Source organism: Oncorhynchus keta, chromosome 3 (genome assembly GCF_023373465.1).
Source record: "Oncorhynchus keta strain PuntledgeMale-10-30-2019 chromosome 3, Oket_V2, whole genome shotgun sequence".
NCBI lineage: Eukaryota > Metazoa > Chordata > Actinopteri > Salmoniformes > Salmonidae > Oncorhynchus > Oncorhynchus keta.
This window is the reverse complement of record NC_068423.1, coordinates 18,504,009-18,792,366: the sequence shown is the minus strand read 5'-3', so window position 1 is coordinate 18,792,366 and position 288,358 is coordinate 18,504,009. Positions and strand designations below refer to the sequence as shown.

Here is a 288,358-nt window from a genome sequence, read left to right as displayed (position 1 = left end):
TTCACAACCAGAGAGGCTTTCAGAGCCACTCCATTTAAACAGATCATAATTCTACTGGGCGTGAGAAATGCCTATATAGGGGAGAATCTCTGTTTTCCTGAGTTCACCATAGCTTAGTGGTAAGTATTCTGTAAACACTTTTGTTTGTTCAATACAAGTCACTTTTTACTTTAGACGTAATATTTATGCAAATGTTTCATAAACTCAATCTATTACGATTTCCTTAAAATATTGTGTTGACACCTAACGTGAAATGTCAAACCTGTTATTTTAATGTAAAACCATTGGACAGTTTACACTGTTTAACCTATTTCAGGCTTTGTAAAGAAACAGATGTGCCACAAGATGGCATCTGACACCATATATTGTATCTGTAGTGTGGAGAGCCCGGAGAGAAAAAGAACTGATGTGTGGTCTCGATTGCTGTAGTAACTACTGTTCACCAGTAGATGGAGGTGATGAAGTTTAAATTACATCGACCCCTGGTATCAAATTCAATTGTTTAGATTACAGGCAGTTAAAGTAACTGTCCAGTGTTTCCAGATTTCTATGAAATAAGACCTATAATTAATTACGATATGAGCTAAATATCTTTCCTTACAAAAAACGGTAAATAAGTAGGTTAAAAACAGCTTTTCTGTGTTGGAATGGATTGGGCGTACCCCAACAACAGAATGGTGTGGGCCTACCCCAACAACAGAATGGATTGGGCGTACCCCAACAACAGAATGGTGTGGGCCTACCTCAACAACAGAATGGTGTGGGCGTACCCCAACAACAGAATGGTGTGGGCGTACCCCAACAACAGAATGGTGTGGGCCTACCCCAACAACAGAATGGTGTGGGCATACCCCAACAACAGAATGGTGTGGGCGTACCCCAACAACAGAATGGTGTGGGCCTACCCCAACAACAGAATGGTGTGGGCCTACCCCAACAACAGAATGGTGTGGGCGTACCCCAACAACAGAGTGGTGTGGGCCTACCCCAACAACAGAATGGTGTGGATGTACCCCAACAACAGAATGGTGTGGATGTACCCCAACAACAGAATGGTGTGGATGTACCCCAACAACAGAATGGTGTGGGCCTACCCCAACAACAGAATGGTGTGGGCGTACCCCAACAACAGAATGGTGTGGGCGTACCCCAACAACAGAATGGTGTGGGCCTACCCCAACAACAGAATGGTGTGGGCGTACCCCAACAACAGAATGGTGTGGGCCTACCCCAACAATAGAATGGTGTGGGTGTACCCCAACAACAGAATGGTGTGGGCCTACCCCAACAACAGAATGGTGTGGGCCTACCCCAACAACAGAATGGTGTGGGCGTACCCCAACAACAGAATGGTGTGGGCATACCCCAACAACAGAATGGTGTGGGCATACCCCAACAACAGAATGGTGTGGGCGTACCCCAACAACAGAATGGTGTGGGCCTACCCTAACAATAGAATGGTGTGGGCCTACCCCAACAATAGAATGGGGTGGGCATACCCCAACAACAGAATGGTGTGGGCCTACCCCAACAACAGAATGGTGTGGGCATACCCCAACAACAGAATGGTGTGTGTGTACCCCAACAACAGAATGGTGTGGGCATACCCCAACAACAGAATGGTGTGGGCATACCCCAACAACAGAATGGTGTGTGCGTACCCAAACAACAGAATGGTGTGGGCATATCCCAACAACAGTAACCCAACAACAGAATGGGGTGGGCGTACCCCAACAACAGAATGGTGTGGGCATACCCAACAGAATGGTGTAGGCTATAGAATGGTGTGGGCATACCCCAACAACAGAATGGTGTGGGCATACCCAGAATGGTGTGGGCAACAACAGAATGGTGTGGGCATACCCCAACAACAGAATGGTGTGGATGTACCCCAACAACAGAATGGTGTGATGTTCCCCAAATAACAGAATGCTGTAACCCAACAACAGAATGGTGTGGATGTTCCCAACAACAGAATGCTGTGGATGTACCCCAACAACAGAATGGTGTGGATGTACCCCAACAACAGAATGGTGTGGATGTTCCCCAACAACAGAATGCTGTGGATGTACCCCAACAACAGAATGCTGTGGATGTACCCCAACAACAGAATGGTGTGGGCGTACCCCAACAACAGAATGGTGTGGATGTTCCCCAACAACAGAATGCTGTGGATGTACCCCAACAAGAGAATGGTGTGGATGTACCCCAACAACAGAATGGTGTGGATGTAACCCAACAACAGAATGGTGTGGATGTAACAACAACAGAATGGTGTGGATGTAAACCAAAATGGTGTGGTGTACAACAGAATGGTGTGGATGTAACCCAACAACAGAATGGTGTGGATGTACCCCAACAACAGAATGGTGTGGGTGTACCCAACAGAATGGTGTGGGCAAACAGAATGGTGTGGATGTACCAACAGAATGCTGTGGAACAACAAGAATGGTGTGGATGTACCCCAACAACAGAATGGTGTGGGCCTACCCCAACAACAGAATGGTGTGGGCGTACCCCAACAACAGAATGGTGTGGGCCCCCAACCCCAACAATAGAATGGTGTGGGTGTACCCCCTAACAACAGAATGGTGTGGGCCTACCCCAACAACAGAATGGTGTGGGCCTACCCCAACAACAGAATGGTGTGGGCGTACCCCAACAACAGAATGGTGTGGGCATACCCCAACAACAGAATGGTGTACCCCCAACAACAGAATGGGCACCCCAACAACAGAATGGTGTGGGCGTACCCCAACAACAGAATGGTGTGGGCCTACCAGAATGGTGTGGATGTACCCCCAACAACAGAATGGTGTGGGCCTACCCCAACAACAGAATGGTGTGGGCCTACCCCAACAATAGAATGGTGTGGGCATACCCCAACAACAGAATGGTGTGGGCCTACCCCAACAACAGAATGGTGTGGGCCTACCCCAACAACAGAATGGTGTGGGCCTACCCCAACAACAGAATGGTGTGGGCATACCCCAACAACAGAATGGTGTGGGCATACCCCAACAACAGAATGGTGTGGGCATACCCCAACAACAGAATGGTGTGGGCGTAACAACAGAATGGTGTGGGCCTAAACAACAGAATGGTGTGGGCCTACCCCAACAATAGAATGGGGTGGGCATACCCCAACAACAGAATGGTGTGGGCCTACCCCAACAACAGAATGGTGTGGGCATACCCCAACAACAGAATGGTGTGTGTGTACCCCAACAACAGAATGGTGTGGGCATACCCCAACAACAGAATGGTGTGGGCATACCCCAACAACAGAATGGTGTGTGCGTACCCAAACAACAGAATGGTGTGGGCGTAACCCAACAACAGAATGGGGTGGGCATACCCCAACAACAGAATGGTGTGGGCATACCCCAACTATAGAATGGTGTGGGCATACCCCAACAACAGAATGGTGTGGGCATACCCCAACAACAGAATGGTGTGGGCATACCCCAACAACAGAATGGTGTAGGCGTAACCCAACAACAGAATGGTGTGGATGTACCCCAACAACAGAATGGTGTGGACGTACCCCAACAACAGAATGGTGTGGATGTACCCCAACAACAGAATGGTGTGGATGTACCCCAACAACAGAATGGTGTGGATGTTCCCCAACAACAGAATGGTGTGGATGTACCCCAACAACAGAATGGTGTGGATGTACCCCAACAACAGAATGGTGTGGGCGTACCCCAACAACAGAATGGTGTGGATGTACCCCAACAACAGAATGGTGTGGATGTTCCCAAACAACAGAATGCTGTGGATGTACCCCAACAACAGAATGGTGTGGATGTTCCCAAACAACAGAATGCTGTGGATGTACCCCAACAACAGAATGGTGTGGATGTACCCCAACAACAGAATGGTGTGGATGTTCCCCAACAACAGAATGGTGTGGATGTACCCCAACAACAGAATGGTGTGGATGTACCCCAACAACAGAATGGTGTGGGTGTACCCCAACAACAGAATGGTGTGGATGTTCCCCAACAACAGAATGGTGTGGATGTACCCCAACAACAGAATGCTGTGGATGTACCCCAACAAGAGAATGGTGTGGATGTACCCCAACAACAGAATGGTGTGGATGTAACCCAACAACAGAATGGTGTGGATGTAACCCAACAACAGAATGGTGTGGATGTACCCCAACAACAAAATGGTGTGGGTGTACCCCAACAACAGAATGGTGTGGGTGTACCCCAACAACAGAATGGTGTGGATGTACCCCAACAACAGAATGGTGTGGGTGTACCCCAACAACAGAATGGTGTGGGCGTACCCCAACAACAGAATGGTGTGGATGTACCCCAACAACAGAATGCTGTGGATGTACCCCAACAAGAGAATGGTGTGGATGTACCCCAACAACAGAATGGTGTGGATGTAACCCAACAACAGAATGGTGTGGATGTAACCCAACAACAGAATGGTGTGGATGTACCCCAACAACAAAATGGTGTGGGTGTACCCCAACAACAGAATGGTGTGGGTGTACCCCAACAACAGAATGGTGTGGATGTACCCCAACAACAGAATGGTGTGGGTGTACCCCAACAACAGAATGGTGTGGGCGTACCCCAACAACAGAATGGTGTGGATGTACCCCAACAACAGAATGCTGTGGATGTACCCCAACAACAGAATGGTGTGGGCATACCCCAACAACAGAATGGTGTGGATGTACCCCAACAACAGAATGGTGTGGTCGTACCCCAACAACAGAATGGTGTGGGCGTACCCCAACAACAGAATGGTGTGGGCGTACCCCAACAACAGAATGATGTGGGTGTACCCCAACAACAGAATGATGTGGGTGTACCCCAACAACAGAATGATGTGGGTGTACCCCAACAACAGAATGGTGTGGGTGTACCCCAACAACAGAATGATGTGGTCGTACCCCAACAACAGAATGATGTGGGTGTACCCCAACAACAGAATGATGTGGGTGTACCCCAACAACAGAATGATGTGGGTGTACCCCAACAACAGAATGATGTGGGTGTACCCCAACAACAGAATGATGTGGGTGTACCCCAACAACAGAATGATGTGGGTGTACCCCAACAACAGAATGATGTGGGCGTACCCCAACAACAGAATGATGTGGGCGTACCCCAACAACAGAATGATGTGGGTGTACCCCAACAACAGAATGATGTGGGTGTACCCCAACAACAGAATGATGTGGGTGTACCCCAACAACAGAATGATGTGGGTGTACCCCAACAACAGAATGATGTGGGTGTACCCCAACAACAGAATGATGTGGGTGTACCCCAACAACAGAATGATGTGGGTGTACCCCAACAACAGAATGATGTGGGTGTACCCCAACAACAGAATGATGTGGGTGTATACCAGCCATAAAACATATTAACGCATATAGACCGCTGATCGGCCAGCTCAGTAAATGAGCCAACATGACATCATGTTTCACGTGAAAATAGCAAGCTTATGAGAAACGGTCTGTTTGAGGTCGGGTTTCTGGAAAAAAATTCTCACATTTATGCTTAGGCCACCAATAATATAGATTATTGTATTATTGGAGTCAACAACATTATTTGCGTATGGAACTATAATTTGCGTATGGGCTCCCTGCCTCCCTCATTAAACCCCTACAACTCATCCAGAACGCCGCAGCCCGTCTGGTGTTCAACCTTCCCAAGTTCTCTCACGTCACCCCGCTCCTCCGCTCTCTCCACTGGCTTCCAGTTGAAGCTCGCATCCGCTACAAGACCATGGTGCTTGCCTACGGAGCTGTGAGGGGAACGGCACCTCAGTACCTCCAGGCTCTGATCAGGCCCTACACCCAAACAAGGGCACTGCGTTCATCCACCTCTGGCCTGCTCGCCTCCCTACCACTGAGGAAGTACAGTTCCTGCTCAGCCCAGTCAAAACTGTTCGCTGCTCTGGCCCCCCAATGGTGGAACAAACTCCCTCACGACGCCAGGACAGCGGAGTCAATCACCACCTTCCGGAGACACCTGAAACCCCACCTCTTTAAGGAATACCTAGGATAGGATAAAGTAATCCTTCTCACCCCCCCTTAAAAGATTTAGATGCACTATTGTAAAGTGGCTGTTCCACTGGATGTCATAAGGTGAATGCACCAATTTGTAAGTCGCTCTGGATAAGAGCGTCTGCTAAATGACTTAAATGTAATGTAAATGTAGTTAATTAACAGAATATGAACTTTCAAATGTGAGATTTTCACTAGACAGTTACTTTAATTAAGTGCCAATTATATAAATTGTTTTTAATTGCACAAGGTGTATAATGATAGTCACTTGGCCTGCAAAACAAACTCTTCACTTCTGCACAGAGATGACTACGGGTCGACCCTTGTTTATGAACCATTTAACGACACAGGCAGAGCACCGTACTGTTCCACCCTTAATAATATATTCTAAACATGTCCAGAGCAACTCTAAGTGGACTTTTCACCAGCAGGCAGCGTCACACCGACAAAGCACTCTAAAGTCAGTGGTTTATCTCCACATTAAGTGGTCATGTTAGTAAACAAGTGAATTACACTGCTCTTGAACACCCGCCAAGAGAGAGAGAGAGATAATAACTTACGAGGAGAGGCACTCTAATTAACAATAAAATAATTACGACAAGATTACCTTTACCTTGTGACCGGGCTGTGATGACATTATCCCCTTTGATCTGCACACGATGGATTCCCATTTAAATATATCAAACAAACACCAAAAATACATAATTAAGTGAATAATTACAAGCTGGCAGGTTTGTTATTATGCCGCAGCAGCCGAGCATCATGGTCCCTTTACATTCTATAGAACCTGAAGCTAATACAGCCCAATGCGGAGTAAACACAAAACCTATGCAAGTAAGTGTGTGTGCACACACACACACGGCACACATACACCACGCAACAGTATCATCAGAGATGTTGACTGCAGGTGGGTAATAACTCTGTAGTCATATTTGTACAGCGTTTAGAGATGGATCACATCTCACAGAACACAGCCCAGGAATTGTTTTTCCCTTAAAGAAACTGAAGTTGACTTTGTCCATTGGACAGTCACTGACTTTCTGACATTATATATATATATTTTTCAAATTTTATACCAATTTCTGTCACACTGTATAATGGCAGGACTGTGTGAAATGTGAAACCCGTAATACAGCCGTTTTCCTGAACCATGTATAGATTTTTGAAGTATTTCTGGTTTTCTAAACTATATGTTGTAGATTCTGGGTGCTTTATAATTGATGTAGTGTGCATGCAGTCGAAGGTAGCATTTTGAGAGATGTTCTTGATCTCCCTTCACACACAAACATACACAGAGTAAATAATGTTGATGGCATCCCACCCAAGCGTTTTATTATTTCTCAAAACGCAGGGCCTATAGAAAAATAGAAGCTTGGCACAGTCGGGCCCAGTTAATAAGGGGGTGCTTTATACATGTCTCCTGCTCAGACATTAGAAGACATACATTTGCCACCATGGCACCAGAACCAGCTGTAAGAAAACATGAATTGGGTTGCAGGCAGCATGTCATCATGTCCAGAAGGGGAGTACCTGTATGGTCATGTTGTGGAGATATTCTCCTCAAAATTACACTCATTGGGTCAAATAATGTTTCATCTTTAAACAAAGTAAGTATTGTTTTATACATATTGTTTTCCACAGGTGAAAATCTTGTAGACTTCCAGACTTCACCACACCCAACAGAGAACAGGAAGTAACAGTCACAGCTACTACAAAATGGGGATCTGTGAGATCTTCAAGCATCTTCCATGGTTAAAATGATGAAAATAATGTTGGAGGCAATCATGTCACACATTTTACTTTGGATCATAATTGTATTGCTCTAGGCATGCATGAGGCATCATAATATATAAATCAATCCATTAACCAATCAATCAATCATTGTGAATAAATCATGATATACCATCGACTCACAGCAATGGGCTGCTTCAGGCTCAGTACTTCCTCTGATACTTTAGCTGTAGCCAGCAGAGCATTTGGCCAGCCATCCAACAGGCTCCAAATGTGGAATGGAGCCCCAGCGGGGAATCTTGTTAAAACCAAATTAGACGAGACAATCAAAAAATTCCATGGTCTGAGTCTTACTGGTGGACCCGGCACTAAAGACAGATTTTTAAATTAGAATTTGACCGTCTGTTCTCATTATAACAGCTGTTATGGCTTGATGTGATGCGAGTCCGACCACAGCGTCTGGCATCCTCGATCCACCCAACTCACTGCACACTCAGGGAAACTAAAGATAACTCCCCTGTGCTCGTAGAGACACCGTGGGTGTTGATTTGCCCAAGTGTTTTAGATAAGCAGGATTTCTTTTAGTATCTTTGAGTAGCAATGCCAATAACTTCAACTGACTCCCTGAATAGGAGCCATCATTCTGTTGTTTTTATTTGGTTGAACCAATTTACGTTTGGCTCCAGCTGCTGAGTCGTTCTTCATCTAGAAGAATGCATTTGACAACAATCCAACAAGCAGAAGACTTGTAACTGCTAAATATATCGAGGTAGAAGCCTTAAGGACATCGACCTCAATGACTATTCTATTCACAGTGTTGGATTATCGTCCACCTATTGTTCAGTTGTAGCTGAATGTGTTTGAACCCATTGTTGATAGGCCTACTAGACGATTCAAGCTTGGACCCTGTTATTTAACAGCCTAGCCAGGCATTAGGTTGAGGTTGAGGTTGCTATGGTATCACAAACACAGGATTTGTTTTAGGTCTTTTCTTCAAGTCTTCCCTTAGTATTTCTACCCAACATCAAACAACACTATGGAACTATAATGACACGTTAGCGTTTTGTATTTTGTCAACTTGTCTAATTTGATGCAATTAAACCCCTGCCTTGAATGACACAATCCCAGTATTGTTATCTTACCAAACACTGCTTGTAAATGGATCTGTATGTTCCCTCCAACCAGGCCTAAACAAAGGTATGCACACACCTCATACTGCTGGTAAATGGATCTGTATGTTCCCTCCAACCATGCCTAAAAAGAGGTATGCACACACCTCATATTGCTAGTAAATGGATCTGTATGTTCCCTCCAACCAGGCCTGAATGGAGGTATGCACACACCTCATACTGCTGGTAAATGGATCTGTATGTTCCCTCCAACCAGGCCTAAACGGAGGTATGCACACACCTCATACTGCTGGTAAATGGATCTGTATGTTCCCTCCAACCATGCCTAAAAAGAGGTATGCACACACCTCATATTGCTAGTAAATGGATCTGTATGTTCCCTCCAACCAGGCCTGAACAGAGGTATGCACACACCACATACTGCTGGTAAATGGAACTGTATGTTCCCTCCAACCAGGCCTGAACGGAGGTATGCACACACCTCATACTGCTGGTAAATGGAACTGTATGTTCCCTCCAACCAGGCCTGAACGGAGGTATGCACACACCACATACTGCTGGTAAATGGAACTGTATGTTCCCTCCAACCAGGCCTGAACGGAGGTATGCACACACCACATACTGCTGGTAAATGGAACTGTATGTTCCCTCCAACCAGGCCTGAACGGAGGTATGCACACACCTCATACTGCTGGTAAATTATGTGTTCCCCTATGCACAGTAAGCACAGCTGTATTTGGTGTGCAGCCTCATCATCCCAGAGTCATTCAGTCTGTCACCTCTACGCTACTTACACTAAGAAATAGGACCTTGGTATGAAAACAAGTAGCAGTCTAATGGTATGAAAACAAGTAGCAGTCTAATGGTATGAAAGACAAGTAGTAATCTAATGGTATGAAAGACAAGTAACAGACTAATGGTATGAAAACAAGTCACAGTCTAATGGTATGAAAGACAAGTAACAGTCTAATGGTAGGAAAACAAGTAACAGTCTAATGGTAGGAAAACAAATCAAATCAAATCAAATTCTATTTGTCACATACACATGGTTAGCAGATGTTAATGTGAGTGTAGCGAAATGCTTGTGCTTCATGTTCCGACAATGCAGTGATAACCAACAAGTAATCTAACTAACAATTCCAAAACTACTGTCTTATACACAGTGTAAGGGGATAAAGAATATGTACATAAGGATATATGAATGAGTGACATTGTAATGGTAGGAAAACAAGTACGGGTCTAATGGTATGAAAACAAGTAACAATCTAATGGTATGAAAGACAAGAAACAGTCTAATGGTATGAAAGACAAGTAACAGTATAATGTTATGAAGACAGAAGTATAGTGGTATGAAAGACAAGTAGAAGTCTAATGATATAAAAGACAAGTAGCAGATTAATGGTTTGAAAACAACAATCAGTCTAGTGTCTAGCAGTCTAGTGTCTAGCAGTCTAGTGTCTAGCAGTCTAGTGTCTAGCAGTCTAGTGTTTAGCAGTCTAGTGTTTAGCAGTCTAGTGTCTAGCAGTCTAGTGTCTAGCAGTCTAGTGTCTAGCAGTCTAGTGTCTAGCAGTCTAGTGTCTAGCAGTCTAGTGTTTATGCAATGAAATCATGACGATCTGGTTGATGGTATAGAGATCTTGTGTTATTAATGTGATTCCTTCATAATTATACACTCATTTACAGTGGGGCAAAAAGTATTTAGTCAGCCACCAATTGTGCAAGTTCTCCCGCTTAAAAAGATGAGAGAGGCATGTAATTTTCATCATAGGTACACTTCAACTGACAGACAAAATGAGAAGAAAAAAAATCCAGAAAATCACATTGTAAGATGTTTTAATTGATTTGCTAATTATGGTGGAAAATAAGTATTTGGTCACCTACAAACAAGATTTCTGGCTCTCACAGACCTGTAACTTCTTCTTTAAGAGGCTCCTCTGTCCTCCACTCGTTACCTGTATTAATGGCACCTGTTTGAACTTGTTATCAGTATAAAAGATACCTGTCCACAACCTCAAACAGTCACACTCCAAACTCCACTATGGCTAAGACAAAAGAGCTGTCAAAGGACACCAGAATCAAAATTGTTGTAATGGCTTTCTTCCGTCGAAGGAGAGGAGGACCAAAATGCAGCGTTGTTAGAGTTCATGGTTTTTAATAAGAGAAACTAAACATGAACACAAATACAAAACAATAAACGTGGCAAAACCCAAAACAGTCCTATCTGGTGCAGAGGACACGAAACAACCACCCACAAACCCCAACACAAAACAAGCTACCTAAATATGGTTCCCAATCAGAGACAATGACAAACACCTGCCTCTGATTGAGAACCATATCAGGCCATACATAGAAACGGACAAACTAGACACACAACATAGAATGCCCACCCAGCTCACGTCCTGACCAACACTAAAACAAGGAAAACACAAAAGAACTATGGTCAGAACGTGACAATTGTAGACCTGCACCAGGCTGGGAAGACTGAATCTGCAATAGGCAAGCAGGTTGGTTTGAAGAAATCAACTGTGGGAGCAATTATTAGGAAATGGAAGACATACAAGACCACTGATCATCTCCCTCGAGCTGGGGCGCCATGCAAGATCTCACCCCGTGGGGTCAAAATGATCACGAGAACGGTGAGCAAAAATCCCAGAACCACATGGGGGGACCTGATGAATGACCTGCAGAGAGCTGGGACCAAAGTAACAAAGCCTACCATCAGTCACACACTACGCCACCAGGGACTCAAATCCTGCAGTGCCAGACGTGTCCCCCTGCTTAAGCCAGTACATGTCCAGGCCCGTCTGAAGTTTGCTAGAGAGCATTTGGATGATCCAGAAGAAGATTGGGAGAATGTCATATGGTCAGATGAAACCAAAATATAACTTTTTGGTAAAAACTCAACTCGTCGTGTTTGGAGGACAAAGAATGCTGAGATGCATCCAAAGAACACCATACCTACTGTGAAGCATGGGGGTGGAAACATCATGCTTTGGGCCTGTTTTTCTGCAAAGGGACCAGGACGACTGATCTGTGTAAAGGAAAGAATGAATGGGGCCATGCCAACAAAGGGTATATAACAAAGTATCGAGATAAACTTTTGTTATTGACCAAATACGTATTTTCCACTATAAGTTGCAAATAAATTAATTAAAAAATCATACAATGTGATTTTCTCAAATTTTTTTCCTATGATGAAAATTACAGGCCTCTCTCGTCTTTTTAAGTGGGAGAACTTGCACAATTGGTGGCTGACTAAATACTGTACTTTTTTTGCCCCACTGTAAATGATGCATGAATAGAAGTGAGGAGGATGCACATACAAACCAGCCATGGAATGTTGTTTTCATTCCCTCACATATCAATGATGTCTTGTGTGGTAAGGGAATAGTGTGAGATGTATCACGTCTACCCACGTGACTATAATAGCATGCTTTTGTCCAGATTCAAATGGCTGTAGACATTCTGTAGACATAGTAATTTACACTATTGATTGGATGACCCCGTGTATTTTACCAACCCTGTGGTTTATACAGAGTGAATGCCAGGCAACCCCGAGGAAGAAAAAAAAACATGTATTTCACATGATCTCGTGTGATGACGTGATTTCATGTGAAGCAACGTGACAACATGTGATAACGTAAAACTTACACGTGACAACATGTGATAACGTAAAACTTACACGTGACAACATGTGATAACGTAAAACTTACACGTGACAACATTTGAACACGTGAAAGCCGAGATGTCAAATGTAATTTAGAATTCTTTACGGTATTGATGGTATAAATTGAGTTCATGTCAATTATGCCTTTTAAATAATGGAACACTTGTCACTTTAACAATGTTTACATACTGCTTGACTAATTTTGTATGTATATACTGTATTCTATTCTACCTGCATTTTAGTCAATGCCACTCCAACTTTACTCGTCCGGATATTTATATATTTCTTAATTCCATTCTTTTACTTTTAGACTTGTGTAATGTTGTGAATTGTTAGATACTACTGCACTGTTGGAGCCAGGAACACAAGCATTTCGCTAAACTTGCAATAGCATCAGCTAAATAAGTGTATGTGACCAATACAATTTGATTTTCCCCTGCAGGTTTTGTCTAGTTCACGGTTTGTTCCAGGGACATCCCAACAACATTTTTAGGACATTCTCAGAACATGGTGTAATCGTCCCCTGGAGGAAAATAAACATTAACTTCCTGTGAACCAGCTGCCCATGAAGATTTTGGATGAGGCACAGTAACTTCTTAACAGGGCCACTCTTAATTACCACACGTTCTTACAAAGATGGCAGAACTGACCATGTCAAAGATATGCTCAACCTTTATCAACATAGATTATCTGCACATGTACCCTAAAAAGTAATGACCAGCAGTGTTGTGTTCAAGACCACCTAAAGCGAGACCGATTCAAGACCAAGACAGGAGCAAATCGAGTCAGAGTGAAGACCGAGACCAGAAAAAGTCCAATTCAAGACCATGATTGTAATTTTGTCAAATCACCACAATAATAAGAGTTAAAAAATGTCCAGTATTTCTGTGTTCATATTTTTAAACAACATATCGATTCTTTAGACATTCAGAATAGTGAAAAAATGCATGCTGAGGGAAAGTAGAGCCACTAACCCAAACAAGGTGAGGAAAAATGGGCCTTCTATGCCTTCAGAGAAGGGCTAAGGATTTATAAAATAGTTATATTATTATTTTCAATGACATCCTTATTTAATCTCTTCAGTTTGTGTTAGAAAGGAAAGGGTTAACATTGAGCAGGAAAAAAGATTCAATCATGATTTTTCTTTGCTGGTCTCTGGGTAGATAAATCTATCTATCTAGGTCAGCCAATTGGCTAGGCCATCAGATGCTATAGTAGATAAGAGCTTCTGCCATTCAACTGTATTAGGGCAACATTTTGGACCGTTTTTAACTTGTGCCTTCTTGAAGGCCAACTGGTCACTGTAGTAGATTCCCAACGGTCTAGCCAGCTAGCTTTTGTTGTTGGCTAGTTTGCCGCAGGTGTTATCAATGAGGATGATGTCGCTAATTTGTTAGCTTCTCCCTTTTCAAGAATTGAGAGGTTAAGTTTCAAATGATCATCATCTGGTAAGTGGAACTGTGTTTCTGTATTGCAGCATGCTTGCTGTTGTTGCCATCTCTTTGAAAAGAACTTGCGTGTGAAACATTGTTGCATTTAAAATGGAACTGACAGCATTTTAGAAACATGACATCTTATTCAAATCTCTTCATATGCACCCCCAGGAAGAATATGACACTTAGGTGTGGTCATTCTAATGTTTTCATGAATTCTTAGAATGTTTGGGAAAGATGTATACAAAGGCCTTTGTGAAAATTCTACAGCAATATAGAGAGGGAAAGCGACAGAGCGTTTGGACAATTAATAGACACTGCAGTAAATGAAACAAGAATAAAAACATCTGTCTTGTCCCGGACCGGAGTCTACACAGCCCGATGCGCTATAGCCAATCAGAGCTACAGTAGGCCTTTACAGACAAGCCACTTCCCACATGGGCCTGCCATCATTCACTTTGAACTGGACTGTGTGTTTACAGCAGTAGGGCCTGCCATCATTCACTTTGAACGGGACTGTGTGTTTACAGCAGTAGGGCCTGCCATCATTCACTTTGAACGGGACTGTGTGTTTACAGCAGTAGGGCCTGCCATCATTCACTTTGAACTGGACTGTGTGTTTACAGCAGTAGGGCCTGCCATCATTCACTTTGAACTGGACTGTGTGTTTACAGCAGTAGGGCCTGCCATCATTCACTTTGAAAGGGACTGTGTGTTTACAGCAGTAGGGCCTGCCATCATTCACTTTGAACTGGTGTTTACTGTGTCATTCACTTTGTTTGTTTACAGCAGTAGGGCCTGCCATCATTCACTTTGAACGGGACTGTGTGTTTACAGCAGTAGGGCCTGCCATCATTCACTTTGAACGGGACTGTGTGTTTACAGCAGTAGGGCCTGCCATCATTCACTTTGAACGGGACTGTGTGTTTACAGCAGTAGGGCCTGCCATCATTCACTTTGAACGGGACTGTGTGTTTACAGCAGTAGGGCCTGCCATCATTCACTTTGAACGGGACTGTGTGTTTACAGCAGTAGGGCCTGCCATCATTCACTTTGAACGGGACTGTGTGTTTACAGCAGTAGGGCCTGCCATCATTCACTTTGAACGGGACTGTGTGTTTACAGCAGTAGGGCCTGCCATCATTCACTTTGAACTGGACTGTGTGTTTACAGCAGTAGGGCCTGCCATCATTCACTTTGAACTGGACTGTGTGTTTACAGCAGTAGGGCCTGCCATCATTCACTTTGAACGGGACTGTGTCATTCACTTTGTTTACAGCAGTAGGGCCTGCCATCATTCACTTTGAACGGGACTGTGTGTTTACAGCAGTAGGGCCTGCCATCATTCACTTTGAACGGGACTGTGTGTTTACAGCAGTAGGGCCTGCCATCATTCACTTTGAACTGGACTGTGTGTTTACAGCAGTAGGGCCTGCCATCATTCACTTTGAACGGGACTGTGTGTTTACAGCAGTAGGGCCTGCCATCATTCACTTTGAACTGGACTGTGTGTTTACAGCAGTAGGGCCTGCCATCATTCACTTTGAACGGGACTGTGTGTTTACAGCAGTAGGGCCTGCCATCATTCACTTTGAACTGGACTGTGTGTTTACAGCAGTAGGGCCTGCCATCATTCACTTTGAACTGGACTGTGTGTTTACAGCAGTAGGGCCTGCCATCATTCACTTTGAACTGGACTGTGTGTTTACAGCAGTAGGGCCTGCCATTATTCACTTTGAACTGGACTGTGTGTTTACATCAGTAGGGCCTGCCATCATTCACTTTGAACGGGACTGTGTGTTTACAGCAGTAGGGCCTGCCATCATTCACTTTGAACTGGACTGTGTGTTTACAGCAGTAGGGCCTGCCATCATTCACTTTGAACTGGACTGTGTGTTTACAGCAGTAGGGCCTGCCATTATTCACTTTGAACTGGACTGTGTGTTTACAGGCAGTTGTAACAGCACTACTTTCATAAGAATACATTCACCAAAAGCCACAAAATACATGAATTTCTGCAAATATGTCAACACCACGGGAGTCCTCTTACATTTGTGAACTTTACAGTCCTATTTTGAGGGAGCGCGCGATTGGCATGCTGACTGGAGGAATGTCCACCAGAGCTGTTGCCTCCAACCTCGTTTAAATGTCGTTTTAGATCATTTGGCAGGACATCCAACCGGCAGACCACGTGTTACCACGCCAGCCACGCAGACGTCTGAGTATCTGTCTGTAATAAAGCCCTTTTGTGGGGAAAAACTCATTCTGATTGGTTGGGCCTTGCTCCCCAGTGGGTGGGCCTAGGCCCATGGCTGCGCCACTGCCAAGTCATCTGAAATCCATAGATTAGGGCCTAATGAATGAATTTCAATTGACTGATTTCCTTATGAACTTTAACTCAGTAAAATCGTTGAAATTGTTGCAAGTTGCATTTATATGTTTGTTATATACACTGCTCAAAAAAATAAAGGGAACACTAAAATAACACATCCTAGATCTGAATGAATGAAATATTCTTATTAAATACTTTTTTCTTTACATAGTTGAATGTGCTGACAACAAAATCACACAAAAATGATCAATGGAAATCAAATTTATCAACCCATGGAGGTCTGGATTTGGAATCACATTAAAGTGGAAAACGACACTACAGGCTGATCCAACTTTAATGTAATGTCCTTTAAACAAGTCAAAATTAGGCTCACTAGTGTGTGTGGCCTCCACGTGCCTGTATGACCTCCCTACAACGCCTGGGCATGCCCCTGATGAGAAGGCGGATGGTCTCCTGAGGGATCTCCTCCCAGACCTGGACTAAAGCATCCGCCAACTCCTGGACAGTCTGTGGTGCAACGTGGCATTGGTGGATGGAGCGAGACATGATGTCCCAGATGTGCTCAATTGGATTCAGGTCTGGGGAACGGGTGGGCCAGTCCATAGCATCAATTCCTTCCGCTTGCAGGAACTACTGACACACTCCAGCCACATGAGGTCTAGCATTGTCTTGCATTAGGAGGAATCCAGGGCCAATCGCACCAGCATATGGTCTCACAAGGGGTCTGAGGATCTCATCTCGGTACCTAATGGCAGTCAGGCTACCTCTGGCGAGCACATGGAGGGCTGTGTGGCCCCCCCAAAGAAATGCCACCCCACACCATGACTGACCCACCGCCAAACCGGTCATGCTGGAGGATGTTGCAGGCAGCAGAACATTCTCCACGGCATCTCCAGACTCTGTCACGTCTGTCACATGTGCTCAGTGTGAACCTGCTTTCATCTGTGAAGAGCACAGGGCGCCAGTGGCGAATTTGCCAATCTTGGTGTTCTCTGGCAAATGCCAAACATCCTGCACGGTGTTGGGCTGTAAGCACAACCCCCACCTGTGGACGTCGGGCCCTCATACCACCCTCATGGAGTCTGTTTCTGACCGTTTGATCAGACACATGCACATTTGTGGCCTGCTGGAGGTCATTTTGCAGGGCTCTGGCAGTGCTCCTCCTGTTCCTCCTTGCACAAAGGCAGAGGTAGCGGTCCTGCTGCTGGGTTGTTGCCCTCCTACGGCCTCCTCCACGTCTCCTGATGTACTGGCCTATCTCCTGGTAGTGCCTCCATGCTCTGAACATTACGCTGACAGACACAGCAAACCTTCTTGCCACAGCTCGCATTGATGTGCCATCCTGGATGAGCTGCACTACCTGAGCCACTTGTGTGGGTTGTAGACTCCGTCTCATGCTACCACTAGAGTGAAAGCACCGCCAGTATTCAAAAGTGACCAAAACATCAGCCAGGAAGCAGAGGAACTGAGAAGTGGTCTGTGGTCACCACCTGCAGAACCACTCCTTTATTGGGGGTGTCTTGCTAATTGCTTAGAATTTCCACCTGTTGTCTATTCCATTTGCACAACATGTGAAATTTATTGTCAATCAGTGCTTCCTAAGTGGACAGTTTGATTTCACAGAAGTGTGATTGACTTGGAGTTACATTGTGTTGTTTAAGTGTTCCCTTTATTTTTTTGAGCAGTGTATATATATATACCAGTTGTATTCGGCACATGTGATAAATACAATTAGACGTTTATTTGATGTTTTTCTAGGTAAGAGTCAGCCGTGTGACTTCAGGGGAATCTCTTCTTGCCATTGTCGTTGATGACTGTACCACTTGTTATTTCCACTCTGCTTCCAAGATACTGAACCATGAATGAGTGCCAATATTCCCTCTATTTCCCATGCATCAATCTGAATTGACTCAATCAAACACATTCAAGGTCGGTGTAGACTTTTAGATATAAGTGGGCCTCTTTCAGAGCCGGTGTCACAGAAAAGTCAAGAAAATCATCAAGGACCTCAGCCACCCGAGCCACCTGAGCCACATCCTGTTCACCCCGCTACCATCTAGATGGAGGAGACAGTACAGATGCATCAAAGCTGGGACCGAGAGACTTCAGCTTCTATCTCCAGGCCATCAGACTGTTAAATAGTCACCACTAGCCGGCCTCCGCATAGTACCCTGCCTTGAACTTAGTCACTGTTAGTACAGTAGTCGGCTACCACACGGTACTCTACCCTGCTCCTTAGAGACTGCTGCCCTATGCACATAGCCATTGAGCACTAGTCACTAATGTTGACATACAGTTTTACTCACTTTATATGTACAGTGCCTTCAAAAGGTAGTCATACTCCTTCCGTTCTTGGTCACCTCCCTGACCAAGGTCCTTCAATACATTTGCAAAAATTTCTAAAAACATGTTTTCTCTTTGTCATTATGGGGTATTGTGTGTATCTTTGTGAAAAATATATGTAATCCATTTTGACTTCAGGCTGTAACACAACAAAAAAGTCAACGGGTATGAATAATGTATTCTAGTCAAGGCTCATCCTATATAACTACTGCTGTACACACCTTTCCTAATCATATACTGTCTATACAGTACACACCATCATATGCGTACACATAGTGGCCAGTTTATTAGGTTCACCCCGTTCACGGAAATGGTTCACTCCTATAGACATGAGTCACGTGGCCATGGCTTGCTGTATAAAGCAAGCTAACAGGCATTGAGGCATTCATTTACTATACAATTGAACATTAGAATGGGCAAAACAAGTGACCGAAGCGACTTTAAGCGTGGTATGATCGTCAGTGTCCGGCACATCGGTTCCAGTATCTCAGAAACAGCCGGCCTCATGGGCTTTTTAAACAAGACAGTGTCTAGGGTTTACCCAGAATATTGCCACAAACAAACATCCAATCACCTGCAGTTCTGTGGGTGAAAATAGCTCATTGATGAGAGGACGAAGGAGAATGGCAAGAATCGTACAAGCTAACTGGCAAATAATGGAGCTGTACAATAGTGGTGTGCAGAGTGGCATCTCGGAATGCACAAGTTGTTGGTTCTTGTCACAGATGGGCTATTGCAGCAGCCGACCATACCGGGTTCCACTCCTATCAGCTAAAAACAAGAAGAAGCGGCTCCAATGGGCATGCACCAAGACTGGACAATTGAGGAGTGGAAAAACATTGACTGGTCCGACTAGTCCCACTTCCTGTTGCGTCATGCTGATGGCAGAGTCAGGATTTGGCGTAAGCAGTATGAGTCCAAGGCCCCATCCTGCGTGGTGTCAACCGTACAAGATGGTGGCGGTGGTGTAATGTTTTCCTGGCACACGTTTGGTCCCTTGATACCAATTGAGCAATGTTTACATGCCCCAAAGAATTCAAGCTGTTCAGTATGCAACCGGGTCTGACCCGGTACTGGATGGGTGTACCTGAGTGTACAGTTCATTTGGAAAGTATGCAGACCCCTTCCCTTTTGCAACATTTTCTTACGTTACAGCTTTATTCTAAAATGGATCAAATACCATTTTTCCTCATCAATCTACACACAATAACCCATAATTTCAAAGTGAAAATTGGTTTTTAGATATTTTTGGAAATGTATTATTTACATAAGTATTCAGACACTTTGCTATGAAACTCGAAATTGAGCTCCATTGAGCTCCATTGATCATCCTTGAGATGTTTCTACACCTTGATTGGAGTCCACCTGTGGTAAATTTAATTGATTGAACATGAGTTGGAAAGGCACACACCTGTCTATATAAGGTCCTACAGTTGACAGTGCATGTCAGAGCAAAAACCAAGCCATGAGGTCGAAGGAATTGTCCGTAGAGCTACGAGACAGGATTGTGTCGAGGCACAGATCCGGAGAAGGGTACCAAAACATTTCTGCATTATTGAAGGTCTCCAAGAACACAGTGGCCACCATCATTCTTCAACAGAAGAAGTTTGGAACCACCAAGACTCTGCCTAGAGCTGGCCGCCCGTCAACGGTTTACCTTCCAACAGGACAACAACCCTAAGCAAACAGCCAATACAATGCAGGAATGGCTTTGCAGGAGTGGCCTCTGAATGTCCTTGAGTGGCCCATCCAGAGCCCGTGACTCCGATCAAACATCTCTGGAGAGACCTGAAAACAGCTGTACAGCGACAATCCCCATCCAACCTGACAGAGCTTGAGAGGATTTGAAGAGAAGAATGGTAGAAACTCCCCAAATACAGGTGTGTAGCGTCACACCCAAGAAGACTTGAAGCTGTAATCGCTGCCGAAGGTGATTCAACAAAGTACTGAGTAAATGGTCTGAATACTTATGTAAATGTATATTTCAGTTTTTATGTTTAATACATTTGCAAAAATGTCTAGAAAACAGTTTTTGCTTTGCCATTATGGGGTATTGTATGTAGATTGATGAGGGGGAAAAACATTGTGGAAAAGTCAGAGGGTCTGAATACTTTACGAATGCACTGTATACTGTATATTTATATTCCGGACTCGGACATTGCTAGTTCTGATCTTCTTTTTATTTTTTTGTGATTTCTGTGGAAAGTGTGCTAGAAACAAACAGTTGAAGTCTGAAGTTTACATACACCTTAGCCAAATACATTTAAACTCAGTTTTTCACAATTCCTGACATTTAATCTTAGTAAAAATTCCCTGTTTTAGGTCAGTTAGGATCACCACTTTATTTTAAGAATGTGAAATGTCAGAATAATAGTAGAGAATATGATTTATTTCAGCTTTTATTTCTTTCATCACATTCCAAGTGGGTCAGAAGTTTACATACACTCAATTAGTATTTGGTAGCATTAGACTTAAATTGTTTAACTTGGGTCAAACGTTTTGGGTAGCCTTCCACAAGCTTCCCACGATAGGTTGGGTGAATTTTGGCCCATTCCTTCTGACAGAGCTGGTGTAACTGAGTCAGGTTTGTACGCATCCTTGCTCGCACACACTTTTTCAGTTCTGTCCACACATTTTCTATGGGATTGAGGTCAGGGATTTGTGATGGCCACTCCAGTACCTTGACTTTGTTGTCCTTAAGCCATTTTGTCACAACTTTGGAAGTAAGCTTGGGGTCATTGTCCATTTGGAAGACCCATTCGCGACCAAGCTTTAACTTCCTGACTGATGTCTTGTTGCTTCAATATATCCACATAATATTCCTCCCTCATGCTGCCATCTATTTTGTGAAGTGCACCAGTCCCTTCTGCAGCAAAGCACCCCCACAACATGATGCTGCCACTCACGGTTGGGATGGTGTTCTTCGTCTTGCAAGCCTCCCCCTTTTCCTCCAAACATAACGATGGTCATTATGGCCAAACAGTTCTATTTTTGTTTCATCAGACCAGAGGACATTTTTCAAAAAGTACGATCTTTGTCCCCATGTGCAGTTGCAAACCATAGTCCGGCTTTTTTATGGCGGTTTTGGAGCAGTGGCTTCTTCCTTGCAGAGCGGCCTTTCAGGTTATGTCAATAAAGGACTCGTTTTACTGTGGATATAGATACTTTTGCACGTGTTTCCTCCAGCATCTTCACAAGGTGCTATTGTTTGTACAGATGAACGTGATACCTTCAGGCATTTGGAAATTGCTCCCAAGGATGAACCAGACTTGTGGAGGACCACAATTTTTTTCCTGAGGTCTTGGCTGATTTATTTTGATTTTCCCATGATGTCAAGCAAAGAGGCACTGAGTTTGAAGGTAGGCCTTGAAATACATCCACAGGTAAACCTCCAATTGACTCAAATGATGTCAATTAGCCTATCAGAAGCTTCTAAAGCCATGACATCATTTTCCCAGCTGTTTAAAGGCACAGTCAACTTAGTGTATGTAAACTTCTGACCCACTGGAATTGTGACACAGGGAGATATAAGTGAAGTACTCTGTCTGAAAACAATTGTTGGAAAAATTGCTTGTGTCATGCAAAAAGTAGATGTCCTTACCAAGTGATTGAAAAACTAGTTTTAATTACTCAAACATAAGTGTATGTAAACTTCCGACGTCAACTGCAGGCATTTAGCTCCACCTGTGATAACATCTGCAAAATATTTATATGCGACCAATAACATTTGATTTGATTTAGATGCAATATACTGTACACAATATAAGCCTACTATATATGGCCCTGGTCAGTTTCACCCCTATACTACAGTATTACAGTACTCCACCCTCTGGTCAGCGCTCCCTCTGGCCAGCGCTCCCTCTGGCCAGCGCTCCCTCTGGCCAGCGCTCCCTCTGGCCAGCGCTCCCTCTGGCCAGCTCCACTGTCTGGGCTCAGACACAGGTCGGCATGGCGACAGCAGGAGATTGGCAGACCTTAGCGGTAGTGTCTTTCATGTGTGTATAGTGGCTCTGCATGCTCTCTCTCTCTCTGTTTGTGTGCCTCTCTCCCTCTCCTTCTTTCTCTTTCGCTCTGTTTGCCTCTCTTTCCCTCTCTTTCTCTCTCTTTCTCTTTCATCTTTTTCCCTCTCACTGTTTGTCTGTCTCTCTCTTTCTCTCTCTCTCTGTATCTGTTTGTCTATTTCTCTCTCTGTTTCATCTCTTTCCCTCTCTCTGTTTGTCTGTACGTCTGCCCCCCTATCTCCCAGTCCACTGCAGCTCAATGCAGTGCGGGCGGTTTGACAGGCCAAGCTGGGCCAGGCTGGGTCCGGGCGGCTGGGGCTGTTCCCAGGGCTGCAGACAGACTGCAGAGGTGAGGGTGTCTGTGAGATCAAACAGGTGGCTCTGACAGTGGTGAGAAGCCAGGAAAATTGGGAGAGAGCTGAGCAGATCTATTACTGGAAAGAGGCAAGACAGCGTGTAGAGTGTCTGCTGCCTGCCTGCCTCCCTCCCTGCCTCCCTGCCTCCCTCCCTGCCTCCCTGCCCGCTTGCCTCCCTCCCTGCCTGCCTACCTCCTTGCCTCCCTCCCTGCCTCCCTCCCTGCCTCCCCCTACCTCCTGCCTCCCTGCCTGCCTCCCTCCTGCCTGCCTGCCTCCCTGCCTCCTCCCTGCCTCCCTCCCTGCCTGCCTGCCTGCCTGCCTCCCCTGCCTGCCTGCCTGCCTCCCTGCCTCCCTCCCTGCCTCCCTCCCTGCCTCCCTGCCTGCCTGCCTCCCTCCCTGCCTCCCTGCCTCCCTGCCTGCCTCCCTGCCTCCCTCCCTGCCTCCCTGCCTCCCTCCCTGCCTCCCTCCCTCCCTGCCTCCCTGACTCCCTGACTCCCTGCCTCCCTCCCTGCCTCCCTGCCTCCCTCCCTGCCTCCCTGCCTCCCTCCCTCCCTGCCTCCCTGCCTCCCTCCCTGCCTCCCTCCCTGCCTCCCTGCCCGCTTGCCTGCTGCAACAACAACAAAAAGAAAAGGAAGACTGCCTTTTAACTCCACTGACTGAGGCCAGGATAAGTAACCTTGTTTTGGTGTGTTGGCTCGGGCTTGGTACTATATAGAACCTTTATTAATGGTTCTTTGTAGAACCTAAAGAAAATGTTCTTTATACCACCATGACGATTCCATTCAGAACCTTATGAGCATGGTTCTTTTATAAAACCTTCAAATAAGGGTTCTATATAGCACCAAAAAGGAATGCACTGTGGTTACAAGCCAAATAACCCTTATTGGGCACTTATATAGAGCCTTTTTGTGGTGTGTAGGCCTTGACTACCGAGAGGAGACCTCAACTACTGAGAGGAGTCCTTAAACCAGGGGAAATAAGAATACACAATTGAGGGTCCTGGTTGGCTCCACTGATGAAACAGTCATTTAACCTATTCTTTGATGTTTTCTTCATTCATTACCTTGGCCATAGTTGAACTGACTGACTGAAGTATCTGAGGCCATATGTTTGTGTTGTTGTCTAATTAACTGTAATTGCTTATTTTGTACCCGGGCTTGTATGCACTGCATCGCCTTGTAATAAGATAAATTGTATGGATGGTCTGAGGACTAGTGACGCCAGGGAGAAGACACTCCCGCTGTCACTCCCAACCATAGAGTGTACATCTGCCGGCAGGAGCCTTGTTATTACACTCTCAGCTCATTACTGGGGGACCCGCTCCCTTTGAGGAAGATGAAGTCATTTTACAGGAAGGAATTTGGTCTCCACGCTGTCAGGCTGAAATATTTCAGAATTGTTTTGTTGACATGTTTGCTATGTAGACTACAGTTTGCTTTGAGGTTCTTGGTCCTGGTAATAATAAGGTTTCTTCGTACAGTTATACGTTTAAACACAGTCTTGACATATATGTTTGATAAAGATTGGATTTAAAGTTAATATTCATAACTGGCCATATCCTGACTGACACACTGTGTATCACACTGATGGTAAAGTTTTAGTTGACGTCATGGTTTAACACATTTCTTTCTCCAGTGACTTACCTCAGAGGTTACCATTCCATCACCATGAAATATTTCAACCTTTAACCATCCAACGTATTCTCCTGGAATTCCTTGAATGGCCCTCTGTCAGACACCTCAGTGGGTTGTGGTGGATGGCAAGGAGCCTCTGACGCAGGGCCAAAGACAGATCTCTCTGGGAGAGGAGAGTAAATTACAGGCCACTGCAGGCCCTAATGAGGCCCGGGGAGACTGGGTGACCCCCAGCCAGGCTTAAGGTGTATCGCTAGTACTCCATCTTCTGCCAGGGCCGTGCAACACAGCGCCGCTCTGCTGGGTAATTCATCATACAGCTGATCTGGAGTCAGCCACTCTAATGACAGGCCTCCCCTCCAGCACTGTTAGCATCTTCTCTCTCCACGCTGCCTGGTGCCAGTAGGTCTACACCTCTGAACACTGGCTCCGGATCAAGTTTCAGCCCAATGGGAGACATATACTGACACTGCTACTGTAACCTGAGACTGGTAGTCCACCACAGACGGATCAATATGGGACACTACTAAGGGACCTATAAAGGCATTGTGTTTGGGATGCAGTAGGGAGTCCGTACATAATAACTGAAAATGTATTGGTCAGAAGAGGGTTATACCATATGAAAGATGAAGTATTGGCTGCCATGGTACTCTATTCTATATATAATGCACTACTTTTGACCAAAGCCCTATGGCCCTTAGTCAGGATAACACATAAACTAACATACCATTCTGATTCGGTCACGCTATTTCAGTCCAACTGACAGTTACTTATAACCTCTCAGATGTATTATGAGAAAAGTTACTTTCCATGTAATATTTCAAGTTGCACATACACCAATCATTTTGTCCAAAAAAGTGGCCTAAATTGTATATGTATTAGTGAAGCCCTAATCCTCTTGTCCAGAGCCATGTCATTATCTAGCAATGAATCTCCATCTTGTCTCCTCAAACACTTGAGGATGTCTGCTCTGCTTCCAACATTCCTGGAGTGGCTACTGCAGTAAAGAGTCATCGAATTACTCCACAAAGGTGGCTGTATTTCAGTATGGCTGGATTGTCGAAGATAACACACACTGTAGATTTCCATGGAACTTGGACGGTCATTTCACCACTGTCAAACTGACAGGATCTCTTGAATGTGGATGATTTAACCTAAATATGAATACAAATTCTTACTTTACATATAACAAATGTTTCTCTATAAAGGCCTATGGGTCCGACTCAATTAAAGTGTCCTGTCAAGTCCCTAGACGGACCAGGGTTTGGGGCCAGTCTGAGCCGCCTTAGAGAGGATTAAAAGAAAGCCTCACCTTGTTGTATTTCCCCTCTCCAGTCCTCCTCAGGAATCCTCTTGTATTCATCAGAAGAGGGCTTGAGAAACCCTGGCTTTACAGGCAGCCAAGAGTGGAGCCAGCAGGCCTAGTCTGCTGAGGTCACATCCACACTAAGCTTCATGACATTTCATTAGTTGTCCCATCCACACATCCTAATCCCCATTTATCAGAGAGGTTCTCCGGAGCTGAGCGGAGAACCCTGCAAATTAGCAAGAGGCACCAACGAGGAAGTGCACTGGCAGACTGGAGGTCCAGCCTGGTCTCATAGACTAGACGTAACATAGTAAATGTAAATCCAGGACACTCAAATTAGTATGATCTGTTAAGTTTGGTACGGTTACTTAAGAGATGAAAATGAAAGTAGGTTGGTGGAAGAGTAGGCATATAACTCAAACGTGTTTGAATCTCATCACTGACAACTTTAGCATTTTAGCTAATTATAAACTTTGCAACTACTTCCTACTTTTTAGCTACTTTGAAACTACGTAACATGTTAGCTAACCATTCCCCTAACCTTATCCCTTTAACCAAACTCACAACCCAACCTTAACCCTTAACCCCTAGCCTAGCTAACGTTAGCCTCCTAGCTAAGGTTAGCGTTAGTGTTGATGACAACATATTGTAATTCATAACATATCATACGAATTGTAATTTGTAACATATCATGCAAAATGGATGATAGATGTCCACAAGTTAATACATACCAATACGAAAGATAACATATCATATTAATGAGAGAGCCCCAGATTTACATTTACTATCCTGGATTTCCATATACCCCTGAGTTCAGGTTGGGAGGTCAGGAGACTAGAGTATGGATTCTTTCCTCTAAGCTCCTGTCTTTGTCCTCTGATAGGGTAACATGTGATATCAATTATCATTACCATTGTAGGGGTTTTTGTCGGGAGCCCTGTTTTAGATTCTTACATTATCATCCTCTTGCTGTGTCTTTTAAGTATCACAGATTGCCTCCTCGGCCATCAGACGTGCAGTCATTGTTATCTTTCAAAGGAAGAGCTTTTCTCCTCTGAGTGAATCCAGTTGTCTCTCGCAGCAGTATTACTGCTAGTGTAGACTAGGAGGTTCATTGAAGGTTTAAAGGCATCAGTGACTTCCTCTTCACAATCCTTTAAAAGGCCATTGAAGACCAATTTTTACCCCTTTTTTTCCCCTGAAAGTATTTTTTTTGCCTCGTCCTACATATCAAGCTGCTCCAAGCATGGTTATATGACTGGTCATGAACAATTTGTTAAGATGAACTTTCTTCCTCAAATTCTGCTTTGCACTTTGGTTTCAGAACAAGAGTGCATTTTGTTTTATTTTGTACCAATTTGAAAATAATTGGCATTTTATTAGCATGAATTTTTTTTTGTCATCGGCTGCATGTGAGTCAGCATTTGTTGTACGCAAATATGTGAACAGAAGTTCATACACTGGGGGAATGGGGGGGTGTTGTAATGTTGTAATGAAGGAATAGTCTGGAGACCTTGGTCAACAGGGTCCAGTGCCCAGTTGAAAACCTCATTTAGATGTCAGGTTTAATAAACAAACAGAAATGTTCGCACTAAATGAATGTCAGAATGTACGTTTACACAGGTGGATGTTTGATGAAAACTGACAACCAGCCATTTTTACATGAGTGTTTTCAGCTTAGGGGTAACAAAGAACAGCCTTCATCTCTGCTGCTGAGGACACTGCGCCAATTCAAATCAATCCACCTTTATTTAAACAGGTACGTTAAAAGACACACACACACACACACACACACACACACACACACACACACACACACACACACACACACACACACACACACACACAAACACTGACAGACTGCCAGTGGATGCCATAGTGACCACAAGCTGCTGAGTAAGTGTGCAAATATCATTGGTTGGGTGGCTAGGGTGGCTTTGTGGTCTGTGGATGGTGTGTTCTCCCTGTGGCTGGTGTGATTCTCCCCTCTTCCAGTCCTCCCAAGAGTCTCTGAAACCTCTCTATGGCCCTCTTATTGCCACTTAAGCACTATTCTTTTATTACCCAGAGGCTTGTATACTGGACAGATGATGAAGTGATGATGGGGGATGGCTCAAACCAGAGGGAATGTGTCTAGAGTTTCCTTGGCACGCCGCACATGGAAAGTTGAGGTGATTTGTTTGAGAAACCTCTTCATCAATCACGTTTATAATGACCCATTGCAATCCAAGTGTGAAGACGTGGTGAAAAAAACTCAAGGTGTTTATGTCATGTGTTTAACTCTAGGTGACTTCAAAGCTTTTTTGCTTCTATAATGTGAATCCTTTTTAAGCCAAGTGGCTCATTGCTGGAGCCTGGGCTACTGATGTGCCTGGAATTACATTGTCAGTCAGCCATGGAAACAGGTACGGCTCAGAAGGTATTGTATAGAAAGGCGCTCCACTCCAGGCATTGGTTTAGTCACTGTGCTATACAGGATGGTAGAGAATACTTAGCGAAGTGGTACATCTTTTGACCATCTGGATCACGGAATGCTAACAGTAGTCAGTATATCAGTTGGCGAATGATGTCCCACACTTATCGCTCTCTCTGGATAAAATAGCAAACAAAATGCTGATGTTTGTGGTCTTCAACTCAGAATAATCGCTGTAGATAGCTTTGGTATTTGTAATTGTCTGTCTTTGGACTGTAACTTCTCAGAAATGTCTGTGTAAAAGAAATGGCCCAATTACTAACTTGGCTCTGCACTGTTGTTCACAATGGACATTTTCTGGTGTTTCTTGTCTTCGTCCCTCTGTAAGTAAGAAACCTCTTAGTAAACATGTTTGTTTGAATGGGGAAGCACATGGGCCAGGGATGGCGATTAGGAGCCGTCTCAGACTCCAAAGGCGGTTGTTTTTACCTGATAGGTAAATGCTCTGTGTTATTAAGAGGGCTTCCTTCACCTGCACGCAGGCTCCACTCAACATGTCAACACTGCACAGCGCGGCTAGCCATTCCTGTCAAGTTAATCAGTAGGGTCTACTCTACTTTCCAAGGGTTGTCATTGACACGGTCTAGCGCTGCACCTCTTACCATAGAGGCTGGGGGGACAAAACAACACACAAAACATTCTTCCACACATTCTTTTACTAAACACATTCTTTGGTTTGTGTATGTGTGCCCGATCAAAATAAATAACGTATGGTTGTGTGCTCATGCTTTTGGTGAACTTTCTGAGCTGTAGCAAACCACACGGCTAAGGCTAAGCTCCCACAAGCGGAGCTGAAACCAAGGTATTGGCAGGAGAGCATATTTGTAATTGCGCAAAGAAAAAAGACTGTCACTTAGCGTCACAGCAGTTAGGCTTTTTTTTGCGTATATCATCAGTGACAGTAAGGGTTGCGGCTCATGACATCCTTCCTTCAGAGTTGTGTTTCTATATTGCCTTTGCAATGTAATGAGTCTTGTATGAGGAGACCACAGGCACAGTTTGTCAGGTTTTTATACGCAGGAAGAACATACATCTTACTCGGCAGTTGTGTGTCTGCGGTAGTAATGTCACTATTTATCCCTATTAAGGTGTCATCTTTCTGCATCTTCAATTAATTAAGACAGTCAGCGCCAGGATACATGGTTATTTGATTATTTACACAAGGCTTCTGTCTTTATATCCAGCTCCACCATATAGTGGTCAGATGTAGCTCAGTTGGTAGAGCATTTGTCGGTGCTTACAAGGTCACAATATTGGGTTTGATTCCCGGGACCACCCACAGATAGAAGTGTCTGCTATATGGAATATTATTGCATATTAGAGCCTCTGACTGCATTTGTGACCGAGGTTACTTCTTCGTAATACTGACAAGTTCACGTCTGTCTGACAAGTGTTTCCATATGAAGAGTTGAAACAGCACATTCCTGTGAGAATGAAAGCCACTTCTTTAATCTCTGAGACTTAATCAATACACGATCCCAAAATAAATCATGCTGTGGTGTGCCAGAGATGGATAGGCAGATCGCACCAGAATCAGTCAAATACACAGTAGTCTCTGGTCAAGTTGTCCTGTTTTTTTTCCTAGAAAATCATTTATATATTTGGAACTTTGGCCAGAATTCGAAATCATTGATATTTTACAGTTGATACAGTAAAAGTGTCTATATTACAAAAGAGAGACATTTTAAATGTCTTTGTTATTTTGAAACTGTTGTGAGTGTAATGATTCATGTTCATTTTTTACATTTTATTTAACTATGCAAGTCAGTTAAGAACAAATTCTTATTTGCAATGACAGCCTACCCCGGGCCAATTGTGCACCGCCCTATAGGGCTCCCAAACATAGCCAGATGTGAACCAGGGACTGTAGTGTCACCTCTTACACTAAGATGCAGTGCCTTAGACTGCTGCTCCACTCAGGAGCCCTTTGCTCTAGTAATGTAAACATATGTTTCCCATGCCAATAAAGCCCCTTGAATTGAGAGAGAGAGAGAGAGAGAGAGAGAGAGAGAGAGAGAGAGAGAGAGAGAGAGAGAGAGAGAGAGAGAGAGAGAGAGAGAGAGAGAGAGAGAGAGAGAGAGAGAGAGAGAGAGAGAGAGAGAGAGAGAGAGAGAGAGAGAGAGAGAGAGAGAAACTGCAGGGTAATATGTTTTCAGGATAAGTGTGTGTGTGGGTCGATGCATCTTAATTATGGCCTTGGTGTCAGGCAGATATCCCAAGGAGATGTGAAGCTGCAGCTGAGAGTGTTTTCACAGCCCACAGAACCACCGTGTTGAATCAGCAGCACCCTCTTGGCCTGCACCCTGCAGCTAGTTTGATTTCAAAGAGGGATTTGCTGAACCTTTTCTGATGAAGGCAACAGCCACATAGGGCCAAAGATGATCATTAACTTTCCAAGGAGAACACAGTAGAATGCCCATGCTGCTGGGGTGTTTGGAAACGTTGGCAAACAATGCATTTTCACCACTAAACATCTCCTGTAAATCTTACTGGCAGTAATTGACCAGCAAGTTACTGTAAGTTTACAGTACAGCAACTGTAATCCATTTGACAGTAATCCAGTAGTCTCTGGTCAACCTAAAAAAAAATATTTATATATTTGGAACTTTGTCCAGAATTCGAAATCATTGTTATTTTGCAGTTGATAAAGAAAAATAGGCTATATTACAAAAATATCAGAGAGAGAGTGAGAGAGGGGACTCCCCCAGAAGAAGTTGTCTCCACCATTTCAATTTAATTTCCTAGAGATGAAATGCACGTTTAGGTTCCACCTATGAAGAATGACGAAGGCTACTTATACATATTGGGTGTGGGAATTTCCACGTAGAGATGATTAATATGAACAAATAGGGCACTGCTGTCAGTGTAGCTAGCTAGCTATCTTGATAACCTTATCTAGTTAGCTAATGTTATCTGTTGTTGCAGTTTTTCTTTTACTACACCGTGTTTAAACGATAAGCCAGCTGGCTCTATGGCTGGTTCTGGAGCTGGATTTCTCCTAAACATTGATTTAGGGAAAACTTTGCCACAGATGGAAACCAAATTTCTTTGCCATCTATTGCTATATCCAAAGTTTTGGCATTTTCCATAAATTGCGGCCGCAAATCTGTCATAGAAATAGTTAGCGAGAATAATGTGTAACTTGGGTAATATGGATAACTATTGAAAGATGGCTGATATGCGTTTCTCTACTTTGTAATGGACACGGTGCAACCTTTGGTGTGCTGCTGGCAGGATTTCTTACTTCAAGCCTTAAATCGTAAAGCTCTGGCCGTAGTCTTTCAACAACAAAAAACAGTGGATTTCTACTTGTGTGGGTGTTTAGAACTCGTAGTATATTTGAGGTTTCAAAAGGCTTCTGGAGTTTGTAATTTCACCTTTGAAATGTCAGACTTCATTTTCTCTTACAAAAAATGTATCAACCCCTCCAAAAATGTCCATTAAATATAATCACATAATAATTCACATTTCCTGTTCCTGCAGGATTATTTTCCTGCTGTAGCAAACGGTCTCAAATTAAGATCCTACATCTGTATCTGATGAAAAGGGAGGATCAAAACATTACAAGGCGGAACAATTAACGTGTTGGTGAGGAAAGGAAAGATCTTTCAACTTAATTAATGAAACATCATTTTACTTCTGGGCGGCAGGTAGCCTAGTGGTCACAAGCATTGGGACAGTAACCAAAAGGTTCCTGATTTGAATCCCTGAGCCGATTAGGTGAAAAATACATCGATGTGCCCTTGAGCAAGGCACTTAACCCTAGTTTCTCTGGATAAGTGTGTCTACTAAAACATTTAGATCTATAATGGTTTACATATTCACATCTGTAGTATTCTTATTCTAGTTTGACAGAGAATTAGAGGCAATCATTGATGAAAACATTGGACTATTTAGATTTCTGATGTAATTCAAATGCTAAACCTTGAGGTTGTGACTGTTTTTACAGCAGGCCCTGTGCTTTCTGTGTTAATAGTATCTTATCATTAGAGTTGCTGTGTGAAAGTGAGTATTTTCTCACAGCTTACCAGACTGTAAAACTGGGGGTTAATTGATATTGCCTTTGGGTGAAAGGGTCACTTCAAAACATATCCTTTTTGGCAGTTTCAAGTTCTCAGAGATTTGTTTTCTCTTTTAGAGGAAATGGGTAAGTATCCTCAGGTAACGGTGAATGATTTTGCCCCAAGTCTTTTCACATGAATAGGCACCTTGAACATAACCACACTACCTTAGCTGTTGGGGCAGAGACACTCTTTGAAGTCTTGTAATGTGCACCAACCCCTCCCTCTTTGCTTTATTTATGGTATTTGTTTCAAGCACAGATGAGAAGGAACCCCCATTTTTTTAGTTCATTCATATTTTGAGAGACAATGATTGTAAAGAAAAAACATTTGTATTTGTTAAAAGGGTAAAGAAATGGCTGAACTGAGCTGGGCGGAGGAAGTATAGAGCTGTTCTCTCAGCTCTTCCAGTCCTTTCTTCCGTTCCCCATCTTGTTCGTCTTTGTCACTAGACACCAAAGTGCTAAATGTTGTTTGTCTTCAGATAGTGGCGGACCTGGGAAGGCCCTCCTTTTTGAAGTGTGTCATCAAACTTTAAAGGCTACCTACTGTTCCTGTTGGCAGACGAAGATAATCTCAGAGCATCTGCTTTAGTTCTACCCATTGACACATATTGTATTCCCCGTTTTAAACACCTTGTGCAAATGAGCCGACACAAGAGATAGTCATGTGGAAGTACTATTTCTCTATTAGATCCAACATTGTATCACCCAACGGCTCACACCACCGGACAACAGCCACTGACAACAGAAAACCCAACACACTTACACCTCTGCGAGATCAAAGATTTCCCCTCTTTTCTTGTGAATGTGATCACTTAAGCAAATGAGATTGCGTGTAGCCCTCTCTTAGTCTAGTGTAAGTCAGTCTTTTGTGTAAAACAAATGGGGGCATTATGTATTTCACGGTGGAAGAGGTGGTATCAAAGGTCAGCGGCCCCAATCCTATTAAGCCTTTTAAACTGTACAAGGCACAATGGAGACAATTGAAAACACACAGTAAATAGGCTTCGGCCGCTTTGGTGGCTTCCCTCTATAGAGCCATGAGGAGAAATAGATGTGACATAATTGGCCTTAATATTGAACATCAGAAGATTGAGTGATCCAGAGGAATGGCATTGTCCCTTTCATTCTCGGGGCAGGAGATAGAGAAAGGGCTTTTGTACCAAAGTATTTGCTTAACCTCCAGAACTATTTTGAGAAATGGGGCTACAGTATGCAATGTTATCTCACTTCAACTCCCTTTGACCTTCATGGGTTCAAACCAAGAGAAATACTGTCTGCGGGCCTCTTGCAATGCAATGTTGACAGAATTGGCCATCTTCACTCAAAGACATGCTAACAAATTATTCAATTAGCTTGAAATGAATTTATGACTTGAAGTGAGCGATTTATGGCCCATTACACATTGGCTGAATTAATGTGAGAGTCTTACGGAGAGAAATGGCTGAATTAATGTGAGAGACTTACGGAGAGAAATGGCTGAATTAATGTGAGAGACTTACGGAGAGAAATGGCTGAATTAATGTGAGAGACTTAAGGAGAGAAATGGCTGAATTTGTGTTTCTTTCCACTTTTTAAGAAGCATCAGATTTATATACTCCAAAGATGTGCAGTTTGGTCACTTGGAAAGGGCCCTTAAAATTGTCTTGATTAAGATACATTCACTTTTTCAGTGTCAAATACACAGGGAATCATATTTCACTCATATTTTGTTTGTTAGTGTGAGTCAGCAGAGCGATTTACATGATACATGTTGTATACATGTGATTAATGTGGAATGCAAAACAAAATGCTCTTGACAGAGTTGCAAGAATTAAAGACTTTTCAAAGAGAAATGAGACCAACATTTCTTCCCAAAGAAAATCTGGGCCAATCTGAAATGCAGCCCAAGGGGATTTATTTATCTTGTTTCATTTTGTCTGGCACTAAAGCTAGACATAACGTTGTGTTGTTTTTTAGTGTGTGTTCGGGAACTGAAAGAATCTATCTAGAATGGTATGTCGGGGTGTCCAGAAGACCCAGTCTGAAGCATAGCCTGTCTGAATCAGATCTTTCTGCAGCTGTAGCCTGGGCTGCCTGGGACACTCAATTCTAGTCTTTGAAATAGGCCTATAACAGAAAATAATTAAATCTAATGCGTGCCTAATCAGTGTTTCCCAAACTTGGTCCTCATTTAGATTTTTTCCCTGAGTACAACCCTGCTGATTCAAATAATCAACCAATCATAAAGCTTTGATCATTTGAATCAGATGTGTAGTGTTAGAGCAAAAAACAAAACAGAGTTTGGGAAACGTGATTGATGAAATTTAGTGTACGATTATGCCAGGTTGTGTGGTTCTTTGCAACCAGCAAGCATACAGAGGTAGGGCTAAAGTAGTTGGAGGTATGCAAGTTGTTAGGCTTCATAATGACCTGTTTTGTATAAAATTATTTACAAAATGTGTCAGAACCCTTTGGTGACACCGACTTTGGCAGTTTGTTACATTATAAATCATATTTTTTTTATGGTGCTTGTAAAAAAGCCTGCGGACATATTCTTGTTGTTTCTGGACATGAGGAATATGCAAATGATGTTGGAGTCTTGTTGATGTTGTTGAAAAAGGTTGGCAGTCGAAGAGGACCGTGGACTCTTTTTCTAACTTTTTACTCAGTCAAACAAATAATTCTATATATAAAAATATGGTTTGTTTAGACTCTAGGTTGCATTAATATTTGCCATTGTAGGTAAAGTTGAGATCACATTTCTAGTAGTTGACTTGAGGCTACACCAAACCATGTTTTTAAACCACATCATCTGGACACAACTTTAAGGTGGTTGTGTGTTTGCTTGGATAGCAGACTACCGCTAGTTGAAATTAACAGGATATGTTTGCACATATGAATTTCCACCAGACATTAAATCATTATAGCGAAAGTACTTTCCATTCTTTAATTCATTTAATATAATCTGTTTCAGTGACACAAGCGTCACATGCTGCTGTCTAGTTAAATCAACACGTGTCTGAGACAAGCAGAGATTCACCATATCAAAGGACTATCTCTGTGACTGAGTGGCAGAAGTAACCTGTGGTTAATGCTAGGATAATATTTTGGAACATACAGTATCACAGTCCTGTGTTTGTATGAATCATCAGCGCTTTCAAGCCAGCAAAACACAGTGTCGCGTTTTAGCGTGAAGAGTCTGAATCAAAGCATCTATTTACCTTCTCTGGGTTACGAGGCTGTAGTTTAGGTTAGGTTAGCTGTGGTTTCTACCCCAGCACACAGACACACGCACACACACAGCTGGTTACAGTCCTGTGCAGCAGGCTGACCTTGTTTTCCCTTTCCCCAGACCACTTTACTGTAACTCAGAGGCTGCATTTACAACAGGGGGCCAGTCACGTATTTCCTCATCACTTTCCTCTCTCTCTCTCTCTCTTTCTCTATCTCTCTCTACCAGATCTCTCTCTCCAGTATGTTACTATAGGGTATTCAGCAGGACAGCTATTGCCTTTTCATGTCCACCTTATTATTTTTGTGTGTGTTGGAACACCAGGGCTGCCTAGTAACCTTATGACAGTCATTTCCTCGGCACAGAGAGATTCCACCTGCCTGATGCAGATGAAGCCTGGAGACATCATCCTGCAGGAAAACCTTTTGGATGAAGGGATTTATTCAATCCGCATGGTGGGAAGTTCAGCGTGATTGAGGAATTTATAGGCAATTTTCAAGTGTTAGCGGAGACCGCATTCACGGTAAACGCTGCATGATGTTCCATCAGAAATTCCCTTTACATTTCTATTGCAGAGTCCGTAACTCTTCAGGGATCCAGATTGAATAGAGCCTGAAGCTCTATTGGAATACATTGGAAAGGATTGGAAGGAGGGAGTAGAAGCAGACAGAGTGTATTGATACAGACAGCATACTGAGTACCCTTGTCATCAAGGATGTGGCCAGCTTCATAGAGCCAGATGACAAATCCATCGCATATTTGTGGTTGGCTATATCAATGTCTGTCTGGCAGAGAAGCAGAAATCCAACATTGATGCAACATGTTATGCTTCTGGCAGAGATAAAGACCTTTGGTTGGATAATACAGAGGTAAATGTGAATATAGTCTGTCTATAATATACTAAACAAAAATATAAACGCAACATGTAAAGTGCTCGCCCCATGTTTCAGGAGCTGAAATAAAAGATGACAGAAAGTCTCCACATGCACAAAAAGCTTATTTCTCTCAAATGTTGTGCACAAATGTGTTTGCATCCCTGTTAGTGAACATTTCTACTTTGTCAAGATAATCCATCCACCTGACAGGTGTGGCATATCAAGAAGCTGATTAAACAGCATGATCATTACACAGGTGCACATTGTGCAGTGTAATGCCACAAATGTCGGAAGTTTTGAGGGAGCATGCAATTGGCATGCTGACTGCAGGAATGTCCACCATAGCTGTTGCCAGAGAATGGAATGTTCATATCTCTACCATAAGCCGCCTCCAACGTCGTTTTAGACAACATGGCAGTAACTGGCCTCACAACAGCAGACCACGTGTAACCACACCAGCCCAGGACCTCCACATCTGGCTTCTTCACCTGCGGGATCATCTGAAATCAGCCGCCCGGACAGCTGATGAAACCGAGGATTATTTCTGTCTGTAATTAAAGCCCTTTTGTGGAGAAAAACTCATTCCAGTTGGCTGGGCCTGGCTCTCCAGTGGGTTAGCCTATGCCCTCCCAGGCTTTCCCATGGCTGCACCCCTATCCAGTCATGTGAAATCCATAGATTAATGCCTAATGAATATATTTCAATTGATTAATTTCCTTATATGTAACTCAGTAACTTGTAACTTCCTTATACTGTAACTCAGTATAAAAAAATGAAATTGTTGCATGTTGCATTTATATTTTTGTTCAGTATACGGTACATCTGCAGGTCCCAGGCAATGTGGTAAACCGTCTTGTGAGCAATGGCTTGGTTATGAACACAATCATTACTCCATATAAATTGCAATAGATACTGATGCTTAAGGTAATGCCTTCAGCTAGCTTTTACTTGAAGATGTACATTTACATGTTAGTCATTAAGCAGACGTTCTTATCCAGAGCAATTTACAGGAGCAATTATGGTTAAGTGCCTTGCTCAAGGGCGCATAAACAGATTTTTCACCTAAATCCTTTATGTCTCTGACGGTCAGAGTCTGACCTGTAAGTCTTTGGGTAAACCTGCGACGTTAAAGGTGTTTGACTGTTCCTTTCTGTTTGTACTGACCCACCAGACAAGCACCTGCTCTTTAGAAGTTCGCTTCTCTGTGAGCTCCTATGTGTGATGCCTGACATCATTACTGTTGGAATTTCACGTCTGTAATATTCAAACATGGCGGTCAGGCTGCTAGTAAAAAGTACAGCCGCGAGTACTGGGTCATCTATCTTAGTGCTAAGAAACAGCTTTTGCTGTGTCACTGACCCCAAAAAAACAAAACAATTAAAATTGTTGTGAACTTATTGTACACTCTTAGAAAAAAAGGTGCTATCTAAAACCTAACATGGTTATTCGGCTGTCCCCATAGGAGTACGCTTTGAAGAACCTTTTTGGTTCCAGGTAGAACCCTTTTGGGTTCCATGTAAAAACAATTCCTGCAGAGCATTCTACAAGGAACCAAAAAGGGTTCTGACTGGATCCAAAAATGTTTTTTCTATGGGAACAGCTGAAACCCCCTATTGGACTCCTTTTTTTCTAATAGTGTACAGTATATGTGTCAAAATCATGCTTTTTTATCATACTTATCAACTTCTTACATGATGCTTACATTGTGAAGTCACACAACCAAAATCTTGTTCGAGCAAAACCAAAGACTTGTAGAAGTGACAACTCCCGGAAGTCACCACAGTTCATTTGCATCTTCTTAAGACATGTCAGGGCACATTTATTGGTAGATCCGATTCGTTCATATCAAGGAGAGTCAAGAGGAAATTGTTGTGCCACTCCTTGTCCAATAAGGTTATAGCCTCCAGATCTGCACTGTAGTGTTCACAGGAAGGATAGCATAATTATTGTCACCCACACTAATGGGCAGTGGGGAGGCGGAAGGGCAGGTTTAATTACTAATCACCTGTATCCTGTTTTCCCATCAAACCAGCATCGTTAGTCCTTTGATGCCAACATCAGAGGGCCATAGATAGCAGTGCATCCACAGGTTGTGGGCAACAATCTCCCTTCCTCGCCTCACCAGTTATTATCTTCATCGTTTAAATGAAAGAGATCCACGGTGACGTCCCTATTCATGCAGTCGGTTATATTACATCCACTTATATTTACTTACAGTTCTTGGAAGATAACAGCCCACCAACATCCTCATTCAGATATGAATATACAGTATTAGAGTAAACTCTGACCCTAATATCTATTTTACAGCTGCTTTGGGTGCAACCAACTGGAGTAATTATAGACTGCGGGGCTCACTTAAAGAGATGTGGGATCCAGTTCAACATTAAAAACATTAGAAGAAGACCAAAGGTTTCATCAAGAAGAAGGGTTATCGGTTAGCATGTGGACTCTGCTGATGGTTATCGTTATGTTTCGTAGATGTTTAAAGGTCTGTATTACAGTTGCCTGTGTGTGCGATCACAGATCCAAAATCAGTTTTGTGATTTAACATTATGACCGTCTTCTGATTGGTTCTCTTTTTTCTTTTCCTCAAATTAATTTTAAAGCCTACATTTACATTTTTAGCAGAATCAAATTGCTTAAATATATGAATAAAATAATTATATCAAAATGTAGGGCTCTATTCAATCTTTAAAGCTGAAGCGTGACGGATTCCACGCAATAGAAATGTAAAGGTCATTTCTGCTTAAGCCGACACATGGGATCACCGTGAACACAGTCTCCGCTAAAGTGGGAACGTTGCCTTTACATTTCAATCCCGCTGTAAAGCTGAACTTCCGCGATGCGGATTGAACAGAGCCCTTAATGAAGAAAAAACACACAGTACACAGTATATAGGACAAATAGTCTTGACCTCTACATCCAGATCAACAAAACACGCAGGTTCGAACGTGTGTGTTTGTTAGCACATACTTGACCAAACACAATGCCCATTTCACATTAATGTGTTTGAGTTTTTCTAACTCTGTTTGTTTGCAAGTCTCTAGTTACACAACTACTCACAACTTCAAAGATGAGGGGGCTTTGAGGTACTCTGTAAAACATTCACACTGCCCTGTTCAGTAGAGGTGAATTGCTGTTTTATTGTATCGGACAGCAAAGAGGGGATCCGTTATTTTACACCGAATGTTGGCTGATTATTAATGAATGAGTACCAGGCAGCAACCTGTACTTAATTAAAAGAGTACCCTTTCCCTTCAAGGGTGTAGATAAAAAAGTACGATCCTTGCTTTGGAGTTTTAAAGATGTCCACTCTTTCCCTCAAATAATTAGCTCTATGTCTAGTTGATCGCTTACGGTTTCCTCCTCGCCATTGTACTGAGATTCCATCCACATATGTTTCGGGTCCACCCCGCCGCCGAGAGAAAGCTGGGGGAAGCACATGTATGGGTAGAGGACAACTGAAAACTGTATATCCCATGCTTTGAAATGCCTACCCCCCACTGCTTTGTCTCGCTTGACAGCTTGACGTAAAGACGAACTCTTCAGTTTCTCGTTAAGCCGGGGGAACGCAAAGGAAGTTGAACGCTGCGTCCAGAAAGAAAAAGTACTTTAAAGTGATGGATGTTTGTGCACTGGGGATGTATTGGGGATAGAGAAGTGTGTCCGTTTGATACATTGCTTCCCTTTCGAATTACATTCATTTGTTGTAGAGGCAGATGAATTCAATTAATTTGTTATTGTACCCACGGTACGCTAGTGATCTCAAATACAATCAAACTTTATTTGTCACATGCGCCGAATACAACAAGTGTAGACTTTACTGTGAAATGCTTACTTACAAGCCCTTGAGCACGATCTGGGACAAGCATGACGACACTATCGCCACGAAGCATTCATACCTCCCTGCAAGTTCAGAGTTCAACTTTGTTATCTGAATAAACTGGGAGTTACCATCATGCCTCTATATCATCGCTGTCTGATGAAAACTGATCTCTAAATATGAACTTTTCAGGAAATTGAAAAAAAATAACAATTTTCTTCCCCATTAATGAACATACACTTATGAAACTTCAGAAGCTATGCTGAATACATTTTGCTGGTCCTAGAGTCATGAAATGCTCAGAGTACATTGCGGAAAGTTTTCAATAAATTTAAAAAAAGATATATATAAAAAAGTATGGCATAATGGACTTACAAGGTTTTTCATCATTTAATGATGATATTTTAGTTAGACCCTATGGTTCTTCTGCTCAGGATTAACAGGTCAGAGGGAGTGTGGTGAGCCACTAGCTCCCCTATAAGTCACCGTAAAACAGCCATATGGATGGCAGCAGTAACAGAGGGAAAGGTCCTACCTACACTGTGCATCACATTAAATCAGCAGTAGATGTTTCAGGTTAGGATTGCTGCAATAGAGGGAAGTAATCACAGTGATTCTTATAGCCTAATAGGTTATTACCATAATAGGTGGAGTTTTGAAATCAAATCAAACTTTATTTGTCACATGCGCTGAATACAACAAGTGTAGACTTTACAGTGAAATGCTTACTTACAAGCCCTTAACCAACAGTGCAGTTCAAGAAGAAGAAAATATTTACCAAGTAGACTAAAATAAAAAGTAATAATAAAAAGTAACACATTATGAATAACAATAATGAGGCTCCATACAGGGGGTACTGGTACTGAGTCAGTGTGCGGGGGTACAGGTTAGTTGAGGTAATCTGTACATGTAGGTGGGGGTGAAGTGACTATGCGTAGGTAGCAAACAAACAGCGAGTAGCAGCAGTGTACAAAAGGGAGGGGGGGTCAATGTAAATTTGATTAGTTGTTCAGCAGTCTTATGGCTTGGGGGTAGAAGCTGTTAAGGAGCCTTTTGGTCCTAGACTTGGCGCTCCGGTACCAGTGTCGTGCGGTAGCAGAGAAAACAGTCTATAACTTGGGTGACTGGAGTCTCTGACAATTTTATGGTCTTTCTCCGACACCACCTATTGTATAGGTCCTGGATGGCAGGAAGCTTGGCACCAGTGATGTACTGGGCCGTTCGCACTACCCTCTGTAGCGCCTTACAGTCAGATGCCGAGCAGTTGCCACACCAGGCGGTGATGCAACCGGTCAGGATGTTTTAGAACTGAAGCAGCGTACATCAATAGTTATAACGGTTGTATACCTTGTAATGAATAGGTCATGTTTGGAATTGGTCGGACTAATTGAACAGCCAATATGACTCCTTTGACGGCATCAATTCATTTCCCCTTTCCCTTGGTAGTTCTCTAAACAAGTGAATTATTACATGCAGTAATGTGCAAATTATTTCGTAAGACGGTTAAATATCGTCACACTCTTTATTTCAAATAAAAAATATAGACATTTATATCAGAATCTATATAAACTCGTATAAATCAGAGTTGATACATGTAAATAGAGCACCTTCTTCGAATAGTTGTGACTAAAAATAATTAAGTGCCATCATCTATCTATATGTTATGTACAATACAGTAATTTACTGTAATAATCCTATCTCAAGTTCCATAGAGAAACAATCACAACTACTCTTGTCATTTTTGAAGAACAAAATCTGAAAAACCACACAAAAACAGTCCCAATCCCTCCTCTCCACTTCGCTTGTCGGAAATCACACCCGTCCTTTAGTTTTAGAATTTCCGAAAAGCTACGGAAATCCGTGGATTGCTGCTGACAGTTCGTTGATTCAATGTCTTTGGCAAGTGTGCAGACTTCGAGATGCCTTGCTGTTGTGCTCCCCTCTCTGTGTTCTGCAGGACAAGCCGTCTCCACAGTCACACCGTTGAAATATCTCCAAACCGTGTGTTCCTTTCCTTTGGTGTTTGGTGCAGACCTGACCTTCTTGCACCACTGGCTTGCAGATCTTGGACCAGAAATGGCGCGCACAGCAAAGTCCCTCTGTGCAATCCGAAGACCTCAGGCAGTTCTCACCTTCCAGACCTGAACAAATAAGTTACATGAGTATATTGTAGGCTTTGTTTATGACAAGACATTGATCGCCCTGAGTCCATTTTCAATAGTACATTTCATAGCTGATTCGTTACATACCTTTTGGGGTTTGTGAAAGATCTTGTGTGGGCAATTTGGAGTGCAGTTCCACTGTAGAGTTCTCCTCCTGTGTATTGAAGATTGGCATTCCGATGTGCTGAACGATCTCAGGATTGCTGGGCAAACACAGGCCTAGGAAGAAAACAAGAAGATCAAACATGAGATGATGTGCTTGAAATTACACGAGCTCCTTCAAAAAAGTGTGTAGAATTACTCAAATTCAACTACACTTCTCTTCAAAAGATCAAAGCAGTGAGGAATGGCATTAGACAACATATTCTAAATGCACGATAAAACATATTAGATTGTGTAATTTAACATGAAAGTGTTGGGACTTGTCGGCAAATCACCATTACTGCACTGGTTGCCAGGGCAGCACACAGCGTCCCGGATACAGCGCTTCCTGCGCTTCTTGCATGGGAGACAGGCACCTCGGGACTCCAAGCAGAAACCATGGTCACCGCACTCCTCATCGGCAGAGCAACTCAAGGACTGAAAGAAGAAAGTCAGATGATTCATTTTATGAATTCAACTTTTTAGAATACTTGCCAATTTAAATAGTAGGCTATGTATATTGCTGATGGTAAACTGCTCAATGTAAATATGAGGGAAACTACGGTCCATTTTAAAACCTCCAAATTAAACACAATGGATAGGCTACTTTGATCAATATACAATTGCCCAGTCTTATGATTTATGGGATGCTGAGTTTACCTGTACGGTATCAATTGCCAGGTTTTGGGTCCCGCTGTCAAAAGTAAATTCGTCAGGGCTTGCGCTGACCGGGTGACTCGGACCCGCCACTCCAGGTATGTTCTTGATGGCATTTGAGTTGAGAAACACTGATCCAGCGCATGCAGAATGAAAGTATCCGACCATCATGTAAAAGGCAGCGGAAAAAACGAATGGCAGGATAATTGTCATTGTAGAAATGGTTATTTTGTGGCGAAATGGTTCCAATTTCAATAAGCAATAGTAGCCTATATAGACCGAGGGCAGGTAGGAGAGCACTAGTAAAGCGGAGTAGGGCTACCTCTGTAATCCGATGATTCCTGATGTGCGATTTATACATGTGGAGTTGTTTGCATTCCCGCCCCCAGCTATGTGTAACAAAGGAGTGGATGACATTTCAAAGGGTTCGAGCTCATGACGCATCCCACAGCAAGTAAGGCTACCCACCCATTGGCCGGGAATCCTAATCCAAAACGTCTCGCAATGTTTGTGTCCAATTATCAATGACTCTTCGCGAGATGACATCAAACAGACACCGACACATTCTTTTCTTGGACACGTTACCAGCATTTGAAGCGAGATAATATAAATAGGCATATCACCAAGACGCAGCTACAATGTATAAACGATGGAATAGGATAGGCCTACATTGTACTCATCATTTTTGGCAGTTTATCAACATTTATTGAGAAATGTGCAGCCTCTTTTATCCCACAAAGGTGCCACTTGTACTTCTAGTCAAATATTTCGATAAGATGAAAATACTAACCGGGTGTATGGTACATCGTTTTTCGTTGTAAACCTAGACTACTGTTTATAAATCAGTTAGAACTTTATAACTATAGTTGCTTTCGTTGACCACAGACGACGCATTGGGTGATTAATTCAAGACATTTTCTCCCCATTATGAACAGCATTTGATCGGTAATTGTAAGGAGAGAACTTTGAAATGCACTTGATTAAACAAGGCGGCGAGGATCAAAGAGAAATATGCAAATCTCAGAGTGAAACGTTTACCGAATAAATTACCATTCAGGCTAACTGCTTAAAAAATATGAGTTGATGATTAGCACCCCGCGATAAGGAATTCACATCGGTCTCTCTGAACCTTAATCTGTAGCCTGTAAAACAATTAGACACACAAGTATTCCCTTCCCCTCAGATAAAGATAAAGCCTAACCTCTAAAGCACCTCTTGTGTTGATGTAGTCTGTTGTGCCAATTCCAACAATACTGAGAAAGTAGAGGCATAGGCCTGCTAACCAATAGGTCTATGACAGCTATTTGACAATCAAAAGTTTAAATTAATAATTATTTGAATAATTCTAGAGAGAATTCTAACTGTTGCTTAATATCAGGTTATGAAAGACAGTCTGTCTGGTTGGAAAAACATGTCGGGTCTTAAATCAGGAATGGTGGTTTAGAAAACGGTATATATAAAAAAGGTTAGCCTATAAAATAGAAATACAAACCCAAAACATCTCATTTGAGAAGTTTAAAAAGTGGAAAATGAATAAAATCTTTAGAATACTATAGGGAATTGCATCATGACTGAATAAAATACAAAAAAGAACAGTTATATTTTAAAGTGATTAAAATATTTTCCAAATTTGAACCATAGCCTAAATAACTGAACCAGCTCCTTGAGAGAAGTATGCAGGAACAAAATACGATTTAACAGTTTCAAAGTGCACGTCTGCCAAATACTTTGGGAAAGCCTTCCTAATAAAGGGCTTTGATGTTGTTGACAGAGGTTAGTTAGGCTATACACTTCATTAAACGTGAATTGGCCGCCTTCATCCCAATTCTTTGGTCTGTAGGCTTTGTTTTAATTGTACATCCAAAGCCTACAGTGGTGTAAAATGAAGCTTGTGTAAAGGCCCCTTTGATGAGGACAGATCAAACAGCCCTGAACCCCCATGCCTTAATCAGACTACAGCAGCCATGGCGTTTTTACAAACAGTCCGTTTGCTCGGCTTTTAGCGGGTTTTACCAGACATTGTACTCAGCCAATTCATTTGGTTGGATGCCAGGTAATCCTGTTTGGAAATGCCTGGTTGCGGCCTAATCCATTCATCCTACAATAGACCCTCCCTAAAGTGTTAAATAAACATACAATCAGTTTATGTTGGATTGAAATAATAAAGCGCCAGACAATTCACTTCCTAGTTTAGCAAGATAATAAGGCTATCGATCGCCCGGAGGGTCAGGTGTTCAGAAAGCTCCCTCCCGTGGTGAGAAAGAGTGACCATCAGACGAAGTAATAACAGTTTACTTATCATGTAATTCGCTCAAATGCGCTGCCTTGTAGTTACAGGCCCAGTACAAAAGACCAGTAAAGATCAGGGAGGGAGTAGCCAGAGAACAGCTTCACCAAATTAAAAAAAGCAGCATCTCCATTCATATTGATTGAAAGTAACATTTTATTGTAAGAAAAAAGGCATACAAATAGCTGGACTATAAAAAAGCGACGAGCCAAATAACGACGACAGTTTAAGTTGTCTGACCTTGTCATGCAGCATTAAAACAAATATTGAAGATATATTTTGGATGCCATCGAGTTAAGGCACTTTCAATAATGCCAAAAAGCCATGTAATGATGCTCAGTACTGGGGTGAGCGACTTCACAGTCATTCAGTGGATGATGGCGATAACATGAAAAGATCATTCAAGTTTGAGGAAATATGTCACGATATTTCACTTGACAAAACATTCAAACACAAATATTCAAATTAAATAATGATTTTCATAAGTATATCCTACTCATATACATATCACAAAAATATCAGCACTACATATTTATGTACAGAAATATTTACTTCTGGTCCTACAATAAATAATATTCATAGTGTTTTGAAAGTCAGTATAAACATTTGAAATTATGATAATGTATTTGGGGCCTGTAGAAGGGCAGTCATCTTGTCATTAATTTAGAAATGATCATATTGTAAAGGTCCATGTTGATGGGAAATGAATCGTGTGAATTGTAGAATAATCTCTATATGACAGACTGACTGTATTTTGCCATGTATCAAAGTCCACTTGCTATCGCCCAAAATTCCCAGTGTTTGACATCATCTCCTGTGTCCCTCTGGTATAAACCTGTTTTTGTATCAGTAGCAATTTGCCCTCTAGTGGCAAACAATGTTCTTGGCTGTTTCTCCACTCGATGGCTCGAACATCCCTTTACTTAATAAATAACTAAATGGTAATACACTGAAAGTCAAATATGTCCTTGCAACTCAATTTGGCAAAATAGTTTTATCAATCAAACAACTTTGCTATAAACGGTGTAATTACACGTGTTCAATTGTGTGTATGCTTGTGTGCGTTTTCGAATGGAATACAGTACGCATTATATACAATATATAATCTTTATGTGCTGTCATCGTAAGTGTAATATGTTACAAAGGAACTTGTAAAAAATAACATTTCGATTATTGATGACAAGCGTTTAGAAGAGTGTCAACTCCCCTGTTGGAATCGTGGTCCTGAAGACGCTACAACAGACAGCTGCAATCTCCCTCTCAGTCCCACTCGACTCAGTATCACAAGTAATCACTGAAAACACTGGTAAGTGCTAACAGCCACAACATAAACCTAAATATACAAATATGTGACAACAAAAAAAACTCTCCATGAGGCGATCCATGGTTGATGGTGATGTTGGGAGACTGAAGGGGACTTCTGTCAGCTAGACCATTAGTCCCAATGTCACCTCAGAGGAGAGTGGAGCAACATCGGCGAAGGCATCTCGGTGACCCAGAGCGGTAGGACTGCCCCCTCCACTGTCACTGTCGGTTCACAGCATCATCAACTGTCTGTCTGTCTATCTGTGCTCTGCAGCCAAACCCTTGAAGGGCTTCCCCAGGAAAGGGGGAGTGGCCAGAGAGGCTACTACACATGGATTTAAAAATCTGTGTCCCAGCCAGACATGTCATCTGGAGGAGGGTCATCGTTGTCCTCTGGGAAACTGTCAAAGTTGCTTGTGTCAGTTGACGATGAGACCTGATGGAGAAGAGGAGGAGGGGCTGGATTAATGGCATGTCACCCTATAATATTGAAAATTAAGCCTACACTGGCCTGCTATTTTAAAATTTATGCATATTTTGACTTACATCAGGGATGATTGGAGGAGTCAGGGTTCCTTTCCTCAACCCCTCCCAGTTAAAGCCTTCAAACCATCTGAGATTTAAACAGAAAAAAAACTTAGCTGTTGTTTTTGTTGGTCTGCAGTGCAATCATGGCCATTAGCTTACTTGACTTACTTGTGCTTTTGGATATCTTTGACTCCATTTTTTAAGTTTCCAAGCCTTTCTGAAGGATTGTCCCTGCATAGTTTCTTTATCAAATTGGCAGCATTTTTGGTGATCTTCTTTGGAAATTCAATCATGTCGATTCCTCTCAGGATAATATTATATGTCTTCATTGGATCTGGCCCTGAAAATGGCGGGCTGAAGAAGAAGCAGGAGCATTCATTTAAAAACAAATAGGTGGTCACAGGTATGGGAGACAGTGCAGGCATTCCTTCTGATCCCAGGCACTTATTCTATAGCAGATATACAATAAGATAACCTATGGACAGCCATATCCACAATCGACCTCCTTACCTTCCAGTCAGGAGTTCGTACATGAGGATCCCCAACGACCAGTAGTCAGCGGAGATGTCATGCCCCTTGTTCAGGATGATCTCAGGTGCCACGTACTCCGGGGTCCCGCAGAAAGTCCATGTCTTCTTCCCAAACCCAATCTTCTTGGCAAAGCCAAAGTCCACCTGTGAAAAGACAGAAGAGCCAATGACATCCATTGAATGGACACCCTTTCCAGCAGGTCCTTTGGGTCTTGAGCCATATTCTTATACTGCAGGTGTGGAGGTGTCTTCAGGACTTTGTGGCTCTGTCCACTCACCAGCTTGGCATAGCCTCTGTGATCCAGGATGAGGTTCTCGGGTTTGAGATCTCTGTAGATGATCCCTTTGGAATGCAGGTAAGCGAAGGCCTCCACCACACAGGCTGTGTAGAACCGTGTGGTCGAGTCTTCAAATGAACCTCTGCAATGATGAAAACAGTGTTCATACATATTAAAGTGATGGCGCCAGAGGAAAGCAAGGCGACATGGTGTCATTTGAAAGTGAGTTGGTTGAGTTTTATTTCCCATACCTGTCCCTAAGTATGGTCCAGAGCTCTCCCCCAAGGCAAGCCTCCATCAACATGTAGAGATACTTGGCATCTTTGAATGTCCTATATAGCCTGAAACACAAAGAATATGTAAAAAACGACGTGTAAACTGTAAATTACATCCTTTTCTTGAGGATAATGAACTATGGTGTAAAGTACGAAGTAACATACTTTAAAGTACTACTTAAGTATTGTGGGGGTATCTGTACTTTACTATTTATATTTTTGGCAACTTTTACTTCACTGCATGTACTTTTTATTACTTACATTTTCCCTGACTCTCAAAAGTACTCATTACATTTTGAATGCTTAGCAGGACAGGAAAATGGTCCAATTCACACACGTATCAAGAGAACATCCATGCTCATCCCTACTGCCTCTGATCTGGCGGACTTACTAAACACAAATTCTTTGTTTGTATATTATGTCTGAGGGTTGGAGTGTGCCCAACAACAAAAAACATCTAAAATGGTGCCATCTGGTTTGCTTAATATCAGGAATTTGAAACTATTTATACTTTTACTTTTGATACGTAAGCACATTTTAACAATTCCATTTACTTTTGACAATTAAGTATATTTAAAACCAAATACTTTTATACTTTTACTCAAGTAGTATTTTACAGGGTGACTTTCACTTTTGCTTGAGTCATTTTCTATTAAGGTATCTTTACTTTTACTCAAGTATAACAATTGAGTACTTTTTCCACCACTGATAATGAAGCAGTCTATGGGTAAAGATACCAGGAGAGATACCTGGCTGAGATTGCGCAACCTCTCTACATCTAGCTAGTATCTGACTGTATCTATAGTGACCTGACAATGAAGTCCGAGTGGGCCTCCTGCATGATCTGCTTCTCGGAGCGGATGTGCTCCTGTTGCCGCGTGTCCACGATGTGCCTCTTCTTCAGGATCTTCATCGCAAACGTTTTGATCTCGTCACTTTTGAGCTGCACCTGTAGAAGGACACAGGCGATGCAAGGTAATTGAGCATCTCAAGGTCAACGACCACTAAAAGCAAATTGAACAACATCTGCGTTGTAAACAAGTACTGGCTGTGAAGAGCAAGTCTTAGTTCAGCCATTTTAAGACTTGTTCTATAGGGGCCCAGTAATAGCAGATGCGTCATGGGTCTATTCGTGACGCCTGACGACTTGGAAATAGTTTAACCGGGAACAGACATTCTTCACATTGCGTATCTCAGGGAGCACCTACATGTCCGGAATCATTCAATACCCGGGCTGTCATTCAATCCCAGGGCTGTCATTCAATCCCAGGGCTGTCATTCAATCCCAGGGCAGTGAACACGATGCCTGGGGGCAGGAGAAAGGCCACTTGATTTTACTGAGGTTGCCGCATTGCCTAAAATAGGGCAGGGGATTCCTCTTTAGGAAAAGCTGGGCTTTTCCTTTGCCTTAACTCTCAGAGACCCCGATGGTCCACATTGTGCCATGCTAGCGCTCACCTGATCTCTCCCTCTCAACTTTTCTCTGTCTGTTTACATGCTTTCATGTGTATGGTTTAAAATCAGATTTTATTACTGTGGCTGTGTCAGCTGTTTAAGTTTATTTACATTTTTACTGACAAATGATGATTGTGCATTTCATTCAAAATATATTAATATTCATTCAAAATATAAATTGTGTGGATTTTTTGTGTGTAATTATAAACTGGGTGGTTCGAGCCCTGATTGCTGATTGTCTGACAGCCATGGTATATTGGCCATATACCACACCTCCCTCCTCGGGGCTTATTGCTTAATTATAAGCCAATCAATGTTATAACTAGACATAATTGATGTCTTGGCCCACATTTGGTGTTAGTAAACATCACAAATATATTATGCCTATAATACATATTCAAGCAGGCTGAAGTTGGAATGTTTCTGAGAACTCATTTGCTATGTGACACTGTGGGTCATGCAGGTTGGCGTTTATTGGGATGATTCTTGTTCTGGAGGCAGAGCTGAGCGATTTCCACTAATGCGCAAGCTGCAAAGTCAAAATTGTCAGAATCGTAAAAATGCATAAAAATACAATTAGCTTTTTGGTCTTAATTTAAGGTTAGAGTTAGGCATAAGGTTAACCCTGTAGTTAAGGTTAAGGTTAGAGTTGGGTTTAAAATCAGAATTTATGACTTTGTGGCTGTGCCAGCTAGTGACTACCCTGAAGAACTGCCTCCAGTACATGAGTCATCCCAATAAATGCCATCCTGCATGGGTCACAAGGCAGGGCTCCATTACCTCTTCTGCCCTTATAGTGGAAAGTTACTTTGAATAGACATTCTGGACCTGAGCTGGCTGAGACTGCTCCATTATAGAATAAGAAGACCCACTGGTCTTTCCTATGCTATCTGATGTCACTCAATTACATTCAAACTTCCCTCTTTATTCCCTGCCAATGGTTTAAAATGAAATAGGACATGTGCCTCTGGCACGGTCTGGAAATGTAGAGCTCCACAAATCAGGCTTTCGATAGATTCAACAAGGTGTCTGCACCGAATAACGTTCCCTTGAAATTAAATCATTGGCAATAATCGTGTTTACCCTTAAGAACATCCTAGCAGTTTTACCATCGTGGAAAAAGTAACATTATCATCGATGAGCAACCGTGTCTATTCAGTCTACCCAGTTGACACTGTAGGACAAGACATTGGAAGTGTAACAGCGTACAAAGAGAGAAAGAGAGCGAGAGAGAGAGAGAGAGACAGACAGACAGAGAGAGACATTATAGACAATACATACTTTATTTAAACATCCTACCAGCTCCACGCGTCCGAAACCTCCGACCCCCAACGTGTCAATGATGTTGAAGTCCACCAGCTTCAGGTTACAGAAGAAGGCGTTCTCCGCTTCATATCTGAATTTTTTGAAGTGGAAAAAGGGAAACTTCTTAGAAGTCTGGATGGAGTAGGAGGTGATTGGGAATGACAGTGGCGGGGATGGAGCCGGGAGACTGTTCTGGCGCTCCCTCTCTTTCCGCACTGGGAAAGGTATCATCAACTCACGCATCTTGTCCTCACTTTGGTCTGACCAAGTAAAGTACTGAAAAACAATCAATTGGACCCCTCTGACAAAAGTCAACGATATGGTCAATAGAAAGAAATGATCTGCCTTGCAGGACAAAGATGTTATGTTGCTTCACAAACACGTTCTACACAGCATCTGTATGAGTTCTTTCTCGAAAGTGGAGTTAAGGTGCCATTTCCAGTTCACATTTCGAGGGTTCGAATATATCTTTATCTGTATGTGGAAGATTGGTGTATTGGCCAGGTCTTCAGATTCTGTCTGCATGTATCTCAGTCTGTCTAGGCTTCCTCAGTCATCTGGGTGTTGATTTCAGAGTCCAACAATTACAACCTTCAAGGTAGACATCCGTACTTTGACGTAACAACCAGGAGTATTGCAAACAAAACAAAGGAAATAGACAGACATAGACTTCTGGTAGAGGTATCCCTCTAAAAGTTAAATCCAAGAAAGTTGAATCCAACACTGAAAAAACGTGTGCTCTGCAGACGGGCAATGAACGTTACAGTACACCTTCTTAGACCACAAGTTAAGAAGAGACTAAAGCCTTGAAACCAGACTGCAGGACAGCGAGCGACTAAGGTGTGTGTCCATGCCAAAACAAAAAGCCAAATGTTCTCAGCTCCAAGTACCAGTGACTACTAATACTGCCTGGCTGATCCCACTGGTATTTTTAGCACGTGGACATTGCTTGAGGTTTACCCAGTTACCAAGGCTCTCACACCTTTCCCTGCTGCCAAACTGAGCCTCCATCCTCTGCAAGGCCTTACACCTAATAAACTTCAGCTGCTGATCACATCTCCATAGAAAACCACTATGGACAGGATTTGGAGAGAGACATTTTCCTGATTTCCCGATTAGTTTGAACCAACTTGGTTGTTAATGACAATCATGAAGGACGGTCTTCAATTCAGCTAATTGGTGAATGAGTGAATAATCAATTATTCACTCCTTCACTCTTAGTAAAAAAAGGTGCTATCTAGAACCTAAAATGGTTCTTTGGCTGTCCACATAGGTGTTCCCTTTGAATAACCCTATTTGGTTCCAGGTAGAACCCGTTTGGTTCCAGGTAAAATCCTTTTGGGTTCCATGTAGAACCCTTTCCACAGAGGGAACATGGAACCCAAAAGGGTTCTACCTGGAACTCCTATGGGGATAGCCAAATAACCCTTTGGGAATCCTTTTTCCTAATAGTGTATAATAATCTTGTGTGGTTGTATGGAAAATCTACCAGATATACATGCCTGGAAGAAGGCCTGAAAATATCCTGTGAACAACAGGGACTATCAGGTTGTTTCCCTGCAGTGAACAGACATCTGAGCTCCTGAGTGATCCCCAGGATCTGTTGGGAATGTGACTAAGTGTCGGCTTCAATTGTCCCATTTTATGCTGGGAATTATCTCCCATCTTCAATGTGAGTTTGAAGTGATCAAAACAGGGAGGACCCATGTCATTTTAGTAGTATAACCTCAACACACACCCACTGTATCACATGATGCTGGTGGTAAGTGAGTCCCAAGAGACAGGGGAAGAGTGGAGTGGTTACTGGCTACTAGCCACTTCTGTGACAAGCTTCTAGGAAAGTGATGACATCTTCACACTCCCTGGCAGTGTGTAGAACCTGACACCAGCCAATAAGAGAGGAACATGATGGGGGCCTGGGAGGGGGCTACATCGAGGGATGAATCACATCATCCACACACCAACACATCAACCTGGGTTGGCCCTCAGTCTTCACACAACAAGTGCCACTTAACTTTTTATGAACTATTGGAATCAGAAATGGAAAAAGTCTTGTATCTCAACACGGGTTGGGTGCCTTGCCAGATGTAAGCCGTTACTGAGGCCAATATCAACCAAACGCACATGGGCTGACCGCTCATCGGAATGGTGACCCACTATTGAAACACTATTCTTTATGCCGAACAATAGGTTCAGGGCTTATAGGTCGACTCTCAACTGAGGCTGTGTAGACGGTATAAAGGCCTTACCGAAGGCCACCCAATCATTTCAAACTTTTACAGGACCAAATATATAGTCAATGTCTAATTAAATGCTCAACTCATGCAAATTGTATTTTTATAGTTCTAATAGAATGTGTCTTATTTCAAATCTGTGTGAATCCTAGGGTTTTTATTTTCCGTTTATATAGTAATGTTTTTTTTACCCCCCCCCCCCAAATGTGGCCACCTGACTTGTTGTGGAGTCCATTCTGCCACTCAACTCTCTCGAGGCCTTAAGTGGTAAAAGGTTACGGGTGGGGTGTCACATGATGTAATTGGTGGGCTGCTGACAGAAGCTATGCTGAGTGATGTCTTCGGTGGACAGGACTGAGAGGGGCCTCAGCGGTGTGGTGATTCTCCACAACGTCGTCAGTCAGTCACATTCTTCTGTCCCAGGGTAGCCCATGACTTTGATAAAGCTGTGACGAGGTTTAGGTTAACAGTGATCTTCTCTTAAATCAAGGCGGTGAACGTAGACACAAGATTGAATTCTAGACTCTCAAACCATATGGATATTTTTTCACTGCCCTTATGGGGCCCTTGAAGCCTCCTGATCTAAGACGACCCTTTACACAACGCCATATAGACTACCCATCCTTTCCGGGTGCTAGAAAAGACATGTCTTCAAACCACAACATTTCATCATATGGATACTAAAGCCACACAATGTCCTGTTATGAGACATGAATACTTGTTTTTTATTTTTATTTTTAAATCCTTCCTATCCAATTCAATGTATCTAGGCTACTGCCCCCTTGCCCCTCAAAATACCTGACCTGCTGCTGAAAAGTGTGATCACAACACAACAGTCGCATTCCTCCATTCTGACATGTTCACTACACTATTGCTGCCGTGGCAGCTGTCAAAATACACGCTAAGTCCGAACCTGTGGCTGGATGAGGCCGCTCACCTCAGGGGTCAATGCACAACTAAGACCGACCCATAGGGGTTTGACCCCCACATGGTTCACAATAAAGCGACCACATGGGCAGAGACGACAAAAAAAAACATCCTTATTGAAACCAGCTGCCAGGTGTGAACGTACAATGCAGCATTTTGACCCGATTACGCCCCCTTGATCTGCGGACCTGACAACTCAAGCCTGGGTCAGTTCAACACAGTGTTATCCTTGTCACATTGTGTTTCGTTAATTCAGGCTACCTTGTATCTTGTATTGTAAGTAATGCACGTGTTGATCAATCGTGCAGCCTTTGAAGATCTCAAACTATTTGACTCCCACCATGTACTCGTAATTGTAGCTTGAATTGAATTTAGCTACTGCCCTATTTTCTACTAAACTTCTATTGAACTGTTGGTTGAATACACTAGTACAGCTGCTATACAGCTCCATATTTGTGCAGCTGTGTTGTGATTGTGTAGCCGTAAATGTCATGGCCTTGTATTTGGGATGTTCCTGGTTCCTGACTCCATTCTCAGAGCCAAGCACTAGGTCTAACAATCAAACAGAAATGCTCTACTACAGCGCTGAGCTGCCACCGATCTCAGCTTTTTTCCCTGCAATGGCATATGGCACCTGGTGATCTACCCTAAGCTTAACCTTTACCTAACCCTAACGCTACACTCTTCGGGAAAAAAGGTGCTATCTAAAGTGGAAAATGGTTACGGTAAGGGTTAAGGTTACACTCTGAGGAAAAAAGGTGCTATCTAAAGTGGAAAATGGTTAAGGTAAGGGTTAAGGTTACACTGAGGAAAAAAGGAGCTATCTAAAGTGGAAAATGGTTAAGGTAAGGGTTAAGGTTACACTGAGGAAAAAAGGTGCTATCTAAAGTGGAAAATGGTTAAGGTAAGGGTTAAGGTTGCACTCTGAGGAAAAAAGGGTTCCAAAAAAGGGTTCTTTGGCCGGCCCCATAGGAGAACCCTTTAAAGAATCCTTTTTGGTTCCAGGTAGAACTCTTTTGGATCTAGGTAGAGCCCTTTTGGGTTCCATGTAGAACCCTTTCCACAGAGGGGCACAGCCTATGGGCACAGCTGAAAAACCCTTTTTCCTAAGACTGTAGCTTTAACCCTTACCTTAACTATTTTTAAACTTTAAATAGGGTTGGGACGTACCAAGGATCCCAGACAGCAAGGATCGTGATCTATGGGAGGGATCGCCTCACATAACTCATGTCCACAAAAACAGGGGTTACATTCAAGTCTGAGTTACCCATAATATCTCATGTCAGGATTTTACCACATGACTCCACTGCACTGGCACAAAGAGACATTGCCTAGGCTGGGACTAAAGGCCAAATACAAAAATAAACTCCTCTTTCATAAGTGTCTTTCAAGATTCTTTCAAGATTTCCAGATTGTATGTCAATAGTCAACAGGTAACATGCTCCCTTGATTTACCAATAACATTACAGATAATGTCAATGACTTGATCAAGAATTTGAAATGTGACTTTATGAAGAAAAAATCAAATCAACTTTTATTCGTCACCTTACAGTGAAATGTTTACTTACAGTCCCTAACCAACAGTGCAATTTTTAAGTACCTCTCTCTTAAATAATGTGATTATTAAATAAGTTCAGCGCTTCTGGCCGGGCTTCCCTGTTGCCACATATAGAAGCTGTTTATACCCCTACCACTGAATCGCCTCAGAAAACCAGAAACATTAAGAGATAGTAGAAAACACCTCAACAACAAAATGGGGAGACTGAATTGAGTTCAAGAGCTCTCTATCACCCACGTGAAAACCGCAAGGTCAGCGCTTCTGGCCGGGCTTCCCTGTTGCATTTACATTTACATTTAGAAGCTGTTTATACCCCTACTACTGAATCGCCTCAGAAAACCAATACGTGTTTAGAACACAGGTGGCTGGTGACACCTTAATCTGGGAAGACGGGCTTATAGTAATGCTGCAACGAAGTAAATAGAATGGTATCAAACACATCAAACACATGGTTTCCATTCCATTCACTCCATTGCAGAAATTATTATATCCTACCCTCACCGGCCTCCAGTACTTTAGAGGAACCGAGTTGAAACAGCTGTCCCGGAGCACTCCCACCCTCTAATGTTTACAAATATAGAACCTGTTCCACCTGGGGAGGCAGAAAAAGGAAAGCCCGGGGAGGGTACAGCCAGGGAACATAGGAACATAGGGAACCTTAGGGACACAGAGGAGGGAGGTAGGGGGGCAGAGTATACCAGCCTGAACCCCGCAAGATTTTCTAGAAAGCCTTGGCCAGGTCAATGAATACGGCTGCACAGTAATGTCTCTTATCGATGGCGGTAAAGATATCGTTTAGAACCTTGAGCGCGGCTGAGGTACACCCATGACCAGCTCTGAAACCAGATTCATAGCAGAGGAGGTACGGTGGGATTCGAAATGGTCGGTGATCTGTGTGTTGACTTGGCTTTCAAGACCTTAGAAAGGCAGGGTAGGATAGATATAGGTCTGTAGCAGTTTGGGTCAAGAGTGTGTCCCCCTTTGAAGAGGGGATGACCGCAGCTGCTTTCCAATCTTTGGGAATCTCAGACGACACGAAAGAGAGGTTGAACAGGCTAGTAATAGGGGTTGCAACAATTTCGGCAGATCATTTTAGAAAGAAAGGATCCAGATTGTCTAGCCTGGCTGATTTGTGGGATTTGTGAGTAGGAGAAATGGGGAATTATTAAGAATTAAGAATTGGGCTAATTCAACACGGGAAAATACTAGCTAGCACCATTGCAAATTGGATATATTTGTGGAAATAAATCATAACTTTATTTCCAAAAAGAGTGACAATTATAGATTTCCTTTCCTGTTTGTATTTCCTTTCAGATAATGCTTATTTTTCATGTGTTGATCAGAAAACCTAAAATAGAGTTTGTTTTCCCAGAAACACCACAAAGCCCATTTTAACAACTAGGCCTACAGGTATCTTACTAACTAATGAATGTTATTAGACTCCATGGACACAAATGGAGTCTGGTCTGTTTACTTAGTCATTGCAGACACCTTATTGTGGGAGCTGTATATTTAATTGACCCAACCGCATACTCAAATGATGTGTTCTCTATACTCCATCCCATGACTGATGAAGTTATGAGAGTCCTGTCTGTCTCTATAGAGCTCGCCAGCTTGTAGTCCTAAAAATCAGGAAATGACTTACCTCTGGTTCGTTCATCCATTCCTATAGGGGAAAATGAATGGGGAAAGAATGGGGTTTTGGGATAAACGCTGAAAATAAGGTCTGTGGTAAACAAAGGCTTATGAGATCTGATACGTTTTGTTCTATAAGATAATACCAGTGGCCTTTATGTGGCCTTTATGTGTTTTATGTACATGATTACATACAGTGCATTCGGAAAGTATTAAAACCCCTTTACTTTTCCCACATTTTGTCATGTTACAGCCTTATTCTAAAATGGATTCAATATAACAATTTACTCATCAATCTACACACAACACTCAATAATGACAAAGCGCAAACAGGTTTTTAGACATTTTTGCAAAATTATTTTAAACAAAAACCGGAAATACCTTATTTACATAAGTATTCAGACCCTTTGCTATGAGATTCGAAATTAATCTCAGGTGCATCCTGTTTCCATTGATCATCCTTGAGAGTCCACCTGTGGTAAATTCAATTGATTGGACATGATTTGGAAAGGCACAAGCCTGTCTATATAAGGTCCCACAGTAGACAGTGCATGTCAGAGCAAAATCCAAGCCATGAGGTCGAAGGAATTGTCCGTAGAGCTCCAAGACAGGATTGTGTCAAGGCACAGATCTGGGGAAGGGTACCAAAACATTTCTGCAGCATTGAAGGCTCCCAAGAACACAGTGGCATCCATCATTCTTAAATGAAAGACATTTGGAACCACCAAGTCTCTTCATAGAGCTGGCTGCTGGCCAAATTGAGCAATTGGGGGAGAACGGTCTTTGTCAAGGAGGTGAACAAGAACCCAATGGTCACTGACAGAGCTCCAGAGTTCCTGTGTGGAGATGGGATAACTTTCCAGAAGGACAACCATCTTTGCAGCATTCCACCAATCAGGCCTTTATGGTAGAATGGCCAGGCGGAAGTCACTCCTCAGTAAAAGGCACATGACAGCCCACTTGGAGTTTGCCAACAGGCACCTAAAGACTCTCAGACCATGAGAAACAAGATTCCCTGTCCTGATGAAGCCAAGATTAAACTATTTTTGGCCTGAATGCCAAGCGTCAAATTCTGGAGGAAACCTGGCTCCATCCCCATGGTGAAGCATGGTAGTGGCAACATCATGCTGTGGGGGTGTTATTCAACGGCAGGGACTGATCAGAGAGACTAATCAGGATCGAGGCAAAGATGAACGGAGCAAAGTACAGAGAGATCCTTGATGAAAACCTGCTCCAGAGCGCTCAGAGCCTCAGACTGGCGCAAAGGTTCACCTTCCAACAGGACAATGACCCTAAGCACACAGCCAAGACAACGCAGGAGTGGCTTCGGGACAAGTCTCTGAATGTCCTTGAGTGGCCTAGCCAGAGCCTGGACTTGAACCAGATCGATCATCTGTGCAGCAACGCTCCCCATTCAACCTGACAGAGCTTGAGAGGATCTGCAGAGAAGAGTCTGAGAAACTCCCCAAATACAGGTGTCCCAAGCTTGTCGTGTCATACCCAAGAAGACTCGAGGCTGTAATTGCTACCAAAGGTGCTTGAACAAAGTACTGAGTAAAGGGTCTGAATACTTATGTAAATGTAATTTAAAAAAAACTCAATTAGCAAAAATGTTTAAATGTTTATTTGTTATTATGGGGTATTGTGTGTAGAGTGATAAGGGGAGAAACACAATTTAATAAATTTTAGAATAAGGCTGTAACGTAACAAAATGTGGAAAAATTCAAGAGGGTCTGAATACTTTCCGAAGGCACTGTAAATGCTTAAAGATTCACCAGAATTAATGTAATCTGATGAAGATTATCTCATAGAACAAAACCTATAAGACCTATAAGACCTAAACCTGTGTTTACCACAGACCTTATTTACGGTGTTCATCCAAACCCCCCCCCAAAAAAAAAAAAAAACATGCATTTCCTCATAGGCTTTGGCACAACACTTACGATACCATGACAACAACAGTTGTAAGAGATGATGGAGGACCCACAAAAGTATCTTGAGGGGTGAGCACACAGGTCTACGGCCTGTTTCATTACCAATAATAATATATCTCGAAGTCAATTAATCAGCTCCTGTACTAAGGATCACTGACCACTAGAGGGGGTACTTGCATCATTTTCAAGTGATATAAAGTAGTATTGAAAGAGCTTCACAATGCAAATTCATTGTACCCATCATAGTGAGTCACGTCTCTATGTTATGCAGAAGAAGGCATGGGAATAATACACTAGGGACTGTAGTACACCAAAATAAAAGACAGCCAAATGAAATGCCATCTGAGACACACACACCAGGCCCCCTGACAATGGAGGACACTGCTGCATATATGGCTAGTGACAGATGGGCTCCTCATGGCTCTAGGGACAGATGTCCTCTTCATGGCTCTAGGCTAGGGACAGATGTCCTCTTCATGGCTCTAGGCTAGGGACAGGTGGGCTCTTCATGGCTTCCCATGGCTCTAGGGACAGATTGGCTCCTCGTGGCTCTAGGGACAGATTGGCTCCTCATGGCTCTAGGGACAGATGGGCTCCCCATGGCCCTAGGGACAGATGGGCTCCCCATGGCCCTAGGGACAGATGGGCTCCCCATGGCTCTAGGGACAGATGGGCTCCCCATGGCCCTAGGGACAGATGGGCTCCCCATGGCCCTAGGGACAGATGGGCTCCCCATGGCCCTAGGGACAGATGGGCTCCCCATGGCTCTAGGGACAGATGGGCTCCCCATGGCTCTAGGGACAGATTGGCTCCTCATGGCTCTATGGACAGATGGGCTCCCCATGGCTCTAGGGACAGATGGGCTCCCCATGGCTCTAGGGACAGAAGGGCTCCCCATGGCTCTAGGGACAGAAGGGCTCCCCATGGCTCTATGGACAGATGGGCTCCCCATGGCTCTAGGGACAGATGGGCTCCCCATGGCTCTATGGACAGATGGGCTCCCCATGGCTCTAGGGACAGATTGGCTCCTCATGGCTCTAGGGACAGATGGGCTCCCCATGGCTCTAGGGACAGATGGGCTCCCCATGGCTCTAGGGACAGATTGGCTCCTCGTGGCTCTAGGGACAGATGGGCTCCCCATGGCTCTAGGGACAGATTGGCTCCCCATGGCTCTAGGGACAGATGGGCTCCCCATGGCTCTAGGGACAGATTGGCTCCCCATGGCTCTAGGGACAGATTGGCTCCCCATGGCTCTAGGGACAGATGGGCTCCCCATGGCTCTAGGGACAGATTGGCTCCCCATGGCTCTAGGGACAGATGGGCTCCCCATGGCTCTAGGGACAGATTGGCTCCCCATGGCTCTAGGGACAGATGGGCTCCCCATGGCTCTAGGGACAGATGGGCTCCCCATGGCTCTATGGACAGATGGGCTCCTCATGGCTCTAGGGACAGATGGGCTCCCCATGGCTCTAGGGACAGATGGGCTCCTCATGGCTCTAGGGACAGATGGGCTCCCCATGGCTCTATGGACAGATGGGCTCCCCATGGCTCTAGGGACAGATGGGCTCCCCATGACTCTAGGGACAGATGGGCTCCCCATGGCTCTAGGGACAGATGGGCTCCTCATGGCTCTAGGGACAGATGGGTTCCTCATGGCTCTATGGACAGATGGGCTCCCCATGGCTCTAGGGACAGATGGGCTCCCCATGGCTCTAGGGACAGATGGGCTCCCATGGCTCTAGGGACAGATGGGCTCCCCATGGCTCTAGGGACAGATGGGCTCCCCATGGCTCTAGGGACAGATTGGCTCCCCATGGCTCTAGGGACAGATGGGCTCCCCATGGCTCTAGGGACAGATGGGCTCCCCATGGCTCTAGGGACAGATGGGCTCCCCATGGCTCTAGGGACAGATGGGCTCCCCATGGCTCTATGGACAGATGGGCTCCCCATGGCTCTATGGACAGATGGGCTCCCCATGGCTCTAGGGACAGATGGGCTCCCCATGGCTCTAGGGACAGATGGGCTCCCCATGGCTCTAGGGACAGATGGGCTCCCCATGGCTCTAGGGACAGATGGGCTCCCCATGGCTCTAGGGACAGATGGGCTCCCCATGGCTCTAGGGACAGATGGGCTCCCCATGGCTCTATGGACAGATGGGCTCCCCATGGCTCTATGGACAGATGGGCTCCCCATGGCTCTATGGACAGATGGGCTCCCCATGGCTCTAGGGACAGATGGGCTCCCCATGGCTCTAGGGACAGATGGGCTCCCCATGGCTCTAGGGACAGATGGGCTCCCCATGGCTCTAGGGACAGATGGGCTCCCCATGGCTCTAGGGACAGATGGGCTCCCCATGGCTCTAGGGACAGATGGGCTCCCCATGGCTCTAGGGACAGATGGGCTCCCCATGGCTCTAGGGACAGATGGGCTCCCCATGGCTCTAGGGACAGATGGGCTCCCCATGGCTCTATGGACAGATGGGCTCCCCATGGCTCTAGGGACAGATGGGCTCCCCATGGCTCTAGGGACAGATGGGCTCCCCATGGCTCTATGGACAGATGGGCTCCCCATGGCTCTATGGACAGATGGGCTCCCCATGGCTCTAGGGACAGATGGGCTCCCCATGGCTCTAGGGACAGATGGGCTCCCCATGGCTCTAGGGACAGATGGGCTCCCCATGGCTCTAGGGACAGATGGGCTCCCCATGGCTCTAGGGACAGATGGGCTCCCCATGGCTCTATGGACAGATGGGCTCCCCATGGCTCTATGGACAGATGGGCTCCTCATGGCTCTATGGACAGATGGGCTCCCCATGGCTCTAGGGACAGATTGGCTCCTCATGGCTCTATGGACAGATGGGCTCCCCATGGCTCTAGGGGCCAGACGACTGGCCAGACGACCGACTACTCTGTCACCATGATGTGTTATCTGGGCTGTACGTTTGTGAATGAGCCCCCTCATACAGACAGTTATTACCCACGTCAATGACAAACATGGGATTTAATTGCACGCCATTTAACATAGGAGTTGTTCAATACCTATCTGCTTTGAGTTGATGAAAACAATGGTTAATATTATCTCAAAGAACATGCAGTTTGTTGCTTGACATACTTCAGCAGCAAAAACAGGAGAGCGGAATGTTTCCAAACTCTGTTATGAGAACAATATGTGCCCGTGACACAAATCAGTTTTCAAGAGCAGCATGTATCGTTAGCCTGCTTACTAACCAACTACAATATGTTCTAAGTTCACCGAAATACAAACCCAATGTGTCTTCTCTAATTAAAATGACAAGCTGAAGACAAGACCACTATAACTGAATCACTATTATCGGTTGGATTCCTCATATTCCTCATTTTCCCACCAATCAGGAAATCAAGAAAGCATTCTAAACTCCAGAGCTCAACAATTGTAGCAGGGACTGGGGTAGGATTCACATGTAACTAAAGCCGTTGGGCTGGATGAAGTTTTTCTTTATGGAAAGCCGGTGCAGCAGAGATAATTATATCCAGGAAGAGGTCAGAGGAACGGCAAGACAGATGGAACAAGACTAATTAACTCCAAGCATCGACTACAACCTCATCTGGTTTTGCAATGGCTAGGGGAGTTTAGTGTTAATGAGGTGTGTGTTTGGGGCTGAAGGGTATTGTTGTAATGAGGTGTGCTTGAGGGGTGTTCGTTACATGTATATATGTATACAGTATCTAGTGTATATGTATGTGTGGGTGTATAAGGAAACGGGAATATGTGTGACGCTAATGATGCCCTGTATGTAGACGATGCACAATTTTGGACATCGGATGCATGTAGGGAACTGTATGTGAAGAGTGAGATACTTACTTGGCTTTGGCCCCTGCATCCTCATAGCCTTTGTTTGAGACATCCTCAAGGCCCCCAATCAAGTGCTTAAATGAACTGAAAGTGAAGACAGAGTCACATTAATCATTGACTACCTAAAACACCTAGGTTACAATAACTTATGGTTGTATCTCAATGATCTCTCCTAAAACATATAGGTTACAATAACTTATGGTTGTATCTCAATGATCTCTCCAAAAACACATAGGTTACAATAACTTATGGTTGTATCCCAATGATATCTCCTAAAACACCCAGGTTACATTAACTTATAGTTGTATCCCAAAGATCTCTCCTAAAACACAAATGACGGAAAACAGCCCATGCCTACGCCAATCCAATGCTTTTACATTTGTGGGGAGCAGTCAACGAGTGCACACTTCAGGAGGAAGGAGAGATTATTGGGACGTAGCCATGCTGCTATTGTTACAAATGTTCACTGAGTTCAGCATTATTAATACATGAGACACAGGAGGGCAGCAAATCACCACTAATCTGTCACAAAAATCTATCTTGGAAAAAAGCTTTGAGCAGAGTGAGACAATTTGATGCATTTGAGACAATGTTCGAATAACATCAAACATAATCCCCTGTTCATTTTGTGCTGGTTGAGCCACAGCATTGTAATTGAGCAAAGCAAAAGCGTGGTATCTCCCATTTTGGTTCCAAATGAATCACACTCAGTAGGTTCTGTGTACCATGTTAAAAATAGGTTAAAAGATGGCTTCCGCTACTGGGACAAAACTGTCTTTGAATAGTACTTCACCCTCCCCAAACAACTTCAGTGTTAACGTAACATCCATCTCAGAGTACTCACTCTATAGAATAGATTGTTATTATTATGAATCTATACATAGTCTATGTATGCTTTAGAGGTTTGAATCATTCTGATGAAATCTCTCACAATAGTGAGACGCATGGGAGGAGAGCAGACATGCTTGTCTCAGTTTGACGGAGGAAATGCTTTAGAACAATCAAAATATCTGATTGTCCAAAAGTAATATAGTAGTTTGAATGAAAGGTTTATATCTGTTCTTTTGGAAGGCAACAATATAATGTCTGCCGGCCCACACTTTGAACATTCAAAAGGCAATCTTCAGTTTTCTGTCACAGACGAGATAAGATAGATGTTAGCTGTTCTGAAGGGTATATATACTTATCAAGGATACTATCAAGGTAAACAAGGATGACTGGATGTCTGAAATGTAATTTAGTTACCTGACAAGGCATGGTAAATCATAGTGTTTTTTTTTTTTAAAGATGCAATCTTCCATGGTTTTGTTGAGTTAGTATTTAAACCCTACACTTAATTACACTTTATCAGGGAGTTGGCAACTGTCAAAATGTCATAATATAATACATTTAAAGATTAAAGAAATAATAAATGACTGACAGCTAAACCTTGAAATCCTATCTAAGGCCTCCTCTTATCTCAGAGTAGTAGACAAATATCTGGATAGAAAAAAATAACCAGATTATGATGACTAATCATTATTTCCCTTATAATGTGTAATCTTTCCCTTTTAGGGTGAGCAGGTTTTTATCATTAAGTGTCCTTCTGTGCTGTTTTTAGCCATCTGTTTCCGAAGCGCCTGAAACCATCCGAGGGGTGAAGAGGGGTCTGATTACCACACAGCATTTCAGTGAGAGGTGGCAGGTTGGAAGACCAGACATTTAAATGTGACACATCTGAGCCCTATATGAGGAGTGATGAATCTGGGTCTTTTTCCTCCCAGCAGGCAACAGTGCTGAAAAGCATTTGTCTGGGCCATTTGGGTGCTGAGATGAGGTGAGGCGGACTAGTATTCCAAAACAGAATACTCACTCTCCCATGTGCCCCCCATTTCCTGTCCACTGCCCTCCCTTTCTACCACACAACACATTACCTTCCCTTCCAGCTCCTACCAGTAATTCAACATTATATTGATGGTGAAATGTCGACTCATTGCTGGTAAATGTTTCACCAGAGCATGACTTGGCATCCCTTGACTCTCCTAATAGTCATTCATGTGAACCCATGGTTATGAGGCCATGGCTATAATCGCCACAGATATAGATAGACAGTTATGTCTGAAGTTTATGAGTCTGCTCTCGCAAGTGTTAGATTCAAGTGTCAGACCGTTAAGAATTTTGACAAGGATCTTTAAAAAAAATAGTTTTGAGTAATGTATGCACACATGACTGTAAGTCGCTTTGGATAAAAGCGTCTGCTAAATGGCATATATTATTATTATTATTATTAATTAGATTACACAATCAACATTACTTAAGGTAAGTGTGAGAGAATGTCTGATCTCGGATGAGGTTAGGCGAGAACTGTCACATCTCCCTGACAGTTATGAACTCATTATGTGAAATTTATGTCTAGACTGTAGGAGTTTATTATCATTTCCTGACTTGGCCGCTGCAAAAAGATTCCGATATCATCCAGGAATAATGACCCATGATAGGCAATAAAGGGTATTTGAAGTGTGAACTGCTTTGCTCTAAATATAGACCCACATGCTGACCCATTTAAAGTTGTATTCTTAGTGTGCCTCTTCTATAAAAGCCTGTATACAAGCTGTCCACTCCCACTGGATAAGGTCGAGTTGCCATATAAATGAGATTGATATTAGTGATGCACAAGACTTCAGAAGTTCATAGTCCAGAGCAGCGCTGCCCAAACTCGGCTCAACTCAGCTTATCATTGCTATATCTTCCTGACCACACTGTTCGTCTCCGTGTCCGAGCGTATGTTTGGTACCAAGTCTACACCAAAATGGCACTCTATTCCCTATATAGTGCACTACCCCATGGACCCTGGTCAAAAGTAATGCACTATATAGGGATTTATTTGATTAGGATCCCCATTAGCCGACGCCAATGGCGATAGCAAGTCTAACTGAAATATAACGAAGAAGACGTTACAGACAAAATACTTTACAACTGACATACATTTAAAAACCTGAACATGTAGTGTATGCACCTATCAGTTACACACATACTGTACATTCCAGTACACCATCACAACAAGAAGGTCACATGGGGGAGAGGCATTGTGCCATGAAGTGTTGCACTATTTGTTTATTGAACCAGGTTTGCTGTTCCCTAGTGCTATATGAGGTGGAAGGGAGTTCCATGCAATCATGGCTAGGACTGTGGCGGTCATGGCTTTTTTTCAGCCGGTGATTGTCAAGATAATAACTGCCGGTCTCACGGTAATTGACTGTTAATTCACATGAACACATTTAGCATCTCTTGGCTTCCACACATCGATGCAGACCTTTGGAACATCTACATTTTAAAAAGTCGAATAAATCCATGTAATATAGTCTACATCATCACAATAAAGCAATGATTTATTTTATACAGGTCTAAAGAAACATGTAGTCTATTTCAGAAAAACAAAATATTATACTCTGAGTTGTCCTTCATAGGCCCTGATCTGGCTATGCAATATGGCAGGCAAGATTTAGCAGACAAGATTTAACAAACACGATTCGCTTAGAATTCCATGGCATTATTTGATATTATTTTATAGTTTGAATAATACAATTGACCATAGCTGAATAAAATAGAAAGGATATTTTCTCCAAACGGTTTGAGAGATTGCGCACATCCGGCTATTCTGTGTTGAGCGGTTAACAAAGAAACAGGGATCGTATCCTTTCTAAGGCAAGCATTCCGCTAGCGGAACCGCTCGACAACATTCAGCTGAAAAGGCAGCGTGCAAAAATTCAAAAATATTTTTTAGAAATATGTAACTATCACACATTAACAACTCCAATACAGCAAATGAAAGACAAACTTCTTGTTAATCTACCTATCATGTCCGATTTCAAAAATTCATTACAGCGAAAGCACAACATATGATTATGTCAGATCATCGCCAAGTCAAAAAAACACAGCCATTTTTCCATCCAAAGATAGGAGTCACATAAAGCAGAAATATAGATCAAATTAATCACTAACCTTTGATGATCTTGATCAGATGACACTCATAGGACATCCTGTTACACAATACATGTATGTTTTGTTCGATAATGTGCATATTTATATACAAAAATCTCAGTTTACATTGGTGCGTTACGTGCAGTAATGTTTTGATTCCAAAACATCAGATGATTTTGCAGAAATACTCATAATAAACATTGATAAAAGATACAATTGTTATTCACAGAATTAAAGTTAGACTTCTCCTTAATGCAACTGCTGTGTCAGATTTCAAAAATACTTTACGGAAAAAGCATAATCTGAGAACGGGGCTCAGAGCACAAACCAGCCAGAGAAATATCTGCCATTTTGGAGTCAACAGAAGTTAGAAATAAAACCATAAATATTCACTTACCTTTGATGACCTTCATCCGAAGGCACTCCCAGGAATCCCAGTTCGACAATAAATGACTGATTTGTTCCATAAAGTTCCATAAAGTTCATAATTTATGTCCAAATATCCACTTATTGTTAGTGTGTCCAGCCCAGTAATCCATCTTCATGAGGCGCAAGCAAACGATGTATGGAATCAATCTTTAGGATGTTTTTAACATAAAACATCAATAAGCTTCCAACCGGAGAATTCCTATGTCTAAAGAAAAGCACTGGAACGAGAGGTAATTCTGTCGGGAACGCGCGTCACGAGCCTGAGTCACTGCCAGACCACTGACTCAAACAGGTCTCATGAGCCCCTCCTTTATAGTAGAATCCTCATTCAAGTTTCTAAAGACGGTTGACATCTAGTGGAAGCTGTAGGAAGTGCAACTTTATCCATATCCAACTATGTATTCGGTAGGCCAAGCTTTGAAAAACTACAAACCTCAGATTTCCCACTTCCTGGTTGGATTTTTCTCAGGTTTTCGCCTGCCATATGAGTTTTGTTATACTCACAGACATCATTCGAACAGTTTTAGAAACTTCAGAGTGTTTTCTATTCAATTCCAATAATAATATGCATATATTAGCATCTGGAACAGAGTAGGAGGCAGTTCACTCTGGGCACGCTATTCATCCAAAAGTGAAAATGCTGCCCCCTATCCCAAAAGAGTTTTAATTAAGCTTAAGTTATTTATGTAACTTTAGTTCTGATACAATGGTTGCGCTAAATGTTTTGATTTTTAATACATTCTAAGGCTGTATGATACGACTAATGATGATCTGAAAAAAGTTGCATGAAAGGCAAGCTCTGCTTAGTTTGTTTTTGTGCAGGCTGTACACACACTTCATCAGTCTCTCATTCACAATTTGACAAGCACTTGATAATGCCTTGAATTTCCCAGCTGCATCCCGTGAGTGTGGCCGTAATGCCCCCTAAAACAATCCATGCCTTTAGCAGACAATGGCTGCAATAATTATAATCCCCTTTTCCCGGCTGCGTGCTGAAGCATCTCTTACTCACATGGCTCTCCATCAGGTGATCAGGTCTTTTCTCACAGGCTACAAGTAAAGACAGACACATCAGGGACGCAACTGCGCGAGTCTGTATCCAATTCCGAGGCGCATATTGAAGATATTGGAATAAATGTCCACATTTACTTTTCGTTAGCCAACAAGATGAGCAGGCCTAACGAACAGCAAAAGCACTAGCCTATGTCAATCTACTATCTCCCATAGTACAAAGGTTGACCTATTCTATTCTGTGCAATAAATAAATATTACAAACATAGCCTGGGACAGTTATGGGATGCGATAGATCCCAAATGAATACAACCACTAGCATAAAACAAATCTGTTTTAAGCAATGAGGCTGACGCAACAAATGAGAATGTTTAACTTAAAATGTTAATAAACTATTAGGTTATTTCTTCACATTATAAACGCAGCAATGCGCACACGGTTAGTAGGCTATAAGCGTGAAAAAAAAACAGGGGCAGCAGAAAGAAATACATGTAATCTTTGCACCTAAATTGCAAATGGAGGATGCTTTTCCCATGGTTCATTTTCATGCCAGCCAGGTAGGCTATACTCCTGTTGTAAAGAAAAGCAATATTCTTAATATTATGAAAGGTTAGGAAAAAATATAGTAGGCCTAGACTATAGAAAGCTGAGGGGACCTTCTATTTTTAGAAGAGGCCATCAACCAGTTTCTCACGCAATTGCATAGCCTATAGGAATGTTGTGGAACATGAGCTCATGAGCTCTCATGAAGTGTTTGATTACATTTTTGATTACATTTGCATTGACAAGAGAGTGTGGAATTTGGAATTTGACTGCTGTCATGACCCGTGACCGCCGGTGTGGCGGTAATACGGTCAAGGTAGCAGCCCTAGCAGCCCTAATCATGGCTCTGTATAATACTGTACATTTGCAATCTTCTGGTTGCTAGTCCACCGCTCTAACCACTAGGCTACCCTGCCTTGAAGGTTTACAATCTAAGGTTAAACTAAGTAATTGAGTCTCCTCAACTTATCCAACAGCCACACCATTAATTACCAGATTCAGCTGAGGTCTAGAACTTAGGGAGATTTGTACCAAATACATTGCTCTTAGTTGTAGAGAGTACAGGACCAGTTTATTATTGGTCACCCATTATAAAACTGACTGCAACTATTTGTTTAGGGTTGCAGTGATTTCACTAGCTGTGGTTGCTGACACTTATTGGGTGTTGAATCATCAGTATACATGGACACATAGGCTTGGTAAAAAAAAAGGTGACAGGTCATTGGTAAAAATAGAAAAGAGTAGAGGGCCAAGAGAGCTGCCCTGCAGTACACCACACTTCACATGTTTAACATTAGAGAATCTTCCATTAAAGAAAACCCTCTGTGTTCTATTGGATAGATTGCCATATCATGGATTCAGAGCTGAGGTTGAAAAGCTACAAGACATACGTTTTTTCAACAACAGGTTATGGTCAATAAAATCAAAGGCAGCACTGAAATCTAACACTACAGGTACCGCAATCTTGTTATTATCAATTTCTTTTAACCAATCATCAGTAATGTGTGTCAGTTGACTGCCCTTCTCTATAAGCATGCTGAAAGGCTGTTGTTAATTTGTGTACAGAGAAATAGCATTGTATTTGGTCAAACACAATTTCTTCCAACAGTTTGCTAAGACCTGGCAGCAAGCTGATAGGTCAGCTGTTAGAACCAGTAAATTGAGCTTTACCATTCTTGGGTAGCAGAATGACTTTGGCTTTCCTCCAGGCCTGATGAAAAAAAAATCCTCTATACTCATATTAAAGATATGACATATAGGATAGGGTTTTTAGACTCAGAGTCTACCCTCCTTTCTAGCTTTCCATGTAAGTTGTAAACGCCAGGAGGTTTGTCATTATTGATTGATAACAATACTTGTCCACCTCTTCCACACTAATTTTACAAAATTCAAACTTACAAATGCTTTTCTTTCATTATCTTTCATGGTTTTATGCATGAATACGATGGCTCACTGTTCGTTGCTGGCATGCCCTGCCTAAGTTTGCCCACTAATCATTACAATAATTGGCAACATGAAATGGTTAAGTGAAGAATAAGCCATCTGATTGGATGAAATACGGAGTGGAATTGGTCTTTCTGCCCATCATTTCATATGAAGCACTATTTCCATCGTTCTGTCCATCATTGATCTTGGCTTCATAATACAGTTCCTTCTTTTTTTTGGAATAGTGTGTTATTTCAGACACGCTCCAGGAATCCCACCACACCACAGCGATCACATCATTATGTGCACGACAACGGCATGACGACAGAGGGAGCACAGTGTGGCAGCCAAAACAAGTCCTCTCGAATGGCCTTGGCCATAAAGCTTTCAGCCGTCCAACGTGATAAAATGAATGGTGGCTTTCCTGCAGAGAGAAAGGTGAATGGTCCACTCTTTTCTCCAGTGTTTGTCTGCTGTTCTGGGATTGCCTTCTTTTAGCCTTGCCTCTGGCTCTGAGCTACACAGACCGAGACAGAGACACACAGAGACCCAGACCACACACAGCGAGTGCTGCTGGGTCTGTGAGGAGGTACAGGCTCAGGCTACCATGCTGTGCACAGCACTCCATCCCCAGTCCCACTGTTTTACAAAGCTGGGTGTCATTCAAAACAGGAACCTTTTCATTGTCCTTTATATGATGTTTTAATTGTATAGGTGAAGCCACCTTTTCAATGTGGTGAAGGTATTTGTTCGGATTAGGAATAACTGGCATAGTATTGATCAGTGATTAATTATCTGTAACCAATGATATGGATCAATAATCTTCCTAAAAGATACTGATCCTATAGTCACGCTACTGTTAACCATTAATCAATATGATGAGGTAATGCTCTACTATACATTGTTTATTTTATGGCAGTAAAGGGTTAATCAACAACCCGCGCACAGGCTACAACTCTACTGTCTACTACCCTACGGGCTCCAACTCTACAGGCTCCTACTCTACAGGCTCCTACTCTACAGGCTACTATCCTACAGGCTACTATCCTACAGTCTACTAGTCTTTGGGCTACTACTACTACCATTTAGGCTACTACTACTACCCTACAGGCTACTACCCTACGGACTCCTACTCTACAGGCTACTACCCTACAGGCTACTACTCTACAGGCTGCTACCCTACAGGCTACTACTACTACCCTACAGAAAAACCCTATCGTAAGATCCAAGATGGCAGCATGTCAAGTTGTTTGTCTGTGACTAGTAGATTCTAACCGACTAATAACGTATTCATTTATGGTGGGGCAAATCCACAATTTCCTTGCTGTGTAGTACAAACTATTTTGTTTTGCTGGTGTAAAGATCGTGGGTCTCCCTCAACTCGGGCACATATTTTTTCCGCTATTTGCACTTCTTTACTTGAAGTTTACCAAAGTAACCCTCTCTCTGGATGGCCTGGGTTCTATCCTCAGCTCTCCGCCTGGCTGTCAGAGGCAGCTCAACAATCCCCAACACGTTCTCTCGATCGACCCCCACACCCAATCTACTAACACGTGCACAACCTCATACATTCACACAGTCCTGCTCTCCCCTTACCTTTCCTTGGCCTCTATTTCTTACATCTCTCAGAGAAAATGTCAATTTTCGTGGTATTGCTTTGTTCACTGACTACTGAACTCTGGAGAAAATGAACATTGTCGCTGTGGCTGTGTGAGTACATCGGACAATGTGCTCTCCTATCTATTAGACATTTTGTCTGCGGTAACTCGCTCTTTTCCACACAGTCCACTTGTCCAAGTGCCGATGCATTTGTGATTTTATTTATCCTTTATTTAACTAGGCAAGTCAGTTAAGAACAAATTCTTATTTACAATGACGGCCTACCGGGGAACAGGTGGGTTAACTGCCTTGTTCAGGGGCAGAATGACGGAATTTTACCTTGTCAGATCAGGGATTCGATCCACTAGGCTACCTGCCGCCCCAGATCTATGATGATGTGTACAGTACGAACTTGTGTCACTTACAAAGTCTAATGGTTTCAAATGACTGTTTTGTGTTGTCTGGAAACTCACTTGTAGAATTCGCTTGCAGTAGGTCTCTTAAAAAGAGAAGCCGTGCAAAGGTTATTAAACAGAGGTACCTACTTATTCTTCTTTTGTTGATATTTTTTATTTGTTATTTAACCTTTAATTTAATGTTGATATCATGGTAAAGTGCAACCTAAAACCCTGGCCCTGATGTGCAAATGTCTCCAACCCCCCTCTGATTTTAAATCTCGATCTGGTTTTAGTAAGTAGCCTGTTGTCAAAAATTGATGGGGTTAGGACTTGGGCTAAATACACTGATGCTGATGTAATTGTGTTTTCTGAAACCTGGCTCAGCAAGTCTATTCTTGATAAGAATATTTGTATAAATGGTTACAATGTGTATCGCACTGATCGAGTTAAGAAAGGTGGGGGTGTGGCTATATATGTAAAGACTAAATTCCTTGTAAGTGTGGCAAAGTCTGTAACTATTTGTAAACAGTTGAAATGTTTTGCTTTGAATCTTGAGGTTTCAAAGGGCCTCTCTATAACTGTGATAGGCTGTTTAAACCCCCTTTTGCTCTCGGTGATGCATTTTCTTCTCTGATGAACCTTATGTCTAAACTTCTTTACAGTGAAATGATCTTGATTGGTGAACTCAACTGGTGTTGGTTGAAGCCGGTGTCTGATGATTTAAAAATGTTTTGTAATTCTATGAATCTTACTCAGTTGATTAACTCACCCTCTCGCCCAAATCTTAAATGTCCAGAGAAATCTACCCTGATTGAATTTATGTTGACAAATGTATCACATAAATATTCTGGTGTTTTTTGTAATGATTTACGTGACCATTGTGCTGTTGCTGCTGTTAGAAATACTAAGGTTCCTAAGACAAATCCACGCTTTCTTCATAAGAGGAATTTAAAGAGTTTTAATGAGCAGGCTTTCTTTCATGATTTATTTTATTTTGACTGGAGCAGATTGAGTTTATTCCTGATGTGGAAACTGCCTGGAAATTCTTTCATTATGTTTTTTTTCCAAACAGTAAACAAACATGCCCCATTCCACAGGTTCAGAGTTAAAGGGAGAGATAATCCATGGTTTTCGTCTGAGCTGTTTTGTATAATTCACAAACGTAGTCTAGCCTGGGCTAAAGCAAGGAAATTATGTTTTGATACTGATTGGCTTCTTTTTTAGGCAGTTCCGAAAACAAGTGTTATTCTTTTCTCAGGAAGGCCAAGTCTGAATATTTTATGTCTGTTACCACTGATAACCTGAATGACCATGGAACGTTTTAAAGGCTATTAAGTCTATGTCTGGTAACAGTAATGTTAATGAATTACCGTCAAGGACTCTGTTGCTGTATATGACAAAATTGAAATGCTGAATTGGTTCAATGAGCACTTTGTATCATCTGGTAGGCTGTTTGAGTCAGTGTCCTCTGTCTCTGTACAGCCCTGTGTGGATGAACCAGTGAGAGCTGGTCAAACATGTAGCTTTTTGTCATTCTCAGTGCAAGAGGTACATAAAGCCCTGAAATCCTTAGATCAGAGAAAGCCTGCAGGTCCTGATCTTCTTGATCCCTGCTTTTTAAAACTGGCAGCTGATTCCACAGCTGAACCACTTACATAGCTGTTCAATCTAACCCTGGAATGTAATGAAATTCCAAAGATCTGGAAATCAGCATTTGTCTTACCACTTTTAAAAGGGCACTTTGAAAAGGGGGAGATCCAACTCTTTTAAATAATTATAGGCCAATCTCAAAGCTGTCACCCCTGGCGAAAATACTTGAAACCCTTGTTAGTGAACAGCTAAAAGAGTTTTATATAGTAACTATTTCTTCAATGTACCAATCGGACTTCAGGAAGAAGCATAGCACAATTACAGCAGCCATGAAGGTTTTAACTGATATCACTGAATCCCTTGACAAAAAACAGCACTTTGTCTCACTTTTTATTGACCTCTCTAAATCTTATGATACATTTGATCATGCTATACTGAGGTAGAGGTTGTCGAGCGTAGGTCTTTCAGAGCATGCAGTTGCATGGTTTGCTAACTATCTGTCTGATAGAACTCACGGCACTCAATTTTATGGGCTCGTGTCTGTTAAATTGTCTGTCTGTAATGGTGTGCCCCAGGGCTCTGTACTTGGTCCCATCTTATTCACTATTTATATTAATAATTTAGACAAAAATGTGCAAAATGTACAACTTCACTTTCATGTTGATGATACGTTTTTTTATTGTTGTGTCTCGTCTCTCACAAAAGCTTTCCAGAACTTGCAAACGGCTTTTTATAATGTTCAACATACCTTGTGACAATGGAAGCTTAACCTCAATACTGACTAAACTAAAATAATGGTGTTTTCTAAAGCAAGAAATAGACCTCTGAACCTTTCACCTATTACTACCCGTCAGGGCAATGAGATTGACACTGTAATCTCATATAAATATCTTGGAATTTTAATTGATGACAACCTCTCTTTTAAATTGCATATTCAACAATTTACTAAAAAATTGAAGCTGAAATTGGGATTTTATTTTAGGAATAAGGCCTGTTTTTCTTTTGATGCCAGAAGGAGGCTAGTATCAGCTACATTTATGCCTTTACTAGACTATGGGGATATTTTATATATGAATGCTTCCGCTCAGTGTTTGATATCAATTGACACCCTTTACCATGGAGCATTGAGATGTATTTTAAACTGCAAAACCCTTAAGCATCACTGCACTTTATATACCTGGGAGGTCTGGTAAATAAAGTGCACTTGTAGGCTCAGTCACTGGGATTCTTCTATTTACAAAGCCATTTTGTGTTTACTACCATTTTTTGGGGGCATTTTTATTGTTCAGAAACGTGGTGGGTACTCTCTTCATTTGCAGGACTTTATCGTGCTAACTGTTCCAAATGTCCGGACTGAATTTGACGAAAGGGCTTTATTGTACTCTGCGCCATCAGCTTGGAACGCCTTGCAAAATAATTTTAAACTGGAAGAACTTGTCCCGATTGGTGTTTTTAAATCATTGATGAAGGATTTTAAGGCTGATTCCCTGACCTGTCAATGTTTTTAATTTGCTGTTTAAGGATTTTGTTATACTCTTGTGAATTCTCTGTTTTTGTATTAGATTGCCTGTAGTTTTTAATCTTGTCTGTCTATAATTGTGTAATGACTTGGTGCAGACTATCTTGACCAGGAAGCTGGTTAAATGAGGGGAAATAAAATAAAAAATTCAGGCCACTACCCTACAGGCTACTACTACTACTATGCTACAGATACAACTACTACCCTACAGGATCCTAATCCACAGGCGACTACTCTACAGGCTACTACTACTACTCTACAGGCTACTACTCTGCTAGCTACTTCAACTAACCTGCAGGCTACTACTCTACAGGCTCCTACTCCACAGGCTACTACCCTACAGGCTACTACTACTACTACCCTACAGGCTACTACTCTACAGGCTTCTACTACTACGCTACAGGCTACTAATACTACTCTACAGGCTACTACCCTACAGGAAACAGCTCTACAGACTAGAACTCTACAGGCCACTACTACTACCATACAGGCTACAACTCTACAGGCTACTACCCTACAGTCTAATATTACTACTCTACAGGCTACCACTACTACCCCAAAGGCAAAAACTCAAGATAATACAACTACTCTACATGCTACTACTCTAATGGCTACTACTCAACAGAATACTACTACTACTCTAAAGGCTACTAACACTACTCCACAGGCTACTAACCTACAGGCTACAACTCTACAGGCCACTACTACGACCACAAAGGATACAACTCTACAGGCTACTACCCTGACAGGCTACAACTCTACAGACTACTACTCTACAGGCTACAACTCTACAGACTACTACTCTACAGGTCGCTACTACGTCCATAAAGGATACAACTCTACAGGCCACTACCCTGACAGGCTAATATTACTACCCGACAGACTACTACACCACAGTCTGCTATTACTAGTCTACAAGCTACTACTACTACTACTCTACAGACTACTACTCTACAGGTCACTACTACGACCATAAAGGATACAACTCTACAGGCTACTAACCTACAGGCTAATATTACTACCCGACAGACTACTACACCACAGTCTGCTATTACTAGTCTAAAAGCTACTACTACTACTACTCCACAGGCTACTAACCTACAGGCTACAACTCTACAGGCCACTACTACGACCATAAAGGATACAACTCTACAGGCTACTACCCTGACAGGCTACAACTCTACAGACTACTACTCTACAGGCCACTACTACGACCATAAAGGATACAATTCTACAGGCTACTACCCTGACAGGCTACAACTCTACAGACTACTACTCTACAGGTCACTACTACGACCATAAAGGATACAACTCTACAGGCTACTACCCTGACAGGCTACAACTCTACAGACTACTACTCTACAGGCTACAACTCTACAGACTACTACTCTACAGGTCACTACTACGACCATAAAGGATACAACTCTACAGGCTACTACCCTGACAGGCTACAACTCTACAGACTACTACTCTACAGGCTACAACTCTACAGACTACTACTCTACAGGTCACTACTACGTCCATAAAGGATACAACTCTACAGGCTACTACCCTGACAGGCTACAACTCTACAGACTACTACTCTACAGGTCACTACTACGTCAATAAAGGATACAATTCTACAGGCTACTACCCTGACAGGCTACAACTCTACAGACTACTACTCTACAGGTCACTACTACGTCAATAAAGGATACAACTCTACAGGCTACTACCCTGACAGGCTACAACTCTACAGACTACTACTACGTCAATAAAGGATACAATTCTACAGGCTACTACCCTGACAGGCTACAACTCTACAGACTACTACTCTACAGGTCACTACTACGTCAATAAAGGATACAACTCTACAGGCTACTACCCTGACAGGCTACAACTCTACAGACTACTACTCTACAGGTCACTACTACGACCATAAAGGATACAACTCTACAGGCCACTACCCTGACAGGCTAATATTACTACCCGACAGACTACTACACCACAGTCTGCTATTACTAGTCTACAAGCTACTACTACTACTACTCTACAGACTACTACTCTACAGGTCACTACTACGACCATAAAGGATACAACTCTACAGGCTACTAACCTACAGTCTAATATTACTACCCGACAGACTACTACCCCACAGTTTACTATTACTAGTCTACAGGCTACTACTCTACAGGCTACTACTCTACAGGATAATACTCAACAGGCTAATACTCTACAGAATACAACTACTACTCTACTACTCCATAAGCTACTACTCTACAGACTACTACTCTACAGGCCACTACTACGACCATAAAGGATACAACTCTACAGGCTACTACCCTACAGGCTACAACTCTACAGGCTACTACCCTACAGGCTACAACTCTACAGGCTACTACTCTACAGGTCACTACTACGACCATAAAGGATACAACTCTACAGGCTACTACCCTACAGGCTACAACTCTACAGGCTACTTATAAAACCTTACAGGCCAATACTCTACTGGCTAAAACTCTACAGGCTACTACTCCACAGGCTACTTATAAAACCTTACAGGCCAACACTCTACTGGCTACTACTCTACAGGCTACTACTCTACAGGCTACTACTCTAAAGGCTACTAATACTATTCTACAGGATACTATCATTACTACTTTACAAGCTACTAATACTACCCTACAGGCTACTACTCTACAGGCTACTACTACTACTCTACAGGCTACTACTACTACTCTACAGGCTACAACTCTACAGGCTACTTCTCCACAGGATACTACTACTACTCTACAGGCTACTACTACTCTACAGAATGACTAGAACCCCAAAATTGTATCATATTACTCCAGTGCTAGCCTACCCACACTGGCTTCCTGTTAAGTCAAGGGCTGATTTCAAGGTTTTACTGCTAACCTACAAAGCATTACATGGGCTTGCTCCTACCTATCTTTCCGATTTGGTCCTGCCGTACATACCTACACGTACGCTACGGTCACAAGACGCAGGCTTCCTAATTGTCCCTAAAATTTCAAAGCAAACAGCTGAAGGCAGGGCTTTCTCCTATAGAGCAACATTTTTATGGAATGGTCTGCCAACCCATGTGAGAGACGCAGACTCGGTCTCAACCTTTAAGTCTTTACTGAAGACTCATCTCTTCAGTGGGTCATATGATTGAGTGTAGTCTGGCCCAGGAGTGTGAAGGTGAACGGAAAGGCTCTGGAGCAACGAAACGCCATTGCTGTCTCTGCCTGGCCAGTTCCTCTCTCTCCACTGGGATTCTTTGCCTCTAACCCTTTTACAGGGGCTGAGTCACTGGCTTACTGGTGCTCTTTCATGCCATCCCTAGGAGGGGTGAGTCACTTGAGTGGGTTGAGTCACTGACGTGATCTTCCAGTCTGGGTTGGCGCCCCCCCCTGGGTTGTGCCGTGGCGGAGATCTTTGTAGGCTATACTCGGCCTTGTCTCAGGATGGTAAGTTAGTGGTTGAAGATATCCCTCTAGTGGTGTGGGGGCTGTGCTTTCACAAAGTGGGTGGGATTATATCCTTCCTGCTTGGCCCTGTCCGGGGGTATCATCGGATGGGGCCACAGTGTCTCTTGACCCCTCCCGTGTCAGCCTCCAGTATTTATGCTGCAGTAGATTATGTGTCGGGGGACTAGGGTCAGTTTGTTATATCTGGAGTACTTCTCCGGCTTTATCCGGTGTCCTGTGTGAATTTAAGTATGCTCTCTCTAATTCTCTCTTTCTCTCTTTCTTTCTCTCTCTTGGAGGACCCAAGCCCTAGGACCATGCCTCAGGACTACCTGGCATGATGACTCCTTGCTGTCCCCAGTCCACCTGGCCTTGCTACTGCTCCAGTTTCAACTGTTCTGCCTGAGGCTATGGAACTCTGACCTGTTCACCGGACGTGCTACCTGTCCCAGACCTGCTGTTTTCAACTCTCTAGAGATAGCAGGAGCGTTAGAGATACTCTTAATGATCTGCTATGAAAAGACAACTGACATTTACTCCTGAGGTGCTGACTTGCTACACCCTCGACAACTACTGTGATTATTATTATTTGAACATGCTGGACATTTATGAACATTTGAACATCTTGGCCATGTTCTGTTATAATCTCCACCCGGCACAGCCAGAAGAGGACTGGCCACCCCTCATAGCCTGGATCCTCTCTAGGTTTCTTCCAAGGTTTTGGCCTTTCTAGGGAGTTTTTCCTAGCCACCGTGCTTCTACACCTGCATTGCTTGCTGTTTGGGGTTTCAGGCTGGGTTTCTGTAGAGCACTTTGAGATATCAGCTGATGTAAGAGGGGCTATATAAATACATTTGATCTGATGATACTACTCTACAGGCTACTACTACTATTCTACAGGCTACTACTACTATTCTACAGGCTACTACAACTACTCTACAGGCTAATACTCAAAAGGCTACTACTCTACAGGCCACTACTACACTACAGGCCACTACTCTACAGGCTACTACTACTATCCTACAGGCTACAACTCTACATGCTACTACTACTGTTCTATGGGCTACTACTACTACTCTACAAGCTACTACACTACAGGCTTCTATCACTATTCTACAGACTACTACTACTACTACTCTACAGGCTCCTACTACTACTTTACAGGCTACTACTCTACAGGATACTACTCTACTGGCTACTACTACTCTACAGGCTGCTACTACTCTAAAGGCTACTACTCCACAGGCTAGTACTCTACAGGCTACTAATAAAACCTTACAGGCCACTCCTCTACAGGCAACTACTCTACAGGCTACTACTCTAAAGCCTACTGCTCTATAAGCTACTACTACAACTCTATAGGCTACTACTCTACAGGCTACTACTACTACTCTATAGGCTACTTCTCTACAGGCTATTTCTCTACAGGCTACTACTATGCTACAGGCCACTACTCCACAGGCCACTACTCCACAGGCCACTACCACTAATAATATATAATAATATAATAATATATACTAATCTACAGGCTACAACTCTACAGGCTACTATTCTACAGGCTACTACTCTACAGGCCGCTACTCTACAGGCTACTACTACTACTCTACAGGCTACTATTCTACAGGCTACTACTACTACTCTACAGGCTACTATTCTACAGGCTACTACTACAACCCTACAGGCCACTACTCTATATGCTACTACCCTACAGGATACTATTCTACAGGCTACTACAACTACTCTACAGGCTACTACTCTACAGGCTACTACTACTATTTCACAGGCTACTACCACATTATTATTATTACTACTACTATTCTACAGGCTACTACTCTACCCTACAGGCTACAACTCTACAGTCAATTACTACTCTACAAGCTTCTACCACTATTCTATAGGCTACTACTACTACTACTCTACAAGCTACTACTACTACCCTACAGGCTACTACGCTACAGGCTACTACGTTACATGCTACTGCTCTACAGGCTACTACTACTACTCTACAGGCTACTACTGCTACTATACAGGCTACAACTCTACAGGCTACTACTCCATCGGATACTACTACCAATCTACAGGCTACTACTACTCTACAGGCTACTACACTACAGGGTAATACTGTCACTCTACAGTCTACTATGCTACATGCTACTACTCTAAAGGCTACTACTACTCTACAGGTAAATTATACTATTCTACAGGCTACTACTATTACTCTACAAGCTACTACTACTACCCTACAGACTACTACTCTACAGTCTACTATTACTACCCTACAGGCTACTACTCTAAAGACTAATACTACTACTCTACAGGCTACTACTACTCTACAGGCTACTACTACAACCCTACAGGCTACTGCTCTATTTAGATATTCAATACTGCACTGTTGGGAATGGATGCAAAGCTTTCAGTAATTTACCAGACTCTTCAGTGATTAACAGAAAATCTATGCCAATCTGTTTATATCTCTAGTAATTTATACTTGAATAACTTTTTTTAAAAATCGTATTGTCCATATTGTACATGAGTTTCTAGAGAAAATAGCCTTATTAACTTCTTCGAGATAGGGGGCGCTCTTTTAATTTTTGGATAAAAAACGTTCCCGTTTTAAACAAGATATTTTGTCACGAAAAGATGCTCGACTATGCATGTAATTGACAGCTTTGGAAAGAAAAACTCTGACGTTTCCAAAACTGCAAAGATATTATCTGTGAGTGCCCCAGAACTAATGCTACAGGTGAAACCAAGATTAAATTTCATACAGGAAATGGTCCAGATTTTGAATGCCCTGTGTTCCAATGTCTCCTTATATGGCTGTGAATGCGCCAGGAATGAGCCTGCACTTTCTGCCGTTTCCCCAAGGTGTCTGCAGCATTGTGACCTATTTGTAGGCATATCATTGGAAGATTGACCATAAGAGACTACATTTACCAGGTGTCCGCCTGGTGTCCTCCGTCGAAATTATTGCGTAATCTCCAGCTCCATGCGCGTTCCATTTTCTTCAGAGGAGAAAGTCAACTGCCACGAATGATTTATCATCGATAGATATGTGAAAAACACCTTGAGGATTGATTCTATACAACGCTTGCCATGTTTCTGTCGATATTATGGAGTTAATTTGGAAAAAAGCTTGCGTTGTAATGACTTAATTTTCGGGTTTTTTCTTACCCAAACGTGATGAACAAAACGGAGCGATTTGTCCTACACAAATAATATTTTTGGAAAAACTGAACATTTGCTATCTAACTGAGAGTCTCCTCATTGAAAACATCTGAAGTTCTTCAAAGGTAAATTATTTTATTTGAATGCTTTTCTTGTTTTTGTGAAAATGTTGCATGCTGAATGCTAGGCTTAATTCTATGCTAGCTATCAATACTCTTACACAAATGCTTGTTTAGCTATGGTTCAAAAGCATATTTTGAAAATCTGAGATGACAGTGTTGTTAACAAAAGGCTAAGCTTGAGAGCTAATATATTTATTTCATTTAATTTGCGATTTTCATGAATAGTTAACGGTGCGTTATGGTAATGAGCTTGAGGCTATAAATAGGATCCCGGATACGGGATTGCTCGTCGCAACAGGTTAATGAAAAAGACAATCTAAGATACCAAAATGCTGGTAGTTTATTGGTAATCTTTACTTGTAAAGTTTCCAGTAACAAACCTCCCTTTACGACCCTACTGTTGGGAAGGGCATTTAAGTTTCACTTTACTTGTGTGAGTGTAACAAATAAATCTTGAAACTACTTACTCTCTGTCAATGACCAGGCAGGTGACAGCTTCAGCAGCGATCACATTAGCCGTCCTGATGTCCTCGCTGTGGGGACACAAAGTGACAACACATCAGTCTAAGGTATACCCACGTTCCTCACTCTTGGACGTAAGTCACTGTTCATTCAAAAAGTAATATTCATGTTAAATTCTAGTTAGATTTAGGGGACAATGTTTTCGAAAAAAATGTCAATAAGGATTTGCAAACATAGCATTCAACACATTCTATAAATTGTAAATAGTAATGATCGTAATCTCTACAGTTATCTATGCTGTCATTGGAATCCCCTTCACCGTAACCTGAAGAAATCTTCCCCCAATCACTTTAATCTGTGTCAGTGGTATCTATAATGACCTGCGATCCACCTGTGAAAACATCCACAAACTCTTTTAAACACACACACACACACACACACACACACCAGTCTGGCACTAGCTCAACTGATATTAGTCTGAGGGAGAGAGAGGGTCTTCTCCTAAATGATGCTTGTGAAAGGTCACATCCAGCAGCTGTGCAGCATGATAATTACAGAGAGGTAAAAGGGTTAATAACACACTGTCCATCAACACAGAGGGGATGGTACTTTAGAGCTACAACACATTGCTGAAAGAGGCTATCTATTGTAGGTTTTCCTGAGCCTAGAGTACCAGTAAATTGTTATCCCTAAAGAGCATCAACTGCAAGATATCAGTAAGAGACAAATATACCATGAGACCACTTCCGAAGACTATTAGACTAAGTTCTTATTGGTGGATGCATGTAACTGCATGTAGTGTATATCGCATCACTGAATGGGGGATGCCCAGATGATTTCATAAGGAACCAAAAATACACCTTGCTAGTAATACCATACAGCATACAACATGAATTGACATGAATTCAATAGGGTTACTTATACCATGAAATTGTTGAATACTTGCTTGTGATTGGCTTGAGTGGCATTCTAGAACATGCATTATGAACTCATTTCTAATGGCAAATGAACACATTTCTAGCAGCAACTCTGTTAAATTATAGACATGGAAGAAACATTCCTCCATGTGTCATAGGATACCCAGACACCCCATCTGATACCCCATCTTCCATGCAATCAGCTGGCTGCCCTGAGCTGTCCAGTCCAGACTGTCTCCATGGACCATACCAGTGAGACCAGGTGTATTCTTCTAGAGGATTTGACAGAACTATCTGGTGACAGAGGGGAAAAGCAAGAGGGAGAGAGGGAAGAATGAGAGGGGAATATCCAGCCCAGTGTAACAAACGAGCCCTCTCATAGACAGACCAGGGAGAACAGCTGTGATTTCCCCCACTGCTCATGGACGAGGCAACAATTCCCTGGATTTCACAAGAACATGCTGGGATTCAAAAGGCTCAGGCTGAGGTGGCCATTTCACACAGAATACATCACAGTTGTTGCTAGCCGACCACCCACCTAGCCTTACACATTCATTTCAATGCTTCAGTACACAGCTGATATGTGTAAGGCGCTACCTCCCAACGAGGGAGCAGGATGCCATTCTTCAAGCCAATTAGCACGTATCATGGCAGGGAGATGGAAACATCTACAGTACACTATAGACCACAGCTGCTATATCACCAGATACCTCCCAGTGAAATGAGAGGAGAGCTTTCTAGAGATAGGATGCCACATATCATGGCAGGGAGAGAGAAACATATCCCACATCAAACATTTTATAACTACTATGAGCTTCGAGGGAGGGTACTAGACAGGGAAATATATGTTTTTATTTAACATCGGCAAGTCAGTTAAGAACAAATTCTTATTTACAATGACGGCCTTCACCGGGCAAACCCGGACGACGCTGGGCCAATTGCCCTATGGGACTCCTGATCATGGCCGGTTGTGATACAGCCTGGAATTGAACAAGGGTGTCTGTCGGAAGCCTCTAGCACTGAGATGCATTGCCTTAGAGAGAGACAGAGAGACAGAGACAGAGAGAGACAGAGAGAGAGAGAGAGAAACATAGACAGAGGCAGTGAAAGTGGGCATTGATGCCGGCTAGATTGAGCCCGGCACAGCCATGCTCCAGAGATCAATTTGAGCCTTAGTAGACCGTGCCTTCACCGACGCCAATCAACAACCAGTGAGAGAGCAGCCCGGAGGAAAGGTTATGGTTGTCAATCTCACCGGAAATGTCTGCACAGAACAAAGACTAGGGGGAAATATAAATGCCATAGGCATTTAAGGCCTCAGTTTATCACAACCCAGCCAAGAAATTCCACAGATTAGGAGAGATGCCAGGAAAAACAAAGGCTTTGTAAAGTAGCTTAGAGCTGGTCAGACTGCTCATGCCAACTGCCAAACTGACTCCGGCGAAATTAGACATTCACTCTGCTGACCAGTCTGCTCTCTTTGGCTCAGTAGCTGGAAGGCTCTGGCGATGAATTGAGCACTGGTTGGTGCTAAAGATTCTTGGGCAAAGTCCAGGCAGGTACTGTATGTGTGGCTGAGAAGGAAAAAGAAAGATGCGTGTGTTTGTGTGCGTCCTGTGTGTTTGAGAGAGAGAGAGGAGTCCTGACATCTCCCGTATAGCCAATAATTAGCCTTAATGTGAGGGACATGGTGTTTTGTTTAAAGCAGATGTGAAAGTCCACTTAGCATACAACCTCCTCCACATCAAAGCCTGTAATCCACTTAAAACCATTTAACCACAAGGACTATAGTGCTGTCCTGTCTGTAGTCAACTCCTCACGACTCACTCCCCTCCTCCCCCAAGGCTGCTCGAGCATGCACATATCGCTAAAGATCAATGTCAGCGTCTTGGGTAAACAGCACGGCCCCTTTCTCAAGCACTGATTGATTTGCTAAACACAGTAATAATGGAGAAGACTGTGTGCTAATTAAGACAAAGGAGAGATCAAAGGGAGAGAGGCCGATTTGGAGATATAGCGTCTTTCAAAGTCTAACTAATACACCACCCTAGCTCATTATGTCCTAGCTGTTCAGGGCTGTGACTGCTACTCTGAACATCGAAGCAGCGTAGAACAAGATATCCTTGTCTTTGTTTGTTGTGTGGGAAAAAACAAGAATTGTAATGCCAATGAACTAACGGGAGGAAACCCCAGTGAGATACAATACATTTATAAGGTTTTCCAATTATATGGACACAATTTAAATGGTGTATTCAGTCTAGCAACAAAACACATACAGTTGCAGTCGGAAGATTACATAGACTTATGTTGGAGTCATTAAAACTCGTTTTTCAACCACTCCACAAATTTCTTGTCAATTAACAAACTATAGTTTTGGCAAGCCGGTTAGGACATCTACTTTGTGCATGACAAGTAATTTTTCTAACAATTGTTAACAGACAGATTATTTCACTTAAATTCACTGTATCACAATTCCAGTAGGGCAGAAGTTTACATACATTAAGCTGACTGTCCCTTTAAACAGCTTGGAAAATTCCAGAAACTTATGTCATGGCTTTAGAAGCTTCTGATAGGCTAATTGACATCATTTGAGTCATTGGAGGTGTACTTGTGGATGTACTTCAAGACCTACCTTCAAACTCAGTGCCTCTTTGCTTGACATCATGAGAAAATCAAAGAAATCAGCCAAGACTTCAGAAAATACAATGTAGACCTCCACAAGTCTGGTTCATCCTTGGGAGCAATTTCCAAACGCCTGAAGGTACCACGTTCATCTGTACAAACAATAGTACGCAAGTATAAACACCATGGGACCACGCAGCCGCCATACCGTTCAGGAAGGAGACGCGTTCTGTCTCCTATAGATGAACGTACTTTGGTGCGAAAAGTGCAAATGAATCCCAGAACAACAGCAATGGACCTTGTGAAGATGCTGGAGGAAACAGATACAAAAGTATATATATCCACAGTAAAACAAGTCCTATATCGACATAACCTGAAAGGCCGCTCAGCAAGGATAAAGCCACGGCTCCAAAACCACCATAAAAAAGCCAGACTACGGTTTGCAACTGCACATGGGGATAAAGATCGTACTTTTTGAAGAAATGTCCTCTGGTCTGATGAAACAAAAATAGATATAACAATCGTCGCCGGGAGAAGGAGAAGAGGACCAAAGTGCAGCGTGGTACGTATTCATAATCATTTGAATGAAGATGAATAAAAACTACAAACCGACAAATTAACAGTTCTGTAAGGTGCAACAAAAACACAAACAGAAAATAACTACCCACAACCCATAGTGGGAAAACAGGCTGCCTAAGTATGGTTCTCAATCAGAGACAACGATTGACAGCTGCCTCTGATTGAGAACCATACCAGGCCAAACATTGAAATACAACAACATAGAACACATGCCCACCCCAACTCACGCCCTGACCAAACTAAAATAGAGACATAAAAAAGGAACTAAGGTCAGGACGTGACAATAGAACTGTTTGGCCATAATGACCATCGTTATGTTTGGAGGAAAAACGGCTTGCAAGCCGAAGAACACCATCCCAACCGTGAAGCACGGGGGTGGCAGCATCATGTTTTGGGAGTGCATTGTTGTAGGAGGGACTGGTGCACTTCACAAAAATAGATGGCATCACGAGGCAGGAAAATTATGTGGATATATTGAAGCAACATCTCAAGACATCAGTCAGGAAGTTAAAGCTTGGTTGCAAATGGGTCTTCCAAATGGACAATGACCCACCCCAAGCATACTTCCAAAGTTGTGGCAAAATGGCTTACGGACAACAAAGTTAAGGTATTGGAGTGGCCATCATAAAGCCCTGACCTCAGTCCTATAGAAAATGTGTATGCAGAACTGAAAAAGCTGAACCAGCTCTGTCAGGAGGAATGGGCCAAAATTCACCCAACTTATTGTGGGAAGCTTGTGGAAGGCTACACGAAACGTTTGACCCAAGTTAAACAATTTAAAGGCAATGCTACCAAATACTAATTGAGTGTATGTAGACTTCTGACCCACTACGAATGTGATGAAATAAATAAAAGCTGAAATAAATCATTCTCTCTACTATTATTCTGACATTTTACATTCTTAAAATTAAGTGTTGATCCTACCTGACATAAAACAGGGAATTTTTACTCGGATTGAATTTCAGGAATTGTGAAAAACGGAGTTTAAATGTACATGGCTAAGGTGTATGTAAACTTCCGACTTCAACTGTACAATCTATAAAAACAACTTCTGTTCTCATTCTTATGCCTTAATGTGATTCATAATTGTTATTATTATCTACATTATTCAGTAGAACCATATTCAACTGTCTGTTTACACCTTCAGGTTTCAGATTGAAGTACTATACTTGATCTGTTCAAGCTTTCATGTACTATTCTTTCTGAAGAACAACAGAAGCTATATAAAACGTTTAGGTTGCAGCTCTTTGAAAATGTCTAGGTTGGTCAGTCCAAAATGGCTTTTTAATTCTGTTATGGAAATAATTGTATTTCCTAATTATCAAGTCATTTCTGGTTTCTATGCATTTAGTTTTCAATGTGGGCCAATTTATTGGTGAATTCTGAAAAGCTATTCAAGGATTGTTCCAAAGGGATGTGCTTTTAGGAAGTGGTATTGGTCCTTGTAGGATCCATTTCACTTTCTTCCATGTCATAATGTTAACTATGAAGTTGTTATAGTGTTCTTAACTATGAAGTTGTTATTGTGTTCTTAACTATGACGTTGTTATAGTGTTCTTAACTATGAAGTTGTTAAAGTGTTCTTAACTATGAAGTTGTTATAGTGTTCTTAACTATGAAGTTGTTATAGTGTTCTTAACTATGAAGTTGTTATAGTGTTCTTAACTATGAAGTTGTTATAGTGTTCTTAACTATGAAGTTGTTATAGTGTTCTTAACTATGAAGTTGTTATAGTGTTCTTAACTATGAAGTTGTTATAGTGTTCTTAACTATGAAGTTGTTATAGTGTTCTTAACTATGAAGTTGTTATTGTGTTCTTAACTATGAAGTTGTTATTGTGTTCTTAACTATGAAGTTGTTATTGTGTTCTTAACTATGAAGTTGTTATAGTGTTCTTAACTATGAAGTTGTTATTGTGTTCTTAACTATGAAGTTGTTATTGTGTTCTTAACTATGAATTTGTTATAGTGTTCTTAACTATGAAGTTGTTATAGTGTTCTTAACTATGAAGTTGCTATAGTGTTCTTAACTATGAAGTTGTTATTGTGTTCTTAACTATGAAGTTGTTATTGTGTTCTTAACTATGAAGTTGTTATAGTGTTCTTAACTATGAAGTTGTTATAGTGTTCTTAACTATGAAGTTGTTATTGTGTTCTTAACTATGAAGTTGTTATTGTGTTCTTAACTATGAAGTTGTTATAGTGTTCTTAACTATGAAGTTGTTATTGTGTTCTTAACTATGAAGTTGTTATTGTGTTCTTAACTATGAATTTGTTATAGTGTTCTTAACTATGAAGTTGTTATAGTGTTCTTAACTATGAAGTTGCTATAGTGTTCTTAACTATGAAGTTGTTAATGTGTTCTTAACTATGAAGTTGTTATAGTGTTCTTAACTATGAAGTTGTTATTGTGTTCTTAACTATGAAGTTGTTATAGTGTTCTTAACTATGAAGTTATTATAGTGTTCTTAACTATGAAGTTGTTATAGTGTTCTTAACTATGAAGTTGTTATTGTGTTCTTAACTATGAAGTTGTTATAGTGTTCTTAACTATGAAGTTTTTATTGTGTTCTTAACTATGAAGTTGTTATTGTGTTCTTAACTATGAAGTTGTTCTAGTGTTCTTAACTATGAAGTTGTTATTGTGTTCTTAACTATGAAGTTGTTATTGTGTTCTTAACTATGAAGTTGTTATAGTGTTCTTAACTATGAAGTTGTTATAGTGTTCTTAACTATGAAGTTGTTATAGTGTTCTTAACTATGAAGTTGTTAATGTGCTTCGCTCCATCATTGAAAACAGACACGTGAGAAGATTCTGGGGAAAAGCATGCACCTCTTCAATATGTACCCATTCTTCCTCTCTAGTGCATTAAACTATACGTTGTAAGTAAAAGCCTTGGGTTGTGTGTTGATACAACTCAAAGTCTGGGAGGTTAAAACCACCCTCAGATTTAGGGACATGTACAATTTATTCTATGAGTTTTATTTCCCCATATAAAGTCTGTTATGGCCGAGTATATATTTTTTTAAAGAATGTATTTTACAAAATGTCGATCTGAAATCTTTTGGACATCAGAGAAATGTTGAGGGAATTCTATTTGAGTCAGAAAAAGCATATGATATGATAGGTAAGATATACAAAACCTTGCAGAAAGTCTATCCAAATGACAATCTCTATTGGAACCAAGACTTAAAAAGAACTGATATTGGCACAAGATGGAGTGAGTGTTGGAACATAACCAACGAATATAAATGTTAAATTGTCCATTGTTCTTGTCAATGTATGTTTTATATTTGTAAATACATTTTTTTTTTTTATTTACCAAACTTCAAACTGTTGTAAATGTTAGCTTGGCCCATTGACGGTCCACCACTGAAGCCACCATGGCCACCTGAGGGCTGACATAGCTCGAGGGAACACCAGGAGGCACTGTCTCTTTCAATCACAGCTTGACACTGGATATAATAATCCCTCCCTCCCTGATACTTTCACCTCTCTCCTCTCTCTCGTCTCCTCGCTTCTAATCCGAGCTGGGAGCAGGTCACTGTGCCACAAAACCACTGTGCCTATCTATCTCTCACTGCCTCCAGTCAGCCAATCAAAACAGCCTATAGACTCCTAACGGACTACTGAATGATATAATGCGTGGTTAAGGACTACTCCTCGGCTTTATGTCAAAACCAAATTACCATTCTAAGCACTCGCTTTCAGGAAAATAGTTTAATGTCAAATGAGGTGACAAGAAAAGATTTGGTTTGAATATGTTTACTTCCCCTTTGTACTTATTATACATGAAATATCTGAATGCATATTCTGCTGCAGCATTAAAACATCCTGTTCAAAAGTGATCAGGTTAACACCTCATGTCAGAGTCTGAGCCTTCTCTTGCCCCGGAGATGATTAAAAGCCGAGAGGTGAGCTTTTCTAAATCTCACCGTTCACTTTCTACTGGCCTGAGGAGAACGATTCACCTTCCGTCATGCCTGTGAGAGCTTCCAGTCCATTTCCTCTCTAATAAAGACAGCTTAACCTGCCTTAACCCTGACTACTTCCTTTGTTAACACTTCTCTCCCCACTGGTCGTCACGACTCCTGGAATCAATAAAGCTCCTTCAGAGGTCGTGGCCTCCTGTAAACCCATCATATAGTTGAATCCCTCCTTTATAACGGTCCTCACGCCACACTGACTCAAAGACTGTCTGTCTGACTGTGTGAAAGAGGGAGCCCCAGGTCTTCATTCATTGACTTTACCAGTCAGTGTGATAGCTGCTCCTTTCTACACCTCAGGACCAATGACCTGATTAACATTGTTCCACAGTTATGCCAGGACAGAGAAGAATGGCTGAACTTCAGGTAGATATCATGTCAAGGGAAGAGCTTTTGTTAGGTTAACACAGTGACATGAAACCATTAAAAACAAAGAGTATTAATGTAATTGGAGCCGATTTGCAGAAAACCTTTTTTCTGTCACATTCACTTTTATCATTCATCTGTACTGTACTGCACATAAAGTAGGCTTGCATGTATAACTTTACATTGTAATGCAGTACTTCATCATACACCCCAACTGATCGACAGATTGGACTGTTCCACAATACTACCTCTCTTCCACGATACTACCTCTCTTCCACTATACAACCTCTCTTCCACGATACTACCTCTCTTCCACGATACTACCTCTCTTCCACAATACTACCTCTCTTCCACAATACTACCTCTCTTCCACTATACAACCTCTCTTCCACGATACTACCTCTCTTCCACAATACTACCTCTCTTCCACAATACTACCTCTCTTCCACAATACAACCTATCTTCCACTATACAAACTCTCTTCCACAATACTACCTCTCTTCCACACTACAACCTCTCTTCCACAATACTACCTCTCTTCCACAATACTACCTCTCTTCCACAATACTACCTCTCTTCCATAATACTACCTCTCTTCCACACTACAACCTCTCTTCCACAATACTACCTCTCTTCCACACTACAACCTCTCTTCCACAATACTACCTCTCTTCCATGACAGAACCTCTCTTCCACGATACTACCTCTCTTCCACTATACTACCTCTCTTCCACAATACTACCTCTCTTCCACACTACAACCTCTCTTCCACAATACTACCTCTCTTCCATGACAGAACCTCTCTTCCACTATACTACCTCTCTTCCACACTACAACCTCTCTTCCACAATACTACCTCTCTTCCACAATACTACCTCTCTTCCATGACACTACCTCTCTTCCACGATACTATCTCTCTTCCACTATACAACCTCTCTTCCACGACACTACCTCTCTTCCACGATACTACCTCTCTTCCACGATACTACCTCTCTTCCACGATACAACCTCTCTTCCACGACACTACCTCTCTTCCACGATACTACCTCTCTTCCACAATACTACCTCTCTCCCATGACAGAAACTCTCTTCCACGATACAACCTCTCTTCCACGACACTACCTCTCTTCCACTATACTACCTCTCTTCCACAATACTACCTCTCTTCCACTATACTACCTCTCTTCCACTATACTACCTCTCTTCCACACTACAACCTCTCTTCCACAATACTACCTCTCTTCCACAATACTACCTCTCTTCCATGACACTACCTCTCTTCCACGATACTATCTCTCTTCCACTATACAACCTCTCTTCCACGGCACTACCTCTCTTCCACGATACTACCTCTCTTCCACGATACTACCTCTCTTCCACGATACAACCTCTCTTCCACGACACTACCTCTCTTCCACGATACTATCTCTCTTCCACAATACTACCTCTCTTCCACTATACTACCTCTCTTCCATGACACTACCTCTCTTCCACTATACTACCTCTCTCCCATGACAGAAACTCTCTTCCACGATACAACCTCTCTTCCACGACACTACCTCTCTTCCACTATACTACCTCTCTCCCATGACAGAAACTCTCTTCCACGACACTACCTCTCTTCCACGATACTACCTCTCTTCCACTATACTACCTCTCTCCCATGACAGAAACTCTCTTCCACGATACAACCTCTCTTCCACGACACTACCTCTCTTCCACTATACTACCTCTCTCCCATGACAGAAACTCTCTTCCACGACACTACCTCTCTTCCACTATACTACCTCTCTCCCATGACAGAAACTCTCTTCCACGACACTACCTCTCTTCCACGATACTACCTCTCTTCCACGACACTACCTCTCTTCCACGATACTACCTCTCTTCCACAATACTACCTCTCTCCCATGACAGAAACTCTCTTCCACGATACAACCTCTCTTCCACGACACTACCTCTCTTCCACAATACTACCTCTCTTCCACTATACTACCTCTCTTCCACACTACAACCTCTCTTCCACAATACTACCTCTCTTCCACAATACTACCTCTCTTCCACTATACTACCTCTCTTCCACTATACTACCTCTCTTCCACACTACAACCTCTCTTCCACAATACTACCTCTCTTCCACAATACTACCTCTCTTCCACAATACTACCTCTCTCCCATGACAGAAACTCTCTTCCACGATACAACCTCTCTTCCACGACACTACCTCTCTTCCACTATACTACCTCTCTTCCACAATACTACCTCTCTTCCACTATACTACCTCTCTTCCACTATACTACCTCTCTTCCACACTACAACCTCTCTTCCACAATACTACCTCTCTTCCACAATACTACCTCTCTTCCACAATACTACCTCTCTTCCACAATACTACCTCTCTTCCACAATACTACCTCTCTTCCACTATACTACCTCTCTTCCACTATACTACCTCTCTTCCACAATACAACCTCTCTTCCACAATACTACCTCTCTTCCACACTACAACCTCTCTTCCACAATACTACCTCTCTTCCACAATACTACCTCTCTTCCATGACACTACCTCTCTTCCACGATACTATCTCTCTTCCACTATACAACCTCTCTTCCACGGCACTACCTCTCTTCCACGATACTACCTCTCTTCCACGATACTACCTCTCTTCCACGATACAACCTCTCTTCCACGACACTACCTCTCTTCCACGATACTACCTCTCTTCCACAATACTACCTCTCTCCCATGACAGAAACTCTCTTCCACGATACAACCTCTCTTCCACGACACTACCTCTCTTCCACGATACTACCTCTCTCCACAATACTACCTCTCTTCCACGATACTACCTCTCTTCCACGATACAACCTCTCTTCCACGATACAACCTCTCTTCCACGACACTACCTCTCTTCCACAATACTACCTCTCTCCCATGACAGAAACTCTCTTCCACTATACTACCTCTCTTCCACACTACAACCTCTTCCACAATACTACCTCTCTTCCACAATACTACCTCTTTCCATGACACTACCTCTCTTCCACGATACTATCTCTCTTCCACTATACAACCTCTCTTCCACGACACTACCTCTTCCACGATACTACCTCTCTTCCACGATACTACCTCTCTTCCACGATACAACCTCTCTTCCACGACACTACCTCTCTTCCACGATACTACCTCTCTTCCACAATACTACCTCTCTTCCACTATACTACCTCTCTTCCATGACACTACCTCTCTTCCACTATACTACCTCTCTCCCATGACAGAAACTCTCTTCCACGATACAACCTCTCTTCCACGACACTACCTCTCTTCCACTATACTACCTCTCTCCCATGACAGAAACTCTCTTCCACAACACTACCTCTCTTCCACGATACTACCTCTCTTCCACTATACTATCTCTCTCCCATGACAGAAACTCTCTTCCACGACACTACCTCTCTTCCACGATACTACCTCTCTTCCACTATACTACCTCTCTCCCATGACAGAAACTCTCTTCCACCATACAACCTCTCTTCCACGACACTACCTCTCTTCCACTATACTACCTCTCTCCCATGACAGAAACTCTCTTCCACGACACTACCTCTCTTCCACGATACTACCTCTCTTTCCACGACACTACCTCTCTTCCACGATACTACCTCTCTTCCACAATACTACCTCTCCCATGACAGAAACTCTCTTCCACGATACAACCTCTCTTCCACGACACTACCTCTCTTCCACAATACTACCTCTCTTCCACTATACTACCTCTCTTCCACACTACAACCTCTCTTCCACAATACTACCTCTCTTCCACAATACTACCTCTCTTCCACTATACTACCTCTCTTCCACTATACTACCTCTCTTCCACACTACAACCTCTCTTCCACAATACTACCTCTCTTCCACAATACTACCTCTCTTCCACAATACTACCTCTCTCCCATGACAGAAACTCTCTTCCACGATACAACCTCTCTTCCACGACACTACCTCTCTTCCACTATACTACCTCTCTTCCACAATACTACCTCTCTTCCACTATACTACCTCTCTTCCACTATACTACCTCTCTTCCACACTACAACCTCTCTTCCACAATACTACCTCTTTCCACACTACAACCTCTCTTCCACAATACTACCTCTCTTCCACAATACTACCTCTCTTCCATGACACTACCTCTCTTCCACGATACTATCTCTCTTCCACTATACAACCTCTCTTCCACGGCACTACCTCTCTTCCACGATACTACCTCTCTTCCACGATACTACCTCTCTTCCACGATACAACCTCTCTTCCACGACACTACCTCTCTTCCACGATACTACCTCTCTTCCACAATACTACCTCTCTCCCATGACAGAAACTCTCTTCCATGATACAACCTCTCTTCCACGACACTACCTCTTCCACTATACTACCTCTCTTCCACAATACTACCTCTCTTCCACTATACTACCTCTCTTCCACACTACAACCTCTCTTCCACAATACTACCTCTCTTCCACAATACTACCTCTCTTCCATGACACTACCTCTCTTCCACTATACAACCTCTCTTCCACGACACTACCTCTCTTCCACGATACTACCTCTCTTCCACGATACTACCTCTCTTCCACGATACAACCTCTCTTCCACGACACTACCTCTCTTCCACTATACTACCTCTCTTCCACAATACTACCTCTCTTCCACTATACTACCTCTCTTCCACACTACTACCTCTCTTCCACAATACTACCTCTCTTCCATGACACTACCTCTCTTCCACGATACTATCTCTCTTCCACTATACAACCTCTCTTCCACGACACTACCTCTCTTCCACGATACTACCTCTCTTCCACGATACTACCTCTCTTCCACGATACAACCTCTCTTCCACGACACTACCTCTCTTCCACGATACTACCTCTCTTCCACAATACTACCTCTCTTCCACTATACTACCTCTCTTCCATGACACTACCTCTCTTCCACTATACTACCTCTCTCCCATGACAGAAACTCTCTTCCACGATACAACCTCTCTTCCACGACACTACCTCTCTTCCACTATACTACCTCTCTCCCATGACAGAAACTCTCTTCCACGACACTACCTCTCTTCCACGATACTACCTCTCTTCCACTATACTACCTCTCTCCCATGACAGAAACTCTCTTCCACGATACAACCTCTCTTCCACGACACTACCTCTTTCCACTATACTACCTCTCTCCCATGACAGAAACTCTCTTCCACGATACAACCTCTCTTCCACGACACTACCTCTCTTCCACTATACTACCTCTCTCCCATGACAGAAACTCTCTTCCACGATACTACCTTCCATCTCTCTTCCACGATACTACCTCTTCCACTATACTACTTCCACCACACTACCTCTCTTCCACATACTACCTCTCTTCCACAATACTACCTCTTCTCCCATGACAGAAACTCTCTTCCACGATAACCTCTCTTCCAACCTCTCTTCCACGATACTACCTCTCTTCCACAATACTACCTCCACTCTTCCACTATACTACCTCTCTTCCACACTACAACCTCTCTTCCACAATACTACCTCTCTTCCACAATACTACCTCTCTTCCACCTACCTCTTCCACTATACTACCTCTCTTCCACTATACAACCTCTCTTCCACACTACAACCCACGATACTCTTCCACGATACTACCTCTTCCACTATACAACCTCTTCACAATACTACCTCTCTTCCACAATACTACCTCTCTCCCATGACAGAAACTCTCTTCCACGATGCAACCTCTCTTCCACGACACTACCTCTCTTCCACTATACTACCTCTCTTCCACAATACTACCTCTCTTCCACTATACTACCTCTCTTCCACTATAACCTACAACCTCTCTTCCACAATACTACCTCTCTTCCACACTTCAACCTCTCTTCCACAATACTACCTCTCTTCCACAATACTACCTCTCTCCATGACACTACCTCTCTTCCACTATACAACCTCTCTTCCACTATACAACCTCTCTTCCACGGCACTACCTCTCTTCCACGATACTACCTCTCTTCCACGATACTACCTCTCTTTCCACGATACAACCTCTCTTCCACGACACTACCTCTCTTCCACGATACTACCTCTCTTCCACAATACTACCTCTCTCCCATGACAGAAACTCCACTATACTTCCTTGATACAACCTCTCTTCCACGACACTACCTCTCTTCCACTATACTACCTCTCTTCCACAATACTACCTCTTCCACTCTCTTCCACGATACTACCTCTTTTCCACACTACAACCTCTCTTCCACAATACTACCTCTCTTCCACACTACTACCTCTCTTCCATGATACTACCTCTCTTCCACGATACTATCTCTCTTTCCACTACAACCTCTCTTCCACAACCTCTCTTCCACGATACTACCTCAGAAACTCTCTTCCACGATACTACCTCTCTTCCACGATACTACCTCTCTTCCACGATACAACCTCTCTTCCACACTACACTACCTCTCTTCCACAATACTACTACCTCTCTCCACAATACAGAACCTCTTCCACGATACTACCTCTCTTCCACACTCCACTATACCTACAATACTACCTTCCCACAATACAACCTCTCTTCCACGACACTACCTCTCTTCCACTATACCTACCTCTCTTCCACACTATACTACCTCTCTTCCATGACAGAACCTCTCTTCCACTATACTACCTCTCTTCCACACTACAACCTCTCTTCCACAATACTACCTCTCTTCCACAATACTACCTCTCTTCCACAATACTACCTCTCTTCCACGACACTACCTCTTTCCACGATACTTCCACTATACAACCTCTCTTCCACGACACTACCTCTCTTCCACGATACTACCTCTCTCTTCTTCCACGATACTACCTCTCTTCCACGATACAACCTACAACCTCTTCCACGACACTACCTCTCTTCACGATACTACCTCTTTCCACAATACTACCTCTCTCCACATACTAAACTCTCTTCCACGATACAACCTCTCTTCCACGACACTACCTCTCTTCCACTATACTACCTCTCTTCCACAATACTACCTCTCTTCCACTATACTACCTCTCTTCCACACTCTTTCCACAACTACCTCTTCCACAATACTACCTCTCTTCCACAATACTACCTCTCTTCCATGACAAACTCTCTTCCTACTCTTCCACTACTACCTCTTTCCACTATACCTCTCTTCCACAATACTACCTCTCTTCCACTATACTACCTCTCTTCCACTATACTACAACCTCTCTTCCACAATACTACCTCTTCCACACTACAACCTCTCTTCCACAATACTACCTCTCTTCCATGACAGAACCTCTCTTCCACGATACTACCTCTCTTCCACTATACTACCTCTCTTCCACAATACTACCTCTCTTCCACACTACAACCTTTCTTCCACAATACTACCTCTCTTCCATGACAGAACCTCTCTTCCACTATACTACCTCTCTTCCACACTACAACCTCTCTTCCACAATACTACCTCTCTTTCACAATACTACCTCTCTTCCATGACACTACCTCTCTTCCACGATACTATCTCTCTTCCACTATACAACCTCTCTTCCACGACACTACCTCTCTTCCACGATACTTTCTCTCTTCCACGATACTACCTCTCTTCCACGATACAACCTCTCTTCCACGACACTACCTCTCTTCCACGATACTACCTCTCTTCCACAATACTACCTACTCTCCCATGACAGAAACTCTCTTCCACGATACAACCTCTTTCCACGACACTACCTCTCTTCCACTATACTACCTCTCTTCCACAATACTACCTCTCTTCCACTATACTACCTCTCTTCCACACTACAACCTCTCTTCCACAATACTACCTCTCTTCCACAATACTACCTCTCTTCCATGACACTACCTCTCTTCCACTATACTACCTCTCTTCCACAATACTACCTCTCTTCCACTATACTACCTCTCTTCCACTATACTACAACCTCTTTCCACAATACTACCTCTCTTCCACACTACAACCTCTCTTCCACAATACTACCTCTTTCCACAATACTATCTCTCTTCCATGACACTACCTCTCTTCCACTATACAACCTCTCTTCCACTATACAACCTCTCTTCCACGGCACTACCTCTCTTCCACGATACTACCTCTCTTCCACGATACTACCTCTCTTCCACGATACAACCTCTCTTCCACGACACTACCTCTCTTCCACGATACTACCTCTCTTCCACAATACTACCTCTCTCCCATGACAGAAACTCTCTTCCATGATACAACCTCTTCCACGACACTACCTCTCTTCCACTATACTACCTCTCTTCCACAATACTACCTCTCTTCCACTATACTACCTCTCTTCCACACTACAACCTCTTTCCACAATACTACCTCTCTTCCACTATACAACCTCTCTTCCACTATACTACCTCTCTTCCATGACACTACCTCTCTTCCACTATACTACCTCTCTCCCATGACAGAAACTCTCTTCCACGATACAACCTCTCTTCCACGACACTACCTCTCTTCCACTATACTACCTCTCTCCCATGACAGAAACTCTCTTCCACGACACTACCTCTCTTCCACTATACTACCTCTCTCCCATGACAGAAACTCTCTTCCACGACACTACCTCTCTTCCACGATACTACCTCTCTTCCACGACACTACCTCTCTTCCACGATACTACCTCTCTTCCACAATACTACCTCTCTCCCATGACAGAAACTCTCTTCCACGATACAACCTCTCTTCCACGACACTACCTCTCTTCCACAATACTACCTCTCTTCCACTATACTACCTCTCTTCCACACTACAACCTCTCTTCCACAATACTACCTCTCTTCCACAATACTACCTCTCTTCCACTATACTACCTCTCTTCCACTATACTACCTCTCTTCCACACTACAACCTCTCTTCCACAATACTACCTCTCTTCCACAATACTACCTCTCTCCCATGACAGAAACTCTCTTCCACGATACAACCTCTCTTCCACGACACTACCTCTCTTCCACTATACTACCTCTCTTCCACAATACTACCTCTCTTCCACTATACTACCTCTCTTCCACTATACTACCTCTCTTCCACACTACAACCTCTCTTCCACAATACTACCTCTCTTCCACACTACAACCTCTCTTCCACAATACTACCTCTCTTCCACAATACTACCTCTTCCACAATACTACCTCTCTTCCACTATACTACCTCTCTTCCACTATACTACCTCTCTTCCACACTACAACCTCTCTTCCACAATACTACCTCTCTTCCACACTACAACCTCTCTTCCACAATACTACCTCTCTTCCACAATACTACCTCTCTTCCATGACACTACCTCTCTTCCACGATACTATCTCTCTCCACTATACAACCTCTCTTCCACGGCACTACCTCTCTTCCACGATACTACCTCTCTTCCACGATACTATCTCTCTTCCACGATACAACCTCTCTTCCACGACACTACCTCTCTTCCACGATACTACCTCTCTTCCACAATACTACCTCTCTCCCATGACAGAAACTCTCTTCCATGATACAACCTCTCTTCCACGACACTACCTCTCTTCCACGATACTACCTCTCTCCCACAATACTACCTCTCTTCCACGATACTACCTCTCTTCCACGATACAACCTCTCTTCCACGATACAACCTCTCTTCCACGACACTACCTCTCTTCCACAATACTACCTCTCTCCCATGACAGAAACTCTCTTCCACTATACTACCTCTCTTCCACACTACAACCTCTCTTCCACAATACTACCTCTCTTCCACAATACTACCTCTCTTCCATGACACTACCTCTCTTCCACGATACTATCTCTCTTCCACTATACAACCTCTCTTCCACGACACTACCTCTCTTCCACGATACTACCTCTCTTCCACGATACTACCTCTCTTCCACGATACAACCTCTCTTCCACGACACTACCTCTCTTCCACGATACTACCTCTCTTCCACAATACTACCTCTCTTCCACTATACTACCTCTCTTCCATGACACTACCTCTCTTCCACTATACTACCTCTCTCCCATGACAGAAACTCTCTTCCACGATACAACCTCTCTTCCACGACACTACCTCTCTTCCACTATACTACCTCTCTCCCATGACAGAAACTCTCTTCCACAACACTACCTCTCTTCCACGATACTACCTCTCTTCCACTATACTATCTCTCTCCCATGACAGAAACTCTCTTCCACGATACAACCTCTCTTCCACGACACTACCTCTCTTCCACTATACTACCTCTCTCCCATGACAGAAACTCTCTTCCACGATACAACCTCTCTTCCACGACACTACCTCTCTTCCACTATACTACCTCTCTCCCATGACAGAAACTCTCTTCCACGACACTACCTCTCTTCCACGATACTACCTCTCTTCCACGACACTACCTCTCTTCCACGATACTACCTCTCTTCCACAATACTACCTCTCTCCCATGACAGAAACTCTCTTCCACGATACAACCTCTCTTCCACGACACTACCTCTCTTCCACAATACTACCTCTCTTCCACTATACTACCTCTCTTCCACACTACAACCTCTCTTCCACAATACTACCTCTCTTCCACAATACTACCTCTCTTCCACTATACTACCTCTCTTCCACTATACTACCTCTCTTCCACACTACAACCTCTCTTCCACAATACTACCTCTCTTCCACAATACTACCTCTCTTCCACAATACTACCTCTCTCCCATGACAGAAACTCTCTTCCACGATACAACCTCTCTTCCACGACACTACCTCTCTTCCACTATACTACCTCTCTTCCACAATACTACCTCTCTTCCACTATACTACCTCTCTTCCACTATACTACCTCTCTTCCACACTACAACCTCTCTTCCACAATACTACCTCTCTTCCACACTACAACCTCTCTTCCACAATACTACCTCTCTTCCACAATACTACCTCTCTTCCATGACACTACCTCTCTTCCACGATACTATCTCTCTTCCACTATACAACCTCTCTTCCACGGCACTACCTCTCTTCCACGATACTACCTCTCTTCCACGATACTACCTCTCTTCCACGATACAACCTCTCTTCCACGACACTACCTCTCTTCCACGATACTACCTCTCTTCCACAATACTACCTCTCTCCCATGACAGAAACTCTCTTCCATGATACAACCTCTTCCACGACACTACCTCTCTTCCACTATACTACCTCTCTTCCACAATACTACCTCTCTTCCACTATACTACCTCTCTTCCACACTACAACCTCTCTTCCACAATACTACCTCTCTTCCACAATACTACCTCTCTTCCATGACACTACCTCTCTTCCACGATACTATCTCTCTTCCACTATACAACCTCTCTTCCACGACACTACCTCTCTTCCACGATACTACCTCTCTTCCACGATACTACCTCTCTTCCACGATACAACCTCTCTTCCACGACACTACCTCTCTTCCACTATACTACCTCTCTTCCACAATACTACCTCTCTTCCACTATACTACCTCTCTTCCACACTACAACCTCTCTTCCACAATACTACCTCTCTTCCACAATACTACCTCTCTTCCATGACACTACCTCTCTTCCACGATACTATCTCTCTTCCACTATACAACCTCTCTTCCACGACACTACCTCTCTTCCACGATACTACCTCTCTTCCACGATACTACCTCTCTTCCACGATACAACCTCTCTTCCACGACACTACCTCTCTTCCACGATACTACCTCTCTTCCACAATACTACCTCTCTTCCACTATACTACCTCTCTTCCATGACACTACCTCTCTTCCACTATACTACCTCTCTCCCATGACAGAAACTCTCTTCCACGATACAACCTCTCTTCCACGACACTACCTCTCTTCCACTATACTACCTCTCTCCCATGACAGAAACTCTCTTCCACTATACTACCTCTCTTCCACGCTACAACCTCTCTTCCACAATACTACCTCTCTTCCACAATACTACCTCTCTTCCACGACACTACCTCTCTTCCACTATACTATCTCTCTCCCATGACAGAAACTCTCTTCCACGATACAACCTCTCTTCCACGACACTACCTCTCTTCCACTATACTACCTCTCTCCCATGACAGAAACTCTCTTCCACGACACTACCTCTCTTCCACGATACTACCTCTCTTCCACGACACTACCTCTCTTCCACGATACTACCTCTCTTCCATAATACTACCTCTCTCCCATGACAGAAACTCTCTTCCACGATACAACCTCTCTTCCACGACACTACCTCTTTCCACAATACTACCTCTCTTCCACTATACTACCTCTCTTCCACACTACAACCTCTCTTCCACAATACTACCTCTCTTCCACAATACTACCTCTCTTCCACTATACTACCTCTCTTCCACTATACTACCTCTCTTCCACACTACAACCTCTTTCCACAATACTACCTCTCTTCCACAATACTACCTCTCTTCCACAATACTACCTCTCTCCCATGACAGAAACTCTTTCCACGATGCAACCTCTCTTCCACGACACTACCTCTCTTCCACTATACTACCTCTCTTCCACACTACAACCTCTCTTCCACAATACTACCTCTTTCCACAATACTACCTCTCTTCCACTATACTACCTCTCTTCCACTATACTACCTCTCTTCCACACTACAACCTCTCTTCCACAATACTACCTCTCTTCCACAATACTACCTCTCTTCCACAATACTACCTCTCTCCCATGACAGAAACTCTCTTCCACGATGCAACCTCTCTTCCACGACACTACCTCTCTTCCACTATACTACCTCTCTTCCACAATACTACCTCTTCCACTATACTACCTCTCTTCCACTATACTACAACCTCTCTTCCACAATACTACCTCTCTTCCACACTACAACCTCTCTTCCACAATACTACCTCTCTTCCACACTACAACCTCTCTTCCACAATACTACCTCTCTTCCACAATACTACCTCTCTTCCATGACACTACCTCTCTTCCACTATACAACCTCTTTCCACTATACAACCTCTCTTCCACGGCACTACCTCTCTTCCACGATACTACCTCTCTTCCACGATACTACCTCTCTTCCACGATACAACCTCTCTTCCACGACACTACCTCTCTTCCACGATACTACCTCTCTTCCACAATACTACCTCTCTCCCATGACAGAAACTCTCTTCCATGATACAACCTCTCTTCCACGACACTACCTCTCTTCCACTATACTACCTCTCTTCCACAATACTACCTCTCTTCCACTATACTACCTCTCTTCCACACTACAACCTCTCTTCCACAATACTACCTCTCTTCCACAATACTACCTCTCTTCCATGACACTACCTCTCTTCCACTATACAACCTCTCTTCCACGACACTACCTCTCTTCCACGATACTACCTCTCTTCCACGATACTACCTCTCTTCCACGATACAACCTCTCTTCCACGACACTACCTCTCTTCCACTATACTACCTCTCTTCCACAATACTACCTCTCTTCCACGATACTACCTCTCTTCCACGATACAACCTCTCTTCCACGATACAACCTCTCTTCCACGACACTACCTCTCTTCCACAATACTACCTCTCTCCCATGACAGAAACTCTCTTCCACGATACTACCTCTCTTCCACAATACTACCTCTCTTCCACAATACTACCTCTCTTCCATGACACTACCTCTCTTCCACGATACTATCTCTTTCCACTATACAACCTCTCTTCCACGACACTACCTCTCTTCCACGATACTACCTCTCTTCCACGATACTACCTCTCTTCCACGATACTACCTCTCTTCCACGATACTACCTCTCTTCCACGATACTACCTCTCTTCCACGATACTACCTCTCTTCCACGATACAACCTCTCTTCCACGATACTACCTCTCTTCCACGATACAACCTCTCTTCCACGACACTACCTCTCTTCCACGATACTACCTCTCTCCCATGACAGAAACTCTCTTCCACGATACAACCTCTCTTCCACGACACTACCTCTCTTCCACGATACTACCTCTCTTCCACAATACTACCTCTCTTCCACAATACTACCTCTCTTCCACTATACAAACTCTCTTCCACAATACTACCTCTCTTCCACACTACAACCTCTCTTCCACAATACTACCTCTCTTCCACAATACTACCTCTCTTCCACAATACTACCTCTCTTCCACACTACAACCTCTCTTCCACAATACTACCTCTCTTCCACACTACAACCTCTCTTCCACAATACTACCTCTCTTCCATGACAGAACCTCTCTTCCACGATACTACCTCTCTTCCACTATACTACCTCTCTTCCACAATACTACCTCTCTTCCACACTACAACCTCTCTTCCACAATACTACCTCTCTTCCATGACAGAACCTCTCTTCCACTATACTACCTCTCTTCCACACTACAACCTCTCTTCCACAATACTACCTCTCTTTCACAATACTACCTCTCTTCCATGACACTACCTCTCTTCCACGATACTATCTCTCTTCCACTATACAACCTCTCTTCCACGACACTACCTCTCTTCCACGATACTTTCTCTCTTCCACGATACTACCTCTCTTCCACGATACAACCTCTCTTCCACGACACTACCTCTCTTCCACGATACTACCTCTCTTCCACAATACTACCTCTCTCCCATGACAGAAACTCTCTTCCACGATACAACCTCTCTCCACGACACTACCTCTCTTCCACTATACTACCTCTCTTCCACAATACTACCTCTCTTCCACTATACTACCTCTCTTCCACACTACAACCTCTCTTCCACAATACTACCTCTCTTCCACAATACTACCTCTCTTCCATGACACTACCTCTCTTCCACTATACTACCTCTCTTCCACAATACTACCTCTCTTCCACTATACTACCTCTCTTCCACTATACTACAACCTCTCTTCCACAATACTACCTCTCTTCCACACTACAACCTCTCTTCCACAATACTACCTCTCTTCCACAATACTATCTCTCTTCCATGACACTACCTCTCTTCCACTATACAACCTCTCTTCCACTATACAACCTCTCTTCCACGGCACTACCTCTCTTCCACGATACTACCTCTCTTCCACGATACTACCTCTCTTCCACGATACAACCTCTCTTCCACGACACTACCTCTCTTCCACGATACTACCTCTCTTCCACAATACTACCTCTCTCCCATGACAGAAACTCTCTTCCATGATACAACCTCTCTTCCACGACACTACCTCTCTTCCACTATACTACCTCTCTTCCACAATACTACCTCTCTTCCACTATACTACCTCTCTTCCACACTACAACCTCTTTCCACAATACTACCTCTCTTCCACAATACTACCTCTCTTCCATGACACTACCTCTCTTCCACGATACTATCTCTCTTCCACTATACAACCTCTCTTCCACGACACTACCTCTCTTCCACGATACTACCTCTCTTCCACGATACTACCTCTCTTCCACGATACAACCTCTCTTCCACGACACTACCTCTCTTCCACGATACTACCTCTCTCCCACAATACTACCTCTCTTCCACGATACTACCTCTCTTCCACGATACAACCTCTCTTCCACGATACAACCTCTCTTCCACGACACTACCTCTCTTCCACAATACTACCTCTCTCCCATGACAGAAACTCTCTTCCACTATACTACCTCTCTTCCACACTACAACCTCTCTTCCACAATACTACCTCTCTTCCACAATACTACCTCTCTTCCACAATACTACCTCTCTTCCATGACACTACCTCTCTTCCACGATACTATCTCTCTTCCACTATACAACCTCTCTTCCACGACACTACCTCTCTTCCACGATACTACCTCTCTTCCACGATACTACCTCTCTTCCACGATACTACCTCTCTTCCACGATACTACCTCTCTTCCACGATACTACCTCTCTTCCACGATACTACCTCTCTTCCACGATACAACCTCTCTTCCACGATACTACCTCTCTTCCACGATACTACCTCTCTTCCACGACACTACCTCTCTTCCACGATACTACCTCTCTCCCATGACAGAAACTCTCTTCCACGATACAACCTCTCTTCCACGACACTACCTCTTTCCACGATACTACCTCTCTTCCACAATACTACCTCTCTTCCACAATACTACCTCTCTTCCACTATACAAACTCTCTTCCACAATACTACCTCTCTTCCACAATACTACCTCTCTTCCACACTACAACCTCTCTTCCACAATACTACCTCTCTTCCACAATACTACCTCTCTTCCACAATACTACCTCTCTTCCACACTACAACCTCTCTTCCACAATACTACCTCTCTTCCACACTACAACCTCTCTTCCACAATACTACCTCTCTTCCATGACAGAACCTCTCTTCCACGATACTACCTCTCTTCCACTATACTACCTCTCTTCCACAATACTACCTCTTTCCACACTACAACCTCTCTTCCACAATACTACCTCTCTTCCATGACAGAACCTCTCTTCCACTATACTACCTCTCTTCCACACTACAACCTCTCTTCCACAATACTACCTCTCTTTCACAATACTACCTCTCTTCCATGACACTACCTCTCTTCCACGATACTATCTCTCTTCCACTATACAACCTCTCTTCCACGACACTACCTCTCTTCCACGATACTTTCTCTCTTCCACGATACTATCTCTCTTCCACGATACAACCTCTCTTCCACGACACTACCTCTCTTCCACGATACTACCTCTCTTCCACAATACTACCTCTCTCCCATGACAGAAACTCTCTTCCACGATACAACCTCTCTTCCACGACACTACCTCTCTTCCACTATACTACCTCTCTTCCACAATACTACCTCTCTTCCACTATACTACCTCTCTTCCACACTACAACCTCTCTTCCACAATACTACCTCTCTTCCACAATACTACCTCTCTTCCATGACACTACCTCTCTTCCACGATACTATCTCTCTTCCACTATACAACCTCTCTTCCACGACACTACCTCTCTTCCACGATACTACCTCTCTTCCACGATACTACCTCTCTTCCACGATACAACCTCTCTTCCACGACACTACCTCTCTTCCACGATACTACCTCTCTTCCACAATACTACCTCTCTTCCACTATACTACCTCTCTTCCATGACACTACCTCTCTTCCACTATACTACCTCTCTCCCATGACAGAAACTCTCTTCCACGATACAACCTCTCTTCCACGACACTACCTCTCTTCCACTATACTACCTCTCTCCCATGACAGAAACTCTCTTCCACGACACTACCTCTCTTCCACGATACTACCTCTCTTCCACTATACTACCTCTCTCCCATGACAGAAACTCTCTTCCACGATACAACCTCTCTTCCACGACACTACCTCTCTTCCACTATACTACCTCTCTCCCATGACAGAAACTCTCTTCCACGATACAACCTCTCTTCCACGACACTACCTCTCTTCCACTATACTACCTCTCTCCCATGACAGAAACTCTCTTCCACGACACTACCTCTCTTCCACGATACTACCTCTCTTCCACGACACTACCTCTCTTCCACGATACTACCTCTCTTCCACAATACTACCTCTCTCCCATGACAGAAACTCTCTTCCACGATACAACCTCTCTTCCACGACACTACCTCTCTTCCACAATACTACCTCTCTTCCACTATACTACCTCTCTTCCACACTACAACCTCTCTTCCACAATACTACCTCTCTTCCACAATACTACCTCTCTTTCCACTATACTACCTCTCTTCCACTATACTACCTCTCTTCCACACTACAACCTCTCTTCCACAATACTACCTCTCTTCCACAATACTACCTCTCTTCCACAGTACTAACTCTCTCCCATGACAGAAACTCTCTTCCACGATACAACCTCTCTTCCACGACACTACCTCTCTTCCACTATACTACCTCTCTTCCACAATACTACCTCTCTTCCACTATACTACCTCTCTTCCACTATACTACCTCTCTTCCACACTACAACCTCTCTTCCACAATACTACCTCTCTTCCACACTACAACCTCTCTTCCACAATACTACCTCTCTTCCACAATACTACCTCTCTTCCATGACACTACCTCTCTTCCACGATACTATCTCTCTTCCACTATACAACCTCTCTTCCACGGCACTACCTCTCTTCCACGATACTACCTCTCTTCCACGATACTACCTCTCTTCCACGATACAACCTCTCTTCCACGACACTACCTCTCTTCCACGATACTACCTCTCTTCCACAATACTACCTCTCTCCCATGACAGAAACTCTCTTCCATGATACAACCTCTCTTCCACGACACTACCTCTCTTCCACAATACTACCTCTCTTCCACAATACTACCTCTCTTCCATGACACTACCTCTCTTCCACGATACTACCTCTCTTCCACTATACAACCTCTCTTCCACGACACTACCTCTCTTCCACGATACTACCTCTCTTCCACGATACTACCTCTCTTCCACGATACAACCTCTCTTCCACGACACTACCTCTCTTCCACAATACTACCTCTCTCCCATGACAGAAACTCTCTTCCACTATACTACCTCTCTTCCACACTACAACCTCTCTTCCACAATACTACCTCTCTTCCACAATACTACCTCTCTTCCATGACACTACCTCTCTTCCACGATACTATCTCTCTTCCACTATACAACCTCTCTTCCACGACACTACCTCTCTTCCACGATACTACCTCTCTTCCACGATACTACCTCTCTTCCACGATACAACCTCTCTTCCACGACACTACCTCTCTTCCACGATACTACCTCTCTCCCACAATACTACCTCTCTTCCACGATACTACCTCTCTTCCACGATACAACCTCTCTTCCACGATACAACCTCTCTTCCACGACACTACCTCTCTTCCACGACACTACCTCTCTTCCACAATACTACCTCTCTCCCATGACAGAAACTCTCTTCCACTATACTACCTCTCTTCCACACTACAACCTCTCTTCCACAATACTACCTCTCTTCCACAATACTACCTCTCTTCCATGACACTACCTCTCTTCCACGATACTATCTCTCTTCCACTATACAACCTCTCTTCCACGACACTACCTCTCTTCCACGATACTACCTCTCTTCCACGATACTACCTCTCTTCCACGATACAACCTCTCTTCCACGACACTACCTCTCTTCCACGATACTACCTCTCTTCCACGATACTACCTCTCTTCCACGATACTACCTCTCTTCCACGATACTACCTCTCTTCCACGATACTACCTCTCTTCCACGATACAACCTCTCTTCCACGATACTACCTCTCTTCCACGATACTACCTCTCTTCCACGATACAACCTCTCTTCCACGACACTACCTCTCTTCCACGATACTACCTCTCTCCCATGACAGAAACTCTCTTCCACGATACAACCTCTCTTCCACGACACTACCTCTCTTCCACTATACTACCTCTCTTCCACAATACTACCTCTCTTCCACGACAGAACCTCTCTTCCACGACAGAACCTCTCTTCCACAATACTACCTCTCTTCCACGATACAATCTTCTTGCGCAGTAGTGCCTCTTTTCTACCAGGTCAACAACATACAGCAGCGGGAGGAATTGGAATATGTGAACATCTGAACTTTAGGATGGCTTTGCCTTAAGTGGTATGCAGTGATGAGAGGGATCTGAGAGAGGCTGCTGACTGTTCTGACACGGTGGGGCTCTTCAGACACACACTGAGGTGGCCTAAAGAGAGCACCTTTCCATCAGAGAAATACACCTGTTCACTCTCCCTCCATCACCCTATATTTACCTCTCTATTTTCCTCTCAGTCCTGGTGAAGTGATATTGGTGTGTCATACTAATCATGTTACATATTCCACCAACTTTCATACTCTTGTACTGGAGGAGATTAGAAAGAAGTCGTTTCCCCTTCAGTATTGCAAATCTTCATATTATGGACCTTTCCACAGACAAGACTAACCAACTTACCCCTGCAGGGCTTTCTCCCCAAACCAGTCTCCTTTGCCCAGGCCTCGCAGGTACACAGGCATGTCATTGGAAGAATCCTCCCTGGTGACGTTCACCTGTAAGGAAAGGGATCAGCAGTCATTCATTGCTCTAATATTGGAGCCTCCTTCCGACACCCCCCACCACGCTAGACCAGTAAGCCTGTTATAAAATGATGCTATAACAGCAAGGAGTTCCATCACCAATTGATGATATACCCTCAGGAGGATGAGGTTACCACTTTCTGACATTGAGCTAACCTCTACCGTAATCACCGTAGTAGACAGGCCTTGGCTAGCCCCACTGACGCCGTGCACCATTAATACGTGCACCTCTATTATCAAAAGGTTGGTCACCTTTCCCTTGCTGATGATGAAGAAGGTGTCCCCTCTGGCTCCCTGTCTGATGATGTACTCCCCGTCCCCGTAGTGCGTCTGAAGAGAGAGGAAGAGAAGTGTCACTCAGCACTGTCATGAATGGTCCGAAGAGACCTGACAAGAGTCCTCAGCGTCAGGCACGCAACCACCATGTTGAATCTACACCAGTCCCCCGACGTAGAACGGCCTTTAGGAAAATAGGACCACTGTTTGCACAGACAACATGTACTGTCAGATATCAGTTGCGATGTTGAAAATGATATATTGATATATTGATATATAATGATATATACATTATATTTTTCCTGAGTGTAACATCCTGCATTTAGTCAGAGTGTGACCATCACTCAGTGAGGGAAGAGAGTGAGAGAGTAGGGGGGGGTGAGCGGGATGGGAGGGGGGACAGAGAAATAGGGCTGCTGCTTCATGTCCATCCTTGGCAGCAGGGATCAATATGTGAAGTGTTTCCAATAATTACCGCAATAATGATCCCCTTTTTTACTAATACTGTAGAACTTTGTTCTAAAGCTGTATCGGTACCCATTGGCGCGCAGTGATCACAATACGGTGGCTATATCCAGGAAAGCCAAAGTTCCAAAAGCTGGGCCTAAAATAGTGTATAAGCGATCGTACAAAAGATTTAGCTGTGACTCCTATGTGGAGGATGTTAAAAATATTTGTTGGTCTGATGTGATTAATAAGTAGCATCCAAACGTTGCATTTGCTACATTTATGAAATTGCTTCTTCCAATTATTGACAGACTGTTAAGAAACTGACTGTTGGAACTGTTAAGGCTCCATGGATTGATGAGGAATTGAACAACTGTATGGTTGAAGGAGATGGGGTAAAGGGAGTGGCTAATAAGTCTGGCTGCACATCTTACTTAAAATTGAGAAATGATGTGACTAAACTCAACAAAAAGAAGAAACCGTTTAAATTTTTTTTTTTTAAATCTTTATTTAACTAGGCAAGTCAGTTAAGAACACATTTTTATTAACAATGATGGCCTACCCTGGCCAAACCCTAACCCAGATGATGCTGGGCCAATTGTGTGCCGCCCTATGGGAATCAAACCAGGGTCTGTAGTGAGATGCAGTACCCAATTTGCTAACTACCATCAGGATGGCCTGCTACTCATGGCTCTATTGTCCCTCTGGCCACTCTGACATCAATGTCAATGAAATCGAAAATCACATCAAAATCACAGTAGTTCTAAAACTCGCCTCACTGTGATGCTCAATCTGAAGAACGAAGTTCAACAGCAGGTTGAAACAGTGTAAAACATGGATGTTGTGGATGTTGTTTCAAAGCCTAACATGCTGACCACACCACTCGCGTTGCAAAATAAATGTACATATACATGTTATTCAATCATGGCATCCACACTGCTCACGCGCGCCAACGAGAGTCTGCGTTGCCAAGCTCCAAAATAGAAGTCAGTTCTATTTGTGACACGGAACGTGGTGCAAGTCCTGCCTCTCCCATCTCCTCATTGGTTTATAGAAGCATATACCCATGTGCCATCTCCTCATTGGTTATGCCCACGTGGCTGACTGAAATATGAACTGAGGTCGGTCGGTCAGTTGTGTTAATACACCTTATTATGAAAGTTAGATGCCAATCGCCATATAAAGTCCAAAGCCTAGAAGAAGGAGAGATGACTAGAAACGATTCGGTTAACAGTTTTATGTGAGGATTTATTGTCGGAGTAGAGGACCTTGTGCATTTCAGGTAAAATAACATCTCAACGTTTATATCCCAGGACAAATTCAGCTCGCAACAGCAAGCTAGATAACTAAATGCACAGGGCGGGGTTCAGACCCAGGGTGGAGCTTAATGGTGAGCTTGGATGGTACAATGGTGTTGAAGGCTGAGCTTTAGTCCATGAACAGAATTCTTACATATGTATTCCTCTTGTCCAGATGGGATAGGGCAGTGTGGAGTGCGATGGCGATTGCATTGTCTGTGGCTCTATTGGGGCGGTATGCAAATTGAAGTGGGTCTAGGGTGTCAGGTAAGGAAGAGGTGATATGATCCTTAACTAGCCTCTCAAAGCACTTCATGATGACAGAAGTGAGTGCTATGGGGCGATAGTAATTTAGTTCAGTTACCTTTGCTTTCTTTGGTACAGGAACAATAGTGGACATCTTAAAGCAAGTGGGGACAGCAGACTGGGATAGTGAGAGAATGAATATGTCCGTAAACACTCCAGCCAGCTGGTCTGTGCATGCTCTGAGGATTCGGCTAGGGATGCCGTATGGTCCGACGGCCTTGCGAGGATGAACATGCTTAAATGTCTTACGTCGGCCACATAGAAGAAGACCCCACAGTCCTTGGTAGTGGGCCGCGTCGGTGGCACTGTGTTATCCTAAAAACTGGTGAAGAAGGTGTTTAGCTTATCCGGAAGCAAGACGTCGGTGTCCGCGACATGACTGGTTTTCCCTTTGTAGTCCGTGATTGTCTGTAGACCCTTCCACATATGTCTCGTGTCTGACCCGTTGAATTGCGACTCCACTTTGTCTCTGTACTGACATTGTGCCTGTTTGATTGACTTACGGAGGGAATAACTACAGTGTTTGTTTTTGTCCATATTCACGGTGTCCTTGCCATGGTTAAATGCAGTGGTTTGAGGGCCTCCCGGGTGGTGCAGTGGTTAAGGGCGCTGTACTGCAGCGCCAGCTGTGCCACCAGAGACTCTGCGCCCAGGCTCTTTCGTAAACCGGCCGTGACCGGGAGGTCCGTGGGGCGACGCACAATTGGCCGAGCGTTGTCCGGGTTAGGGAGGGCTTGGCCGGTAGGGATATCCTTGTCTCATCGCGCACCAGCGACTCCTGTGGCGGGCCGGGCGCAGTGCACATTAACCAATGTTGTCAGGTGCACGGTGTTTCCTCCGACACATTGGTACGGCTGGTTGGATGCGCGCTGTGTTAAGAAGCAGTGAGGCTTGGTTGGGTTGTGTATCGGAGGACGCATGACTTTCAACCTTCGTCTCTCCCGAGCCCGTACGGGAGTTGTAGCAATGAGGAAAGATTTTTTTTTTTAAAAAGCACTTTCAGTTGTGCCAAGCTACAGTAGTAGCGTCATGCCCAAGAAGACTCGAGGCTGTGATTGCTGTCAAAGGTGCTTCAACAATGTGCTGAGTAAAGGGTCTGAATCCTAAACACGTAAACGTGTTATTTCTGTTTTTTATTTGTAATATATTTCCAAAAATAAAATAAAAAACAGTTTGTCATTATGTGTAGAAAAAAAGGAGAGGGAAAAAAAACTATTTAGTCCATTTTAGAATAAGGCTGTAACGTAACAAAATGTGGAAAAAGTCAAGGGGTCTGAATACTTTCTGAATGCACTGTATCTAATAGAACTCAGAGGGTTTTCTTAAATGGAAGCTTCTCTAATGTCATATATGTAAAGTGTGGTGTACCGCAGGGCAGTTCTCTAGGCCCTCTACTCTTTTCTATTTTTACCAATGACCTGCCACTGGCATTAAACAAAGCATGTGTGTCCATGAATGCTGATGAATCAACCATATACGCATCAGCAACCACAGCTAATGAATTCACTGAAACGCTTAACAAATAGTTGCAGTCTGTTTTGGAATGGGTAGCTAATAATAAACTGGTCCTGAACATATCTAAAACTAAGAGCATTGTATTTGGTACAAATCATTCCCTAAGTTCTAGACCTGAGCTGAATCTGGTAATGGATGGTGTGGCTGTTGACCAAGTTGAGGAGACTAAATTACTTGGTGCTACCTTAGATTGTAAACTGTCATGGTCAAAACATATAGATTCAATGGTTGTAAAGATGGGGAGCAGTCTGTCCATATTAAAGAGATGCTCTTTTTTTTGACACCACACTCCACAAAGCAAGTCCTGCAGGCTCTAGTTTGAAATTATCTTGATTATTGTCCAGTCATATGGTCAAGTGCTGCAAAGAAAGACCTAGATAAGCTGCTCTTCATTGCAATCAGAGGGATAATATTAACACTATACATGCCAGTCTCTCTTGGCTAAGAGTTGAGGAAAGACTGACTGCATCACTTCTTTTTTTTATAAGAAACATTATGTTGGAAATTCCAAATGGTTTGCATAGACAACTTACACACAGCACTAACACGCACACTTCCCCCACCAGACATGCCACCAGGGGTCTTTTCACAGTCCCCAGGTCCAGAACAAACTCAAGGAAACAGTATTATACAGAGCCATGAGTTCATGGAACTCCCTTCCATCTTATATACAGTATTATACAGAGCCATGAGTTCATGGAACTCCCTTCCATCTTATATACAGTATTATACAGAGACATGAGTTCATGGAACTCCCTTCCATCTTATATACAGTATTATACAGAGACATGAGTTCATGGAACTCCCTTCCATCTTATATACAGTATTATACAGAGACATGAGTTCATGGAACTCCCTTCCATCTTATATACAGTATTATACAGAGACATGAGTTCATGGAACTCCCTTCCATCTTATATACAGTATTATACAGAGACATGAGTTCATGGAACTCCCTTCCATCTTATATACAGTATTATACAGAGACATGAGCTCATGGAACTCCCTTCCATCTTATATACAGTATTATACAGAGACATGAGTTCATGGAACTCCCTTCCATCTTATATAGTGTAAGTGAACAGCAAACCTGGTTTCAATAAACAAATAAAATAACACCTCACAGCACAACGCCTCTCCCTCATGTGACCTTCTTGTTGTGTGTGTGTACTGACACGTATGTGTAACTCATAGATGCACACACACCCTACATGTTCATGTTTTTAAATGTATGGAAATTGTAAAGTCTTTTGTCTGTAATGTATTTTTCGTTTTGTGTCAGACCCCAGTAAGACTAGATGTCGCTAATGGCGATCTTAATAAATCAAATCATATCCCTCCCTCCAACTGCTCAGATCTGGTCAGAGAGAAAGAGGGCGAGCAATTTTGACATCTGATGCTGGGGAATGAGTAAATAAACTTGAAGCCTTTTAATTTCATGTTGTGCTAATTTAATAATAATATAATATTACTATATTACATATTCTACATGTCATTTATGTTGTCATTCATTCTCCCCTGACCGCTACCCCCTATTGTGTAGCAGTGAGCCGTTCTAAAGGACCAATCAGGGGCGACCCTCACAGGATCCCATCCTGCCACTTCACTGAGCAGCAGCAGCCCAGGTTCAGGTCCGTCAGGTTTCAGTGTTCCAGCCACAACGTATCAAATTACTTGCTTTTATTCCCCACTGTTTGGTTTTCAGAGTGGCAGGAAGGCAACCGGACCTCTGTGCAGGCGGCACTACATTAACATTAGCTCCACCAAACTTGGACTTTGGTGGAGGGAGTAATGAAACACAATAGGGATGTTTTTTTAATTAAAAAGTACTAAAGTACATTAGCCATGATAAATAGGTCTGATGTAAAAGTAGATGTATATAATACGTCACAGATCAATAGTACCAGGTTTTTATTGATTGATGGCAGCTGACAGCTTTGACTTTCATGTCAAAGTTGGGTACATCAAGAAGACAGAGATCAACATGAGCTGGAAGCCTGGCCCCCAGATTCATTTAAAATAGACAGCAGAACCATTTCAATAAAGATGGAGCGAAGCAGAGGGTCATGAATCGGAAATGAGATTCCATGGTATAATGGGCAGGCTTATCAAGGGGAAATTATGGCCTGTACTGTACTGTATGTATGTAGCATCACTATGCATCAAATAAATAAATAAATGGTATTCAAAGAGTAAATCCAATTTCTAATCATCTATAATCAACGATGATTGACAGGTTGCGGGGGGGGGGGGAAATTTCATTCCTCTCACTCTCTCAGCCTGAGACTATCGATTGTTAATAGCTGCTTAATTCTCCTCCTTCTTCTTCCATATTTGAGGACACAGCAGCTTGTGAGGATCGCAGAACACGACGGGAGTCGAGACAAGTCGTCCCACACATTAACGCAACCCTCACACATCAGCTGGAAAACAGTGAACTCTTGACATGCTCTGCTCTGCTCCGTATGGGCCAGAACAGACAGTGTGGGAACGAGGAACGTCTGGAATTAAAAATAAACCTCTACTCCCAACCCAACCGCTGCCTGCCTAGTCACACATCCATAGTAGGATCTTGTAGGTTTGATACCACCATGAGTAATACCGGCAATGCTTACATTCTTTATTCTTTACCAGGACTGTATGTTCCTCCTGCTCTGGAATGACTGTAAGTGACACTAAACAAACACAGCTCACCGATTGACTTTTAGAGAGTAAAGAGTGTTTATGCGAGTCAGTATTTATTTACCTGACAGGCTGGTCAGGGAGGAACAGTCATCATCAGTAACTAAGGTGAGCTATCTTTAAACAGCTCTTTCAGTTTCTTCCCGTGCTTTAGTTTATTTTTAGGCCTGGGAGAAAATGTCACTGTTATTCATTGAAGCTGCATGGGGAAAAGAATCCATTAAGATGGAGAAGAAAGAAAGAATTGGCTAGTTTAAAGGGAAACTTTTGGGCTGACACACACTTTGTTTTTTCTTTCTCCCAAATTGAAACATACCACCTGTGTCATGAGCGGTTTCTGCCAAGGAATGGGCATTTACAATGAGTAGAAGACAGATATGTGTCCCTACAAACTACACAGCATGAATAGTGAATATAACATCATAACACCTTTTTAATCTCACTTTAAAGATGAATTGAGCATTGATGAAAGTTAACTTGTCAGACAATTCTCATGTTCATTATGAAAGGTGGCTAGAACTTCAAACAGTAATCGTGGCGTTGTAATGGGTATTTCTCACGGTGTATTTGGCAAATCAGTAAAGGAAAGGAAAGGCATGGTTGAAGTACGATGATGAAAAGGTGCCCCCACAGACGCAGAAAATTCTGCAACACAACACAGAATTACTTCTTTACTTCGTGGCATTACTTATCTACCACTTTATTTTACACTAATCAGTTCCTTTCTTACATGGGGCACCCCTATCTCCTTTAGTTTCCATGTGGAAAGAGAACCCAAGACCTACTCTTCTGTTCTGTTATACAGAGGCTGTTAGCTGATATGGTTGGTGAGTTTGGTACCCTGCCCAGCAGTGCTTGACTTGGGAAGGAGCACACTGGAGTAGAGTACCAGCACCTCAGAATGTTTTACTGCTTGAGCTCCTGGACCTCTAATAGGACGTACACTGTATTCAGAAAGTATTCAGACCAATTGACTATTTCCACATCTTGTAGCCTTATTCTAAAATGAATAATCTCATCAATCTACACACAACACCCCACAATGACAAAACAAAAACACTTTTTTAAATGTTTGCAAATGTAAAAAATAAATATATATATATATATACACATACATAAGTATTCAGACCCTTTACTCAGTACTTTTGTTGAAGCACTTTTGGCAGCAATTACAGCATCGAGTCTTCTTGGGTATGATGCTACAAGCTTTTCACACCTGTATCTGTGGAGTTTCTCACATTCTTCTCTGCAGATCCTCTCAAGCTCTGTCAGGTTGGATGGGGAGTGTCACTGCACAGCTATTTTCACATCTCTCCAGAGATGTTTGATCGGGTTCAAGTTCGGGCTCTGGCTGGTTTGTTACTATGGGATATTGTGCGTAGATTAATGAGGAATTGTTTTTATTTAACCCATTTTAGAATAAGGCTGTAACGTAACAAGATGTGGAAAAAGTCAAGGGGTCTGAATACTTACCGAATGCACTGTACATAAACTCATAAGTACGGTGGAGCTCCTGTATCTAAATATAAACACCACCGACAACCAAAATGAGTACCGGCACCTATTTCAGTCCAAGTCAAACACTGATGCCCAGTCATCCTTTGCCATAGCAACCACGCCGCAGGGTTCTGTCAAAGTTTTTTTTATTGTGTCTGTCACCACACTATGCTGTTATTTTACACTGACTGAAGACAAAGTAAGAAACAAACTGATGCCATTTGAAAAAAAAATCTATATGTGAGCATATACTGGCCAGAAACCACACCGTAATAATAATTATAATGCTACATGGGACTTATATAGCGCTTTTCAAGTCACTTTACAATTGTAGAAACGAAACAAACAGATGAAAACAAGACCACAACAGGAAGAAACACAACATGAAACAAAGAAACGGGGAGGGACTTAAGAAGGTAAAAGAGTGGGATGTTCTAGTGTATGAATCAGCAAGCAGGTGTGTGTGGGTGTGTGTGTGAGAGAGAGAGAGAGAGAGAGAGAGAGAGAGAGAGAGTGTGGGAGAGAGGGTGTGTGTGTGTGTGGGGGGGGTCCAGAACTTTGGAGGAATACCATGAGACTCCAGTGTTTTATAGTAGATTCTCCTGTAATCATGGAGGAAAGCCTGAGTGCGTCTCTCCGAGGTTTAAACGAAATGCCATGCGCCACAGATGTGCGTCTCTCCGAGGTTTAAACGAAATGCCATGCGCCACAGATGTTGTTGTAAAGTTGGGTTTTGCTGAGGTTCCTAATGTTCTCGTCCGTGACCTGCACTACTGGGTTTCCTCATTTAAATCATGTTAGTGCAGTAGTTGTTTATTATTTTAGGGTACACTGAAGCTAAACACTACTGTAGTTAGTCAGAGGCAAAAAACACAGAAAATCACTGCACAGTTACAAATGGTAAGAAATGGACTAATGGCTATTTGTGAGAAAGGGGTGACATTTGGGTGAGGAGATTGTCTGTGTTGTGTCGTTCCATGGTGAGGCTGCATAAACTCTGATCGATTCCAGCGTCTTCTGGCGATGTATACAGGTAGGTACACACATAATCACACACACGCAGGAATGCACGCACACACAACACACAAATGCACGCACACACAACACACAAATGCGCGCACACACAACACACGACTGCGCGCACACACAACACACGACTGCGCGCACACAAAACACACGACTGCACGCACACACAACACACGAATGCACGCACACACACACGCACGACTGCACGCACACACACACGCACGACTGCACGCACACACAACACACGCGAACAACATGCAAAGACACATCGGCAGTGATCTCACCTACACCACACTGAATGGCAGCATATTTATCGTCAGCCCCCTTTGGAGCACCCTTCAACTGTTTGAACATTCTGTGTTTTCCCTCATGTTTTATTTCAGTCATTCAGCGAACAGATCCAGACTGATAGTGTCTTGGTAGTCAGTGAGGCATTCTGGGTCTGAACATAGAAATAAAACACGAGTTCTAGTTTTATTCATCTGAAACTATACGGCACTATGGATTGGATTTGGTGTTTCATCAGATGAATCATAACTAAGACGTATGTTTGCCCTTTGCATGTTATTCTATTATTGCTCTGTAAGGGGTTAAAGAAGTCAGGTTGACTCAGAAGCAGCAGTTGGAGCCAATGAAAACTGAGGCCAACGCATTAAAAAACGTAACATGGTTTGATATATAGGCTGGTTGAGGAATAAGGATGTGTGTTCTTAAAAATGGGGCTAATCCTCTATTGATCCAATAGATTAAAATAACCATGAAATAATGTATTTGATTCCTTTGTGATTTTTTTGTGGTCATACTTATCTTGACTACGATTCTGCCACAAATGATATTGTTCTCGTTTTAATGACCAAATGTTCTTTGGAAACCAGTTATACTGGAGGTCAAGTCATCTAGTTAACTTGGAACAGCAGAGAGATTCTTGCTGGAAATAAACAAGCATAAAGATTTAGGAGGTGAAGGACTGTAGAGACTTGATGTAATATGTCCGTGTTTCTCAAGTGATCCTAAGGACCCCCGTACCACCGTTTTGGGAAACATCTGCATGCCAATGAATAGTAAGATGATTAGTCAATCTGCTCTGAGGATGGGATTACACCTGGAATTGCTCCCTCTCACTCATGAACCACAAAGTAGACACTGTCTATTGTAATATTCTGATCAGGGCCAGAATGGTTTTCCTGACCATGTGACGAGACTAGGAATACTTCTGGACGCTGGTTATAGTCTAGTTTACAGTTATTCTCGGTCATGTCATGTGGTCATGAAAATCTCTCGAGTCTTGCCTCGGAGGCAGAACTGAGAGATTTCCGCTAGATCGGCCAACTGCAAAGTCCAAATTGGCTATAAAATGTATGGACTTAATTTAAGGTTAGGGTTAGGCATTAGGGTTAGCAATGTGGTTAAGGTTAAGGTTATGGTTAGGTTTAAAATCAGATTGTATGACTTTGTGGCTGTGCCAGATAGTGACCACTCTGCAGAGCTGCCTTCAGAACAAGATGCATGACGAAAAAAAACGCCAATTCTGAGACTGTATTGCAGGCAGAGTTAGCTCAGACGTTGTCGCAGTGAGTTTTACCTCAGGTTGTGTCTGGTGAGTTATTGACTACAGATAAGAATTCAAATCAATTAAAATGGCTCTGTCAGACCAGGACAGGAGACCTGAAATGCACTTCCACTACTATGAAGACTGCAATGACGACAAATTGCAGATTAGTTACATTTCCAGAGAAACCTATTTTAAAATGTGAATACCCACAGTATAATAATCATTACGATTTATCAAGGCAATCAACTCTTCATCATGTAATGATATGGTTCATAATTTAGGGAAATGTAAAAGTCAATGAAACAGACGTAAACTCATCAGCACCCATTGCCACAACCCTTTTAAATCGAGGTAACTTCGCTAAGTTCCACCAGGACACTTAGGAAACTCACCTCTTCCATCACGTCAGCAAGCTTGCTTAGTATTTCTTCTGAAAGGCCTTGGAATGTTGGAACACTGTTGGAGAGAGGTAGAGAGTGAGAGTTAGCTGTTTTGGAGCCTTCAGACACCAAGGCGAAGCCAACAGTTCATGCTGTTCCTGGCTGGTTGACAGTACTAGGTACTGTGGAGCTTCATAACTTGCAACGCATCGCCCACCACAGCGATAAACACTGTTTATTCGCATAAATCACACATCGTCAATATTCTCTCTGTTTTCTGTCGTTCTGCTATCTATCTAAGTAAGTAAGCCAAAATACACAATGCACTAGCAGAGCAGGTATGCAGCATTTATGTAAAAAACAGCACAGCAAGTTGCATGACAGAGTGGAGTCTGTATGACTGATTACAGGGAGGGAGAAAAAAACACCAGGGAAAACCACATCATGTACGTACATAGACACAGCTGTGGCAGCACCCTTATGGAAAAACCACATCCCATTTCACGTGATCACATATGATCTTGTGTGATCACGTGATCACGTAACAACATATACAGCAACATGTGAAGCAACATGTGCTAACATAAAACTCCACATATGATTACATGTGAGAACATGATCTAATGTGAAATTAATGTGAAATAAAAATGACAACATGGAGATGCAACATTTCAACACGTGATAACATGAAATTACATTTGAGCACATGTGAAAGCCGAGTTATAAAATGTTGTTTAGAATACTTTACTTTAAAGAGCAACTATTTACATTAATTCAATTTAAACAGTCATGGTCCCCTTCAGATTTTGTCTACTTCCCAGTTGGTTCCAGTAATATTTTTAGTTGTTCTCAGAATGTTTAGCTTTGGTGAAAACACAGTAAATGTACAACTAACTACTGTATTTCTACAGCTAAACAAAGGTGATAATGGACAACATACTGAATATTTTGGATTCAACCTCAATTGGGATTTGAACTCATAACCTCTTAATTTCTAGCAACCTGAAGTTCTTGCCAAACCACCAGGTCTATGGACATCGTGGAGATTGGCTATATATTTATTGTCAAGAACACATTTCTGCTCTTTGCCTAAAGTTGCAGTAAAAATCAGGTAAATATATACAACAACTTGAAGGTGTTATTGCTATAAAATGACAGTATGCTGCTGTATTCTGATTTCAATTACGGTAAAATCTTGTATAGTAAATAACATTTTGATGGGATTGAACTAATAACCCCTGGCTCACTACCAACCTGTAATGTCCTGTTACAGTGCAGCTACACCACCAGATCCGTGAGTGGAAAAGAGATATGGCCACAGACTTATTGGCAAGAGCGGATCTGCACTTTGGTCAAAGCTGCCCAGAATCAAGTAAATAACTGTACAATTGTCACCACCAATGTAACAACGTAAAACTAGCAGTGCCCAAAGACACTTGATTCAAAGTATACAATAATTCTTTGGGGTTAGAATTTGCAACCACTTGGTTGGGAGAGCATCAATGTTGCTGCAGCGCTTCCAGGTTCAAACTAATTGCTTGGAACTATACTGAACAAACATATAAATGCAACAACTTCAAAACTGTTACCGAGTTACAGTTCATATGGGGCCGGTTGAACGTACTGAAATGAACACTCAAGAGCTGCACTGTTTAGATGCCAATTCCAAGCTCCCTTAAAACTTGAGTCATCTGTGTGACAAAACTGCACATTTTAGAATGGCCTTTTATTGTCCCCAGCACAAGGTGCACCTGTGTAATAATCATATTGTTTAATCAGCTTCTTGATATGCCACACCTGTCAGGTGGCAAAGGAGAAATTCTCACTAACAGGGATGTAAACAAATTTGTGCACAAAATTTGAGAGAAATAAGCATTTTGTGCATATGGAAAATGTCTGGGATATTTTATTTCAGCTCATGAAACATGGGACCAATACTTTACTTTGCGTTTATATTTTTGTAGCACACTCTTAAAAAATAAGAGTATGGTTGGGGTATAGTGTTGTTCCCTGGGGTACAAAATTGTCAAAGGTACACTAAACAGCTACACATATAAACTCACATGGTCCAGTTCAGTACCTGTAGATATATAGGAGATTTTTCTACCCAATATTTTAAATATAAGGTACGATCATCACTGTATTTTAAAATATCCAGTGCCTTTAGAAAGTATTCAAACCCCTTGACTTTTTGCACTTTGTTACATTACAGCCTTATTCTAGAATGTATTAAATCAGTTTTTTCCTCATCAATCTTCTCACAATACGCGATAATAAAAAAGCAAAAACAGGTTTTCAGTAATTGCCAATTACTGGGAAATGCACTAAAACCCACTTGCAACCAGTTGATAGCCAGTTATTGGAAGTTAAACATTTACTTCCTGTGAACCAGCTCCCATTAAGCTTTTGGAATATGCACAAAAACCTCTAAACAGTGCAGCTCTTGCGTGTCACAACTGCTTACTAAAATTGCAAAACTGACAGTGTCAAAAGAGATGCTCAACCTTCTTTAACATAACCATAAAAGCACTTAAACGTGTTCAACATTTCCAATGACAGTTTTAGACCATGCCCCAAAATATGCTAATGAGTCCCTGCCAGCACATTGCCTCCACCTACATTTCAAAGTGCAGTAATGATACCTAATCCTGCATTCTTAACCAAGTGGGGAGTGGGATTTTACCACATACGCCTGGGAAAAATCCACTTCAACGGCCCTCCAGCTGGTAATTAATAGTGGGGAATGCATCTATCATCCCTGAGCTCCGACTTCTCCCATATGCTGACCTCTGACACCACCTATTAAGGAAATTACCTCGATAACAGCATTTTCGGCAGTTAAATGTAATAACAAAACATTATTTATGAAAAGCAATCTATTAATATGGTTTTTGAACTCCGTCATGTGTTTATGGTTGATGCAGCTTGTTGGCCATTCACCAATTGGCGTTTCTCAACGAGTTCAAAGTACATGCAGTAAATGCAAGTGGTATTTACGACTTCACAACTGCTAAATTTCCACCTCCCACATGGTTACGAACGCAGCATTATATGTATATTGGGTAGAAAAATGTACCATTATAATAGATTATGGGCACATGTACCCTAAAATGTACTGATGTGAGTTCCTATGTGTAACTCTGAAGGTTCCTTACCTGTACCTTTGACCTTTTTGTACACCAGGAAACACAACTGTCCAACAGTGTGCACTATTTTGCACATAACAAAAGAGAGCCATCTGCACTGCTATTTTAGTTATCAGTTATTCTGACTATTCTAAATCCCAGATAAGGACATGTTGAATAATAATTACTGCATAAATAAACCACAATGTAAGCATGAAGGTCAAAGTGTGTCAAATATGTGAGTTGAAGAAAAAATAAGTTGAAGACTCATTTTTGTTTGCAGGGCATTCATTACCTGTGAAATCTCATGTGAAAAATTGAATCCACATGTAAAAGCTTATGATTTCACATGTGCAAAACGTGTAATTCAACATTCAAAAGGCACTTGCACATCTGAGCTATCTTTTTTACAGGTGCATCGTAACATGTACAAAACGTGGAAATGTCACGTGAAATCATGTGATTTTCCAACCAATTATTGTCTGTCTTAAACCCCCTCTCTAACACCAGCATCATCTGAAGTGTGAAAGTGTGCGCAGTAGTCAGTATTAAACCAGTATTAAACCAGTAGTAAACCAGTAGTAAGTTAGTATTAAACCAGTAGTAAGTCAGTATTAAACCACTAGTAAACAATAGTAAGTCTACTGTCTTAGTAAACATGTAGTAAGTCAGTATTAAACCAGTAGTAAACAGTAGTAAGTCAGTAATAAACCAGTAGTAAACCAGTAGTAAGTCAGTATTAAACCTGTATTAAACCAGTAGTAAACCAGTAGTAAGTCAGTATTAAACCAGTAGTAAACCAGTAGTAAGTCAGTATTAAACCAGTAGTAAGTCAGTATTAAACCAGTATTAAACCAGTAGTAAGTCAGTATTAAACCAGTAGTAAACCAGTAGTAAGTCCGTATTAAACCACTAGTAAACAGTAGTAAGTCAGTAATAAACCCGTATTAAACCAGTAGTAAACCAGTAAGTAGTAAGTCAGTATTAAACCAGTAGTAAGTAAGTATTAAACCAGTAGTAAGCCAGTATTAAACCAGTAGTAAGTCAATATTAAACCAGTAGTAAGTCAGTATTAAACTAGTAGTAGACCAGTAGTAAGTCAGTAGTAAACCTGTAGTAAGTCAGTAATAAACCAGTAGTAAACAGTAGTAAGTCAGTAATAAACCAGTCGTAAACCAGTAGTAAACCAGTAGTAAGTCAGTAATAAACCAGTAGTAAACAGTAGTAAGTCAGTAATAAACCAGTCGTAAACCAGTAGTAAGACAGTATTAAACCAGTAGTAAGTCAGTAATATATCAGTAGTAAACAGCAGTAAATCAGGATTAAACCAGTAGTAAACCAGTAGTAAACAGTAGTAAATCAGTAAGAAGCCAGTAGTAAACCAGTAGTAAGCCAGTATTAAACCAGTAGTAAGACAGTATTAAACCAGTAGTAAGTCAGTAATATATCAGTAGTAAACAGCAGTAAATCAGGATTAAACCAGTAGTAAACCAGTAGTAAACAGTAGTAAATCAGTAAGAAGCCAGTAGTAAACCAGTAGTAAGTCAGTATTAAACCAGTAGTAAACAGTAGTAAGTCAGTAATAAACCAGTAGTAAACCAGTAGTAAGTCAGTATTAAACCAGTAGTAAACAGTAGTAAGTCAGTAATATCCCAGTAGTAAACAGCAGTAAATCAGGATTAAACCAGTAGTAAACCAGTAGTAAATCAGTAGTAAACAGTAGTCAGTATTAAACCAGTAGTAAACCAGTAGTAAGTCAGTAATAAACCAGTAGTAAACCAGTAGTAAGTCAGTATTAAACCAGTAGTAAACAGTAGTAAGTCAGTAATATCCCAGTAGTAAACAGCAGTAAATCAGGATTAAACCAGTAGTAAACCAGTAGTAAATCAGTAGTAAACCCGTAGTAAGTCAGTATTAAACCAGTAGTAAACAGTAGTAAGTCAGTAATAAATCAGTAGTAAACCAGTAGTAAGTCAGTATTAAACCAGTAGTAAACCAGTAGTAAGTCAGTAGTAAACCTTTAGTAAGTCAGTAATAAACCAGTAGTAAACAGTAGTCAGTATTAAACCAGTAGTAAACCAGTAGAAAGTCAGTAATAAACCAGTAGTAAACAGTAGTAAGTCAGTAATAAACCAGTAGTAAACCAGTAGTAAGTCAGTATTAAACCAGTAGTAAACAGTAGTAAGTCAGTAATAAACCAGTAGTAAACCAGTAGTAAGTCAGTATTAAACCAGTAGTACGTCAGTATTAAGTCAGTATTATAAACCAGTATTAAACCAGTAGTAAGCCAGTATTAAACCAGTAGTAAGTCAGTAGTAAGTCAGTATTAAACCAGTATTAAACCAGTAGTAAACCAGTAGTAAACCAGTATTAAACCAGTAGTAAACCAGTATTAAACCAGTAGTAAGTCAGTATTAAACCAGTAGTAAGTCCGTATTAAACCACTAGTAAACAGTAGTAAGTCAGTAATAAACCCGTATTAAACCAGTAGTAAACCAGTAAGTAGTAAGTCAGTATTAAACCAGTAGTAAGTAAGTATTAAACCAGTAGTAAACCAGTAGTAAGCCAGTATTAAACCAGTAGTAAGTCAATATTAAACCAGTAGTAAGTCAGTATTAAACTAGTAGTAGACCAGTAGTAAGTCAGTAGTAAACCTGTAGTAAGTCAGTAATAAACCAGTAGTAAATCAGTAGTAAGTCAGTATTATAAACCAGTATTAAACCAGTAGTAAGCCAGTATTAAACCAGTAGTAAGTCAGTAGTAAGTCAGTATTAAACCAGTATTAAACCAGTAGTAAACCAGTAGTAAACCAGTATTAAACCAGTAGTAAACCAGTATTAAACCAGTAGTAAGCCAGTAGTAAGTTAATAGTAAGGCAGTAGCAAGTCAGTAGTAAGCCAGTAGTAAGCCAGTAGCAAGCCATGGCTCAGGGTTTGAATTTAAGGTTGGGCCTTAGAGCAGCTGCCAATCATACTAAGCGTTTCAGGAAGGAGATGTTTACATACCTCTGGCATGCTCTCTCCTCAGTGAGAGAGACTTCATTCACACACACATTCACGGAAACGCACACACACGAACATGCAGGAACACACACACACACAAAATCTGGCAGTTTGACAACATCCAAGTCTCTTTGCTACTATGGAACCACTGTAGCTTGTTACCAGGGGAACTACTCCTTCAGAAATATAATTGATGTGTTTGATATTTGACATTATGTATTGAAGATAAGAACTGTCAGAAGCTACTTCTCAAATATTATGACATAAAAGCTATGAACACTTGAGCAAGGCACTAAACCCTAAGTGCTCTTGTTAGTCGCTCTGGTTAAAAGCGTCAAATTACTCAAATGTAAACGTGCACCAGCTGGCTGTAGCTGCCAATGCATGGGGAGAAAGGCATCTTACGCTAACACTAAAAGCTGACTTCATCCAAATCAATTTCATAATTTCCTGCGTGTGACATCATTGGGTCCTTGCAATAAAGGGCAACAGCAGGGCCTCCGGGAGGAGAGGTGCTGTCAATGCAACATTCTCCTCGGTCTTCCTCGATGATCTATATCAGTAGTGGAGGCTGGAGGAAACTCCAGTTCCAACCACTTACACAGTCAATTGAGAAATCACAGAAGGCATGCTAAAGGCTCTGTGTATGCAGATCAGTACTGTACTTGAGGACGTGTGTTGAATGAGTATTTGTGGTCAAACAGATGTTGTGGACTTTCCATCTGAATCACTACAGTTGATCACGGGGTGGGAAATCTTCATTCGGGGGATGACGATGTCCTTTTGTTGTTGTTGCGGCATCCTAAGGGTTTGCCTGCTCAGAACCTTTTCTGGAGGAGGCTACTGTATTTCAACATTACCTTCTAGTCAGAGTACACACAAATGGCTCTTATAAGTGTAAATCTATTGGTCTGGCTCATATAAGTGTAAATCTATTGGTCTGGCTCATATAAGTGTAAATCTATTGGTCTGGCTCATATAAGTGTAAATCTATTGGTCTGGCTCATATAAGTGTAAATCTATTGGTCTGGCTCATATAAGAGTAAATCTATTGGTCTGGCTCATATAAGAGTAAATATATTGGTCTGGCTCATATAAGTGTAAATCTATTGGTCTGGCTCATATAAGTGTAAATCTATTGGTCTGGCTCATATAAGTGTAAATCTATTGGTCTGGCTCATATAAGAGTAAATCTATTGGTCTGGCTCATATAAGAGTAAATATATTGGTCTGGCTCATATAAGTGTAAATCTATTGGTCTGGCTCATATAAGTGTAAATCTATTGGTTTGGCTCATATAAGTGTAAATCTATTGGTCTGGCTCATATAAGAGTAAATCTATTGGTCTGGCTCATATAAGAGTAAATATATTGGTCTGGCTCATATAAGTGTAAATCTATTGGTCTGGGACGTCAAACGTTTGTTGGCTTTAGAGCAGAAAACCCACTAGTGAACCTACAGTATTATACTGTATATTAAACACATAAAACAGGTTTTAAGATAGAAGTCGTCAGGTCTGAAGCTGAAAAATGAAAAGCTGGATTACACTCAGCTGTGATAACAGAAAGAGGGCGTAGTGTGATGATGATCAATAAACTGGTGCTTTAATATCACCAAGTGGCAATACATTAATTTACTGTAAAATACCTGAAGAGTCCAATCACCTGATCCTCACTTGAACATGCATCCAGCAAGTGTCTTTGTTGACATCAGGGACAGGAAAAGGGAAGAGGGGGAAGGTGATTCTGTGACTGTCAGAGACTGTCACTCAAACCACAGCCCTCGCTCGAATGGCATCTTAAGGGAGGTGGAGGACAGAGAGAGAGAGAGAGGAGCCCACCTCTTTAGAAACTCCATGTATTCGGCATGTTTGATGAGGCCTGTCCTCATCATAATGGTCTGGAAACACTGGCGGTCGATGGCCCATAACTTCACATTAGTGAGGGCTGAGGAAGAGACAACAAAATATACATTAGACCGAGAAAATAACGACTTTTAGATCACAGGATGTAACAGTCTTATATAATGACAGAATGTCAAGAAACGGACAATATAACATTTAATCAATAACATTTTGAAATCTAAATCTAATTAAAACCATGTGCAGTACACTCATACACTCTTAGAAAAAAAGGGGGAATCTAAAAGAGTTATTTGGCTGACCCCATGTACTGTAGAAGCCTTTCCACAGACGATTCTACCTGGAACCCCTTTTGGAACCCTTTTTTCTAAGAGTGTATCATTGTATCACCGAAACTGCTATGCAGATCATCAGTCATACAGTATCCATGGCAACTTCTGTGGTTAAATCCAAGTCAAGTCATTTGGAACCGGATCAATAATCCTTCATACCACCACCACCGATGTCTACCCATGATTACCCTTCATACCACCACCAATGTCTACCCATGATTACCATTCATACCACCACCACCGATGTCTACCCATGATTACCATTCATACCACCACCACTGATGTCTACCCATGATTACCACCACCACTGATGTCTACCCATGATTACCATTCATACCACCACCACCACCACTGATGTCTACCCATGATTACCATTCATACCACCACCACTGATGTCTACCCATGATTACAATTCATACCACCACCACCAATGTCTACCCATGATTACCATTCATACCACCACCACCAATGTCTACCCATGATTACCATTCATACCACCACCACCAATGTCTACCCATGATTACCATTCATACCACCACCACTGATGTCTACCCATGATTACCACCACCACCGATGTCTACCTATGATTACCATTCATACCACCACCACTGATGTCTACCCATGATTACCATTCATACCACCACCACTGATGTCTACCCATGATTACCATTCATACCACCACCACTGATGTCTACCCATGATTACCACCACCACTGATGTCTACCCAGGATTACCATTCATACCACCACCACTGATGTCTACCCATGATTACAATTCATACCACCACCACCAATGTCTACCCATGATTACCATTCATACCACCACCACCAATGTCTACCCATGATTACCATTCATACCACCACCACCAATGTCTACCCATGATTACCATTCATACCACCACCACTGATGTCTACCCAGGATTACCACCACCACCGATGTCTACCTATGATTACCATTCATACCACCACCACTGATGTCTACCCATGATTACCATTCATACCACCACCACTGATGTCTACCCATGATTACCATTCATACCACCACCACTGATGTCTACCCATGATTACCATTCATACCACCACCACTGATGTCTACCCATGATTACCATTCATACCACCACCACTGATGTCTACCCATGATTACCATTCATACCACCAGCACCAATGTCTACCCATGATTACCATTCATACCACCACCACTGATGTCTACCCATGATTACCACCACCACCGATGTCTACCTATGATTACCATTCATACCACCACCACTGATGTCTACCCATGATTACCATTCATACCACCAGCACCAATGTCTACCCATGATTACCATTCATACCACCACCACTGATGTCTACCCATGATTACCATTCATACCACCACCACTGATGTCTACCCATGATTACCACCACCACCGATGTCTACCTATGATTACCATTCATACCACCACCACTGATGTCTACCCATGATTACCATTCATACCACCACCACTGATGTCTACCCAGGATTACCATTCATACCACCACCACTGATGTCTACCCATGATTACAATTCATACCACCACCACCAATGTCTACCCATGATTACCATTCATACCACCACCACCAATGTCTACCCATGATTACCATTCATACCACCACCACCAATGTCTACCCATGATTACCATTCATACCACCACCACTGATGTCTACCCAGGATTACCACCACCACCGATGTCTACCTATGATTACCATTCATACCACCACCACTGATGTCTACCCATGATTACCATTCATACCACCACCACTGATGTCTACCCATGATTACCATTCATACCACCACCACTGATGTCTACCCATGATTACCATTCATACCACCACCACTGATGTCTACCCATGATTACCATTCATACCACCACCACTGATGTCTACCCATGATTACCATTCATACCACCACCACTGATGTCTACCCATGATTACCATTCATACCACCAGCACCAATGTCTACCCATGATTACCATTCATACCACCACCACTGATGTCTACCCATGATTACCACCACCACCGATGTCTACCTATGATTACCATTCATACCACCACCACTGATGTCTACCCATGATTACCATTCATACCACCAGCACCAATGTCTACCCATGATTACCATTCATACCACCACCACTGATGTCTACCCATGATTACCATTCATACCACCACCACCAATGTCTACCCATGATTACCATTCATACCACCACCACTGATGTCTACCCATGATTACCACCACCACCGATGTCTACCTATGATTACCATTCATACCACCACCACTGATGTCTACCCATGATTACCATTCATACCACCACCACTGATGTCTACCCAGGATTACCATTCATACCACCACCACTGATGTCTACCCATGATTACAATTCATACCACCACCACCAATGTCTACCCATGATTACCATTCATACCACCACCACCAATGTCTACCCATGATTACCATTCATACCACCACCACCAATGTCTACCCATGATTACCATTCATACCACCACCACTGATGTCTACCCAGGATTACCACCACCACCGATGTCTACCTATGATTACCATTCATACCACCACCACTGATGTCTACCCATGATTACCATTCATACCACCACCACTGATGTCTACCCATGATTACCATTCATACCACCACCACTGATGTCTACCCATGATTACCATTCATACCACCACCACTGATGTCTACCCATGATTACCATTCATACCACCACCACTGATGTCTACCCATGATTACCATTCATACCACCACCACTGATGTCTACCCATGATTACCATTCATACCACCAGCACCAATGTCTACCCATGATTACCATTCATACCACCACCACTGATGTCTACCCATGATTACCACCACCACCGATGTCTACCTATGATTACCATTCATACCACCACCACTGATGTCTACCCATGATTACCATTCATACCACCAGCACCAATGTCTACCCATGATTACCATTCATACCACCACCACTGATGTCTACCCATGATTACCATTCATACCACCAGCACCAATGTCTACCCATGATTACCATTCATACCACCACCACTGATGTCTACCCATGATTACCACCACCACCGATGTCTACCTATGATTACCATTCATACCACCAGCACCAATGTCTACCCATGATTACCATTCATACCACCACCACTGATGTCTACCCATGATTACCATTCATACCACCACCACTGATGTCTACCCATGATTACCATTCATACCACCACCACCGATGTCTACCCATGATTACCATTCATACCACCACCACTGATGTCTACCCATGATTACCATTCATACCACCAGCACCAATGTCTACCCATGATTACCATTCATACCACCACCACTGATGTCTACCCATGATTACCACCACCACTGATGTCTACCCATGATTACCATTCCCCTGTACGTTTTCCATGGCAGAGCATCAGTCAGCAAGTTTGAAAAAATAGACTTTTCTTAAAGGGCATACTCTCAAATCATCATCATTATTTAACGCAGCGAGTGCAAAGAGAGATACTAAACTCCTACACACCCACAATGACTGCTGTTTTGGATCTTGTCAGTGAACCCAAATTGATTTCCTTTAATGCTACACAGATGAAGGAGTCTTAGACTGGGTGACAGGGGCGACAGAGGAGGAATGAGACCATAAAATAAAGTTGTGATCCTAACTGACCTAAGACAGGGAATTTTTACTAGGATTAAATGTCAGGAATTGTGAAAAACTGAGTTTAAATGTATTTGGCCAAGGTGTATGTAAACTTCTGACTTCAAATGTATATCTGAGAATCTAATATAAGCCAAATGATACGTAAAATACATCACCACCCATAATAAGACTATACAAGCATCCTATTAAAATGTCTGACTCCATAAAGATGATTTAGAAATATCCAAGAGATTATTTTTGAGTTACAGGATTTATCTCGTTATTAATGATTAGATCAAAAAAAGGCATGAAAGGCATCACATTTGATTCCACTAGGGTTGAAATTCTTCAGTACTGGCAATATATTGGCACGCATGAGAAACAAATCCAAGATTATGTTAATTCTGGAGCTCTCTGTGTTTTTAATTGCACATAGCAAACCAACGATGAACATGCTCGATACCAACTGTAAAGTCCCAGACGAGATCAGAGCACAAAATAGAGCAGTTGCAGTCAGAACTTCAAGCAAAAAAAGAGCACGGTCTGACTAGGTCACGTATACATGACACACAGAGAGATTTGTTGGAACAGAGCCCAAATAGGCCCCAAAGCGACATATCTGACTCGGATACAGATAGCAGGATGGACACACGGTCCACGTTGCTCTCTATTGTACGAGTGGGCCAAGCTACTAAAATAGCCTCAGTTGCAGCTATTGGGACGTGTACAGAGGCTAATCTCAAACAACCCACAAAGCATTGTTGTGATTTCTGTAAAAATGCAGCCTGCCTGCCCACAGAGCAGAAGGACCTATTCTGTTATATGTTGTCACTGTTGTCACCGAAGAGTTCATACGATGCAGAAATGTTGGGATTTAAAGAGGGGTCGACCACTTCCATTCTATTTACAGCATAGGGTATATTTGGAGCTTTCTCCTAAAATGTTGGATGTTAATTATTTTGACGATGATGTGTTAATCATTTCATCCTTTGTAACTCAATATATTCCTATATATATACTATATTCCTTTGTCATGGCTATATAGGTTAATTTTGTGAATGTGCTTTCTTTGATGTACAGAGAGTGCTAGACAAATGTTCATGTCTCCTGTTAAGACACAAATAATATTTTGTTGTTCTTTGCATGGTACATATGGCTATGTCCATCTGTACAGTCATGCCCAAAAGTTGAGAGAATGACACAAATATGAATTTTCACAGGGTCTGCTCCCTCAGTTTGTATGATGGCAATTTGCATATTCTCCAGAATGTTATGAAGAGGGATCAGATCAATTGCAATTAATTGCGAAGTCCCTTTTTGCCATGCAAATGAACTGAATCCCCCAAAAAACATTTCTACTGCATTTCAGCCCTGCCACAAAAGCACCAGCTGACATAAAGTCAGCGATTCTCTCGTTAACACAGGTGTGAGTCTTGACGAGGACAAGGCTGGAGATCACTCTGTCATGCTGATTGAGTTCGAATAACAGACTGGAAGCTTCAAAAGGAGGGTGGGGCTTGGAATCATTGTTCTTCCTCTGCCAACCATGGTTACCTGCAAGGAAACACATGCCGTCATCATTGCTTTGCACAAAAAGGGCTTGACAGGCAAGGAAATTGCTGCCAGTAAGATTGCACCTAAATCAACCATTTATCTGATCATCAAGAACTCCCAGAGAGTAGTTCAATTGTTGTGAAGAAGGCTTCAGGGCGCCCAAGAAAGTCCAGCAAGCGCCAGGACCGTCTCCTAAATTTGATTCAGCTGCGGGATCGGGGCACCACCAGTACAGAGCTTGCTCAGGAATGGCAGCAGGCAGGTGTGAGTGCATCTGCATGCACAGTGAGGCGAAGACTTTTGGAGGATGGCCTGGTGTCAAGAAGGGCAGCAAAGAAGCCACTTCTCTCCTGGAAAAACATCAGGGATAGACTGATCTTCTGCAAACATTTCTCTGATGAATCCCCTTTCCGATTGTTTGGGGTATCCGGAAAAAAAGCTTGTCCAGAGAAGACAAGGTGAGCACTACAATCAGCCCTGTGTCATGCCAACAGTAAAGCATCCTGAGACCATTCATGTGTGGGGTTGCTTCTCAGCCAAGGGAGTGGGCTCACTCACAATTTTGCCTAAGAACACAGCCATGAATAAAGAATGGTACCAACACATCCTCCGAGAGCAACTTCTCCCAACCATCCAGGAACAGTTTGGTGACGAACAATGCCTTTTCCAGCATGATGGAGCACCTTGCCATAAGGCAAAAGCGATAACTAAGTGGATCGGGGGAACAAAACAACAATACTTTGGGTCCATGGCCGGGAAACCCCCCCAGACCTAAATCCCATTGAGAACGTGTGGTCAATCCTATAGAGGTGGGTGGACAAACAAAAACCCACAAACTCCAAGCATTGATTATGCAAGAATGGGCTTCCATCAGTCAGGATGTGGCCCAGAATTTAATTTGTCACCAGAAGTTAATTTGGATTGCAAAGGTCTTGAAAAAGAAGGGTCAACACTGCAAATATTAACTCTTTGCATCAACTTCATGTAATTTTCAATAAAAGCCTTTGACACTTATGAAATGCTTGTAATTATACTTCACTGTTCCATAGTAACGTCTGACAAAAATATCTAAAGACACTGAAGCAGCAAACTTTGTGTATGTATGTATTTGTATGTATAGATCTGCTACGAAAAGTGATTTCCTTGTTTCTCACAAAATGGCCTTAGAACCTTCATCATTGGTATGCTAATATTCTGTGCTGTAAACAAAGATGCTACATGTAATTTTCAAATTGCTTGTGAAGCGGTTGCTTGAATTGTTTAACTTAAATTCATGAATTGTTCTTGATTATTTCATAATTCTGGCTATTTTGTTATTTTCTAGGCAAATCAATGTTCTCTCAAAGGGATGAGAGTTTCTGAGAGTTTTATTTCAAATATACTGTTTTTATGATGCAGTGATCTCTGATCATCTTTTATATTCATCGGACTGATTTGATAAAACCACATATGAAGTATTTACAAATCCAATTATATGAACAGACTATTTTATGTTAATTGAAATATGAATTGATCTGTGTTGTCTTGGTTTACCTTCAGTACTCTGTTTTTCTCACACAAGAAGAATGGAGCATTCCTTTCTAGCAGGGAAGGTAGGGAAGGTGTGCCTAAGGACATTTGCCTGTCTAAAGAATGACAATGCTACCTGCAGAAAAGACACTCCTGAAATGATGCTGCTAGGACCATGACCTGCCGGACTGGCGATTGTCTACAGTGACTAAAGTGCTGTCCGTCTGGTTTGGAACACTTCTGTCTGATCCAGAATCAGATGTGTTCAGGGAAGGATTATGTAGTGTGGCCCAGCCCCCAAAGTGACTCTTATCAACTGTAAGCAAGGTTTCCTCTGTGTTGTCATAGGAACGCTGCATTATCTCTCCAACCCCCTCTTATCTGGGAAGCAGAGGTTCAGTTGTCTTGACATCTTGTTGGTCTGATATCTGATTGGAGGTTAACTTCACAGGAATACTATTGGTCAACTCAGATTTTTTTCATAAAAATAACTCAGATGTTATAAAAAGGGTCTCAGATTCATTGTCTCTTTCTCTTTGTTCCTAACCAACAGTGGTGAGATTCTCTTTCTCCCTCTACTCCAGGGACTGTCAGGCTATGATTTCTCTTTCTTTCTCCCTCTTTGATCATGACGAGAATAATGTATTTTAACTAAACGTATTGTCTTGTAACTTAAGCTTCATTACTTGTATAATGTTATCATTAATTTTACAATGATATTAAATATCTGCCTTTGACATAGACAATTCTTATTCCTTTATTGACTTTCCAATTCCTGTAACTCAACTATAGTCTCTTGGATATTGCTAAATCATCTTTATCAAATCAAACTTTATTTGTCACATGCATCGAATACAGCAAGTGTAGACCTTACCGTGAAATGCTAACTTACAAGCTCTTAACCAACAGTGCAGTTCAAGAAGACTAAAGAAAATATTTACCAAATAACCTAAAGTAAAAAATTATAAAAAGTAACACAATAACATGACAATAACAAAGCTATATACAAGGGGTACCGGTACCGAGTCAGTGTGCGGGGGTGCAGGTTAGAGGTAATTTGTACATGTAGGTAGGGGTGAAGTGACTATGCATAGACAATTAACAGCGAGTAGCAGCAGTGTACAAAACAAATGGGGGTCAATGTAAATAGTCCGGTGGCCATTTGATTAGTTGTTCAGCAGTCTTATGGCTTGGGGATAGAAGCTTTTAAGGATCCTTTTGGTCCTAGACTTGGCGCTCCGGCACCGCTTGCCGTGTGGTAGCAGAGAAAACAGTCTATGACTTGGGTGACTGGAGTCTCTGACAATATTATGGGCTTTTCCTATGACACCGATGTGAAGACACTTGCCAGTTGGTATGGACTTTAGCTCGATGCGGGTGTTGACTGTAATCCATGGCTTCTGGTTGGGATATGTACATACAGTCACTGTGGGGAGGATGTCGTCGATGCTCTTATTGATGAAGCCGATGACTGAGGTGGTATACTCCTCAATGCCATTGGATGAATCTCGGAACATATTCCAGTCTGTGCTAGCAAACCGTCCTTTAGCGTAGCATCCGCATCATCTGACCACTTCCGTATTGAGCGAGTCACTGGTACTTCCTGCTTTAGTTTTTGCTTGTAAGCAGGAGTCAGGAGGATAGAATTATGGTCAGAGGGCGGGGGAGAGCTTTGTATGCATCTCTGTGTGTGGACAAAAGGTGGTCTAGTGCTTTTTTCCCTCTGGCTGCACATGTGACATGCTGGTAAAAATGTGGTAAATCTGATTTAAATTTGCCTGCATTAAAGTCCCCGGCCACTAGAAGCGCCGCTTCTGGATGAGCATTTTCTTGTTTGCTTATGGCCTTATAGAGTTGGTTGAGTGCGGTCTTAGTGCCAGCATTGGTCTGTGATGGTAAATAGACGGCTACGAATAATATAGATGAGAACTCTCTTGGTAGATAGTGTGGTCTGCAGCTTATCATAAGGTACTCTACCTCAGGCGAGTCAGATAAACATGTCAATAGGTGAATTAGTCTTTGTATGGGTCGCATGTGAGGTTAATAGGCTAACTGCATAGTCTTAATATGGGTCGCATGTGAGGTGTCTAGAATAGTCATATACACTACCATGCTTGTAAGCAAATAATTGGTCGGAAAACCTTTTGTCAACATTATGATGCTGTCAGTTTGACAATATTGAGCGGACAGCACTGCATTTTAGCTTGCTAAGATTAGCATTGCCAGTTATTTCTTTTTTTGTTACCTTTCACCCCTTTTTCTCCCCAATTTTTGTGATATCCAATTGGTAGTTACAGTCTTGTCCCATCGCTGCAACTCCCGTATGGACTCGGGAGAGGCGAAGGTTGAGAGCCATGCATCCTCCAAAACACGGCCCTGCCAAGTCGCACAGCTTCTTGACACTCTGCTCGCTTAATCCGGAATCCAGTCACACCAATGTGTCGGAGGAAACACCATACAACTGGCGACCGAAGTCAGTGTGCATGGGCCCTGCCCGGAATCACTAGAGGGACAAGGACATCCCTGCAGGCAAACCTTCCCCTAACCCAGACAACGCTGGGCCAATTGTGTGCCGCCTCATGGGTCTCGCGGCCAGCTGTGACACAGCCTGGGATTGAACCCGGGTCTGTAGCGACGCATTCTAACACTGTGATGAAGTGCCTTTGTCCGCTGCGCCACTCGGGAGCCCAAGCCAGCTATTTTTCTGAACTTTGCTAGCTAATGGCAACATTGCCATTTCTCTAAAATACATTTGACGACCCATTATGATGACAAAGTTGTTTCCTACTAATAATTTGCCTACTTCTCATCGTATTTCCAGGCCGTTCAGAATGACTGGGCATCAGTCGAAGCCAGCAAATTGTCACAAGTTACCACGCGGTTCACTCTTCTCTGTAATTTCACTTAAATTTTCAGCCATTAAAGAGCTGTGGAGTTCTGAGGTGCACAAATCAACCCTGACAGAGCCAATTAATAAATTGTCCAATCAGCATGCACCAAATAGCACAAAAACCCAGCTAAATAATTCAAAATATCAGGATGTTATTGAAATGCACCTTAAATAGACACACGATCAGCCTCCAGTGCAAAGTGAAAACTGGACCCTGTTGTTAGAGTGGTGTTTAATCTTCAGGGAAGATCAATGACTTACTCTGTCAACACCTATTTCACTCCATCCTACCCCTCATCCTATTCTCGTATTCTCTCTTTCTCCTATTATCTCACTCTCTCTACAAGGTTTCTGTCAGGGATTGATCCACATCCTCACCTTTCATTCCCCTGCTCTGCTTCATCCAGCTCCTCTGCCACAAACGAGACGAGGTCACAGTTAAATCTAAAAGTTGCTTTTCAATTATAGTGTCGTCCTTGAGTCAGCCCTCACTACAATTTGTAAAAGATGAAAGAATAGGAATTACTGCTATTAAAGGAGCAGATGAAAAAAAAGATAGGAACCAATGTGTAACAAAAGATTTGGTCATGTGGAATATGACAATGATTATGGAAAATGATTTGCTAATGGATGATAATCACTATGGGCCATAGGGTCTTATTCAAAACATTTGTTTGAATTCTCTCAAAACTATAAAATTATAGTGTTGTTTGACTTGTATTCATGTTGGGAAGTCACTCACTTGAGAAAAGGTGATAATAAATTGATAGTCCCTTTTCCGGTCCTAGCTGCCTCCCAGACACTTACGGGAGAACCACATGAATTTCTCTTGATCTTATGTGAAGTTAATGTGATAACATGAAACATATGGTTTCACACCTGAACAACTGACCTGACATTTTTTCACAAGTGAAACTGCAAATTTCACATGCTTTTATGTAAGGGCGGTAATTCAATGGTGTGGGGATTTTAAGTTAAGTGGTACGCTTTTCAGATAAAACATATTTCATCAGTGACAATATGCCTACATTTGACATTAGCACTTAACAATGACTTTTCAATATAACCTCAACTGGGATTTAAACTCGCAACCTTGGAGTACGCTGATCTTTATACTATGCCACAAAGTCTGTAGTATTCTCAGAAGTCCTCTACACATTCACAACCTATAATATATCTCTGCACTAAACACAAGAGTGCCATCTGCACTGCTATTTTAATTATCAGTTAATTGGACTATTCTCTCATGCATTTAATTGACTTATTTCAGTCAATGGAGTGGTTTTTGTATCGTCTAATGTTGGTAGGGCACATTATTGTGTTTTAATGTTACTCCTGGATCACTATGATAAATATAATAATTTTTCTTGAGTGTTTTAACAAAGCTGAAATTGGAGGAATACAGGTGAGATCAGTAATTTACAGTGCCTTGTGAAAGTATTCACCCCCTCTGCATTTTTCCTATTTTGTTGCCTTACAACCTGGAATTAAAACAGATTTTTTGGGGGCGTTTGTATCATTTGATTTACACAACATGCCTACCACTTTGAAGATGCAAAATATTTTTTATTGTGAAACAAGCAAGAAATAAGACCAAAAAAACAGACAACAAAGTCAATACTTTGTAGAGCCACCTTTTGCAGAAATTACAGCTGCAAATCTCTTGGGATGGTCTCTATAAGCTTGGCACATTTAGCCACTGGGATTTTTGCACATTCTTCAAGACAAAACTGCTCCAGCTCCTTCAAGTTGGATGGGTTCCGCTGGTGTACAGCAATCTTTAAGTCATACCATAGATTCTCAATTGGATTGAGGTCTGGGCTTTAACTAGGCCATTCCAAGACATTTAAATGTGTCCCCTTAAATCACTCAAGTGTTGCTTTAGCAGTATGCTTAGGGACATTGTCCTGCTGGAAGGTGGACCTCCGTCCCAGTCTCAAATCTCTGGGAGACTGAGACAGTGTCACGTTCTGACCTTAGTTTCTTGGTCAGGGCGTAAGTTGGGGTGGGTTGTCTATGTTCTTTTTTCTATGTTATATTTTCTCCGTGTTTGGCCTAGTATGGTTCTCAATCAGAGGCAGGTGTCGTTCGTTGTCTCTGATTGAGAATCATACTTAGGTAGCCTTTTCCCACCTGTGTTTTGTGGGTGATTATTTTCTGTTTAGTGTTTTCTGCACCTTACAAGACTGTTTTTTTTTCACATGATTATTTTGTATTTCAGTGTTCAGTAAATAAAACATCATGAACACGTACCACTTGGCAGGTTTGTTGTGGTGCCATACTCTTTCCATTTTTTAATAATGGACTTAATGGTGCTCCATGGGATGTTCAAAGTTTCTGATATTTTTTATAACCCAACCCTAATCTGTACTTCTCCACAACTTTGTCCCTGACCTGTTTGGAGAGCTCCTTGGTCTTCATGGTGCCGCTTGCTTGGTGGTGTTGCAGACTCTGGGGCCTTTCAGAACAGGTATATATATACTGAGAACATGTGACAGATCATGTGACATTTAGACTGCACACAGGTGGGAATTTATTTAACTAATTATGTGACTGCTGAAGGTAATTGGTTGCACCAGATCTTATTTAGGGGCTTCATAGCAAAGGGGGTGAATACATATGCATGCACCACTTTTCAGTTTTTTATTTTTTTGAATTTTTTGAAACAAGTAATTTTTTTTTATTTCACTTCACCAATTTGGACTATTATGTGTAGGTGCATTACATGAAATCCAAATAAAAGTAAATTCAAATGACTTTTTTCTGATTGGAAATCAAACGGAATTAGATTAGATCGTATGGGATTTCGATAAGATCATTTTGTCACCCCAATCAGAACCCTATTATTTTGTTAATTTAACCCATTAAATTATATGGTAATGGCTGGAGAGGAATAGGTGGGATGGTATCAAATACATCAACCAAATGGTTTCCATGTTTTTGGTGACATTCCATTCATGTCACGCCCTGACCTTAGTTATCTTTGTTTTCTTTATTATTTTGGTTAGGTCAGGGTGTGACGAGGGTGGGTATGTTAGTTTTTGTATTGTCTAGGGTTTTTTGTATATCTCTGTTTTTTTGTAAGTCTAGGTATTTGTATGTCTATGGTGGCCTGAATTGGTTCCCAATCAGAGGCAGCTGTTTATCGTTGTCTCTGATTGGGGACCATTTTTAGGTAGCCATATTCCCTTGGGTATTTTGTGGGTTCTTGTCTATGTGTAGTTGCCCGTTAGCACTAGTTATTAGCGTCACGGTTTGTTCGGTTGTTTGTGATTTTGTTTCAGTGTTCATTTGTTTATTAAATTAAGAATGTACGCCTACCACTCTACGCCTTTGTTGCCTCCTTACGACCGAAGGGACAGAAAAACCCACCATAAAAGGGCCGAGCAGCGTGGCCAGGATGAGCAGACTTCATGGACATGGGAAGAGATTCTGGATGGAGCAGGACCCTGGACGCAGGCGGGGGAGTATCGCCGTCCTAAGGAGGAGATGAAGGCAGCGAAAGCGGAACAGTGATACTACGAGGAGAAGTACCGAGGGGACAAGACTCTGCCATGGAAGCAGGTGGAAACAGCGCAGGAGGAATGGCGATGATACGAGGGGACACGGCTAGCACGGAAGCCTGAGAAGACCAATTTGGGGGCACACGAGGAGATTGGCTGAGTCGGGTTCTATTCCATTTTTAAAAGTGTAATCCTAAAGGATTTTTTGAGTAGGGTGGTTTCACATAATTTCATGTGGAACATTTTATTATATTTTATATTTTACATGTGCAAAATTAGGAAATTTCACATGAAATCATATTGTTTTGCTGTAAGGGTCTCTTCTCTCTACCCAGCTATTGGAGAAGGGGCCTTCATTCTGAGTTTTTTTAAATTAAACTAAGAAATATGTTCCTCAGCAAACAGCATGTAATTGTCTTCACCTGGTTTGTTTGGTAGTTGGCAGCTTATTATCCGCACTACAAAACCGGGCCCCTTACAAACAAAACAAACTCAAGAGAACAATGCAAGCACACAATGTAGCTTTAGTGCCCTCATTTTGAATACAGAAATGAGGCAAAATAAAAACAAAATGATTGTTGAATATAATACCACTCTTCCAGGACATTTACGCCAAAGATGGGAATTCCAAAGACATTTGGAACAAAGAAGAAAGAAAACATTTCAAATGAGGCACACAAGCAGCAGTAGCAAGCAAAATTGGTATCTCGGCAGGACTATCTGTCTGCATGATGGGAGCCAAAAACCATCCATGGCTGGCAGTCCACCTCGCTGCAATAGCACCAGCCAACCCAATTACAGCTCAGGGTTAAACTCTGTTCTCTGGCTGAGTACAGAGACATCAGCTTTTTAACCACTCATTGGTTCTGCCAGGATGTCCAATCATTCTCCTGCCACCACTGTCAGGCCTGGGATAGGGAGCTAGGGAGATCTACTACAGCGGCTCGAGCATTGTCCCCTGAACCCTCCCGACTTGGCGTTTGAACTGTGTCTTTGCCCCATGATGTCAAATAGGAAGGAGGGAGCAGAGAAGGGTCAATGACTCCCGTCTGGACGTCATGGGCTGCTCTTAGAACACTAGGATAACTCTCAGAAGAACTCTCAGAACAGCATATGCTCCATGGGGGAATGCTTGGAAACTCTCACAGTTTTCCATGCAGTCCTGTCCTGGGAAGACTGTTTCTGAGTGGGGGGGGAATGCTCTTCTCAAACATTAGTTAAGGGAATGGATGTGGTGATGGGGCTGCAGGGCCTTCCAAATAGCCCCAGAGGAGGGTCGGCTAGTCCCTCTGGCTGGTCCACTACATACAGAAGGACCAGAAACACTCCATTATTGCCTAGCCTTTAGCTACAATAAAGTTGTATTCTTGGGAATAGTTAAATGGCTGAAAAACTACAATAGCCTATGCATGCTCATCAAATTGAATGACAAACATCAACATTGCATAACACAATCTAACAATATAACCAGCGGTAATTAATATTCAGCCAATTCCTCAAGGAGAGAATGATGATTGACATTGACTCATGTTAGTGTAAATAAAATAAGCCTTGTGTACATTTTCCTGTTATACTGTCAAATCCCCATACGTCTCAACATTCTCCCAGATGACGGGTGACGATGATGATGATGATTATGCGAGAGCAGGGTGGGTGTGTCCCTGTTTTCAGAGAGAGGAAGGTTTTCAATCCGGAGGTAAATACAACAGTCTCATAAGAGTTACAATGGCACTTCCTACTGTGATAAACACTCTCTACCACAATAAAGCTGTTGGCTCAGAGCCAGCATGGAGCAGATGTTCGCACATCTATCATCCTCTGTGCTGATCCAGGGTCATGAATATTCAACAGGTGGTTATCATAAAGGCTGAAGTAAACTTGTAGATTTTTTTGCATCCCGAAAAAATAAAAAATGACAGCAACCCCCAATCAGTCATCTTTTGGTGTTGCTGATTGCTGACATTTTGTTTTTTTGTAAGGCTAGAAAACTACAGTGTTAGTATTTTTTGGAAGGCTAGAGAACTACAACATTTACCCAGATAAGCACCACATACCCCTAGAAACCAGTGGTAGTGCCAGCATACCTACTGTACATACTTCATTAACTTACATACCTCAACCAGTATAGCACATTATGGGTCGTCTCCATACTCCTCCCCTATGACGTGTACCTCATACTTGCAGAGAGCAGTAGATAACACTAAATCATTCAACTGCCTTAACATTAGAGCTCCTCATTTCACCTGTTCTCAAACCATCCCTCTATCGATTCTTCCTCTGGTGATGTTATTCTTGGCTGAATGTAGCGGATTACTGTAGGACCCCTGGCAGCCAGTTATCTTACCCTTAATAAGTAGGATGTCAATTCAACCTTCAGCATTTCACCACCTGGATTTTTCTATTAGCAGTTTCTATTAGGTGACCAATGTTTATGAAAACAATTAGCTCACGCCTCATGTGTAACAATCAAAGCAGTCTGAATGAAATGAGACTCAACAATCAAAAGCTGTGAGGATGAAAGAGACGTGGCGTATACGATACACAAAGGTCCAGAACACACCTTCTACCTGTAGAGCATCACGTGACATTGTCTTAGGACTGGGATATGTATCCGCCAGTCAGAGAGGAACGTCAAAGTGAGAGTCACAGCGGCAACTCTCCGCTGACATCTGGAACAGTTGGTTTGCCACGGGCACAACAACCTGGGATGTCTCAGGTAGATAGGGGCACTCACTGTCTCACATCCTCACAGTGCTCTCAAAGTTAATTGTCAAAGCTTAAATGGACGGATGGATGAACAGACACACACAGAAAGACAGACACACAGATATTGAAATGCTTGGAGAAGCTTGTGATGGGTTCACCTTATGAAACCTCAATAGGAAAAGTTTACCTTAATAGATGAAGGTATGATTGCTTTGGAAAGGGAACCTGACCAATCATGACTGTACATTGACACTAAAACGTACTGTGGCAGAAGGTAGAGGGCTTCACATAAGCCTCAGAATACACATTAGCAAAGCGCAGATGTCGAAAAGAAGCTTCCATTTAGTCTTGCAATCAGATCAATATCTCCTTTTCACAGAGCTGCAGAATATTAGAACATGTCAAAGTGGCTTTTTCATTCCCTCCACCTTCTAATGGATGCTATTTTTCAATTAAAAAGAGAAAACCAGACTAACTTCCTCAGCACAGATTAAAGCTATCACTTGAGAGCAGAGAGAGAGAGAGAGGTAGAGAGAGAGAGAGAGAGAGAGAGAGAGAGAGAGAGAGAGAGAGAGAGGTAGAGAGAGAGAGAGAGAGAGAGGTAGAGAGAGAGAGAGGTAGAGAGAGAGAGAGAGACTCAGTTCCATTAGATGAACTGGGGATTCAATTCAGAGGGAATTATTCTTCCCCAACGACAGATGGTGCTTCTGTGGGTGACGTGCTCCTCGTCTCTGAACACAAGTAAACAGGTGAGACAGACTTGGAAGAAGACTTCTTACACAAAACACATTTTCTTCAAAAACTAAAACATGAAAATAATTTATAAGGAAAAACCCCAACATAGAATTGCAGAGTATAGACCTACGAACTGTCTGGATTGCCTGACATACTATATCTATGGAAGTCCTGTATGATAGAACATATAGTGCATTCGGAAAGTATTCAGACCACTTGACATTTTGTTACGTTACAGCCTTATTCTGAAATGGATCAAATCTTTTTTTTGCCCATCAATCTACACACAATACGCCATAACAACAAAACAAAAACATGTTTTTAGATTTTTTTTCAAATATATAAAAAAACGGATATAACATTTCCATAAGTATTCAGACCCTTTGCTAGGTACTTTGTTGAAGCACCTTTGGCAGCGATTACAGCCTTGAGTCTTCTTGGGTGTGACGCTACAAGCTTGGCACACCTGTATTTGGTGAGTTTCTCCCATTCTTCTCTGCAGATCCTCTCGAGCTCTGTCAGGTTGGATGGGAAGCGTCGCTGCACAGCTATTTTCAGGTCTCTTCAGAGATGCTCGATCGGGTTCAAGTCCGGGCTCTAGCTGGACCACTCAAGGACATTCAGAGACTTGTCCTGAAGCCACTCCTGCATTGTCTTGGCTGTGTGTTTAGGGTCGTTGTCCTGTTGGAAGATGAAACTTTGCCACATTTGCTGAGAAATATCCTCACAGCATGATGCTGCCACAACAAAGGCCCTCTCTCCTGTACTGAACATTACACATTTCCTTGCTTTGGAAGAATATACTGAAAAGCTTTGGGAAAATGTGTTATGACAGGTGTGAGAATAAGATGCTCTTTCATCAAATGGTCACTGGTCAGGGTGGACGTCTCTTGAAAAGGTCAGTGATGACTAGGTAAAGCTAAGGTACTTATATGAAAGAAACATGCAAACGGCTGAGTACTAAGCGACAAAATCTCCTTACATAACAGGACTGGCTTTTTAACAAATTCCTTACCTTCCCCCAGGCCTGTATTCCTTTCTTCTATAAGCAAAGTCAAAGACATTTTCTTAATTTCTAAAAAGACATCTAATTTGCATAGGCCAACCACATAACACCTACAAATCTGTTTGGCAGCAACATCAGTCGCTTGCCTTGGCTAGACAAGAGTTCATGCTTCTATGCCAGGGGTCTGTAGTGTTAATTATACTGTGGTGTGCAGCAATAGAGCATTGGTTAATTAGCTCAGATCATTACTCAAGAGGTGAGGTGACTGACTTTATTAATAATCCAACTAGCATACTGTGAATATACTTTACAGCACATTTTTCAACCCTGTCACATACTTTATACTTTTTCCAACCTATTCTCTCAGTTTGTCTATCTTGCACTCTGTCTTTCTTCTTAATGAGTTCTGTTCCTAACACAGGTGTGAGTGAGTGCACACACACACACACACACACACACACACACACACACACACACACACACACACACACACACACACACACACACACACACACACACACACACACACACACACACACACAATCTGATAGACAACATGACTACATCAACTAAACCCAAGTCGAGACCAGATTTGCGACTCCAACCCAAATTAGGGACTGTCAGTCTTCTCAGACAGAGGCATCGGCTCGGCAGGTTTAAATACTTCCCCTGTGAATCCCCTACTTATTTTCAGGCCCAGTCGTTCCTGGATAGGAACTCTCACTGAATTGTGAAGGCACCAAGTGATGAGTGCTGCCTTACAGCTCTGCTCTGACTGTGAGAAAACTCATCTCACTGAGGTTATTCTAATCAAGACGAGGATCCAGGTGAGAAAAAATAAATCATCCATAGAATAAGGTTTTTAATAAGGGAGAAATGATCCACCGGAGATTATTGTTCCACAGGAGATAACACACATCCCGGGATTTTTTATTAAAAGTGACAGGCCAAGGAAAATAAATATTCAAATCATTTCCGATATTTCTAAGTAAAAAATTAAAATCCCTTATGGAAAAACCACATGATTTACAAATGTTTTGCACTTGTGAAATCATCTGAAACCATGTGTTTTTAGAACACTTCACATTCAGTGATATTTCACATGAAGTTTTACAGTATGCTACATACACAGTGCTTTTAACATACAGCTTTTTAAATGTACATATTTGACACACATTACTATATTGTGTTTGATTAATTATACAGTTATTACTTACTATTCAACATGTTCTTAACTGGTATTTGAACTCACAACCTTTTGGACAATGAAATCAATGATGAGAGAATAGTCAGTATAACTGATAACTAAAATAGCAGTACAGGTGGCCCTCTGCTAAGTGCAGAGATGTATTACAGGTAATGAATGTTTAGGGGAATTATACAGACTTTGTGGTTCATCCAAATATTTTAGCTTAATTAAAAGATATAACACACAGAATTACACATTTCAAAATGTGATCCCATGTGAAGTGTTCCAAAAACACTTGTTTTTCACATGTGAAATGTATCTGGTGAAGTATTCCCAAAACAGATATTCACATAGGAAATAACATGCATTTTTTGGAACACTTCACATGATTTTACATGTGAAATGTCACGTTTCAGGTGTGAAATCGTGATTTTCCACATGTGAATCATGAAGTTCATCATGTGATAACATGAAACTACAGTGTTAACCATTGTTACATTTGACAGCACATTTCTACAGTAATAGGACATTGTATTTATGTTTTGCTATGTATTTACTGTCGCAATGCACATGGGTATTTTTTGACATATCCTGCAAATTAACTTTGCTTGCCTCACTTGGTCAGTACCTTTTAGGGTATACGTGCGGATTATCTGATAAATGTAACATTTTTCAACCCAATATATGAAATATAAACCTGTATTCGTAATCTTGAGGGAGGTGGAAATTTAGAAGTTATGAAGTCATAAATACCAGTTGGAGGCATTCACTTGCTTTGAAATTTGTGGGAAACGCTGATTGGCTAAAGGCCAACAAGATGCGTCAACCACAAACTAAAGGTACAGCTATCATGCTTGTCAACAAATTATAGAGTTCAAAACCCATGTTACCAGATTGCTTTTCATAAATAATGTTTTGTTGTTACATTTAACAGCTGAAAATGCTGTTATTGAAATGTAATTTCCTTAGTAGGCTACATCAGGTCAGCATGGGGCGGCAGGGTAACCTAGTGGTTGGAGCATTGGACTCGTAACCGAAAGGTTGCGAGTTCAAATCCCCGAGCTGACAAGGTACAAAATCTGTCGTTCTGCCCCTGAACAGGCAGTTAACCCACTGTTCCTAGGCCCCCATTGAAAATAAGAATTTGTTCTTAACTGACTTGCCTAGTAAAATAAAGGTAAAATAAAAGAAATAAAAATGTGGGAGGCGTCAGAGCTCAGATATGATAGACAAGTATCCCAATCGTAATTGCCAGTTGGAGGTGCTTTCAAGTGGATTCTTCCCAGTGGTAAATTCCCACTTCCCATTTGGTTACAAACGCTACATTAGGTATAATCATTACTGCACTTTGAAATGTACACTGAACAAATATATAAACACCAACATGCAACAATTTCATTGAATTTACTGAGTTAGAGTTCTGAGTTAGAGTTCATAATAGGAATTCAGTCAATTAAAATAAATTCATTTACAGTATGCTAGATACACAGTGCTATTTTATCTATGGATTTCACATATCTTGGAATACAGATATGCCTCTGTTGGTCACAGATACCTTAAAAAAAAGTAGGGACGTGGATCAGAAAACCAGTCAGTATCTGGTGTGACCGCCATTTGCCTCATTTTTTATTTAATTTTACCTTTATTTAACCAGGCAAGTCAGTTAAGAACACATTCTTATTTTCAATGACGGCCTGGGAACAGTGGGTTAACTGCCTGTTCAGGGGCAGAACGACAGATTTGTACCTTGTCAGCTCGGGGGTTTGAACTCACAACCTTCCGGTTACTAGTCCAACGCTCTAACCACTAGGCTACGCAGCACGACACATCTCCTTCACATAGAGTTGATTAGGCTGTTGACTGTGGCCTGTGGAATGTTGTCCCACTCCTCTTCAATGGCTGTGAAAAGTCACTGGACAGTGGCGGGAACTGGAACACGCTGTCATACACGTCGATCCAGATTATCTCAAACATGCTCAATGGGTGACATGCCTGGTGAGTATGCAGGCCATGGAAGAACTGAGATATTGTGAGGACAGATGCTTGGAGACGAGAAGTAAGTACAGGGAGTGAACAATTAATAAATGCAGACAGTAGACAGCACTCAAGCGCCAGATAGGGGGAGCGGGAGCAGGCGTTACAGATATTTTAAGCTTCCAGGAATTGTGTACAGATCCGTGCGACATGCCGAACTGCTGTGAGGTCAAGACCCTGGTGAGTACGACGAGCATGCAGATGATCTTCCCTGAGACGGTTTCTGACAGTTTGTGCAGAAATTCTTTGGTTGTGCAAACCCAGTTTCATCAGTTGTTCGGGTGGCTGGTCTCAGTTGGAGTTCCTGGGATGGCGTGTTTACACAAGGTCTGTGGTCGTGAGGCCGGTTGGACGCACTGCCTAATTTTCTAAAATGACATTGGAGGCGGCTTATGGTAGAGAAATTAACATTCAATTCTCTGGAATTTGACATTCCTGCAGTCCGCATGCCAACTGCCTGTAGGGTGTCAGCAAATATAATTTAGAGTTTACCCTATTTATCTATGGCAAAGACACATATGTTTCCCCTTTAATCTGTGTCTAGCTAATGTCTAGCTAGGTCTTCATCTGTGTCTGGTGTTAGCTAGTTACTGTCTAGCTAGGTCTTCATATGTGTCTGGTGTTAGCTAGTTACTGTCTAGCTAGGTCTTCATCTGTGTCTGGTGTTAGCTAGTTACTGTCTAGCTAGGTCTTCATGTGTGTCTGGTGTTAGCTAGTTACTGTCTAGCTAGGTCTTCATGTGTGTCTGGTGTTAGCTAGTTACTGGCTAGCTAGGTCTTCATATGTGTCTGGTGTTAGCTAGTTACTGTCTAGCTAGGTCTTCATCTGTGTCTGGTGTTAGCTAGTTACTGGCTAGCTTGTTCTTCATCTGTGTCTGGTGTTAGCTAGTTACTGGCTAGCTAGGTCTTCATCTGTGTCTGGTGTTAGCTAGTTACTGGCTAGCTAGGTCTTCAGCCAGCATGGAACAAAAGGGGGGAGGGTCATTCAAAACGCTGACATAGTTGTCCAGTCATAACATCCCTCAGTGCTGCTGTGAACTAGAGATGCTAAGTTTGATACCGGAGTTCCGAGGCATGCTTCAAACTGGCTAAACCGTTTACATTAAAGCCGTGTGCCAGTGCCTGCATTACTTTCTCAGAAGCATGTGATCAATGACGTCCAACACTTTGTTTCATCGAATAGCCACCTGATTGTTTTTTTATAGACTAAAACACGGTGCAACAGCGTGTGGTACGTCATCTATAATATTTTGTCTGCTTTAAATTCCTTTGAAAAGCAGGTGTCCCTAGTGTGCACTGTGTTGATCGAAGCCTTGAGTAATGAAGTTATTTTCAACACAATTTGCTGGAAAGCCTCAATGCTTCAAGAATATTTGTTTCCCCATCCCTACTATGAAGCACATCACAAGAAACATGCCGTAAGTATAATATATATCATTGATGCAATTTCAATTAGCTTGAGATGATTTTACTGCCACACTGTTCACTGCATCCAAGTTGGTTGACACAGGTGTTTCAAAGAGCTGTCAGTCAAGACGAGCTCATGAATTTAAGCTCATCCTTGAGATGATTCTACCAATTGATTGAGAGAAGGGCCTGGTCAGGTCTGGCCACTCATGGTAGAGTGGCCAGACGGAAGCCAATCCTCAGTGAAAGGCACAAGACAGCCCACTTGAGGTTTGCCAAAAGGCACCTAAAGGCCTCTCAGACCATGAGAAACAAGATTCTCTGGTATGATGAAAACAAGATTGAACTCTTTGGTGTGAAAGCCAAGCATCACATTTGGAGGAAACCTGGTGCCATCCCTACGGTGAAGCATGGTGGTGGCAGCATCCTGCTTTGGAGGTTTTTCAGCAGCAGGGACTGGGAGACTAGTCAGGATTGAGGGAAAGACGACCAGAGCAAAGTACAGATATAACCTTGATGAAAACCTACTCCAGAGCGCTCAGAACCCCAGACTGGGGTGACGGTTCCTCTTCCAACAGGACAACGACCCTAAGCATACAGCCAAGACAACGCAGGAGTGGATTGGGGACAAGTCTCTGAATGTCCTTGAGTGGCCCAGCCAGAGCCTGGATGAAGATCTTTGGAGAAACCTGAAAATAGTTTTGAGTCATACCCAAGAAGACTCTAGGCTGCAATTGCTGCCGAAGGTGCTTCAACAAAGTAATGTGTAAAGGGTCTGAATACTTATGTAAATGTGATATTTATTTTATTTATGTTTTCTAAGTTTGCAAAGAAATCTCAAAACCTGTTTTCGCTTTGTCACTATGGGGTATTGTGCGTAGATTGATGAATAGAATAAGGCTGTAACGTAACAAAATGTGGAAAAGGTAAAGGGGTCTGAATACTTTCTGAATGCACTGTATATCTCATAATTTGCAACTATTTGTTACCCTAAAAGTTAGTCATCTTGCCTCAGATAAGGTGCTGACATAAACTTAACACAACGTTCCTCAGAGTATACAGAGTACAGACCATTCTGCCAGAAGGACTGAAGCCATAATAATAATAATTGATGAACATTCAGTGTATCAAAGCACTCCGTTACCAGGTAACCCCTTCAAAAAGCAAAGGAAAATTAAAGCTATAAACCCTCTTCTCTTCATGTTAAAGAGACATTTCTATCTGATCTCATCACTCACTACTCCAAAACCATATCATTATGACAAAACATAAGCCTTTAACCATTACAAACAATAACCTGGCTTTACATGAACGCTTGAGAGGGTTCCTCTCCAGAGTGGTAAGGGATAATAACACGCATCCACACATCCATCCGTATATCCTACCATCACCATGCAAAACACGTCACAGCTTTCCCCCTCAACCGACACAAGCATCCAAGGTGTCAAGAGACATAGCATAATGATCCTTGCCTTTCCTTGGCATGGCACCTGTTGCCTGGAGAGTCAGCCTGAATAACCAACAACCACTGTTTATTTATTAGCTGGGAATGGTGCCTGTTCTTATCTGTGGTTAAAAGGAACCTGAGGGAGTCTTTGACTGTGTGTACTGTGTGTGTAATGCAGGGAGCTGGTATTGTTAGTCCCTTAGCCTGCGGCTAAGGGGCCATCTCAGTGGTGGTGTGTGTGGCTTTATGTGTGTGTGACGTTGTGTGTAATGCAGGAGCTGTGACTGCGTTACTCCCAAGCCCGTGGGGAAAGGGCCGCCTCAGCGGAGGTGTGTGTGCTGAAAGTCAGCGTGAGCTTCAACCCTTTCATCCCAACCGAACACACCAAGTGTGCTGTGGAGCCTTCCACAGTGTCACCATGGCAACTAATTGAAATAAGAGTTTTTATTTTTTTAGTTTAACCACTCTTTAGTTTCTTGTTACTGGAGAGGAAAAGAGGAGGATCTATTCATGAATGTTTGATTCTGGTAAAGAGCTCTTTAACGGATAAATACAGGCATGTGGCTAAAAAGGACTAGTGTTGCGAGGAAAGAAGAAAAATACAATGAGATACAAAGACTCGAGGGAAATCATCAGCGAATGTATGAGCCTTCAGGGTGTACTAGCTAATGTACTAACTTTAAGCATTCACAGTGATGTGGTACACTGTATGATACTAAAGCCAGTTAGCCAGATGGATACATGAACAGTAGCATTTCTAAGAAAACATTCAACCTTCTTACACCGGGAGAGAAAGTAAGCTAACCGAAGTGGGGGAGAGTAGAACACATAAGCCCATATGTCACCTCTGACCTCCCATGCAGGCAGTAGCACAGTATGTTCTGAAGAGGTCCATTGCGTGAGCTAAACCAGGCATGTGTCATTCAACCACAGATAAACTCAGCAAAAAAAGAAACGGCCCCTTTTCAGGATCCTGTCTTTCAAAGATCATTTGGAAAAATCGAAATAGCTTCTCAGATCTACATTGTAAAGGGTTTAAAACCTGTTTCCCGTGCTTGTTCAATGAACCGTAAACAATTCATGAACATGCACCTGTGGAAGGTCGTTAAGACACTAACAGCTTACACACAGTAGGCAATTAAGGTCACAGTTATGAAAACTTAGGACAGTAAAAGAGGCATTTCTACTGACTCTGAAAAACACCAAAAGAAAGATGTCCAGGGTCCCTGCTCATCTGCAAGAACATGCCTTAGGCATGCTGCAAGGAGGCATGAGGACTGCAGATGTGGCCAGGGGAATAAATTGCGATGTCTGTACTGTGAGATGCCTAAGACAGCGCCATTGGGAGACAAAACGGACAGCTGATCGTCCTCGCAGTGGCAGACCACGTGTAACAACACCTGCACAGGATCAGTACATCTGAACATCACACCTGCGGGACAGGTACAGGATGGCAACAACAACTGCCCGAGTTACACAAGGAAGCACAATCCCTCCATCAGTGCTCAGACTGTCCGTAAAAGACTGAGAGGGGCTGGACTGAGGGCTTGTAGGCCTGTTGTAAGGCAGGTACTCACCAGACATTACCGGCAACAACGTCGCCTATGGGCACAAACCCACCATCGCAGGACCCGACAGGACTGGCAAAAAGTGCTCTTCACTGACGAGTCACGGTTTTGTCTCACCAGGGGTGATGGTCGGATTCGCGTTTATCGTCGAAGGAATGAGCGTTACACCAAGGCCTGTACTCTGGAGCGGGATCGATTTGGAGGTGGAGGGTCCTTCATGGTCTGGGGCGATGTGTCACAGCATCATCAGACTGAGCTTGTTGTCATTGCAGGCAATCTCAATGCTGTGCGTTACATGGAATACATCCTCCTCCCTCATGTAGTACCCTACCTGCAGGCTCACCCTGACACGACCCTCCGGCATGACAATGCCACCAGCCATACTGCTCATTCTGTGTGCGATTTCCTGCAAGACAGGAATGTCCGTTTTCTGCCATGGCCAACGAAGAGCCCGGATCGCAATCCCATTGAGCAAATCTGGGACCTGTTGGATCGGAGGGTGAGGGCTAGGGCCATTCCCCCCGAAATGTCCGGGAACTTGCAGGTGCCTTGGTGGAAGAGTGGGGTAACATCTCACAGCAAGAACTGGCAAATCTGGTGCAGTCCATGAGGAGGAGATGCACTGCAGTACTTAATTCAGCTGGTGGCCACACCCCATACTGACTGTTACTTTTGATTTTGACCCCTCCCCTTTGTTCAGGGACACATTATTCCATTTCTGTTAGTCACACGTCTGTGGAACCTGTTCAGTTTATGTCTCAGTTATTGAATCTTGTTATGGTCATACAAATATTTGCACGTTAAGTTTGCTGAAAATAAACGCAGTTGACAGCGAGAGGACGTTTCTTTTTTTGCTGAGTTTATATTTCACTGGACACTAAAAAGCCTTTACCCTGACCATCAGGTCATGACCTCAGGTGGTCGCCAGCTGGGGGCCATCGATTGGGTGGGTGGCAGCGATAGCAGTAGCGAATGCGGTACTGTTTGTTGGACATATAAAATTCACCAGTGAAGTGTTGACCTCTAACTTAATTGTTATGTCTGAACCATAGTCTGTTGTGTTTATGTATTCTATTGTTATGGCACAATCTAAATGTTCTCAGATGATTCAGACATCGATTAATCTCTTCTTAATTCTCTACTGTGGAGCACCTCTACATTTCCATTCTGCATCATAACAGTATTTTATTAATAAAAAAAAGGGGGGAATCAAAGTAATCAGGCAGATAATGTGACTTGATGATCATTATGCATTCAAGCAGCTAGAGGTCAGAAAAGGTTTGAGGGATGTCTCCAAAATATTTACCAGACATGGGGGAAAGTGTTGCTCTGAATCTTAATAATGTAATTTTGCTAAGTGAAGTTTGACTGTGACATTAAAGAGGGAAAAACAAACTGTGGACACACACACACCATGCACACACATACACACACATGAATGGATTTCAGACAGTCCATCAGTTTGTAGAATGTAGGTGTTTGACCACTAAGTGACACATCATTCTAATCAATCAGTCTAATTCACAATGTCTCAGTTTGTGACCTCTGAGAAGATCAATCTACAGATAAAGGTTCATTGTGTTGGCACCATCACGGTGTACTCACTTCAAACCGCTGAACTCTAAAATAGTTTGGCACATATATTGTTTTCTCTGTTGGGACAAAATAAACATGTTTTTTATCTCTTCCTTCAGTCTCATTTCCATCCACAACATATTTCTAGGTTGTAAATGTCAAGATGCAGAAGTTTAACATTTATAGAATTTACATTTATATAACAAAATCAGATCAGTACAACTGCCCTTAGTTCCGCCCTCTGATGGTGGCTCTACTTGTACCTTAGAAACAGGGCTCCAGTTAGCCCAAAATTGCACCATATTCCCTACATATTGCATTACTTTTGACCAGGGTAGAGTCCCAAATGGCACCCTATTCCCTACATACGTAGTGCACTACTGTTGACCAGAGCCATATAGGTCCTGGTCCAAAAAAAGTGAACTATATAGGGAATAGGGTAAAATTTTGCCACAGCACAGTAGAGAAAAACAGGCCTGAAGGTAAGGTCATGATATTTCACGCAATCAACTTTCCAGCTGTGTTTTTACTACATCAATATCAGTAATGTATCATGGAACTGAATAGTGGCTATTGTAATCCTCAACACTTTTGAAAACTACTGTGCAAAGGAAATAACACATTGATAAGTAATGGGATATGGGTGTCACAATGTACTGTCCTATCCACTGACAAAAGGAAATACTCATTGACTTATACTTGCAATCGCTGCTATTCCATCCAAAAATTCGGTGCATGGCAAAGATCTTAGAAATGGCGTATATTTCTGGGTTACCTATACAAATCCCTATCAATCATTTTGGACAAAAATTACAGGAAGTAGGTTACACCCTGCTTGCGGGATGAGGGGACTTGCTGTTTCTCTGTATGCCTGCCTGCTATCATACTATCATGGAGATCTCTCTCCACCGTGTGATACAGTACCTGCTTATGAGTTCCTTTGTTTAACTTGTTTGTATTCATCACTGAATTAATAGACATTCCTTCACATACATAGGTTACATTATAATGAATGAGGCAGCCAGCAGCCACTGGAAAGACGACATCTGGAAGCACAATAAAAACACATTACATCCAGAGTGACATTTCCACACTTACAATCATTCCTGTCTCCAACTACTGGCAGTTTGATTTGTTTGACTTCATCAGTATGTAATTAAATTGCCCCAGGCAGTAAAACAACACATACCACAGAAAAGCATTGTATTTCCAATAGAGCAATAGGGCTATACAGCATAGTCAGCTTCCATTGGTTGGTTGTGTCTGAGGAATGCTGGGACCATTTCCTATCCAAGGAATATCTCTTGAGTCTTGGGTTTTACAAAGGGTATCAGGGGAGAGTGGGGTAAGTTGAGCCGCCCTTGTTTCTAGGAAACCATACAGAAAATGTATAATTTGGCAAAATATTTTGGAAGAGGTCATCATTTCATGGGGTCTGTGAAGGAAGAAACCACATGGAAAAAGTGGTAAGCAAGTTAGGTAAAAAAAATAAAAAATTAAATTAAGATTTTCAAATGAATTTATTGTGTTAGAAGTTTCGTGATGCTTGTATCTAAACCAAATTATATAATTTTATGATTGTTTGATATATCAGTTTGGGTCTCTAAGTGTCACGTTCTGACCTTAGTTCTTTTGTTATGTCTTTGTTTTAGTATGGTCAAGGTGTGAGTTGGGTGGGTTGTCTATGTTAGTTTTTCTATGATTTGCTATTTCTGTGTTTGGCCTGGTATGGTTCTCAATCAGAGGCAGCTGTCAATCGTTGTCCCTGATTGAGAGTGATTAGGGTGATTATTTTCTGTTCTGTGTTTTATGTATGCACCGTACAGGACTGTTTCGGTTTGATTTCCTTCTCTTTGTTGTTTTATTTATTTAGTGTTCTGATTTATAAATAAATATAAAGAACAATTACCACGCTGTGCATTGGTCCTCCGATCCTTCCTACTACTACTAAACCCTTACAGTAAGCTTCAATATTAGTTCCTAAACTTAGCCTGAAAGTACATAATTGTAGCTGTGTGCGCTAATACAGTCAAAATGTTTGCCGTGGGGGTCGATGGTTGAGCCAATGGCAAGCTGAGCAAATTGACGTGTTTTCTTCCCAGGCGTAATGCAAGGCATTATCTCTGGGATATTACATAACAACAGGGCCTGGACTATGTTAAATAAAGATAGGCATGGTTTTAAATAGATATTGGCAATGTTTCATTCAGTACAGAAATGTGTAGGCGGCTTAACCTACCCTGCCCCTTGAATCAACTTACCCCATACCCAGGGTCATTCGTGTCAATAGACCACTTTTTTCGGACAAACTGTTTTTTCAAAACTGTAATGTTGACATGAATCCTAATTATTTCCAGGGTTACACCACATCCTGCAATATATGTAGATATCTTTGTTAGACTACAATTTTTCCCTTGACTGAGTGAATCTGAATGTAAAAAGTAACTCAATTTACCCCACTCTCCCCCTACCAACCTTATGCCAAATCCCTCTTCATTTGCCTCATTTGCATCACAGTCCAGTAGGTAACTCCAGTGAGAGACATTCCACACACAGTCCATCCCTCTTTAGGTTCGTTATTTTTTCAAATACTGTTACATTTTTGTATTCTGCATTAATGCAGAGGACGTCATCACTCTGGTGTTGTTTGGGGGACAGCGGGTTTGATGTGTGATGTGACAACCCAGTATATGTTTAGTCAGGGAAATGGCAATGGTCTGTTAAATAGATGGAGTATTTGTAAGGGGGTGACAGTATTAAGTGCAATCTGTTTTGTTCGTTCATGCAGACCAGGCAGGTTATTACAGCTAGGTTCTGCAGATATTACTCAGCAAGAGACAAAAATGCTTTCAAAGCTCTTCAATGAGAAATGTCACTTTTGGGGACAGGGAGCTCTTCAGCAAAAAGTGTTACGGAGTGTTCCAATTTTAGATTATATAGCAGTTTTATTAGTTATAAGGCTTCAGTGTATTACTTTGGAAGTAAGACATTCATCTCCTTTTAATGGGGCCTGGCAGCATATGGCCATTATGTTGTTTGTGTATATAAAATCGTCAAGGAAAAACAGATGGCTATATCTTATGACTCAATTTTGCAGATGGCGTTGTGTGTTTCACTCGTTAAGATGGAGCTCCAGGTGTACATATATTTGCTGTTGAATTCCTTTATTTGTATGAGCCGTGACAAATGTAGACACCACCTGACACTCGCCTTGGAAGCGGGCAGATGATGTTCACAACATCACTAAAAAAAGACATTCCGGACCCTATTATTTCAAAAAGTTCCTGGGCTCATATTCATAAATCATTTCAGAGTAGGAGTGCTGATCAAGGATCAATTGCCTTTAAGATAACATTTCATAACATTGCATGGACAGAGGGAACCTGAGCTGCAGTCAACCCAAGACAGGCAGTGGTATATAAGCTTATCTACACTAAACAAAAATACAAATGCAACAATTTCAAAGATTTTACTGTGTTACAGTTCATATAAGGAAATGAGTCAATTGAAATAAATTAATTAGGCCCGAGTCTATGGATTCCACATGAATGGGAATACAGATATGCATCTGTTGGTCACCGGTACCTTAAAAAAAGGTAGGGGCGTGGATCAGAAAACCAGTCAGTATCTGGTGGGACCACCATTTGATTCATGCAGCACAACACATCTCCTTCGCATAGAGTTGATCAGGCTGTTGACTGTGACCAGGAAAATGTTGTCCCACTCCTCTTCAATGGCCGTGCAAAATTGCTGGATATTGGCAGGAACTGGAACAAGCTGTCGTACACGTCGATCCAGAGCATCCCAAATATGCTAAATTGGTGACATGTCTGGTGAGTATGCAGGCCAAAAACTGGGACATTTTCAGCTTCCAGGAATTGTGTGCAGATCCTTACGACATGGGTCCAGGCATTATCATGCTGAAACATGAGGTGATGGAGGCGGATGAATGGCACAACAATGGGCCTCAGAATCTTGTCGGGTATCACTGAGAATTCAAATTGCCATCAATAAAATGCAATTGTGTTCGTTGTCTGTAGCTTATGACTGCCCATACCATAACCCCACCTCCACCATGGAACAGTCTGTTCACAACGTTGACATCAGCAAACCACTGGCCATACACACTGGCTGCCATCTACTCAGTACAGTTGAAACCGGGATTTATTTGTGAGGAGCACACTTCTCCAGAAGGTGAGCCATCGAAGGTGAGCATTTGCCCACTGAAGTCGGTTACGACATCGAACTGCAGTCAAGTCAAGACCCCAGTGAGGACAATGAGCATGCAGATGAGCTTCCCTGAGATGGTTTCTGACAGTTTATGCAGAAATTCTTTGGTTGTGCAAACCCACAGTTTCATCAGCTGTCCGGGTGGCTGAAGCCGGATGTGGAGGTACTGGGATGGCGTGGTTACATGTGGTCTGTGGTTGTGAGGCCGGTTCGACGTACTGCCAAATTCTCTAAAACAACATTGTTTTACTGTCTAAAGTTAGAGAAATTAACATTAAATTCTCCGGCAACGGGTTTGGTGGACATTCCTACAGTCAGCAAGGCAATTGCACGCTACCTCAAAACCTGATACGTCTGTGGAATTGTGTTGTGTAACAAAACTGCACATTTTACAAAGGCCTTTTATTGTCCCCAGCATAAGGTGAACCTATGTAATGATCATGCTGTTTAATCAGCTTCTTGATGTCCCAAACCTGTCAAGTGGATGGATTATCTTGTCAAAGGAGAAATGATCACTAACAGGGATGTAAACAAATTTGTGCACAAAATCTGAGATAAGTAATATTTTTGTGCCTATGGAACATTTCTGAGATCTTTTCTTTCAGCTCGTGAAACATGGGACCAACACTTTACATGTTGCATTTATAGTTTTGTTCAGTGTACCTGTAACCTTGGAGACAGGACATTCCTCCTGAATGGAGGTACTGAGAGATGGGTAGCTGGTAGCTCCATCCAGACCAACTAGCCAAGAATGTATCAGGCCAATGTTTTCCTTTAGAATGAGGACCATGGTAAAGTGCTATTTGTCTGTCGTACTGGTTAAGGTCTTCCAGGGAAATTATTAATGGAGATGAAGCTTGGGAAGGGTAAAGGAGACCATCTTTTATCCTCCATATAACACTGGGAAGATCTAATGTGTATACTCCTCATGTCCTCTCTCCTTCTCAAAACCCATTGGATGAAAAAGTCAGAGGTCCCTCCCCGCCGACGTTCTCCTCCATTGGTCTTTGAAAGGAGGCGAGAAGAGAGGACGTGAGGAGTATGCAATTGAGATTCTCCCACTGTCTGATTTCATATGGGCCTGGCCTGGCAGGTTAAGGAGGTGACGTGGAGTTCTGGTTTGTGTGTCTAGTTTGACAGGAGGGAAGGAGAGAAGGAAGAGAGGGAAAGAGAGAGCGAGAAACAGAGACACAGTATACGTTCTGCCCCTGAACAGTTAACCCACTGTTCCTAGGCCGTCATTGAAAATAAGAATTTGTTCTTAACTGACTTGCCTAGTAACATGAAGGTAAAATAAAATTAAAATAAATCAAAATATGTATATGTGGATATATATATGTGTGTATATATATATATATGTATATGTGGATATATATATGTGTGTATATATATATATATATATATACATACATACATACATACACACATACACACATCTATCTATCTATCTATCTATCTCTATATATATATCTATATCTATATCTCTATATATATATATCTATATCTCTATATATATCTATATCTATATATATATCTACATCTATATATATCTACATCTATCTATATCTACATATATCTATATCTATATCTACATCTACATCTACATATCTATATCTACATATCTATATCTATATCTACATATCTATATCTACATATCTATATCTACATATCTATATCTAGCTCTACATATATATATATATATATATATATCTATATCTACATATATATATATATATATATCTACATATATCTACATATATATATCTATATCTACATATATCTACATATATATCTATATATACATATATATATATATCTATATCTACATATATCTATATCTACATATCTATATATATCTATATCTACATATCTATATCTACATATATCTACATATCTATATCTACATATATCTACATATATATCTATATATATCTATATCTACATATATCTATATCTACATATATCTATATCTACATATCTATATCTACACATATATCTATATATATCTATATCTACATATATATCTATATATATCTATATCTACATATATATCTATATATATCTATATATATCTATATCTATATATATCTATATCTATATCTACATATATCTATATCTAAGAATCATAAAACACGGGACGAGATGTTAAAAACTGTCCATTGTGCCAATAGATGGAATGCACTCACATGAGATTTGCCGTGATGTTAACAGAGTGGCATGGGAGGTTTATTTCTTAGACTGGGGTAAGATGTCAATTTTGGGACACATCCTCAGTAGTGTGCCTTCGAATCAGTGGGTGTTTCGGCCTTTAATCACTAAACACCCTCATCAAAGGTGGCCAGCTAAAGGGTAATCAAGCCTTAGCTTGTGTCCCATGCCCAATTAAGATGTCCCACGGGACTATGCAAGGCAGGGGCGTCCTCTTCCCTGAGCCAGCCATACAGCTGACCGCATACCTCATATGCCCTCCTCAAGTTGGAGGGATCTGAATTGGGTTCTCAGGTGGGGGTGGGGGGTCATGAAGTTATAGCCCAGCAAGGGTCCTTCCGTTTGATCCAGATCCACTGGCTGCTTCTTTCAGCTGCTTGAGAAACTGCTCTGACGGTCTGCCGCAGAGCCTGTCCATGGATTCCAAGTTCTTTCAGCAACCTGATGATGGAAGAAGCCACGAATCCTCTGCATCCCACTTCAACTGGCCAGACCTTTGCATTCCAGCCACGCTGAGTTGCGTCTGCTGCCAACTCTGTGTAACGCAGTTTCTTACGCTCGTAGGCCTCTTCAACAGAGTTTTCCCATGGGACTGTGAGCTCTAAACATGTACACAGCCTTTCGTGAAGGGGACCAGAGTACCATGTCTGGCCTAAGGTTGGTAGAAGCAATCTCAGGTGGAAAAATGAGTTGCTGGCCAATATCGACAAGCATCTTCCAGTCCCGGGCCATGGCTAGGTGTCCAGTTTCTGGCTTTGTAGGAGGATACTTGGGCCTTTTCTGTCCCTCCCGGATGAATGTTGTTGTTTTGACGGGATTGCTTGTTTTTGGAGGTAATGAATTGGTTGCACTCCTCTTGGTCTCAAGTGCTACAGCCAGGCTCTTGAGGACCTGATTGTGCCTCCAGGTGTAGCGGCCTTGTGAGAGGCTGGTCTTGCAACCTGTCATTATATGCCTGAGAGTCGCTGGAGCTGGGCAGAGGGGGCAGGTCGAGTCCTCGCCATACCATTGATGTAGATTTTTTGGTGATGGAAGCACATCATAAACAGCTCTTATGATGAAGCTGATGTTGCTTGCCTCCATTTGCCAAAGCTCACTCCAGTTGATCTTTCTCCTCTCCAGGCCTTCCCACCGCGTCCATTGCCCTTGTTTAGCAAGAGAGACAGCCTTTGCACTTCTTGCAGTCTCCTCCTGTCTGCGCACCTCCTCGACCACCAGCTTCCTGCGTTCAGATGTTGTTGCCTTATGGAACGTTGGTTTGCTTGCTGCCAGGCCAAAGCCTCCTCTTCCATGCTGGATATTCCCACAATGTCTTGGTGTCTCAGGGCTGATGTTGCTTGCTGCACAGCCTTGGATGATGTCCATTTCCGTCCAGTTTGTAGAAGAGGTGCAGCCTTGCTAATGGTCTGGTCTTTGGAGTCCTTCAATGTCATCTGAAGTCTTACTTTAGAGCACTTGTACTCCTCCGTTAGACTTGTAAGAGGTAGTTCAAGGACCCCTTTGCCATAGAGGCCGATGTTACTCAGGCATCGTGGGACACCCAGCCATTTCTTCACGTATGAGGTAATGGTTCGCTCCATCTTCTCCACTGTTGTTAATGGGACCTCATAGACGGTGAGTGGCCACATTACCCGGGGGAGAAGTCCAAACTGTAGGCACCAAAGCTTGAGCCTCCCAGGCAGTAGGGTCTTGTTGATGTTCTACATATCTATATCTACATCTACATATCTATATCTATATCTACATATCTATATCTACATTATATATATCTATATCTACATATATATCTATATCTACATATATATATCTATATCTACATCTATCTATATCTACATATGTATCTATATATACATATATATATCTATATCTACATATATCTATATCTACATACATATATCTACATATATCTACATATATCTATATATATATATACTATATATATCTATATATATATATACATATATATCTATATATATATATATCTACATATATATCTATATATATATCTACATATATATATCTATATGTATCTATATATATCTACATATGTATCTATATATCTATATCTACATATATCTACATATATCTATATCTACATATATCTATATCTATATATATCTATATCTACATATATCTATATATATATATATATATATATATATATACTATATATATATATCTATATATATATCTACATATATATCTATATATATATCTACATATATCTATATATATCTATATCTATATCTACATATATATATCTATATATATCTATATATATCTACATATGTATCTATATCTACATATGTATCTACATATATCTATATCTACATATATCTATATCTACATATATCTATATCTATATATATCTATATATATATATCTATATCTACATATATATCTATATGTACATATATATCTATATATATCTATATATATCTATATCTACATATATAGCTATATCTACATATGTATCTATATATATCTATATCTACATATATAGCTATATCTACATATGTATCTATATATATCTATATCTACATATATCTATATCTACATATATATCTATATATATCTATATCTACATATATATCTATATCTACATATATATCTATATATATATATCTATATCTACATATATCTATATCTACATATCTACATATCTACATATATATATATATCTACATATCTCTATATCTACATCTACATATCTATATCTACATCTACATATCTATATCTACATCTACATATCTATATCTACATCTACATATCTATATCTATATCTACATATCTATATATCTATATCTGCATATATATATCTATATCTACATATCTATATCTACATATATCTATATCTACATATATATATCTATATCTACATATAGCTATATCTACATATATCTATATCTACATATCTACATATATATATCTATATGTACATATCTATATCTACATCTACATATCTATATCTACATATATATATCTACATCTACATATATATATATCTACATATATCTACATATATATATATCTACATATATCTACATATATCTATATCTACATATCTATCTACATATATATCTATATCTATATCTACATATATATCTACATATATTTCTATATATATCTATATCTACATATATATCTACATATATCTATATCTACATATCTATATCTATATATATCTATATCTACATATATATCTATATATATCTATATCTACATATATATATCTACATATATCTATATCTATCTATATCTACATATATATCTATATATATATATCTATATCTACATATATTTCTATATATATCTATATCTACATATATATCTATATCTACATATATTTCTATATATATCTATATCTACATATATATCTACATCTACATATATTTCTATATATATCTATATCTACATATATATCTACATATATCTATATCTACATATCTATATCTATATATATCTATATCTACATATATATCTATATATATCTATATCTACATATATCTACATATATATCTATATCTACATATATATATCTATATATATATATCTATATCTACACACATATATATCTATATATATCTATATCTATATCTACATATATATCTACATATATTTCTACATATATCTATATCTACATATATATCTACATATATCTATATCTACATATATATATATCTACATATATATCCACATATACATCTACATATATATCCACATATACATCTACATATATCCACATACATATATATATATATATACATATATATATATATATATATATATATATATATATTGTCTGATTTTTAAGAAATTAATTAGCATTTTATGCCATCAAAAGGAACATAAAATTTGACATACCAGTTGGGATCTGGCAAAAAAAATACTTGAATCAGATATAGAACACATTGCCCAGTCTGCTGTTCCCACATGCTTCAAGAGGGCCACCATTGTTCCTGTCCCCAAGAAAGGTAAGGTTACTGAGCTAAACGACTACCGCCCCGTAACACTCACTTCAGTCATCATGAAGTGCTTTGAGAGACTAGTCAAGGACCATATCACCTCCACCCTACCTGAAACCCTAGACCCACTCCAATTTGCTTACCGCCCAAATAGGTCCACTGACGATGCAATCTCAACCACACTGCACACTGCCCTAATCCATCTGGACAAGAGGAATACCTATGTGAGAATGCTGTTCATCGACTTCAGCTCAGCATTTAACACCATAGTACCCTCCAAACTCGTCATCAAGCTCGAGATCCTGGGTCTCGACCCCGCCCTGTGCAACTGGGTACTGGACTTCCTGACGGGCCGCCCCCAGGTGGTGAGGGTAGGTAACAACATATCTACCCCGCTGATCCTCAACACTGGGGCCCCACAAGGGTGCGTTCTGAGCCCTCTCCTGTACTCCCTGTTCACCCACGACTGCATGGCCACGCATGCCTCCAACTCAATCATCAAGTTTGCAGACGACACTACAGTGGTAGGCTTGATTACCAACAACGACGACGAGACGGCCTACAGGGAGGAGGTGCGGGCCCTCGGAGTGTGGTGTCAGGAAAATAACCTCACACTCAACGTCAACAAAACTAAGGAGATGATTGTGGACTTCAGGAAACAGCAGAGGGAACACCCATGTCGATGGAACAGTAGTGGAGAGGGTAGCAAGTTTTAAGTTCCTTGGCATACACATCACAGACAAACTGAATTGGTCCACTCACACAGACAGCATCGTGAAGAAGGCGCAGCAGCGCCTCTTCAACCTCAGGAGGCTGAAGAAATTCGGCTTGTCACCAAAAGCACTCACAAACTTCTACAGATGCACAATCGAGAGCATCCTGGCGGGCTGTATCACCTCCTGGTACGGCAACTGCTCCGCCCACAACCGTAAGGCTCTCCAGAGGGTAGTGAGGTCTGCACAACGCATCACCGGGGGCAAACTACCTGCCCTCCAGGACAGCTACACCACCCGATGTTACAGGAAGGCCATAAAGATCATCAAGGACAACAACCACCCGAGCCACTGCCTGTTCACCCCGCTATCATCCAGAAGGCGAGGTCAGTACAGGTGCATCAAAGCTGGGACCGAGAGACTGAAAAACAGCTTCTATCTCAAGGCCATCAGACTGTTAAACAGCCACCACTAACATTGAGTGGCTGCTGCCAACACACTGACTCAACTCCAGCCACTTTAATAATGGGAATTGATGGGAATTGATGTAAAATATATCACTAGCCACTTTAAACAATGCTACTTAATATAATGTTTACATACCCTACATTATTCATCTCATATGTATACGTATATACTGTACTCTATATCATCTACTGCATCTTTATGTAATACATGTATCAATAGCCACTTTAAACTATGCCACTTTATGTTTACATATCCTACAATACTCATCTCATATGTATATACTGTACTCGATACCATCTACTGCATCTTGCCTATGCCGCTCTGTACCATCACTCATTCATATATCTTTATGTACATATTCTTTATCCCTTTACACTTGTGTGTACAAGGTAGTAGTTTTGGAATTGTTAGTTTGATTACTCGTTGGTTATTACTGCATTGTCGGAACTAGAAGCACAAGCATTTCGCTACACTCGCATTAACATCTGCTAACCATGTGTATGTGACAAATAAATTTGATTTGATTTGATTTTGTAATGTCTGGGGTCCGCTCACCAACCAAGAATTCACAAAATGGTACATACACCTAATTGAGACTCTGCATGCAGAATTCTGCTCAAATATCCTCAGTGTACAACGTAAAACACCAAATAATGCATACAGAGCAGAATTAGGCCGATACCCGCAAATTATCAAAATCCAGAAAAGAGCCGTTAAATTTGACAACCACCTAAAAGGAAACGATTCCCAAACCTTCCATAGCAAAGAGGTGAACATGGAGAAGAGCTCCCTAAGCAAGCTGATCCTGGGGCTCTGTTCACAAACACAAACAGACCCCACAGAGGCCCAGGACAGCAACGCAATTAGACACAACTAAATCATGAGAAAACAAAAAGAGAATTACTTGACACAATTGAAAGAATTAACAAAAAAACAGATCAGACTAGAATGCTATTTGGCCCTAAACAGAGAGTGTGCTGTGGCAGAATACCTGACCACTGTGACTAAGTCAAAATTAAGGAATTCTTCGACTATGTACAGACTTAGTGAGCATAGCCTTGCAATTGAGAAAGGCAGCCGAAGGCCGACCTGGCTCTCAAGAGAAGACAGGCTATGTGCACACTGTCCACAAAATTAAGTGGAAACTGAGCTGCACTTCCTAACCTCCTGCCAAACGTATGACCATATTAGAGACACATATTTCCCTCAGACCACACAGACCCACAAAGAATTTGAAAACAAACCTAATTTTGATGAACTCCCATATCTACTGGGTAAAATACCACATCGTTCAATCACAGCAGCAAGATGTGTGACCTGTTGCTACAAGAAAAGGTCAACCAGTGAAGAACCACAACCATTGTAAATACAACCTATATTTGTTTATTTATTTTCCCTTTTGTACTTAAACTATTTGCACATAATTGTATATAGACATAATATGACATTTGAAATGTCTTTTTACTTTTGTGAGTGTAATGTTCATTTTTTATGGTTTATTTAACTTTAGTTTATTATCTATTTCACTTGCTTTGGCAATGTGAACATATGTTTCCCATGCCAATAAAGCCCTTAAATTGATGAGAGAGAGAGAGAGAGAGAGAGAGAGAGAGAGAGAGAGAGAGAGAGCGAGAGAGAGCGAGAGAGAGCGAGAGAGAGAGAGAGAGAGAGAGAGAGAGAGAGAGAGAGAGAGAGAGAGAGAGAGAGAGAGAGAGAGAGATATTTACATTTAACACAGCAGTGGCTCCGGCATGGTGAAGCGTCAAAAGACTTGTACTGATATTTCCCTCCTTCCCCAGAAGCAGCACACCTTAATCAGCTACAGGATCTCATTCTTTTATTGACAGACTCCAGCTGTTAGAGTGTCGGTCTCTCCACTGTGGAGCGTAGTGACTGAGTGGTGCTGTAAATCTCATTCAATTTAGCCAAAAACCACACCGGCCCCTTTTACCTGTGACCATTCATTGTATTCATTAGGGAACATACACAGCCAATCAGCGTCTTCAGATTCAATCAGATTATTTTTAGTTTAGCTAAGCTGTAACCACATACAACTGTTTAGTGTTTTCTCTCTTAATATGTTTGACAATTGGAAAGTGATTATTGATTCCTTATTGATTCCTTGATTTTGAAACAGGCTAAAAATGACAATACATTTAGATGAACTTGGTCTTGACGTGAATGGTTTGTAGGTTTTAAATCAATAACTATCTTGATACGATGGCTAGGGTTTTACGTTACAGGAGACGGAATGCGGAAACATTGTGTGACTGAAATAGCTATGCAACCAACAATGTGAGTGTCTCATTGGTCAAATGGCCCTTGACAATCAAAAGAAAGAAAAACAGTATGCCAACAAGTGATTTCAGACTCTTGTATACAATGATTACTTATGTTCAGTCGAGACTTCAATCAGTCCATTGACTCCCATCCCTCTGAAAAGGAGCGTGGCGATGACAGTAAAACATCCTTACCGTTACTCCACGTCAGTTCAGTTACACAACACTGGTCAGTGACCACAGCTCACCCTGCTGACCATTAGGAAGCCACTGTCACTGTGACTGTTCCCAGAGACACATCTACCAGGTGAAGTGCAGTCCCATTAAACAAGGTGGCATATTCACTGCAACCTTGCAATGCAGAGACAAAACATGTGGCATGAATATCAGTTTCATGACTATTTGCATAATACCATTTTCCATTCGAGACCAATCTTGTCACATGATCAAATATTTTCGACTTACAGAGTCGTGCATGGAATAGTTTGGCCTTGCTGTTGCCAAGTCTTTCCCTAAAAGTTTGGTAATGCACGGGGAACATCTTGAGCAAGTTTCACGCCCTAGGCGACTGTTTACCAATGATACAATAAAACAGTAGACTTTATGCCAGAGTCCCACAAGACAGCAGAAAGCCAATACTAAGCCCACTATGTCCACAGGCATTCTGCAAAGCAAAACAATCCACTGAAGTACATCTAAACCATGGCAACATCACGAACGCAGATAGAGACGTCTCCATCAACCTTCAATGCCGAAAGGTCAACGCCTTCAAAAAATACGAAGCATCAGATGATTGGTTTACCATATTTCCCTGAAGCAACCATTTACCTTGAGTTACAGGCATGACACCTACGAGAGTTCAAATGAAGCAATATGATTGGTTGTGCCTGCTCTTTGCAGGCATTAGTGGCATACGAGTGGGTGAAACGCATTTTCTCCCGGGACTAAGTAAAAATAGTCAGGGTGGAAACGTCTCTATAGCAACAAGCTATTCAGCCAACATAACACCTGAATGAAAATGCCAGGGGCATTAGGAGGCACTCTTTCCTCTTGTCTAAAAAAAATCCCCAGGGCAGTAACTGGGGACATTGCCCTGTGTAAAGCACCGCATTTTGGATGGGATGTTAAATGGGTGTCCTAACTCTCTGTGGTCACTAAAGATCCCATGGCACTTGTCGTAACAGTAGGGGTGTTAGCCCCAGTGTCCTGGCTAAATTCCCAAACTGGCCCTCAAGGCCACCTAATCATCTACCGTTTCCATTTGGCTCATTCATCCATTTGGCTCATTCATTCATAAAATAAGGGTAAAAAACTAAAAACAGACAGCTCCTCTTAATATTGTTCATGAGTTTATGTGTGAAAATAAATAGCAGACACAGAGAGAGAGAGAGTGAGAGGAATTGTATCAAACATATATCAAATGAATGGAATGGTTTACATCTGTTAGCCAATCCATTCACTCTATTCCAGGCATTATTATGAGCCAACCTCCCCTCACCAGCCCATGTGACTTCAATTACACAGCAGAAGATAATGGACTGACGAAAAACCTCAAATCTGCTGCCATGTCCCTGACTTGTCGCTGGTGAAAAACCTCAAATCTGCTGCCATGTCCCTGACTTGTCGATTTGTCTGACTTGCTGCCACAGCTACTGAAAAACCTCAAATCTGCCCTGCCTCAAATCTGTCCCTGAAAAAACTGCTGCCATGTCACTGACTGTTGAAAAACTCAAATCTGCTGCCATGTCCCTGACTTGTCGCTGAAAAACCTCAAATCTGCTGCCATGTCCCTGACTTGTCGCCTGGTGAAAAACCTCAAATCTGCTGCCATGTCCCTGACTTGTCGCTGGTAAAAACTCAAATCTGCTGCCATGCCATGTCACTGACTTGTCGCTGGTGAAAACCTCAAATCTGCTGCCATGTCACTGACTTGTGGCCTGGTGAAAAACCTCAAATCTGCTGCTATGTCCCTGACTTGTCGCCTGTTGAAAAACCTCAAATCTGCTGCCATGTCCCGGACTTGTCGCCTGGTGAAAACCTCAAATCTGCTGCCATGTCACTGACTTGTGGCCTGGTGAAAAACCTCAAATCTGCTGCTATGTCCCTGACTTGTCGCCTGTTGAAAAACCTCAAATCTGCTGCCATGTCCCTGGAAAACTTGCTGCGCCTGGTGAAAACCTCAAATCTGCTGCCATGTCCCTGACTTGTCGCCTGGTGAAAAAAATCCTCAAATCTGCTGCCATGTCCCTGACTTGTCGCTGGTGAAAACCTCAAATCTGCTGCCATGTCCCTGACTTGTCGCTGGTGAAAAACCTCAAATCTGCTGCCATGTCACTGACTTGTCGCCTGGTGAAAAACTCAAATCTGCTGCCATGTCACTGACTTGTAGACTGGTGAAAACCAAATCTGCTGCCATGTCCCTGACTTGTCGCCCTGGTGAAAAACCTCAAATCTGCTGCCATGTCCCTGACTTGTCGCCTGGTGAAAAACTCAAATCTGCTGCCATGTCCCTGACTTGTCGCCTGGTGAAAAACCTCAAATCTGCTGCCATGTCCCTGACTTGTCCCTGACTTGCCTGGTGAAAAACTCAAATCTGCTGCCATGTCCCTGACTTGTCGCTGGTGAAAAACCTCAAATCTGCTGCCATGTCCCTGACTTGTCGCCTGGTGAAAAACCTCAAATCTGCTGCCATGTCCCTGACTTGTCGCCTGGTGAAAAACCTCAAATCTGCTGCCATGTCCCTGACTTGTCGCTGGTGAAAACCTCAAATCTGCTGCCATGTCCCTGACTTGTCGCCTGGTGAAAAAAATCTCAAATCTGCTGCCATGTCACTGACTTGTGGCCTGGTGAAAACCTCAAATCTGCTGCCATGTCCCTGACTTGTCGCCTGGTGAAAAACCTCAAATCTGCTGCCATGTCCCTGACTTGTCGCCTGGTGAAAAACCTCAAATCTGCTGCCATGTCCCTGACTTGTCGCTGGTGAAAAAAATCTGCTGCCATGTCAAAAAACCTCTGCTGCCATGTCCCTGACTTGTCGCTGGTGAAAACCTCAAATCTGCTGCCATGTCCCTGACTTGTCGCCTGGTGAAAAACTCAAATCTGCTGCCATGTCACTGACTTGTAGACTGGTGAAAACCTCAAATCTGCTGCCATGTCCCTGACTTGTCGCCTGGTGAAAAACTCAAATCTGCTGCCATGTCACTGACTTGTAGACTGGTGAAAACCTCAAATCTGCTGCCATGTCCCTGACTTGTCGCTGGTGAAAAACCTCAAATCTGCTGCCATGTCCCTGACTTGTCGCCTGGTGAAAACCTCTGCTGCCATGTCCCTGACTTGTCGCCTGGTGAAAAACCTCAAATCTGCTGCCATGTCCCTGACTTGTCGCTGGTAAAAACCTCTCTGCTGCCATGTCACTGACTTGTCGCTGGTGAAAAACCTCAAATCTGCTGCCATGTCACTGACTTGTCGCCTGGTGAAAAACCTCAAATCTGCTGCCATGTCCCTGACTTGTCGCTGGTGAAAAACCTCAAATCTGCTGCCATGTCCCTGACTTGTCGCCTGGTGAAAAACCTCAAATCTGCTGCCATGTCACTGACTTGTAGACTGAAAAAAAACTCAAATCTGCTGCCATGTCACTGACTTGTAGACTGGTGAAAACCTCAAATCTGCTGCCATGTCCCTGACTTGTCGCTGGTGAAAAACCTCAAATCTGCTGCCATGTCCCTGACTTGTCGCTGGTGAAAAACCTCAAATCTGCTGCCATGTCCCTGACTTGTCGCTGGTGAAAAACTCAAATCTGCTGCCATGTCCCTGACTTGTCGCTGGTGAAAAACTCAAATCTGCTGCCATGTCACTGACTTGTCGCTGGTGAAAAACCTCAAATCTGCTGCCATGTCACTGACTTGTGAAAAACCTCAAATCTGCTGCCATGTCCCTGACTTGTCGCCTGGTGAAAAACCTCAAATCTGCTGCCATCTGCCATGTCCCTGACTTGTCGCCTGGTGAAAACTCAAATCTGCTGCCATGTCACTGACTTGTGCCTGGTGAAAAACCTGCTGCTGACTTGTCGCCTGTTGAAAAACCTCAAATCTGCTGCCATGTCCCGGACTTGTCGCCTGGTGAAAAACTCAAATCTGCTGCCATGTCACTGACTTGTGTCCTGGTGAAAACCTCAAATCTGCTGCCATGTCCCTGACTTGTCGCCTGGTGAAAAACCTCAAATCTGCTGCCATGTCCCTGACTTGTCGCTGGTGAAAAACCTCAAATCTGCTGCCATGTCCCTGACTTGTCGCTGGTGAAAAAACCTCAAATCTGCTGCCATGTCACTGACTTGTCGCCTGGTGAAAAACTCAAATCTGCTGCCATGTCACTGACTTGTAGACTGGTGAAAACCTCAAATCTGCTGCCCTGTCCCTGACTTGTCGCTGGTGAAAAACTCAAATCTGCTGCCATGTCCCTGACTTGTCGCCTGGTGAAAAACTCAAATCTGCTGCCATGTCCCTGACTTGTCGCCTGGTGAAAAACTGCTGCCATGTCCCTGACTTGTCGCCTGGTGAAAAAACTCAAATCTGCTGCCATGTCACTGACTTGTAGACTGGTGAAAACCTCAAATCTGCTGCCATGTCCCTGACTTGTCGCCTGGTGAAAAACCTCAAATCTGCTGCCATGTCCCTGACTTGTCGCTGGTGAAAAACCTCAAATCTGCTGCCATGTCCCTGACTTGTCGCTGGTGAAAAACCTCAAATCTGCTGCCATGTCCCTGACTTGTCGCCTGGTGAAAAAACTAAAATCTGCTGCCATGTCACTGACTTGTAGACTGGTGAAAACCTCAAATCTGCTGCCATGTCCCTGACTTGTCGCCTGGTGAAAAAACTCAAATCTGCTGCCATGTCACTGACTTGTAGACTGGTGAAAACCTCAAATCTGCTGCCATGTCCCTGACTTGTCGCCTGGTGAAAAAACTCAAATCTGCTGCCATGTCACTGACTTGTAGACTGGTGAAAAACCTCAAATCTGCTGCCATGTCCCTGACTTGTCGCCTGGTGAAAAACCTCAAATCTGCTGCCATGTCCCTGACTTTTCGCCTGGTGAAAAACCTCAAATCTGCTGCCATGTCCCTGACTTGTCGCCTGGTGAAAAACCTCAAATCTGCTGCCATGTCCCTGACTTGTCGCCTGGTGAAAAACCTCAAATCTGCTGCCATGTCCCTGACTTGTCGCTGGTGAAAAACCTCAAATCTGCTGCCATGTCCCTGACTTGTCGCCTGGTGAAAAACCTCAAATCTGCTGCCATGTCCCTGACTTGTCGCTGGTAAAAACTCAAATCTGCTGCCATGTCACTGACTTGTCGCTGGTGAAAAACCTCAAATCTGCTGCCATGTCACTGACTTGTGTCCTGGTGAAAAACTCAAATCTGCTGCCATGTCCCTGACTTGTCGCCTGGTGAAAAACCTCAAATCTGCTGCCATGTCACTGACTTGTAGACTGGTGAAAACCTCAAATCTGCTGCCATGTCCCTGACTTGTCGCCTGGTGAAAAACCTCAAATCTGCTGCCATGTCCCTTGAAAACCTTCTGCTGCCATGTCACTGACTTGTGTCCTGAAAAACCTCAAATCTGCTGCCATGTCCCTGACTTGTCGCCTGTTGAAAAACTCAAATCTGCTGCCATGTCCCTGACTTGTCGCTGAAAAACCTCAAATCTGCTGCCATTGTCCCTCAAATCTGATGTCACTGACTGTCGCCTGGTGAAAAACTCAAATCTGCTGCCATGTCACTGACTTGTAGACTGGTGAAAACCTCAAATCTGCTGCCATGTCCCTGACTTGTCGCTGGTGAAAACCTCAAATCTGCTGCCATGTCCCTGACTTGTCGCCTGGTGAAAAACTCAAATCTGCTGCCATGTCCCTGACTTGTCGCCTGGTGAAAAACTCAAATCTGCTGCCATGTCCCTGACTTGTCGCCTGGTGAAAAAACTCAAATCTGCTGCCATGTCACTGACTTGTAGACTGGTGAAAACCTCAAATCTGCTGCCATGTCCCTGACTTGTCGCCTGGTGAAAAACCTCAAATCTGCTGCCATGTCCCTGACTTGTCGCCTGGTGAAAAACCTCAAATCTGCTGCCATGTCCCTGACTTGTCGCTGGTGAAAAACCTCAAATCTGCTGCCATGTCCCTGACTTGTCGCCTGGTGAAAAAACTCAAATCTGCTGCCATGTCACTGACTTGTAGACTGGTGAAAACCTCAAATCTGTCTGACCATGTCCCTGACTTGTCGCTGGTGAAAACCTCAAATCTGCTGCCATGTCCCTGACTTGTCGCCTGGTGAAAAAACTCAAATCTGCCTGGTGAAAAACCTCAAATCTGCTGCCATGTCCCTGACTTGTCGCGCTGGTGAAAACCTCTGGTGAAAAAACTCAAATCTGCTGCCATGTCACTGACTTGTCGACTGGTGAAAACCTCAAATCTGCTGCCATGTCCCTGACTTGTCGCCTGGTGAAAAACCTCAAATCTGCTGCCATGTCCCTGACTTGTCTCAAATCTGCTGCCATGTCACTGACTTGTCGCCTGGTGAAAAAAACTCAAATCTGCTGCCATGTCACTGACTGACTGGTGAAAACCTCAAATCTGCTGCCATGTCCCTGACTTGTCGCTGGTGAAAAACCTCAAATCTGCTGCCATGTCCCTGACTTGTCGCCTGTGAAAAAACTCTCTGCTGCCATGTCCCTGACTTGTCGCTGGTAAAAACTCAAATCTGCTGCCATGTCCTGACTTGTGAAAAACCTCAAATCTGCTGCCATGTCCCTGACTTGTCGCCTGGTGAAAAACTCAAATCTGCTGCCATGTCCCTGACTTGTCCCTGGTGAAAAAATCTGCTGCCATGTCCCTGACTTGTCGCTGGTGAAAAACAAATCTGCTGCCATGTCCCTGACTTGTAGACTGGTGAAAACCTCAAATCTGCTGCCATGTCCCTGACTTGTCGCCTGGTGAAAAAAAACTCAAATCTGCTGCCATGTCACTGACTTGTAGACTGGTGAAAACCTCAAATCTGCTGCCATGTCCCTGACTTGTCAAATCTGCTGGTGAAAAAACTCAAATCTGCTGCCATGTCCCTGACTTGTCGACTGGTGAAAAACCTCAAATCTGCTGCCATGTCCCTGACTTGTCGCCTGGTGAAAAACCTCAAATCTGCTGCCATGTCCCTGACTTGTCGCCTGGTGAAAACCTCAAATCTGCTGCCATGTCCCTGACTTGTCGCCTGGTGAAAAACTCAAATCTGCTGCCATGTCCCTGACTTGTCGCCTGGTGAAAAACCTCAAATCTGCTGCCATGTCCCTGACTTGTCGCTGGTGAAAAACCTCAAATCTGCTGCCATGTCCCTGACTTGTCGCCTGGTGAAAAAACTCAAATCTGCTGCCATGTCCCTGACTTGTCGCCTGGTGAAAAAACTCAAATCTGCTGCCATGTCCCTGACTTGTCGCCTGGTGAAAAAACTCAAATCTGCTGCCATGTCACTGACTTGTAGACTGGTGAAAACCTCAAATCTGCTGCCATGTCCCTGACTTGTCGCCTGGTGAAAAACCTCAAATCTGCTGCCATGTCCCTGACTTGTCGCCTGGTGAAAAACCTCAAATCTGCTGCCATGTCCCTGACTTGTCGCCTGGTGAAAAACTCAAATCTGCTGCCATGTCCCTGACTTGTCGCCTGGTGAAAAAACTCAAATCTGCTGCCATGTCCCTGACTTTTCGCCTGGTGAAAAACCTCAAATCTGCTGCCATGTCCCTGACTTGTCGCCTGGTGAAAAACTCAAATCTGCTGCCATGTCCCTGACTTGTCGCGTGTTGAAAAACCTCAAATCTGCTGCCATGTCCCTGACTTGTCGCTGGTGAAAAACCTCAAATCTGCTGCCATGTCACTGACTTGTCGCCTGGTGAAAAAACTCAAATCTGCTGCCATGTCACTGACTTGTGACTGGTGAAAACCTCAAATCTGCTGCCATGTCCCTGACTTGTCGCCTGGTGAAAAAAAACTTGCTGCCATGTCACTGACTTGAAAAAACCTCAAATCTGCTGCCATGTCCCTGACTTGTCGCCTGGTGAAAAACTCAAATCTGCTGCCATGTCACTGACTTGTGACTGGTGAAAACCTCAAATCTGCTGCCATGTCCCTGACTTGTCGCCTGGTGAAAAACCTCAAATCTGCTGCCATGTCCCTGACTTGTCGCCTGGTGAAAAAAAACTCAAATCTGCTGCCATGTCCCTGACTTGTCGCCTGGTGAAAAAAACTCAAATCTGCTGCCATGTCACTGACTTGTAGACTGGTGAAAACCTCAAATCTGCTGCCATGTCCCTGACTTGTCGCTGGTGAAAAACCTCAAATCTGCTGCCATGTCCCTGACTTGTCGCCTGTTGAAAAAACTCAAATCTGCTGCCATGTCCCTGACTTGTCGCTGGTAAAAAAAACCAAATCTGTGCCCTGACTTGTCGCTGGTGAAAAACCTCAAATCTGCTGCCATGTCACTGACTTGTGTCCTGCTCAAATGGTGAAAAACCTCAAATCTGCTGCCATGTCACTGACTTTGTCGCCTGGTGAAAAACCTCAAATCTGCTGCTATGTCCCTGACTTGTCGCCTGGTGAAAAACCTCAAATCTGCTGCCATGTCCCTGACTTGTCGCCTGGTGAAAACCTCAAATCTGCTGCCATGTCACTGACTTGTGTCCTGGTGAAAAACCTCAAATCTGCTGCTATGTCCCTGACTTGTCGCCTGTTGAAAAACCTCAAATCTGCTGCCATGTCCCGGACTTGTCGCCTGGTGAAAACCTCAAATCTGCTGCCATGTCACTGACTTGTGGCCTGGTGAAAAACCTAAAATCTGCTGCCATGTCCCCGACTTGTCGCCTGTTGAAAAACCTCAAATCTGCTGCCATGTCCCGGACTTGTCGCTGGTGAAAAACCTCAAATCTGCTGCCATGTCCCTGACTTGTCGCTGGTGAAAAACCTCAAATCTGCTGCCATGTCACTGACTTGTCGCCTGGTGAAAAAACTCAAATCTGCTGCCATGTCACTGACTTGTAGACTGGTGAAAACCTCAAATCTGCTGCCCTGTCCCTGACTTGTCGCTGGTGAAAAACCTCAAATCTGCTGCCATGTCCCTGACTTGTCGCCTGGTGAAAAAACTCAAATCTGCTGCCATGTCCCTGACTTGTCGCCTGGTGAAAAAACTCAAATCTGCTGCCATGTCCCTGACTTGTCGCCTGGTGAAAAACTCAAATCTGCTGCCATGTCACTGACTTGTAGACTGGTGAAAACCTCAAATCTGCTGCCATGTCCCTGACTTGTCGCCTGGTGAAAAACCTCAAATCTGCTGCCATGTCCCTGACTTGTCGCCTGGTGAAAAACCTCAAATCTGCTGCCATGTCCCTGACTTGTCGCTGGTGAAAAACCTCAAATCTGCTGCCATGTCCCTGACTTGTCGCCTGGTGAAAAAACTCAAATCTGCTGCCATGTCACTGACTTGTAGACTGGTGAAAACCTCAAATCTGCTGCCATGTCCCTGACTTGTCGCCTGGTGAAAAAACTCAAATCTGCTGCCATGTCACTGACTTGTAGACTGGTGAAAACCTCAAATCTGCTGCCATGTCCCTGACTTGTCGCCTGGTGAAAAAACTCAAATCTGCTGCCATGTCACTGACTTGTAGACTGGTGAAAACCTCAAATCTGCTGCCATGTCCCTGACTTGTCGCCTGGTGAAAAACCTCAAATCTGCTGCCATGTCCCTGACTTGTCGCCTGGTGAAAAACCTCAAATCTGCTGCCATGTCCCTGACTTGTCGCCTGGTGAAAAAACTCAAATCTGCTGCCATGTCACTGACTTGTCGCCTGGTGAAAAAACTCAAATCTGCTGCCATGTCACTGACTTGTAGACTGGTGAAAACCTCAAATCTGCTGCCATGTCCCTGACTTGTCGCTGGTGAAAAACCTCAAATCTGCTGCCATGTCCCTGACTTGTCGCCTGTTGAAAAAACTCAAATCTGCTGCCATGTCCCTGACTTGTCGCTGGTAAAAAAAACTCAAATCTGCTGCCATGTCACTGACTTGTCGCTGGTGAAAAACCTCAAATCTGCTGCCATGTCCCTGACTTGTCGCTGGTGAAAAACTCAAAAAAACCTCTGCTGCCATGTCACTGACTTGTAGACTGGTGAAAACCTCAAATCTGCTGCCATGTCCCTGACTTGTCGCCTGTTGAAAAACCTCAAATCTGCTGCCATGTCCCGGACTTGTCGCCTGGTGAAAACCTCAAATCTGCTGCCATGTCACTGACTTGTGTCCTGGTGAAAAACCTCAAATCTGCTGCTATGTCCCTGACTTGTCGCCTGTTGAAAAACCTCAAATCTGCTGCCATGTCCCGGACTTGTCGCTGGTGAAAAACCTCAAATCTGCTGCCATGTCCCTGACTTGTCGCTGGTGAAAAACCTCAAATCTGCTGCCATGTCACTGACTTGTCGCCTGGTGAAAAAACTCAAATCTGCTGCCATGTCACTGACTTGTAGACTGGTGAAAACCTCAAATCTGCTGCCCTGTCCCTGACTTGTCGCTGGTGAAAAACCTCAAATCTGCTGCCATGTCCCTGACTTGTCGCCTGGTGAAAAACTCAAATCTGCTGCCATGTCCCTGACTTGTCGCCTGGTGAAAAACTCAAATCTGCTGCCATGTCCCTGACTTGTCGCCTGGTGAAAAAACTCAAATCTGCTGCCATGTCACTGACTTGTAGACTGGTGAAAACCTCAAATCTGCTGCCATGTCCCTGACTTGTCGCCTGGTGAAAAACTCAAATCTGCTGCCATGTCCCTGACTTGTCGCGTGTGAAAAACCTCAAATCTGCTGCCATGTCCCTGACTTGTCGCTGGTGAAAAACCTCAAATCTGCTGCCATGTCACTGACTTGTCGCCTGGTGAAAAACTCAAATCTGCTGCCATGTCACTGACTTGTAGACTGGTGAAAACCTCAAATCTGCTGCCATGTCCCTGACTTGTCGCCTGGTGAAAAAACTCAAATCTGCTGCCATGTCACTGACTTGTAGACTGGTGAAAACCTCAAATCTGCTGCCATGTCCCTGACTTGTCGCCTGGTGAAAAAACTCAAATCTGCTGCCATGTCACTGACTTGTAGACTGGTGAAAACCTCAAATCTGCTGCCATGTCCCTGACTTGTCGCCTGGTGAAAAACCTCAAATCTGCTGCCATGTCCCTGACTTGTCGCCTGGTGAAAAAACTCAAATCTGCTGCCATGTCACTGACTTGTCGCCTGGTGAAAAAACTCAAATCTGCTGCCATGTCACTGACTTGTAGACTGGTGAAAACCTCAAATCTGCTGCCATGTCCCTGACTTGTCGCTGGTGAAAAACCTCAAATCTGCTGCCATGTCCCTGACTTGTCGCCTGTTGAAAAAACTCAAATCTGCTGCCATGTCCCTGACTTGTCGCTGGTAAAAAAACTCAAATCTGCTGCCATGTCACTGACTTGTCGCTGGTGAAAAACCTCAAATCTGCTGCCATGTCACTGACTTGTGTCCTGGTGAAAAAACTCAAATCTGCTGCTATGTCCCTGACTTGTCGCTGGTGAAAAACCTCAAATCTGCTGCCATGTCACTGACTTGTAGACTGGTGAAAACCTCAAATCTGCTGCCATGTCCCTGACTTGTCGCCTGGTGAAAAAACTCAAATCTGCTGCCATGTCACTGACTTGTAGACTGGTGAAAACCTCAAATCTGCTGCCATGTCCCTGACTTGTCGCTGGTGAAAAACCTCAAATCTGCTGCCATGTCCCTGACTTGTCGCTGGTGAAAAACCTCAAATCTGCTGCCATGTCCCTGACTTGTCGCCTGTTGAAAAAACTCAAATCTGCTGCCATGTCCCTGACTTGTCGCTGGTAAAAAAAAAAATGTCCCTGACTCAAATCTGCTGCCATGTCACTGACTTGTCGCTGGTGAAAAACCTCAAATCTGCTGCCATGTCACTGACTTGTGTCCTGGTGAAAAACCTCAAATCTGCTGCTATGTCCCTGACTTGTCGCCTGTTGAAAAACCTCAAATCTGCTGCCATGTCCCGGACTTGTCGCCTGGTGAAAACCTCAAATCTGCTGCCATGTCACTGACTTGTAGACTGGTGAAAACCTCAAATCTGCTGCCATGTCACTGACTTGTGGCCTGGTGAAAAACCTAAAATCTGCTGCCATGTCCCCGACTTGTCGCCTGTTGAAAAACCTCAAATCTGCTGCCATGTCCCGGACTTGTCGCTGGTGAAAAACCTCAAATCTGCTGCCATGTCCCTGACTTGTCGCTGGTGAAAAACCTCAAATCTGCTGCCATGTCACTGACTTGTCGCCTGGTGAAAAAACTCAAATCTGCTGCCATGTCACTGACTTGTAGACTGGTGAAAACCTCAAATCTGCTGCCCTGTCCCTGACTTGTCGCTGGTGAAAAACCTCAAATCTGCTGCCATGTCCCTGACTTGTCGCCTGGTGAAAAAACTCAAATCTGCTGCCATGTCACTGACTTGTAGACTGGTGAAAACCTCAAATCTGCTGCCATGTCCCTGACTTGTCGCCTGGTGAAAAACCTCAAATCTGCTGCCATGTCCCTGACTTGTCGCCTGGTGAAAAAACTCAAATCTGCTGCCATGTCCCTGACTTGTCGCCTGGTGAAAAAAACTCAAATCTGCTGCCATGTCACTGACTTGTAGACTGGTGAAAACCTCAAATCTGCTGCCATGTCCCTGACTTGTCGCTGGTGAAAAACCTCAAATCTGCTGCCATGTCACTGACTTGTCGCCTGGTGAAAAAACTCAAATCTGCTGCCATGTCACTGACTTGTAGACTGGTGAAAACCTCAAATCTGCTGCCATGTCCCGGACTTGTCGCCTGGTGAAAACCTCAAATCTGCTGCCATGTCACTGACTTGTGGCCTGGTGAAAAACCTAAAATCTGCTGCCATGTCCCCGACTTGTCGCCTGTTGAAAAACCTCAAATCTGCTGCCATGTCCCGGACTTGTCGCTGGTGAAAAACCTCAAATCTGCTGCCATGTCCCTGACTTGTCGCTGGTGAAAAACCTCAAATCTGCTGCCATGTCACTGACTTGTCGCCTGGTGAAAAAACTCAAATCTGCTGCCATGTCACTGACTTGTAGACTGGTGAAAACCTCAAATCTGCTGCCCTGTCCCTGACTTGTCGCTGGTGAAAAACCTCAAATCTGCTGCCATGTCCCTGACTTGTCGCCTGGTGAAAAAACTCAAATCTGCTGCCATGTCCCTGACTTGTCGCCTGGTGAAAAAACTCAAATCTGCTGCCATGTCCCTGACTTGTCGCCTGGTGAAAAAACTCAAATCTGCTGCCATGTCACTGACTTGTAGACTGGTGAAAACCTCAAATCTGCTGCCATGTCCCTGACTTGTCGCCTGGTGAAAAACCTCAAATCTGCTGCCATGTCCCTGACTTGTCGCGTGTTGAAAAACCTCAAATCTGCTGCCATGTCCCTGACTTGTCGCTGGTGAAAAACCTCAAATCTGCTGCCATGTCACTGACTTGTCGCCTGGTGAAAAAACTCAAATCTGCTGCCATGTCACTGACTTGTAGACTGGTGAAAACCTCAAATCTGCTGCCATGTCCCTGACTTGTCGCCTGGTGAAAAAACTCAAATCTGCTGCCATGTCACTGACTTGTAGACTGGTGAAAACCTCAAATCTGCTGCCATGTCCCTGACTTGTCGCCTGGTGAAAAAACTCAAATCTGCTGCCATGTCACTGACTTGTAGACTGGTGAAAACCTCAAATCTGCTGCCATGTCCCTGACTTGTCGCCTGGTGAAAAACCTCAAATCTGCTGCCATGTCCCTGACTTGTCGCCTGGTGAAAAACCTCAAATCTGCTGCCATGTCCCTGACTTGTCGCCTGGTGAAAAACTCAAATCTGCTGCCATGTCACTGACTTGTCGCCTGGTGAAAAAACTCAAATCTGCTGCCATGTCACTGACTTGTAGACTGGTGAAAACCTCAAATCTGCTGCCATGTCCCTGACTTGTCGCTGGTGAAAAACCTCAAATCTGCTGCCATGTCACTGACTTGTCGCCTGGTGAAAAAACTCAAATCTGCTGCCATGTCACTGACTTGTAGACTGGTGAAAACCTCAAATCTGCTGCCATGTCCCGGACTTGTCGCCTGGTGAAAACCTCAAATCTGCTGCCATGTCACTGACTTGTGGCCTGGTGAAAAACCTAAAATCTGCTGCCATGTCCCCGACTTGTCGCCTGTTGAAAAACCTCAAATCTGCTGCCATGTCCCGGACTTGTCGCTGGTGAAAAACCTCAAATCTGCTGCCATGTCCCTGACTTGTCGCTGGTGAAAAACCTCAAATCTGCTGCCATGTCACTGACTTGTAGACTGGTGAAAACCTCAAATCTGCTGCCCTGTCACTGACTTGTAGACTGGTGAAAACCTCAAATCTGCTGCCCTGTCCCTGACTTGTCGCTGGTGAAAAACCTCAAATCTGCTGCCATGTCCCTGACTTGTCGCCTGGTGAAAAAACTCAAATCTGCTGCCATGTCCCTGACTTGTCGCCTGGTGAAAAAACTCAAATCTGCTGCCATGTCCCTGACTTGTCGCCTGGTGAAAAAACTCAAATCTGCTGCCATGTCACTGACTTGTAGACTGGTGAAAACCTCAAATCTGCTGCCATGTCCCTGACTTGTCGCCTGGTGAAAAACCTCAAATCTGCTGCCATGTCCCTGACTTGTCGCGTGTTGAAAAACCTCAAATCTGCTGCCATGTCCCTGACTTGTCGCTGGTGAAAAACCTCAAATCTGCTGCCATGTCACTGACTTGTCGCCTGGTGAAAAAACTCAAATCTGCTGCCATGTCACTGACTTGTAGACTGGTGAAAACCTCAAATCTGCTGCCATGTCCCTGACTTGTCGCCTGGTGAAAAAACTCAAATCTGCTGCCATGTCACTGACTTGTAGACTGGTGAAAACCTCAAATCTGCTGCCATGTCCCTGACTTGTCGCCTGGTGAAAAAACTCAAATCTGCTGCCATGTCACTGACTTGTAGACTGGTGAAAACCTCAAATCTGCTGCCATGTCCCTGACTTGTCGCCTGGTGAAAAACCTCAAATCTGCTGCCATGTCCCTGACTTGTCGCCTGGTGAAAAACCTCAAATCTGCTGCCATGTCCCTGACTTGTCGCCTGGTGAAAAAACTCAAATCTGCTGCCATGTCACTGACTTGTCGCCTGGTGAAAAACTCAAATCTGCTGCCATGTCACTGACTTGTAGACTGGTGAAAACCTCAAATCTGCTGCCATGTCCCTGACTTGTCGCTGGTGAAAAACCTCAAATCTGCTGCCATGTCCCTGACTTGTCGCCTGTTGAAAAAACTCAAATCTGCTGCCATGTCCCTGACTTGTCGCTGGTAAAAAAACTCAAATCTGCTGCCATGTCACTGACTTGTCGCTGGTGAAAAACCTCAAATCTGCTGCCATGTCACTGACTTGTGTCCTGGTGAAAAAACTCAAATCTGCTGCTATGTCCCTGACTTGTCGCTGGTGAAAAACCTCAAATCTGCTGCCATGTCACTGACTTGTAGACTGGTGAAAACCTCAAATCTGCTGCCATGTCCCTGACTTGTCGCCTGGTGAAAAAACTCAAATCTGCTGCCATGTCACTGACTTGTAGACTGGTGAAAACCTCAAATCTGCTGCCATGTCCCTGACTTGTCGCTGGTGAAAAACCTCAAATCTGCTGCCATGTCCCTGACTTGTCGCTGGTGAAAAACCTCAAATCTGCTGCCATGTCCCTGACTTGTCGCCTGTTGAAAAAACTCAAATCTGCTGCCATGTCCCTGACTTGTCGCTGGTAAAAAAACTCAAATCTGCTGCCATGTCACTGACTTGTCGCTGGTGAAAAACCTCAAATCTGCTGCCATGTCACTGACTTGTGTCCTGGTGAAAAACCTCAAATCTGCTGCTATGTCCCTGACTTGTCGCCTGTTGAAAAACCTCAAATCTGCTGCCATGTCCCGGACTTGTCGCCTGGTGAAAACCTCAAATCTGCTGCCATGTCACTGACTTGTAGACTGGTGAAAACCTCAAATCTGCTGCCATGTCACTGACTTGTGGCCTGGTGAAAAACCTAAAATCTGCTGCCATGTCCCCGACTTGTCGCCTGTTGAAAAACCTCAAATCTGCTGCCATGTCCCGGACTTGTCGCTGGTGAAAAACCTCAAATCTGCTGCCATGTCCCTGACTTGTCGCTGGTGAAAAACCTCAAATCTGCTGCCATGTCACTGACTTGTCGCCTGGTGAAAAAACTCAAATCTGCTGCCATGTCACTGACTTGTAGACTGGTGAAAACCTCAAATCTGCTGCCCTGTCCCTGACTTGTCGCTGGTGAAAAACCTCAAATCTGCTGCCATGTCCCTGACTTGTCGCCTGGTGAAAAAACTCAAATCTGCTGCCATGTCACTGACTTGTAGACTGGTGAAAACCTCAAATCTGCTGCCATGTCCCTGACTTGTCGCCTGGTGAAAAACCTCAAATCTGCTGCCATGTCCCTGACTTGTCGCCTGGTGAAAAAACTCAAATCTGCTGCCATGTCCCTGACTTGTCGCCTGGTGAAAAAACTCAAATCTGCTGCCATGTCACTGACTTGTAGACTGGTGAAAACCTCAAATCTGCTGCCATGTCCCTGACTTGTCGCCTGGTGAAAAAACTCAAATCTGCTGCCATGTCACTGACTTGTAGACTGGTGAAAACCTCAAATCTGCTGCCATGTCCCTGACTTGTCGCCTGGTGAAAAAACTCAAATCTGCTGCCATGTCACTGACTTGTAGACTGGTGAAAACCTCAAATCTGCTGCCATGTCCCTGACTTGTCGCCTGGTGAAAAACCTCAAATCTGCTGCCATGTCCCTGACTTGTCGCCTGGTGAAAAACCTCAAATCTGCTGCCATGTCCCTGACTTGTCGCCTGGTGAAAAAACTCAAATCTGCTGCCATGTCACTGACTTGTAGACTGGTGAAAACCTCAAATCTGCTGCCCTGTCCCTGACTTGTCGCTGGTGAAAAACCTCAAATCTGCTGCCATGTCCCTGACTTGTCGCCTGGTGAAAAAACTCAAATCTGCTGCCATGTCACTGACTTGTAGACTGGTGAAAACCTCAAATCTGCTGCCATGTCCCTGACTTGTCGCCTGGTGAAAAAACTCAAATCTGCTGCCATGTCCCTGACTTGTCACCTGGTGAAAACCTCAAATCTGCTGCCATGTCCCTGACTTGTCGCCTGGTGAAAAACCTCAAATCTGCTGCCATGTCCCTGACTTGTCGCCTGGTGAAAAAACTCAAATCTGCTGCCATGTCACTGACTTGTAGACTGGTGAAAACCTCAAATCTGCTGCCATGTCCCTGACTTGTCGCCTGGTGAAAAAACTCAAATCTGCTGCCATGTCACTGACTTGTCACCTGGTGAAAACCTCAAATCTGCTGCCATGTCCCTGACTTGTCGCCTGGTGAAAAACCTCAAATCTGCTGCCATGTCCCTGACTTGTCGCCTGGTGAAAAAACTCAAATCTGCTGCCATGTCACTGACTTGTAGACTGGTGAAAACCTCAAATCTGCTGCCATGTCCCTGACTTGTCGCCTGGTGAAAAAACTCAAATCTGCTGCCATGTCACTGACTTGTCACCTGGTGAAAACCTCAAATCTGCTGCCATGTCCCTGACTTGTCGCCTGGTGAAAAAACTCAAATCTGCTGCCATGTCCCTGACTTGTCGCCTGGTGAAAAAACTCAAATCTGCTGCCATGTCCCTGACTTGTCGCCTGGTGAAAAACCTCAAATCTGCTGCCATGTCACTGACTTGTCGCCTGTTGAAAAACTTTGTGAACTGGCCGCCAATACCCATAAGTGTCCTGATACTTTGAAATACATTACCGTGTGCACTTAAGAGGCACAAGACAAATATCCCTTGAAAGATAAAATAAATGTATAGTAACAGCTGGCTGATACATTAGAGGAGAGTAGAGATATTATTCTTTCTGGACCTTCAAGGCAACTTGTTCCAAACTTTGGTCAGTCCAGCTTTGAAAGAACAGAAAGCCCTTACTCCGATAGCAGCTCTTTTCAGTCACATACAATCAAACTTTGTATTCTTCTTTGAAGCTGTATCAGATTTGTGCCATATTTCCCAAGACATCGATGACAACTGTCTGTTACCATGAAGGACGGTGATCTTTTCGTGAGTTACTATCATTCTAAATCCTTTTCAGCTCACAAACTGCAGCTATAGATTTATCCAAGAACGAACACACTATAGACATCAAAATTGTTACTCCCCATTACATTGCTTCAATCATTTTGAAGTACTACCTCTATTACCATAACCACTGAATGAAAAAGCAGGAAGCTGAGCCAAAGCCAGTGCTGACAGTGTGCATTCATCCTTGAGTTGATTCATTGGAAAACACAGTCAACAAACTAAATGATAATGCAGCTGTCTACCTTTGACAGTAATTCATTGTTTAATTCATATTTGAATGTATCTTAGAAAAACACAGTAATGGTGTTTGTGTAACTCTCTGCAGAGACAGCCGCTAGCGCAGAGCGAATGCTCATTACAGGTGTACCTGTACACATAAAATACGTTTTTCAATGGTTCTTTGGGAAGGGTGATGGTTCTATATAGAACCATACTGATCCAAATAACCCATTTAGCTCTCAAATGGTTCTTTGGGAAGGGTGATGGTTCTATATAGAACCATACTGATCCAAATAACCCATTTAGCTCTCCAATGGTTCTTTGGGAAGGGTGATGGTTCTATATAGAACCATACTGATCCAAATAACCCATTTAGCTCTCCAATGGTTCTTTGGGAAGGGTGATGGTTCTATATAGAACCATACTGATCCAAATAACCCATTTAGCTCTCCAATGGTTCTTTGGGAAGGGTGATGGTTCTATATAGAACCATACTGATCCAAATAACCCATTTAGCTCTCCAATGGTTCTTTGCAGTTCAAAAAAGGGTTGTTTGCTCTTTGACTGATAATTAAAATGTAGGGGCGGCGGCTCATTAGAATATTTTGGGACTGGGTTTGCTCACAGCTCTTTTGTGCAACCATGAGTGAGAGTGTCATTACAGTTTATCTAATAGGTTGTGTTATGCCATTAAATGTCAAATTTGACTATGACCAGCATCAGTATATTGTGTAAGATTCACTCATGTAAGCTCTTGTCCCAATTGAAACTTGCTTTTGATTTGGTAAAGTTGTCAGTTGTCTCCTCAGGGACCCCCAGCTGTTCTAGAGCTAGCACACCTGATTCAATGTGTTACTAAACACAATAATAAAACCTATGGAATATTATAACCATTTGTTTTCAGGGTTTAGTCAGGCACGCTTCTGTTAGTGAACGGAACACTTTTTGGTGCTATCTGGAACCTTTTTTTGAAGGTTCTATAAAGAACCATGCTCATGAGGTCCTAAATGGAACCTGTATGGTGCTATAAAGAACACTTTCCTAAGGTTCTATAAAGAACCATTAAAAAAGGCTCTATATAGCACAAAAAAAGGGTTCCGCTATGGTTTACAACCCTTTTGGGGGCCATATAGAATCCTTTTTTATGGTTCTTTATAGAACCTTTATGGATCATTGTTCACATGGCTGAAGACAGTTGAATGGACACTGGCGTGTAATTAGAGCACAAACAAATAAGCTAGCGAACGTCCATGGCTGCTATTATAGCCATGTTAGAAACATCACACTTTGGGAGCTTGGGAAAACGACTATGCTGCTAATTTATAATACACACACACACACACACACCAGAACAGACGTGTGTCACTGTTCAAAATCAAAAATCCAGAGCAAATTCTAGCCCTTACCTTATGCATTGATTCAGTATGCTCCTAGCCAAAGACGTACTTTTAAGGAGCCTACCTTCAGAAAGTTTTTAAACTCAGAAGCACAACCTTGCGAGACCTCTGGGAATGCTTGCGAAATAGAACAAACAGACCAGGCCAGGGTTAAAGAAGTGACTAAATCCTTTCTTAGTTGTTCATTTTATCGAAATCTAAGAGCACAAATTAGATTTGAGCCAATATCTTAAGTCGTTGAACATGTTATTACTCCAACCTCGTGAAAGTGACAAACTGACAGGTTTTCATTTTTTGTCAAAAACAACCTTATAGCGAAGGAAGGCCTTTAATTTGACGGACTGTACGTGCGCAGTTCGGCGTGAGCCGACCGTTAGACCCAATGACGTTTCGAAGCGTGATCATAGCTCGCTAACGTCACCATGACATTGCCGACAAGTGTGATCTGGGATTTCTATTGGAGAAGCAGTTTAAGCCTGTCTTCACATCTGTCGTTGCTACCATTACTCCTTACGATCCAAGGATCTTGTTATTTTCAGAGATACACTAGCTCTGGCAGGCAAAACAGCCAAATACTCCATCTAAACGCGAATTGATTCTCAACTGCAATATGGTTCGGGAAACATAAAGCCTCGTCATTTCATATCACATCAAAATGATTTCACAAATGCTAAATATACACTTATTGTATATTGTTTATACTGGCTTTATCACAGTATTTTTCATTGACAACATGTTTCAGGCGGCCTCCGTTACACACAGGTGTTCGGAGCTAATTAGCACAGGTGGTCCCTCTGTCTTCCGTCGGTCTTCTGTAAACAAACGCTGTGACATGGAGGTACTGCCGTGCCTACAGAAGACGTCTTCGTCCAATGATTCTTACGTGAAATGTAAATGGGACTGAGAGTCATGATCAAGGGCTGGTACGCTCCCTCTGTCAATTCAATGTTCTTATTGTCATTATACTCCAAATTTACGCTGACTGATCAACACGGTGTCAAGTCACTTTCCACTGTGTTCCCGAACACCTGAAGATTCAACTCAAAGCATCCAATAACATCATAATGATCATTGCTTGCTTGTGTAACCGGTGCGCAGCCAAAAGGAAATGTCATGCTTGCTAACTCTGGTTAGGTGATAAAATGAAACAGTTTTCAACACAACTGTTGTATACTTTTTGCTTTTACGAAGCAAGAGAAATAAAACGTTCAACCAGTACTGAGTGAATGAACAACAAAAACATTTTTGGAAGGAACACGTGCTGTCATCACCAGACTGTCCTTTTCAATGGTGTCGAGTTGATGTATCTATTACAGGGTTCAGAGCATAACAGTTCGCGTAGTCACCGCCCTGGGATGTGAAGATCCTAGGTTCCCCTACCAAAAGGGATATTTTGACCATTCTCTTTCGTGTATAGTTTTTGACACTCCCCTGGCTTTTCCGACACACACACACACACACACACACACACACACACACACACACACACACACACACACACACACACACACACACACACACACACACACACACACACACACACACACACACACACACACACACACACACACACACACACAAACACACACACTCACACACTCACACACACACACACACACACACGGTGTGTGCTTATGTTAATTTATTAGGTGTCTCTTAAAAGAGCCTCTGGGTTCGTTGGGCGTCGTTGAGTGGCAAGGGACAGGGAGTGTGACATGTGCTAGTATTAGTGTGCGCTTCTTGCTACTATGGAGGAGAGAACGGTGGAGAGAACAGGGCCCGGTTTCCCGATAGCAATGGATTTTTAGCCTTATGATTGCATCTTTCCTACAACGGATGAAGATGAAACGCGCATTCCCCAAAAACACCAAGCAGAGAGAACGGTTGCCAAGTGCGTTGTTGGAGCAAGTGTCGACACTGATAGGAACGAAAGAAAGGAAGCGTTGCTCTCGGATCATCTTTCTCCATTCAAATATTTCCTTAACATTAGAATGGTTTCATAATACTGATGACGGATCTGCTCCTGGAGAGATATTAATACCTATGGCTGCAAATATTGAGGCGGCTTATTCTAATGTTACCCAATAAAAATGCACTAAATCCCAGATTTGGCACATCCCTGCGCACGTTAGGCTACACATCATGAAATATGTCGAGGCAAATGACAGACAGTAGTCTACAAGGAGTAAAACAGAGCTCAATTGATTGGACATGACATTTCTATATGATTGAGACAGGCCTGTAGCTTACTGTCTATACACCAGCTCTTTCCATAACATAGACTGACCAGGTGAATGCAAGTGAAAGCTATGATCCCTTATGGATGTCACTTGTTAAATCCACTTCAATCAGTCTAGATGAAGGGAAGGAGACATGGATTGTTTATGTGTGCCATTCAGAGGGTGAATGGGCAAGACAAAATATTTCAGTGCCTTTGAACTGGGTATGGTAGTAGGTGCCAAGCTCACCGGTTTGATTCTGTCAAGAACTGCAACGCTGCTGGGTTTTTCACACTCAACAGTTTCCCATGTGTAACAAGAATGATCCACCTCCCCCCATTGGCCGTCCAACCAACTTGACATAGCTGTGGGAAGCATTGGAGTCAACATGGAGTCAAAAGTGTACATGTTTTGTACACTCAGTGTATTGTAACGCAGTCATCTCGGGTTTCATTTGAAGCGTCTTTTTATACATTGCTTGTTTGTATCAATTGCAAAGACATAGAAAATGTTGGATTTGTAGTCAACCTTGTTCTCAAGTTATCGTGGTCAGAGAGAGCTGGATAAACCATGTGATTCTATGTTTAGCAGAGATATTCTGTGAATAAAATGACGCAGGAGACCAGAAAAGCGTCTACCGAAGCTGTTCTACGAGAGGTCTGAGGCAGCCGTTAGATTAAGACCACTTTCAAGTGCAACTTTAATAACGATGGTGTTGAGAAACAGCTCCAAGATTCAAAGATGCTACTACGAAGGTTACAACAATTAACTTAGCTTTGGGCCCAGCTCTCAAACTCTGCTCCCATCTGTTTTCATATTTACAGTACCTTCAGAAAGTATTCACAGCCCTTGACTTTTTTCCACATTTTGTGGTGTTACAGCCTGAATTTAAAGTGGATTTAATTCAGATTTTTTTTGTGGATTGACATATTTAGACATTTTTACAAATTAATATTAAATATTAAAAGCTGAAATGTCTTCAGTCAATAAGTATTCAAACCCTTTGTTACGGCAAGCCTTAAGTTCAGGAGTAAACATTTTCTTAAGTCACAATATGCATGGACTCCGTGTGTGCAATAGTGTTTAACATAATTTTTGAATGACTACCTCATCTCTACCCAACACGTACAATTATCGGTAAAGTCCCTCAGTTGAGCAGTGAATTTCAACCACAAAGAACAGGGAGGTTTACTAATGCCTCAAATGTCACCTATTGGTAGATGGGTAAAAGACATTGAATATCCCATTGAGCATGATGAAGTTATTTATTGCTTTGTATGGTGTATCAATACACCCAGTCACTACAAAGAAACAGGTGTCCTTCCTAACTCAGTTGCTGGAGAGGAAGGAAACCGCTCAGAGATTTCACCAAGAGGCCAATGGTGACTTTAAAACAGTTAGAGTTTAATGGCTGTGGTAGGAGAAAACTGTGGATGGATCAACAACTTTGTAGTTACTCCACAATTCTAACCTAAACGACAGAGTGAAAAGAACGAAGCCTATACAGAATAAAAGTATTCAAGAACATGCATACTGTCTGTAACAAGGCACTAAAGTAACACTGCAAAAAATGTGGCAAAGCAATTCACTTTTTGTCCTGAATACAAAGTGTTATGTTTGGGGCAAATCCAATACATTACATAGTACCACTCTCTATATTTTCAAGCTTAGTGGTGGCTGCATCCTGTTATGGGTATGCTTGCTGGTGAGTTTATCAGGAAAAAAGAAACATAGCGTAGCTAAGCACAGCAAAATCCCATAGGAAAACCTGGTTCAGTCTGCCTTCCACCAGACACTGTGAGATGAATTGTCCTTTCAGCAGGACAGTGAATTTTCCTGAGTGGCCAAGTTACTGTTTTGACTTAAATCTGCTTGAAAATCTGTGGCAAGACTCGAAAATGGTGGTCTAGCAATGATCAACAACCAATTTGACAGAGCTTGAAGAATTCCGAAAAGAATAATGGGCATATGTTGCACAATCCAGGTGTGGAAAACTCTTAGAGACTTACCCAGAAAAAAAACTCACAGCTGTAATCGCTGCCAAAAGGTGATTCTAACATGTATTGGCTCAGGGAGTTGAATACTTATGTAATGTTAGTTTAATTTTTCATATTTTTTTTATTTTACAAATGTTAGAATTTTTCTTCCATTTTGACATTATAGAATACTCTGTGTAGATCATTGACAAAAAAATTACACTGAAATCCATTTTAATCCCACTCTGTAACACAACAAAATGGGGGTGTGAATACTTTCTTAAGGCACTGTAATTTATAAATGTAGGAATTACTAAGCATTACTAAGAAAATGTATAGCTAACGGATTTAGGGCACCTATCCAATGTCAGATTTGTAAATGTGTATTCTTAAAAGGGTTTTGTACTTGTATAATGACTTTGTATGTTACAGGTGTTTCTCAGCAGTTTCTCATTCCTCACAATGTTTGTTAACAAAATTGCTATGGACGAGCTACAGGGTTATGCAGGATTTTTCATTCAAGCCCAGTGCTACCACACCTGATTATACTACTTAGTTGTTCACCAAGACCTCAGTTGTTCATCAAGACATCAGCTGTTCATCAAGACCTCAGCTGTTCATCAAGACCTCAGCTGTTCATCAAGACCTCAGCTGTTCATCAAGACATCAGCTGTTCATCAAGACATCAGCTGTTCATCAAGACCTTGAATAGTAGAATCAGATGCAGTTGAACTGGACTTGAACAAGAAAGCCTGCATAACCCTGTAGCTCTCAATTGTGTCCATCCCTGAATTTACATTTAATGTAGCACTAAGCCATTCTACAGTAAACTTTAACATTTTCATGTAAATAGTTGTTGATTATTTGTGTATTTTTCAGGAGCTTTCTCAATTGTCTTGTTAAAAGAGATCAGGGAAGTTTAGTCTAGTTTTGTCCAGTTGTCCATATTGACTTAAATGGGTTTCTGTTTTTGTTGCTTCCCTCTAGAAAATCAGCTGTTAATATTAAATAAATACTAATAACTACATTATTTATTTTTCCATTTGTTGTTATTGTGTACTTTTTATTGCTTTGTTTCACTGTATTATAATTAAGCAATAAGGCCAGAGAGAGTGTGGTATCTGGCCAATATACCAAAACTAAGGCTGTTCTTGGGCACGACGCAACGCGGAGTGCCTGGATACAGCCCTTAGCCATGGTATATTGGCCATATATCACAAACTCCACGAGGTGCCTTATTGCTATTGTAAACTTGTTACCAACACAATTAGAGCTGTTAAAATAAATGTTTTGTCGTACCCGTGGTATACGCTCTGATACACCACGGCTGTCAGCCAATCAGCATTCAGGGCTCAAACCACCCAGTTTACAATGTTGTATAATCACCTTCCGGTGTAAAAACAATGTAAATTAAAAACATAAAACTAAGTGAGAAATAGGCATTAGTCTGAAGCTGAAAAAGAAAGAATTTCACTTAAGCACCACAATGTGTACACCACACACATTCTACCAAGGTTTTCTAGGACACAGCTTTGACCTACTACAGTAGCTATGTTGGTCTATTGTACTTCCAACAATGTTTGCTTAGAATTCAAAATGTAGTTTTTTGTTATTAATATTGTTAAAATGTAATATGTTTTATTATTGTGTGTACTAATAAGTATGTTACCTTTGATACCGGAGCTCCAGGGCATGTGTCGAAATCGCTAAGCAGTTTACTTCGAAGCAGTGTGCCGATGCCTGTATCACTTTATCGAGAGGCACGTGATCAATGACGTCCAAAGCTTTATTTTGTCGAACAACCACCTGATTGGTTTGGTAGAAGACAAAAAGTCTACTCTGCGCACGTGTGTGGGACGTCCTCTATAATAATTTGGCTGTTCTAAATTATTTTGACCAGCAGGTGCCAATAGTGTACACTGTGTTGATCTAAGCCTCCATTAATGAAGCTATTTTCAACACAACTGGCTGGAATGCCTCAATGCTTCAGGAAACTTTGTTTCCCTATCACTACTAACAAGTTGAATCAGGCGTGCTAACTCTGGAACTGTTGGAGATCCCTGAGGGGGGAATTGAGAACTAATGACTTAGACAACAATTGACACAAGGTCATTTTATTTAGCTTTTCCAAGGCTATACATGATTCTTTCACAAAACACTGTCATAGGACACAGTCATACATAACTTTTAATGGCATAACACAACAGATTAGATAAACTTGAATGACACTCTCACTCACGGTTGCACAAGAAAAATGTGCGCAAACCCCGCGCCTATAAATATTCAAACACCCCGCTGCCCCTACATTTTAATTGTCACTCAACGAGGAAACAACACTTTTTTTTACTGCAAAAAAAACCCATTGAAGGGCTTAAAGGGTTCTTTGGGTCAGTATGGTTCCTCATAGAACCATAACCATTCCCAAAGAACCCTTGAGGAACCCTACATTTTGGGGATGTAGACTGACTCATTAACCTATTGACACAATAAAATCATATTTACTCTCGAAAGCACGAACAATGTATGAAAACATTGAAATAATAATTCTAGAATAATAATCTGTGTGACGATTGTCTGTGTCCGTGCATGTGGGTGGGTTGTGTGGTTACACAGACCTAAATTGATATGTGGGAGTGTTTGAGTGGGTGTATTTGCTATGCTCTAAGCCTTCCCTGAAAACTCTATTGGGATATATGAAAACAATTTAAATGGATGCTGTGCATGAAATAGCCAAATCAGATATTTATTCAACAACAGCTGCTACTCTTACCATTATATTAAGGAACTATATGGCCATGATAAGATAATGCTTTCGGTCATGTTTACATACCAATCTGACTGTACATATATATATGTCAAAAGACATTTTGTTAAAAGCAATTGCCCAACAGGAATTCCAGGTACGCATTCATTATTCAATGATTCATCACAGGGAAATGGTAGAAAGAGTATTTCCTCAGGATATATAGATGTTATTCTGTGTGTGTAAGCTCAAGTTCTCTCTCTTTGTACTTGACAAAAGCAGGACAGTAACCATCGAAAGCACAGACAATTATTCAGAGCCTGTCATCAGTATCTGGGAGGGAGACTTAAACAAATTGTCTACCGTGTTTACCTGGAATGACTTTATAAAAGAGGGAATTATCTGTCTGATTCCACGTTGGGTGAATATAATTAAAATGGACTCAAACAAAGGTCAGAGAATGATAATTTGTTCTTTACACGTTATCCACCTCAGCTCATCTCACTGCTGTTGAAAGGCCAGTCATTCTGATTTACTAAGCTTGGTTAAGGATAAGTATTTTAGTATTTTATTATCTTCTGAAAATAACAGGTGAAAATGCTTAGTAAATCAGGTTGAGGGAGTATATGGCTGATTGTGGACAGTTAGGCCCAAGCTTATAATTCAACTAAACGATGGTGTTCAGTGCATGGACAACCCACTGTCTCACTTATACTGGTCAAACTTACTCTTGACGGTGGCCGTCCTGGTGCAGTTGTAAAGGATAGCCAGCTCTCCAAACACCTTCCCAGGTCCCATGGTGCACAGCTTCATGCTCTCCTTGGTCACCTCCACCTTCCCATCTGCAAGGAAAAAAACGATAGAGCAGAGCACACTCTTTCATTTCCCGCGCTGATATACGGCCCGTGAAAGTGAGCATGACAGGCTGTAAATGTGACCGTGCTGCTCAGCACCGCTGTTGCCCAGATTGGGGAGTCGTGGCTAATGCATTAGAATAAAAGTCTAAATTCATTACTTAACAGGCACATGAGCACCGGGTGTAGAGATGACAGTAGAATGGTATGCAGACTACAATAATGGGTTCAGAGGAGAAATAGAACACCAGCTGAAAGGAAACACGAGGGAAAGGTATTAGCAAAAACAGACATTCATTTTAGATCATTACGAAGCAAATCCATGTGGGGATTGAAAGCATTGCTGGAATGTGAGGGACTAAATGTCGCTGAATGTCCAGCAGAGATCGGCAGGCTCCAAAATCCCCATCTCTGTAGTCTGATTCTGGCAAACTGGTGATTCACCAAGCAGCAACAGGTTACAGTTTACAGACTGGCACCAGATGAAAGGACTGGCATTCTCTAATCAGAACAGGCTGGCCATTCTCCTGGGCTGGGTTTCCCGACAGTGATTGAACTCAAACCTACGAGTGTTTTAACAACACATTGTTCTAGCTGCTTAAGGTGTAACATGCGTTTACCAAAATACCACGTAGAGAAAATGTTCACTAAATCAAATCAAATCTAATTTTATTTGTCACATACACATGGTTAGCAGATGTTAATGCGAGTGTAGCGAAATGCTTGTGCTTCTAGTTCCGACGATGCAGTAATAACCAACAAGTAATCTAACTAACAATTCCAAAACTACTGTCTTATACACAGTGTAAGGGGATAAAGAATATGTACATAATGATATATGAATGAGTGATGGTACAGAGCAGCATAGGCAAGATACAGTAGATGGTATCGAGTACAGTATATACATATGAGATGAGTATGTAAACAAAGTGGCATAGTTAAAGTGGCTAGTGATACATGTATTACATAAGGATGCAGTCGATGATATAGAGTACAGTATATACGTATGCATATGAGATGAATAATGTAGGGTATGTAACATTATATAAGGTAGCATTGTTTAAAGTGGCTAGTGATATATTTACATCATTTCCCATCAATTCCCATTATTAAAGTGGCTGGAGTTGAGTCAGTGTCAGTGTCAGTGTGTTGGCAGCAGCCACTCAATGTTAGTGGTGGCTGTTTAACAGTCTGATGGCCTTGAGATAGAAGCTGTTTTTCAGTCTCTCGGTCCCAGCTTTGATGCACCTGTACTGACCTCGCCTTCTGGATGATAGCGGGGTGAACAGGCAGTGGCTCGGGTGGTTGTTGTCCTTGATGATCTTTATGGCCTTCCTGTAACATCGGGTGGTGTAGCTGTCCTGGAGGGCAGGTAGTTAGCCCCCGTTGTGCAGACCTCACTACCCTCTGGAGAGCCTTACGGTTGTGGGCGGAGCAGTTGCCGTACCAGGCGGTGATACAGCCCGCCAGAATGCTCTCGATTGTGCATCTGTAGAAGTTTGTGAGTGCTTTTGGTGACAAGCCGAATTTCTTCAGCCTCCTGAGGTTGAAGAGGCGCTGCTGCGCCTTCTTCACGATGCTGTCTGTGTGAGTGGACCAATTCAGTTTGTCTGTGATGTGTATGCCGAGGAACTTAAAACTTGCTACCCTCTCCACTACTGTTCCATCGATGTGGATAGGGGGTGTTCCCTCTGCTGTTTCCTGAAGTCCACAATCATCTCCTTAGTTTTGTTGACGTTGAGTGTGAGGTTATTTTCCTGACACCACACTCCGAGGGCCCTCACCTCCTCCCTGTAGGCCGTCTCGTCGTTGTTGGTAATCAAGCCTACCACTGTTGTGTCGTCCGCAAACTTGATGATTGAGTTGGAGGCGTGCGTGGCCACGCAGTCGTGGGTGAACAGGGAGTACAGGAGAGGGCTCAGAACGCACCCTTGTGGGGCCCCAGTGTTGAGGATCAGCGGGGTGGAGATGTTGTTGCCTACCCTCACCACCTGCGGGCGGCCCGTCAGGAAGTCCAGTACCCAATTGCACAGGGCGGGGTCGAGACCCAGGGTCTCGAGCTTGATGACGAGCTTGGAGGGTACTATGGTGTTGAATGCCGAGCTGTAGTCGATGAACAGCATTCTCACATAGGTATTCCTCTTGTCCAGATGGGTTAGGGCAGTGTGCAGTGTGGTTGAGATTGCATCGTCTGTGGACCTATTTGGGCGGTAAGCAAATTGGAGTGGGTCGAGGGTGTCAGGTAGGGTGGAGGTGATATGGTCCTTGACTAGTCTCTCAAAGCACTTCATGATGACGGAAGTGAGTGCTACGGGGCACGGGTAGTCGTTTAGCTCAGTTACCTTAGCTTTCTTGGGAACAGGAACAATGGTGGCCCTCTTGAAGCATGTGGGAACAGCAGACTGGTATAGGGATTGATTCAATATGTCCGTAAACACACCGGCCAGCTGGTCTGCGCATGCTCTGAGGGCGCGGCTGGGGATGCCGTCTGGCGCCGTCAGAGATGGCCGCCTCGCTTCGCGTTCCTAGGAAACTATGCAGTTTTTTGTTTTTTTACGTGTTATTTCTTACATTAGTACCCCAGGTCATCTTAGGTTTCATTACATACAGAGGGAAGCCTACAACTGTAACATTGGGTGGTGTAGGTGTCCTGGAGTGTGTTGTTGGAGCATTCTGTCATTACTGAGAGGATGGCAAGAAGGCAGTCCAGCTTTCGGATCAGCTTTACCTATTTACATCCTTACATTAACATTAGAATAACTACACAATACTGACAAATGATCAGCTGCTAGAGAGATTATTATCACTTTTGGCTGCAAATACTGAGTTGGCACATCAATGCTCACATGTTGTACACATTGTGTTATCCTACAATTGGCTAAATAACTTAATTGATTTAACATGAAAGTGATTCCTATATGTTTTATATTTCTTATAATGCAGTCATCTCGGTAAAAAAAAATATGTTGTTGCTTTGCTTGTTTGTAACATTGCAAACTTTGTATTTGTATTCAACTACGATGTTATTGGCGGTCACAGATAAACATTTTGATTCTGTATTGAGGGCCAAAAGTCATCTTACGACGCACTTAGCTGTTCTACGAGGGGTCTAAGACAGTCGTTACGAGCGCTTTCAAGTGTAACGTTAGTAACCATGGTTTTGGGAAACACCTCGGAGATTTAATGATGCTCATTCGATGGTTCTAACAATGAACTTCATCTTAAGATGCTTCTGGGAAACTGGGCCCTGGTCCGTTCCCTGAGCAGCAGGGAGGATTAGATGTAAACCTCTGCCATCCCTCCAGCAGGACAATCAGGACTTAGATGCCTTAAGATAAATATTTCCTTACCTCTTCCCTCTCTGTCTCTAGTTTTTACACCATCTTCTTCATTTTTCTTTTTATGCGAATTTCATAATCAAGGCTGCGTTGTGTTCCCTGAACATCATATGTTTGCCAAATAACTGGAGCATTTCCTCCCAAAAACACCTCTGGCCAGGGCAGAGATCAAAAGACAAAACCCTGTTGATCTGGTTTTGACGGTACCTGCGGTGTGGTTCACCGACTACAGCTGTGTGGAATTCATCCAAATGGTGACAGCACCAACAGCCTCTCTTCCATCTAAGGCTTCTGGAGGGGGAATTCTTCGCCAGCACTGTTGGCAGCACCTTTATCAGCTGGAAAATGAAATATGGACACATATCTCCTCCCTTCAAACTGTTCCGTAAATTCACCCTAAAAAACAAAATGTGAAAATGGACCAAAGGAATATGCTGTGGTTTTAAATCAAATCAAATTGTACAACAAGTGTAGACTTTACCGTTGATGGGTTCTGACTTATAAACTTGAAATATCCTTAATCAAGTCACCAAGGAAGAGAGGGGAATGCAGAACCTTTACATTCTGTCAGAACATGTTCTTGTTAGACATCAGGTATCCTATGGAAAGGCGAAGGGCCACAGTCTGGTACAAGTCAACAGGACAGCCACGAGTTGGGGAGGAGTAAGGCCGAGGTCAGGTCAGATGAAGTGAGAAAGAACAGACTTCACCAAAGTCCTGTCGAGCAACAGAGATGTATCAGCTGTTCAGATGTTTAAGGAGGAGACTCAGCGTAGGAGGAAGGTTTAAATACCAGTGCTTGTGTGAATATGTCTTTGTCTGTTCAGCTGTCTGTCCCATTGGGTGAATAAATTTGGTTTGAGCTTTTCCTAGTTGTCCGTCAGTTTTTACTCTGTTTATTTAGAATCTAACACAGTGAAATGCTTACTTACGAGCCCTTTCCCAAAAATGCAGTTAATAAGTAAGAAAATTAACAAATAGATAATAAGAAAATATTAACACAATAAAACAACAATAACAAGGATATATACAGACTATACATACACATACATATATACAAGGAGTACCGGTACCACAAGGAGTACCGGTACCGAGTCTGTGTACTGCGGTACGAGGTAGTTGGGGTGATTGAGGTAATATGTACATGTAGGTTTGGTTAGGACATGTATTGAAGTACTATGTACATGTAGGTAGAGGGTGAAAAGCAGAACTTCCAGGTAGCCGGTCTTACGGCTTTGGGGTGGAAGCTGTTCAGAAGCCTTTTGGTCCCAGACTACGCGCTCCGGTACCGCTTGTCTTGCGGTAGCAGAGAGAACAGACTGGTACTTGGGTGGCTGGAGTCTGTGACTATTTTAAGGCCTTCCTCTGACACAGCCTGGTATAGAGGTCCTGGATTGCAGGGAACTCCGCCCCAGGGATGTACTCGGCGCCAGTTGCCATACCGAGTGGTGAAAGCTGTAAAAAATAATAGTCTTCACACACAGAGCGAGTTATTTCGCTGTGTCCTCCCTCCTTCCTTCCTAACACATTTATCCCTCCCTCCTTCCTTCCCAACACGTCTATTAGATATCCACCATCGCCTGACAGCTTTATCTGTGATGGAGTGACAGCAAAATAAGGGAGAAAAGGGAGGGAGAACACGGAGGACAATAGGATACAGCGTTTATCTCAGAGTAACGTTATCTCAGAGTTACGTTATCTCAGAGTCACGTCCATGGAGCATGGTACCAGGGCATCATGATGCTCTGTATCAGTCATCATTGTATTTCCTGGCTGAAAAGCATGCAATTATTTTACATCTCGGGGGAGGCTTGTTTAATTGTTTAATATCCTGAAAGGCCCTGGCATTCATAAAATAAGAACAGACACAATCTGCCTCTACTAGATAATATCCAGACAGACCAGATTGGTCTTTTAATCAAACTGGTCTTCTGTCACTAAATCCTCCTAATAATACACCCTGATGAATTAATCACTGCTACACTAGATGGGACAACTGGCATAATAACCTCATAGGTATAGAAAGACGTATTTACTATGGGTTCAGTATTTCTTTAGAAGGAGCATTGTCACATGATAACATGTGACAATGTGAAGCAACACGTGATAACATTAAACTACACGTGACAACATGTGAGCATGTGAGAACATGATCTCCAATTAAATTAATGTTCCTGTTCCTAGGCCATCATTGAAAATAAGAATTTGTTCTTAACTGACTTGCCTAGTTAAATAAAGGTAAAATAAAATACAAAATAAATAAATAGTGAAAACATGGGGAAGCGAAATTTCAACATGTGATAACGTGACCACGTGAGCCCAGTTGCTAAATTTGAATATAATTTTCAATATTTTACTTTGAAAGGCATAATTGGTATTAACTCAATTTAAACAGTCATGGTCCCCTGCAGGTTTTGTCTACTTCCGGTTGGTTCCAGGGACGTCCACAAGGATGTTTTTAGGATGTGGTCCCCTGGAGGTATTTGTCTAGTTGTGGTGAAAATACTATACATCACTACTAGTTACTATATTTTCATAACTAAAGTAAGGCGTTAATGGACAGTATGCTGATTACTTCAGACTCACTTGGGATTTGAACTCATAACCTCTTGGGTTCCCAGATACCTAAAGTTCCTGCTGCACCACCAGGTTTGTGGACACAACGGAGATTGGTGAGAATACATTTATGCCCTTTGCCTAATGCTGCAGTAAAAATTAAATAAACATTAACAAACAACCTGAAGGTATTATTTTTTAAATAAAATGACAGTATGCTGCTGTATTCAGATTTCAATTACTGTAAAATCTTGTACTGTGACGACAAGTACTGGCAAGAACGCATTTCTGCACTTTGCTAAAACCAAAATCAATAAAATAATTGTCCAATTATCACCACCAACATCAAACTAGCAGTACTCAAGTACACTTGACGTAGAGTGCACATTAACTCTTTGGGGATTTGAACTTGCTACCTCTTGGTTTGGAGTGGATCACTGTTTCTGCAGTGCCACCACCTCAGTTCGGTACCTTGTAGACATAAATGGGACATTTTTTCTACCCAATATTTTCATCTAAAGTACAATCATCACTGCTCTTTGATTGGTGGGGACAATGTACTGGTGGTGTACATTAGCATATTTGGGGGGCGTGGAAACGTACATGTGTATTTGCTCCAACTGTCAGTGGAGGTCAGTTTAAGTGTTTGATGGTTATTCCTATGCAAATAAAGCACCTCATTTGACACTGTAGGTTGAGAAAAGTATTTAAAATAATGTGTCAGTCATAAGCAGCACTGTGAAGTAGTGCTGGGAAACGGAGGCTTTCTGAGGGCTTTGGAACGTTCACAAAATTGTGCTGAAAAACTGTTAATTAATTGTTGAGTTTCATTATCAGTTCACAATATGCTCATTAGTGGCCTCTGCTGGTCAGCAATAAATAGCACTGTGTGATTATCAGATGTTTTCTTTCTTTACTGTTTTCATCAAAACTCTGGTGGGCGGTAGGTTGTTGGCTTTAGTAGCTTAGAATCAGTTGGAATACCAGGTTCACATATTACATCATGATTCCTTTTTTTGCCTTCAAGTTTACTATGGCATTATTTAGGATGCTTAAGACAGAAGCTTATACTATACTAAATAAAACAAATGATTTGAACAGTGCAGAAAGTGTGGTTTCACATAAAAACAACTTTCAAAATAGTGTCTTCAACAGGATCTGATCTCACATCCTCATGTCCCCAACTCTACCTACTAAGCTACTCATCAGCTGAAACTGCATGTAAAAGATCCTAACTTAAAGTGCCTTCGGTAAGTATTCAGACCCCTTGACTTTATCCACATTTTGTTACATTACAGCCTTATTCTAAAATGTAGTAAATAGATTTTGTTCCTCATCAATCTACACACAATACCCCATAATGACAAAGCAGAAACAGGTTTTTATATTTTTTTGCAAATTTATAAAAAATAAAGGTTATAATATCACATATACATAAGTATTCAGACCCTTTACTAAGAAGTTTGTTGAAGCGCCTTTGGCAACAATTACAGCATCGAGTCTTCTTGGTTATGAAGCTACAAGCTTGGCACACCTGTATTTGGGGAGTTTCTTCCATTCTTCTCTGCAGATCCTCCGAAGCTCTGTCAGGTTGGATGGGGAGTGTTGCTGTACAGCTATTTTCAGGCCCCTCTGGAGATTTTGATCAGGTTGAAGTCTGGGCTCATCACTCCTGTGTTGTCTTGGCTGCGGGCTTAGGGTCGTTGTCCTGTTGGAAGGTGAACCTTCACCCCAGTCGGAGTTCCTGAGTGCTCTGAAGACAGTTTTCATCAAATATCTCTCTCTGTACTTGCTCTGTTCATCCTTCCCTCAATCCTGCTGCTGCTGCTGAAAAACATCCCCACAGCATGCTGCCACCACCATGCTTCACTGTGTGGATGATGCCAGGTTTCCTCCAGACGTGACGCTTGGCATTCAGGCCAAAGAGTTCAATCTTGGTTTAATCAGACCAGAGAATCTTGTTTCTCATGGTCTAAGAGTCCTTTAGGTGTCTTTTGGCAAACTCCAAGCAGGCTGTCATGTGCCTTTTACTGAGGAGTGGATTCCGTCTAGCCACCCTACCATAAAGGCCTGATTGCGGGCTGCTGCAGAATTCTATGGCACGTTGCTTAATTGTCAGTCACTGTTGCCATTAATGCCTGTTAGTCTTCAATATTGGCTGTACTACAGAATTTAAAACCTTTTTTGTAAGAACATAATATATGGGATTGATTTGAACAAATGTAGCTTAATTAATTTGATTAATATAATGGTGTTTCTATTCCAAGAAAAACTAAACCCTCAGGCTTTCCGTTAGGAAAATATGGTGCAGTACAGTACTAAGAGCATAACATTTCCACACCATAATTGTAATTTGACCAACACCAGAATGGAGAAAATAAACATCTCTGATTTATCAAGACCAGTCCCCATGCTTGTCTCAGAGCAGAGCGGTGCTGAAATAGTTGACCACACGCGGCTAGACTATTGCTTCAAATCTTATTTGTTCGAACTTCAATATGATTTTAAAATAAATAAGACCTAAACCACTTTTGACAGCACATTACCCAACACTAGTGAGACTCATGTCACCTATGTTAGATGACGTGACTCTCCGCCAATAATTACATTTAGAGGATTGGAGGATTTTTTTCATTTGGGCAAATCTGATTAGTGACAATATCTGAGGAGCTTTTATATCATTCTAAATGCTAAATTAATAAATAGTAATAATCACTTTGTTTAAAATGTAATGATGCTTTGTAGATTATTTCATTTTCAAATTAACCGAAAGCGAGTGATTGTAATCTGAATAAAGGCCAAAATATTTTTTATGTAGTCCAAAATATTTATTTCTGTTTTTAGAGGGAGAAAAACCAAAAAGCCCACTGTGCCTATTATTTGGACCAGGACATCCCGGCCGGCCAAACTCTCCCCTAACCCAGACGACGCTGGGCCAATTGTGCACCGCCCAATCACGGCCAGATGTGATAAAGCCTCGATTCAAACCAGGGACTGTAATGACGCCTCTTGCACTGAAATGCATTGCTTTAGACCTCTGCGTCACTCAGGAGCCATGACCAATATGACCAATATATACTGTCCTGCTAATAGCCCATCCACTGACGTTTGGTACAAATACAACACATTTTAGACCATGCCTCCAAATATGCTAACGAGCCTCCAACAGCACATTGCCCCCACCTGCATTTCAAAGTACAGTAATAATTGTGCCGAATGCTTCGTTCGTAACCAGTGGAAGTGGGAATGTATCAAATACGGCTGATAAAAATTCACTTGAACGGTCTTCCAACTACTAATTACTAGTGGGAAACTCGTCTATTGGTGCTTTCAAACTACTAATTACTAGTGGGAAACTCGTCTATTGGTGCTTTCAAACTACTAATTACTAGTGGGAAACTCGTCTATTGGTGCTTTCAAACTACTAATTACTAGTGGGAAACTCGTCTATTGGTGCTTTCAAACTACTAATTACTAGTGGGAAACTCGTCTATTGGTGCTTTCAAACTACTAATTACTAGTGGGAAACTCGTCTATTGGTGCTTTCAAACTACTAATTACTAGTGGGAAACTCGTCTATTGGTGCTTTCAAACTACTAATTACTAGTGGGAAACTCGTCTATTGGTGCTTCCAACTACTAATTACTAGTGGGAAACTCGTCTATTGGTGCTTTCAAACTACTAATTACTAGTGGGAAACTCGTCTATTGGTGCTTTCAAACTACTAATTACTAGTGGGAAACTCGTCTATTGGTGCTTTCAAACTACTAATTACTAGTGGGAGACTCGTCTATTGGTGCTTTCAAACTACTAATTACTAGTGGGAAACTCGTCTATTGGTGCTTTCAAACTACTAATTACTAGTGGGAAACTCGTCTATTGGTGCTTTCAAACTACTAATTACTAGTGGGAAACTCGTCTATTGGTGCTTTCAAACTACTAATTACTAGTGGGAAACTCGTCTATTGGTGCTTTCAAACTACTAATTACTAGTGGGAAACTCGTCTATTGGTGCTTTCAAACTACTAATTACTAGTGGGAAACTCGTCTATTGGTGCTTTCAAACTACTAATTACTAGGAAACTCGTCTATTGGTGCTTTCAAACTACTAATTACTAGTGGGAAACTCGTCTATTGGTGCTTTCAAACTACTAATTACTAGTGGGAAACTCGTCTATTGGTGCTTTCAAACTACTAATTACTAGTGGGAAACTCGTCTATTGGTGCTTTCAAGACAACTGGGAACTTGGGGAGAAAAAAGGGCAAATCATCATTTTGTGCCATATGCACATCTGTTTAAATGCAATTGCAAGTGAGGAGAGTCTGGAGATGCTTTCACACACAGGGGGAGAGACCGCTCAGAGCATCCCACAGCGCTGCACACAGCCCTGCATGAGAGGATCCCCAGAGACATGTCTACCTACTATACGTGGAGAGAGTTTATCTAGGAGCAACCATCGGATCAATGGTCCAGCCACTCATACTGTCAGTGTGCAGTCAGATATGCTGTACATCTCCCGCTCCTCACTCTCCCATTCGCCAACACTAGATTTCTAGACGATATAGACCAATCCCAGAGGATATACTGGTGGGTAGGTTATGGGGGGAACACATTCTATTACCCCACAATGCAATGCATCTTGAAGGATTTTACTATCAGGAAGGAATGGAACCATGGAGGTTGGAAAAGGAAATGCCTCTGTTTTGAGATGTGTTAGTGTGCCGTCCGTGGTGGCTGAGCTTATAGCCTATGTATTTGGGAAAGTTAACTATGAGATGCCCCACTCCAATCTGATTGGGACATTAGTCACTGTGGGTGGTAAGGCTGTACTGTAGCAGCTTGTTCTAATAGTTTTATCCACCAAGCAAAGTCTCACATCTACCAAGCAGGAAACAGTCATGCACCATTTAAATGTTCTCAGACACTTCAAAAAAAAAATGAGATCCCAAATATAGGAAGTACGACAAGAACAAAAATATTAGTAACGAAGATGAACCCTAACATTGATCAGAATATGCAAACCTGCATGAGTTTGTCTGTATCCTGTATCCTCTTTGACACATTGTTGAGGTATTGTGTGAAACAGGAAGGGGAAAGTGGAAAATACACAACATAGTGTGATACGATCTGGATCTGCAGGCATGGAAATCGCATCCAGCCCTATTCAAATGACGAACTCTTCCACAACGACGATCTACACATAGTATACTCTTTCTATGACGTAGACTGACCCAGTGAATCCAGGTGAAAGCTGTGATCCCTTATTGATGTCACTTGTTAAATCCATTTCAATCAGTCTCGATGAAAGGGAGGAGACAGGTTAAAGAAGGATTTTCTTTAAAGCCTTGAGACAATTGAGACATGGATTGTGTGTGTGTGCCATTCAGAGGGTGAATGGGCAAGACAAAACCTTTCAGTGCCTTTGAACAGGGTATGGTAGTAGGTGTCAGGCGCACCGGTTTGTGTCAAGAGCTGCAACGGGGGTTTCACGCTCAAGTTTCCCGTGTGTATCAAGAATAGTCCACCACCCTAAGGACATCATCTACTGTCGTCAACTTGAAACAACTGTGGGAAGCAATTGAGTCAACAATGGCCAGCATCCCTGTGGAACGCATACGACACCTTGTAGAATCCATGCCCAGATTCATTTTTTTATTTTTTTTAATTTTTTTATTTCACCTTTATTTAACCAGGTAGGCTAGTTGGGAACAAGTTCTCATTTGCAACTGCGACCTGGCCAAGATAAAGCATAGCAGTGTGAACAGACAACACAGAGTTACACATGGAGTAAACAATTAACAAGTCAATAACACAGTAGAAAAAAAAGGGGAGTCTATATACAATGTGTGCAAAAGGCATGAGGAGGTAGGCGAATAATTACAATATTGCAGATTAACACTGGAGTGATAAATGATCAGATGATCATGTACAGGTAGAGATATTGGTGTGCAAAAGAGCAGAAAAGTAAATAAATAAAAACTGTGGGGATGAGGTAGGTGAAAATGGGTGGGCTATTTTCCAATAGATTATGTACAGCTGCAGCGATCGGTTAGCTGCTCAGATAGCTGATGTTTCCAGTCACAGGCAGCAGAGTACTGGAACGAAAGGCGGCCGAATGAGGTGTTGGCTTTAGGGATGATCAGTGAGATACACCTGCTGGAGCGCGTGCTACGGATGGGTGTTGCCATCGTGACCAGTGAACTGAGATAAGGCGGAGCTTTACCTAGCATGGCTTGTAGATGACCTGGAGCCAGTGGGTCTGGCGACGAATATGTAGCGAGGGCCAGCCGACTAGAGCATACAAGTCGCAGTGGTGGGTAGTATAAGGTGCTTTAGTGACAAAACGGATGGCACTGTGATAAACTGCATCCAGTTTGCTGAGTAGAGTGTTGGAAGCGATTTTGTAGATGACATCGCCGAAGTCGAGGATCGGTAGGATAGTCAGTTTTACTAGGGTAAGCTTGGCAGCGTGAGTGAAGTGGGCTTTGTTGCGGAATAGAAAGCTGACTCTAGATTTGATTTTCGATTGGAGATGTTTGATATGGGTCTGGAAGGAGAGTTTGCAGTCTAGCCAGACACCTAGGTACTTATAGGTGTCCACATATTCAAGGTCGGAACCATCCAGTGTGGTGATGCTAGTCGGGCATGCGGGTGCAGGCAGCGATCGGTTGAAAAGCATGCATTTGGTTTTACTAGCGTTTAAGAGCAGTTGGAGGCCACGGAAGGAGTGTTGTATGGCATTGAAGCTCATTTGGAGGTTAGATAGCACAGTGTCCAATGACGGGCCAAAAGTATATAGAATGGTGTCGTCTGCGTAGAGGTGGATCAGGGAATCGCCCGCAGCAAGACCAACATCATTGATATATACAGAGAAAGGAGTTGGCCCAAGAATTGAACCCTGTGGCACCCCCATAGAGACTGCCAGAGGACCGGACAGCATGCCCTCCGATTTGACACACTGAACTCTGTCTGCAAAGTAATTGGTGAACCAGGCAAGGCAGTCATCCGAAAAACCGAGGCTACTGAGTCTGCCGATAAGAATCTGGTGATTGACAGAGTCGAAAGCCTTGGCAAGGTCGATGAAGACGGCTGCACAGTACTGTCTTTTATCGATGGCGGTTATGATGTCGTTTAGTACCTTGAGTGTGGCTGAGGTGCACCCGTGACCGGCTCGGAAACCAGATTGCATAGCGGAGAAGGTACGGTGGGATTCGAGATGATCAGTGACCTGTTTGTTGACTTGGCTTTCAAGACCTTAGATAGGCAGGGCAGAATGGATATAGGTCTGTAACAGTTTGGGTCCAGGGTGTCTCCCCTTTGAAGAGGGGGATGACTGCAGCAGCTTTCCAATCCTTGGGGATCTCAGACGATATGAAAGAGAGGTTGAACAGGCTGGTAATAGGGGTTGCGACAATGGCGGCGGATAGTTTCAGAAATAGAGGGTCCAGATTGTCAAGCCCAGCTGATTTATACGGGTCCAGGTTTTGCAGCTCTTTCAGAACATCTGTTATCTGGATTTGGGTAAAGGAGAACCTGGAGAGGCTTGGGCGAGGAGCTGCGGGGGCCGGAGCTGTTGGCCGAGGTAGGAGTAGCCAGGCGGAAGGCATGGCCAGCCGTTGAGAAATGCTTGTTGAAGTTTTCGATAATCATGGATTTGTCGGTGGTGACCGTGTTCCCTAGCCTCAGTGCAGTGGGCAGCTGGGAGGAGGTGCTCTTGTTCTCCATGGACTTCACAGTGTCCCAGAACTTTTTGGAGTTGGAGCTACAGGATGCAAACTTCTGCCTGAAGAAGCTGGCCTTAGCTTTCCTGACTGACTGAGTGTATTGGTTCCTGACTTCCCTGAACAGTTGCATATCGCGGGGCCTGTTCGATGCTATTGCAGTCCGCCACAGGATGTTTTTGTGCTGGTCGAGGGCAGTCAGGTCTGGAGTGAACCAAGGGCTGTATCTGTTCTTAGTTCTGCATTTTTTGAACGGAGCATGCTTATCTAAAATGGTGAGGAAGTTACTCTTAAAGAATGACCAGGCATCCTCAACTGACGGGATGAGGTCAATGTCCTTCCAGGATACCCGGGCCAGGTCGATTAGAAAGGCCTGCTTACAGAAGTGTTTTAGGGAGCGTTTGACAGTGATGAGGGGTGGTCGTTTGACTGCGGCACCGTAGCGGATACAGGCAATGAGGCAGTGGTCGCTGAGATCCTGTTTGAAGACAGTGGAGGTGTATATGGAGGGCCAGTTGATCAGGATGACGTCTATGAGGGTGCCCTTGCTTACAGAGTTAGGGTTGTACCTGGTGGGTTCCTTGATGATTTGTGTGAGATTGAGGGCATCTAGCTTAGATTGTAGGACTGCCGGGGTGTTAAGCATATCCCAGTTTAGGTCACCTAACATAACAAACTCTGAAGCTAGATGGGGGGCAATCAATTCACAAATGGTGTCCAGGGCACAGCTGGGAGCTGAGGGGGGTCGGTAGCAGACGGCAACAGTGAGAGACTTATTTCTGGAGAGAGTAATTTTCAGAATTAGTAGTTCGAACTGTTTGGGTATGGACCTGGAAAGTATGACATTACTTTGCAGGCTCTCTCTGCAGTAGACTGCAACTCCTCCCCCTTTGGCAGTTCTATCTTGACGGAAGATGTTATAGTTGGGTATGGAAATCTCTGAATTTTTGGTGGCCTTCCTGAGCCAGGATTCAGACACGGCAAGGACATCAGGGTTAGCAGAGTGTGCTAAAGCAGTGAGTAAAACAAACTTAGGGAGGAGGCTTCTGATGTTGACATGCATGAAACCAAGGCTTTTTCGATCACAGAAGTCAACAAATGAGGGTGCCTGGGGACATGCAGGACCTGGGTTTACCTCCACATCACCCGCGGAACAGAGAAGGAGTAGTATGAGGGTGCGGCTAAAGGCTATCAAAACTGGTCGCCTAGAGCGTTGGGGACAGAGAATAAGAGGAGCAGGTTTCTGGGCATGGTAGAATATATTCGGAGCATAATGCGCAGACAGGGGTATGGTGGGGTGCGGGTACGGCGGAGGTAAGCCCAGGCACTGGGTGATGATGAGAGAGGTTTTATCTCTGGACATGCTGGTTGTAATGGGTGAGGTCACTGCATATGTGGGAGGTGGGACAAAGGAGGTATCAGGGGTATGAGGAGTGGGACTAGGGTCTCCATTGTGAACTAAAACAATGATAACTAACCTGAGCAACAGTATACAAGGCATATTGACATTTGAGAGAGACATACAGCGAGGCATACAGTAATCACAGGTGTTGAATTGGGAAAGCTAGCTAAAACAGTGGGTGAGACAACAGCTAATCAGCTAGCATAACAACAGCAGGTAAAATGGCATTGACTAGGCAACGGGGCCGACAGATAAAACAAACAAGCAGAATGGAGTACCGTGATTAATGGACAGTCCAGCGTGCATCAGCTATGTAGCCAAGTGATCAGAGTCCAGGGGCAGCGGTGGATGGGGCAGGGGGGCTGGACTGGCGAGTGTTATCCAGGTAAAAAAAAAAAAAAACAATGACTAAATAGCTTGTAGCTAGTTAGCTTCTGGAGGTTCTTGAGTGTGTTCTAAAAATTAAAAATAATCGCGATTCCGTATCACATTGGGTGAGGCAGGTTTCCGGAAGGTATAAACAAATTTTAAAAATCGGGAAGAGATAGAAAGTACATATGGGCCACTGCGAATTGAGGCTGTTACTAGGGAAAAAGGGGATTGGGGTGAAACTCAATAATAGGAAGATGTTCCTAATGTTTGGTATTCTCAGTGTCATGACGTGACCCTTTTTGGTAAAGCTAGTGGCTTCCCCTCTCTCTCACCTATACCCAGGTTCTGTTATCCCAGGTCGTAAATTCCTGGAGGAGACTCTCTCCCCCCTGGCCATGCAGAAAGAGACACATAGAGAGAACATAGGATTTCACATGGCGAACTCCTAAATCCCCAAAATAAGGATTTGATACAAAATGTCCACTTGTGAGAAGGTGTGAATGAGCCGTGGAAACTTAAGGGATGGGTATGACAAGTGCGTTTCATTTGGTGACCTTAGAGAGGACAGGGAACACACATGACTATATCTCTGAATATGTACATTTCTCAATTATGGGGTTTGCATCTAATTCTTGTATAAAATGAATGAGTAAAGATGAAACTCTTTGTGAAATTATGTAAGGTGATGTTAAACCTTTAATGAAAGATAATTGAATTCCCTTTAAAGTTTAACTAAGTCATTGGTCTGCCCCCGAGAGCACAGACATGATCTGGCATCATGGAACAGCCCTTTTCTACTGTTACGAAATCCTCCCAAGTTGCAGTTCCTAGGGCTTCCACTAGATGTCAACAGTCTTTAGAAAGAGTTTCAGAATTGTTTTTGGAAAAATGATTTAGAATTTGTAGTTTTTCTAAGTGGCTCCCATTTTGGCTGTAGTGTTTTCATGTGCATGGATGAGAGCGCGTTCTTTGTTGTTTATCCTCTCTAGGGTAGGTGGGACGCCAACATCCGGTGAAATTGCAGAGCACTAAATTCAAAAATATTACATTCAAATATTTTACATTGTTGAATACATTTCTGAATGGTACTCTGAAGTATCCATTCTAACCACAAAAGACTTCAGGGAAGCAGAGAGAGAGCGACGCTCGGCTGAACTTTCCAACAGAGAGACGGACGATTCCAACACAGATCACGACACACTGTGCGTAAACATATATTGATTGCAATTATTCCCGAATGAGTAAGCGATCTTTGTCCACCAAGCTGTCATTTCGGTTTAGCCCACTAGGGAACCTCCAATATTATTTCCTTGTAACCATATCTACTGTGTTGTTTGTTTATGCATTTCTGTGATTATTTAGTTTGTTAGTAAATAAATGATTAAGACAATTGGTGTATGGATGATTCATAGTAAAGGCTGGGTTCGTGCAGATAACCAACAGTTTACGACATTTGGAATGAGAATAACGTGAGGTGAAGAATAATTCATTAATTGGAAGACTAATTGATCAGAAATTAAAATATCTCTAGAGTTATATTAGGAAAATTAGAACTTTGTAATCTGTACATTTTCCTTGGTGCCCCGACTTCCTAGTTAATTACATTTACATGATTAGTTTAATCACGTAATAATAATTACAGAGAATTGATTTGATAAAATAACAGTCTTCACTTTAATGATGCCAAAGACACGACATCAGTGTAGTTCAAAAGAAACAGCCAACGTATAGCCAACGTCCAACAACCCTGCTGAATGGGGTCAGTCTCCTGCCTGCAGCTCAGTGACTGCCAGGTGTCATGATACACATTGGCAGCACTACACACCAGATGTACTGTCAGACCTCTGCCAGCCGGTGCCATTCTCACGTGTCACCATGCCAGGCCCTGGCAGTCATGTCAACGGTGTGTCCACTGTCTTATTTAATTCAGTTCAATAAACTTTACATTACTATGCAATTATAAGCCAGCTTCCATGTGCCCTCTGACCTCTGTTTATATCAGCTCAACGTAAGATCTTTAATCAACCAAGGGTCACACTTTATTTAGAGAGTTTGATCATCTGTAGATCATCTATATGGGAATATCTGTTGATAGCAACCGCTTGCTACGGTTAGGGTTTAGAATAAGGGTTTAGGTTAAGTTTAGGGTAAGGATTAAGGCTAGGGTTAAGGTTAAGTTTAGGGTTAGGTTAAGTTTAAGGTTAGGTTTAAGGTTAAGATTAGGGTTAAGTTTATGGTAAGGGTTAAAGTTAGGGCTAGGGTTAAGGTTAAGTTTAGTGTTCGGTTTAAGGTTAAGATTAGGGTTAAGGTTAAGGTTAGGACTAGGGTTAGGGTTAAGTTTAGGGTCAAAGTTAGACATTGGGTTAGGGCTAAGGTTAAGGTTAGGGTTAGGATTAAGGTTAAGATTAGAGTTTAGTTTAGTTTAGGGTAAGGGTTAAGTTTAGGGTTATGGTTAAGTTTAGGATAAGGGTTAAAGTTAGGGCAATGGTTAAGGTTAAGGTTAAGTTTAGTGTTCAGTTTAAAGTTAAGATTAGGGTTAAGTTTAAGGACTAGGGTTAGGGTTAAGTTTGGGGTCAAGGTTAGGTATTAGGTTAGGGCAAAGCTTAAGTTTAGGGTTAGGGTTAAGTTTACGGAAAGGGTTAAGGTTAATAATATATATGCCATTTAGCTGACGCTTTTATCCAAAGCGACTTACAGTCATGTGTGCATACATTCTAAGTTTAGGGAAAGGGTTGGGATTACGGTTGGTGGATGGTTAGTTGAACTGTTGTTACCTGCATGAAAATAGTAAACAAAAAGCTGTTTGAAAGGGGGTCATATAAAATTGCCTTGTAATTGTTTTTACAGGTCATATACCACATATTTTGTCTGTATTTTTGAACATCAACAGAACAGCTAGAAACCATCTACTTATCAAAATAAAGTGTTACCCAACCATGTAATAACCACTATGGCACTATGCTCATGTCTGATACCTAACCTTTGACCTTTCAACAGGATTATTCTACTATCGGCTGATTAACTTGCTGTATGGGGTTGTAAATACATCGTATTGATTGATTTGCGGCATCCACCATGCTTTCTTTCATCTGTTGAATCAATCCACATAATAGACTGTTGGTGTTGAAAAACCAACAAATCAACTGGAGAACGATCATGTTGTTGAGGCGAGACACAGAGCGATGGTGTATCGGGGATATCACCTGCATTAAGTCCTATGTGAGTAATGCCACCAGAATTGCTTAGTCAGTCACTGCTGCTGCCTCAAACTCTCACATCTATCGTTTTTCTCTGGTCATTTCAACACTGATTCCAATGTCCCTGATTTCCATTGCAAGACCTTCATAGATATTGGCAGTGAAATGTAATCTGCATATTCACTGCCATTGATGCAATATCTGCCAATAATCTGCCAATGGCGTAAGTGTATGGACTTGTAATTAATACATTTCATTACAGCATAATTTCCTTAACAGAAAAGAGATAGTTATAGTGTTCTTTCTCCTTCAGAAAATAAAATACACAACCTGGGAGGAATTTGGCAGCCTACAACTCTGTTTTGTGATGTAGACTTTTTAGCTTATAGTCCTCATGGCAAGGTTTACAGTATATGCCAGATGTTCAAATGTCAAACATCTGAAATGTCGCATTCATCTCTCATTGTGAATGAGCCAAGTCAATAGTAAATTATCTTTGATGATAATTGATTATATTCAAGCACAAATAAGCACCGGCAGGGGGGGGGGGGGGTGGTGGAGTTAAGGCTTTGTGATGCCATAGAGTTCAATTCTGGACAATTGGGTGTTTGCACAAAGAAGCTAGAATTAAATAAATTTACTGAGCTCCCTCTCTGCAGCCAATAGGCTATTAAATTCATTCTCGAAGCCTCTGTCATGACGTTGGCCTGGGGGGTAGGTTTATGACAGTCATAAATACCTCTTCCCCCCCTTTTTCCTCTCTCTACCCTACTGAGGTTACATTTACAAACCCCTTGGTTAACATAGAGAATCTGGGAACGTCAGAAGGTGGGGGAAATGAACTATATTCTGGTAATCAGACCAATGGAACATATGCGGTGGTACTTAATGAATATGATGTCAGATCGGAAGATCTTGTACGTCTACAAACAGGACATTATCTCTACATGGGTAGGGTACTTGGGCTAACGTATAAGTCTTGACCCTCTCTGCTTTGCTTGTTCATTTGCCAACCATTCAAAAGGATACAGTGTAGTAGACCAATGCCAAATTACTGGCTTGAAGGAAACAGGGGCTAGAGAAAAGACAAGATCTTCCTGACCAGGGTCGGGTAGGTTACTTTATATAAATGTAATCTGTTACAGTTATTAGCTACCTTTCCAACATTGTAAAAGACAAAGAGGATCCATCAAAAGCATTTGGTGAGTCATCACAGTGGTCTCTGACTTTTGGCCAGATTCGCTCAGGTGGAACAAACTTAAAGTTGCACCTTTTGTGCTGATTTGAATGTCATTGAGAAAACAGAACGTTGTCAAGTTTTTTTCCCCCCTCGTAAACATCCTTTCTGAATTTAAAAGTAATACAAGTAGTAATCTATTTTTTCAAAAGTATCTGTAATCCGATTACAATATTTTTGCTGGTAACGTAACTATTTACTGGTAAAAAAAATACAAAATGGGGGGGTTAATCAGATTACATGTGATCTGTTACTTCCCAACCCTCCTCCTAACATACAGTAGCTCTCTCTTTCTCTCTCAATGGGCTCTTTGAAAGCATGTCTCAGTCACAGCCAGCAACATGTTAAATGTATCAACAACTGAATAGTAACAGCTGCAAATACTGTACATTTAATTCAGCATTCATTTTACATATGGTGCCGAGAAGGAGAAAAGCAGAATTGAGGACAGACGTGCGGTCATTACTTATCTACTGATGACTGTAGCCTCAGTCTCAACATACAACATGGCGTTTAGTCATTAAACACCTGCCAGAGGAAAGTAGATTACAAAAATATAAAAATGAAAAACAAATCATATCCTGCAGGCTAGGATCATTATCTGTAATTACTCATTTATCTAACGGTATGCCAATTGATGAACTACTTTGGCGTATGTCAAACATACTTGAATATCCAATATGACAACGCTGTAAAAATAAAGACTTACAATTCTAGGCAACCAGTTACAATAGTTTGCTCAACAAAATTGTTGAACAAACTACCAATCCTAGAACACCTGGTTTGTCACGTTCTGACCTTTATTTCCTTTGTTTTGTCTTTATTTAGTATGGTCAGGGCGTGAGTTGGGGTGGGCAGTCTGTTTGTTTTTCTATGTTTGGTTTCTGTTTCGGCCTAGTATGGTTCTCAATCAGAGGCAGGTGTCGTTAGTTGTCTCTGATTGAGAATCATACTTAGGTAGCCTGGGTTTCACTGTTGGTTTGTGGGTGTTTGTTTCCGTGTCAGTGTTTGTCGCCACACGGTACTGTTTCGGTTTCGTTTCGTCATGTTTATTTTGTTATTTTTGTATTCAGTGTTCAGTGCTTTCTTTGACTAAAGTTATGGACACTTATCACGCTGCATCTTGGTCCGATCTTCAGATGAAGAGGAGATCTGCCGTCACATGGTTACCTTATAATTGATTGTATGTTTAATATCTATTTTTACAGTGAATGTATGATTTCTCAATTATATTCTGAGTTGAGAGTACACAGTAAAATTGCAATAGTAAATTCAACTCCTAAGGAATCAAATGTAACACTATTTTGTGATTTTAGGTGCCCAACCCCATGTTCTGTTAGAACTACTCTGGTCATGGAGTTGATATTGGCATTAAAACAGCACTAAATGGAGTAAATATCCAACTTAAGAGAGTTGCTTAAATTTAACTCCAATTGCGAACTTGCATTTAGAATACTTGTCAGAATAGGAAAGAAAATACAGTACATGAAGACTACAGACCAAGTAAACTGGAACAACCATCTCACTAATGGCAGCTATAAATTCAACCACTTACAGATTGGATTAGAAAAATGTACACAGATATTGAAAGAAACATTTTTTTTATCAACATGCAACAGAGCATTCTGGGAAATATTGACAATGAGGCCCCTTCCACATCTGTGGATCGCTCCATAGATTTGAACTCCCTGTCTCTGGTTACTCTCAATGGAATTAAAAGTACTCTGTCCTAGTCAATTCCATTTATCACCACTAACTATATATATATATATATATATATATATGTATATATGCCATTTAGCAGACGCTTTTATCCAAAGCGACTTACAGTCATGTGTGCATACATTCTACGTATGGGTGGTCCCGGGGATCGAACCCACTACCCTGGCGTTACAAGCGCCATGCTCTACCAACTGAGCTACAGGACCACCAAGGAGCTTATCATTCTCTTCAGGGTTCAGATAACTCCCAGTAGTCAATTTAACCCTCAAAAAACACTGATTTTAACTATCCTTGATTTACTGTGTAAGAGAAAACAAATCTGCTACATCTGTTATTGAAAGTGTTGATATCAATGCAGCTCTTTTTAGTCACACAAATTGGAACAGCGTGTGTTAATTGCGAAGCCAGTGCCAGCACAATAGTATAATGGAGATAAATATATGATAAAGTGGTGTAGTTGATCATTAGAGAGCTCCTACACAAGGAAAAAAGTTGGATGTGGCAGCGGAATTACACTAAAAGCTTTTTTATCTACTTCTCAGTCTGCTGTGGGATGCCAAGGCAAAAGATTTAATGCTACTGAAGACTATTTAGATTCTTTAATCTCGTTATTTCTGTCACGATTGTCTAAATAACATTCGGACCAAGGCGCAGCGTGGTATGGGTTCCACATCTTTTTATTTGTGAAACGCACAAAACAATAAAAAATTATATGTGAAGCTATGGAGTGCTCACAGGCAACTACACATAAACAAGATCCCACAAAGAAACAGTAGGGAAATGGCTGCCTAAATATGATTCCCAATCAGAGACAACGCTAAACAGCATACCAGGCCAACATAGAAATAAAACAACCTAGATTACCCACACTAGTCACACCCCGACCTAACCAAAATAGAGAACATAAAGGCTCTCTATGGTCAGGGTGTGTTTGCAGATTAATTACACACGATTAAGACTGAAAAACAAATATTCTCTTGAACTTGGCTAAATGAGAAATGGACGATGCAAAGCAAATTTGTTGATGAATGCCTTGGCACTAGCTACCATTATCTTCCCAGACACTATACTTTCTCTCTCTCTCTGTTCTTCCAGGCATGCTACTGTTTAAATACTGTCCTCCAATGTGGTTTTCTACCCGAAGGTGAAAGTTTAGGATACTTAACGTGGACCTCAATACATGACCTGGGTTTCAGAAGTCTAAGTGGACAATGTTTTGAAATATTGCATTCATTAGAAAGTCTAAAGTACGTTTCCCAATCACACCAATAGACAAGTTGGCTGACAACCTCACAAAAATTATGAGCGCGCATCGATGTGGCCGAAAGTCGTGCTTTGTTCGGATTCTGAATGGTCAGATAGCTAGCAAGAATGACAAGAAGCTGCCATGTGGGAAATCGTAGGTGGCTAATTTTAGCAAGTTTTATCTTGTTCTTGATACCATGTCTTGTTGAGGTGTTTTGACTGATTTCATGTCAGTGCTATGGCTAAACCTGTTTTCACTTGGTCATTATGGGGTATTGTGTGTCGATTGATGATGATTTTTTATGCATTTAATACATTTTAGAATAAGGCTGTAACATAACAAAATGTGGAAAAAGTCAAGGGGTCTGAATACTTTCTGAATGCACTGTATACGTACGTACAAGATCTTCGTAACAAACAGTACTGTAGCTCTCTCTTTCTCTCTCAATGGGCTCTTTGTAAGCATGTCTCAGTCACAGCCAGCAACATGTTAAGTATATCAACAACTGAATAGTAACAGCTGCAAATACTGTACATTTAATTCAGCATTCATTTACATATGTTGCCTAGAAGGAGAAAAGCATAATTGAAGACAGACGTGAGGTCATTACTTATCTACTGATAACTGATGACTGTGGCCTCAGTTTCAACATACAACATGGCGTTCAGTCATTTAACACCTGCCAGAGAAAAGTATATTACAAAAAATATATAATTAAAAACACAAATCATATCCTGCAGGCTAGGATCATTATCTGTAATTACTCATTTATGTAACTGTATGACTACTGATTAACTCCTTTTGTATCTGTCAAACAGACTTGTAAATCATATGACACTGCTGTAAAAAAAAATACATACAATTTAAAATTCAACATACAATTGTAAGGCAACCAGCTGCAATAGGATTGTGAGTTTGCTCAACAACATTTTTGTTACTCAAGCTTACAATCCTATTGTATGTTGAATTAACATCTTTATGTTTACAGTGAATAAATTATAATCTCATCATATTCTGAGTTGAGAGTACACATTCATTCTCTTGAGGTTTAAGATAACTCCCAGTAGTCAATTTAACCCCCCCCCCCCAAAAAAAAAAAAATGTTAACACTGTGATTTCAACTATCCTTGATTTACTGTGTAAGAGAAAACACATCTGCTTCATCTGTTATTGTTGATAGCGATTCAGCTCTTTGGATCAGACAAATTGGAACAGCATGTGTTAATTGCGAAGCCAGTGCCAGCACAATAGTATAATGGAGATAAATATATGATAAAGTGGTGTAGTTGATCATTAGAGAGCTCCTACACAAGGAAAAAGTTGGATGTGGCAGCAGAATTACACTAAAAGCTTTTTTATCTACTTCTCAGTCTGCTGTGGGATGCCAAGGCAAAATATTTAATGCTACTGAAGACTATTTAGATTCTTTAATCTCTTTATTTCAGCAGAAGTGTTTGCAGATTAATTACACACGATTAAGACTAAAAAACAAATATTGTCTTGAACTTGGCTAAATGACAAATGGACGATGCAAAGCAACTTTGTTGATGAATGCCTTGGCACTAGCTACCATTATCTTTCCAGATACTTTCTCTCTCTCTGTTCTTCCTGGCATGCTACTGTTTAAATACTTTCCTCCAATGTGGTTTTCCACCCAAAGGTCCAAGCATAGGATACTTAGCATGGACCTCAATACATTACCTGGGTTTCAGAAATCTGAATGGAGAATTATATTTACATGCACACTAATAATTTGATGTTAAACTGGTATGGCTGAGTAAGCTGAGTATGGCATTAGTCATGTAAACACTACTCTGCTTATCTTAATCGGTGTAAGGCCATAATCGAAACATACGCCAGTTAAAACAGCTGTTTTATCAATCTTTCTAATTATTAGGACATGTAAATGCCTTAGTTACAGCGCTGTATTTGGTCTAGCACAAGCAGCGCGAGCTTCCTTCTTTGCGTGAAATACGTGGGTTCGGAAAAACTGAAAGTATGCATCTTAGAAACTTTATATGCCCTAAAAAAATAACATGGTCGCTGTGGTAGAATGGACCTGGTGTATCAAAGCTGGTACTGAAGGAATGATAAACAGCTTCTATCTCAAGGCCATCAAACTGCTAAGCAGCTATCACTAACTCAGAGAGGCTGCTGCCTACATTGAGACCAAATCACTGGCAAATTTAATAAATTAATCACTAGTCAGTTTAAATAATGCCACTTTAATAATGTTAAAATATCTAACATTACTCATATCATATGTACAGTTGAAGTCGGAAGTTTACATACACCTTAGCCAAATACATTTAAACTCTGTTTTTCACAATTCCTGACATTTAATCCTAGTAAAAATTCCCTGTCTTAGGTCATCCACAAGCTTCCCATAATACATTGGATGAATTTTGGCCCATTCCTCCTCACAGAGCAGATGTAACTGAGTCAGGTTTGTTGGCCTCCTCGCTCACACAAGCTTTTTCAGTTCTGCCCACAAATGTTCTTGAGGGCGTTGTGATGGCCACTCCAATACCTTGACTTTGTTGTCCTTAAGCCATTTTGCCACAACATTAGAAGCATGCTTGGTGTCATTGTCTATTTGGAAGACCCAAATGTGACCAAGCTTTACCTTCCTGACTGATGTCTTGAGATGTTGCTTCAATATATCCACATAATTTTCCTTCCTCATGATGCCATCTATTTTGTGAAGTGCACCAGTCTCTCCTGGAGCAAAGCACCCACCACAACATGATGCTGCCACCCCTGTGCTTCATAGTTGGGATGGTGTTCTTCGGCTTGCAAGCTTCCCCCTTTTTCCTCCAAACATAACGATGGTCATTATTGCCAAACAGTTCTATTTTTGTTTCATCAGACCAAAGGACGTTTCTCCAAAAAGTACGATCTTTGTCCCCATGTACAGTTGCAAACCTTAGTCTTGCTTTTTTATGGCGGGTTTGGAGCAGTGGCTTCTTCCTTGCTGAGCGGCCTTTCAGGTTATGGGGATATAGGACTCGTTTTTCTGTGGATATAGATACTTTTGTACCTGTTTCCTCCAGCATCTTCACAAGGTCCTTTGCTATTGTTCTGGGATTGATTTGCACTTTTGCACCAAGGTACGTTAATGTCTAGGAGACAGAACGGGTCTCCTTCCTGAGCGGTATGACGGCTGCGTGGTCCAATGGTGTTTATACTTGCATGAACGTGGTACCTTCAGGCATTTGGAAATTGCTCCCAAGGGTGAACCAGACTTGTGGAGGTCTACAATATTTTCTGAGATCTTCGCTGATTTCTTTTGATTTTCCCATGATGTCAAGCAAAGGGCACTGAGTTTGAAGGTAGGCCTTGAAATACATCCACAGGTACACCTCCAATTGACTCAAATTATGTCTATCAGGAGCTTCTAAAGCCATGACATAATTTTCTGTAATTTTCCAAGCTGTTTAAAGGCACAGTCATCTTAGTGTATGTAAACTTCTGACCCACTGGAATTGTGATACAGTGAATTATACATTAAATGATCTGTCTGTAAGCAATTGTTGGAAAAATGGCTTGTGTCATGCACAAAGTAGATTTCCAAACCGACTTGTCAAAACTATAGTTTGTGAACAAGAAATGTGTGGAGTGGTTGAAATACGAGTTTAATGACTCCAACATAAGTGTATATTAACTTCCGACTTCAACTGTATACTGTATTTTATACCATCTATTGCACCTTGCCTATGCCGCTCGGCCGTCGCACATCCATATATTTACATGCGCGTACTCTCATTCACCCCTTTAGATTCATGTGTATTGGTTGTTGTTGGGAATTGTTAGATGTCTTGTTAGAAATTACTGCACTGTCAGAACTAGAAGCATAAGCATTTCGCTACACTCGCATTAACATCTGCTAACCATGTGTATGTGACCAATAAAATGTGATGTTTATTTTGAGTGCTGATTTTCTGCATGTATCATCAAAGTCCCATCAGGTAGCCTGATTTCAGATGTGTCCATGTAAACAGGATTATTAGGGAAATCGTTCTTCTTATGAAGCGTGTAAACATTTTAATTCAATCTATTATATGAATCTGACTATTCATTATTGCGTGTATGTAACCGTGGTTTTGAAACATAGCATTAATGAGAACGTCTTTACCTGTCTGGGCACGTCTCCCAATCAGGATGGTCGTAACCATCTATGTATTTGGACTCAATCTCTACATGAGCGCTGTTGCCTGCAGTTGGCCAGGTCCACTTAATTGACACTTGAGTGTGGAATAATGGGCCAGACACTGTGGACATGCCAATTAAGATGGCGCCTCAGAGCTTACAGGAGCTAGCAGCGGGATGGCTAGGATCCAAGGGGGGGGGGGGGTAAATAGCTAGCATTCCAACGCTCCTACACTTACAATCACCAGAAGCAAAACGCAGCCCAGATTGTTTAAATAATATTTACGTTTAAAACAAGGCTCAGAGTGAAACATCTGGGGTGCATTCATTGAAATGGACCCAATTAACATTGGATGTGGCAACTTGGTATAGAACATGATCATATTCGATCATAATGCAGGCATGTGGAATACACAAATGTATCATATTTCAATATTTAAAAAACAAACTATCCCTTTCATAATCCCATCTAGCTAACCACCTATCAGAATATTAGAGAAGGAATAGTGAGACCAATCTCAGTGGTATTTGAGGCCCTAGGTAAGTTCTCATTCCATACCTCCTATCAGCCACTGCCAGGCCTTGTCGTGTTCCTGTTTGACAGCAGCATTCTCCATCTAGTTTCTATTTTAAACTCTTTATATCCTGTTCCCAGGTGAGTCAAGACACTCACTGTGCCTATAGATCCAGACATTGATATTTCGATGACCATTCAACTGAAATCCATTGGATTACACTAGCTATAGTGTACAGTATTGGCCGTCCCATAATAACACATTTCTATTGCAGGCTACATTAGAATTTGCTAGCTAGTTGTACGGTCTTGGCATGGTTTAGTTGGTCAGCTTGTACACCTGAGAGAGCAGGTGTTATGAAGGAACAATATATTCATATCCTTACACAATTAACTTGTTTGCTTTGCCTACTTACGTGCTTTCTTATACAATTGTATTTTTTATTTATCCTTTATTTAACTAGGGAAGTGTGGGAGAGATTTGTTCAGCTGAATATTGGGTGCTTGAAAGGACAAATATTTTCGTATTTCTTTTTCTAAATGGAGAATATGCATTGACTAATACTGTATAATATGCATTATAATCTCTGCTCACTCTCCCATACATTTCTGCTTTCTCATAGTTATTCTTAGCAATCAGCTACATATTCACCCCACAGCTTCTGTTTACAGTTACTCATGCAGAGAAAGTCCCTATAGAGACGTTCTCCTTCCTTCAAATGTCTACATCAGCTTTCCGCCATCTCTGCAGGTTGTCTGTACTCTAACACTATTTCACGTATTGAGATCCTGGAGATGATGGAAGATGGAAAATTGAATAACGTGGCCAATCTAAATGTTCAAATTGTAGAACCAACGTACAGGAACAACATTCCATAAACACTCGAGTGTCTAAATGAAAGAGTCATTTCCATGCCAGCTGAGAAGATGACGGGCGTATATTCATTAACTGAGCTGTTCACATCTGTGTACGTAACACATGCAGGCTTTTTTTCCCGTCCAGGGTTAATTTGCACGTAGAATAAAATGTTTTCTATCTTGTTTGCATTGGTACAGTGTGAGGCGTGTTATAACGCAACATTCACATTTATATGTCTCTATTTGCCACTTAGGCAAGGATGGAATCCTTAAGAGTGTAACTGTTCATTTAAAAGAGAAGATATCAAGTGGGTTTTGCCTCCATTGAAAAATGTCATTCACTGTATTACAGGCCAGGGAATCAGGGTGTTTTCATCCATAGCATCTTTCTAAGTAATTCAAGGGCACATGTTGTCTATGTGAAGCTGATCAATTAAGATGGATGTTCCCTTTGATATGGATATCACCTGTTGCTAATATGACGGTGCCCCCAACGTCATGCTTTTGTGACAGGCCCCTTTTTGGGATTCAACACACATCGATCAATCCATCATCATTCTGAAAAGTCCACCTACAGGAGCTGCTCCATACTTCAGGAAACGAGACAAAGGACAGACATCTAAGACAAGGAACCCAGCATGATCCATATCAGACAGTCAAAGCAGCATATAATGAAGACTGGAGAGGAGAGGGAGTGAGAAGGGACAAGGGGGGCTAAGGTAGTAAAGGGGTAGAGTGGGGGCTAAGGTAGTAAAGGGGTAGAGTGGGGGATAAGGTAGTGAAGGGGTAGAGTGGAGGCTAAGGTAGTGAAGGGGTAGAGTGGGGGCAAAGGTAGTGAAGGGGAAGAATGGAGGCTAAGGTAGTGAAGGGTTAGAGGGGAGGGTAAGGTCGTGAAGGGGTAGAGTGGAGGCTAAGGTAGTGAAGGGGTAGAGTGCGGGCAAAGGTAGTGAATGGGAAGAGTGGAGGCTAAGGTAGTGAAGGGTTAGAGTGGAGGCTAAGGTAGTGAAGGGGTAGAGTGGAGGCTAAGGTAGTGAAGGGGTAGAGTGGAGGCTAAGGTAGTGAAGGGGTAGAGTGGGGGCAAAGGTAGTGAAGGGGAAGAGTGGAGGCTAAGGTAGTGAAGGGTTAGAGGGAGGGTAAGGTCGTGAAGGGGTAGAGTGGAGGCTAAGGTAGTGAAGGGTTAGAGTGGAGGCTAAGGTAGTGAAGGGGTAGAGTGGAGGCTAAGGTAGTGAAGGGGTAGAGTGGAGGGTAAGGTAGTGAAGGGGTAGAGTTGAGGGTAGAGTGGAGGCTAGTGTAATGAAGGGGTAGAGTGGAGGCTAAGGTAGCGAAGGGGTAGAGTGGAGGCTAAGGTAGTGGAGGGAAGAGTAGAGGTTAAGGTAGTGAAGGGGTAGAGTGGAGGCTAAGGTAGCGAAGGGGAAGAGGGGAGGGTAAGGTAGCGAAGGGGTAGAGTGGAGGCTAAGGTAGTGAAGGGGTAGAGTGGAGACTAAGGTAGTGAATGGTTAGAGTGGAGGCTAAGGTCGTGAAGGGGTAGAGTGGAGACTAAGGTAGTGAAGTGGTAGAGTGGAGGGTAAGGTATTGAAGAGGCAGAGTGATGGCTAAGGTAGTGAAGGGGGAGAGTGGAGGCTAAGTTGGTGAAGGGGGAGAGTGGAGGCTAAAATAATGAAGGGGTAGAGTGGAGGTTATGGTAGTGAACTGGTAGAGTGGAGCTAAGGTAATGAAGGGGTAGAGTGGAGGCTATGGTAGTGAACGGGTAGAGTGGAGGCCAAGGTAGTGAAGGGGTAGAGTGGAGGGTAAGATAGTGAAGAGGCAGAGTGGAGGGTAAGCTAGTGAAGGAGTAGAGTGAATGCTAAAGTAGTGAAGGGGTAGAGTGGAGGCTAAGGAAGTGAAGAGGTAGAATGGAGGGTAAGGTAGTGAAGGAGGAGAGTGGATGTTAAGATAGTAAAGGGGTAGAGTGGAGGGTAGAGTTTAGGCTAGGGTAGTGAAGGGGTAGAGTGGAGGCTAAGGTAGTGAAGGAGTAGAGTGAATGCTAAAGTAGTGAAGGGTAGAGTGGAGGCTAAGGAAGTGAAGAGGTAGAATGGAGGGCACGGTAGTGAAGGAGGAGAGTGGATGTTAAGATAGTGGAGGGTAGAGTTTAGGCTAGGGTAGTGAAGGGGTAGAGTGGAGGCTAAGGTAGTGAAGGGGTAGAGTGGAGGGGAAGGTAGTGAAGAGGCAGAGTGGAGGGTAAACAAGTGAAGGAGTAGAGTGAATGCTAAAGTAGTGAAGGGGTAGAGTGGAGGCTAAGGAAGTGAAGAGGTAGAATGGAGGTTAAGGTAGTGAAAGAGGAGAGTGGATGTTAAGATAGTGAAGGGGTAGAGTGGAGGGTAGAGTTTAGGCTAGGGTAGTGAAGGGGTAGAGTGGAGGCTAAGGTAGTGAAGGGGTAGAGTGGAGGCTAAAGTATTGAAGGGGTAGAGTGGATGTTAAGATGGTAAAGGGGTAGAGTGGAGGCTAAGGTTGTGAAGTGGTAGAGTGGAGGCTAAGGTAGTGAAGGGGTAGAGTGGAGGGTAGAGTTTAGGCTAGGGTAGTGAAGGGGTAGAGTGGAGGCTAAGGTCGTGAAGAGGCAGAATGGAGGGTAAGGTAGTGAAGGGGTAGAGTGGAGGCTAAGGTCGTGAAGGGGAAGAGGGGAGGGTAAGGTAGCGAAGGGGTAGAGTGGAGGCTAAGGTCGTGAAGGGGTAGAGTGGAGACTAAGGTAGTGAAGTGGTAGAGTGGAGGGTAAGGTATTGAAGGAGGAGAGTGGATGTTAAGATAGTAAAGGGGTAGAGTGGAGGGTAGAGTTTAGGCTAGGGTAGTGAAGGGTAGAGTGGAGGCTAAGGTAGTGAAGGAGTAGAGTGAATGCTAAAGTAGTGAAGGGGTAGAGTGGAGGCTAAGGAAGTGAAGAGGTAGAATGGAGGGTAAGGTAGTGAAGGAGGAGAGTGGATGTTAAGATAGTAAAGGGGTAGAGTGGAGGGTAGAGTTTAGGCTAGGGTAGTGAAGGGTAGAGTGAAGGCTAAGGTAGTGAAGGGGTAGAGTGGAGGGTAAGGTAGTGAAGAGGCAGAGTGGAAGCTAAAGGAGTGAAGGTGTAGAGTGGAGGCCAAGGTAGTGAAGGGGTAGAGTGGGGGGAAGGTAGTGAAGAGGCAGAGTGGAGGGTAAACAAGTGAAGGAGTAGAGTGAATGCTAAAGTAGTGAAGGGGTAGAGTGGAGGCTAAGGAAGTGAAGAGGTAGAATAGAGGTTAAGGTAGTGAAGGAGGAGAGTGGATGTTAAGATAGTGAAGGGGTAGAGTGGAGGGTAGAGTTTAGGCTAGGGTAGTGAAGGGGTATGGAGTGAAGTGAAGGGTAGAGTGGAGGCTAAAGTATTGAAGGGGTAGAGTGGATGTTAAGATGGTAAAGGGGCAGAGTGGAGGCTAAGGTCGTGAAGGGGAAGAGAGAAAGGGGAAGGTAGCGAAGGGGTAGAGTGGAGGCTAAGGTCGTGAAGGGGTAGAGTGGAGACTAAGGTAGTGAAGTGGTAGAGTGGAGGGTAAGGTATTGAAGAGGCAGAGTGATGGCTAAGGTAGTGAAGGGGGAGAGTGGAGGCTAAGTTGGTGAAGGGGGAGAGTGGAGGCTAAAATAATGACGGGGGGTAGAGTGGAGGCTATGGTAGTGAACGGGTAGTTTGGAGCTAAGGTAGTGAAGGGGTAGAGTGGAGGGTAGAGTTTAGGCTAGGGAAGTGAAGGGTAGAGTGGAGGCTAAAGTATTGAAGGGGTAGAGTGGATGTTAAGATGGTAAAGGGGTAGAGTGGAGGCTAAGGTAGTGAAGGGGTAGAGTGGAGGGTAGATTTTAGGCTAAGGTAGTGAACGGGTAGAGTGGAGCTAAGGTAATGAAGGGGTAGAGTGGAGGCTATGGTAGTGAACGGGTAGAGTGCAGCTAAGGTAGTGAAGGGGTAGAGTGGAGGGTAAGGTAGTGAAGAGGCAGAGTGGAAGCTAAAGGAGTGAAGGTGTAGAGTGGAGGCCAAGGTAGTGAAGAGGTAGAATGGAGGTTAAGGTAGTGAAGGAGGAGAGTGGATGTTAAGATAGTAAAGGGGTAGAGTGGAGGGTAGAGTTTAGGCTAGGGTAGTGAAGGGGCAGAGTGGATGTTAAGATGGTAAAGGGGTAGAGTGGAGGCTAAGGTTGTGAAGTGGTAGAGTGGAGGCTAAGGTAGTGAAGGGGTAGAGTGGAGGCTAAAGTATTGAAGGGGTAGAGTGGATGTTAAGATAGTAAAGGGGTAGAGTGGAGGCTAAGGTAGTGAAGGGGGAGAGTGGAGGGTAGAGTTTAGGCTAGGGTAGTGAAGGGGTAGAGTGGAGGCTACGGTCGTGAAGAGGCAGAATGGAGGGTAAAGTAGTGAAGGGGTAGAGTGGAGGCTAAGGTCGTGAAGGGGAAGAGGGGAGGGTAAGGTAGCGAAGGGGTAGAGTGGAGACTAAGGTAGTGAAGTGGTAGAGTGGAGGGTAAGGTATTGAAGAGGCAGAGTGATGGCTAAGGTAGTGATGGGGGAGAGTGGAGGCTAAGTTGGTGAAGGGGTAGAGTGGAGGCTAAAGTAATGAAGGGGTAGAGTGGAGGCTATGGTAGTGAACGGGTAGAGTGGAGCTAAGGTAGTGAAGGGGTAGAGTGGAGGGTAGAGTTTAGGCTAGGGAAGTGAAGGGGTAGAGTGGAGGTTAAGGTAGTTAAGGGGTAGAGTGGAGGCTAAGTTAGTGAAGGGGTAGAGTGGAGGCTAAGGTAGTGAAGGGGTGGAGTGGAGGCTAAGGTAGTGAAGGGGTAGAGTGGAGGCTAAGGTAGTGAAGTGGTAGAGTGGAGGGTAAGGTATTGAAGAGGCAGAGTGGAGGCTAAGGTAGTGAAGGGGTAGAGTGGAGGCTAAGGTACTGAAGGGGTAGAGTGGAGGCTAAGGTAGTGAAGGGTAGAGTGGAGGCTAAAGTAATGAAGGGGTTGAGTGGATGTTAAGATAGTAAAGGGGTGGAGTGGAGGCTAAGGTAGTGAAGGGGTAGAGTGGAGGCTAAGGTAGTGAAGTGGTAGAGTGGAGGGTAAGGTATTGAAGAGGCAGAGTGGAGGCTAAGGTAGTGAAGGGGTAGAGTGGAGGCTAAGGTACTGAAGGGGTAGAGTGGAGGCTAAGGTAGTGAAGGGGTAGAGTGGAGGCTAAAGTAATGAAGGGGTTGAGTGGATGTTAAGATAGTAAAGGGGTGGAGTGGAGGCTAGGGTAGTGAAGGGGTAGAGTGGAGGCTAAGGTAGCGAAGGGGTAGAGTGGAGGCAAAAGGTACTGAAGGGGTAGAGTGGAGGCAAAGGTAGGGAAGGGGTAGAGTAGAGGCTAAGGTAGTGAAGAGGTTGAATGGAGGGTAAGGTAGTGAAGGGGAAGAGTGGAGGCTAAGATAGTGAAGGGGTAGGGCGGAGGGTAGAGTGGAGAGTAAGGTAGCGAAGGGGTAGAGTGGGGCTAAGGTAGTGAAGGGTAGAGTGGAGGCTAAGTTAGTGAAGGGCTAGAGTGGAGCTAAGGTAGTAAAGGGGTAGAGTGGAGGGTAAAGGAAGTGAAGCGGCCGAGTGGAGGGTAAGCTTGTGAAGAGATAGAATGAATGCTAAAGTCATGAAGGGGAAGAGTGGATGTTAAGATAGTAAAGGGGTAGAGTGGAGGGTAGAGTGGAAGCTAAAGTAGTGAAGGGGTAGAGTGGAAACTAAGGTAGTGAATGGGTAGAGTGGAGGCTAAGGTAGTGAAGGGGTAGAGGGCTAGGGTAGTGAAGGGGAAGAGGCTAAGGTAGTGAATGAAGGGGAAGGTAGTGGAGAGTGGAGGGTATGGTTGAAGAGACAGAGTGAAGAATGTAGTTAGAGAGTGGAGTTGGTGAAGGTAGAGGAGGCTAAAGTAATGAAGGGGAGAGTGGAGGGCTAGGTAGTGAACGGGTAGAGTGGAGCTAAGGTAGTGAAGGGGTAGAGTGGAGGGCAAGGTAGTGAAGAGGCAGAGTGGAAGCTAAAGTAGTGAAGGTGTGGAGTGGAGGCCAAGGTAGTGAAGGGGTAGAGTGGAGGGTAAGATAGTGAAGAGGCAGAGTGGAGGGTAAGCTAGTGAAGGAGTAGAGTGAATGCTAAAGTAGTGAAGGGGTAGAGTGGAGGCTAAGGAAGTGAGAGGTAGAAGGGAGGGTAAGGTAGTGAAGGGATAGAGTGGAGGGTAGAGTTTAGGCTAGGGTAGTGAAGGGGAAGAGTGGAGGCTAAGGTAGTGAAGGGGTAGATTGAAGCTAAGTTAGTGAAGGGTAGGGCGGAGGGTAGAGTGGAGAGTAAGGTAGCGAAGGGGTAGAGTGGAGGGTAAGGTATTGAAGAGGCAAAGTGGAGGCTAAGGTTGTGAAGTGGTAGAGTGGAGGCTAAGGTAGTGAAGGGGTAGACTGGAGGCTAAAGTATTGAAGGGTAGAGTGATTGTTAAGATAGTAAAGGGGAAGAGTGGAGGCTAAGGTAGTGAAGGGGAAGAGTGGAGGCTAAGGTAGCGAAGGGGTAGAGTGGAGGCTAAGATAGTGAAGGGGTAGGGCGGAGGGTAGAGTGGAGAGTAAGGTAGCGAAGGGGTAGAGTGGGGCTAAGGTAGTGAAGGGGTAGAGTGGAGGCTAAGTTAGTGAAGGGCTAGAGTGGAGCTAAGGTAGTAAAGGGTAGAGTGGAGGGTAAAGGAAGTGAAGCGGCCGAGTGGAGGGTAAGCTTGTGAAGGGATAGAATGAATGCTAAAGTCGTGAAGGGGAAGAGTGGATGTTAAGACAGTAAAGGGGTAGAGTGGAGGGTAGAGTGGAAGCTAAAGTAGTGAAGGGGTAGAGTGGAGGCCAATGGAGTGAAGAGGAAGAGTGGAGGGTAGGCTAGTGAAGGGGAAGAGTGGAGGGTAAGGTAGTGAAGGGGTAGAGTGGAGGGTAAGGCTGTGAAGAGGCAGAGTAGAGGGTAAGTTTAGTGAAGGTGTGGAGTGGAGGCAAAGGTAGTGAAGGGGTAGAGTGGGGGTAGAGTGGGGGCAAAGGTAGTGAAGGGGAAGAGTGGAGGGTAAGGTAGTGAAGGGGTAGAGTGGAGGCTAAGGTAGTGAAGGGTTAGAGTGGAGGCTAAGGTAGTGAAAGGGTAGAGTGGAGGCTAAGGCAGTGAAGGGCTAGAGTGGAGGCTAAGGTAGCGAAGGGGTAGAGTGGAGGCTAAGGTAGTAAAGGGCTAGAGTGGAGGCTAAGGTAGCGAAGGGGGGCAGAGTGGAGGCTAAGGTAGTGGAGGGTGGAGTGGAGTTTAAGGTAGTGGAGGTGTGGAGTGGAGGTTAAGGTAGTGAAGGGCAGAGTGGAGGCTAAGGTAGTGAAGGGAAGAGGGGAGGGTAAGGTAGCGAAGGGGGAGAGTGGAGGCAAAGGTAGTGAAGGGGAAGAGTGGGGGCAAAGGTAGTGAAGGGGAAGAGTGGAGGGTAAGGTAGTTAAGGGGTAGAGTGGATGCTAAGTTGGTGAAGGGTTAGAGTGGAGGCTAAGGTAGTGAAGGGGTAGAGTGGAGGCTAAGGTAGTGAAGGGGTACAGAGTGGAGGCTAAGGTAGTGTAGGGGTTGAGTTGAGGGTGGAGTGGAGGCTAAGGTAGTGAAGGGGAAGAGGGGGGGTAAGGTAGCGAAGGGGGTAGAGTGGAGGCTATGGTAGTGATGGGGAGAGTGGAGGCTAAGTTGGTGAAGGGGTAGAGTGGAGTCTAAAGTAATGAAGGGGTAGAGTGGAGGCTATGGTAGTGAATGGGTAGAGTGGAGCTAAGGTAGTGAAGGGGTAGAGTGGAGGGTAGAGTTTAGGCTAACCCCTCCTCACGACGCCAGGACAGCGGAGTCAATCACCACCTTCCGGAGACACCTGAAACCCCACCTCTTTAAGGAATACCTAGGATAGGATAAAGTAATCCTTCTCACCCCCCTTAAAAGATTTAGATGCACTATTGTAAAGTGGCTGTTCCACTGGATGTCATAAGGTGAATGCACCAATTTGTAAGTCGCTCTGGATAAGAGCGTCTGCTAAATGACTTAAATGTAAATGTAAATGTGGCTAGGGAAGTGAAGGGGTAGACTGGAGGCTAAGGTAGTGAAGGGGTAGAGTGGAGGCTAAGTTAGTGAAGGGGTAGAGTGGAGACTAAGGTAGTGAAGGGGTGGAGTGGAGGCTAAGGTAGTGAAGGGGTAGGGTGGAGGCTAAGGTAGTGAAGTGGTAGAATGGAGGGTAAGGTATTGAAGAGGCAGAGTGGAGGCTAAGGTAGTGAAGGGTAGAGTGGAGGCTAAGGTACTGAAGGGTAGAGTGGAGGCTAAGGTAGTGAAGGGGTAGAGTGGAGGGTAGAGTTTAGGCTAGGGTAGTGAAGGGGTAGAGTGGAGGCTAAGGTAGCGAAGGGGGTAGAGTGGAGGCAAAGGTAGGGAAGGGGTAGAGTGGAGGCTAAGGTAGTGAAGAGGTTGAATGGAGGGTAAGGTAGTGAAGTGGAAGAGTGGAGGCTAAGATAGTGAAGGGGTAGGGCAGAGGGTAGAGTGGAGAGTAAGGTAGCGAAGGGGTAGAGTGGGGCTAAGGTAGTGAAGAGGTAGAGTGGAGGCTAAGTTAGTGAAGGGCTAGAGTGGAGGCTAAGGTAGTGAAGGGTAGAGTGGAAGATAAAGTAATGAAGGGTAGAGTGGAGGCTAAAGTAATGAAGGGGTAGAGTGGATGTTAAGATAGTAAAGGGGTAGAGTGGAGGGTAGAGTGGAGCTAAGGTAGTAAAGGGGTAGAGTGGAGGGTAAAGGAAGTGAAGCGGCCGAGTGGAGGGTAAGCTTGTGAAGGGATAGAATGAATGCTAAAGTCATGAAGGGGAAGAGTGGATGTTAAGATAGTAAAGGGGTAGAGTGGAGGGTAGAGTGGAAGCTAAAGTAGTGAAGGGGTAGAGTGGAAACTAAGGTAGTGAATGGGTAGAGTGGAGGCTAAGGTAGTGAAGGGGTAGAGTTTAGGCTAGGGTAGTGAAGGGGAAGAGTGGAGGCTAAGGTAGTGAATGGGTAGAGTGGCGGCTAAGGTAGTGAAGTGGTAGAGTGGAGGGTAAGGTATTGAAGAGACAGAGTGAAGGCGAATGTAGTTAAGGGGGAGAGTGGAGGCTAAGTTGGTGAAGGGGTAGAGTGGAGGCTAAAGTAATGAAGGGGAAGAGTGGAGGGCTATGGTAGTGAACGGGTAGAGTGGAGCTAAGGTAGTGAAGGGTAGAGTGGAGGGCAAGGTAGTGAAGAGGCAGAGTGGAAGCTAAAGTAGTGAAGGTGTGGAGTGGAGGCCAAGGTAGTGAAGGGGTAGAGTGGAGGGTAAGATAGTGAAGAGGCAGAGTGGAGGGTAAGCTAGTGAAGGAGTAGAGTGAATGCTAAAGTAGTGAAGGGGTAGAGTGGAGGCTAAGGAAGTGAGAGGTAGAAGGGAGGGTAAGGTAGTGAAGGGATAGAGTGGAGGGTAGAGTTTAGGCTAGGTAGTGAAGGGAAGAGTGGAGGCTAAGGTAGTGAAGGGGTAGATTGGAAGCTAAGTTAGTGAAGGGGTAGGGCGGAGGGTAGAGTGGAGAGTAAGGTAGCGAAGGGGTAGAGTGGAGGGTAAGGTATTGAAGAGGCAAAGTGGAGGCTAAGGTTGTGAAGTGGTAGAGTGGAGGCTAAGGTAGTGAAGGGGTAGACTGGAGGCTAAAGTATTGAAGGGGTAGAGTGGATGTTAAGATAGTAAAGGGGTAGAGTGGAGGCTAAGGTAGTGAAGGGGAAGAGTGGAGGCTAAGGTAGCGAAGGGGTAGAGTGGAGGCTAAGGTAGTGGAGGGGTAGAGTGGAGGTTAAGGTAGGGAAGGGGTAGAGTGGAGGCTAAAGTAGTGAAGAGGCAGAATGGAGGGTAAGGTTGTGAAGGGGTAGAGTGGAGGTTAAGGTAGTGAAGGGGAAGAGGGGAGGGTAAAGTAGCGAAGGGGTAGAGTGGAGGCTAAGTTGGTGAAGGGGTAGAGTGGAGGCTAAAGTAATGAAGGGGTAGAGTGGATGTTAAGATAGTGAAGGGGTAGAGTGGAGGGTAGAGTGGAGGCTATGGTAGTGAACGGGTAGAGTGGAGCTAAGGTTGTTAAGGGGTCGAGTGGAGGGTAAGGTAGTGAAGAGGCAGAGTGGAAGCAAAAGTAGTGAAGGTGTGGAATGGAGGCTAAGGTAGTGAAGGGGTAGAGTGGAGGCTAAGGTGGTGAAGGGGTAGAGTGGGGGTAGAGTGGGGGCAAAGGTAGTGAAGGGAAAGAGGGGAGGGTAAGGTAGTGAAGGGTTAGAGTGGAGGCTAAGGTAGTGAAGGGGTAGAGTGGAGGCTAAGGTAGTGAAGGGGTAGAGTGGAGGCTAAGGTAGTGAAGGCGTAGAGTAGAGGGTAGAGTGGAGGCTAGTGTAACGAAGGGGTAGAGTGGAGGCTAAGGTAGCGAAGGGTAGAGTGGAGGCTAAGGTAGTGGAGGGGTAGAGTGGAGGCTAAGGTAGTGAAGGGTAGAGTGGAGGCTAAGGTAGTGAAGGCGTAGAGGGTAAGGTAGCAAAGGGTAGAGTGGAGACTAAGGTAGTGAATGGGTAGAGTGGAGGCTAAGGTAGTGAAGGGTAGAGTGGAGGCTAAGGTGGTGAAGGGGGTAGAGTGGGGGTAGAGTGGGGGCAAAGGTAGTGAAGGGAAAGAGGGGAGGGTAAGGTAGAAGGGTTAGAGTGGAGGCTAAGGTAGTGAAGGGGTAGAGTGGAGGCTAAGGTAGTGAAGGGGTAGAGTGGAGGCTAAGGTAGTGAAGGCGTAGAGTAGAGGGTAGAGTGGAGGCTAGTGTAACGAAGGGGTAGAGTGGAGGCTAAGGTAGCGAAGGGTAGAGTGGAGGCTAAGGTAGTGGAGGGGTAGAGTGGAGGCTAAGGTAGTGAAGGGGTAGAGTGGAGGCTAAGGTAGTGAAGGCGTAGAGGGTAAGGTAGCAAAGGGGTAGAGTGGAGACTAAGGTAGTGAATGGGTAGAGTGGAGGCTAAGGTAGTGAAGGGGTAGAGTGGAGGCTAAGGTAGAGTGGAGGCTAAGGTAGTGCAGGGGCAGAGTGGGGGCAAAGGTAGTGAAGGGGAAGAGTGGAGGGTAAGGTAGTGAAGGGGTAGAGTGGAGGCTAAGGTAGTGAAGGGTTAGAGTGGAGGCTAAGGTAGTGAAGGGGTAGAGTTTAGGCTAGGGTAGTGAAGGGAAGAGTGGAGGCTAAGGTAGTGAAGGGGTAGAGTGGAGGCTAAGGTAGTGAAGTGGTAGAGTGGAGGGTAAGGTATTGAAGAGACAGAGTGAAGGCTAATGTAGTTAAGGGGGAGAGTGGAGGCTAAGTTGGTGAAGGGGTAGAGTGGAGGCTAAAGTAATGAAGGGGAAGAGTGGAGGGCTATGGTAGTGAACGGGTAGAGTGGAGCTAAGGTAGTGAAGGGGTAGAGTGGAGGGCAAGCTAGTGAAGGAGTAGAGTGAATGCTAAAGTAGTGAAGGGGTAGAGTGGAGGCCAAGGTAGTGAAGGGGTAGAGTGGAGGGTAAGGTAGTGAAGGGGTAGAGTGGAGGGTAAGCTAGTGAAGGAGTAGAGTGAATGCTAAAGTAGTGAAGGGGTAGAGTGGAGGCTAAGGAAGTGAAGAGGTAGAATGGAGGGTAAGGTAGTGAAGGGATAGAGTGGAGGGTAGAGTTTAGGCTAGGGTAGTGAAGGGGAAGAGTGGAGGCTACGGTAGTGAAGGGGTAGATTGGAGGCTAAGTTAGTGAAGGGGTAGGGCGGAGGGTAGAGTGGAGAGTAAGGTAGCGAAGGGGTAGAGTGGAGGGTAAGGTATTGAAGAGGCAAAGTGGAGGCTAAGGTTGTGAAGTGGTAGAGTGGAGGCTAAGGTAGTGAAGGGGTAGAGTGGAGGCTAAAGTATTGAAGGGGTAGAGTGATTGTTAAGATAGTAAAGGAAGAGTGGAGGCTAAGGTAGTGAAGGGGAAGAGTGGAGGCTAAGGTAGCGAAGGGGTAGAGTGGAGGCTAAGGTAGTGGAGGGTAGAGTGGAGGTTAAGGTAGGGAAGGGGTAGAGTGGAGGCTAAGGTAGTGAAGAGGCAGAATGGAGGGTAAGGTTGTGAAGGGGTAGAGTGGAGGTTAAGGTAGTGAAGGGGAAGAGGGGAGGGTAAAGTAGCGAAGGGGTAGAGTGGAGGCTAAGTTGGTGAAGGGGTAGAGTGGAGGCTAAAGTAATGAAGGGGTAGAGTGGATGTTAAGATAGTGAAGGGGTAGAGTGGAGGGTAGAGTGGAGGCTATGGTAGTGAACGGGTAGAGTGGAGCTAAGGTTGTTAAGGGGTCGAGTGGAGGGTAAGGTAGTGAAGAGGCAGAGTGGAAGCAAAAGTAGTGAAGGTGTGGAATGGAGGCTAAGGTAGTGAAGGGGTAGAGTGGAGGCTAAGGTGGTGAAGGGGTAGAGTGGGGGTAGAGTGGGGGCAAAGGTAGTGAAGGGAAAGAGGGGAGGGTAAGGTAGTGAAGGGTTAGAGTGGAGGCTAAGGTAGTGAAGGGGTAGAGTGGAGGCTAAGGTAGTGAAGGGTAGAGTGGAGGCTAAGGTAGTGAAGGCGTAGAGTAGAGGGTAGAGTGGAGGCTAGTGTAACGAAGGGGTAGAGTGGAGGCTAAGGTAGCGAAGGGGTAGAGTGGAGGCTAAGGTAGTGGAGGGGTAGAGTGGAGGCTAAGGTAGTGAAGGGTAGAGTGGAGGCTAAGGTAGTGAAGGCGTAGAGGGTAAGGTAGCAAAGGGGTAGAGTGGAGACTAAGGTAGTGAATGGGTAGAGTGGAGGCTAAGGTAGTGAAGGGGTAGAGTGGAGGCTAAGGTGGTGAAGGGGTAGAGTGGGGGTAGAGTGGGGCAAAGGTAGTGAAGGGAAAGAGGGGAGGGTAAGGTAGAAGGGTTAGAGTGGAGGCTAAGGTAGTGAAGGGGTAGAGTGGAGGCTAAGGTAGTGAAGGGTAGAGTGGAGGCTAAGGTAGTGAAGGCGTAGAGTAGAGGGTAGAGTGGAGGCTAGTGTAACGAAGGGGTAGAGTGGAGGCTAAGGTAGCGAAGGGGTAGAGTGGAGGCTAAGGTAGTGGAGGGGTAGAGTGGAGGCTAAGGTAGTGAAGGGGTAGAGTGGAGGCTAAGGTAGTGAAGGGGTAGAGGGTAAGGTAGCGAAGGGGTAGAGTGGAGGCTAAGGTAGTGAATGGGTAGAGTGGAGGCTAAGGTAGTGAAGGGGTAGAGTGGAGGCTAAGGTAGAGTGGAGGCTAAGGTAGTGCAGGGGTAGAGTGGGGGCAAAGGTAGTGAAGGGGAAGAGTGGAGGGTAAGGTAGTGAAGGGGTAGAGTGGAGGCTAAGGTAGTGAAGGGTTAGAGTGGAGGCTAAGGTAGTGAAGGGGTAGAGTGGAGGCTAAGGTAGTGAAGGGGTAGAGTGGAGGCTAAGGTAGTGAAGGGGTAGAGTTGAGGGTAGAGTGGAGGCTAAGGTAGTGAAGGGCTAGAGTGGAGGCTAAGGTAGCGAAGGGGTAGAGTGGAGGCTAAAGTAGTGAAGGGGTAGAGTGGAGGCTAAGGTAGTGAAGGGGTAGAGTTGAGGGTAGAGTGGAGGCTAGTGTAGCGAAGGGGTAGAGTGGAGGCTAAGGTAGCGAAGGGGTAGAGTGGAGGCTAAGGTAGTGAAGGGTAGAGTGGAGGTTAAGGTAGTGAAGGGGTAGAGTGGAGGTTAAGGTAGTGAAGGGGTAGAGTGGAGGCTAAGGTAGTGAAGGCGTAGAGTAGAGGGTAAGGTAGCAAAGGGGTAGAGTGGAGACTAAGGTAGTGAATGGGTAGAGTGGAGGCTAAGGTAGTGAAGGGGTAGAGTGGAGGCTAAGGTAGAGTGGAGGCTAAGGTAGTGCAGGGGTAGAGTGGAGGCTAAGGTAGTGAAGGGGTAGAGTGGAGGCTAAGGTAGTGAAGGGGTAGAGTGGAGGCTAAGGTAGAGTGGAGGGTAAGGTAGTGAAGGGGTAGAGTGGAGGCTAAGGTAGTGAAGGGGTAGAGTGGAGGCTAAGGTAGTGAAGGGGGTAGAGTTGAGGGTAGAGTGGAGGCTAAGGTAGTGAAGGGCTAGAGTGGAGGCTAAGGTAGCTTAAGGGTAGAGTGGAGGCTAAGGTAGTGAAGGGCTAGAGTGGAGGCTAAGGTAGCGAAGGGGTAGAGTGGAGGCTAAGGTAGTGGAGGGGTAGAGTGGAGTTAAGGTAGTAAAGGGGTAGAGTGGAGGCTAAGGTAGTGAAGGGGTAGAGTTGAGGGTAGAGTGGAGGCTAAGGTAGCAAAGGGGTAGAGTGGAGGCTAAGGTAGTGGAGGGGTAGAGTGGAGGTTAAGGTAGTAAAGGGGTAGAGTTGAGGGTAGAGTGGAGGCTAAAGTAGCAAAGGGGTAGAGTGGAGGCTAAGGTAGTGGAGGGGCAGAGTGGAGGTTAAGGTAGTGAAGGGGTGGAGTGGAGGCTAAGGTAGTGAAGAGGCAGAGTGGAAGCTAAAGTAGTGAAGGTGTAGAGTGGCCAAGGTAGTGAAGGGGTAGAGTGGAGGTTAAGGTAGTGAAGGGGTGGAGTGGAGGCTAAGGTAGTGAAGAGGCAGAGTGGAAGCTAAAGTAGTGAAGGTGTAGAGTGGAGGGTAGAGTGGAGGCTATGGTAGTGAACGGGTAGAGTGGAGCTAAGGTAGTTAAGGGGTAGAGTGGAGGGTAAGGTAGTGAAGAGGCAGAGTGGAAGCTAAAGTTGTGAAGGTGTAGAATGGAAGCTTAGGTAGTGAAGGGGTAGAATGGAGGCTTAGGTAGTGAAGGGGTAGAGTGGAGGCTAAGTTAGTGAAGGGGTAAAGTGGGGGTAGAGTGGGGGCAAAGGTAGTGAAGGGGAAGAGGGAGGGTAAGGTAGTGAAGGGGTAGAGTGGAGGCTAAGGTAGTGAAGGGTTAGAGTGGAGGCTAAGGTAGTGAAGGGGTAGAGTGGAGGCTAAGGTAGTGAAGGGGTAGAGTGGAGGCTAAGGTAGTGAAGGGGTAGAGTGGAGGCTAAGGTAGTGAAGGGGTAGAGTGGAGGCTAAGGTAGTGAAGGGGTAGAGTGGAGGCTAAGGTGGTGAAGGGGTAGAGTGGGGGTAGAGTGGGGGCAAAGGTAGTGAAGGGAAAGAGGGGAGGGTAAGGTAGAAGGGCTAGAGTGGAGGCTAAGGTAGTGAAGGGGTAGAGTGGAGGCTAAGGTAGTGAAGGGGTAGAGTGGAGGCTAAGGTAGTGAAGGGGTAGAGTAGAGGGTAGAGTGGAGGCTAGTGTAACGAAGGGGTAGAGTGGAGGCTAAGGTAGCGAAGGGGTAGAGTGGAGGCTAAGGTAGTGGAGGGGTAGAGTGGAGGTTAAGGTAGTGAAGGGGTAGAGTGGAGGCTAAGGTAGTGAAGGCGTAGAGGGTAAGGTAGCAAAGGGGTAGAGTGGAGACTAAGGTAGTGAATGGGTAGAGTGGAGGCTAAGGTAGTGAAGGGTAGAGTGGAGGCTAAGGTGGTGAAGGGGTAGAGTGGGGGTAGAGTGGGGGCAAAGGTAGTGAAGGGAAAGAGGGGAGGGTAAGGTAGAAGGGTTAGAGTGAGGCTAAGGTAGTGAAGGGGTAGAGTGGAGGCTAAGGTAGTGAAGGGTAGAGTGGAGGCTAAGGTAGTGAAGGCGTAGAGTAGAGGGTAGAGTGGAGGCTAGTGTAACGAAGGGGTAGAGTGGAGGCTAAGGTAGCGAAGGGGTAGAGTGGAGGCTAAGGTAGTGGAGGGGTAGAGTGGAGGCTAAGGTAGTGAAGGGGTAGAGTGGAGGCTAAGGTAGTGAAGGCGTAGAGGGTAAGGTAGCAAAGGGGTAGAGTGGAGACTAAGGTAGTGAATGGGTAGAGTGGAGGCTAAGGTAGTGAAGGGGTAGAGTGGAGGCTAAGGTAGAGTGGAGGCTAAGGTAGTGCAGGGGTAGAGTGGGGCAAAGGTAGTGAAGGGGAAGAGTGGAGGGTAAGGTAGTGAAGGGGTAGAGTGGAGGCTAAGGTAGTGAAGGGTTAGAGTGGAGGCTAAGGTAGTGAAGGGGTAGAGTGGAGGCTAAGGTAGTGAAGGGGGTAGAGTGGAGGCTAAGGTAGTGAAGGGGTAGAGTTGAGGGTAGCGTGGAGGCTAAGGTAGTGAAGGGCTAGAGTGGAGGCTAAGGTAGCGAAGGGGTAGAGTGGAGGCTAAAGTAGTGAAGGGGTAGAGTGGAGGCTAAGGTAGAGTTGAGGGTAGAGTGGAGGCTAGTGTAGCGAAGGGGTAGAGTGGAGGCTAAGGTAGCGAAGGGGTAGAGTGGAGGCTAAGGTAGTGAAGGGGTAGAGTGGAGGTTAAGGTAGTGAAGGGGTAGAGTGGAGGTTAAGGTAGTGAAGGGGCAGAGTGGAGGCTAAGGTAGTGAAGGCGTAGAGTAGAGGGTAAGGTAGCAATGGGGTAGAGTGGAGACTAAGGTAGTGAATGGGTAGAGTGGAGGCTAAGGTAGTGAAGGGTAGAGTGGAGGCTAAGGTAGAGTGGAGGCTAAGGTAGTGCAGGGGTAGAGTGGGGGCAAAGGTAGTGAAGGGGAAGAGTGGAGGGTAAGGTAGTGAAGGGGTAGAGTGGAGGCTAAGGTAGTGAAGGGTTAGAGTGGAGGCTAAGGTAGTGAAGGGGTAGAGTGGAGGCTAAGGTAGTGAAGGGGTAGAGTGGAGGCTAAGGTAGTGAAGGGGTAGAGTTGAGGGTAGAGTGGAGGCTAAGGTAGTGAAGGGCTAGAGTGGAGGCTAAGGTAGCGAAGGGGTAGAGTGGAGGCTAAGGTAGTGAAGGGGTAGAGTGGAGGGTAAGGTAGCGAAGGGGTAGAGTGGAGGCTAAGGTAGTGGAGGGGTAGAGTGGAGGTTAAGGTAGTAAAGGGGTAGAGTGGAGGCTAAGGTAGTGAAGGGGTAGAGTGGAGGGTAAGGTAGCAAAGGGGTGGAGTGGAGGCTAAGGTAGCGAAGGGGTATAGTGGAGGCTAAGGTAGTGAAGGGGAAGAGTGGAGGCTAAGGTAGTGAAGGGGTAGAGTTGAGGGTAGAGTGGAGGCTAAGGTAGCAAAGGGGTAGAGTGGAGACTCAGGTAGTGGAGGGGTAGAGTGGAGGTTAAGGTAATGAAGGGGTGGAGTGGAGGCTAAGGTAGTGAAGAGGCAGAGTGGAAGCTAAAGTAGTGAAGGTGTAGAGTGGCCAAGGTAGTGAAGGGGAAGAGGGGAGAGTAAGGTAGCGAAGGGGTAGAGTGGGGGCAAAGGTAGTGAAGGGGTAGAGTGGAGGTTAAGGTAGTGAAGGGGTGGAGTGGAGGGTAGAGTGGAGGCTATGGTAGTGAACGGGTAGAGTGGAGCTAAGGTAGTTAAGGGGTAGAGTGGAGGGTAAGGTAGTGAAGAGGCAGAGTGGAAGCTAAAGTTGTGAAGGTGTAGAATGGAAGCTTAGGTAGTGAAGGGGTAGAATGGAGGCTTAGGTAGTGAAGGGGTAGAGTGGAGGCTAAGTTAGTGAAGGGGTAAAGTGGGGGGTAGAGTGGGGGCAAAGGTAGTGAAGGGGAAGAGGGGAGGGTAAGATAGTGAAGGGGTAGAGTGGAGGCTAAGGTAGTGAAGGGTTAGAGTGGAGGCTAAGGTAGTGAAGGGGTAGAGTGGAGGGTAAGGTAGTGAAGGGGTAGAGTGGAGGCTAAGGTAGTGAAGGGGTAGAGTGGAGGCTAAGGTAGTGAAGGGGTAGAGTGGAGGCTAAGGTAGTGAAGGGGTAGAGTGGAGGCTAAGGTAGTGAAGGGGTAGAGTGGAGGCTAAGGTAGTGAAGGGGTAGAGTGGAGGGTAGAGTTTAGGCTAGGGTAGTGAAGGGGTAGAGTGGAGGCTAAGGTAGCGAATGGGTAGAGTGGAGGCTCAGGTAGTGGAGGGGTAGAGTGGAGGTTAAGGTTGGGAAGGGGTAGAGTGGGGCTAAGGTAGTGAAGGGGTAGATTGGAGGCTAAGTTAGTGAACGGGTAGAGTGGAGCTAAGGTCGTAAAGGGGTAGAGTGGAGGGTAAGGTAGTAAAGGGGCAGAGTGGAGGGTAAGGTAGTGAAGGGGTAGAGTGGAGGGTAAGGTAGTGAAGGGGTAGAGTGGAGGGTAAGGTAGTGAAGGGTTAGAGTGGAGGGTAAGGTAGTGTGGAGGCAGAGTGGAGGGTAGAGTGTAGGGTAAGGTAGTGAAGGGGTAGAGTGACAAAATATATTTCTCTCCGGCTTACATTGCAAGTCTCACACGTCTGCTCCAATGCCAATTATTTATGAAGGGTAGCAAGCTGCTTTTGTCAGATGACAAGCTGACAAACTGCAGTTGAAGAGTTTCATTCCAAAACGCTATCCAGAAATGTTTGTAAATTAGCTTTAATTGTTTAAAGAAATTATGAAAGAGACTGCTGTGGTTTTTCACTATCTAATCATTGCATGGGGTTGTTCAATGACAGACATGTATTTGTTTCAAATCTATCACTTGGTTTCATTGCAGAGACAACAAAAAAATTGTGACTTGAACATTTTATTAATCAACATGCGTTTTTGGGCAGCAATGCCTTCTGGAACATGTGAACTTTCATGTGCCATAATAACAAATTTGGATACCATATGTAAATGCAAATAAAATTGTTAAATCACGAGTCTTGTTGGTTTAGCCATGGGAAAAGTCAGTTACCTTCCCGGTAGAAATGATTGGCTAAGATAATATAATGGCTGGGCTGGACATGCCGAGAGATGAGTTCAGATTGTTCTGCCATGTCGCATCCTTCTGTCTATAACATGAGCTGGTCAGTATGTGTAAGTAATCCTTTCTATCGTAGCTTTTTGGAAAGAGATCACGTAGTAGAACTGCAAAAGTGCTGAACTCCACTTTCTGGAGGACCGAGTTTTGAAATCAGTGGGATGCCCGGTGGAATTAGAGTGTGATGGCTAAAGAGATGGAGAAATTCTTGTGTTTGATTGCAAATATTCAGAGAGTCAAAAAAAAGAACAAACAGAAGGCTGTTGTTGAATAAAACACCTGTTTCTGGATTACATCTTCAAACTAAGGGCAGCCATGGAATCTTTTATTTCACCTTTATTTAACAAGGTAGGCTCGCTGAGAACAAGTTCTCATTTGCAACTGCGACCTGGCCAAGATAAAGCATAGCAGTGTGAACAGACAACACAGAGTTACACATGGAGTAAACAATTAACAAGTCAATAACACAGTAGGAAAAAAAAAAGGGGAGTCTATATACATTGTGTGCAAAAGGCATGAGGTAGGCGAATAATTACAATTTTGCAGATTAACACTGGAGTGATAAATGATCAGATGGTCATGTCCAGGTAGAGATATTGGTGTGCAAAAGAGCAGAAAAGTACATAAATAAAAACAGTATGGGGATGAGGTAGGTAAAAATGGGTGGACTATTTACCGATAGACTATGTACAGCTGCAGCGATCGGTTAGCTGCTCAGATAGCAGATGTTTGAATTTGGTGAGGGAGATAAAAGTCTCCAACTTCAGCGATTTTTGCAATTCGTTCCAGTCACAGGCAGCAGAGAACTGGAACGAAAGGCGGCCAAATTAGGTGTTGGCTTTAGGGATGATCAGTGAGATACACCTGCTGGAGCGCGTGCTACGGGTGGGTGTTGCCATCGTGACCAGTGAACTGAGATAAGGCGGAGCTTTACCTAGCATGGACTTGTAGATGACCTGGAGCCAGTGGGTCTGGCGACGAATATGTAGGGAGGGCCAGCCGACTAGAGCATACAAGTCGCAGTGGTGGGTGGTATAAGGTGCTTTAGTGACAAAACGGATGGCACTGTGATAAACTGCATCCAGTTTGCTGAGTAGAGTGTTGGAAGCAATTTTGTAGATGACATCGCCGAAGTCGAGGATCGGTAGGATAGTCAGTTTTACTAGGGTAAGCTTGGCAGCATGAGTGAAGGAGGCTTTGTTGCGGAATAGAAAGCCGACTATTGATTTGATTTTCGATTGGAGATGTTTGATATGAGTCTGGAAGGAGAGATTACAGTCTTGCCAGACACCTAGGTACTTATAGATGTCCACATATTCAAGGTTGGAACCATCCAGGGTGGTGATGCTGGTCAGGCATGCGGGTGCAGGCAGCGAACGGTTGAAAAGCATGCATTTGGTTTTACTAGCGTTTAAGAGCAGTTGGAGGCCACGGAAGGAGTGTTGTATGGCATTGAAGCTCGTTTGGAGGTTAGATAGCACAGTGTCCAAGGACGGGACGGAAGTATATAGAATGGTGTCGTCTGCGTAGAGGTGGATCAGGGAATCGCCCGCAGCAAGAGCAACATCATTGATATATACAGAAAAAAGAGTCGGCCCAAGGATTGAACCCTGTGGCACCCCCATAGAGACTGCCAGAGGACCGGATAGCATGCCCTCCGATTTGACACGCTGAACTCTGTTTGCAAAGTAATTGGTGAACCAGGCAAGGCAGTCATCCGAAAAACCGAGGCTGCTGAGTCTGCCGATAAGAATATGGTGATTGACCGAGTCGAAAGCCTTGGCAAGGTCGATGAAGACGACCGCACAGTACTGTCTTTTATCGATGGCGGTTATGATATCGTTTAGTACCTTGAGCGTGGCTGAGGTGCACCCGTGACCGGCTCGGAAACCAGATTGCATAGCGGAGAAGGTACGGTGGGATTCGAGATGGTCAGTGACCTGTTTGTTGACTTGGCTTTCGAAGACCTTAGATAGGCAGGGCAGGATGGATATAGGTCTGTAACAGTTTGGGTCCAGGGTGTCTCCCCCTTTGAAGAGGGGGATGACTGCGGCAGCTTTCCAATCCTTGGGGATCTCAGACGATATGAAAGAGAGGTTGAACAGTGGTGTGGGGGCTGTGCTTTGGCAATGTGGGTGGGGTTATATCCTTCCTGTTTGGCCCTGTCCGGGGGTGTCCTCGGATGGGGCCACAGTGTCTCCTGACCCCTCCTGTCTCAGCCTCCAGTATTTATGCTGCAGTAGTTTATGTGTCGGGGGGCTAGGGTCAGTTTGTTATATCTGGAGTACTTCTCCTGTCCTATTCGGTGTCCTGTGTGAATCTAAGTGTGCATTCTCTAATTCTCTCCTTCTTTCCGGGAGGTCCGTGGGGCTACGCACAATTGGCCTAGCGTCGTCCGGGTTAGGGAGGGCTTGGCCGGTAGGGATATCCTCAAGGCGGGGCAGGCCGGGCGCAGTGCACGCTAACCAAGGTTACCAGGTGCACGGTGTTTTCTCCGACACATTGGTGCGGCTGGCTTCCGGGTTGGATCCGCGTTGTGTTAAGAAGCAGTGTGGCTTGGTTGGGTTGTGTATCGGAGGACGCATCACTTTCAACCTTCGTCTCTCCCAAGCCCGTACGGTAGTTGTAGCGATGAGACAAGATAGTAGCTACTAAAACAATTGGATACCATGAAATTGGGGAGAAAAGGGGGTAAAATTCACCCAAAAAAAAACACTTTTTTCCCCCAATTTTCACAGAACCGCTTGTTGCAATTTCGATGAGGCTCTCTTGTTCAGATATGGGTAAGTGGACTGGAGGCAGGGCATGAAAGGGATAATGAATCCAGCTGTTTGTGTTATCCATTTATGGAATGTACCTGCGAATCGCGCACTCATCTCACTCAGGTGCTTCGCTATATCACATTTGGCATTGAACATTAAGTTCAGTTGCATAGAAAAATCATACAATGTTGGAAAGACCTTTGTGTTGTCCTTATTAATGCAGACAGAGATGAGCTCCAACTTCTTAATCATAGCCTCAATTTTGTACAGCGCATTGAATATAGTTGGGGAGAGTCCCTGTAATCCTAGATTCAGATCATTCAAGTAAGAAAAAACATCACCCAGATAGGCCAGTTGTGTGAGAAACTCGTCATCATGCAAGTGGTCAGACAAGTGAAAATTATGGTCAGTAAAGAAAACTTTAATCTAGTCTCTCAATCAACAATAATGTGTCAATACTTCGCCTCTTGATAACCAACGCACTTCTGTATGTTGTAAAAGAGTTACATGGTCGCTGCCCATATCATTGCATAGTGCAAAAAATACACAAGTGTTCAGGGGCCTTGCTTTAACAAAAATCCTTCTTTAACTCCACACCTTCATCTACACTGATTGAAGTGGATTTAACAGGGAACATAGCGTTCACCTGGATTCACCTGGCCAGTCTATGTAATGGAAAGAGCAGGTGTCCTTAATGTTTTGTACACTGTGTATAAATTATACATTTTTGACATCAATATTTCAAAAAATAATAAGAATTCACAACAGTAATATGAGATCTTGACTTTGTCACTTAGCAGATGCTCTTATCCAGAGCGACATACAGTAAGTGCATTCATCTTAAGATAGCTAGGTGAGACAACCACATAACACAGTCAAATATAGCTTCCATTCCAGCTAAACAAAGGTTATATAGCATTTTGCTAAAAAAATAAATAATAATCATACACATCTAAAATCTATTAATTAAAATCTGAGAACAGTCATATTTTACACGCACATGAATATACCCACAAGCAATAAAAATAGGGTTTTGGAAATAAACTCTTAATTTCTCACGCAGTGCATCTTTATCAGCTAGCTGCCAAAACATTGTTGGTTGTAACTTTTAATTAATCATTTGCATTGGAGCAGAAGTGCATTGCACCTGACAAATTCAGGTGTGTGTTTTCCTCAGTATAGAAAATGACATCACCTGGCTGCTGCCCAAGTAGGCTATGACTTGAGTTCTCTTATAGCAAATACTTTACATACAGTATATTCATCCATTATATTAGCCTAAATTGTTTACTTCAAACCCTCTCAGTCCATTGGATATACTGTAGCATAAAACTCCAGGTCTCGGTTCAGCTGGGCCTTTGCATATTAATGTGGATGTTAATAAACAACATTGCCAAAGGATGAGGATCCAGCACGTTGCTATGCAACCAAATCCATGTTGAGACAGCTTGGCTGCATTTAGTTTATGACTGTAAAGTGTAACTTGTTGGCTGAGAGAGCAAATATCCACTACATTCTGTGCCCATTACGAAAACAGAATTGATGAGTTTTTCACGGTGGTATCCTATTTAAAAATCACCCAAGTATAGCGCCTTGTCATGATCAGAATCTTTTTCGGGTCATTTCCTCTTCCTGTTTACATCTCACATTATATTTGGAGTCCATCTGTGGGTTTAACAGGCCAATAAAAAAAGACTGGGAAAAGGCTGAGGATGTTTATTCCTGTCTGGGGCACAGAAAAACCCAAAGTGTCAAACACTCATGCACAAAAATGTTCTCTCTTTCCATTTTGTTCTTCAGTGAGGCGAACACTTCATTAGCTAGCTGTGCTGTGTTAGAATATCAATGGGTTTCTACTTCCTTGTCATTTATTTGTGTCCAACGCTAGATAGCTGTTCTCGGGAGAGCAGACGCATTAGCCAGGATATTTCTTCCAATTAACGTCCAGCAATAGTGACGAGGCCATTATTAATTGACAGTTGCAGTGAGACTACTTATTCTTCTCTGTTCCATAGAGTCTAATGGAGAGGCCCCGTCTGCTAAACCTTGATCCTTTTCGTGTCTAGAAAGATCTATCCACAGCGTATAGAGACGCATGTCAGAGGTGTCGTGTGTTCATGGTAAATACATCATTAATCAAGGATCTACGTGATAGATTTAGTATTCAGGGAAAACATTCAATCCCACTTCATTTATACAACATGAACCTCATGAATGAGTTTAAAGCAGCAATATGTAACTTTTCGGCGACCCGATCAAATTCTCTTAGAAATGTGTGTTATAGATCTGTGATTCTCGTTGAAAGAAAGTCTAAGAAGTGGTAGATCTGTTCTAGGTGCGCTATTTCTATGCTTCTCGTTTTTAAGTTGAGTTTTTTTGTCTTTTACGTTCGGTTTTATATATCAGCTTCAAAAAGCTGAAAATACTATCTTTTTGGTTATGGAAAATATATTTCACAGTGGTATAGACGGGAAAAAGGATTGTCTACACTATGATTGCTTGTTTTGTCACAAACTGAAATTAGGCAAACAATTAGAATTTTAACAAACATGAAATGCAGGAGTGATATCTGCATAGTGCACATTTAATACATTCTCAAAAGCAAAATAGGATTTTGACATTATACACGTCAATGAAACCAATTAATTTCTAGTGTTGTAGGCTCTGGACCAGTCTGAACCCCCCTGGATGTGACCCTCCTCCATTTAATCTCCAAACTGCCTCTACTCTAGCCTTCCTCCTGATGCTGACTGCTCAAAGCCTTAATAAACTACCCTGCCTGCCATGATCTTCTACATGTTTAGGTTTGTCAGAATTACATGTTTTTTAAGCACTTAATAAAGCACTTTGTAATGAAAAGCTTTGTCATAAAAGTTGAATTCATTATTATTATTATCTCTTATTTTAATGGAGGAACAGAAGCAGTAAGACAAATCAAATTTGGAACTGCCGGAGGACAGACAGATACTGTGGTCTGTTTCCTTGCCCACAAGGCTCAGTTAGGCTATGAATCTGTTGCTAATTGAAAAGCTCTGTTTATTTTAGCTGACCCATTTTGTGTCTGGTGCCCGTAGTCAACGCCGCACTGAGCAAAATGCCCTGCTGATAAAAAAAAGTAAAAATGTTCTGCCTGTGGATTAATATAGTTCAACACAGGTGTACAAATAAATACGGCACAGCTGGGTGTGCTTGGAGAAAGTAGCTCAAAGGGAAGTCTACTTCATGGGGTTTGTCCATACACTCTAAAGAAGTTAATGACCTCAAATTAGTTTTTATCATTTTCATTTCAAAAGAAATTCACTTTTTTTCTGATAACTTTTCCTCAGGTGTTACCATTGTGTTAGCCTCGTCGAGAACCAGGCTTGGGAGGCGTGCCAATGACGTGATGTTGGAGGTATAGTAGCGCTCAGGAGCACATTCAAGGTGAATCCAATCAGACAGGAGAATAACTTCTCTAAGAATCAATTTTCTTCCCATTAGCAAATCCACTGGTCCCTCATGGCTCCATCGACGGGGACACATTGAACCGTATCAAGGCAGCTTCCCTCCCTGCTCAACTCTGCTCGGCCGTAGTGGGCGCCTTTGCTCAGATTAAGGTATTTGTCTTGATTACTCGTAATCAATGGCAGAGTGTGGCACAATGACAGCTTAAGCCAAGTAAGTAAGCATACTTATACAGAATAACAGAGGGACTAAGAACCACTCATGGCATTCAGTAGACTTGGAGAAGGATGTTCTCTGTCATTTCTGTCAAGTACATAAAGCATGTTATCAGAGTGCTCCTTGTGGTATCAAGATAGGAAACAAAGAAACGAAAAGGAGCTGGGAAGAAAGAAACTGGTGTAAACAGGCTTTTTAAGTCTTCTTTTTAACAGCAATGTCTGTGCCAACAAATCACCCAGTTCCTCTGAGAACAGGATCTTTCAGTAAAGTTCCCCATAATGGTATGTAACAACTGAACCATTTAATATTGGGACAAAAGCAATTTGGAACTAAAATAGCCACATACTGGTTATGACTCCTTAACCCTTTACAGTTGTGGGAATTGGCCTCTATGGACAGGTCTAAATTTAAACGTTTCTTACAGTAGACATATGAAAATCATATGCATAACCATGGTGGCAATTGAAAGGGAACAGTTTGGATATAATGGGGAAATTATTAGACCAAAGGTGAGTACACAACAGTTCACCTGGTTTAAGACTGAATCCAAACATTACACTGTTGATTTTATGTGCATTTTACATTTACTGTACTTTTCGCCGCATTTGTTGATAACAAAATCTGAAAATATTCTGGCTACATTAGTAACATGAGAAGATTCCTGGTAAATGTGAATTGACTTTAACATTCATCTAAAGACTGTTATTCATCGTACCAATGATTGTCCGGGATGTGAGTTTATCGTCTCCAGCACATGTTGAGATTCAAAGTTGAAACCATTTTAAACGGCAGCTGCAGCTTCACACTTTTCTGGTCTGCTTTGGGTTTTTTCTTAACGTATCGTTTGAACCTTTTGCTCGAAAGTTCTGGCTGTTTTGACCTCACTCCAGGGAGGTGATTACTCACTGTGCAAAGCTATGGAAAATAATGATCTCTTATAGCTTCTCAAATCATATCCCTCTCTTAACAAAAACACTTTCATAATTTCCCATAATATGGAAACTTCACCCACGTAGTGGGTATACTTTCCGAGTTGCAGTATTTCCTTTATAACATTTTTAGTGACATCACAAAATAACAAACAAAATTACATTACTGTCCTATAGATTGCCTCTAACCATTCCCCACGTTCTACATTAGAAATATTGTTCCAGTATTCGCTTTTGAACGTGTTAGAGTTCCAGTGGGAAAAAGAATGTTGAGACAAAACACATTACTTTTGGTGAATTTGGCGAGCACAGGCCTGGATCTTCTCTATTGATTTACAACAGGATGTGAGTTGTTAATCACCACTAGTTCTATCCTACCCTCTTTACGGGTGAAAAGGGGTCTGATTGAAGTTAGTCATTGCAAACCTGATCTGACCTATTTGGATTCTCGTGGTCGGTCATGACATGGGGTAGGTGCAACATAAGACAAAACATTTACAAGAGTTCCAGTGAGAGGACTAACTTCTCCAGAGTGTGCACAGTTCCTAAGTCTTTTCAATGCACTTTTATAGTCTTCAACTATGAGGTGCTTATTTGGGCACATTGTGTCGTTGAGGAACTACAGCAAGCACACTTGTAGTTGTTTTGTTTGGAACACAACCCTGCATCTCCGCCATCACACAATTATTTGATTCACAGTAGACAAACATAGGCTCATTCTGTTCAGAACAACCCAGGCTATGACGCTATGTCATCTTATCTTTTCGCTGTACATAAACGTAATGATCATAAGTGTTGACACTTTATATGACATGAGTTTTATGATATGGAAATGTGCACAGTTGGACTCATTGGTGTTCGGTGTTGTATTTATAATCCTCAACCTCTCATCTTTCAAACTACATCGAGTCCTCATAATCTACAGCATTTCCCTCATTCAGACAACAACAAAAAAATCGCAAAAGTTGCCCAGTTAGCAGGAGGGATCTAGCAACTTCTTGTCTCGTGAGGTCGTCACGTTCAGAATAGCTTTCAGTCAAAACCCATACAACACAGTGAAGTGCACACCTTACAAATCCCACTTAATTATAAATGTTTTGCTCTGGCTCTGCTGAATGAACATGACATAAGAAATCATGACATTTCAGTGGTTACGAAACTGTGTTGCAACAAACCTGAAACGGTTGACATGAATCATGGCTAATGCTAGCTACGCTATCCCCTCTGGCCTTGATGGATTCACGCCATTCCTTCATTAATGGCTGATTTCTCACAGGTGGACAAACTGGTGAATTACAGCCCAGCAGAGGACCGTTCATTCACTTCCTGGAAATGCATCTTTACTGTAGGTCATTGTTTCCAGATCTAAACTGGTGATGAATAACAGGGATTTGAACAGAAGGTCTTAACCATGAAAGTCCCACAGTAGATACAGTACACTCTTAGTGGTGACTTGAGGAACCCCTGGAGTTCCTCAAGGACCCATTGTTAGTCAATTAACTTAACATGAACAGGAATGACATTTACTGTAACAGGTGGCCAAAAAAACTATCTGAAAGCCACGCCTCCAATCTGATAGGCTGCCACCTCTACAATATATTATTAGAAAGGTTTAAAAGTGTAACCACTCCCATCACAAAAAAAGTTTCTAGTTTGAACCTTTACAAATGTGTTCCTCAATGTCCTTTTCAGAGGGGTTCCTCTAAGAACTGGAAAGTTCAAAAAGGCGAAGGGAAGTTAACATGGCTGACTTTTTGCACAATGCTTACCTTCCATCACATACACCAATGAGCCCACATCCCCTTCTTTGATGATGCAGCTGTCTGTGGCATATTCAACTGGGTACATACAGTCAACGATCTCTTGGATCTGAGAAAGCTCAAGGTTCTTCATGAAGTCGTTGTCAAGAATGGCCTCCTTGATTAAGCCCTTGGACCTGTGAATTGAATGAAAAGAGAGTAACGTTCTGTTCCTGAAGCTAAAGTGCAGAAAAAGTTACTAAATTGAGAACAATTAGCAAATGAAACAGTTGATGTGAATAAGAATCTGCAGTGTGGCTCAACATCTGTTTTGCTTTGACAGACTGCTTTCACAAAAAAATACAAAAAAACGTAACTTTCCTCTATAAGTAAAGCTATTTATGAGCATCCAGTCAACAGTTTGGAAATGACATGCGCTTGAAAGGCCCATATTGGAGAGAAGTGCCCCATAACCAGTAATTTGAGACAGAAATCACCGTACTGCATCTCCCCGCCTTAGGGCATGTGAATAGAATCAGTTCTTATCTCTACACCAGCACTCTTGTATAGGCTGGAGGGAAGATAAGGCATTTTACTACCCTGCATTTTACCTCAGACGCCTTGCTATGAATGACTACCCACAAGTACCTCATCCAGCAATTTGCCTTAAAAGACCAGCTTCAGAAGTACTCTGGCTTCACTATATCATAAATCGAGAGTGTGGGCACTTTAAAAATCATATGGACTTATTCTTTGGGAATTAATATTATGTTGTCTCGTGGTAGTAGGGTTAACGGAATCTACAGTAATTTTGGTAATTAAGAGAAAATCCATGGCAATTTATCGTTACTAGTCATTTATACTTCAAAACGTTTTTATTGACTGATATAAAGTATATATGTTTTTTTTTATCTGTGTCCATATTGTACATGAGTTTCCAGTGGATAGGTCATATGGTTCAAGAGAAAATAGCCAAACTAATGAAAAAAGCATCTAATCAACAATGGTATTCTTTTGTTATTAACTCTGCAACTCTCTTCCAACTTTTCACAACTGCCACAAAAGTCTGACGCCAAAACATGTCATTCTATTTTTTTATTTGAAAATCATCTTATTTAATTATTTAGTATATTTTTCATTAAGGCAACACAGAGGGCCAGAGATAATTACAGACACCTGTGATAATCTGAAGTACCCAATAGGGCCACTAGATGTCTTGTGATAGAATACCAAAAGTTTTCAGCAATATACCCTCTCTTTGCAATCCTATGGGGGAGGATGTTTCGCGATGGGAGATCTGTTCCAGCAAATCCTAGCTGAGCTGGTAGATTGGTGCTGCTGCCCTTCGGAGGTACGGAGAACTGAGAGATGACACTCAGACACAAAGCATTAGTTCGGCACCACTTAAACACTGGTATTGTGTGTTAATGTCCTAGGAGTCAAGATAACCCTGTGCTCACAAAGATGTAATAAAGCCAGTTCTGAATTCATTTTCCACTTCTGATAGCTTTGTTTTCCCCGAAGTCCCAAAAACACACAGTGAGACACTGTCAGATGGGTCATTCAGGGCGCTGCAACTTTAAATTAGTTTTAATTTGAGTTAGAGTTGTCACAGAGCTTTTTTTCTTTTTCTTCAAGACTTCTCCACAAACCAGATAAAATATTTATTTGGTAATGCTACCTTTCAAGACAGTTTTGCAATAGACCACAGTATTTCAAAGTATATTATTTGCCTTTACCTAGTCTCTTTTTTCTGTTTTTGAACAGGTGATCAGATGTATTGTAGAATGCAGAGATTTCAGCTGGAAGCAGGGCTGGGGGGGATGGTGGTGGGTGATGGTGGACACCAACATCTGCCTAGCTCTCTACCTGTAACATCTGGCTCTAAACCATCACAGTAACCTTGGGGAAAGGAACCTGAGGTTGAAGAGAAAGAGGCAAGAGATCTCCTTTGGGACCTGTACTTAATAAACCTGCCCATTTCCCCCAGTACTACTGCCCTCCTTACAGACAACGGCACAGTAATCAACTGTTTGCAGTGTCTGTCCATACGGCTTGTGTTTGTGCAGAGATGCGTGGGAGGGCTAAATGAATTCTGAATCTCTCCTTATCAAAAACCCATTCTGATTAAAGGTTGAATAGAGAGCAAGATGTGATTCTGGCACAGTGGGACATGTGTGATTTGGTAAAAAGCAATCTCACTTTGATGACCGGTGATTGTCACTTGTGTATTACAGTGCTGCCTGGCAACATGGGTGCTTAGCAGTGACTACAGCTGTGTAACTGTCACAGCCTTATCCAGAGGATTGGCAGAAGTGAAGAGTTTCGGTAAAGCAACAAGGAAGAGCAGACACAGATGGGCTCCTTGAGTAATGAGTGAATCTCAAATTAAATCAGATAGGGCATCGCAGACAATGACGAAATCAAATGTTCTGCCTTTTTGTGAAGAAATAAATCAGCATGAATAGCTTATCATCTCTTTTGCGTGGGGACCCCTAACACTTTGTTCTTCTGAGAAACCACTCTGTTCTATACACTGCAAGTTCAAGGGATTTCAATAACTGTTTTTCAATATTAGAACATTCAAAAAAGTATCTAAATAACTTCTCTCTGTGATTTAACTGAAGGTCACAAGTTCCATCAAGACACATTCTATACTAAAGTTATAATGTAAGCTTATTTTCAGTCGACTAAATTGCAAAACTATTCAGCTGAGTATTAAAATATAGTAATGTACCCAGTATGAAACACTTCAACACTCATCTGCTGTGATTAGATTTAGCTGGCACTCCAGTCTTACCCATTACAGTGTAGCAAAATTCTGGTATAACCTTTACATTTTTTCTTATTTTCTCACTTTTTCTTTCAGGAGTGTTATCATTCCATGTATAATTACAGATTAATCATTCTTTAATTTAGATTTTAGAGAACAATATGCATAATAAATGTTTTGCCTTTCTTGAAAGCCTGTAGCATTTAACAAACAGACTATATAATACAATTGCTAAAACCATGGTACACTACATGACCAAAAGTATCTGGACATCTGCTCGTCGAAAATGTCATTCCAAAATAATGGGCATTAATATGGAGTTGGTCCCCCGTTTGCTGCTATAACAGCCTCCACTCTTCTGGGAAGGCTTTCCAATGTATGTTGGAACATTGCCCTCAATCTCACACAAATCATCAAGGAACCCACCAGGTACAACCCTAAATCCGTAAACAAGGGCACCCTAATTGAAATTATTCTGACCAACTTGCCCTCCAAATATACCTCTGCTGTCTTCAATCAGGATCTCAGCGATCACTGCTTCATTGCCTGTATCCGCTACGGGTCCGCGGACAAACGACCACCCCTCATCACTGTCAAACGCTCCCTAAAACACTTCTGCGAGCAGGCCTTTCTAATCGACCTGGCCCGGGTATCCTGGAAGATTATTGACCTCATCCCGTCAGTTGAGGAGGCCTGGTCATTCTTTAAAAGTAACTTCCTCACCATCTTAGACAAGCATGCTCTGTTCAAAAAATGCACAACTAAGAACAGATATAGCCCCTGGTTCACTCCAGACTTGACTGCCCTCGACCAGCACAAAAACATCCTGTGGTGGACTGCAATAGCAGTCCCGTAGCTCTAACTTCAAAAAGTTCTGGGACACTGTAAAGTCCATGGAGAACAAGAGCACCTCCTCCCAGCTGCCCACTGCACTGAGGCTCGGTAACACGGTCACCACCGATAAATTCATGATAATCGAAAACTTCAACAAGGTTTTCTCAACGGCTGGCCATGCCTTCCTCCTGGCTACTCCAACCTCGGCCAACAGCTCCGCTACCCCCCCGCAGCTACTCGCCCACGCCTCCCCAGCTTCTCCTTTATCCAAATCCAGATAACAGATGTTCCGAAAGAGCTGCAAAACCTGGACCCATACAAATCAGCTGGGCTTGACAATCTGGACCCTCTATTTCTGAAACTGTCCACCGCCATTGTCGCAACCCCTATTACCAGCCTGTTCAACCTCTCCTTCGTATCATCTGAGATCCCCAAGGATTGGAAAGCTGCCGCGGTCATCCCCCTCTTCAAAGGGGGAGACACCCTGGAACCAAACTGTTACAGACCTATATCCATCCTGCCCTGCCTATCTAAGGTCTTCGAAAGCCATGTCAACAAACAGATCACTGACCATCTCGAATCCCACCGTACCTTCTCCGCTGTGCAATCCGGTTTCCGAGCCGGTCACGGGTGCACCTCAGCGACGCTCAAGGTACTAAACGATATCATAACCGCCATCGATAAAAGACAGTACTGTGCAGCCGTCTTCATCGACCTAGCCAAAGCATTCGACTCTGTCAATCACCATATTCTTATCGGCAGACTCAGTAGCCTCGGTTTTTCTAATGACTGCCTTGCCTGGTTCACCAACTACTTTGCAGACAGAGTTCAGTGTGTCAAATCGGAGGGCATGTTGTCCGGTCCTCTGGCAGTCTCTATGGGGCTACCACAGGGTTCAATTCTCGGGCCGACTCTTTTCTCTGTATATATCAATGATGTTGCTCTTGCTGCGGGCGATTCCCTGATCCACCTCTACGCAGACAACACCATTCTGTATACTTCTGGCCCTTCCTTGGACACTGTGCTATCGAACCTCCAAACAAGCTTCAATGCCATACAACACTCCTTCCGTTGGCTCCAACTGCTCTTAAACGCTAGTAAAACCAAATGCATGCTTTTCAACCGTTCGCTGCCTGCACCCGCATGCCCGACTTGCATCACCAACCTGGATGGTTCCGATCTAGAAAATGTGGACATCTATAAGTACCTAGGTGTCTGGCTAGACTGCAAACTCTCCTTCCAGACTCATATCAAACATCTCCAATCCAAAATCAAATCTAGAGTCGGCTTTCTATTTCGCAACAAAGCCTCCTTCACTCACGCCGTAAAACTTACCCTAGTAAAACGGACTATGCAACCAATCCTCGACTTCGGCGATGTCATCTACAAAATAGCTTCCAATACTCTACTCAGCAGACTGGATGCAGTTTATCACAGTGCCATCCGTTTTGTTACTAAAGCACCTTATACCACCCACCACTGCGACCTGTATGCTCCAGTCGGCTGGTCCTCGTTACATGTTCGTCGCCAGACCCACTGGCTCTAGGTCATCTACAAGTCTATGCTTGGTAAAGCTCTGCCTTATCTCAATTCACTGGTCACGATGGCAACACCCATCCGTAGCACGCGCTCCAGCAGGTGTATCTCACTGATCATCCCTAAAGCCAAAACCTCATTTGGCCGCCTTTCCTTCCAGTTCTCTGCTGCCTGCGACTGGAATGAATTGCAAAAATCTCTGAAGTTGGAGACTTTTATCTCCCTCACCAATTTTAAACATCTGCTATCTGAGCAGCTAACCGATCGCTGCAGCTGTACATAGTCCATCGGTATATAGCCCACCCAATTTACCTACCTCATCCCCATACTGTTTTTATTTTACTTACTTTTCTGCTCTTTTGCATACCAGTATCTCTACCTGCACATGCTCATCTAATCATTTATCACTTCAGTGTTAATCTGCTAAATTGTAATTATTCACTCCTATGGCCTATTTATTGCCTACCTCCTCATGCCTTTTGCACACAATGTATATACTGTAGATTCTTTTTTTTCTACTATGTTATTATTGACTTGTTTATTGTTTACTCCATGTGTAACTCTGTGTTGTTGTCTGTTCACACTGCTATGCTTTATCTTGGCCAGGTCGCAGTTGCAAATGAGAACTTGTTCTCAACTAGCCTACCTGGTTAAATGGGGGGTTAAGTGGGGACTTGATTAAATTCAGCCACAAGTGCATTAGTGATGTCAGGCACTGATGTTGGGCGATTAGGACTGGGTCACAGTCGGTGTTCCAATTCATCCCAAAGGTGTTTGATTGGGTTGAGGTCAGGGCTCTGTCCAGGCCAGTCAGGGCTCTGTCCAAGTTCTTCCACACCGATCGACAAATAATTTCTGTATGGACCTTGCTTGATATACGGAGGCATTGTCATGCTGAAACAGGAAGGGGCCTTCTCCAAACAGTTGCCACAAAGTTAGAAGCACCTAGAAGGCCATAGCGTTAATATTTCCCTTCACTGGAACTAAGGGGCTTAGCACGAACCATAAAAAACAGCCGCAGACCATTATTCCTCCTCACTAAACTTTACAGTTTGCACTATGCATTGGGGCAGGTAGCGTTCTCTTGGCATCCGCCAAACTCAGATTCGTCCGTCAGACTGCCAGATGGTGAAGCGTGATTCATCACTCCAGAGAACACATTTCCACTGCTCCAGAGTCCAATGGCGGTGAGTCCAATGGTGGCGAGCTTTGCGCTGCTCGGCCATAGATACCCACTTCATGAAGCTCTCGACAAACAGATATTGTGCTGATGTTTGGAACTCGGTAGTGAGTGTTGCAACCGAGGAAAGATGATTTATACGCGCTTCAGCACTTGTCCGTCCCATTCTGTGAGCTTGTGTGGCCTACCATGTCACGGCTGAGTTGTTGTTGCTCCTAGATGTTTCAACTTCACAATAACATCACTTACAGGTGACCGGGGCATCTCAAGCAGGGCAGAAATTTGACGAACTGACTTGTTGGAAAGATGACATCCAATTACGGTGCCTCCCCTAAGTCACCGAGCTCTTCAGTAAGGCCATTCTACAGCCAATGTTTGTCTATGGTGATTGCATGGCTGTGATTTTATCGATTTTATACACCTGTCAGCAATGGGTGCGGCTGAAATAGCCATATCTACTAATTTGAAGGGGTGTCCACATACTTTTGGTGATGTAGAGTATTATATAACAGAGAAAACAGACTTTTATCATTTAAATTGCTTCCATTAATGAAATGCTTCCTTTACAATTACATTATAGAGACATTGTGAAAGAACATTTACAGTTCAAAACATTTATAAACGCTCATAGAATGTCACTGTGGTTACAGCAGCAGCAGAAGGGATATTTCTGGATGGAACATGTCTGAAAGACAAGCCAGATCAATGTTTGAAAGGCCATAGTGTCTCTCCAAACAGTCTCAGTGAAAGAACGTCATCAATTCATCAAGGCTAAGTCTCTATTACAATTTTATGAACAAAATCAACGGTGAGTAAAGCAAAATGTTTAATTCAAATAACTGTCCAGTGTTTCCAGATTTCTATCAAATATGACCTAAACTGAGTCTACAAAACATTAAGGATACCTTCCTACTACTTTTTTTTATTAAGTAGCTGTTTTCTGTGTTGAAATGGTGTGGGTGTACCCCAACATAGTCCAGTAGAGACGCTCTAAAACGTCTCTATTTGATATAGAAGTGTGAAAATTGGCACACTTGCATAGTTTTTCATGCTGAACAAAACCTGATATAGTGCGACTTGAGCAAAGCCCCGGGTCGACATGTAGCGCCCCCTAAAGGTCAATGGTGAAAATGCATTTACCTGTATTGACGTTTTGGGTAATGGCTTCCTTTGTGTTGGGTCTACATAGCCCCAAAATAGCTAAACATGTTTGGATTGGTTTGGGGTACTCATTCAATCAACAACCAAAACCATATGGCATTTGTTTTGTCCTTTATGATCGATGATTAAAAACCATCAAATCGCAGTAAAATGTGTATATTTTCACTTTCAAAGTGGTGTATTAAATACAAAGTTACCTTTGACACTCTACAAAAGTGATATCTGTTCCCTGAAGTCTACCGATTACAATGATAAATAATATGATATTATACACTGTGTCACTTATAAGAAATGTGCCAGGAAACCTGCCCAGTGCAGGTCAATCTACGAGAAATCCCATAGGGATGCATTATGTCCAGCAGGCACAAAGGTAACCCATTTGAGCAAAATCCCTTTATGATGACGCGACAAAACTAAATAAAGCTATAGTGCCATTGCAGATTTTCCCTGTTGCACTCTAGGGAAGCAGTTTTCCAAAATGTCCACCAACCAGCTCCATAAGGCCAAATAGGACTGGTTTGACATGGCAGTATTTCAATAAATAATTGCTACATAATTGCTACATAATGCCCATAATGCTTGAAATGTTTGAGTTGGTGTTGGGGATAAAAGGGCCCAAATATGCCATATACAGTACCAGTCAGAAGTTTGGACAAACCTTCTCATTCAAGGGTTTTTCTTTATTTGTACTATTTTCTACATTGTCGAATAATAGTGAAGACATCAAAACTATGAAATAACAGATATGGAATCATGTAGCAACCACAAAAGTCTTAAACAAATCGAAATATATTTGAGATTCTTCAAAGTAGCCACCATTTGCCTTGACAGCTTTGCACACTCTTGGCAGCTTTGCACACTCTTGGCATTCTCTCAACCAGCTTCACCTGGAAGGCTTTTCCAACAGTCTTGAAGTAGTTCGTACATATGCTGAGAACTTGTTGGCTGCTTTTCCTTCACTCTGCGGTCCAACTCATCCCAAACCATCTCAATTGGGTTGAGGTCGGGTGATTGTTGAGGCCAGGTCATCCGATGCAGCACACCATCACTCTCCTTCTTGGTCAAATAGCCCTTACACAGCCTGGAGGTGTGTTGGGTCATTGTCCTGTTGAAAAACAAATGATAGTCCCACTAAGCCCACACCAAATGGGATGGCGTATCGCTGCAGAATGCTGTGGTAGCCATGCTGGTTACATGTGCCTTGAATTCTAAATAAATCACTGACAGTGTCACCAGCAAACCACACCATCACTCCTCCTCCTCCATGCTTCACGGTGGGAACCACACATGCAGAGATCATCCGTTCACCTACTCTGTGTCTCACAAAGACATGGTGGTTGAAACCAAAAATCTCAAATTTGGACTCATCAGACCAAAGGACAGATTTCCACTGGTCTGATGTCCATTGTTCGTGTTTCTTGGCCCAAGCAAGTCTCTTATTATTATTGGTGTCCTTTATTAGTGGTTTCTATACAGCAATTAGACCATGAAGGCCTGATTCACGCAGTCTCCTCAGAACAATTGATGTTGAGATGTGTCTATTACTTGAACTCTGTGAAAGATTTATTTGGGCTGAAATATGAGGTGCAGTTAATTGCCGATTTCTGAGGCTGGTAACTCTAATGAACTTGTCCTTTGCAGCAGAGGTAACTCTGGGTTTTCCTTTCCTGTGGCGGTCCTCATGAGAGCCAGTTTCATCATAGTGCTGGATGGTTTTTGCGACTACACTTGAAAGAACTTTAAAAATTTTCTGGATTGACTGACTTTCATGTCTTAGAGTAATGATGGACTGTTATTTCTCTATTTGAATAGTTCTTGCCATAATATGGACTTGGTCTTTTACCAAATAGGGCTATCTTCTGTAAACCACACCTACCTCGTCACAACACATCTCAAATGCATTAAGAAGGGAATAAAATCCACAAATTAACTTTTAACAAGGCACACCTGTTAATTGAAATGCATTCCAGGTGACTACATCATAAAACTGATTGAGAGAATGCCAAGAAAGATGACATCATCCTCTATGAGGAAATAGCAAGCATTCTTTAAATGGTCTGTTTGAGATACAAGTTTGAGGTAGGTTTTGTTCTCCAAGTGTTTTTTTCTCCAACCATGCACAAATATGGGTTTAATATAGGTTTAATATAGGTTTAATATAGGATGAGTCTACAACATTACTTGGGTATGAGTTAACAGAATATTAACTTTTAAAAAGGTGAGATTATTACTGGGCAGTTACATTAAGAAAACAAATATACCCATCAAATCCATGCAGTATATTCCTTTCAGCTACACTAACCAGGTTTCCATCCAAACTTTTTCTGCAAGTAAAGTACATGTCGGATAAAAAAAATGTAATGACAGTCCTGATGGAGACAGAATATCTGTTGGTAAACTTTCCAAAGCAAGATACGCTAGACAAGGTGGGATCTTTCTGTGTCAGTAAAATCTATTATGCAAGAAATGTCAGTGGAAATGCTTTTATTCAGAAATATTGATATAATAATCATCATATCGTGTAAATTTGGAATCATGCAATGACATGTTTTGGGGTCCTCCCACTATGACTTGTCGGGAAAGCATGCAGTTTATTAGGCTTCAGGTGAAATAAGTTATGCTAAACTTCACAGGGTGGTGAAAGTGCAAGGTGATGAGATTGATGCTCCTTTCCAGTGAATATGTGCACTACGTCATTACGCACAGCCTTTTATCTGAAAAAAGTCTATTTGATGGAAGCACATCAAACATATTAGAATATTCTCATGAAAATTTGTCGCGAATTGGAGGGAAACCTAATGACTCATCTGACTCCAAAATATTCAGAGAAAAAGCACAAAAGGGGAGAACGGAGCCATTAGTCATTTTGGAGGCACTGAACTCCAGCTGGTGGCTAGTGTCAGAAGACCGACCCCCTTGGTGACCCGCCAACCACTCCCTTTGAAGAGGGTTTGAGGACAATGGACAGAAATGCCACCGCTCATCAGGCTGCTCCAAATGAATCAGATCCTTTGATATTCAGCATTAACTGGGTGTCCTGGAAGGCTTTTCAGGGGAATACTACACATGGCCAGGTGAAGACTGGTGAGAAGCTTTGGTTGCAGTCTATTGAATAACATGACTGAGATCGACTTGGGTTGATTGACATTGCAGAACTATGGGTATAGTGTGTCACAGTTTTACAGTATGTTAACTGATAGTTGACTAGACTCTAGCTTGGCCCCTGTTCTTTTTTCGTGTCGCGTTTCATTTCCTTTGCTTCAGAAAGTGCGTCCCTGTCAAAGCCCAGAGATAAACACAGAGCGGTTCCCTTAAAAGGAGAAAGTATGCTGCTTTAGAGAACAGCCGGATGGATAGACAGCATTCCTACAGACTTTATAGGACCCTTGGACCGAAGGTGCAAGAATCAAACTCTTTCCCTCAATGCCCTGACCATACCTTCCAATCTAAGAAGCCTGAGAAAGGTTGTGATTGTTTACAACCTACACAGTTTCAGAAATAGAATTGCAAAGGCATGCATGAATTGTAAAGGAAATAACGTCACATCAGTGCACATATGTAGGGGCTCCCGAGTGGTGCCGCAGTCTAAGACACTGCTTCTCAGTACTAGAGGCATCACTACAGACCCTGGTTTGATTCCAGGCTGTATCACAACCGGCCGTGATTGAGAGTCCCATAGGGCAGCGCACAATTGGCACAGCGTCATCCGGGTTTGGCCAGGGTAGGCTATCAGTGTAAATAAAAATAAATATGTGGTATTAGTTTGGGCAGTAGTTCATAACAATTATAATAGTATTGCTGCTGTGGGGTGAGTCCACACCAGAATGGGCAAAAAATATTTTTTGTGTGTCAGATTGTTCTGGAAATTATCACGTTCGATATGCTTTTTACATTTGTATCACAATCCTGGACTGTAAAATGTCATGGTCAAAACATATTGCTACAACAGTAGCCTAGAATGGGAGAAGTCTGCCCTTAATAACAACACTATCAACAAGGCTGGTCCTACAGGCCCTAGTTTTGTTGCACCTGGACTACTGTTCAGTCGTGTGGTCAGGTGCCACAAAAAATGGACTTGGGAAAATTGCAATTGGCTCAGAACAGGGCAGCACGGCTGGCCCTTGGATGTACACAGAGAGCTAACATTAATAATATGCATGTCAAACTCTCCTGGCTCAAAGTGGAGCAGAGATTGACTTCATCACTAATTGTATTTGTGAGAGGTATTGACATGTTGAATTCACAGAGCTGTATGTCTGAACAACTGGCACACAGCTCAGACACCCATGCATACCCCACAAGACATGCCAGAGGTCTCTTCACTGTCTCCAAGTCCAGAACAGACCATGGGAGGCGCATAGTACGACGTAGAGCCATAACTACATGACACTCTATTCCACATCAAGTAACTCATGCAAGCAGTAAAATCTAATTTTAAAGAACAGATAAAAATGCACATTATAGAACAGCGGGGACTGTGAAGAGACACATACAGAGGCACAGACACATGCATACAAAGACACGATAACATACGCACTATACACACACGTACACATGAATTTTGTATTGTAGATATGTGGTAGAAGTATAGTGGCCTGGGGCCACACACTTAATGGGTTGTGAAATGTGTTGTGAATGTATTTTTATGTTTTGAAAATTGTATAACTGCCTTAAAACCTCTTAAGGCTAGGGGGCAGTATTATGACATCCGGATGATAAGTGTGCCCAACGTAAACTGCCTGCTAATCAGCTGGGATATGCATATAATTGGTAGATTTGGATAGGAAACACTCTAAAGATTCTAAAACTGTTAAAATAATGCCTGTGAGTATAACAGAACTGATTTGGCAGGTGAAACCCAGAGGACAAACCATCCAGGGGAAAAAAATTGAGGTCACAGGATTTTCCAAAAGTTTTCTATGGGAAACCCTGTTAATTAGGAACCTGGTTGCAGTTCTTATGGCTTCCACTGGATGTCAACAGTCTTTAGAAATTGGTCGATGTTTTTCTTTTGGGAAATGAAGAAGTAGTGCTGTTCTTTGTACGTGTCACTCTGAAGGTCCCTAGTCTTTTGTTGCGTGTGAACAGGAGCGCGGCCCGTGTTATTTTTCTTCGGTATTGGAAACAGATTATCCCGTCTTAAATTCTATCGATTATTTACATTTTAGGATATCTTAGGTTGGAAAGTTGCTTGAAATGTTTGGACCAAGTTTACAGGTAACTTATTAGATACTTTGTAGTCATGTTGGGCGAGTTGGAACGGGTGTATTTCTGATTCAAACCCGCCAAATAAATTGACATTTTGGGGATATAAAGAAGGAATTTATCCAAACAAAAGATCATTCATTGTGTCACTGAGACATTTGGGATCGCAAAAAGAAGATCTTCAAAGGTAAGTTATTTATTATATCGTTATTTCGGACTTTTGTGTCGCACCTGCCTGGTTGAAAAAGGATTTTAATGTGTGTGTATGCGTGGCGCTGTCCTCAGATAATCGCATGGTCTGCTTTCTCCGTAAAGCCTTTTTAAAATCTGACAGAGCAGCTGAATTAACAAGAAGTTAAGTTTATTTTGATGTATCACACTTATATTTTCATGAATGTTGAATATTGATATTTCTCTAGTTTGAATGTGGCGCCCTGCAATTTCACAGGATGTTGTCAAATCTATCCCGTTAACGGGATTGGCGCATTAAGGGATCACTAATTGCTGGACTTTAGGAAGTGCAGCTGCTGCATGAGGATCCATCATCAATACAAATATAAATATTGTTTTTGAAAATCATGATGAAAGTGGCCATTTTAGGCCACTTCTAGGCCTATACATGCCTCTTGTAAGACTCCATGTCTGCGAACCGTACATGATATGTTACAGACATCTTGCTGTCATTATACTCCTAATAGTGTCCTCTAAAGTATGGACTAAGTCTACATTCTCAAAATAACCTTTTTTTAGTTTGTTACATTTTAAACATATTGTTTAAAACAATATTGTCACGTTCGTCATAACGAGGAGACCAAGGCACAGCGTGATTGGAATACATTCTTCTTTTATGTAACGAAGACCACTTAAACAAACGTGACGCTATAAACAACTAGTGCTAATAGGAATAGGAAATGGAGGAAAACTCGCCTCCCTGCGGACCTGGCATCCTTTCACTCCCTCCTCTCTACATTTTCCTCCTCTGTCTCTGCTGCTAAAGCCACTTTCTACCACTCTAAATTCCAAGCATCTGCCTCTAACCCTAGGAAGCTCTTTGCCACCTTCTCCTCCCTCCTGAATCCTCCTCCCCCTCCCACCCCCTCCTCCCTCTCTGCAGATGACTTCGTCAACCATTTTGAAAAGAAGGTCGACGACATCCGATCCTCGTTTGCTAAGTCAAACGACACCGCTGGTTCTGCTCACACTGCCCTACCCTGTGCTCTGACCTCTTTCTCCTCTCTCTCTCCAGATGAAATCTCGCGTCTTGTGACGGCCGGCCGCCCAACAACCTGCCCGCTTGACCCTATCCCCTCCTCTCTTCTCCAGACCATTTCCGGAGACCTTCTCCCTTACCTCACCTCGCTCATCAACTCATCCCTGACCGCTGGCTACGTCCCTTCAGTCTTCAAGAGAGCGAGAGTTGCACCCCTTCTGAAAAAACCTACACTCGATCCCTCCGATGTCAACAACTACAGACCAGTATCCCTTCTTTCTTTTCTCTCCAAAACTCTTGAACGTGCCGTCCTTGGCCAGCTCTCCCGCTATCTCGCTCAGAATGACCTTCTTGATCCAAATCAGTCAGGTTTCAAGACTAGTCATTCAACTGAGACTGCTCTTCTCTGTATCACGGAGGTGCTCCGCACTGCTAAAGCTAACTCTCTCTCCTCTGCTCTCATCCTTCTAGACCTATCGGCTGCCTTCGATACTGTGAACCATCAGATCCTCCTCTCCACCCTCTCCGAGTTGGGCATCTCCGGCGCGGCCCACGCTTGGATTGCGTCCTACCTGACAGGTCGCTCCTACCAGGTGGCGTGGCGAGAATCTGTCTCCTCACCACGCGCTCTCACCACTGGTGTCCCCCAGGGCTCTGTTCTAGGCCCTCTCCTATTCTCACAATACACCAAGTCACTTGGCTCTGTCATAACCTCACATGGTCTCTCCTATCATTGCTATGCAGACGACACACAATTAATCTTCTCCTTTCCCCCTTCTGATGACCAGGTGGCGAATCGCATCTCTGCATGTCTGGCAGACATATCAGTGTGGATGACGGATCACCACCTCAAGCTGAACCTCGGCAAGACGGAGCTGCTCTTCCTCCCGGGAAGGACTGCCCGTTCCATGATCTCGCCATCACGGTTGACAACTCCATTGTGTCCTCCTCCCAGAGCGCTAAGAACCTTGGCGTGATCCTGGACAACACCCTGTCGTTCTCAACTAACATCAAGGCGGTGGCCCGTTCCTGTAGGTTCATGCTCTACAACATCCGCAGAGTACGACCCTGCCTCACACAGGAAGCGGCGCAGGTCCTAATCCAGGCACTTGTCATCTCCCGTCTGGATTACTGCAACTCGCTGTTGGCTGGGCTCCCTGCCTGTGCCGTTAAACCCCTACAACTCATCCAGAATGCCGCAGCCCGTCTGGTGTTCAATCTTCCCAAGTTCTCTCACGTCACCCCGCTCCTCCGCTCTCTCCACTGGCTTCCAGTTGAAGCTCGCATCCGCTACAAGACCATGGTGCTTGCCTACGGAGCTGTGAGGGGAACGGCACCTCAGTACCTCCAGGCTCTGATCAGGCCCTACACCCAAACAAGGGCACTGCGTTCATCCACCTCTGGCCTGCTCGCCTCCCTACCACTGAGGAAGTACAGTTCCCGCTCAGCCCAGTCAAAACTGTTCGCTGCTCTGGCCCCCAATGGTGGAACAAACTCCCTCACGACGCCAGGACAGCGGAGTCAATCACCACCTTCCGGAGACACCTGAAACCCCACCTCTTTAAGGAATACCTAGGATAGGATAAAGTAATCCTTCTCACCCCCCTTAAAAGATTTAGATGCACTATTGTAAAGTGGCTGTTCCACTGGATGTCATAAGGTGAATGCATCAATTTGTAAGTCGCTCTGGATAAGAGCGTCTGCTAAATGACTTAAATGTAATGTAAATGTAGTGCTGACATGCAACTACACATAGACAATAACCCACAAAACCTAAATGGAAAATGGCAACCTAAATAGGATCCCCAATCAGAGACAACGATAAACAGCTGCCAGCTGCCTGGACAAACCAAAACCCCATAGATATACAAAAAACCCTAGACAAGGTTAACACACATACCACCCTCATCACACCCAGACCTAACCAAAATAACAGATTTGCACACTCTTGGAAAACAAACTACGGTCAGGGTGTGACAAATATACTCAAGAAAATAAAATATTCAGACTGACTCTAATGCTACTTTTAATATTATGATGCATTTTATGAGCAGCATCAACACAGGGAATTGGAAAATGGATTCAAAGGGGACTCTCTCTGCTGGTGATTTGCTGAAAGTTCAATCCTACAGGAGGGTTGTGATTGTATAATTACCTATAATGTCAATTTCCATGTATAAAATGATAATTTCTTGAAAATTAGCAGAGAGCCCACTCTGGAAATTGTACTTATTTGAAGAGTATATTGTTTCAAACAATGTGTCAAAAAAAAGGGGGGAATCAAAAAGGGTACTTTTAGATACACTACTGGTCAAAGTTTTAGAACATCTAATCATTCAAGGGTTTTTCTTTACTTTTACTATTTTTTACATTGTAGAATAATAGTGAAGACATCAAAACTATTATATATTATTATTATTATTAAATGACAGATATGGAATCATGTAGTAATAAAAAAAAGTGTTAAACAAATCAAAATATATTTGAGATTCTTCAGCTTTGCACATTCTTGGCATACTTTTCCAGCAGTCTTGAAGGAGTTCCCACATATGCTGAGCACTTATTGGCTGCTTTTCCTTCACTCTGCCGACTCATCCCAAACCATGTCATAAGGTGAATGCACCAATTTGTAAGTCGCTCTGGATAAGAGCGTCTGCTAAATGACTTAAATGTAATGTAAATGATCTCAATTTGGTTGAGGTCGAGAGGTTGTGAAGGCCAGGTCATCTGAAGTAACACTCCATCACTCACATTACCTTCTTGGTAAAATTGCCCTTACACAGCCTGCATGTGTATTGAGTCATTGTCCTGTTGAAAAACAAATTATAGTCCCACTAAGCCCAAACCTGATGGGATGCGTATCGCTGCAGAATGCTGTGGTAGCCATGCTGGTTAAGTGTGCCTTGAATTCTAAATAAATCACAGACAGCGTCACCAGCAAACCCCCATAACACCTCCATGCTTTATAGTGGGAAATACACATGCAGAGATCATCCGTTCACCTACTCTGCGTCTCACAAAGACATGGCAGTTGGAACCAAAAATATCAAATTTGGACTCCAGACCAAAGGACAAATTTCCACCTGTCTAATGTCCATTGCTCGTGTTTCTTGGCCCAAGCAAGTCTCTTCTTATTATTGGTATCCTTTAATAGAGGTTTCTTTGCAGCAATTCGACTATGAAAGCCTGATTCACACAGTCTCCTCTGGACAGTTGATGTTGAGATGTGTCTGTTACTTGAACTCTGTGAAGCATTTATTTGGGCTTCAATTTCTTAGGCTTGTAACTCTAATGAACTTATCCTCTGCAGCAGAGGTAACTCTGGGTCTTCCAATCCTGTGGCGGTCCTCATGAGAGCCAGTTTCATCATAGAGCTTGATGGTTTTTGCAACTGCACAATTTTCCAGATTCACTGACCTTCATGTCTTAAAGTAATGATGGACTGTCATTTCTCTTTGCTGATTTGAGCTGTTCTTGTCATAATATGGACTTGGTCTTTTACCAAAAGCTCTGTATACCAACCCTGTCTTGTCACAACATAACTGATTGGCTCAAACGCTTTAATAAGAAGGAAAGAAATTCCACAGAATAACTTAAGGCACACCTGTTAACTGAAATGCATTCCAGGTGACTTCCGCATGAAGCTGGTTGAGAGAATGCCAAGCATGTGCAAAGCTGTCATCAAGACAAAGGGTGGCTACTTTGAAGAATCTCAAATATAAAATATATTTTGATTTGTTTAACACTTTTTTGTTAACTACATGATTCTGTGTATGTTATTTCATAGTTTTGATGTCTTCACTATTATCCTACAATGTAGACAATAGTAAAAAAAAAATTAAAAAAATTAAAAACCTGTAATGAGTAGGTGTTCTAAAACATTTGACTGGTACTGTAAATAATATTTGTATATTTAATAAATGAATGTGATTTTTTTATTTCACTTTTAGGAGTATAACGATACCAATACGTTGTCTGTACCATGTACGTATTATAGGGTTTTACCAGAGGCATGTATTTAAGTGTGCATGTGTTTTGGAAAAGTATGAAACTAGAAACATTAGTGAGATGTATATATACATACACACACAAACAATATTTGGAAGAGGGAGAGAAGCTATTCGTTTTTCCCTAACGAACGGTCTATTTACTGACTCCACATAAGAAAATGTTCTTCTCTGCCTTTCTCCTTTGTCTGGACTTTGACAAAACAACCTACTGTAATAGAACGTTCTGTTGTGTACTCTTAATGCATTTAGATATACAAATTCATTTTTATAATGCTCAAATTCCCAACCTAATGTTTTCCCTTTATGCAGATATTGTATCTCTTACATGGAAATTGCTATCTGTCCATGTGCGCTATGTTCCTTTATGATTATGCGTATCTTTAGAAGGTAGATGTTGATTTGGCTAGTCACACAACATTTGAGAACAGTATCAGGGCTTGAGCAACAAGTGAATTAGAAATGTTACCTCTATGCTTTCAGAGGCTGACTTTTACTTGAATGTGTTCATTGCATGTGCATTATGGGTGTTTCCTGACTCTGCATAGCATAGTGTCTGTAGATTTGACTGTGTTTGCAATTGCAGTTGAGGTAAGTTGTGTGTTTTAAAACAAATGTTTCTGTAGAGACTTGTGTTAAGGCTAGTTTTATCATGTATACTCAGCCAGGTGTATGCACACACCATACTGTCACTACACAACTAGCATGCATTATGCAAAGATGGTTGCTGCATGATATCATGTTTCCATAACACACACACACACACACAACGTACTTCATTGCAAATGCAAACACAGCCACAACTAAAGCCAACATTTTGCCATTCAATTAGCCTACAGTGTTGCTGTGATGGGATTCACTTTTGGTACCACTCATACTCTAATAGGGACATGTGATATACAATAGATGAAGAGCAGTCAGCACACAGGTAAGACACAATGACCAAAGACGGACATATGAAACCTACTGTGGGCTCTTGGGGTAGAATGGAAGAGTGACATGACTGAGTTCATGAATGTCAAAGGCGGTGGGCTCTCCTGATATCGCCTGTCTCTTGGTCCTGTGCTGCTCCTGTAGTGCGCTTGCCTTGTGGACTTGTTGCGTCGCCGGTTTGATTACGGATCGGTATTTATCCAGTTCATTCTGAAGCTTTTGAATCAATTCGTCCTTTTGATCTAATTCCAGCTCCAGTTCGTCAATAAGTGCGTCTCGTTGTCGCAACTCCTCAATCTTCTCCTGTAATGCGTATTGGAGATCGCGTAAGGTCCCCATAGTTTTCAGAGAAATCAGGATCACCAGAGCGCAGCAAACTTTGCGAGTGACTCGAATGATGCTCAGATTTGGAAGGCAACCTCCTCGTTCACTGTCACTACACAAATTGAATACTTGCGGGGAGAACGACTCATGCGCTTGATTTTAAACTCAGGTGAGTGGCCTTTCAAATGAAAGGTTGGCCAAATGTGACGAACAAAACACTTCATTGTATTGCTCACATACGTCAGTATCCAGAGTGAGCGTCAGCGCTCGCAGGATGCCGAAGCACAATCATTGATCCCCCCCACCAGTGCAACAAATTGGTTGCTTTCCTCAATACTATGATCAGCCAATCAGGTATCAGGTAATACACACACCTATGCTCTATAATATTCGTGTAGATGAACCCTACCTGTCAGAGATTATATATTATATATGCACCATACTTCAGTCGTAGTGATTGTAATGTGATACTAATGTGCAGAAATTGCAGAGACATATGCACTATAATGTAAATTTAACTGTATGATGCTAACCACTTGTAATTTATAATAAGGCAGGATCACAATGATGATGGCACTCACCCCTTTGAAGCCACATGTTTTGACCCCGAATATGCATGACACAACACGGAGTGCCTGGACACAGCCCTTAGCTGTGGTATATTGGCCATATACCACAAACCCCAGGAGGTGCCTTATTGCTATTGGAAACTGGTTACCAACATAATTAGAGCAGTAAAAATAAATGTTTTGTCATGCCCGGGGGGTACGCTCTGATATACCATGGCCTTCAGCCAATCAGCATTCAGGCCTCAACCCACCCAGTTTATAGTTGGTATTATAAACTGGGTGGTTCGAGCCTTGAATGCTGATTGGCTGATATCCGTGGTATAACAGGCCGTATACCATGGGTATGACAAAACATTTAGTTTTACTGCTTTGCGTCGTGCATAAGAACAACCCTTAGCAGTGGTATATTGGCCAATTGGCCATATACCACATCCCCTCTGGTCTTAATGTTTAACCCTACCTTATCCACAGACTTGATATAGTAGAAGTTATGCCGAATAAGGACACCAGGCCTGATAAGGGTCTATAGCTCCCTCCTATGGCCACCTCATGTCATATACATTGCCCATAATCCCATTAAATAATAAACCCATGTACATTGCAAAGTCAGGCAGGTAGCACTCCAGTTGACACTTATATCCAGCCTTGAAACAAGGCAATATAAACAGTTGTCTAACTTCTAATGTCTGTGTGGATACATATTTCAGAGCATTCAGCGGAACGCAGTTTGAGCCTCGGATCATTTTACATCATCTGTGACAGACACAGCTGTCCAATTAAGATAATTAAATGAGTGTGTGTACCTATGTGTGGTGTGTGTGTGCGTAAGTGTTTGTGTGTGTGCGTGCGTGCCTGCGTGTGTCTTGTGAGAGGATTTAAGACATCATCCTCAGTGCACATTAAAGTGTCTGAGAAAGCCGGGTTGAGGAGGAGGGATGCAGAGTGTAGAGCCTCGGTTCTAGATACCAGGCCACTGGTAACCTCAGGCAGGCCACTGGTAACCTCAGGCAGGCCACTGGTAACCTCAGGCAGGCCACTGATAGCTGGTAACCCCAGGCAGGCCACTGGTAACCCCAGGCAGGCCACTGACAGCTGGTAACCCCAGGCAGGCCACTGACAGCTGGTAACCCCAGGCAGGCCACTGGTAACCCTAGGCAGGCCACTGATAGCTGGTAACCCCAGGCAGGCCACTGGTAACCCCAGGCAGGCCACTGGTAACCTCAGGCAGGCCACTGGTAACCCCAGGCAGACCACTGGTAACCCCAGGCAGGCCACTGGTAACTCCAGGCAGGCCACTGGTAACTCCAGGCAGGCCACTGGTAACCTCAGGCAGGCCACTGGTAACCCCAGGCAGGCCACTGGTAACCCCAGGCAGGCCACTGGTAACCCCAGGCAGGCCACTGGTAACCTCAGGCAGGCCACTGGTAACCCCAGGCAGGCCACTGGTAACCCCAGGCAGGCCACTGGTAACCCCAGGCAGGCCACTGGTAACCCCAGGCAGGCCACTGGTAACCTCAGGCAGGCCACTGGTAACCCCAGGCAGGCCACTGGTAACCCCAGGCAGGCCACTGGTAACCCCAGGCAGGCCACTGTTAACCCCAGGCAGGCCACTGGTAACCCCAGGCAGGCCACTGGTAACCCCAGGCAGGCCACTGTTAACCCCAGGCAGGCCACTGGTAACCCCAGGCAGGCCACTGGTAACCCCAGGCAGGCCACTGGTAACCCCAGGCAGGCCACTGTTAACCCCAGGCAGGCCACTGGTATTACAAGGCTGGATACTGCCTGAAAAACTGTAAAAACAAACACTACTGCTTAGACTGCCTGTCTACCCTACTGCTATTTGTGATGAAATAATCTTTATACGTAGATACATATCTTTATAGACATACTCTACATTTTGCTATATTGTAGGCTGAAAAGTTGAAAAAAGAGCACTAGTAATATGACTGCATGTCTGCCTCCTGCTTATGCTTGCAATGATATCATCTTCCAAAACATTCCTAGACAGCAGCATGTAAAAGCATTACATCACTACTTAAGACTGCCTGTCTGTCCTGCTTGTGTTTACTGTAATACTGCAATTTTATTTTACCTTTATTTAACCAGGCAAGTTAGTTAAGAACAAATTCTTATTTTCAATGATGGCCTAGGAACAGTGGGTGAACTGCCTGTTCAGGGGCAGAACGACAGATTTGTACCATGTCAGCTCGGGGATTTGAACCTTCCGGTTACTAGTCCAACGCTCTAACCACTAGGCTACCCTGCCGCAATGTCATTATAGTTGCAACAGACGAAGATGTTTGTACAAAATGTCGATCATGTCGTTTATTATAGTTACAAGAGAAGTTTGTAGGCTACAACATGGCAATGTTATAGTTACACCAGACAAATAAGTGTGTACAACAAACCTTTCATCGTAAAGGAGCACATGCACAGAAAGTACAGATTTTTTTACGATCAGGAATAATCCTCCAGAGAATCAGGTCACACAGCCACCTCAGGTTCACAAACAGATCCTAACCACGATGAAGCATTTTGCTCCCATCTTGTGGCAATTGTTATTAGCTGCATATCTAGAGGAGAATATCTGGGACAGTGGTCACTTTCTGTTATGTCTGTGGAGAAACAGCCTTGGGGCTGTGTTTATAATACTGGCACACGGCTCACAGTGCACACTGAGATCTTTGAGAGTTGCAAAGCGTTTAGTGTTAACACTTTCAATGAGACTTGAGTATAACTGTAGGTGTGTCACATACACAAATATGTGTATGTGACCAAAAACATTTGGATTTGATTTAGTTACTGTGTAATTAAAGGGTATGGCATGAGTCGGACTCAGATCCTCAATTCAAATCATCACATTTTATTTGTCACGTGCGCCAAATACCATGGGTGTAGACCTTACTGTGAAATGCTTACTTACAAGCCCTTATTAACCAACAATGCAGATTCAAGAAAAATAATAGTTAAGAAAATATTTATTGAATAAACTAAAGTTTATTTTTTAAACAACACACACAAACAAAATGAGGCTATATACAGGGGGTACAGTGTGTGGGGGGTACAGTGTGTGGGGGGTACAGATTAGTCGAGGTAATTGAGATAATATGTACATGTAGGTAGAGAGACAGAGTGACAGAGCGAGAGACAGAGAGGGGGGAGAGACAGAGCGAGAGACAGAGGGGGGAGAGACAGAGCGAGAGACAGAGAGGGGGGAGAGACAGAGCGAGAGACAGAGAGGGGGAGACCAAGAAGGGGGGAGAGACAGAGACACAGAGTGACAGAGCGAGAGACAGAGAGGGGGGAGAGACAGAGCGAGAGACAGAGGGGGAGAGACAGAGCGAGAGACAGAGAGGGGGAGAGACAGAGCGAGAGACAGAGAGGGGGAGAGACAGAGGGGGGAGACCAAGAAGGGGGGAGAGACAGAGACACAGAGTGACAGAGCGAGAGACAGAGAGGGGGGAGAGACAGAGCGAGAGACAGAGGGGGGAGAGACAGAGCGAGAGACAGAGAGGGGGAGAGACAGAGGGGGGAGACCAAGAAGGGGGGGAGAGACAGAGACACAGAGTGACAGAGCGAGAGACAGAGAGGGGGAGAGACAGAGAGGGGGAGAGACAGAGGGGGGAGACCAAGAAGGGGAGAGAGACAGAGACTCAGAGACAAAGAGCGACAGAGCGAGAGACAGAGAGGGGGAGAGACAGAGGGGGAGACCAAGAAGGGGGGAGAGACAGAGACACAGAGTGACAGAGCGAGAGACAGAGAGGGGGAGAGACAGAGCGAGAGACAGAGAGGGGGAGAGACAGAGGGGGAGACCAAGAAGGGGAGAGAGACAGAGACTCAGAGACAAAGAGCGACAGAGCGAGAGACAGAGAGGGGGAGAGACAGAGGGGGAACGATGTCATAGATTCAACTTATTAAAACTGTGAATCAAGATCCTCTGTGACAAGGCAGTGACATCTCCCAATCAAGTGAAATTAGTGCATCAGTATCAGTATCGCCAGGAGACCAAAACATGGCACTTTCTGAGCCAACAGTAAGCACACATACAATTGTACTATCTGTACAGTCCAGTGGAGGTTCATAATAAGGAGGGGAGGACGGCTCATAATAATGGCTGGAATGGAGTGGAATAGAGTGAAACCAGTCCATTTACTCCATTCCAGACATTATTATGAGCCGTTCTCCCCTCAGCAGCCAGAGTCGTATCAGCATCGATGCACACTCATAACAAGTATACTCTGAGTCAGGGCACTCAATACTGTAGTGAAGTGTATAAGTACCCAACAGTGATCTCGTAATGTCAATCAGCGATAAAAATACACTTTCACAAGAGTCAGTGGATTGTAAATATCAGTGGAATGGGACCACTCTCAGTCAGTGCACTCAATGCAGGCCTGTGTGTGAGGGTCAGCGCACAGTGATCAAAAAGTGACTTCAGTTCCACAAAGCTTGTTTACAACTTTAGGTGATGCCTTGGGTGCTCATTAGCAGTACGTCAGGATTCAGTAATCAATGGTGCCCAAACAACACAAGCTGAGAGGACATTATGTCATAGCAACTAAACAACAAGGCAATGTGTCTAAACAGTTCCAATTTATTTCTAGAGCACGTTCTATGAGTAAACCAATCATAGGGGCCACTCGTCATTGTACAACAGTTAGGTGAATATGTCTAATGAATAAGTTACTCATCACAACAGACATAACATTGTCCCCTCACTTCTCTTCTCTCCAGGTTACATCACCATGGTGACTGTCGGCATAAAATTACCACAGCTTTTAGCTGAACAGCCCTGAATGGGGCCCACAGTAACAGGTTATTAGAAGCACCCTGTTGAAATTGCTCTGAAACATTTGAGGGACATGTAAAGTGAAATCTGAAAAGCAACACACAGATTTGTTTTTTAATGGAGTAGGTCTACTGTATTTGGTTAAAGACGCATAAATACTGTAGGTCGATACATTGGACGTTTGCATAAAATCATATTTGCATAAAAAGCCTGGTGGTGTTATGGACTTTAATGCCCCCTAAGAGTTTGAAGATGGAGCCAATCAATTAAAATCACCAGACTGCTGTCCTTCTCTCTAAAAGTTGTCGCATTCCTCCCAGATGAAATTACTAATCGATTTATGAGCACATCCTTAATTTGGTGTTGTCTGGTTTATTGACCTCTCCTCTCATCCAGGATATATACACAATATAAAAAGAGTTAAATGCATTATTTGTAAGGCTAAGTGTAATGGACAAAATGTGTTCGGGAAAAGGAACAGGAAAGATATTACCCACTGGACACAAACGTCAATTCAACGTCTATTCCACGTTGGTTCATCTTAATTTCAGTGACATTATGTGGAAACAACGTTGATTCAACCAGTGTGTGCCCTGTAGGCAATTATGGTGAAGTAGCAATAATAAACTATGTGGTACCTGTCAGACTTGGAATGTTTCCGAAATGCTTCACTGTTTAACTCCTGGAAGGTTCGGTAAGCTTGAGGTTCCGCCGAGATGCCTTGGGCGCGCCTGGTTCTAGGTCCAATTATCTGCGCGCTGGGCAGAACGGATTGACATTTGTGCAGTTTTCGTTTTAATTCGTGGATCTCTTCTTCCTTTTCGGCGAGACGCATCTCCATGTCCTTAATTCTCTCCTCTTTTATCAAAATAATATTTTTGAAGTCTTCTTCTAAACCACTCATGTTGGAACCTGAACAAACTTTCTCCAGGCGGAAACAAAAGATGCTATAGGATCCAATGCGATCCGCTACTAAAACTCCAAAATTCGGAGGTAGAAATATGGAGATCAAATCGTCCAAAAGGTTCAGCTCACTGTAGGGAGGACAGTTGAGTAACGGTGACAGGGAATGCTGAGTGCTGCTTTTCCTCAGTCCCACGCGTGGTGGACTGACTAATGGTTATATCGCAATGAGAAACCAATTATGTCTCCTGCTTTCAAGCACAATGCGTGCAGAGACTGCCGTTCAACGTTGAACAACAGAAACTAGACAGCATTTCCAAAATCATTCTACCCTAAACTATATTCCTGAAATAGCATAAATGACCATATGAGCCAGTGGATGACGTAGTTTTATGTAATTTGATCCAGCACTTCCATGTAAAATTGTCTGAGCTACCTCTCACTGTCTGCCTGACTGCTCATCAATGAAACCCTTGAGCTAATGAAAGTAGCCCCCAATGAGAGAGAGAGAGAGAGAGAGAGAGAGAGAGAGAGAGAGAGGGGGGAGAGGGAGCTCTCCATTGGATCAGTGTACATTATTGTTCAAATTCTATTTTCTGAAATGTTTTAATCGTTCTCTCTCTCTCTTTAAAATGCACTTCTATTTAATATATTCCATATACTGTGGACCCTAAATGTTTTACAAAATGTAGGGAGGTGTCATGTGATGTAAATGGTGAGTCACCCAGCTGTGTTAACAGCTGTATTGGTCCATATTTTCTGTCAGTTATCAACTTGTGTCGTTTATCAAAGGACATAAATATGTGACTATTTCCTGTAAAATTGCATCACCAGACGATTTCACTTAGAGACACCTTCTGAATAGGCAGGAATCTCCAGTAGCAACTCAACATGACCACAAGTTAATATTTGTTGACCAAAACAACAGATGCAGAACCTGTAGCAGTTTGCAACACAGCTAGTGACCCATAATATTTTGTATAGGCCTACTGCTACAGTAGCTACAACTAGAGAGAGATGTGTGCATGCGCACACAAACGCACGCACATATGCATACACACAAACACACACAAACACAGAAACACACACACACACCTGACCTGGGTTCAAATACTATTTAGGGTATTTCAATTACTTTAAAATATGTTTCGAAGTAAGTATTTTGATATTGTTTCTTTGAAAATACAAGTGGTTGAATATTGGCAAGTATTTGGAAATACACTTGGAATGTATTGAAATAGTGAAATACACAGACACGTGTACTTTTAAATACAAATACACTGTATTTAAATACCATGCAATTGAAGCCAGGTCTGTTTGGTCCTAGGGGTATTTGAAATAATCTATTTGGGTGCAAGTATTATTTGAAAATAGTTTCAAATAGTAGGCAATATATAGGAAATTATTTGAAAATACTTTCAAATTCTTCATATAGAAGTAGTAGGTTTTGCTAAATTATTTGAAAATACTCAAATACTCAAATACACAGAAAATAAGTATTTCAAATCTAAATATTTAAATACACATGTATTTGAACCCAGGTCTGCCACATATTCTCCCCAACATTGCTCAAATGTAAAAATTCACTGCTTGTGTCTTCTCCCTTTCATTCAGTCAAATGACCAAATCACCCTCTAGTAGTCTCATGGGTGGAATGTTATTAATATCTCAGAATTATTTCATCATAACTTTTTTTTTTTACGCTGAAAATCCAGGTATTTCTATGTCAAACCGTTTTGTTATATTTCAGTCTTCTGTGATTTATATAAAGTGTAATATTGGAATGCAAACTGACAATTAAATACATTTCAACTCCATAACAGACATGGTCCAGCTGTTTTTTTTTAAAGAGCATAACCATGTGTGTGAGGTGTATACTTCTGTTTCAAAGTAGATTTGTTTAAGACTACCAAGATGCTTTTTTAGCCCACTGCAGAAAAAGGTTAATCTGACTTTGTCATTCAGGACATCTACAATGGGGATCCTGCTTTGATTGGCATTTGAGCACAAGGCACAATAGATCTTCTGGCCCATCCTTATCTCCACTTCGGGTATTGAGTTTCAGAGGAGGCAGGCAGGGCAGACATTAGTCACCTCTTTCCTGTAATGCATACATATTCTCTCATTGAAACCAGAGACAGTATCTAAGTGAACACAGGATGTTTCAAAATCAATATTGTTTACCTCATTCGCCTGGCCGGCAGAAATGATCTGTGAGGACGGATGGACTGCAGAGTAGAACAGAGCACTCACGGCATGGCCCCGTAAACACAAAATGAGGAACCACAGCTTTTAGCTGAGCAGCCCTGAATGGGGCCCACAGTAACGGGCTATTAGAAGCACCCAGTTGCATTTGCTCTGAAGCATTTGAGGGACATGTAAAGTGAAATCTGAAAAGCAACGCACAGATTTGTTTTTTAATGGAGTAGGCCTACTGTATTTGGTTAAAGACACATAAATACTGTAGGTCGATACATTGGACGTTTGCATAACATCATATTTGCATAAAAAGCCTGGTGGTGTTATGGACTTTAATGCCCCCTAAGAGTTTGAAGATGGAGCCAATCAATTAAAATCACCAGACTGCTGTCCTTCTCTCTAAAAGTTGTCGCATTCCTCCCAGATGAAATTACTAATCGATTCATGAGCACATCCTTAATTTAGTGTTGTCTGGTTTATTGACCTCTCCTCTCATCCAGGATATATACACAATATAAAAATAGTTAAATGCATTATTTGTAAGGCTAAGTGTAATGGACAAAATGTGTTCGGGAAGAGGAAAGAAAAGGAACAGGAAAGACATTATTACCCACTGGACACAGACGTCAATTCAACGTCTATTCCACGTTGGTTCAACTTAATTTCAGTGAAATTAACACTCTGAATCTGTTGGACAGACAAAGGTGTAGGGTGTTACGGTTATAGGTGTGGTAGAGGTAAGTTGTTCTGAGGGATGCAATAGACAGGACACAAATACAGTACATACACAGGCAAAGTGCACTGCAATAGACACATATTATTGGTACAGCTAGTGACTGGAACGAACTGCAACAAACACTCAGACTGGACAGTTTTATCTCAATCTCTTCACTCAAAGACTCAATCATGGACACTCGTACTGACAGTTGTGGCTACTTTGCATGATGTATTGCTGTCTCTACCTTCTTGCCCTTTGTGCTGTTGTCTGTGCCCAATAATGTTTGTACCATGTTTTGTGGGCTCCTGAGTGGTACAGCGGTCTAAGACACTGCATCTCAGTGCTCGAGGTGTCACTACAGACACCCTGGTTTGAATCCAGGCTATATCACAACCCGACATGATTGGGAGTCCCATAGGGCGGTGCACATTTGGCCCAGAGACGTCCGGTGTAGGCTATCATGATGTAGTTAAATTAAGGTTACATTTAAAAATGTAAAAAACATTGTGCTGCTACCATGTTGTGTTGCTACCATGCTGTGTTGTCATGTGTTACTGCCTTGCTATGTTGTTGTCTTAGGTCTCTCTTTATGTAGTGTTGTCAAATCAAGTCAAACTTTATTTGCCACATGCGCCAACTACAACAAGTGTAGACGTTACCATGAAATGCTTACTTACAGGCCCTTAACCAACAGTGCAGTTCAAGAAGAAGAAAATATTTACTAAGTAGGCTAAAATAAAAAGTAATAATAAAAAGTAAGACAATAAGAATAACAATAATGAGGCTATATACAGGTGGTACCGGTACCGAGTCAGTGTGCGCGGGTACAGCCTAGTTGAGGTAATCTCTCTTGTCTCTCTTGTTGTGATGTGTGTTTTGTCCTATATTTTTATTGTTATTATGTATTAATTTAATCCCAACCCACATCCCCACAGGAGGCATTTTGCCTTTTGGTAGGCCGTCATTGTAAATAATAATTTGTTCTTAACTGACTTGCCTAGTTAAATAAAGGTTAAATAAAATTAAATAAAAATACACAATCCACTTTACACATTTTGAGGTAATTGGACTTGTCAGGGGTTATTGGAAGGTGTTTATTTTTTAGGACCGTTCTCTCACTTTGTTCTTTGAGATTTAACAGATTTTCCTGCTATAATTACCAGGGGATGAAACAGATGCCTCTTTATCACAGCTCCCCATACTGCTAAAGCTCTCAAAAAACTTGATGTTATTCATCCCTGGATGTCTGCTATTCTCACAAGGCTTTGAAGAGAGTGGAGACCTAAGCCTGGAGATTTAAAGCCACAGCCAGACATTTTACAGATCACTGAAATGTGTCTCTAATGCCTTTTTAACTAACACTGGCATACATTACTATACATTTTTCTAAGCGTATAAAGCATAACTGTTAGAGTAGCTTGATCTTCTTTAGCTTATGAGAGGAATTTGTCTCTGCCAGCGCTGTGCACGAATGGGCACTTCCCCAGATGGTCACTGAAGCAGATCTCTCAAGGCAAATGCTTAAGACAACAAACTGTGCCTGAAACCGTAAGCGACCTACCCCGATGATTGGTTTTTGTTTAAAATGAGATACTCCCTCCCTTAGTTCTCCAGCTCCATCTCTCGTGTCGCTATACCTCTCCCTCCCTTCCTCTCTCTCCATTTATTACTGTCTTTTTGCCTCAATTTCTCTATTACATTCCCATTTTAATTTAATGGGCTTTATTGGCATGGGAAACATATGTTTACATTGCCAAAGCAAGTGAAATAGATAATAAACAACAGTGATTTTTTTTTAAATGTGCAAATAGTTAAAGTACAAAAGGGAAAATAAATCAACACATGGGTTGTATTTACATTGGTGTTTGTTCTTCACTGGTTGCCCTTTTCCTGTGGCAACAGGTCACACATCTTGTGCCTGTGATTGAACACTGTGGGATTTCACCCAGTAGATGTGGGAGTTTATCAAAATTGGATTTGTTTTTGAATTCTTTGTGGGTCTCTATCTCCCTTGGTTTTATTTCTCTCTCTTTCCTTCCTTCTTTCTTTTGTGTGTCCCTCTCTCTCTCTCTGTCTGCATGTAAGGAGTGGGGCTCAGCTGAAAAGGTCAGAGCACTTGTATTATATTATTTTCGACATGGTAATAATAAACTGTCAGGGACGATAAGCTGTTCTCTAGAAGAGATGGGAGCCTGTGAATAAAATAACAACATTGGGCAGGCAGCCATGAAACTTAACATGACTTTGCCTTTGAAGGGGCAACCTGTGATCGTTACATACATTTTTGGACTTTTAAATTCATGGTATATACCCATTGATACTGGAAGAATATAAATACATTCCCATGAGCTTAGTTAAATTGTCGTACCGCATCAGAATCCAAATTATAAGCTTGTTTTACTCCTTTGTTGGAGAACAATGGAATTCTTAACTAACACTGTATAGTCTCCAAAAAGGGTTAAAATTATCATTTTGGTATCATGGGTGGTTACATTTCTCTTGGAACGCGCAATGTCGTTGGGGTTACGCCAAATAAAAATGTGATTCACATTTTTTATATATAATAATAATAATAAAAAAATATATATTTTTATAAAAATTATTCACATTTTCAAACAGTCCATTTAGATTTTCCAATGGGGCTATGCATTTGGGTGAGTTTTTTTCCCCACCTGAGTAGCCTCGTTTCACTGCGAAAAATAAAATTAAACCATCTGCATTCAGTGAAATAACAACACAATGTCAAATACAGGTAGCCTAGTCAAATAATTAACATCCAATCACATTAACCGTTATTCTCTCGCGGGAATTCCCCTAATGGTCCGTATGTAGCCAAACGTAGCTGCTGCTCATTCCGTTTGCTCAAATATGGATTAATGGTAATAACAGTAAGGCAAGCGTCCATACCAGCTCTACTGGTAGTACTGCTGCTACAAGCAGTACTACACCTGCACCTGTCGACGACACAAGTTGTTATGCTTCCATGAGCACAACCAATGCTAATATCAGTAATTCTACATTTTTTGTTAGCCCAGCTAGCATGGACACTGACAGTTGTGAATCTGATGCAGTCGAAGAGCTACTGCCCCCTTACCCAGGGAAGCACCGAACAACAGACAGAGATGTTGGATCATCGAAGAGGCGCAAATATGATGAGAACTACATTGATTTGGGGTTCACTTATATTGGAAGTAGTATCTTTCCTCAGCCACACAGTGTGTTATATGTGCAAAAGTACTATCTCACAACTCAATGAAACCTTCACATTTAGAAACAAAACATGCCAATTAGAAAAATAAACCACAGGAGTTTTTTGAGCGAGAATTAAGATGACTTTTGAGTAGTAAAATATGTATAAAAGCAACATATACCATTAATAGGAAGGGGCTAGAAGCATCTTATATGGTGAGCTACCAAGTGAGTAGGACTAGCCCCATACTATTGTGGAGGACTTAATTCTTCTTGCTGCTGTGGATATGGCTAGGACAATGCTGGGGGAAAAGGCCAAAAAAAAAATGCCTTCATCAAACAACACCGCTTCATGAGGCATCAGAGGCTCATTCATGAGGCTTCACATACAAGCCAGTGAATTCTATGTGTTACCGCTGGATGAGTCAACAGACATGGTGGGCCTGGCACAACTTCAGCCTAATGTCCGTTACGTTTATGGGGGGTCAATTAATGAAGACATCCTCTTCTGCAAACCACTGGAAACCAGGACAAAAGGAGAGGATATTTTTAAACTACGGGACAGCTTTGTGACATCAAATGGACTCTGGTGGTCAAGATGTGTTGGTATCTGTACTGATGGCGCAAAAGCCATGACAGGGAGACATAGTGGAGTGGTAACGCGTGTGCAAGCAGTTGCTCCCGACGCTACTTGGGTACACTGCAACATCCACCGAGAGGCTCTTGCTGCCAAGGGAATGCCTGACAGCTTGAAAGACGTTTTAGACACAACAGTGAAAATGGTTACCTTTGTTAAAGCAAGGCCCCTGAACTCTCCTGTATTTTCTGCATTATGCAATGATATGGGCTGCGACCATGTAACGCTTTTACAACATACAGAAATGTGCTGGTTATCAAGGGGCAAAGTATTGACAGGTTTTTTTAAATTGAGAGACGAGCTTAAAGATTTCTTTACTGACCATCATTTTCACTTGTCTGACCGTTTGCGTGATGATGAGTTTCTCAAACGAAAGGCCTATCTGGGTGATGTTTTTCTCAACTGAATGATCTGAATCTAGGATTACAGGGACTCTCCAACTATTTTCAATGTGCTGGACAAAATTGAGGCTATGATTAAGAAGTTGGAGCTCTTCTTTGTCTCCATTAACAAGGACAACACACAGGTCTTTCCATCATTGTATGATTTCTTGTGTGCAAATGAACTCAAACTTACGGACAACGTCAAATGTGATAAAGCGAAGCACCTGAGTGAGTTGGGTGCGCAATTACGCAGGTACTGTCACGCCCTGACCATAGAGAGCCCTCGGAGTTCTCTATGGTGTTTTAGGTCAGGGCATGACTAGGGGCGTTTCTAGTTATTATATTTCTATGTTGGTGTGTGTGTATGGTTCCCAATTGGAGGCTGCTAATGATCGTTACC

The 288,358-nt window shown here is 42.9% G+C and overlaps 3 protein-coding genes and 1 long non-coding RNA gene across 13 annotated transcripts; all 4 read right to left on the bottom strand.

The window, feature by feature from the left end:
• Positions 1–41,078: 41,078 nt before the first annotated feature.
• On the bottom strand, positions 41,079–43,785 carry LOC118369327 (dickkopf-related protein 1-like). The gene is made up of 4 exons (XM_035753760.2): positions 43,394–43,785; positions 43,030–43,171; positions 42,680–42,811; positions 41,079–42,571 (listed from the first exon to the last, which is right to left on the bottom strand). The coding sequence occupies exons 1-4, from the start codon at positions 43,601–43,603 to the stop codon at positions 42,318–42,320; spliced, it is 738 nt and encodes a 245-aa protein (XP_035609653.1). The 5' UTR covers positions 43,604–43,785; the 3' UTR covers positions 41,079–42,317.
• A 2,030-nt stretch (positions 43,786–45,815) lies between these two features.
• LOC118368484 (cGMP-dependent protein kinase 1) lies at positions 45,816–83,216 on the bottom strand. 4 transcript variants are annotated; one of them, XM_035752636.2, is made up of 10 exons: positions 83,156–83,216; positions 63,482–63,556; positions 51,330–51,444; positions 49,403–49,542; positions 48,570–48,659; positions 48,319–48,460; positions 48,021–48,184; positions 47,679–47,864; positions 47,529–47,595; positions 45,816–47,418 (listed from the first exon to the last, which is right to left on the bottom strand). In XM_035752636.2, the coding sequence occupies exons 4-10, from the start codon at positions 49,504–49,506 to the stop codon at positions 47,320–47,322; spliced, it is 852 nt and encodes a 283-aa protein (XP_035608529.1). In that variant the 5' UTR covers positions 49,507–49,542; positions 51,330–51,444; positions 63,482–63,556; positions 83,156–83,216; the 3' UTR covers positions 45,816–47,319. The 4 variants fall into 4 exon arrangements, with proteins under 4 accessions (XP_035608529.1, XP_052347790.1, XP_035608513.1 ...); XM_052491830.1 differs by having other exon boundaries at positions 51,348–51,444; XM_035752620.2 differs by lacking the exons at positions 63,482–63,556; positions 83,156–83,216 and having other exon boundaries at positions 51,330–52,196.
• Positions 83,217–93,057: 9,841 nt separating this feature from the next.
• LOC127914599 (uncharacterized) lies at positions 93,058–109,424 on the bottom strand. Of its 6 annotated transcripts, XR_008088982.1 has the most exons (5): positions 108,849–109,424; positions 101,922–102,073; positions 100,234–100,309; positions 96,609–96,836; positions 93,058–93,464 (listed from the first exon to the last, which is right to left on the bottom strand). It is a non-coding gene; the product is annotated as an uncharacterized LOC127914599 (long non-coding RNA). The 6 variants fall into 6 exon arrangements; XR_008088981.1 differs by lacking the exon at positions 100,234–100,309; XR_008088986.1 differs by lacking the exon at positions 100,234–100,309 and having other exon boundaries at positions 101,998–102,073.
• A 2,213-nt stretch (positions 109,425–111,637) lies between these two features.
• Positions 111,638–281,233, bottom strand: LOC118363418 (cGMP-dependent protein kinase 1-like). 2 transcript variants are annotated; one of them, XM_052491846.1, is made up of 7 exons: positions 280,568–281,233; positions 255,439–255,605; positions 199,348–199,461; positions 130,765–130,870; positions 122,810–122,873; positions 112,071–112,148; positions 111,638–111,791 (listed from the first exon to the last, which is right to left on the bottom strand). In XM_052491846.1, the coding sequence occupies exons 1-7, from the start codon at positions 280,831–280,833 to the stop codon at positions 111,693–111,695; spliced, it is 894 nt and encodes a 297-aa protein (XP_052347806.1). In that variant the 5' UTR covers positions 280,834–281,233; the 3' UTR covers positions 111,638–111,692. The 2 variants fall into 2 exon arrangements, with proteins under 2 accessions (XP_052347806.1, XP_052347795.1); XM_052491835.1 differs by lacking the exon at positions 280,568–281,233 and adding an exon at positions 274,282–274,837 and having other exon boundaries at positions 111,678–111,791.
• Between the last annotated feature and the right edge of the window lie 7,125 nt (positions 281,234–288,358).

Coding starts and splice junctions, on each gene's coding strand:
- LOC118369327 (XM_035753760.2), bottom strand. CDS start 43,603: ATGACAATTATCCTGCCATTCGTTTTTTCCGCTGCCTTTTACATGATG. Junction 43,172..43,393: donor TGGCAATTGATACCGTACAG/GTAAACTCAGCA, acceptor TTCTTCTTTCAG/TCCTTGAGTTGCTCTGCCGA. Junction 42,572..42,679: donor TCTTTCACAAACCCCAAAAG/GTATGTAACGAA, acceptor TTATTTGTTCAG/GTCTGGAAGGTGAGAACTGC.
- LOC118368484 (XM_035752620.2), bottom strand. CDS start 51,596: ATGCGTGAGTTGATGATACCTTTCCCAGTGCGGAAAGAGAGGGAGCGC. Junction 47,865..48,020: donor TACGAACTCCTGACTGGAAG/GTAAGGAGGTCG, acceptor CTTCTTCTTCAG/CCCGCCATTTTCAGGGCCAG. Junction 47,419..47,528: donor CTCCTCCAATCATCCCTGAT/GTAAGTCAAAAT, acceptor CTTCTCCATCAG/GTCTCATCGTCAACTGACAC.
- LOC118363418 (XM_052491835.1), bottom strand. CDS start 274,586: ATGGGGACCTTACGCGATCTCCAATACGCATTACAGGAGAAGATTGAG. Junction 199,462..255,438: donor ATTGGTGTATGTGATGGAAG/GTAAGCATTGTG, acceptor TTTTCCTTGCAG/ATGGGAAGGTGGAGGTGACC. Junction 122,874..130,764: donor TACATGGAGTTTCTAAAGAG/GTGGGCTCCTCT, acceptor TCTCTCCAACAG/TGTTCCAACATTCCAAGGCC.